This window comes from Carassius gibelio, chromosome B8 (assembly GCF_023724105.1).
Source record: "Carassius gibelio isolate Cgi1373 ecotype wild population from Czech Republic chromosome B8, carGib1.2-hapl.c, whole genome shotgun sequence".
In the NCBI taxonomy this organism is placed as follows: domain Eukaryota; kingdom Metazoa; phylum Chordata; class Actinopteri; order Cypriniformes; family Cyprinidae; genus Carassius; species Carassius gibelio.
Window position 1 is genome coordinate 9,663,078 of NC_068403.1, and position 271,085 is coordinate 9,934,162.

Here is a 271,085-nt window from a genome sequence, read left to right on the forward strand (position 1 = left end):
ATGATTCACTCACAGTGAATGAACACTTACACACACAGTTCTCTTTCATTCTCTCCAGTTACAGTTTTGCAATTCTGAAGAATGGGACTTACGATTTCCATTACGCTGAGTGAAACCCATTTTTTCCTTTTTGCCGTTTCCAAAACTCTTTAGACCATACAGTTTTGCGCAACATAAACAACTGTTCCATGTCAGTGATTCAGAAACAAAGCATTGAATTTAAAAGAAGAACGGCCAAATCCAATACCTTATCATTCACCCACTCCTTCTTGAGGGAGGTTTGTTATTTTGTCTGATAATGTGAATCATTCCATTTTCATCATGCATCAATGGAATAATGAAACCCAATAGGAAATTTTAAATATGTGTCGAATATGTGTTCATTTTTCTTTGTCCCTACATGGTCCTGTTTACTGTATAGGACATACTGTATATTGCCTGCGTAAAGTAACCAGACCATAGTAATTTACTACAGTAGCTTACTATATTGCATAACTGCTTTATGTTATGTTTATAATGATTATTATTTGTATTTTATTTTTGTTCTGAAAATATATTAACGTTTGGTAGTCTGATCAAACAATCAAATCAAGAAAGCGTTAAAAATGGTAGATATTTCTCGTGGTACTTTTAACATGCTAGAAATGAGAGGTCAAGTTGAACACGTTGCATTGTGGGATACCCTGTACAGTGTGCTATTTTGTATACAAATGTTGGCAAATGCACTATAGGTTATAATTTGCATACAGTGCACAGTATAAATAATATATAGTGTATAAATGGTAGGAGCAGCATGGCTATTCCCGAGCATAGCCTCTCTCTCTCTCTCTCTCTCTTTCTCTCGCAGCTGGTGGATCTGTTTGGAGGCAGACGGTTGCCATGGTGCGGTTGCCATGCGGCTGGTGTCTGACTCAGACAGGCCCACACACTGTCAGTAGGAGGACAAGAGGTGAATCACTATGCTGGACGTGTGTGTGAGCGTGTGTGATGGAGGCCACCGTGCTGTTCACAGCTCCATCTGTACACTGTTTTTGATCAATTCTGCCATATTCTTATACCTATAATGCACCGTTTTGGAATATCTGTCCACCGTCAACATAACACTAAAGGTCTTGCAAGCCTATTAGTGGATTTTGGCAGAGGATTCGTTTCCTGAACATATTTCTGTTCATTTCTTCTGAAAAGCAGTGTGAAGTTATACTGTATTGTGAATCATTGTTAAGTTTTTATGGTAAAGCGATATAGTGCTGACACTGTTGAGTACAGTTGAGTTTATGAGGTTGAGAGCTGTAAAGTTGACAGTTTCACGTTATGAGTTTTAACAGTAGAAACATAATATTCACTTTCCTCTGTAAAGTATTACTGGAACTGTGTGTGTGGAACATTGTAAAGTTAACTACTGTAAGTCTAAAATGTAGTTTCAAGAGATCATATTCAACATAGGTAGTGACAAAATATACATACTTTTCATAAATGTTAAGTGAAAGAAATTATTAGGATTTCATATATATATATATATATATATATATATATATATATATATATATATATATATATATATATATATATATATATATATATATATATATATATATATATATATATATACATACATACATACACACACACACACACACACACACACACACACACACACAAAACCTCATCAAAAAATATAATTCAATATAATCATTTTAATATCACAATAAATGATAAATCACAATTGTTATTACTGAATTAAATTTTATAATTAAATTATAAAAGTGTATATTTTATACGATTGCAATTGTAGATATATAATAATATATATCCTAATAAAACAAAGTTCTAAGATGCAGAAGCCATTCTACTGTATGTTTATTTTTATGTCGAAATTTCATTTATTAAATGTTGAAATTTATTTAATTGTTTATTGTTATTAAAAGCAGGAAGCAGATAAAAAAAAAATAATAATAATAATTCCAGGCCCTATTTCGAACACTATTCAGTGCCATTACACAACTTCAGCTCCTCCAACTAACCAAACTATTTAGGTCTTTTAGTGTAAATACTCACACTATGGCCGTCTTTCTCTGAAGTTTATCTGTTTGGTTGTAAGAGTAATGTAGGAATAAGTTGGCGGCCTAAATCCTCTGTAAGGCATGCTTAAAATGTTGGAGGACTGGCCATCTGTCTGCTCTGTTTGTTTTGATACTTCTTCATGCTGTAACGTTAAGTCAATCTCACGTAGGACAGAAAGAATGGAATGGAGGAGTGTCACTTCTGAACCCAGTGTAACTCAATGTGGAGGTGCACCTGCAGGGTCTGTGTGTAAAACTGCTGACTCATGGGTAAAACATCCAATATACACTGGTTATGATGCATCTGCACTTCCACGCTGAAATACCAAAGAAAGGCGTCATTTTTGGAAGACCATCAGCTGTTGCTTTGGATTTTGGGATTTCTGCTGAATCCCACCCCTCTGGCTCATAAAGTGATATATTAAGTGTTCCAAATTCTTTCTCTGGCTGTAGATCCATCCAAGGATGAGTTCATGTGCTCTTGGATGAACTAGTAGATTGAATTACGCACTCACTGTCTTGTGTCGCACCAAAGTAAGGTGAACAGACATCTATGTTTTTATGAAATAATTGATGTGCCAGATATTTCTTACTAAAAGTGTATATAACACACTACAATTCAATTCTTGTTAAATTGTTTGATTTTAATTAAATAGTAATTCATAATTAAAGAATTGTAATTAAATTATCAAAATGTAATGTATTCCTGTAATGGCAAAGCTGATATTACCTTGATGCTTGATTATTAGCAGTTATTATTGGTGCTTAATTATTGATTTGCTCTTTTTCTCATCAGTGTTGAAAAACACATATGTGACCCTGGAACACAAAACCAGTCATTAGTAGCACAGGTATATTTGGAGAAATCCACAGTCAAAATTATTGATTTTTCTTTCATGCCAAAAATCATTAGGATTTTAACAACATGTGTTCCATGAAGATATTTTGTACATTTCCTAATGTTAATATATCAAAATATATTTTTTTCTTTAGTAATATGCATTGAAAGGTGATTTTCTCATTTTTTTATTTATTATTATTATTTTTTTTGTACCCTCAGATTTTCAAATAGTTGTATCTCGGCCAAATTTTGTCTGATCCTAACAACCTAAAGGTGATTTTCTCATTTTTTTATTTATTATTATTATTTTTTTTGTACCCTCAGATTTTCAAATAGTTGTATCTCGGCCAAATTTTGTCTGATCCTAACAACCCGAACATCAATGGACAGCTTATTTATTCAACTTTCATCTGATGTATAAATCTCAATTTCAGTAAATAAAGTAGTAAATAAATCATACTATTATGAATAAATAATTAAGAATTTTCATTTTTAGGTGAAGGCTGGTAGCGGTCTGCCAAGCTGATATGCAAACAGATGCATAGTAGGAGCACATACTATATAAAATAGCCAAAAGTATGGGATGGAATGTTTAGGTTAAAAGAGAAGCCTGTGTAAATGACATACGATTGATAGAAGATGTGGAGTGGTTTGACTGATTGTTGCTCTTCTCTTTTGGTGTTGTGGGATGAACATTGTTAGCTTTTAGGTAAGGTATGAAAGCAGCACTGGCCAGATGTAGAGCAGACATAACATGGTCTGGATGGATGAAACTGTTTACATTCTCATTCCAGAAACAGGATGCATTGCTGTCCTCTCTCTCCATCTTTCTCTCTCCCACACTGAAAAAAAGATTATGTAGAAACAATTTTTTTGCTCAGAAATTGCAAGTAAATTTACAAAGAAATCACACTACATTAAATTGATATATTTTCTTGTTTAATTTACAACTTTTTACAGTGCATGACTAACAGTAAGTCAAGATTTTATTTCAGTATTATCTGTTCAGCTATTTAAAATAAGTACAACATATGCATGTTTAAAATAACTAATACACGTAATATATAGAGGTTCTATCACTGTAAATGTTATGGAAATATATGGAAAAGTTTCACCAATCCATCAGCTGCACAGAAAGCTGAAAACTCCAATCAGTCATTTTAGCATTTTAACACATTTTATAGAATCATTTATTCCCAGAGTAACAGTTGATCAAAGAACCTTGAAAGTCAAACTAAGAGGTTAACTGTCTTGCTTTGTATGCATGGATCTCGACCTTTCTCTCTGCTCTGTTTATTCTAACATATATGTCTCAGATATCCTTGTACATTTTGTAGTATACTCTAGCTTTTCATTCATTTCTCTATTGCCTTTTTCTCGTGTCAATCCCCAGTGCTCTCTCCACACTTTTCTCCATCGCTTCATTTTTCCCTCCTCCCTCTCTCTGCCTGTCCCATGCTTTCCGTTCCATCATCCAGTGTCATCCCATAGCTCCAGTTACATTAATCCACGGTGACGTCCGTGTTCAGCAGGAGCCCCAGATGCCTGAGAGCTGCACTTGAGCTCTAGAGCTCTTCACCGGGCTCCAGTCTCTCCTCCTCCTGCCCCCCTCAAAACACATCCGGCCACAGGACACAAATAACTACATGCAGCTCTCAGTAATGATACATAGTGGACCCAAAGCTGGAATTACAGCATGGGGGGAAATTGTGCTCTTTGCTTCCCTGCTGGGCCTGTCTCTCCGAGTGAGGAGAAGCTTGGAAATCAGAGACAGAGAGACACAAACATACAAATTATCACCACCCCTCTCCGTCGACCCTCCACATCTCCACTAGTAGATATTTCTTGGCCCACACAGGAGGTTTTGCACACAAAACAACATTCACATGTAGTGTTGAGCAGTCAAGGCCAACAAACAAATGAAAATCCTCAGAGGTTTGCTCAGTTTTGATCAGAAGGATGACTAACGCACATGGCCGTCAAATGATTCAGATTCACACTACTGTAGATTTCCATCACTACGCACTGTGTCACACTGACAGAGAAAAATTAATGTTCAGGCAAATAAGAAAAGACCTTTGGTACCATTTAAGTATGAAAATAGTGTTAACCATACAATGTTTGGCAGTATCATTATAATTTCTTATTAATTTATTTAATAATATAAACAACAAACAAACACATACTTATAATACCTATGATATATTATTTATCTCTATAATTATATAAATTCTATAGTTTTCATAAATGTTCATATATATATATAGAGAGAGAGAGAGAGAGAGAGAGAGAGAATATAAAATATTATTTTCAAAATGTTTTAATTATTGCTAATTATACAAATTATGATTATAATTTTAAAATGATTAATTTATCATAATTGTAATTTCTGATAAATTGAGGTAAATTGTTAGATGTTTTATGCACACACAAAAACACATATCTCCATATACCACAATATTGCAATAATATATTTTTTATAATTCTATAAAATATGCTTTTCATAAATGTTTATGCATACTATATATATATATAATTTTCATATTTTGCTAATTATTGCTAGTTTTAAAATTATAATACTTATTATACATTATTTATTTTTAGAATTCCATAAATTCTATACTTTTCATATATATAGTCATATTTCAGTCATATTTTGTTAATTATTGCAAATTATTAAAATATGATTATCATTTTAAAATGATAATTAATGTATCATCATTATAATTTCTGATAAATTGATTTAAAAATAAAAATAGTTTTATTTACACCGATTTATTTATACTTTACTTATACTATACTATAATATATTTTCATAAATATTTAATTACAAAATTAATATTATTTAAAACATTGTTCATTATAACACACACATATTGAAATTTTTGGACAAGGTTTTGGACACCAGCTGGTCAGGCTGGTAGATCTGCTAAACACCTGCTTCCTGCTTGTCCAGCCCAGTAGACCTTTCAGTAGATTTTAAAACTAGTAGATCTTAAACCAGCTAAGACTAGCAAACCAGCTTAGGTTAAATTCATTCATTTACTATACTTTTATCAAGCCAACAAGAACCTTTAGCTCTAGTTGTTCACAAGTTTTTTTATCTTATTTTGAGATTCCTCAGTGTTTTTATAGTCTAGTCACTCAATATGTTCTTGTTGAAGGATCTTTACAACAGCTCAGTTGCAGTGTAGGTCTGTGGAAACCCGAATACAGTATTTAAACAGGACTGAATGTTTGAGAATGTCGGATTTTAATGAGCGTTTTTGTGCCATGTCTGGCAGTGCTCTGGATTCTAAGGTGGAGTTTAACCAGCCTTGTGTCACAGCAGAAAGCTTTTTGGAGACGGGTGGGGTGGGATGGAGGTGTGCTATCCCTGTTTCCTCTGAGAACAGAGACTCCCTGTGTTTAAGCAGCATCTGGACAAAATCAAACTAGGCCATACAGGGAGAAAACGAGGGTCTGAAAGAGAGAGCGAGGCCTCCGTTTCCTTACAAATGGCCGCCGATGTGCCACAACCCGTGTAGGTAAAGCAAAGTTCAACAGGAAATTGAATTATAAGAAGCAGAAATGACTGCTCTGTGGCTAAACGCTCCACCATGTTTTGTCTGTGGATGTTTTAAAAGGCACGGCGGAACATGTTTTTGGACGGTTTCTGAGAAATATCAGACCGACATGTTAGCTTTAATCTGAGGCAGACGTCGATTGTTTAATGATTTCCCAAACATGGTCTCACATAGCAGATTAATTGCGCTGATTTTTTGGCTCTGTGCTGTACCACATGAAGAGAAGGAGACATTTTCCCACAGTCTTGTATAACACCGGCCTATACAATTTCCACATGACAGCTACATGCGAGAGGCCTATCATTAAGTCAAGCACTATTTCCATGTTCACTGTCTCTAAATGTCAACATCTTTGGATTCTCAAAGCAGTTCTTTCACAGTGACAGCTGTCAAGTCTTTATGAATTAGAATGTCACGTTCAGCCTCCTGTTTGTCTGCTGCTGTTGTCATGGAGACCGAGATTCCACAAAGCATCTCATTCTCAAGGAGCTTTCCGTCATGTGGAAAACATGAAACATCAACACGATGTTTCTTATGAATCTGCATACAGTGTCTAGTATTGTGAAACTCATTTACATAACTTCATTATGTGAAGCTGGAGCTGTTAAGTCTGGATAGCTACTCATTCAGGTGTAATATAAGCTCTTTGAGATAATGCTTACCAATATTTACACCCCTGATATATTTTTAGATCAATTTTATGGTTAAGAAATAAATAAGAACAATGCAATGCAGGAATTACTGTATTGCACTGATTTTCAGTAATTGAGTCTATATATTACCAGGACATTTAACACATTTTTTGCTAATTCTACTTCTACTTCTTTATGGCTTTCTTACACCCATTACTTGCAAAAAAAAAAAAAAAAAAAAAAAAAAAAAAAAAATATATATATATATATATATATATATATATATATATATATATATATATATATATATATATATATATATATATATATAGTGTGTGTGTGTGTGTGTGTGTGTGTGTGTGTGTGTGTGTGTGAACTACAGTATTCTTTCAACTGGCAGCCTGGAGATTTTTGCCTTGTGAATGTCAAATTGGTGGTTGTCAAATGGTTTTGCTTGAGGGCCTACATTTTACAGTGCTACATTTACATTGGACCAAAATAGTTTATTCCACTAAAAATAAATGACAATTTCTTTAACTCAAAAGTTAATGTAGAGTTTGATTGGATGCACTGCCTGTAATCTCAACAACATCTCCATTTAAAAAGTCTATTCATTTTCTGTCCGCTTTTTTTTTACAGTATTATGTGTTTTGGGTATTGTTTAATATCTGTTATCGCAGACAGACATGTAACCCATATTTGAGAACCACTGAATGTGTCCATATATATATATAACCACTGAATATGTCTGCAATGTTCATTTCCGTTTCAAAAGAGCAAGGAAACCCCTCTTTCTAAAACTTTTAGAATAAGTGGCACATTTCTTACTTTTACCTTTAAAACATTAGTTGTTCTGAGAGTAGAAAGAGTTGTCCTATCCTTGACATGACTGCGTGAGTCCTAGTCTCCGCCCTTGTCCCGAATACTAAATGAGAATGGAGGCACATTTGCTTAATCAGCAGAAATCAGTCCATGTTCACCAAAGCTGCTGCGCTTTGCATGCAAAAGAGCCCAGACTGGGGCTGCTTGCCTATAAATCAAAGCAAAGTAAGACGCTTTTGTCTTTTGTATGTCTTTCAACCCTCTGGCTGGCTCGCTTTAATCTGATAACCTGATCAAGACCTGCCTCTTACTTTAATGGAAGACTTGGATTATCTCCCAGGGCACCCTGGGATTTGTAGTCAGCACTCCTTTGACATCGCCTTTGAAAGTTGCTGTTGTCCCCAGACTTCCTCCACACGGTAACAGGATGAGGTTAATGAATAGCAAAGTGAATTAGTCCCAGTGGATACGATTCCCAATTGGGTGGCTTCTCTCATTCTCTCATTGCACACACACACACAAACAGAAACACACCTTCTCTTTTGTGCCACTCCACAGTGCAGTGGATTGAGACGCGTTGTGGTCCCACTGAGGCTGATTACTCTAGCTGTAACCCAGGAGACTCCTCTGTCCTCAGCCAGGAAACCAGGATGGGAGAAGTGACAGGAAGTTGGGAAGGGGGCGCCAGCTAATTAATTACAAGTGAGCTTGTGGGAATATGGAGCCTAAATGCAAGTCATCTCCCAAGATGAGTGTGTGTATGTGTGAGAGAAGTGTGTGTAAATAATACACAGGTCCCTGTGAAGGGATGCAGTTAACAGTTGGAGCCCAGGGCTCCTAGCAAACCAGTGGCCGTGGGGGTCTGGAGCAAAATGGAGCTCTGTAAATGATGCAGATGCCAGATGTAGCACAGCTCGCTTCCTGTTTAACCTTTTCTCATGACGCCCTTTATGCTTTAGAATCTTGTCAGTAGTTAACCCTCTACTGGCAGGATTTTCTAATAGTGGATATAAAACATGTTTTCATTTAAATTTTAAATCACACACACACACACATACAGTGGTAGTTTTGTAAATATGCTACATTTATGATCTGTTAAATGGGCTGTGATAGAAAGGTTTATCATATATATATAAAGAAAGTTATTATAAAATGGTAATTTTAGGTAATATTCAGCAGGAATATTAGAATATTTCCCAAGGAATTTCTGAATGGACAGAATCTAATAAAATGAGAGTGAGCATAATTTATTCAGACATGTTTTAATGGCTATGTTTAACCCTCTGTGGCACATCTTTAATTTTTGTTTTTAAATCTTCTAAATTATTACATTATACTATGTTAAAGTAAAAAAAAGAAAAACTTAAGTGAAACAACTTTGGAAGCCAGAATGCAAGGGAACTCTTAAAGTGATGTAATCATATGCTTATTTTTTCTTACTATGGATTTGTTTTTTTAATTTTGCACTTTTTTTAAGAATCCAAGAACTGTGAAGATTTATTCCTTTTTAAAATATCTTAATATTTTACATATTAGTTGGGTTAGTGTAGTCTTTGCTTTACCATATTTGCTTTACCCAAAAAAATAGGGTTGCAAAGATGTGGACAATTTCTGGTAAATTTCCAAAAACTTTTTCTGTCCCTAGTCAAATATAGTTAAATATAGGGTTAAAATGTGTTTTGTGAATACAAAATAAATTAAATTGGCTCTCGGTTTATTAGATTAATTTCTGTTCATGCATTTCGTGGCAGCTTTAGAAAGTGAAATAAAGGCCTTTCATCTTTCCTATTTTAGAGAATTACAAAAGGAAAGTCAGTCCTTGGCAAATAGTACAAATAAATACATGTTTACACACGCACACAAATAAATTTTATTCAACTGCCACAGTAGTCCTTGGCGCACCGTTTTAATACATGCATGCCCGAAGGCTTGTCACTCTTCTTGTTGTGGTTGGTTTCCTCAGAGTGTGCTTTGATGAGAGTTAATTTTCAGATTCTCACACGCACACACTCTTCAAATCATCACTATACACCCTCCTGCTGTGGCACCACACTGTGTGTGTGTTTATGTGGTTGTATGCAGGTGTCTGGTGTCTGTACAGGTGTTTTGTTAGTGATTAAAACTGCACTGCAAAGTTAATTTATAAAAATAAAAAAAAAGATTTTACTTTAAAAAGTTTTAAACTTCAAGGAAATCAAAGTATCTCTAAAAATATGTTTAAAATGTAAACAACATGTTATTTTTCACACAGGTCACATACACTACAGTTCAATAGTTTGGAGTTAAAAGACACATTAAACTGATGAAAAGTGAAAAAGATATTTTAATAGATTTCAAATAGATTTCAAATAAATTCAGTTCTTTTGAAGTTACTTTCTATCAAAAATTCAAAGTATCACAATTTCCACAAAAATGTTTAGCAGCACTACTGTTTTCAACATTGATCATATTAAGAAATATGTATTGAACACTAAATCAGCATATTAGAATGATTTCTGAAGGAACATGTGATACTGAAGAAAATTCAGCTTTGAATTTTGAATAGAATATTTTTGAATAGAATATGATATGATTGATGTCAAATAAATGCCATTTTGGTGAGCATAAGAGACTTGTTTCAGAAATGGTAAATGCCATGGAAGCTCCGAAGCTGATGGGAGCAGCAGTGAGGCAAATGCTGTCGAATGTGTTCTTTAGGGGCACCAAGGGGTCAAAGTTTGGCTAACAATGGGGTTAACATGACCCCTTTAGCCCCTGCTGGTAGATGTTGTAACTACGCCATCTTGTTCTGCAAAGCATCTGTCTCCATTGATGGCTATTCACAATTCACTTTGTATTTTAACAGAATATGCAAGATATATATCACGATTAAATGTTGATGTAACACTAAATCAACACATTAAATTGATGTCCCTAGTCTGTTGGAGGTAAAGTAAAAGGCTCTGTATCTCACAGTAATTCTCATCCCTCTTTAATTGCAGGCACCGATTCCCTTCTTTAGTGGGTTTGCTTCCTTTTCTCTGATGTATCTGCAGCTTCTGGCAATTACGTTCTGACATGTGCATGTTGTTTACCACTGCTACAATTCTAGTCAATAATAATGGCCTGTTCTCCCTCTCTCGCTCTGTTTCTCTCGCTCTGTCTGTTTCTCATGAGGGACTCTCCTTCTACTACTAAGCAGATGGAAAGAAAAAGAAAGACAGAGAGATGGATCCATTTTCAGCTCTTTTCTTCTCCCTCTTCATGATAATTCCCCTTGATAAGACAAGGACCATTCTGAATGGCTGCCATTTCTCAGGGCTGAGTACACTTCAGGAGTCACTAACTAGAAGCAGATCAGAAGATCTGGCCACCGTTTGATGTGTGACGGGTTCAAACACTGCACTGTGTATTTGGAGACTGGGCTTAGAGGCACTAGCTTTGTAAAAAGCCAAAGTGGACCCTCAAGACACAGATTCACACATATACACACTTTTCTTCATCATCGCGACTCTCAGTGTATCAGTAACAAGGTTGAAATCCCTCTCCAACACTCTTGGTTTTTGGTCTGTGGTTTAAGAAGCTCCTTCACCACGACAACTCATTTTTAAAGGGATAGTTCACACAAAAATTAAAGTTCTGTCATCACTTAACCACCCTCACTTATTTCTTCTGCTGAACACAAAACATATTTTGAATAATGTTGGTAACAAAAAAATGTATCTTAACTTTTTGGAAAGGTAACTTTCAGTCTTGTGAAAAAAAAAAAAACACTTTTTGGTTTTTGTTCTGTTGTTTAATAATCTCCTTCACGACAACAAATCACTTTTTAATTTGAAGGAATTTTGAAGAATTTTGAAGAATTTTGTAAAACTAAGCAGTTTTACTCAAATTGTATTCCATTGTATTTTTCAACGGGAGCCGAAATTGTTTGGATTCAAATAGGGATGCACAATATTATCGGACAAATATCGGAATCGGGCTATAATGGCTTTAAATATAAATATCGGCATCGGCCCCATATGAAAAATTATGCCGATATGTCTTGCGATAAGAGGAATACATTAACTCACATATGCTCAGGGTGTGCTAGCAATTCGACCACTCAGCATTGTTGCTCATGCTTGAAGCATTTGCTTGAATGGTGATTGGATTCACTGTTTTAGATCGCTGCATTTAAACTGAGAATGCACATTCTGCATGATGCTTGGTGTATGATAGAGTATGTATAGAGTAAACAGCACATGCTTTGGCATCAGCGGTAGCCTCCCCGGGGTCCTAAAGCCTGCTCTGTATGGAGTTTTAATTGCATGATAGGGGGCACTGCTGGCCTACTTCTTAGAAGAAAAAAAAAAGCAAAATACAAAGCCAAATGTTTCTGATTAAATAGAGTAGTAATTGATGCCATAAAATCACAAGTATGTTTAAAGCTCAGGAGCTACATAAAAGAAGAAAAAGAAAATAGCAAACGTGACACTCAAATTAAATAATTTTATATATACTGATTTATTCCTTAATATGTAATATGATATATTTTTTAAACAAATTATGAGCTCTAAAAGATTTTCTGAATATTTACAACTCTTTTGCTTTAGACCATTTACAAATGTTAAACCATAAAATACAATGTTAAGGTTACCACTGCATCTTTCTGAAAAAAAAATTAATGCCGTGATTTATATATAGTTTATTTATAGTTATTTTCAAATCTTCATCGTACTGTAATTATATAACTGTATTATTGTTTATTTAATTCAAACAATTAAGTTCTTGTTAAAAACAAGGCCTCAGCTATCGGCCAAAATGAGTTGAAAATGACCGTCATATCAGATATCAGCAAAAATTCAATAAGAGTATATTACCAATACTCTTCAAAATACCTTCTTTTACATTCCACGGTTTTCATTTTTGGGTGGACTATCCCTTTAAAAAAGAAACTCCTCAGGGAGGAACCTGTCAGTCTTGTGAAAAACGCACAATTACCGTAATTAGCATGTCAATTGATTATGCGTTCAGTCCTTCTACACTGTCATAATTCATGAGAGCACAATAACTAATCGATTCAAAGAAGAATGGGCGGCTGTATCTCGTAACTGTAATGAAATGAATGCTAAATACATGCTGTCTGTTCTAACAGGCGATAAATGTTGCAGTTCGCTTTCAGGTCCTTTTGCACCAACTGTCAGACAGATATATCATGCAGACAGACTTCCTAAGTGCCGTCCAATGACTGTAGAGTACTCTAGGACATTTTTTTCTAATCCATTACATTTTGTATGATAACATAGGTGTTTCTTATTTGTGAATTTTGTGCACTAAAACCGACTTTCTACAAAGCAAGATATGAATGCAAACTGTCTTTTGTCTTGTCTAAGAGCTGAAACTAGTGGTATTTTCTTTCTGCCAAGATGGAACCTCTGGTGCTGGAGAGAGACTCGTTCACAGCAATCATCTCTGCACTATGTGGCACCACAGATGGCTCTCATTTTTTCCCCTCATCCATTTAGCTCTGGGTAGGTGGTTGCCTTCATCTGAGATGGACAGATAGCAAAAATGAGAATGATGTGTCTATGACTTGTCACTATGTTCATTTATGTCTTTTGTAAAAGAACAATGGGAAAATAAGGTTTAGAGCAGAGGCACGGAGGACAGATGTCTGGGGTGCCATCTCAAGGTTTCTTGTTCTTTCAGTCGAAGTTGTTTGAAAGCCATCTCCTGTCATTCGTATAAAATGATGCCTTTTCATGGGTCATGGCTATGGAAGTCAGCTAGAATCATTTTTGCTTGATTTCGGTTTTCCTTAGGAACAGTGGGTGGCATTGTCATGATCTCTAGCTAGAGTGCTCATGAGCTCTGCTATAGGGCACCCCATCCTGTACCGTTTACCACTCCCTCTGGACTCCATTTCCCATAATCCTCTGCCTAGACACATCATCAATTGCAATCACCTGTCTTTCATCAGATCTCATCATCAGTTCACAGCTGTCTCACATTAGAAAGGCTTTAAAAGTAGCGCACACATGCTCTGATTTTGCTGGTGATTAAATGTTGTGTAGCTCCTCTGGGGTTTCTAGTTTCTCTGTTTCCTTGCCTTCATGTTTTGATCCCTGGACTGTTTTCTCGCTTATGATTGTTTTGCTGCCTGCCCTGACCATTGTCTGATTATCTGGATTACTCTTTTTCCTTGCCACAGCAATTTTTGTTTGCTGTTGTTGACCACACCTGTTCTACTATGTTTTTATTAAAGCCTTGCATTTGGATCCCCACTTTGTTGTCATGCCTCCCTCCTCACAGGGCCGAATTGACAAACAGCATTTTTAAAAAGAAAACAAGCTGGTGTCACTCGTCCCTAAGTCACACTTCTGAGTTCAGACACTGAATCAACAAAAATTTAATATTGAATATTTAAGTAGGATCAGGCTTAAATAAGCTCTTATGAGGACTATAAATAAGATTTTAGTAATTAATTGGGGTTATAGTTGTTTGCCAGGATTACAGAGATGTGATCCTTCTAACTAGTGAAATTCCTTTATATATAATCTATATTGTTATCTATTATTATTATTATGATTATATAAAGGAATTTTTATTTATTATATAAAGGAATTTTTATATATTATATAAAGGAATTTTTATTAATTTATATAAATGAATTTTCCTTTTTTGCAAATAAAAAGAATGTTCTTAGATGATTTGTTCTTTTCAAAGTCCAACCAAAAAGTGTCACAAGATACAGCCTGCAGTCAGGACAAACCGAGCCCCAACCTCCTGCTCTCCTCGAGAAGCCAACAAGGAAGTGACTAAAACTGTAATTCATCGACCGGCCGCTTAAGGCTGGCTGCAAAAGGGAGTCAGTCCCATAGACTCCCCATGTTAAAATACCCAACTTCACAGCAGTAAAAAACATGTTTACAGCCTGATGCAAAAATTTTTTTTGGTCTATATAGCTAATTTTGCCCTTAATGACAACTGTGAGGAGTGTGGATTTTTTTTATAACTCATCTGTTTAAATTATATTAAGCCTTAAAGTTCTGCATAATTAAGGGCGTGGCCACTTGAGTGACAAGTGGATTGCTGCTGATGTCACCGCTCTCGCGCTAGGTAGGCGTGGCTTCAGCAACCAGCTCCCGCCTTTTTGCCCATTTTCGAGTCAAGAGTCAAGCGGTGATGCGCTGCCAAGTTGGCAACGGCCCGCTCTGAAAACTTTAGGCTTCAAAAACACTCTTCAGGAGTCTACGGGTGACGTCACGGACACTACATACATGTTTTTATACAGTCTATGGTACAAATGCAGTCTGTCCAGCCTAGCAGTTCTTTAAAGGACAGATCAGCTTGGCAGATCACCATTATTCTCTCTGGAGCTGGCCCAGGTCCCTTGCCACGTCTGGCTTGCTCACAGGAGGTTCGCCTGGGGCTACAGGCGGGTCAGAAGGCTCTAACTGGCACTGGAAGGGATAGGAGGCATCCCTGGGGCCCAGGAAGGGCCGGTGAGGATCGAATCATAAGAGATCCTCACAGATGCCAGTTTGTTCATGGAGGGGGCATAGACTGCAACCACAATCCCCCTGGCATGACCATAGGCATTTTGTTGGGGCACCAAGCTGCTCCATCTGTCCCAGAGATTCAAGCCCTGTTTTCAGAGCAGAGAATGAAGTTTAACTAACACGCCTTTTCTGAGACCCATCTGATTCCATCTCTCTATCTTACATGGCAGAATGCCAGTTTAGCACCAGGCCTGACAGACAGACCATGACCGAGGGCGATGCCCTATGCTACTTGTTCACAGGAATCTGCTAACAAGTTTACAGAGCATTGAGGATTTGTTTGCTATTGATAGTGCTAAACAAATCTTTGTTAAAAAGCAAATAAGATAAAAATGAAAAGCAATGAAAATGTGTTGAACTTGTTTATTTTATTATTTTATTTATTATTAGTCAGGATCCCTTGGCAACGCTTTTTGACACTCAAGGTACCCCTAAAGTGTCTTTTTTAAAGCAAAGGGTACCTCTTTATTGTCAGTTTTTTACATGTAGGGTACTCCATTGCTTGCAGCTGTTTGCCTTAATTTAATGGTTTGCATGCAGCTGTAAAAGTAGAAATAATTATATATAATTGTATACTTTCAATGGAGCACATAATGCCACCCCTACCCTAAACCTACCCACTTCTGAACAATATAAAACACGTACAGGCCAATAAAAGTACAGTCACAGGTATTTATAGCAAAAAAAAAAAAAAAAGCAAAGTCTTCTGAAGTCCTGAGGTCTCTGAGCTCGGGAATGGCCCAAACCTAGAGTACCCCCCCCCTCCCAGTATAAGTGTAAAATGAACTCGAAGTAATGAGACGGGGTAGGAATGCTGATAAACCATTATTGGATAGAGATAAGTCAGTTGTATTTATTCCATGGTGTTGATTAACTTGAGTGCGCTCGACCGGTGTTAATTAGGCTAAGCATCTGACGCGCTCCTCCCAAAACCTTGTTAATAAAACATCATATGTTTTGGTGGAAAATGGTAGGTTTAGTGGCAGGGGTTGGGTTACTTGCTTACAAATGTGTAAATAATGTAATGTAACTGTTTAAATTGAAAAATCACACCTTTCTAGTCTACACATTGAAGCCAAAAGTTTATTATTTAAAGCAATGAAAAGAAAAGCAGTACCCAGTGTCAGAAAGTGATGCCAAGGAGTCCTGACCAAGCATCAATGCTTCACAAGTTGGGAGTGAAAATGTATTTAAAAGTCAAAGAAATTTCATACAAGTAATTCCAAAATCATGAGTTCTGTTCTTCTGTAGAGCAATATTTTTGGACAATATCTAGTAGCAGTGTATGGTTTATTTTGATTTATTTTGCTACTTTTTAATACTTCTAGTTCATGAACCAAATCATTAATCTATGAATCAGATTGATTTTTGCCCACTGACTGAAGTGAAGTTTATACCCATGTTGGCACAATATACGCTATTCACAAGTGTACAGACAACACACACATAAACTTTTCATCTCCATCCAGGTAGGTAGGACAGATCATGTCGCAGCTTGGAATGCAAAGCTAAAAGAGGAAAAAACATGTTCATTTTCCAGCCTGAGGAAAGAGTGTGTAGCACCACTTTTTTTTTTGATGTCGCTGTCAAAAATGACCTCACTTTTAAGGTAGCTTTGAAGGAATATTTCCATAATTACTGTGGGAACATTTGAGTGTTTTTAAAATGATGTGGCTTTGACAGTTTCCAAAAGAACAGATGATTAACTATCTTTGTCACAACATCTTGGCCAACTAGAGAAGAGGAAGGAGAAAAACAAACTCAGGCCATAAAACCTGTTTCCAACTGAAATGTCTGGTGGAGTATTTTTTAAAGTCCCTACTGCATGTGAATGAAGTAAAATGTAAATATGTAGATTGCAGAGTAGACTATGGAAGAAGCATGTGTCTGTTGATGATGTGTGCTGATTTGTATTATGCTCATACCTTTGGTGTAGTTATGTATATAATTCATATTGGTTATATGAATTGTCATTCTCAGTAAGTGTTAACCCACAACTTATCTCAATTCAAAATACATATTTCCAATTTACTTGGTTTCCTGGATGACCAGTTACCTAAAAGGTCTAATGAAAGTCTTTCACCAAGGCATTTATTTATTCCAAAATATAGTTTAAAACAGTCATATTGTAAAACAGTATTGCAATCTTAAATAACAGCCATTAATCAAGTTTTCATTGTCACATGATCCAGTCATTCTAAAATACTGCAAGTCTGTGTTGAGAGAATCCTTGTTTACTACTAATGCCATCTGCTTTTCTTTATTTTCCTTTACACTTGTGTACATACTCTATGAATGAGAGTTAGAGAGTATTTGGACTAAAACATCAGGTGTTCTTAGAAAAATTAACAGGATGCAGTCGTCTTGCTAACACAGTGAAACAGATCATTAGGCCTCTTCTGCTGGCCAAATGGGTGCCCTAAGCAGAATAGTATTTTTAAATTTAAATTTAAATAAAAAAAATATATAAATTTTAATTAAGTTGTATTATTTATAAATTAGAGTTACCTATGGCTATAATTGTATTAATACAGTTGGCTGATTGATTTTATAGTCTCAAGCATTCAGAAATTAAAAAACAAAAAATTTAATTAAGCAGTTTTACTATGGTAAAACCATGGTTAATTTTTTAAGCAATTGGGATGGTGCCCCCGACCCCCCGGGAATTGGTGCCCTACACACTCTGTGTATAGGGAGCGACGGTACTGTGTATATTCATATAATATATATATAAATTAAATATATATATATATATATATATATATATATAAATGAATCAGATTGTATACCACTGCATTGATATCTGTGTAATTGTTTAGTCGTAGTTTTACATGCTGCTTCACGGCAGGCAAATGTAGATCAGCGTTGCATATCCCTGTTGTGCCTGTGGGTGTAGTTTGACCTTTGCCCTCTTTCATCGGTGCTGTGGCTGGCGAGCTCCTCTGGGACTTGCATGGATTCACATTCATTATGCCTCAGTCTTTAATTAGCTGTTTAACGCAGCCGAGTGGAGAGCAAGCTGTTACTACTCACCACAGGAGGAGCTGTCTGCCTCGACACCTCCATTAACACAGTTTCTTTACTTTTCTTTTCTTTTTTTCTTTTAAGTCAGTTGCTAAAAATATTATTGTATATTTGATACACAAAATTTCAACTGCAAGGCTTTTAAATCATCAGCGTAATTAAATATTTACTGTACAATCTACTAGTTTCTGTTATCTGATTGATAGTTAATACGGTTTTTAGAGGGTAAATACCTTTTATACTTTAATTGAAAAACTGTCCACCTTTAGGTCATAGTACACGTCTTTCTGCTGTGAAATCTTACTGATTTGAACAAAGTAAACTTAAGAACAGAGGCGGTTTCTCCATTAGGGCGACTGGGCGATGGGATTTTTTTTCTTTCACATTCAACCAGTGTTACGCTGGCTTTCACTATTCTAGACTGTTTGTGCTGCCTCTAAATAGTCCAATCAGTGTCGAGTCATGTTTTGTGTAGCTGCCCCTTTTTTGGGGATTTCTGTCCAACTGAGAATCGCCCCGACTGCTCTCTCATTGACTTCCATTCAAAGATATTTTTTTTCTAACTGCAGGCACTGCAATGCAATCTCTATGAGTTCAGGGAGGGCTCGCACTAACGTGCTTTCATCATCATGCGTAACCTTAACTTGTGTAAGGATTGGTAGGAACAGTGACATCCAATAATATTAAAAAACTTTTTTTAATATTTATTTTTTATTAAACTGATTTTGAAGTATAATGTTTTTGGAAAACCACATCCTGGCTTCAGTCTTCATTTGATGCTGAATTGTGTTATTACGCATATAGAAACATAAGGAGAGCAAAAGATTGATTGTTAGAGTCAGTTTATTTTTAATGAATACTATAATAGTTCAGTTACCTTTACATCTTCAACTAGCTGTTAATTCGTCAGTTGAATGGGTGACATATCCTCATTAATCATGAAAACATTTTCCCCCCTGAGAGAATTGGCAGGAGCCGCCACTGCTTAAGAACACTGTTCATTGTTGGTAATATTTCAAAGCATTTCCTGGACTGAAGCAACTTGGGCTTATTTGATTATCCATACAAAATTTTACTACAACAACAGAGCTTTGGTCATAAAACTAAGCATTTAAATATGATTTTACTAAGTCATTTTATTGGGAGATATAGGATTACAACTGATTTACTGTATATGCATTTTTGAAAAACAGTCTGCTGTTTGGTTTTATAGATCTCATTGATTTACATTATTACATGATATCCGAATTTCACATACATTTTTCATATAAATCTCAGCAACTGCACCAAATGTAATATTTTTTGTGTATAAGTATAAGCTTCATATTCTCCAATATTATACTATATGAACCATACAAGGCTGATGTATCAAGACTGACATTCAACAAAAATGCATACTTGTCTAAAGATTCAATATTGAACTTTTTTCATATGTCAGGCTTTACACTATGGTTAAAAAATCTTTAGACTCATCCATAACAACAAAAGACTATACTTTATTGAAACTTTTCAATAAGTGTGCACTGCAAACACAAGCATTTTTGACGACTGTTTCTGTCCAGTCCGCTGGTTTTATCGCGTTTAACCACAGCTGTCATTGGTTGTCTGGCAGTGGCAGCACATATGCGATCAGATTCTAATTTGAGGCTGTATTACGGCGATTCTGGTTTGAGTGGGCCACCTCCAGTTTCCCCTTTGTTTTGCTGCCTCCAGCTAGCGATGTGACGTCAGATGAACCTAGTTACCTGTGGTTGGCCTGGCCATGCATCACTCAGAAAACAAAAGGCCAAAAAGAAGAGAGGCAATTGAATATTAATTAGACAGGCCAAAATCGACCTGTTCTTAGCACCCCTAATATAAAATTCCAAAAAAGTGTACAATATGGGACTTTTAAAGGCAAAGAAACATAGCTGTAAATTCTCTAAAAAAAAAAAAAAAGCTCTAAATTTAACTGTAAGAATAATAGACTTTTGCTGATGTAAGTGACGCAAGCAATTCAAATTCATACAGAACTTGACGAAAAACATCTGTTGAAACTTGTGCATAACATTGCAAATTTATTAAAATGAGAAATAAGAATTCAAATCTGATTGATCTAAGTATTCAGACCCTTAACTCATTAATTACCTGTAGTTATTAAAGCAACTTTAGCAGTGTTTGCAACCTCAGATCACTTCCGACAAGCTTTATGCACCTGGATTCAAACACTGAATCCATGTGGGAAAAAAGAGAATACTTTCATAAATTATATAAATTATTATAGTACATATACTGTGTAATAGATTGTGCATTAAATAAACAATCATATTTTCAGACGCAAAAAGTTATGTGGACTACTTACTCCAAAAAGTAAGCTTCTTGTTTCTGTAAACAAACAGGCATTTGGTAAGGTAAGTCTTCTTCATTCTTTATTGAGAAATATGTTACTGCTTAGAACAATTTTCTTTTCAGAACATGCAAATGATCTTGTACTGCGCTGTTAACCTGTCAATTCTGTAACGCGGGGTAATAAAACAGATCACAGAACAGCCGCCAGTTTGGAACACTCTAATGAAGTGCAAAGCACCTGCCTGAAGGGAATCTCACTACTAGAGTTTGTTTCCAGGGAAACTATAGATAACAGAATGCTGGTATCATTGTTTGTTTGTTGAATAGTCTACTGAGAAACTGAGCAGAGTATAAAGTGAAAATAAGAGATAGAAATATGCTTATAGGTGTTGTGTATAATGCTTTTTCTATATAATTTCATGATCTTAGGCATGACACAATGTGCAGACAGCACTATTAAAAAACAAACAAAAAAAAACATTAGGCTTTGAAATTTATTGTTGAAACTACACTTTTTAAAATAATATCTTCTATTTTATTTTAAGCTGATTGAGCAAATAAAAGTATAAATGTTGTATCTCTGTCAAAACATTGCTTGTTTGTTTGAACAGCTCAACCAATGCCGTGAGTTTGAGGGCGGGACTATCTGTCTGAACAACCAATGGCAGATGGGAAGAGTGTGGACCTGTATTTATGTTGCTGTGGAAATTACACACTTAACCTTAATCATGTGGACTGAAGTTTTTAACGGCAGTCATAAAAACCCGTCTCAACACTTATCTGATCTGAAAAATCAGAAAGAACCAGACAGAGATAGAAAATGGCATAAATTCCATAATTTCATCCAAGATCTCTGAATGAAGTTGCAGAAATGTGACACCTTATGTGTTGACGTAAGTGTTGTCTCTTTGATATTCAAGTATGAAGAAGTTGAATGATGTAATAATGCCCAAACCTGGAGTAACTGTTTACTTTAATAACTTGGTTTCCAGGCAATGAGGTGGCAACAGTGGAGATGAGAGCGCATTTGTGTTTAGAGAGCTGGAATTCTGAATATGACAACCTTGTGACTACAAGATCCCACTCAGCTTGTGTTTGTATATGAGTGTATGTGTTGGAGGGGAGTGTATGTGTCCCTCTGACCCAAACACTCCAAATCAATGCATTTTTGCATGTATTTTAAAGAGCTGCAAGACTTTAAACCTTAAACTTAGCTGGATTTAGAGGAGTGTTAGAACTGGCTGACCTGTGAAACTACTAAAAGCTAACATCCAAACATACAATAATTTAAAATGGTTTATTTATTTATTCACATTTATGTGTATATCAATGTCTGTGTGTGTTTGTGTGTGTAAATGCTTAATTGCAAGCAAATTTGGCGTTTTAAAGTTAGTTTTTTATGCAGACAAGAATCCCAACATACACTAGTAACATGCAAGGACATATATAAGCTACACTAAGTAAAGGTGCGTGTCTTGGCTTTTTAATAAGGCATAATTGTATTTACACAAGAATCACAAGTGAGGGAAGCAATCCATCACGTATCTGAATGTTACTTTTTTGAGGACCGCACCTGTGAGCTTCAGGGCAGAGCAAACCCACCGCTGCTCTGTAGCAAAACCCGTATTCCTTTAATTTATCTGCTACAAAAAACAAGCTCAACTGGATTCCACTGAGACTGATTGATTTTTCTTCACCAGCAGTATTTTTAATTTTCTAAAATGGAGATCTTGAGAAATAAAACTTTATTGTGCCCTGTCATGGATAATTATGACATATGCTCCAGTACATCAACATTCATCAAGCAATTGCAATTTACAATACTTGCAATGTATCTGTCATCAAATTACTTAAATACATACAAAAGTGAAGTGTTATATACTTAAAAAATAAGTACTTTTACTATTAAGGTTAATTTCTTAAATGTATTATTAAAGGTAGTACATGCATTACTTGTGGTCATGAATACTACGGTGCCCCTAATAGAAAATGGTGTGAAATGCGAGGAAAAACACATACCTTTTTAATCTTTTTTTCCAAGAAAGCTTACATTCGTTCACAAAACATGTGCATTCTTTTGCAAAATGATTAAATTTCCCCAAGAAACATTGCATTCCCATGCAAACATTTGTATTGTCTTGCAAATGTATTGCACTCCCAAACTTTTTTTTGTTTGTTAGCAAAACAAGTGCGTTCTCTATTTTAAAAATAATTGTGTTCCCCTGAGTTTTCTCTCACATTCCCCTGAGAATCTTTGCATTCATTTGCAGTTGCACCAAAATATTGTTTTTCCTCATACTATTTCCACCAAAAAGTTTTGTAAGTGAACAGAAAATTTCTTTGAGAGAATAGCTAAATGTAATTTTTCCTCCCATTAAATTTTTTTTTTTTTTTTTTTTTAACCATGAACATGATGCTTTAGGGGCTCCATAGAATACAGTACCAAATTTTTTCATGTATAAAGCAAACGTGTAGTCTTCCTAATCCTATTTCATAAAAGATGCTTTCTCGTAGGTATTATAACCTGCTTTTGTTTGCAATGCTTAAGATTACAGAACTCAGTGAAAGGGCACGAATACTGACACCCACAATGTTGTGATGGGAACAGTAAATCCCTCAGCGGTGCCTCACCCAAGAATCAAACGGGCAAGATGCCAGTTCCCAACGGCAGGCACATAGAAACACATCTGAAGCCTGAATTGTTGACAGCTGACCACGCCTTCATTTGTGAAGGACATAGTCCAAGCCATTAGCCTCGAGGAGAAGAAAGACAATGACTGTGACAGTGCACTGCTGGGATCCAAGAATTCAATAGTATTCTAATATGAGTTGAATGTGATTGTACAGTGTAGTGTGACAGATAGAGGCGTGAAAAGGTAAACGAAGCCGAGCTATGCTGTCTCCAGTCATCAGACTGTCAGCTGAACTGAAGAGAAGCGCATAACTGCTATTAAATCACTTTCTGTCATACTGCATGTGTATGGAGACAGCAAGATAGAGTCTCTATTTCCAGGTGTGACAGACATGATGGTTACACTAGCAGCTAATGGAGTGATATGTGCGTGTGAATGGGTAAAAGGTGACTAGGCTTTCTGATCCAATTAGAACAGTCCTGTGTTGCCGTTCCTGATAATTAATCTTAGCTTTTGGTTGATTGCAATGAATCAATGTCACTGTGATTCATGCTATTTCTCTCATGAGAAACCAGCCGCTGCGTCATGAGTAGTCCTAAATAACAGGAGTGGGTGGGTTGTGTAGTACTTTGACCAATTAAAAGAATGGTAATCAACAACTGCATCTGTTGCTTTTTCCGTGCAATTCCGAGAATCAAGACGACAACATCAGGTATGATTACGCAAATGAATAAATTTCTTTTTTCTAGACACTCTTATTTTACTGGCTGCCATTTAACAACTTATTTAAAGACAGATAAACAACAACATCTGTTGATTTTACCTCGCAATACTGAGAGGTAAGAAGAGAACATTAGGTATGTATGTGAATAATTACGCAAAGAAATGTCTTTTTTCTGGACACTCTTATTTTACTGGCTGCCATTTAACAAATTACACCACTCATTAAAAGACAACAATCAAGTCTTTGCTGAAAAAAAAATATCAATGAAACTATTGTGGGAGTGGCCTTTCTGTCTGACTTCACAAAGACAGTCATCTGAGATCGGCTCGATTCGAGAAAGGGGTAAAGATGTTAGTAGATTAAAAGAAAACACTGGGTGGATTTTTATCATTATAGGGTGGTTGTGCACACAGACTGCCAAGACACATTTCAGTGCGAACAACTTGTAAAAGTGCATGTAGCCTCCGATGACCCCTTTAATCATATGCATACAATAAACTGGGTCATTTACCCAAAAGAGTATTTGTTTTTATTTTTCCAATTGACTTTTGTCAATCTGCCCACAAGGTTATTGGTTTAAAGGTCCCGTTTTTCGTGCTTTTTTGAAGCGTTGATTGTGTTTACAGTGTGCAATATAACGTGTTCATGTTTCATGTAAAAAAAAAAAAAAACAGTAAAAAGTGTAAAAAAAAAAAAAAGTTTTTTTCACACAATTTACCTATCTGTATACCGTTTTTTTCACTGTCATAAAAACGGGCTCATGACTTCCTTGTTCTATAAAGCCTCTCCTTCAGAAATACGTAACGAGTTCTGATTGGGCCAGCGGTTCCTGTGTTGTGATTCGACACCAGCTTTCCCTGCTGGAAACGCGATTGGGCTAGTATTGGACTAGTTTTGAGAAGCAAGTGGACAGGAACATGTGCTGGAGATGTACTTATAATCACAGGAGCGTTTTTACTGACAAGATGCGCATGAAAATCGCATTCGATTTTTTTGCACATCCCTAACATCTAGTTAACAAAGCTAAACAGCATTGCCCTTTGTGTAATAAGTTACAGAAACAGTTTTTGTAGGTGAATTCTGTTAAATAAAATATATCGCTTGGCATTGAACTTTGAGCTTTAGAATTTTAGATATTATTTATACTCTAACAACAACATTACACACTAACTAAAGTTTAAAACATGGGATCACGAAGAACGGGACCTTTAAAAAAAAAAGTAAAAGGAAACTGGGTGCCCATAAAGAAAACCAGGGTAGCATCTAAGACTGCAACTTCCATCGACATGAATGGGAATTCTAATGGATATCTACAGCGAATAAGCTTTATCTACAGTAGGTACAGAAACTAGCGTTTTCACAGAGGGAAGTGATTTTTCAAGACAAATTTCAGAAATATCTGTCAGAAAATATTGACGATTAAAAATAAATAAATAGCATAGCTGCTGTAGATGATTGTGGGACTAGTCATTGTGCCAAGTATCCCAGCCAGTCATACTGATCCTGCTAGCCTCTGCTTATCACTTAAAGGCAGCTGATCATTTAGACGTCATCGCTTACAGATGGTGGCCATGCTGCCATCTGAAAGAATGATTCAAATCTGCACCTCTGCTGCAGCTGTCAGTCACCATAGATGAGGCATTCGTGGCCAAGTGGAAATTGATTTATGATTGAGGGTTATTAGACTGACTCTTACACTCTCAGGAAGAAGGAGGGCAGGAAAAGGCAGATGTAGGGTTTTTGGATGTATGGTGTGTGTGTGTGTGTGTGTGTGTGTGCGTGCGTGCTCTGCCCTAAGGCTGAGGGTGACTTGCAGGTGGGGTCAGGATTTTAGAAATGTCTGGAGTCTGGTCATTATTCACAGCTGTCATTTTTAGAACTGACGTGATGAATGAGAAATATTCCCATCCGTCATACCAGAGAGACTATAGTTGTATTGAACTATATTGTGACCTTGAGTAAGACACTAAACCCCAACTTCCTCCAACACGTCTGTTTCTGTAATAAGTGTAATGTAATATGCTTTGGATAGAAACATTTGACTACTATTCCGAGGAAAAAATACACCTTTTTAAATGCCAAAATATCCAGATCTGTTAAAGCAAACAACTGTCATCATTTGATTTAAGAGTCACATCTGAATGAACCTGCTTTTTCATATGATCTGGTGAGGACAACAGACAGGTACAACTCTATCTGATGATGACACCCTGAAGAACCGTGAGAAGAATTGAGTGCCAGACACCGCCGATGATCAAATATCTGACCCACATTCTCACAATGGCCTAGTCCGTTTACCTTTTTTCTGAGTAATGTATGTAGAAAGCTATTGAATGCACACAAAAAAGAGCATTATTAATGAACCCTCTTGAAAGACCTGAGATCAGTGTATATCTAACAGTTCAGAAAAAAAAGAAAAGAACTGGGTGATTGTATATCCTCTGATTGTGTCTGAGGAACATAAATGCTTAGGACAAAAATGAGACGTAGCAGTTCTCACACAGTATTTCTATACGTTTGATAAATAGCATCTCTACAGGGAGTTGTGTCGTCTACATAAAGGTTTACAGGTGCATACATGAGACTGACAAACATTTTTCAGCATATTAGGGATGCCCAATATCTATAAACTGATCATTATTTTCATGTCATGGCTGAAAAGGCCAAAAGACCAAAATCCATAGAAAAACAGATGTCCTGGCATAAAAAAAGACTCCATTCATTCTCCATTAAGTTTACAGATATTAATATTAACCTTAAACCAGAAATACAGGTAAAATCCAGTACTTCTGAAAAATCCACAAATAAATTTCCTTCACATTAAGATGGTTTAATAAACTTTATTTTTATTTTTATTTAGAGTGGGATTTTTTTTTTTTACTATTTGGAATAACATTTTCTTAATATCTAAACTGTAAAAACAATTCTGGCCTATACCAATAAGTTGATAAATATATTTGTAAGTACGGAAGCCTGTTTCCGCCGCTGAATTAAAAATAAAACAAGGTAACTGCCACTTTTTATCTCAGAATTGCGAGCTCATATTTTGCAATTCTGACTTTATAACATGCAATTGCAAGTTGCAAGTTACAAAGTCAAAATTGTGAGATATAAACTTTATAACTTGCATTTTGAGAAATAAAGTCAGATCAGTACACGCAACTGTATGATGTACTGTATGCATATTTTATTCATTTAATAAGATCAGGTGTTTAGGGATATGATTAGATGTTTTTATGGTTAGCAATCAGGGAATGAAAAAGACTGACGTTAATGAGGTGTGCTAATATTTTCCCTTCAGCTGTACAAACACACACAAGCATACACTCTGTTTTCTTCCTCACCTACCACATCATCTCAGAATAGAGATATTAATCACTCATTGCTCACCTCAAGGTTTTATCTGACAGTATAATCACACTCAACCCAGCTACATTCAAATCCACTCGACACCCGGACCAACTAGCACAGTGTGTGTGAGAGCAAGGACCATACCACCATAGACACTGAAGGCATGTGTTCCCCCTAGTTTCCCTTCAAGTGGAGTCAGAAATATCATAATTACAATTTACTTGCATCAATGACCATGATTTACCGATGGCAATTCTCAATGATACTCGAGTTGCAGAGTTGTGATGCTGAAGGGTATCCAAAGAAAAGAAGCGTACAGTAGAGGGTTGTGTTTATGCTGAGATATTTCAATGAGATTACTACTATTTTTACTAATGGCATTCTACAAATGCAAATGATTTACTCGTTGTGCAAAGTAATAAATTATTTGTTACTAAAAAATGCTAATTTTGTTTGGTTTCCATAGCAGTTTTCATTAAAAGTAAAGCTAAATCAAATAAATCTTAAAAACGTAATTTAACTTAAGTTAATATACATTTAAGCTTAAGTACTACAACTGCTTAAACTGAAATAAAAACAAAGTTACATCAAAATCAAAAAAATAAAAACTAATAAAAATGGCATGGCAATATATACAGCATAATAAATGAATAACAGCATTGAAAATGTGTAATCAAATAAAAAAGTAAAGAGTGTATTTTAAAATCCCTATGAAGAAAATGAATGGGAAGAACACACATGAGTCACTTTGCATTTCTTCAGATTTAAATGTGCCGCCCCCAATCTTAAATATGTGGTTACATTCTCTTGTTTGAGAGGCCATTTATTCACTTATATGACCATCTCTCTCTCAAACACAGTGAAGCAGTCTACCTTTTGAATAGATGCCCACATGTTCATGTAGGAGTATGACATTGTTATCTATGTGCTTAACTTCACATATTCAAATATCAAGTGTTCATTGAAGGGAGCAGAGCACCACTCGCTCACAATGGAGGGATGACTTGTCTGTCTTTTTTTGCTCTCAGTAAAGCAGGGAGGGCCGGGACTCGGTTTGAGAACCCACTCTCCCTCTCTCACTCTTTTTGATGTCTATCTGTCTGTCTCTCTCCCTCTGCCTCGCAGTCTTATGCACATGAAGTCCCACAGGCACTTATATCCACTCATATGGTGGGTGTAGTTGAATTTTGGTGTAAATTTTAAATGCAAAGAGGTTGTGACTCGCCCCTGCCCTCCTCCATGGTTCTCTGGGTGTGTGTGGGATGGACAGTCATGTCTTTAAAGACCTTGCACTGCAAGAGGGGAGTGTGATGATGATGTCACAGCTCTTGTTCCCACACGCAGGGCTGAAGTTAGGTATTTTGGGACCTCTGAATGTATATTAAGCTGTGCTCCTACTTATTTTTTTAACAAAATGTAAGCCGAAAATGTGATCAGATGCGCAGCACATTTGCTCTATGAACTGATAGATCATAGAATAAATATAAAATATTTATATTGTATTGCATGTAAAATGTAAACTACTTGCATCACACAAAGCACAATTGTATGACATAAAATTAAATGTTGGAGTCAATATATTCTACATCAAAGCATGCCATTAAAATGATTAAATTAAATTATTCATTTTATTGAATTAATGTTGGATTCAATAGGCTTTGCATCAAAATAATAATTTTGTTAAATTAATCATTTTAATGACATATTTTGATACAAAATATACTGAATCCTACTTCGATCCTACTGGAATTGTTGTATGCAAGACAAGCAGCCTTACAACACAAAGAGCATATATCTCTATTGATTATGGAAACCGATGCCGGTATATTATCCATGTTCATGAACTTAATTCCCAACATTCTGCATGACCTAGTCATGGATCAGATATGTCTCTCTGACAACTCTGTGGCACCGACTGGCTTAGCCTGCATTATTTATATCCTTGAGTCATGCATAGGATGGGGTAAATTAATAGATATGTTTATTGATAACAACTCTGGGGATTGAAAGACAATGCTTTTTGGTTATCAATACCTGTCTCTCATTGGCTCTAGAGGCAATTTATCAGTTTGTTATAAAGTCACCATGATCCCAATCCATTGAGTTCATTGACTAACTGACCCAAGTTTTAAAACAAACGTCCTTTCACATTCTGTAAAGAGGAGGTGTAGTGGAGGATGCTCGTTTCGTTATAATGAGATTGTCACTGTATACTTGAGAATTACTTAGGCAAATGTTTTTGTTTCTTATACTGTACACAAAGCAGTCATTGTACAGTATTGTTTTTTTTTATAAACTGGGTCTGTTCACATGAAAAAAGATACAAAAGAAAATGGCAAAGTAATCCAGTGGAATGGAAAAACGCATTCTTTGTGAACCGGCTAGAAGTATCTGTGTTAGAAAACATTTAATCTCCCAGAACCAGACTTTTGACTATTGGCATAAAGTGTTGTGCAGCCACAGTTGGACATCTGAGAACAAAGCTAATTATAAAGGCATGTTCAAGCTTGAAGATCTCTTGAATATCATTCTATTTTCACAAATTTTGGCAAATCCAGCGATTAGTTCTTGCTTGGAAGTGCTAATTTTATCAACCTTGTACCTTGTAAGTCAACCATGACTTTGTAAATGATGGAGTGATAAAAACAGATTTGAATCCAAGAAACTGCATTTCAGTCAGCCAATCAGATTAGTTCTGACAACTGACTATTCAGCCAGTGTTTGCCCTCTTTGTGTGCTACAGTATATGCATCATATGGTCAGCGAATGATGCATTGGCAGTCTGTTTGCATGCCATATGAGGCTGATACTAGAAAGCATTCTTAAGTTCTTCTTATAGCAGTATTAATGGGCAAGGGCGTCATGACTAATTCAAGTATTTTTGAAGTGTGAAATGGCAAGATAAGACAAGACCAAAGGACAAAAACACCTTTTAACTACTAAACTGAACCATTCTGAATCATTCATATTAGGTTGAGTTCAAATTCAAAGCTACGGTAATATACAGGTCTATTTAATAAACATAGGAAAGAAGAAAAAGGATTCATACTACCATGGTCATCTAAAGGTTGTCGGGCATTCAAAACAAAATGTGCACATCCAGCTAATTCAAAATAAATGCTAACAGAGTTAGGATTTATTCAACAGCATGAACATTGACAAATGTCTTTGTATATGGATAGCATAAACAGTGATAAACCGTATATGCTGTTGTATAAATAAAACTTTTTTTGAATGTCTGATGAAGGTTGGATGACCGAATAATGAATATTGGATGTGTTTGCAAGATGTGGTAGCATGCAATATTTTTCTTCTCTTTACATTTTATCTCATGCCACTAATTTAGGGTGTGTGAGGGATTTCTGTTTATGTGTTCGGACAGTGGATTTTCATTGTATGGAAGAGCAGCTTTGACATTTTGTATTATAGATTGAAAAACACCTTTTTGAAAGGGTGTAGATGACAGATTTGCTGATTTAAAACAACAGGAATTCATACAAGTACATGTTTGACTTCTGCCAGAGCATTTTAGACAAGCAGCCTTGAATTTTAGTCAAGGACTGAAAGATATTTGTGGGGGTATTTGCATTAAAAATGTATTCATCTCAAAAATCGGAGGCGGCAAGTACAGTATGAATGGGAACGATTATTCTGATAATCGTTGCAGATGGTAAACTTTACCGGAAACCCCTTTTTCTGAATGCAAATGTTATTTGAGAGATTCTGTCGGTATATCATGACTGCGTGTGTTCCTGGCACTGTGACAGTAATTAGGAACGGAGCTGGTTTCTATGGTTTCTGTGGAAGCGGTTGAGGGCACAGACTGACACCGGTAATGATTACTGACACTCATCCAGCCAGGAGAAGAACAGCAGCTGTGTGAGTGAGTGAGAGAGAGACAGACAGACAGCGCATCCTCAAGAGCAGTCGGAAAGTGTACGGACGAGAGACACACAGACAACCTGAGAGAAAGAGAAGGTGACAGGCAGACAGTGAGACAGATGTGACAGTCAGAACTAATGGGTATACAACGTAAGTGTAACTCCTGTCAGACACTGTAGTACTGTGGCTAATGATGCGTCCTGTCAGTCCATTATCCATTAGAAACCACACTTCCTGTCTTCAAATATACTATACGCACACATGCTGACCTGGTTGCCTGGCAGGACAGTTACTGTTATTCACAGGGTTAGCCTACCACATATGTGGCATTCTGTGTAGAGGGGAAAATAACTAGACTGTATTATGTGGAATAATGAATAGAAAGGACTGCATACCTGCTGAATGATTGACAGCTACGAGCAACCAACTGACCTGATCTGTTTATGGCTCCCACAGCTGCCGATGTAAAGTATAATGAACACAGTAAGACATACAGAGAGATATGTCATAAATTTGCATTAGCCTATGTGAGTATAGTTATGTATAGTTACATATTTAATTTATTTTTCCCCGTCTGTGTGGCTGTTTGTGTACTAGGATACAGCTGAAATGGATTTGAGCTCATTAGAATTATTATGTAGCTATCGCCAACTAGACGCCAACATTTAAGTATTCATAAAAAAGCTCAAACAGATGGTCTATTTACATCATATTTAGCTCACAAAAAACTTACAGTCATATCTAACTAAAATACAATTCTCATTTACTATAGACACTTCTAAATTCTGCATTAGTAACTTACTTTTCATGCCATCAGTCCGCGTTTTCGAGTTCTGATGATGAAACCTGGTTTTTGGCTCATTTTGAGCCAGACATGACGTGAATTGTTGGCGTGAATATGGCCAAATGCAGAAGACCAGGCAGATTAGATTACTTTTGGCTTTTTCTGTTTGTATATTTTGTATTTTCACATATATGATACTGTAGCTATATTGTACATGTTTTTTTGTTTTCTTTCATAAATCGTTCATTCTATAAAGCTACTCTGAGATGGGTCATTCAATCTTTGCATTGAATTTCTGCAGCAAAGTAAACAAAATACATGCATTTTCTAAACCCAAAAAGAAAAAGGAACTGTAGTGTAAAACACAATCTGATCAATGCAATATACTGTCTATTGTGTAAGGTCAGACCTGACACCTAAAATAATGCGGTTTCTGTAATTCCATTTGATGTTAGTGTTTTTATGATATTGTGCTATCACTGATTAAATGTTTGTGTTGGAAGAGAACATGTGTTAGTGTTTGAAATAATCATTTGATTTTGAGACATGTTTTGGTAGTTGTAGTGTGTTAGTGTACTATTGTAAATTGAAAATTAGTGTTGGAGTTTAGTTTGCAATATGTGATTTTGTGATTTTTGTCAGTTGTATGTTGTAGGTGTGTTGGTCCGTTAAGAAGTGTAGGAAAATTGTTAGAAGTACTGAAAAAAATGTCATAGCGATCATAAAATCATAGCGATTTTTGTGCGTAACATAGAGAACTGTGTGCGAAAAAGTGTTTAATGACAATGAAAATTGAGTCAAAGACCGATAATTATTGTATGGTTTTGCAGAATTGATGTTTGGTTCTGGTGTTTGAGTGTCAGGTCTCAGAAATTGTGTGAGAAGTAAATATTTTTTGTGTAAGCAGTTGACAATTTTTTTTTTACTTGATTAAAGAATAGTAAGAAACCATTTAGCAACTGCTTACAACGTCTGCACAGTCAAGCACCACCCACATTTGCTTTGTAAAATGTAAACATCTATTTTTAACATAGATTGTTGCAATCAACTTACTAACAATGCTTTAAATTAATAAGTAAGAACTAGGAGGGCTTGTAGAAAGTGCAAATATATGTTTAGTGTTTGACTGTGTATGTGTGGGTGTTGCTGTGAGTGCATTACATTCATCTGTGTGTGTGTGTGTGTGTGTGCGTGTGTGTGTGTGTGTGTGTGTGTGTGTGTGTGTGTGTGTGAATTGCTTCAGATTGTGTGTACGAGTGTGTTTGTGAGCATGTTTGTGCTGTCAAGTGGGTGTAGGACATGTGTGTGTGTTGTGGTGTGTGGGGGGAGGGCAGGTTAGTGGGTTACGGTTGTGTGTGCGTGTGTGTGTGTGTGTGTTTGTGGGCTGCTCTGTTAATGCAGCTCTATTGGCAGTCCTCCAGAATACTGGAGTCTGTGTGGTGATCCGTTCTGCTTTCTGAAATATCGATCACACCAACAGCCTGAGGCCATTCAGACACATTATTTAGACATACAAAAATACAGCCACAGAGTCCATTAGCAAGATATAGTTTTATAATAATATAGTGCAGAAGTAATTTTGCATTTGCAAAGTAAACATACAAGAACTACGGTTATGCTAACAAGAAATATTGCAGTGATATGGTTGTCTGGACACTTTCCATACAAATAAAATATTCCTGAATGTGTAAAATGGTTATACTAAGTTTTTTTCATGCTAATACCTTGGTTGTTTATACATTTACCATGGTAATATCATGGAATATGATCAAAATACATTATTAATCAATAATTTAAATATACAGAATTATATAATATTTCAGAATAACACCAGTTCGAGCTTGAATTATAACCAGTACGTTTTACCAGTTATTTTTTGCTAATACAGGCAATGTCTGTAAATTATGTTCTTCTTCTTTTTTTTTTTTTTTTTTTTTTTTTTTTTAAGGGCTTGGCAAATATTGATATTCAAATAAATGCTGTTCTTTTGCACTTTCTGTTAACAAGGGAATCATGAATAAAATATCTTGGTTGATATAAAAATATTAAGCAGCATAGCTGTTTTGAATATTAAGAGTAATACAAAAAAAAAAAAAATGTTTCTACAGCACCAGAGGAAGAATGGAGTATTGGCTGCTGAAAATTCAGCTTTGCCATCACAGGAATAAATTACAATTTTAGATATATTCAAATTGAAAACATTTATTTTAAATTTTAATAATATTTTTCAACATTAAGTATTAATTTTTTTTTTTATAAATACAGCCTCAGTGAGATATATTTGTAAAAAATTTAAAAATCACCAAAACACCAAACTTTTAAATGGTAATTTGACTAATGTTACTAATTAGGATTAATTCAATTAATCAATCAGTATTTGTTATCATTTGATTAAAAGTCGAATGAAAGCCATTTATATTATATTATATTATATTATATTATATTATATTATATTATATTATATTATATTATATTATATTATATTATATTATATTATATTATATTATATTATATTATGTGAAGAGTTGCAACACAAACACGGACAGTTCACAAAATTAATAAGTGCATTTTATCTGATGAATATTGAACGGCTGAAGAGGTTATAGATGTGAAGGAGAAAAGTGTCAGTCTGTGGGTTAATTAGTGGGTAACTGTGTCACTGCATGTGTGACTATGATGGGGGTTCATGACACGGATAACCTCTTTCATTACCTCTAATGTGTGTGTGTGTGTGTGAGAGAGAGACAGGCAGAGAAGAACCTCTTAATTTGTGTTACACACATCCAGCTCACTTTGATACATTTTTTAATAGGTCTCTGCATCTCACCCCGTGAAACTGACTGATTCTCCCCTCAATTCTTGTCCTTTCCAATTAAACCTCTTTTTATTTTTGGAGTGTTTCTCATCTCATCTCCCTGTCTCTCGCTCTTCATATTCCCTGTCGAGAGTGTGCAGCCCACGTTCACTTTTCTAACTCACAGAGTCTGTGCATCCCACACGTGGAGAGAAAACTGAGATGTAGGAGAGATGAGAGCAGCGTGTGGTACGTCCCATGTGACACACAGACAACAAGATTCCTTTTTCAAAACTGCGGGATGAATCTTTTGTATCTTCACAGGAGCTCGTATGCATTACTGATTAAAAACTGAGCAAAACACCACTAACCCTGAATAGATGTAAAAATATGCATGAACGTTGCTTGGTGTGGTGGTTTTTCATTTATTTGATAGAGATGAACTTGAGATACTTAAGATGCTCTGACCAAATGAGTTATTTAAAGTCAGAGTTCACACAAAAATGAAACTTTTGTCATTATTTATTCACCACCAAATCATTCCAAACTTGATGTAAAAGTATGACTTTTCTCTAGACGGATTTAAAGGGATAGTTCACCCACAAAAAAAAAAATTATGTTATCATCTACTCACCCTCAAGTTCTTATGAACCTAATATGAGTTTCTGTCTTCAATTGAACGTAAAATAAGTTATTTTTAAGAATGCTTGTAACCAAACAATTTCTTGTCCCCATTGACTTCCATTGAATTTTTTTTCCATATGGAAGCCAGTGGCTACCAGCAGGTTTCTGGTTTCCAACATTATTCAAAATAACTTATTTTAGGGAATCTTTCACTGAAAGAAAGAATCTCATACAGCTTTGGAACAAGTATGAACCAATGATAACATAATTTCATTTTTGGGTGAACTATCCCTTTAAGTCCACACAGTGTTGTACGCCATTTGTGTTTAATTCACTATAAAGGATTGAAATAAAATACTGGTCCGTCTCACTGACCATCATTGAGCAGAGCCTCACTGAAGGATCATCAGGATCAGTGACTTGAAATCCTATACATGAATGAATCATTCAATCTGATTCGTGAACAGCTCAAACCATTGAAATAATCGGGTTTGTTCATTGATTCAGTTCTTGAGTTCAACAGATGTTCTAACAGTTAACAGCTGGAAGATTATCAGTAAACAAATGTTGTTGTTTTTTGTTGTTGTCGTTATTGTTGCTGTTTTAATATCCTCTTTTTGTTTCCCACAGAAAAATAACAGGTTAAGAAAATGAAAATGAGTAAATAATAGCAAAATGTTCATTCTTGAGTGAACTGCTCCTTTAATTTGAGTTGTATTAGAATAAACATTTTGCTTCCATTTGCAGTGCCTGTTAAATAAAGAGAGATGCTCCCACACACACAGATACACAAATACAGACATACAGACACGCCACCCCCATCCCAGTCCGTCTGACGCCCACGAGGCCCCCCCGCTGTGTCTTCCTCCTGTGAGCTCGGCTCTTGGTTTCTGAAGCCAGTGGGAGGCTTTCTCATCTCCATCTCACCAGCGGACACCGCAGTGCCAGCCTTCCATAATCAGCCTGGTGCTGACATTTTAGCATCTCTTTTAGCCAGTCTGTTATTCCTCTCCACCTGATGTCTCTCTGTCTCACTCTGGCTCACTCACTTAAAAGCTGGGTCACCAACCCTTTAGCAGGAAAAACAATAGAAACCTGCTAATTCAGTCAGAGCTATGGCCTAGTGCATGTGCTCCAGATATACTGAGACGAGAGAGACGAGAGGTTTGAATCTGACCTGTGCCATGTCTAGAGACCTCCTGAAATACATCATTCCTATTGTTTATACTCTAATGTTTAAAATATATATAAAAAATCAATTCAATAAATGAAATGAAACAATGTAAGATCAACATGTTTTAAGTGTAAAAGCTACATATATTGAATTAAAATTATTTTTTAAATAAAATTATACACACACACACACACACATATATATATATATATATATATATATATATATATATATATATATATATATATATATATATATATATATATATATATATATATATATACAATTTTATTTAAAATAATTCAGTAGAACTTTTTCAGGCAGGCAAATTATTCATGCAAAACAGCTGAAAATTAAATATCAGAAACTAAAGGGCTATTTCAGAGTGCAGAGTGAATTTTGTACATCTTAGCAAGTATTGAAAAAATCTTATTTTGCCATTTTAAATCATTCTTTTTTTTTTTTTTTTTACTGTACTTTTTGTTGTTTTGTACTATCCTGCAATCTCGCCAAGGTCAAACTCCAAGGTTTAACCCTGAGAAACTCACATTGCCTTGCAGCAGCTTTCACTTGTTTACATACAACGATCGCTTGACTTGGGAAGCTGTCGTGACCGCTGTTTGTCTGTGTGTGGTGAAATCCAGCTCAACTTTTACACATCTCTCATTCTCAGCTTCATTTAAAACCAACTTCCAAACCAGCGATCCTTTTAGAGTGCTTACTGGCTTGCTATCTTTATCCCTTGAAAGCTGTAAGCCAACAGTATGACAGTATCTGTAACCCTACTACAGGCAGGTTCTCCCAACTAACACGCTCATACGCTCACACCACAGTGGGAGTTTAATGGCTCCTAAACGTAGCCCAGAGGGGCCGCACCCTGCATACTGTGGGATGCAACGGGAAAGAGAAATGGCTGCTGAGGAATCACCAACTGTGGGAAACTGTTTAATGTTCTGTAAGTGATTACTCCCCAACCCCACATTTGGGATAAAATATCTCTAAATTAAAATGTTCAATAGAAACGTGATCTGATTGCCCTGAATGTACAGCTTGTATAAAAAATATATTTTATATAAAAAAGAACAATATTAATAAAAAAACAAATATATAAAAAATATAATTTAATATATAATATATACAGGCTGCATGTGTAAAAATATTTTCCTAATGGTTTTTTTCTTGTGTTACACCTTGATATTTCCCGTTTATCAACAAATTTAAAAAATATGTGCTGTTTTCTCACCAAAAGATTATTTAAAGGAGATGCATCTGGAATTGCTTGCTTTTCACTAATTTTGTTTTATTCAAACCAATAAGGTGTTTTTTTGTTTTGTTTTTACAATGCTATGTTTAATTTTTTTTTTTTTTAATCTTTTCAATCTTTCAAGCTGTTTGTTTTTTTAAATATATTAAGATATATATGAAATTGTAGACCTACTGCAAATCGATGCTAATGCATATAATATACATATAATTTGGAATTTCGTAATGGAATTGTTTACAATGGTATTCACTATGATTTTTTTATTTTTTTTTCATGATGTTATTTATATTTTTTGGAAATCGAAAATAAGTGTGTTTACAATTTAATTTAATGAATATGAAATAAATACACCCGTATGTTTTACTTAATTGTATTTTGTGGTAATAGAAAACATAGCTTGAAAATTGTCAAACAGTTTTGTACACCTTCGTACATATAGAACTTAGAATTTTGTGACAATAGAAAACTAAATTGAAATCGAACAGTTTTTTATGACATTTATTTAATTATAAATATTACGAAAAATATGAAATTGTAGACCTACTGCAAAGTAGCGATAACCCTTTTTGTCTTATAAATGCATTTGGAAAGAATTTCCATGTCTCCCTATAGAGACCAATCACAGCAGGAGGAACAGGAGCTGGTTGATGGGTGCTGTCTGTCCACGCTTGGTGTTTGTGATGGAACCATCACAGAACACCTGGGATTTTTGCCCCATAATTTTCCGGCTGGCTAAATTATTAAAGTGGGCTGGAGAACAACAGCTATTAAAGCATCAGTCTGTAGAGCAGCCGTGACCAGACCGCTGCACACACAGGTATAATTCACAGCTCAAACCCAGTGCCACCCACAGCACAAGCCTTTATAAATGTAGGAGTGGTGAATATTTGACAGAATAAGGCCTTTTTTACAGACCAGTTGAAACATGGGCATGTCATTTGGAGGCTTTTAATTGGAACAGACAACAGATGTTAAGAAGCTAACCTATGTGTAAAACAAATACAGAACACTAATTGTTTTCATATGTGGTTATGTTTGTCATTCATCTGTCTTTTGGCCCTGAAACATCTAGACGGACAGAAGAAGAACCAATAATCAAACTTCATGTTTGTAGTCATTCCCCTGGGAGATTAAAAACTACATTTCCCATAACATCATTCAGTCTTCATCTTAATGGAGTCTGTCGGGCCAGACATGCAGTCACACACAGGGTCAACTGGAATCGACTGATGCTCATCCCTCGAGGCCGGCTGATTCAATAATGCCATCACTGTTCAATGACACGTTCAAAACGAATCACTTCTCCCAGCTGTCCGACAGCACAGTTTTTCACTCCTACAGGGAACATCCATGGGCATGGGGTTTTACTGCGGAATAAGGGTTTAATAACAATTTAAGACAAACTGTATTAGCTAACTTACATAAACCAAATTAAATATTACTTATTATTTTTATTAAATATTTTATAAACATTTTAAAAAAGTTTTTTTTTTTTTTTACTTAAGTTATAAATTTAAAATAATTGGAGCATGTTTTACAAGAAAATACTATTTCAGTTTTTCAAAATTTCATGTTTAATTCACTGTGTTACTTTCCATTTCTGAATTGTTTGTGAAATTAACTAGCACTTCCTGATTGAAAATTGTTTTTACACCATTTTTTTCCTTGTTCAGTTTACTGTTGTTGTTCTTCTAATAATTATGGTGTTTCTGTTTTATTGCGATAAATTACATTAATCAAAAATGTTAATTTTCTGCAATACTTTACAACTATTTTAATGGCAAATAATTGCATTATATTAAACATTAATAATGAATTAATTATTAATGATATATTAACTAATTATATGGTCAGATTTTATGTGTCTTACATTTAAATAGAAAAAGTCTGGATACGAAAAATAAAACTGTATTATTATACAGTGAAATTTTTTTTTCTGTAAGTTCTACATTAAGTATTTTTGGAGTATGGAGTAAAACATATTAATGATAAATTATGTGTAATAACTTTGTATAATTAGCATATTTTGTAACATTTGAATAAGTGTGTATGTATGTATGTATAACATGTGTCTAGCAAGTTTTAGTGATTTCTTTTTTACATTTAGATTAAAGCAATGGAATTTTCTATTTCTTTATTCAGCTGTAGTAGCTCATCTTAAAGGTAGACAGTGTACTACAAAGGTGTTTCCTGAATTATTAATCAGCAAGCTTCATAGATCTGATTCATTGGCTTATGTGAGCCACTATTACAATCAATGACAAGAGTGCTATACCTTAGATCTTCATTTCACCTGTAAAGCAGGAGCAACATGAAGAAAAATTGGAACAGTTAAACAAATTTTCTTTGAAGCATCAAAACGTTGCGTGCGGCAGAAAGAACGTTTCTCCAGAATTTCTAACATTAAATTAAGGTCTGTCTAGAGACACTTGTAAGTGAAGGTGCAGTGAAAAGGTTAGTTATTTCAAAGGGAAAGAAATAAACATGCTGTTCCACCGAGACCGAAATAACAAACCGAACAAAAGATTTCTGGACAAACAACTTTATTTTTGATTATGGGTCTATACACTGTACATCCTGACACTGCAGTATATAAGCCGAATTACTTTCAACTCTAATCTCATAGAGCTCTCTATCTTACATTATAGTCCATGTGAGGGGGAAAGGGTACGTCTAAGAGGGAGAAATTGGCCAGATCCAAGCGTATAAGCGGCATCAGTAGAAGAAGAAAGCATACATTAATCTCTTACATAAAAATATTTTTCAAGAGTTGCAAAGTCTATAGTATATTGTTATAGCAGCAGTGAAGGGCTAAGAAGATATATTGGCATGAAAAAAACATTTTTAACAGTTTTTAACAGATTGTTAAAATAAGATTCTGAATGTCTGATTGAACCAGAATTGAAGTATGTGATATTTAGCTGAATGTAACAAAACATTGATAACAGAAAAAGAAAAAAAAAAACTTTTACCATAACGATTTTACTGAACATACTGTTATTCTTTGTAGCACAAAAAAGGGAAAAATGCAGAATAAAGGACTGAATATGCTTGCATTGGGAATACAACCTTTCTTTCTTTTTGTTTGTAAAAACACAACATAAAATATAACTATTATGTAAGGTTATTTTCTCATTCTGAAAAAAAAGAGAAAGAAACACAATATACATTTATGATACGATTTTTGTAAAATGAAAAGAAAACAGCTATATACATTGGTGAATTTGTACTTTCATCATCAGACTGGCTAATCCTGCTCATTTATCGGTGATGTTATGTCGTTATTGCTATTTTAGATCTTTTTTTGTTAGCAAAAAATGGCTCTTTTAGAAAAAAAATCCACATTTTTAGTATTATATTGGGAGCAAAGGAGCTTCTGTGATCAATTTCTCCCTTTTTCATAGAAAACCGCGAACAAAGTAAACTACACATATCAATTTGCGTGTAAAAACAACTACAAAACCTCATTGGAAAGATTTTTTTTATTTATTTTTATTCTTTTTTTTTTTTTTTTTTTTGGTCTGTAAAAACATACAGCCTCTTGCTACTGTTAAGACACTGAGCTTCCTTTAGACCCCCGTTTAGTATCTTCCCCTTTAGCCTGCAATGCACAGGTCAGGGCAATGCGTATCATTTCAAAGGCTCTTTTTACATCTTTAGAAAAAGTAACCTCTTAAATATATGTTTTATTCCTTAAAAACTGAGAAAGAAAAGAGTTTATTTATTCCGACGTACATTTAAAAGCTATCTTAGTATAAGATTTAAATTCTTCTTTACCAGTGGCAATTGGAGCATTAAACTCTGCTATGCATTTTTCTTTTATTTACTTATTCAACGATTTTTGAAGAAAAAACAACAACAACAAAGGAATACTGACAAACTGGCATTAAAATCTATCAAATAAGCTGCGGCTTGCTCTTAAGCAATGATAGTCAAGTTCATTCTGGCGAAATGGGGCAAACCAAAGAGGCTCCCCCAAATGACAGTGCAAATGGGACGTCCCGCTCTCACTGTCTGACTGCTTGTCAGAAGCAGTTCAATGCGCCTTACAGTCAGCCGCCGTGGAAACGGGCTCAATAATTGTTCCTCTTCTGGAACCCCAAGGGCCCAAAGACAGGCACTTGAGGGTCTCCAGCATTGCATATGCACATAAGGTTTTTATTTAGCCCAAGAGTAGTGCCGTTAATGTTGCATTTAAGATTGTTAAGAGCTGAAATTTATGGTTAAGAGGGTTTTGTTTTCCTTTGTAGTTAAAAACAAGATTAAAATTGCTTTATATTGCATAACACAATAAAAAACGTACATATACAGTTTTAATGCCCAATAATGGATATATGAATGGCAGACTTTATCTTTTTCTTTTAAAATCCATGCATATGAACGAAATTACATAAGCTTGCTATTGAAAGAAGGAACATAAGCAATAAAATATTCACACAATCTGAAAAAACATCCGTTATAACAACAACAGCAAAATGAAAAGAGCAAAAACGTAACATACATTCTGATTGCATTGTACCCAATGTATATAAATCACTTATAAAATATATGTATTTTCAACAAAATCTATCTCAGCTAAGTGTGTGAGCATTTAAAGATGCATTTATTAAACCGTTTTAAATTTTCGTTCGTTCGTTTATCCATCCTCTTCTCGTTTTCTACACAGTAATACGCTCTTGCTCACAGCTGAGAGGAGCACCTGCATTGATATTTAGACACCCTTTTACCAATGCGTGACACTTTGCGTGTTCTATTCATTCTGATCGGTTTGAAATTTGATTCGGAACCGTTTAAAACCTGTAGGAATCCAGGACACTAACAATAACACTTTAGCAACGATTATAATCATATATCGATAACTATGATAAATGTTGAATTAAAGTCAGATTGAGGGAACGGCTGCGTGCGCCGTCCACATTTCAGCAAGCAAGCATGTAGAACTTTTTTTTTCTTTTTTTTATTCTTGCGATTTTATTTACAATGGTTTGTCTTAAACATGATTACATTGCATTTATTAGAACTGCATATAATTAACAAAATGTTTATTTCAATTTTATACTTAGGAATACTAAAAACTCTGAGATAAATGTGTGGGAGAGTGTGGGAGCGTAATGCATTTAGACAGTATTTTGTAATGACAAAGTGCGATTCATTATTGTAAAGTAAAAAAACAAAGCGAAAAAAAAAAAAGAAACATTTTCATATTTACATATTATAATTTACTTAAAAAGAACAATTTGTGGTTCTTGATCACAAGACACCTCCTGCCCTAGAAGCTGTATTTTTTATGCTTTAGGTTAATTCCCAAAAATGGCCGCCCACGTTTGTGAGCCGGGCCAGTTGTCAGCACCTCAGCCCACGGAGAAGCTGCACGCTTGTGTGACGAGAAGAAAACCCAAACCCTCTCGGAGAGCAGGAGCCGCAAACCTCCGATTCCACACTAACCACGATCTTAAGATCCGGCGACATTTGTTTGCCATTAAAAGAAAGTGCTCTGGCTTGATCATAACACTTACTTGAATACAAATCTCTCTCCCTTTCAACAGGGCTGAGCTTCTCCACCTCTAGCTCTCCAAAGCCCTTCAACGCTCTCCTGACCAGTATCTCTTTACCATTGTTAAAGATACAAGTGTGTGTAACCAATTGTCTCCATGGCTTCTTTTAACCAGCACGACATGTATGTACATGTAAAAGGGGGGAAATTTGAGGCTCTGATAAGTCGCTGAAGGTTTTTTTTTTTTTTTTTTAAATCTCATCCACATTCACTAACAAGTCTCTTAAATAGCTTATTACAAAGTGATTTTCATCTTAGTTCCTCAAAACGAAAGAGAGAGGACAAAGGAAACATGAATTTCTGATGTGATGATGATGAGTCCTTGTCTCTTCGATAACGTGGGGCGGACAGCATGCGTAAAAACTGCTGGATAAAATTTTGCGTCATTATCACCAATTTGTTTGTCATAGAAAAGTCTTCATTTCAAAATGTATTCAGTTTCAGGCACAGTTAGCTTTTGTGCTATTGGCTTCTTCCTTTCCGATTGATCTTGTTGGAGGCATTTCAGTGCTCTCGAAGTAAAACTTTGTCGAAAATGTGTCTGAACTCTATCAAAAAAGGTTCAGGATACCTCCGGGTTTGCGCTGGCAAAGAGGCAGGTGGGCGGGGCTCACCCGCATGCTAGTTGACATGTTTGGGCGGTTGGTGCTGTCAATCAGGGCGGTGTTGATGTGGATTGGGAGGAGTCAAGAGATAGAGGATTAGTTGGAGTCTTTGGCGGGTGGGGGTGGTGCGTCTGTGCCGTTCTTGCTGGGGCTTTTGGGCCACAGCTGTTCCTGTAGCTCCTTGACCACTCTCTCCAGGTGCTCCCTGGCCTCCCGCTCTTGTATCAGATCGGCTCTCAGCTGCTCTCGGTCTGCCTCGGCGTGTTGCAACTTTACTTGGAGGTCTTCAATCTGAAAATATATCATATAAAGATGTTATAAAATGAATAAAGGCCAATTTATATATATATACACAATTTTAATACACAAAGTATAAATATATAATATATTTAATTATATTTTAATTGAGATTTTATTTTAAATTTGACCTTTTTCTTTTTAATTTAAGCATTAGTTTTATTCATTTCATGGGCTTTTGACTTTTTTTATCATTATTATTTCAGTTTTAGTAGCCTTTGCACTTTTGTTTATATCTATTTTTTGGTTAAAGTTTTTCATCCAATATTTAACTTATATTTTAAGATTTCTATTAATTAACCTTTTTAATTTTAGAGATGGTTATTGTATTCTGATTTGATTAGTTTCTTTGCAGAAGATCCTGTATTTTAATATTAGTTTTATATATATATATATTTTTTTTTTTTGTTGTACATGTTCATGTTTAATGCTGTCCCCTTAACTGAGAACCTCATTGTTTTTGTGCGATGTTGTTCTACTTGTAAAAATAACTTTGCAATATTATCTGATATTGATAGTTTAAGATTTAAATAGCATCAATGTAGTAAAGTTCTGCTAGTAGACTGTAGTGTAGCTAACTACTTTTTTCAAAAAGTTAGCATGATTGTAGTTAAACACTGATATACAAATACAATACACAAACACAGCCAGGCAAACATCTTAATGATGTCTCTCTCTTGTTTAGTCTGAAACACACAACTCTGACAGGAAGTTACCCAGTTTCCTTCTGAGAAATGAAACGTATCTCATCAGACTTGCAAAGCCACACCTAGTCTGAGAGTTCATCTGAAAGTGTGTGTGGGTGGGGTGTCATGTTACATCAATCTAGGCATTCCTTAGATTACTCTTCATTAAACAGACACTTGTTTGTTCAAAGCCACTTCCAGGACATTTATAGCACAGGGACAGTCACTCTGGGAACAATCTGTGGTTTAGTGTCTTGCTTAAAGGCATTATAGTTCTGAATCACACCTCTGAACCACGACCTTTCGGTTACTAGCCCAGATCTTTAAACGCTTATCTTGGTAACAGCATGTGTATGAATGTGATTGAACTAACCTGTGCAGAGTACTTGGCTCGCAGACGGCCGGCCTCACAGCCCTTGTCACACACTCGTAGCTGTCTGGCCTGCTCCAGCTCTCTCTTCAGCCGTATGCGTGACTCGTTGGCCTCTCTCATTTTCCTCTCGCTTTCGGCACGCAGACGCTCAATTTCCTTGCGCAGGTTCCTCTTCGCCTCGGTTGCTTCACGGAGCTTCTCTTTCTTAGCAACACGGAGAAACTCAAGCTCCTGTGGAAAGCATGGGAATAAACTGATAATTACTCTCTCTATTAATAAATGTGATATATATATATATATATATATATATATATATATATATATATATATATATATATATATATATATATATATATATATATCCCACTGTCTTTACTGTAATAATTTATGTAAGAATGTTTTGTTTACAAAATGGTCTGTTTCTTTTATATAGAGTGTCTAATTAAAAAAAGAAAAAAACTGGTATGTTTTAGACATACTTGAATGGCAAGCTGGTCTGAATTTTTTAAGAATTGTGTTGCATTACATAGCTGAAAAGAAGTTGCAACCTTTTAATTTAAAGTTAATATTTCATTATTGGTGAAATAGTGTACTGAAAAAAAAAAAAAAAAAAAAAAAAAAAAAATATATATATATATATATATATATATATATATATATATATATATATATAACATAATTATACAAATGTAATTAAATATAATCATAATTATAATTATAAACTATAATATAAAATGATGGTCCAAATGCTGATTAAATAAATAATAATTAATATATCTTATAATTAATAAAAAATTAAATGTAATGAATATATTATAATAAAGAACTCACAAATTATTATATATAAACAGAATATTTTTTGAAAATGATACATAACTAATATGTCTTTATAAATATATTCAGTGAAAGTTTGTCATCGCAAAGATGAAATGAAACCTCCAGTGTGCCGTTTTGTAAACCCATTCTTACATTAATTGTTACTTCAAGTCAACGATTTACATACGAATTGACTTTGTTTTTAAAGATTTCTTTTTTTTTTTTGAATCAGTATACACATGAATCATTGTGTGTGTATGTGTGTACCTGCAGGAGGCCTCGTTTGGCCTGTAAAGCGGACCCCAGCTTCTCTTCCTGTTTTACCCTCATCTTCACTATCTCATGTAGAAACTTTTCCTTCGACTCTTTTGAGTCCAGGCCATTGTCAAGTGCCTGCCTCAGCGTCTCCAGCTCAGACTCCAGGTTGGTCATGGCATGTCCCTCCCCTCCAGACACCAGGGGACCCTCAGGGGGTCCGCTGGCTGGCATCAGAACTGCTGGTAAGGTGGCTCCGGGGCCGGAGGGAGAGCTCAAGTCCTTAGCAGAGCTCGAGGATGTAAAAGATGGGGAGGAGAGTGAGGAAAGCGATGAGGTGACTGAAAAAACAAAACATAAAAAAACAAGATGGAGAAGAGAAATAATTAAGTGGTGGATCAGATTATGTGAGCTTCACTGGTTCATATGTCAGCCAGTTTTTTTTCAAGCACCTGTCAAACACACAAGATGTGCTTTAAAATGAGCCGTAAAGGATGAGGAGCGAAAGAACCCTCATTGATTTTCTGCCGCATTCTCACAAGAGCTGTTACCATTCTAATCCACCTCTCTCCAGAGCGCTCAAGGTTGACTGGAAATGAACTGTGCAAATGAAGTGTGAACGAAATCTTAATGTATTTAAATGAGCACTTTTGTTTCAAAATGCAGCGACAAAATCGAGGGTCGCAGTTAAAAAACTATTATTCCAAATTGTTCTTTAAATATGTTAAAGGAATTTAGCATCCCTTTATTACAATGTTACACAAACAATGTTAAGACTTGTCTAAACAGTGTGTATTTTGCGCCATAGAATTCTATTGTGATTGCATTACTGTAAAACATTTTTCCAATGTCTAAATTATTTTCTGTGATACTACACATTGCGTTTATTTTTCATAAAATATGTACTGTTATTTATATAAAAACTGTTTTAAATGAGGTCATTTATTCCTGTGTATTTTCATTAGCCATTACTTCAGTCTTTAGGGTCACATGATCCTTCAGAAATCATTCTAATATGCTGTTTTGGTTCTTATTATTATGATTAATCTTGAAAAAAGTGGTGCTTCATTTGATATAGACACGTAAAAATCACTTTTGATCTTTTCAGTGCAGTCTTGCTCAATAAAAGTAACAACTGTATCAGCTGTCACCATTGATCAAAGGCAGGTATCACAGCATGAAAGTCTAACCTAATTTTCTGCTGTCAATAAAGATTAACATGTTATGAACCTGGAACATTCCTATAATGAGGTGGAGTGACAGTGAAAAGGTGTGTCATATACTCACATTCCTCACGGCTCTCCACTTCGACCTCCACGTCCGACTCTCGCTCCTCCTGAGAGGGCGGCAGGGGCTTGCTGGCAGTGGCCAAGGGGCAGGGCTGTGGGCTGGGGTGGGTCTCACCTGTCAGCCTCCTCTTTCTCCCGCGGCTGGCACCTTCGCTTTCCGCCCCATGCGGGTGTGAACTACTCGGGGCGGTAGGAGAGGCCTGTCCTCCTTTCTGGAGGGGTGTCAGAGCTACATTGGGGGCCACAGCGCTCTCCAGGCTCTTATAGTTGTAGAAGCTGCAGAAGAGGATATAGAGTGAGTGAGCAGGCCACATATATGCAGTGATGCTAATTTTTGATAACAGTTCAGAAATGATGCACTATAGGGTGCTCCTTGTGACATTTGGCATCACCTAACATCATCTTAAAGAGTACGGGTGATTTAGTAATGAGTAATTCAAACCAAATGGCAGGTTGACAGGAAAAAGCATCTATGCAACCCACAAACAAAGGGTGTGGAGAGAACAACGACTGTTGCAAGCGGTTTCAAGAAACCGATCTGGGCCTGACGCATGACTCACCCAAACCCTCTCTAGTTATGATGGTAAAGTTAAAACCACATATATCTAAACAATCAATAGCCAATGGGCTTGCATCATGTTCCTCTGTAGAAAAGATCCAAATCCGCAGCCGAGCATGACTGGATTCACACTACTGAACATATGCACGTCCTTCCTTAAGATTACTTTTACAATCTTTCTACACTAGATCATCTTTTTAATAAAATGAGGATTGCACAATTAAATTATGGTGATTTCTAACAGCAGGTTGTGGTATATTATTAGAAAATGAACATCATTTAAATGATATATTAAATAAATAACTATTATATGCCAATCTGATGTGAGTACTGACCAATCAGAAGCAAGTATTCCAGAGTGTCATATAATATTTATTCTTATTGTTTACCTGTCACGTAACAGGCTAGCAGGCCTGCCGCCTCCCTCCTTATCACCAACAGAGATGTTTGGAGACCATGGCCTGAAGGCAGATGGTCTCTGTCTGGGCTGGATGCAGTTGAGCCCCTGAAGCAAGGCAGAGAGATGTTTAAAGACACCTATTTTGTTACATATAGTTTTTCACAGTTGAGAGCACAATCACAATGCATTTGAACACGAACACAGAGAACATGGACCATCTGCACGGAAAGCATGAATATTTTTGTATTAATCTTTTTGCTGAAAGTCTCTTGAATGTAACATTTAAAAGCGAATGGGACAGATAAAACCAGCTTGAAGAATGACCAGCAGTACAAGTACACTGAGGTCACTGTGTCTGCTTGAAATTGGAGAACTACGCAAGCCTATTTGCAGGCTCTCTTCATTTTAGGAGAATTGATTTTTTCATAGGAACATCATCAGTTATTTTGGGTTGAGATCTTGTTTCAGAAGAATCTGATTCTCTGTGGCAAGAAAACAGTTGCTTGGCTCCAAAAATCTTCTTAGGAACGGCCAAGTTTTGTAAAAACACGCTCGTACAATATTAATACACAGATAAATATATAATTATCTGAACTCTGTACTTTCATACAACTAATCACATGTATCCAACAGGAAAAACAAAAGAGAAAAGCTTTGTAACCTTATTGGCTGATGCAGAGAGGGATCGTAGCCAATCAGGTTGCTTGTCTTTGTCTCCTGAGGGCGACTGCGCTGGAAAGTCATCGTGTTTGGACTTCTTGGCAGGAGTGGGATCAGACGCCTAGAACGGGAAGAAAAGAAAGCCAAAAAGAGTGAGAAACAATGAGTATTGCTCAATATGAAGACAAATGAAGTCATCGTCATTCTGATTTGCTACATTTCATGCATTTGCATTGGATTCAGTGCACATCGTATCGTCTAGTCAGGCGTTCTGTAAACTACAGTACAGTAATAGCAGGATCGATGCAAGCAGTCTGTCACTTTAAACGAGAGCCGTGCTAGAGGGTGTCTATCACTTCAGACAGAGCTGTGAACTGCAGGAGACAGGTGCAGTATGCGAGGACTAAAACAGTGAACGTTAAATTTAGTACGAGTGTTGACACTATGTGAGACTGCGTGTGTGTATGCCGGAAGGAAAAGGTTGGATGTATTGTTCTGATGCTCAATAGGTTGACAGAACCATCTGCTTTCATGCTGCCACGTGAATACATGAGTGCAAATGTATGTCAAGACAGTATTTGTTTAGTTCTGTCACTAATGACCTCACTCCTGCTGGATTCCTCACTGACTGCAGTATAATCCCTAAAATACACTGACCTTTCTTTTCTACACTCTCATTTACTCAAGAAAACCTGCGGTGTGCATGGCCCACACATTTCTCGCTTATTAACACAAACCCACAGATGTTTAAATACTAAAATAATGCACAATGACTGGACGAGCGGTAAATGTGGTGTCTGGTGGACTTTGCAAAAGCTAATTTCAAGCAGGGCTTCTCGTGGGAATGTGAGAAAACCCAGTTGACTGTAGCGTCCCGGCCTAGTGCCCTAACTGGCCCGGCAGCAGGGGTTTCTGGGTAAGATGCTTCCAACTGGGTTGCACACTGTGTCTGGAAGGCCTGACACTGTTAGCCAATCAAACACTGAGAATGCTTCATGTTAAAGTCTCTTTTTTTTCCAGTCAGAGATGCAAAATGTTTTGTTTTTGAATAAACACAGTGGGGGAGTCAATTACTTTCAGACTCAAAAGAGGGTCATTCACGCAAAAGAACACATTGTTTGCATACATGAATGATTGCATCACGTATGACCTCATTCGGCAGGCCGATCTGCTTAGGCGTGGTGAATTTCCAGCAGCAGAGCATGATTATATGGCCCCGAAAACAGTCACTTGCCACGTGCCTGTGTTTATTAGTAGATTAGACCTCTGACATAATGGCACCAAATCTGGGAAATCTTCCCTGATCTGGGATAGGTTTTGGCCTCCTGGAACATCACTTGCCTAGGGTGCTTACATACTCATACATACTCGTAATAGAAAAAGATGGAGAATGAGATCTGGATAAAAAAAGCACTAGAGCCACTAGACCCAGTTTTCATTATACACACACTTATATGTATATAAAATTAAAAGCTACTATGATTTTTTTTTTTAAATGCCAGTGAATAGATAAACAACTGAATTTAGGAATCACAACATGGTATAATTGCAAGCAATGCACTTGCAGTAGTCTAGACTCAAGTGGGCATCCTTATAAGACCATGCTAACTGCAGACAGTCAGATGACCATAGTCAGGCCACACTGCATGCGAGAGGAAATGACCTATAAATAACATCATTGTAGCTGTTTTTTGCTCTCCCTCAGTCTTGGTCTTCCAGTTGGACCCTTCGAGGTCACTCTAAAACACATCAGCCCGCACCAGAACTCTGACAATGACTGGACAGCCTGTGGGGTTACATCACTCAGATAAATATATGAGTATATAAAGACTACTGTATATAAAGGTAAAACCGAACAGACAAAATTTAGACAAGCCAATTTAATATCGGATTACAGCCACTGAAGTGTGCAGTTGAAGAAGAGCTGCATTTGAGACATGGCCTGAGGAAAGACAGAGATCTTTAAATAATGCTTCTATTTCGATCTTCTACTTTTGTATACTAGAGTGTCTGCCTATCAGTCGTTGTTTCCTCTTTCTTTCATCTGATGGGCAGCAAAGGGGCCCCAGTTTAATACCGCTCTTTTAAACTTGTCCCCAGTCTCCATTCTCACATCAAACAATGTGCTTACGGGTACGAAAATGGCACCAACCCATGCAGCATCTTAGGTGTGTGTTGTGTGTGTGGCTGTGTGTGTTTTGTGGCAGAAAGGATGCTGTAGACAGACATCCAAAGCACTGTGAGACATGCAGACAGGAAATCACACCTTTTGATAAGAAGCAGGACGACAGCAGCATGCGAGAGACATACTTGGATGCGAGCTCAGCTCTGAAAAATGCAAAAATACATGATCTCTTTTTGTCTTTCTGAGGAATTTCACACCTTGCTTTCGTCGTGCTAATTCTGGCGCTGGACTAAATCAGACTCATGCACATTAAAAACAGGAGTACACAGGATGGACAAGTTTCTGCAAAGCGGTTTAAAACTGCAGGTGTCTGAGGAAGGGCGGGGTGCCAAACACACACAGACACACACACACACACACACACACATATTCTGCCTTGCACATTGGTGTGAGAACTGAAGAAAGGTTTTTGCTATAAGGTTTTTTGTTACCCGCATTGAGGGATGACAAAGGAAATGTATTTCGAAGGGCTGAACACCCACACTAACGTTCACTTCTTGCCACATTACAGACAATTAACCTAATAAACGAGCTAATGGATTGTAGCTAAATCGTCTCTCCTGTCTCTATGTCCTCATAATGCCACCCCTCCCAGTCTAGTCCTGTGTTTCCTGTGGCACAGATTGCAGGATTTCCCTCCTAAACAAGCAATTGCGTTCCAAACAAACACGTCTGACAGAAACTTCCCCATTTGACACTGGCAATGTAAACATCTTCAAGGTCCCTGCTTTACTGCTTAAAGTAATAAGCCAAAAAGAATGAAAGTGCTTTTACCACAGGTAAGGCACAATGTGAAGCCAAATATCTTATTTCTATCAAGTATAGAATGTATTTATATTTAAAATAATATTAAAATCAATGAATAATAATAGTTTGTTTTTATTATACATTTTTAGACACTGTGTGAAGCCTAAGAAAAATAGGAACATTGATGTAAATATTTTACCATTTTATTTATTAAATATTATATATATATATATATTTAATTTTATCAACATAAAATGTTTTAACATTTGATTAGATGATTAGATTCGTAAATAGATGCTTTAGAGTTTTTTTCGAAACAAATTGAAATCTAGTTGTGGCTACAGCGGTGTAGCTTGTTCCCGTCTGTGAAGTTCTCCAGACAGTTTTGATTAATGAATGTTGTTATTTAACTGTGAGACGGGTCGAGACTATGAGACAGGTTTTTTTAGAAGCTCGTGTGACAAGCTTGTATATCCACGCAAGTGTGAACGGCAAAAAAGCAAACCAGTTTTTCGTTTGGTGAGAGTGTGTGCAAGCGATACTCCACCCTCTCTCTGACCTGAGCATGGCCTCCCCCTTGAGCTGAGCTGCAGGCCTTGGCCGGAAGGGAGGAACTTCCTGTAAAACTAGCAGAGCGCAGCTCTCCCTCTCTCCCTCCATCTCTTGCAGCCTTCAAATGGGTTGTCATATTTCTCACCAGCCAGTGACCACAGAAACCTTAACCATACAGGTGTCAGACTAAACATTATCTACATGGTCCAAAATGTTGCATTTTAGAGCGTTTTGTCCATACGTTGAGATGATCAAAAGTGAAATCTCTCATTTAAATTCAATTAGAAAGACTGACAATTCTAGTTATGAACATTCTTTGAAACATGCATCTCAAAAACGTATGCATTTAAAATTAAAATTTAATTTATGCATTTAGCAGACGCTTTTATCCAAAGCGATTTACAGTGCATATCAATTTTTACCTATCATGTGTTCCCAGGGAATCAAACCCCCAACCTTGCGCTTGATAACGCAATGCTCTACCAATTGAGCTACAGGAAAACAAAATGCAAAAAGCAAAAGCATTTGTGCTTTACAGATGCTGTCGATAGGAATAATTCTTCCCAAAGGAATTCAGATCGATTGGTGGTAAACACGTGTTGTTCTCTGAGAAATCTGGTATTTGGGGAGGTAGATGTGTAAAGTGAAACTGTGAAATGTGGGGGTTTTCTCTCTCATGCGTTCACTCTCTGGGCGAGTACCCAGCTCATTAGGAATGTTGTGTCTGTAGACCAAACTGCCAGACAAAACACCTCCCTAACTATGCCAGCAAACACATACAGATGTTCACAACATTTTTCACACTTTCCCAGAATATTAGATGTTAGTGAGACTCTTGCGACACTTTTGCGTTTAATCGTTTACCTGTAGATGCAATCTACAGTGCATTGACACAGAATATGGTTTCAATTAGGTTCAGCATTCAAACTTTTTTTTAGCAAACATTTGTTGTTGTTGCTTATATCAGACTGTATATCAGTGTTGCTATTGTTAACGAAAATGAAAATGAAAATTAGAGTTTAAGCTGAAGTACTAAAATGAACAAATATTAATTTACTAAAGTAACAAACAGATAATTAAAACAGATAATAACCCCATATATAAATACCAGATAATTTAAAACCATAAATATATCAAAATCATGTAAAATAAAATCAGATTCAAAATATTAAGTATTATAATAGTATATAAATAACACTGACATACATACAAGACATATTTTTGTTTTGCATGCAAGACTTTTTGCTTTGATAATTAAGTTCTACATTCAACCTTATATATATATATATATATATAATACAGAATGACACATCACGTCTGGGCTATTTTTAGGACTCAGATTGCATGGTGGTTAAAAATATTTCGCTATACATTGCCGGACAAAGGTCTCGGTAGAGGACTCGGGTCTGTCATTAGTGTGTATGGTGTGTGTTTTGAGGTTGTGCTTCCAGGAAGAGTCCAATGACTCCAGACATAACAAAGCCACACAACACTCACAAGTGCACCACAATAAGGCAAAGCAACTAAATAAGGACCATCCCCTGCAATCGCACATGAACGGTCCGGCACAGACTTCATTTCCAGACTCAAAACCACAGAGCAGCACACAAACGCCGCCGCACACATGAAACCACATCAAAAGTGAGGCGTTCTCTGCAGCTGCTTGCTTGCATATTCAACTAGAAACACACACACACATAAAGCTGGTGTTTTCTAAACTTGGTCACACCAGAGAGGAGGGATAGGGTTCCACTTCCTCTCCAAATTTGCTTTGGCAACGGCTTGTGTGGGAACGCAGTAGACCCTGTTCCCTTCGGACACACAGGGGGCAAATTTGTAGTACAGGAAAGACGGTACATGTCCTGCTTTTTCACAACAGTCATCATCACACACCTCACTGTAGTAAAAAACCTGTTCAGTGTTTCAATCTGCAAGACAAAGATGTGAATTTAACCAACAATGTACGGCAGTAGAAAGAGAGGGAGATATATATAGATAAAGAATGACAGCGAGAGAGTGAGAAAGAGAGCAAGAGAGCCCCGGGTGCATGCAGACGTGGGGAGGAAAGAGAAGAATCCAGAGAGAAGCATAAATCTATGACTCATTTACTCTCAAAGTTAAAAGCATCTAAGAGCAGGATAATCACATTTCAATGTTTTTCAAAAGTTGTTGAAATTGCTGAGGCTGGACCCTAATGGACGATTATTGATCTATGAGTGTGTGTATGTTGCTTTCTTCTACCATGTCTTACCCCATGTCTACTAATAGCCAGATTTCTAATCTCTTGTTAGAAGCAGCTTTTTGTCTTTCTTTTTTTCTTCTTTTTTTTGATAGCCAATAGCCAATATAATAACCAATAACATAAATCTAAAGGGTTTTGTCTGTTTTCATGATACATCAAATACACATCAATAATTGTATATTATTTTATAATATAAATAATTCAAAATCTTTTTACATATTTTATAAATAATATACACATATTTGTATAAAGAATTTCTAGAATGTAATTATTATTATTATTTATTTATTTTTTTTACCAATAGCGCTAATTATTTTTATTATGGAAAAACAAAAAAATTACAGATACATTGATGGTTTAATCTGGGGGATAATAACTTGAAATTATATTATATTATATTATTCAATATAAATTATATATTATATTATATTATTATTTTAATATATAAACAAATTATTTTTACTATGGATAAACAAAATCATTACAGATACATTGATGGTTTTATCTGGGGATAATAATTTGAAATTATATTAGATTATATTATCATTCAAAATAAATAATATATAATATTTAAATATATTAATATTTTAATATTGTAGAGTTCAAATAGTAAAATAAAACAATAACAAAAACTAATTTTCTATTAAATATTTTAATTTGAACAATATGCCCTTGACAAATCACACTTACACTACTAATAATAATACTTTAAAAAAAATATATCAACAATACTGATTTTGTCACTGATTACAAAATTTCCTGAGTGTGAGACAGTGGTGAACTTGCTTTCCAGCTTTGCAGATAGCAGTCGTTTCTAGCAAAGTTCAAATGCAGTGACAGTTTAAACCCCCTCAGGAGAGAAGCCTCTTTCAGCCAGGACTCGTTTTTCCCTTCTGCCTTCTTTTCTCGCTCTCTTTTTAATGACTGCCTTTCAGCGCTGTCAAAGGAGCCGCCGTCGTGAGTGTGCTCATAAAAATATTCAGAGAGCCTCACCGGAAAATTCCTGTGTTTATGACCTCATAAAGTCAACCATAGCGAGACAGAAAGAGTCGGAGAGAGAGATTTCTCTCATCCCTCAAACGAAAAGGAGGAAAGACAGACAGAAAGAAGAAGAGAGGAAGCAGGTTAGGCTTTGGTGAAAGGCCGTTTGAATTCAAGCGATGTGCATGTGACATTTTCAAAATCTATAAATATACAAAAAAAATAAAATCTATCTAGTCAAACTCAGAAAATGACTTTTGGAAAACACATCGCTTTTTAGTTCCAGCATTAATAACTGTGTGTGAATCTGTATGTGTGTGCAGGAATGTCCTGTTTCCAGACAGCTGGCCTGGGACAGGGGTCTCACACTCAGTGTTACTTCGGGGCAGTGGAACAGTGCGAGGTATTTCGATAATCTCTGCAGAGTCAAACGCACATGCCTGTACATGTGACGGACCGAGAGAAGCGCCAAAACAAACACACGCTCGCACAGAATAGGAAACATGGCCTACACACACACACACACACACACTCACACACTCATTCAGAGAGATTCAGAGGTCACAAACTTTTGAAAGAAATGGAAGGGGGAAAAGATGAGAAGGGAAATGAAAGAGTGGTTGATTGAGGAGATGAGGACGAGTGTGTGTGGCACTGACTGATGCTTAACTAGCCAGTTCAGGCAAGAACGTGTGTGGGTTGTGTTTTTGACTTGGTAATCCAGTTATTATTGTAGCTAACCCCACTATTCTCACTTTCTCTCCTCTTCTCTATCACTTTTTGTTTTTGTCTGAGAGACCTGGAGCATCTAAACAGTTGATTTGTAAAGAGACTATTCAAGCAATTTAGGTAATTTCCATAATTCTGTTGACTTCTGTTAAAATCCTGCTTTCAGAAACATGTGACAGACACTTATTTTGTTAGCAAACATGCACAGACACAAGCAGAAAGCATTTCTAATGAATGGAAAAATCTGTTTTTTTTATACACCTATGAAAATTAACCATGGTTTTATACAAATAAAACCAAAAAACATGGTTGCTATAGTTAAACCACAGTAATCGTCATGGTCAATTAACCATGGTCTCTCTACACTAACCATTGTTTAACCATGGTATTTGTGGTAAAACTGTCAAAATGGTAAAAAAAACATTACTACACTTTTACTATAATAAAACCATGGTTAATTTTCGTAAGCTTACAGCTGTCATAAAGACATATATGGTTATTCTAGACACTTATTTCATCTGTCTGGACATTTTATTCGAGGTGTTTCAAAGCAAACATTCACAGACATTTAGCCACAATGCTAATGCAACACTGATGAAACATACATACCATTTAAAAGTTTGGTGTAAGTAAGATTTTTGAAAAAAAAAACTAATAAATACTTTCATATTCAGCAATATTGCTGTAAAAGTAAAGTAAAAGTGCTCAAAAGTAACAGTAAAGACATTTATAACGTAACAAAAGATTTCTATTTCATATGAATGTTGTTTTTTGGAACTTTCTATTCGTCAAAGAATTAAGTTGTGCTTTTATTTAGAATTTAGCAACTTTTTTTTAAGATTGATAAAAAAAATGTTTCATGGCAGCAGATCAGCATATTAGGAATGATGCTGACAATTCAGCTTTGAAATCAGAGAAATTAATAAAAAAATGTAAAATAAAAAAAATAACTTTTCATAAAAGTACTGTTTTTACAGATTTTGCTCGAATAAATCAAGACTTGGTGAGTATAAGAGATTTATTTCAAAAACATAAAAAAAAAAAAATCTCACTGACCCCAGACTATTGAATGGTAGGTCATGATATAGACCCCACTGGAATCCCTTTTTTATCTTCTCTCTTCAAAATTAGTTCATTTTAGAGAACTCTGAGAGACAAACAATCTTTTTTTAACCCTCATTTGTGATTAGTCATTTCCTATAAGCAGGAAGTACAAGAAATATGACAAACGGCGGCTGAGTGGCCCCCTCTCTCTCCATCTGTTTCGTAATGGTCCATTTTCCCCGCTGTCCCGTTTTGTAACTCCATAATACTTGCAGTCAACATGAATTGAGAAATCAATGGTCCGTTTACGTCTGATTTGGGTAAACACCAAATCAAATAAAACAAATAAATGGCCCCATGTTTCCCGTTTGTGGCCCGAAGAAACAATTGCGTTATTAATAAAAAAAATCATTCGGAAGGGGGCTGTTAAAAATAGTGGACGACAGGACGAACTTAAACGACCCCTACCTCCCGTGGCAATTCGTACATGTGCGTGCTTTCCCAACATGCGCCGTCTAGTCGGAACACACAGGGAAACGACGGTCATAACCGGCTGAGAGTCATGAAAGCATTCGGAAGTGTTATGGAAACCCGGGACCATTATGGAAAGCAGGAGACCACCGGGGAATGCTGGGGACAATGCATGGGCTCTGTTCCTGACTCTGACCCACCCGGACCTGAGCGCCGCCACACATACGGGATGCGGCTCAGGGGTGTGAGCCGGTTTTAATTAGCCCGAGCGCTCTCGTTCCACAGCGGCAGGAAGGAGAGACTGAAATAGAGAGGGAGCTATTAACAGCAGGCCTGAATATAGCAGTGTTGAGCCACCACACAACTGCCCAGCACACAACAGTCTCCTGAACAGGGTCGGAAAAAGCAGAGCCGACTTTTCTGGTGGAAAGTACAGCTGTTAGAGAGAGAGAGAGAGAAAGAGAGATGACCATTCCTGACCATAACAGCCTTAACTCTCTCCCTTTAGCAGCTGCACTTTCCACTAGAATATTCTTTTCTTCTTTTTCCACTGTCTCCCATAGCAACTGCAAAGCTGTATCTGAATAACAGAACAAAGACTCCTTTCCCTTCTTTTTCCCCTCCATTTTTCCTTCTCTCACAGCTTTTAGTAAAGTCTAGAGATTTAGATGTATCTAAACACCTATAAAGGAACGGTTCAGCCCCCAAAAAATATTTATTTGTTTATTTTTCCTCCCATGAAACACAAGAGCCGGATTTTTTAAAGGATCATTAAAAAGCTTATGTGATTTATTAGGTAAATACTTTTTTTGTTAGTTTTTTTTTTTTTCAAATAAATGTTATTTTGGATTTTTGATATATCAAAGAATCCTGAAAAAAATGTATCATGGTTTTCACAAAAATATTAAGGAGCACAACCTTGTTTGTACTGTAAAAAGACCAAAATCAGCAAATTAGAATGACTTCTGAAAACTGGAGTAAAGATGCTTAAAGTTCAGCTTTGCCTCACAGGAATAAATTGCATTTTAAAATACATTTAAATAGAAATTTAAATGTAAATAGTTAAATGGTTAATTTAAAGTGTAATAATATTTCACACTACTGTTTTTATTTGATCAATGAAATGCCGCCTTGGCGAGCCTTTCAGACTTTCCCAAAATTAGTGCAAAAATAAAGTATTAAAAAAAACTATACAAATTAATATTATTATTATATAAAATGTAAAATCATAATATTAGGTTCTAGTATTAAATAAATTACATTTTTGTATAAAATAAAATATATGTAGAAACAGAATGTAAATTTTTGGGTGAATTGTTCCTTCAAGTATCTCATATAAATACTATTAATTTATGGAAATCTGCACAGGGAAAACAGGACGGACTCCCACTCTCTGAGAGGTCAACGGGGTGCCAGTGCTGGATTGAGGTCGCAAGATGGCGTGAACGCAGGACACTGCCCGGGACGTGGGGGCAGAGACAGCGACCAATCGCATGGCAACCCCAGGCCAGTGTAATTTAGCATGTTAATGCCAGGTTCATTTACAGCCAGGCTCCAGTCTGTGGCAAATTAATGGTAGATGGCCTCAGTCTAACACAATCACAGCTGACCCAGACAGCGCTCCACTAATGCAAACCTCGCTCTCTGGCTTCATGCCTCACATGCATATCTGCACGCACGCTTTTTGTTTCTGCCTTTGTTAACATTTAGCTCAGCAGTAATGTATTATATCTTTATGCTAACACAGAGCTAATCCTACACACCTCTCCTCTCACCAAAATCACCATTTCAAGGAAGTAAGCACTTAAATTACAACTCTAAATCCCTAACTAAGAATCATGGCGTGTTCTTCTCTCCAACAGACAGACAAATCCTCTGTAAAAGAGCCATGATAAAGGGATTTTTCACAGCATGGCTTCATATCACCACAGTCTGATGGTGGCTGCTAGAAAGCAATCCACACACACATACACAGGCCGTCCAGACAGACCAGACAAAACGCTTTCCAATCTGAAAGGAAATGGGTCGTCATCATCGTGGATGGAAATGGGAACATGGCCTCCCGCAGATGTGGAGTAACAAGGAAGCTTATCGTTTCACAGCAAAAATTCAATGCCTTTGGATAGTTACACAAAGAGAGAAACACCAGTATATATGGTATAATCTGAAACTGTGTCTATAAGACAATATACCTCTATATAATATCTGTCACTATCTGTCTAAAGTTTACATTTATCATTAGTTTTTTTTCAATAGTTTATGTAGGCCATGGCATGTCATATTCTGCAATGTCCACAGTGATACCGATTTACAACACGGGGTTCAGTGAGTCAGAGTCAGTAACTGCTGAATGTATTCATTGAGTCGATTCAATGAAAGATTCATCAGACCAATTCCAACTTGTGAATCTTTCATTAAAAGAATCAACTCATGCGAGTCTATTTGTGCACTGAACTACAGATGTCTTTTGATCCTATCTTATTCAATTCAGCCTGGATATTCACAATTATAATGTGCTGTGCCTAATTCAGACAAGAACATAAAAATCTCTCAATTCCTAGAGAACTGGCCTTGGGGTAGTCATGGAGAAAATGCAAGTAGGACTATGAAAACCTTCTTTCCCATTCCCTTTCTTCCCTTCAAATGAAGCATTTTGTGGAGGAATGTCTGCAGTTGTACTGGTGTGTGTGAATCAATAAAGAACGTCTCTGCCCACTAAACAAACCAATCCTAATTGATCGGAGACAAGTCGTTGGCATTGATTCTATCTTAATGTTGATGTGTGGGTTAGTAGAGGCGACATAAACAAGGCCCATCCAAAGATTCCCACTGATTTCCTAGAGGAGAACAGACAGATGCACTGCGCTGGGTGGATTGCATGTGTGTTGCCGGCTCGGCTCTTAATCCGTGAGGTACGTTATCCATCGACGAGCAGATGGGATTATAATCCACTCGTATTATTCGTCCCCACCCAAACAGACAGATTTTTAAATGAGTATCTTAAAACCATAATCCAGACCCACACCAAGTCCCAAAGGACTAAAACATAATGCAAACCTTTTCAGAAAGGAGAAATGTTGTATGTTGTATGGAAATATAATAACCACTGTCATCACAGTTCACCTCCTTACAAACAAGCTCACACAAATTGCTACCCAGGACAGGTATGATGGAGCACTGATCATCTTAGTTGCATCCAAAACTTTGCTGACGGCCACATGCACAGAAATACAAAGAACTGCTGGTGGCCCACATGGTATTAGCATCCCAGAGCAGGAGGTCTTTCTCCTCTGAACACAGGATTGGAAAGTGTGCCAGAAAGAGGAGGGTGACAAAAAGGGGGCATGGGAAAAAATGACTCCGTGCCCAAATGCCCTGTCCTACTTCTGTCAAGCTGCTCTAATGCCTGTCTTGTGCTAGTCATATGCCTTTTTTATATTCTGACTGTGCTGTTTGTCATCTTTGGCAAAATACAGATCATAAGAATTTTGTTTATGTTAAAAATAGGTAAAGTTTTGTTTAAACATAATGGACCAATTAGAAGAAGCAGGGGACGGGACCAGCAAATCTTGCACATAACTCAGAATGCTGCAGGATGATGGATTTTTGTAGGCCAAAACCTGGAAATGAGTTTGCATTATTGCACTTTCAGTTCCATTGTCCATAAGTCAATGGGTTTTTGGAATGGGTCTTTTGTTAAATGTCTAAAACTGTTTCAACAAAAGCTCAAGTATTTTCATGTTTTATTCTTCTACATAAAACCATGGTTCAGTTTGTTCATAGCTTATGTTTAGCCTTTTCCTTCTGGCAATTGTATTTAGGCTTCAAAATTAATTAAAGTTGTGTTCACGATGATGAAAAAATTTGTAAGAACAACCTTTGGCAGTCATAGAACTTATTTTCGACAATATTCCAAAAGCTAATGGAAAAACCCAATTGGGAACCAGTGTAATGCTTACTTTCAGGTTGGCCAAAAACTACATTATCACTGCATCATATTCATTACATTACAGGTAATCAGACATTACTGACATAAAAAAAACACACAGTTCTGTCCGTGCTGCAATGCACTGGTGTTTTATGGAATTTGGCTAGTGCCGGTTGTGTGACATGTAGCTGTTAGCAGTGGTCAACACACACATACATGTGCTATAAGTGGACTGTGACTTTAACACACTCTGTCCTGCACTGCTGAGTTCACGCTTTGGCCCTCTTCAAACCAGCAATCAATTATCAGTCTAGCCAGAGCAAGGGAAGGACACATGAGAACTGGGTGGCGGTGTGTGTATGTGTGTGTCTTGGCTGGTGTCCATTGCAGCTCAGGCAACTCTGAGCGCGTGCATATGTGTATGTAGGTCTGCTCGAGTCATGGGGTTAAAGTCAAAACCAGCACCTGCTGCTCTTAAGCTCACACATTACAGGCCTGCAACTCAAGACTTCACATGGGCACACGTGCACCACAGACCCATTTTACACATAAACTGAGTGCAGCAAATTCTTTAGGGTGCATGATAGGTGCTGTAGGATTTGCTGTAAAATTGTTTTCACTCAGAAATTGCTATAATTGCAAAAAAAGCTAAAAGTAGGCTAAATAGTAAGACTAAATAGTATTTTCTTGCAAAACGTACTTTAAAAATGATATTTTTTTTACAGTGTAGGTACGATATCAACTATCAACCGATATTAGTGATTATTATCATTCATCATATTGGACGATAAATTATATTTTACCTGTCCCGCCCTTCTTCTGATTGGTCCATTGTTTTAAAACTGTAAATATCAAATCATTATATAATTAAATTACATTCTATTTTATTAAGTTAGATTAATAGTTAGATTATCATTACAATATAATTATTATTCTTTTTTACGACAAAGACAAATAGATGCAGAAGGCATCCTTCTAACATGTTTAAATAGAAAAACAATAAAACACATTCAGATAATGCAGTGTTCATGTTTATGACGGTGCCTTTAGAGCATCCATGGGAAACACACTGTTTACTGATGGCATTTCTTTAAAAACACAGTGACCACAGCGCTGATGGAAGGACCAGGTGTTAAACTGATAAACTGTGAAAACTGAAATAAAGTGGTAAAAGAAGACGGGGAAAACAACTGAGGGGTGAGAGGGAAGAGTGCAAAGGGCCTATGAGGGCTGTAAAAAAAGGAAAAAAAAGGCCTGTAAAAAAAACGGGGGTGAAGTTGGGGTCGAACGTTCTCTCATGTTTAGGTGGGTTCACTCAGAGGTGAGTGACCAGTCCGGAGTCGTAAACAGTCTGAAGTTTACAGCCATCATTCCGGTTGTTGTGCCCCCACAACCCTAATCAGGCTGAAGAAAGCAAGGCCGCTATAAACTGGATGGGGACAACTGCTCGCCAAAGCCAGGTCAGGGCAAGCCAGAGGGGGCATGTGGAGTTCAACTGTCCTCCTGGATTCTCAGGATATCTTTAATGTTTTCATTAAGTAAATGAGAGTACTTAGAATGAAAATAAAATAAAATAGTGTAGATTTGGTAGGGGTACGCAAATGACAAAATCATTCACACTATCTAGATATTTGATGAGGTTCTTTTTATTCGGTTTATTTTAGACAGCAAATAATGGATTGAATGCATTTTATAAATTTTTACATGCACATTTGATTTATACAAGAAAATAAATACTTTATCTTACAAATTTTTTATTATTAATTGCTAGACATATTGGCAGATATATTTAAGGATTGTTTTAATTTTAAAAGGGACAACATTCATGCCCAAAATCTGCACTCATAGTTTGATGACTTGGCTAACAGAAAAAAAAAAATAGAGGAGGAGAGAAAAAGGAAGAGATGTAAAGAAAAAGCAAGCAGCGAGTGGTCAGCGGGTCACAGCAGATCTTGATTCCATATGGTTTGTATCAAAGCAAACATGAAGGGTGAGAAACAAACACTAATGTTCTCCTCCTTGATGAGGGGAGGTGTCGAAGAAATAACAGCAATGAAAAAAAGAAGGAGGAGGAGGAGAGAAAGAGAGGGGTAAAAAGACAGGATGTTGTGGTTGAAAAAAAGGAAAAAGATAGGAAAAGGAAAAAAGCTTGGCACTTTTCTCACTGGGGTTGGTCTTAATTAAAAAGGATTGGTTTTATGTAACTGCCGGAGGTAAGAGACAATTTACTGCAAACATGTTCAGACAGAATGAAAGAGAGAGAAAATATCTCAGTCTGGGTGGTTCTGTTTAACCTTATGTGTAACGCAGGTTTTAAACAAGGAATGTACATGTTTTATAAAGGAAAATGTAATTGAAGCCACAAAGTGTGGTCAGAAATTATTATAAAAAGTTATCATTATGAATCTGGTTTGTCAGGTTTGGGTTTTTATAACTAGTTTTAGACTAATATGACGCCAACAATCAAGTGTTGCGTTCACACTGACAACAAGTCATTATGAATAAGAGTGACATTTCTGGACTGGTAACAATTACTCACACACATCATTTCAATTAAAGTCGCGCCGGCAATTCAAGTCTACCCATTTCACGCCCAAGTCTGACCTGGTTAAAAGATGTCTAGGACAAACCCTGGAAGGGTCAATTAAACCTGCCACTAGACCGTAATTCTCAAGACACACGTTTCCCGCTAACTGCTAAGTGCACAGACAGGAAGATGACTATTTCCTCAGCGAGAACAATCTCGATTTCCTCATTGTGTGCGTGTGTGTGTGTGTGTGTGTGTGTTTGTATTTGGGTGTGTGTGCCAACAGTGGTGGCAGAAAGAGCAATTTTGCTGAAGAATGTGTCAATGCAGGAAAGTCTGTCTGACACTATAACGGCACAGAATAGAGAAGCTCTGACCTCTTTCTAACCCCTATCAAAAAAACACATTTCAGTTATTCATACACTCCATCCACACTTGCATTCCTCGAACATAGAACAAGACTGCTTAAAAGCGTTGTAATCTTTTATCGCTGCATTTGCTTGAGAATGAATAAATTGCTTTTCACACATGAAAAATTCTACAGCTGAAATCAGGGAAAATCTGCACAAGAGAGTGAGATGAAAAGGTTTGAAGCACTACAGTATCCATTGGCTGTATTGAAACGTACTTTACATGATCCATATTACACTGAGTCCTGACTAGATGAGAAAGTAAAAAGCAAAAATGCTGTTTTTATATGTAAATATTAATTTTTGCGATTCGCAGATTAGTCCCGCCCACAGCGAAATCTCATTGGTCCAGTCTAGCGCTCAGCATAACTGTATATTTAAAACTAAAATGCGCTGAATATCTTTGATTGTGTTACATTTGCATTTTAGCATTTAATATGAAGAGATGAATTCCTGGGAACTTATTTGCCACTTCAATACAAAAAAAAAAAAAAAAGTTAACCTAGATTCAGGGAAGTTTCCCAGAACAAAGGCTCCTCGTTGATCTTAAGAAGATAATTTTCATACCTCTTTTGCAGACTAAGCTATCATGCACACACAAACATGCACTAGACAAAACTTCCAAGCAAAGCTAAAAATGGCAACGCTATCCAAAATGTGATCTTAATCCACTGGCCAAAACATAAGGGTCCAAATGAGAGCGATTCTCCCATGCGTCCTAGCAAACAAAATCCTGTCAGCTCTATGGTGCCACTGGCATTTCTATAGCAATGCCCAACACATCACCAACCAAAGAGCAACCATCGGTGTGTGCTTGTGTCTGTGTGTCAAGAGATTTGTACCCTGTTTGCTCCAGGGAGTTCCAGCCTCGTGGATATGTGTGAGCTTGTCTGCTGTGTGTGTGTGTTTGTTTGTGTGCACCTGCTTCTAAAGGTGGGCATGATCGTGTTGGCATTGCTCAAGTGTTATGCAGGGCCGCTGCATACCTGAGCACACCTGAACCCTGAGATGATAATCTGATAGCGGATGTGCACGTACAGACATGAAGCTGGAAATTCTTTTCCCTCGTTCACAACAGGCCTTTCTTTCTTTCTCAGTCTCTCTCTGAAGTAGCGAGGCGTGTCCAACTGTACATCTGCGTGTCTGCGTATTTGTTTAATGTAAATCTGCCTTTCGAAAGTCTTAAGTGAGGCAAAACTAAAGCTTAGACTTTTGACTGAGAGAGAAAAAAAGACACCCTTATAAAATCACCAACCCACACGCACCCACTACAAAAAAAATTATCTTGATATTCATTGCTCTGAAAGTTTTTTCTATTTAAAAAAAAAAGAAAGAAAACACTTTCAAACAATAGACTCTATATGCAATTTATTTTTTTTATTTTTTTTTTACCTTTTTCATGTTTTCCACTAAATAAAGTAAATATTACAGTAATAAACTGTAATATTTACCTCTATGAAAAATACCATTTAAGTGATGACGCAATCAGAGTTTTGAATCGATTTACTGAATTGGATGACTTGAATCGATTCATTTCACTGAACAAATAACAAATCAATTCACTGAACAATTTGAATTGTTTTATGGAAATTAATCTGTTCGAATCTTCCTTTTTAAAGGGGTCATATGATATGATTCCAAGTTTTCTTTTCTCTCTGGACTGTTACAAGCTGTTCGTGCATAGATAAGATCCCAAAAGTTGCAAAGAATGAAGTCTCAAACCCAAAGAAATATATATATATTTTTTAAAAAGTATTATTTTAAAAGAGTCGTCCTCACCCTCTTAGAACACCTTGTTTAAACACGCCCCCACATGTCTAAGTCACCATGTTGGATGATTTGCATAACACCGTACCAAATGTATACGCATAGAAAGAAGGCGTAACTGTTATTCTTGTTATTCGTGGAGATGCTGTGTGTTTAGTTGTGAAAGCGACAATACTTTGTTTAGCCAAAAGAGGACACAACTAGAAATCAGTGGTAAAGTTGTAATTACAACACTGTTTCAGAACAGTTCAACCCAAATATTCAAGATTGTGCAGCACATTTTATGAAGGACTTGCTAAACTGGGAGAGTAGCCTACCTTAACCTTAAACCGCATAAACACATTTCAGTACACCAAATACACAAAATAATGTTTTTTTAGCAACATCATATGACCCCTTTAATAGTTTGATTTGGAACTCAGATTCAAAGATTCATTGGCCTCATCACTCAGATTGTTCACCAGAATCACTATTAACATCTCTATCTAACCCCCTTGAACTTGACTTACACTAAAAAGCCTTTAAGAATGCTTAACAAATATTCATTAAAATCAACACAATATCCACAATAATGCTTAATTTATGATTGTAAGCTAAATATATACAGCATTAACATTTGATATATCGCAAAGCTCTTCCATCCAAACACGTACCCAAATCTTCACATCCACCCTCCCAAATCCCCCTTAAATTAAAAAACCTGCACTAAAACTAATTTCCTACTCTACAGGAGATGAGTGAATCTCTCTCTCTCCCTCTTCCTCCCTCTCTCTCTCGATCTCACTCTCTCTCACACACACACACATACACACACAGTAAAACACACAGTAATTATGAAAGTGCCTTGGGTTCTAGAGCCTTGCTCTCTTTAAAAGTTGACCTTTGCCTCAGTTCAATCTGTCGAATAAAACTCTAAGTATCAATCATCCCTCTCAGAGCTCTGTCTCTTCTTTTCTCTCTCTTTCACCCTCTGCTAATGGGTCTCATCCCTCATTCATGAAGACAGACAGGAGCGAGTTGTAACTCAGCTCATAAAAGAGACAGATAGCGTGTCATACGCAGAGCATATGCATCATGAGAGAGGAGCCAAAAGAAGAGATTTCCTATCCTTTTATCTTGTTTCATTATCATTTTATATTAGCATATTTTGGGGGCGTCGTAAAAAAATAATGTGCGTGAGACCCTGTGTCTGTAGCCTACATTATTCATCATTCAGTACTGCGAGATAGGCCATCCGTCTCCACACCCTAGAAATTCTTGGATAGGCTTTCGTCTTTTTTCCGACTTGCGTTTTCTTTCGCACCCTTTCTCTCTCTGTTTCCTTCTTTCGTTCTTGTACTCTTCAGTGTCTGGCAGAGCGAGTGTTTTTCTCCATGGAAACCGACATAACAGTCTGCCTAAGCCAAACTCCAGCTCTACAAACAGAACCAAATCAAATCTATCATCCAGTCCTGTTATTCCATGCACTCTCTCTCTCCCTCTCCGCTTTTCACTCTCGTTCAGCTCAGCCAGCGCCGAAGGATACAGTTCCGAACATAGACGTCATTCTCAAACTCCTGGGGATCGTTAATATTTGTATGATGAGGTTGCACATGAAATGAGAGCGTGCACAAGAAACATAAGGAATATAAAAGATGAAATCATTGACGCCACGCGATGGTGTTAAATTCAGTTTCGAACGGTGTGGTTAACCTTCCTGAATGCTAACACAATTTTGAGCGTGCATTCAACCAGAAAACAGTCCTTTCTGTTTCAAACCCACTTTAATGACAAAACTCCCCAAAAATGGATACTTGTCTTGTTACATAAGCGTTTAGCCCATACAGGGAAAAGATGACGGATGCCTAGAGGTGCTATGTTTCCAAACTTTCCCAATGAAACACATTGTTCTTTCTGGATTTGAAAGTTGCATTTTGAAGCGGAGTTAAAGTCTCGGAAACTTTTAATCTTTAACAGAATGTGTCGACTAGTGGTTGTGGCTAAGATCAATCCACACGCACCGTTAAGACGCTTAAAAATACCAATACGGCCAACTGACTCACTGGCTTCTTCATATTAACTTCCGCATGCTAAGAGCTTTGCAAGCATGTGTGTGAGATTTCTAACCACTGTATTACTGATCCAAGTCCACAACTACATTACAAAACAACATTTTGCAAATGGTGTTGCTTTTCCTGCTACAAATCATGCTTTGTGCCATCGTGTTTTCTCTGTGGCGATGTTACTATGTGTTTCAAGATACTAAATAGAGGGGCATACATTTAGTTCACTACCTAACTCTTTGTTTCAATAGGAAACGTATGGAAATGATAGACAAGGCAGTATCATTAATGCAGCTACTCGTTCTGAATCAGAAGTGATTCTCAAAGCAACACAATCACAACTTTTCAATGACAGAAAGGCTTACTGCAACATAAACTGCCATTCACATTCACGCATAGTGAAAGCATTTGGGTTGGGGTGGGGGGGTTGCATAATTTTTCCACATTGACTCAAGAGTGCTTTCCTTGGCTTGGCTGAGGCTTCCGCTTTTATATTTCCCCAGTCAGCCTGCGATGCAGTTTGTGCGCAGTAAAATCCTGAGTGAGGAAATAGTGGAAGAAGGCAGCTGCTTCTCAACACAGAGAAAGAGCTAGAGAGGGGGAAGTTACAGCGGGGTTGGGTTTGTGTGGATGAGGAGAAGGATATACCAGCATGAGTTGGCAAAACCAAGGATTTTCCACTGACAAGCCTCCCCTAAGGTTCCCCTGTCTCTTCCACTCTCGGACACCCTCACTTTCTCCCTTCCTCTGAGTGGGACAGTTTGTGGTCTCCGAGCAAGGGAGAGGGGCGTGTTTCCTGCTGTTCTCATCGCCTGTATCTTGGCTCGCCAATGAAGGAGTGTATTTTCCACACCAGGAAAAGAGATGGTGGAAAGGGACAGAAGAGGTTGGGAGGTTTAAGGAAAGAAAATGGACACAAAATGGATTCAACTGTCTTCCTATTTACAATTTAGCTTTATGTAGTTTCAAAAAAAAGCTCTTTGTAAAATATCCACTTAAATATGGTTGAATTTTCTTTTTGTCATAACTCTAGGAGGGATTGGAATGGTAATGTTGATTAACACAATGTTAATGTATTTGGTCTTGGTAGAATAGATCTGCTATGCTGTTGGTGCTGCTGCTAGAAACATGTAAAAAAATACTGCTGCTGCAAATATAACTTATATGAAATAACCTCCATATAGCATACATGAATCACCTCTTAGCAAATCTATACAGGTGGAGCTGGGGAAGGTGGAGGATTTCAGAATCACGCTGCAACTGCTACAGCTAGCACTAGTCATATTTTTGAATGCTGAGCAGCGAGCTCATTGGCTACAGATAAAGGACAGAAAAAAAAATCTGCTGTGCCTTTGATAATGATGTCATCAGGTCAGACTGAGTTTGACCTATTGGACTGTGCTATCTAGAGTTTCATGCAAGTACTCTGTATTTCAATAAAAAATAGTAGCTACAGTGTCAGTGGTGTTTCAGAGTAGAGGAACAGGACTCTCGTTGTTGATAGTTATTTACAGAAATTAATATATTATTCTCTCGTTTTCTGACTTCAGCGCATAAACTGGCTTAGCGATTTCAAGCATTCAAACGAATGCATTTTAACCTGCAGCGTTGCATTCTAACAACCTTGTTCGAAAGGATGTTTTGGTCTCTGTGGTGTGTGTTTTGGTAACACAGAGTCTGCACAGCCTCATCCAGTTACCAAAACACTTTTGTCTTCTGCACAGGCATGGGCCAACATGCTTTGGCCTTGTTGAAAATTTTTTTTTTAAGTCTGAACGGCAACAAAAAGTGTTATCGTTAACTAAGATTAAACTATTAAACAGTTTCAGTTATTAAATATAACATTAAAAACAAAAAAATCTTAAATGAAAATTAGAAGTTTGTCAGCTAAATTAAATATTTTAAGTTGAATAAAATTAAACTAAAATGTTATAAAAATAAATTAAAGCTGAAATTTTATTAAACAAAAACAAGTAAAAAATAAAATAAAATAAAAAATAAAATAAAAAAATAAAAGATAAATAACTCTTTCTCTACTTACAAAATGATATAATTCTGTCGAAACCTATGAAATCTGTTGACAGCGCATGAAATAAGTTTCAGACCCCGAATGTTTACAAACCTAGTAGAAAAATCACATTCATATGTAGTTGAAATCTGATTTTCAGTGTAAACTTTCCAAAGGCAGAGAACAAATATCCTGATGATTACATCGCTAGTGACCAATGTAGATATACACTGAGCACATAGAACAAACAGATCAGATTTGACCCCTTCCAATATGAGCGAAAAGTCAGTGCTGAAGATCGTATTTGTAACCCAAATCTGATTTATGTGCAGTGTGAACAAAGCCCTAGAGTCTAACCCAACAAATGCAAACACATGAGCACACCGCTGCTGAAGTCAACCAGCCAAAGCTGTGCCCTACATGACCACATGCTATAGTGCAAGAGATTGCCTGGGTCCTGATGGCATACATCTTAATCTCTCAAGGCATTGGCTGGAGCGGTTCTCGTGCCAGCAGTTCTCTGAACAGCAGTTGTGCAGCTGTGAGCATTTTAGGGGGAAGATTTGCACCAGGTTTCAACCATAAACAATGAGCTCATTCTTTTGCATCTGCTCCCAAAGACAGCACTGATTCAGCTAGAGCACGAACCAAGGCCATTCTCAACTGTAATGCTTTGTTTTGATATTATACATGATTTAACACCTTTTAATCATACGTCAGCAGATGAATAATGATTTGATGTGCGTACAATTTCCCTGCTATATAAAACTTTTTTTTTTTTGTGCAGTCCTGTTTTTATTTTTCCATCCATTCACTTACATCACATTAAACATTCTTCTGGGAAAACTGGCTTGAGATCAGCAGAAAAAGGGAAACATATATCAACACCCAATATGGCAACAAGTGAAACATCAAGCCATTTTGTGTGAGCCATTTCCTGTTTAAAGTGGGATGTGAAAGGATAAGAGCCTGTAAAGCTTTCCTGATGGGTTCTTTACTCTTTTACAGAGTCGCCTCTATTTTTTTTACAAGTTTTCTCTTGGTAAACAGCATTTCAATTAACTTGGCCTTCACTTTAAATGGGATGTTTTCGACTTTGCTGTTTTAATACTGGAGTTACGTGGCAAGGAAAAACAGCCAACAGTTTAGATAAGGAGGAATACTGACCCAAATTTACATTTTGGGTTAGTATTCAACAAGCACATTTCCCAAAAAGCTAAATATATTTCAAATATACATTTTAAAATATAGCACAGCTTAATTAATTATTATTATTATAGATTTTTTTTTATTAAAATATATTTCATGTAAACCTCAAAAGTTTTTTTTTAATTTTTATTTATATACTATTTTTCAATTTTTTTAATTTATATACTATTTTTCAATTTCTAAAAGATTAATGTGAGTGTCCCATCAGGGTATGGGCTTCATGGGTCCAATCTGAGAGTAAACTAATGTAAAGTTGCATTCAATAAATGGTATAAGTAAATTAATAAATAAAACTATTGAATGTGCATTTGAATTTCATTTTACTTAATTTGGTGTCAGAAATAGCAAATGTAGAGTATGTGCTCTTCTTACTTGGTGTGTGTGTGTGTGTCCATGCCAAGGGAGGTGCAGGGGGTCACAATGTGTTGTGACTGCAGAGGAGGAGGAAAGTGCGTTTGTGTGTGTGGGAGAGAGCAAATGCCAGCCATGCAGCGGGGGGTCTCTGCGCATTTTGACTGCAGTGCGAGGACAGACAGATGAGCAGGTGGCGCTCAGGTGGGGGTGAGTGTGGGGTGTGGGGGATTGTGGGTAATGCCAGACTTCTCTGCCCTTTATGCTCCACATGCCTTCATATTGCACATGCTTCAAACAAGTGCATCCCTCCACCAGTTACTGTGTTCTTGTGAGCCTAAAGTATCATGTGATTTCAAAAAGCCCAGTCTTTATAACATACATTTTACAGTCTGAGCTGGACTGAGTAGTAATAAGCCATGCACAAATGCACCGCTGAAGCTTTGTGCAAATGAACAAGATCAGCTGGTGTATGAACGGCCCCTCATACACTATCAGATCTGTTCAGCCGTTGTGTATGTGTGTGCATGGATAAACAGTTCCTGACATCAAATTCATTCTCTGTGGAGTCCCTGAATAAACAGTGTGCAATCAGGTCTAATTATCTCATTGGACACAAGCTCAAGACAAAAGCTCACAACAACCAATGCCTACTTGAGAGTGATGAGAGCGCTGATTCGATATATATATAATATAAAAAACTATTGAAATGTGTAGAGGTTTATAAAAAATTCCTAGATATCATCCATTTAAAATTATTTGAATAAAGGGAAAATTAATACATGATAATATGAATTAATTAATTCACAATTGCATTATTAAAAAACATTTAAAGTTCAAAATTGTTACATATAAAATGTGATGTATATAATGAGAAAAATACTTTATTTTAATACAAAGCTTAATTTAATTTAATTAAGTTTGAGTTTGTACTGTAAATAAATAAATGTTATTTAAGTGCAAAATAGTCATAAATACTTAAATCATCGAGAAAAAAAAACAATTGCTACACTGCATAACTTAAATAATGTTTAGGTCAAAAACCTTTGTTTTTACATATCAGTATCAGCAATGAGAAGCCTATATTTCCATGTAGATATTTAGGTCGATGTGAGAATGTGTGTAAAACATGGAGAAAGAGAAGAAAGTCTGGATGTAATATCAGGAACATTGGCCTGGCGCAGCTGTAACACAACTTTATCAATCTCATGTGTAGCATATTAAAATAAAGTGTTTCTAACAATGTAAAACTGTCTTTTCCCTTTCAAATTTTCACTTACAAAGGTCTATATCCAATTTGCAAGCAATGTCATTGAAAAATAGGGCGTGGAATTCAGCCAACATTACCTTACTGTCTCTCTCTCTCACACAGGAAGTCAATAAGTTTCAGCAGTCTAGCCAGAAGGCTACAGGCGCAGACTACAGATGTTCCATCTTCTCTTTTTCTCTTTGCAGTTACTGCAGGCAAGCCTGTTTTAGCTCTTAAAGTGACAGACACAGTTTTTCTGGTCTCAGTTCACTTCAGTTATGGCCGCTGCTAACCAGGTACACAGAGCACCATTCTTCTCGCCCTCTTTTTCTCCCTGGTTTCCCCTCATTCCCCTCTCTCTTTAAATAGAATGACAGGCCAGAGAGGATATAAGGCTGACGAGAGCCGGGCAGAAAAACTGTGGGTCTCTCAAGTGAAGTTATCACAGAAGCCAAAATGGCTTGTAAAGTTCAGCTATAAAGATGGGATCACAGAGGCCTGGCTTTCTTTATGAGGAAAAAAAGGACAGTTCAGGTTTTTTTTTCTTAAAGGTGAAGTGTCATTCTTTTCTCCAACATTTACTTTTTTACTTTCTTTAATACTAATTATGTTCATTTATATATATATATATATATATATATATATATATATATATATATATATATATATATATATATATATATATATATATATATATATATATAAAATGTAAAAAAAAAAAAAAGTATATATATATATATATATATATATTTGTTCAAAAAACAGTATGAAAACAGTCACTATTTTTGTAATTCCATTTGGTTTTGCTAATGATTGCACACTTTTATTATTTCAAAGATTTAAATTATTATTTCAAGATAGTAAATCAATGGCAGAGACAATTCAACAGAGCCAGACTCAAACCCAAATCTCCTGCTCTAACTGACTAGAAAGGCCACTACCCTGACACACATTTCAACTTTAAAAAGAAAACAAATCAATAAAATGAGCGTTGAAAAAATCTGAAATTAGCAACTTAGTTTAAAGCACTTACACTAACCAGTGCAGTTTTGAATGAAGTTTATAAATTGAGTATAGTTGCTCACATCACTTGTGAAAGTGCAAAACTATGTGAGGTGTCTGTTGAAAAGCGTCACCACAGCTGAATCAGCGGTGTCTCGCTCTGCACAAGCAGACGCTGCTCTCCGCAACCAGACGCTAGCATGAGTCTCGCTAAACTATGCTGAGACTGTCAGCATTAGTCCCTTCCTGTCCTTTGCTCTGATCTACCTGCTCAGTATGCACACTTGCATCTCTCTCACTCGCTCGCTCTTTCAGGCTTTTTTCCTGCTCACTGAGTGAAAAGTGGAGCCTCGTGCCAGCCAGGAGAGGAAGCCATTAAAGTTTAATGAGAGCTGAGAGATACAGAAACCCGCAAGGGTGTGCCTGCCTCCTTCACGCACACACACATACACTTCAACAAACTACCGTCAGCTCTTTTTTTATTTCTTGACATTCCTCACATCACGCATCACAACAGAAGTCAGCACAACTGTACACTTGCCGAATGGTGATGAAGGAGAAAAAGTCAAGGATAGAGAGAACGTGATTGTGTGATGTTGTAGTGAGAGAATGTGTTGATCTTCCTGACCTACATGATGATGATGATGATGATGATGATTCACATGATTTAGCCCCAAACATTAAGCCCACAGACTTTCAAGGGTAAATGGATTTACAGAAGGAAGAGTGGCCTTATCAGATGTCCACTTAGTAGTGTGTTCGCTCTCCTCTCGCTTTCCATCATTCATGTTTTAGCCCTAATTTTTGATGAAAATGCTCAGCATGGAGTGTGATGTGATACTGATGTAGAATATGGTCATGCAGAATATGTGCTTTATATGTACTAATGAACAGACAATATGTTAGTAACAGGCATGCTAATAAGCAACTAGCTAATAGTGAGCAATGGACCCTATTCTAAAGTGTTTCTGTTGATTGATACAGAACAATATTTTCACACAATAGTAACATACTTTAGATGGAAGTAAACTATTGTTACAGAATGTTTCAAAGCCAAAATATAAAATACAAAAGAACACAAAAGTTGTCTAATTCAGGCTTTTGACACCATAAAAGTACAAATATACTGATGTCATTTAAGTGGTCATTTTAATATAACATAACATTTATTAGACTTGCTTTTTATTATTATTATTATTAATACAATTTAATAAAAGTAGTGAACCATTTAACTCTTTCATACTTTTGCCATATCAATTTGCCATAGCTTGGATTTGGACCTCATTTGCTTTGTGAAAAAAATAATTTTGGTTCGGTTTCTCCCCACAAAGATTTCAAAAACCAAACCATAGAGAGGTGTTCTGCTGTGTACGTTTCCGATAAGCAGTGTGTTGTGTACTAGAGTCGGGTGGTAAACCATATCAGCCGCTATAGCAATCAGTGTGGTGTGTGTCTCGGTCTATCTAAAAGCCACGCTAGCCTACGCTGCAGTTTCACTATGTTTTCTAAGTTCATGTTTGCATGTGTTCATATGTGGACGTGTAAGTGCACTGCAAAAAGCCGCTACCGCAAAACCATTTTACCCAGATCCTCCCTTGCTTGGCTCTAACACACACCCACATGCAACTCAATTTTCACAACATACCAGATAGTGTATATCAAATAAAAAAAAGTCGAGTGACACTTACCTAAAAATGGTAGAAAGCAGGTCCAGAAACATGAAAAAGAAACATAAAATAGAGGAAGTTAGTTCGTTTGTTCAAGAAAGTAGGCCTACAAACCCCCAAAATTGAAACGCATACAATTTCACTTATTCTGTGCATGTTTTACAGAAAACAGTATCTCTGAAGTTCAAGGGAAGGAAGCCTCAAGCTCGACTCTGTTAAGCATGTACATTTTAGTTTGCAACAAAAAAAGAAGACAAATTCCGCCCACACATAACCACAAGGCTGCGTACTGTCGCATAAACATACGCAAAACACACAGAGCTTGTGAAAAGGAAGACCTCTGCAAGTCTTTCCGCATCTATTTGCTGATCTCGCTCGATCTCTCTTTCTGTCTCTCTCTTTGTCGCGCTCTCTCTGTTTTCTCTAACCTCTATGTAAGTGGCAGAGGGCGATGCAGTTGAGCTCATTAGAGGTAGTTATAGCTGAGAGAATTTCACCCTATAAAACCCGCCATCTGCCCCCCCCCCCTCTGCCTCAGAAAACCACCAATTACACACAGACACACATGTTTATTCGAAAACTCGTAGCACACAAAGAGGCACACAGCTTGTCTTTTAGAGAGTTTTTTGAAAGACATCCCATTTTTATTAGAAATTTGATGTCTCACTATCTAATTTCCAGTTCTACAAATCCACAGAAGACCATATTTTAATCGTTCTACAAGGCTAAGCTAGTTAGCCGCTTTACTGATGTGTAGTTAGTGTGGCGTGGTCAGATAAGAGCGAAAATAGCACTGATATCGCTTTGCTAATCTTCAAAGTGCAAAACCTTGCCTAACTAAGCTGTTCTTTGAGTGACAGTGCACGTTTTATTTGTGCTTAAGGTAAATACTGTGCTAACGCTAACACTAAGCTAACGAGAACCTCATGGCTTGTGTGGAACTCAAGTGGGACCTTTTGCTTTACAAACAGACACACTTGCAAGCTCACATAAGAAATGTATGCGCACACACACACTTGTTCTGCTAATGAGGTGAAGCCTTAGCAAATCTGTTTGCTTTTCTCACCTCACCCCCTCATTACGTCCTACTTCAGACACCCACAAACGATCATCATTCACCGTTATTCAACAGAAATAGAGAGAGAGAACAGGGAGAAATGGGAAAAGGGGAGATAGAAAAAGTGGACTAGCCCTTAAATCCTGAAACACAGTTCTTTTGTATGACTTTTGGCCAGGAAAGGATGAGAAAAAGGACACATTTTCAGCTGGTGAACAACTTGACTAGTCGGGACTACAATGGACATTAATAATTACGTTAGGTTTGTGTTTGTGACACATGAGCAGGTAGGCCTAGTTGTAAAAACGCAACATAAATTAAACTTAAACAGAACAAAAAACAGTAACAAAAAATGATTTTGATTCATCCCTGATTGTTATTATTCTTTTTTTTTTTGAAAAACTACAATTGGAACCCTTTTAAAAATGTACATTAGCCTGGTTTATACATTTTGAGTCAAATTGTCAATTTAAAATTGTCTAAAAAATGTTTTCGTCCCACGCAGTGGCAGCTAAATCCCTACAAATTGAAATGGGTCATGAAAGAATTACAATTTATACATTTTTATTTTACATTCTCAGCTAACTGAGATGTTTGCTTCTGCAGCCAGAAAAGAAACTCTTTACCCTCTTTGAGGGATAAACAGTGAATATATCAACCGACGGATGAGTCACAGACAGATCAGCTGAAATTTTAAGGTGGATGACTCTCTTCAAAGACGCCACTTTCTCATGGAGATTAATCACTTAAGAAGATTGTCTTCTCCTCTTTTTTCAATACAGATGCTGTTAACAGGATTGCTTTGGCTAATGTTCCTTATTTAACATATCCCAGACAGACAGAAAAGTGGAATGTTTACATCTGAAAAGGGATCAACCCAAGAGACAAAGAGTGAGAGATGATAGTTCTTGACTTCTTTTTCTTTTTCATTTTATCTTCCCCTCTTTTCCCTCTGTTATTCTTTCTGTTTCTCAGCAGGCCAAGTCGCCCGCCAAGAAGCCTTGGTGCTAGCAGGGGAGCTACACGTTCTTCTCTGTTTCTTTGTGTGTAAATTTCCCAAGTTTATTCCTCCCTTTCTTCCTCATAGCTCCAAGACCCTTATCACTGTATAGACTGTAGCCTCACTATCCATGGTGGGACACATTTCCAGTTTACATGAGTGTTGATGGGGGCTCTGTTGTTTTTATCTTTCTTTAACCTTTAAACCATAGTCGCTAACTGTGAACGCCCGGCTTAGCTAGAGGCCGTCTGAGAAAGCGAGCACATTTCCTTTCTCACTACCTTATCGGCCGGGCCGCATCTGAAAGCCCGATCTGACTCTAGTTCTGTACAAACATGTTGTTGGGAGGAGAGAAAAGACACAGAATTGAGACAACTAAGAACTGAGAATGGAAAGAGGAAGATGCGAGTGCATACATTATAGGCCAGAGCGCTGTTTTTGTGAAGCATCTGTCGAAAGTGTCAACCAACAAAACTCTCACTAGAACTGAGAACATTCACTATGAAACATACAAGGCGTTCGGATGAAGTATTTCATTTGCAATATTTGCCGTCATTTTGCACACTTTTAACAATTGGTCTTAGCATAAACATCATAAAAAATATATATTGATGCCTAAATATGATTATCCCCTTAGTTTTTTATTCAGATAATTTTTTTGTCACTGAATTTCACTCAAAAAAAATCCTGGCTCCCCCGTGAGCTATGCTTTGACAACAACTTACATATACAAGCTCAGTTATAAACACCACAATGTTGAATTGTATTACACACAATGGACATGTGACCTTGAGATGACAGTCATACATTTAGAAGAACCCCCTTCACCCCTATAAAGACTAACGGTTAGGAGGTCTTGTCTCTTTATGATTGGCAGATGTTATGGAAGCCCACATTATGCCTGTGAACTAGCCCGAGCTTCTATTAAGAGTGACCGCTTGACCCTGGTCACATAAACCTGGCGTTCAAGACCTCAAGGCACCGGTAGTGGCACAGCATCATGAAAGAGTGCTACATAAAAACTGTGAGCAAAACTGAAGATGTTTTTGGCTGAATTTTACATCTGATTCAATTCTTGCACTTTGAGTTTTATCTTTAACACAGCTGAATTAAAGGAGACGAGACCTCTTAATTCCTTATTAGAGAAGCTATCATCCAACCAGTGTGGCTGAGACAGACCTGTGCTTGTTTTGGTTGAGGTCGTGAACCCACGACCGCTCCACGTAACGGCTCACACCCGTTTGGGTTTATAACCCTTCGCACTGTAAAGTTTAGGAGGGGCAGTCTGGAGCTCTTTTAAGAATAACAGCCAGGCTCTTTAAGTGCTATCTTGAAAAGTGATCAGCAAAGACAAATCAGCTTAATGACACCAAATGCAGCCTAATGAGTGCAGGTTTGCTACCGGCCCCTAGCCTGGGTCAGTCTCAGGTCAGATTGGAACACAGTGCGTCGTCGGTAGACCTTCCTACCCTATATACTGCAGAGGGAGTGAATGAAAGGTAAAGAGGAAATAGTGCATGGATGGTTTGAAAGAAGAATGAAGGAGAACCAGAAAATCAGAGAGTGTCTTCTTTAGACGTTTTCTGAACCGTCAAAGGGCAAAGGTTGTTTGAAGAACACAAAAGGAGTTTTGACAGTTCAAAAGGTAGAATCAAACAAATCATACACATACCCACATATATATTATTTTCAAAAAATTTAGCACGTTGTCTAAATATATTAATTGTGAAACATTAAAAGTAAAACCATTTAGGAATCTTAGCATTATAAAGTACAGTATAATGTACGTTTTGAAAAATGCTTAAGATCTAATGTCCAGCCAATATGGTATCATCCACATTGTGCGACCTTACTAAACAATACTCTACTGATACTACAAGAGCTAATGCACAGATTGCAGTTTGATAAGCTGCCACATGTTCAAAATATTACAAGAAAATGTGGTATGATGTGGTAAAAATTGTGGTAAACTTTCTGCAAACCCATATTTCATCATGACAAAAGCAGGGCATTCAGTGAAATTGTAACCGTAAGCATTTTCACGCTCCCGGTAAGGAGGCCTCTCCTCCCTTCGAGAGAAAAGGGGAATTTGAGATTGTTAAGAGCGGGAAAGGAAAGAGGCGTCCATTTTGTTTTACAAGATCCTTTTTACTGCACGGTTTTATTCCCCTCTCTAGTTCTATTACACATCTGGAGAACAGGGAAGCTTCCCCCTCCATCTCGGTTTCTCTCGCTCTCTACTGACGTCACCTTCGTTCTCTGGGCTGATTAATAGCACATGAGGGTTCAGTAGATGGAGATGGGGGGATTTGAGATGGATATGTAACTATTTCCCACCACAAAGTCCACTTATCAGCTAGACTCTAGAGCCGACAACTTCTCTGCAGGTCTCAGTCCTCACAATTACAGTTAAACAAAAGTATTACAATGGAAATGCAATACAGAAACATAAAAAATGAGGAATATTTTTTTATGTCTTTGCAAAAATGCTGTTTCTGACAGGTTATTTTTAGACATAATAGAAATTTCCATACTTCTGCTATAATGTTTTAAGATTTAATTAACACTGATATTTCCAGGTTTTCCACGAACCCGGGACTCGAACTCACAACCTTTCGATTGGGAGTCCAACTCTCTAACCATTAGGCCACGACTTCCCAAATGACTAAAACCAAATGACATTCTAGTAAAATCTTCAGTAAGATCTGCAGTTTCCAGCTCTAGTTTCTGCTGCGTGTGAAAGGGTCAGATACACACAGGCAATAAAGGCCGCTTTGTCCCCAAGCGAGAATCACTCTCTCTACCTCAGCCATTATCACCAATTACGGTGTCTGTCCTCATTTTTTGCAGGATGGCTCTTCTCTACTCCTCTCCTCCCCTCCCTTCACACACAGACCCATGCGCAGACACCTGCCTGAGGAAAAGCTCCTTCGTCCTTCATCACAAAAGAATATGAGTCAGGATTTCATATTTAAAGGAAACTGAGAAAAGGGGAAAGAAAGAGATACTGAGTTGGGGGCGATTTTAGTGCGTTCGCACTTTGAGAACTTCAGAGGGTGAGCTGGGGGTTTTGTTACGAGAAAAAACTGAGTAATCTCAGCCCTGAGGTTCAGCCATTATGGGCTAAAGATGCTCCTCCACCTTGCCATAGATACAGTTTTAATGCATTGTTATTAATAAAATATATATATATATATCTGTTTCAATTTCACCCCTGAGATTTGCATGACATTTGCAGTGGTTTGCACTATAACAAATGCAGCGAACAAGAGAAGAAGGCTTAGTAAAAGCAAGAATAAACAAAGCATTAACTTTACAAAGGACTATAAAATGCTTGATTTTTACCAATGAATGCATGACAGAACTCTACAATACTTCTATTACAATATCTAATAATTGCATTGCAAAATATTATTCTGCTGTCTTTGTCCCTACCATCCATACCCAAAAACAATACACTCAGTTTTACACTGCCATAGTTCTTTTTGTATGGTTATACTACAGCGAGCTCAGAAGATGGGATCACTTTCTCTCAAATAAATGATTGTGGGTGTTCTGAATGGATAAGCACTCCTTATTTTTTGTATCAAATATATTCGCTGTGAATTGTCTGAGGATGTCTCTCAATCTCTTTGCCGGATCTTTAGATGCATGTAACAGCTGGCTAATGCTATTAGTTTAGGATATTAAAGAGGGGTGGGGGGGTGAAATAATTACACGCTAGTCAGATAAGCCTGCGTAATGAAACACACAAAAACATCCCTGCGGTCTGCAAAGCAGGCCAGTGTGTTTAACCCATGAATGCAGACTGAGTTGCCAAAACCAAATCTTGATTTAATTTGTATGACTCGTGCAAAAAGAAATAAATCTTTGATGACATTGCTACCACCCTAAGCTAAGGTGAGCCTCAGGGGGCTGTGGTTGAACATTAAGACGGATGCTCATTCATGCACGAGAAGTGAATGTTTCTATAGAAAAGGTAGTTAAAGTGAATAGTGTGCACTTTGCAATTGATAAGCCTTTCGTGCCAAGACGAGGTGCTGATTACCTGTTGTTGACGATAATCTGAAAAGCGGCTTTAGGGGCTTTAGAGATGCGGAGAACCGGCTGCTGCTGAGACCTGGAGAAAGGTCTCTCTGACTGGAGGTGATATCACGGGTATGCATTAGATAGGAGGATTGATTAAACCTATTGATTATCTAATCCTATTCTGATTGTAATTTTAACTCTCGTCCTCTGAAAACAAACAAGCCGTACGTGATGATCAGGGTGTTGTGGAGAGTCTGGCTACTACTCGATTTGCATACTATCCGTCCTAAATATTATGCAAATAAGGATTGGTGTTCCCAAAGCACAGTTGGTAAAAATAACTAGCCTATACTAAAGGTACCCAGATTGTGTGTTATTCACAGTGGGTTTTCAAAGTGTGAATGTATGCATCGGGGTGATATTACCCACAACCCTCTTGTTCTGTGGAAGAGAAGCAGTTTGTGATCATTCAACATTTCTGTGGTTTAAAAAAATGGCAGGGAATGTGAAGCAGAAGCTTCCACAGCAGTTTTAAATTAATTTTGACTTTAGCTAGATGCTAACCCATCAAATACAATTGGGTTGGTGATGTTAAAGACTAAATTTGGTGCCACACTGTGCATTTTGATCTAGCTAATTAAATTAGCTTATCTTAAACAGTTAGCACATTCTAAACTAACAGAAGGCTAAGGGAAAATACAAAGACACAGATATGTTTTAGCATTGGTAATATAATGAGATATGTCATTTCCCTTATGAAAATTTACAATGGTTTTACTACAAAAAAAAAAACATGGTTATTGTAGTTAAACCATGGTAACCAATGTGTAACTATGGTTTTACTACACTACCCATAGTTAAACCATGGTAAAACTGTAATTTTTCAAATGGTTATCAATCCATCAAGGAAAACATGGTTACTATACTTTTCCTATAATAAAACCATGGTTAATTTTCATAAGAGCTAAACAACCCAGCCTCACAGGAAATGTGTACATGTGGCAATATTGTGAAAATTTGTTTTGATAAGACCTTGTATTCTTAATTTGAGTGAAAATGAATATAGGTTTTTGGTGTTTCACTGCCACCAGTGTTCATTTCAGCTGGACACGTGGACAGTGAATTTACTGTTTTGGTAAATTTTTTGGAAATTGCAAAAATGTAGATAGAGCCATGTTTTTTTTTCAATGAGCCTAGTTCAAATTTAAAAGTTAAACTATATAATTTTCTATCATTCCCAATCAAACACAGAAAAGAATAAAGTGGCTGCTTTAAAAATAGAGCGAGACTTCCTTAACTACCACTCCCACGACACGAGCAGCCACATAGGCACAAACATCCCCACAGAGGCCAAAGGTGCTTTGCTAACAGAGTGATAAGCTAAGACTAGCAGCGAGGGCCTCTTTCTGAAGCTAAAGAAAACAGTTTTGGCCCTATCTCAATGACCACAGAGGCCTCTCCTCTTCTCCCTCCAAGCCTTCCATCTCCCATGTCATCCTCTTCTCAGAAGAAAACTCTTGCTAGCTGATATGATGAGGCGCTCTGAACGATGCAGGCTAATGTCACAATGCTGAAGGTACTTGGAACCGGAGAAATGAGTCCGGCCTGTTGAAAACTGGCATGAGCAAAGAAACAAGGGCTATCTTCTGGTACAGAAAAAGCAACTAAAGGGCTAAAAGAGCCAGAAAGAAAAAGAAAAAATGAGAGAGACAAAGAATTGATGGATTAAATGAAAGAGGGTTGAGTAATTGGGAGTGGCAAGCCTGTGTGTGGTGTTGTGTCAGGCAAGTAATATATGGAAAGAAATGATAGAGAAAGTGACAAAAGAAAGGGGGGGGGGGGGGGGTCGGGGAGTAACATCTTCTGAGGTTGCCAAGAGAGAGCAGCCTTTTAGAGGTGACCTGTGATCAAAGCAACCAGTGCATCCCAGATCCCTCCTGTTGGGAATAACCTACCTTTCTCTTTCGCTCCTCCTCCGATTCCAGTGTAATCTCACCATATCTGCCCAAAAATATCACAGATTATATCAGTGTTTAAAAAGGTCCTGGATCTGCCCTCTATGGGGCCACCCTTCCCGGGCCAGTCACCGCGAGGAGGGAAGAGTAAATGCAGCCGTGCGTAAAAGCATTACGCTAAATTAGCTATGGCTACTCTGCGTGGCACTGCAGAGCCTGTCAGGCGCACTGTAATGCAGTCTGATCCATTGTGGAGTGAGAGAGAGTTCACCACACTTAGCTGAATCAGGTCACACACTAGCAAGCGCACAGATGCAGACTCAAAACTCCACCTACGCAAAGACGCACACATATATTCATTGATGACACTTTCCCTCTTAAACAATAACTAACCTTAACAAAATCTGAATATTCAAATTCTTTAAACCTTTGGGGAATACTTCAGTTTTTTTCATGTTCTAAAAATATGATGCCATAAATATGATAACAGAATAAAAAACAAGACTTAAAAAATGAAAGGTGAATCGCTCTTTTCTCTCTCATCTTGATAACTGCCTGATAAATTGTCATAAAAATACATGACAGTACAAGCATTTTTAAATGTCTTAAAGTTAGACTTTATTGTATTTAAACTAAATATAATTTAATATTTTTTATTAGGTTTTGGGTTGAAATATAATCAAGAAATCATTAATCAAAACAAAGTATCAAAAAGCAAATCAAGAATCAGTTACATGGCTATTGCGAAAAATAAATAAATAAAATAAGACTTTTAATTAATGACTTTTATTACTTTTATAACTAATTTAACCAGCTAGCTCAGATCACCTGATAAAATGCTAATACCCTACGGCATACTACACCCTGATCTTTGGTCTGGCTCCACTGCTTCACTTCTGTAATTAAAGAACTTAGACGCTATGAAATCTCACTCCAGCATGATGGACAGTTGACCCACTCCATCAGGATTGGCTTTCACGGAACGAGCGGCTAGCCGTCTTCAATGTGAGAGACCGTTACACACATGTGGTTTACATGTCTGCATGGCTGCACGGTAGAATTGTAATGTTACCTTACAGGGTTACACATGCCTACGTAGCCCCATGCTGTAATGGCTAGTGTCATTTTTAGCATTGGCTAGAGTAGTAAAAGGTCAAAGGGTCCAAATTTAAACATAAACCTAACAGAAAAGAAGTGAATTAATATACAACGGAATCTTATATAATTGCGGTGATCATTTAATTGGGAAAATGCTAATTTCCTGTCAAATGGATACAGCGTGAAAACTATTAGTTGGGCATCCCCCCTTAGTAATGCAATTCTTCTCTACATAAGCACACTAGCAAAGCCCCATTTACCACTGTATGTCTGTAGCAGGGTTGGAGTGTGTGTGAGCATGTGTTTCCAGCCCAACAGCCAGGAAGCAGTCAGTGGAACTCTTATTTAGCTCAGGAAGTGCAGATTTGCTTAGCAACCACATTAACTCTGTCACTGAGGTATTTGGAATTATACCTATTTAGTGACAGCCAGGCGTGCACAGGCAGGCACACACACACACAGACATGCGTTTTCCTGATATTTGAACTCACGGAGGAAATACCACTCCTGAGACGCTCAGCAGGAAAAGGTCTGAGTGCTGCTGTGCACAAACCTGGTACTTTCCCTTCAGTGAATTCCATTCAGGACTGTATTTTTATTTACACATAGACGGCCAATCAAAGCTCAGATTGAACCCAATTTTGAAGGTTCTCAGCCATGAGAATGTCTCTCTGTAGCTCTCGCAGCCAATCTATGGGGTCTTTGACTGCGATCGACTGATAGCTTGACTCTGATAGATTGTTTCAATCATGGGCCGAAAGAGATTAACAAGAGAGAGACAGGAAGTCAAGCCATTTCCACTCAACAGAAGCTGAAGAGGCCGGCCGATATGTTATCGAAATCTAAATAAACATTTATCAGCGTGCATGCTCTGCTCAGCCCAATCACTTCCCTGTCTCCGCGTCTGGGGCCCCAACTCATGTTTCAAAGTTCAGTGGCACAATTTACTTGCCAAACAAATCCTAAACTGGGTTGCTATTAAACACGAGCGTGAGTGAATGGCTGTGATCATCCTCGGTCAATGCGCCGTCAATCACGCACAATGAGCCGGTACGCAGTGGGGTTTGGTCACTATCGTTTGTCAGTTTCCACACAATGATTTCACAAGAGCGATCACCTTTGGCTGAGAGGATCATTTGTTTACACAAGCGTCAATGTGAAATTAAACACTTTTCATGCTGGCTTTTTTTTTTCACTGGGCCTTTTGAAATGAGAACGGAGAAGAAAAACACAAGTGTGCGCCTTTTACTGAATGAGTTTGCTTTATAATCTGCTCTTTTGATTCCTTTCAAGTTGGTTAACGGTGTCAAAATGCTCCAACAACTGGCTCCTAAGCAAATTCAACAGTTCCTGCATGGTGAGGGCTTTTGTGGATGGCGAATTGTTGCGCTTGTTGCTGCTGCTGATGTTGTTTGGCAGCCCTTGTCTTTGGGAGAGGACAGTACAAAGGAGCTTTGATTGGAGTGTGTGTTTGTTCGAGTTGTGCTGACATCTGTGTGTCTGTGTGTGTATGTGTGCACCCATGAGTCTCAGAGTGGTGTTGGCCTTGCTGAATGCTCAGCAGGTTGACTAGAACATGCTGGCTCTTTCCCTCGAAGCCGCCAGCATTCTGTTCCAAATGAGTTCAGCTCGGGGAGAGCCTTCGCTCTGGGGCACAATCACAAGGCTTACTGTTACAGGCATAAAAGAGGGGCGAGGGGGATGGGACCTGTGAATGGGGACAGGAGAGCTCCATCCGGAATGAGAATTAGGGGATGGAAGGCAAAGAGAAAGTGTTCGATGATAATTTGTAACATTTAACATCACTGCACTTGTTCTAAGAAGGTAGTTAAATACTCTTCCTTTAAATTCATTAGAGTGAATGTGAATTTAACTGTCCACAGGAATTTTAATCAGTAAGGAAGGTATTTACTCAATTGTAATTCAAAGAAGTTCAACACAGGTGATGCATTTTGGGACATTCATTGCTTATATTGTGGTCCACACAAGGCAATTTTATTTTTAATAAATATGATCTTATTACCCATCTATGTACCCATCAATGGAATGATCTACCTACCTACCAACCTACCTATCCATCTATCTACCCACCTACCAAACTACTTAACCACCTATCTACCAACCAACCTGTCTGCTCACCTCTCTATCTACTTAAATACCTATCAACTCATCCATCTACCTACCCACTCAACCATCTACCAAACTACCTACCTATCCATTAACCAAACTGTCTATCTAGACTGATCCATCCATCCATCCATCCATCCACCTCCTTACCTACCTATCCATCTATATACCCACCTACCAACCCATTCATCTGCACACCTACTAACCTAACTTACTTACTACCTACCTAATTAACTATCTATTGGTTTGTAGTAACTATAAACTATAAACTTTAGGCCTTTTAACCTTATTTCTTTCAAAGCTTTAAAACAATACTTTGTGTGGGTACAACTCAGCAATCAAATCTAGATCACTGGAAACATCACAATGCTGTAAAAACCACTGGCCTGTGCCAGTGCCAAATTAGCCTGCAATGACAACATTCAAGATCCCTGTTTCAGGTCACTGTATAGTTCATCTAGAGCAGGTCTGACAAACTGAATAGACCTTAGGTAAATGGAGAGCCCCAGGAAGTGGAAGAACTGGCTGAGGTCCAGCGAGAGTGACTACACCCAGGCAGAGGAGTGATCTTGGCCTCCTCAGGAGACAGATTGAGCATCAGAAAAGAGACTGGTCTGATTTCATCCGATAAGCAGGCAGAGCTGGAATAAGGTCCCTGCACAGGGGACGTAAAGAGTGTGTGTTCTTTTGTCATTGCAGCCAAAAACTACACACTCAAGAATAGAACCTGCTGGCTTAGATCCTCTTCTTTATTTTACTTCTCACTGTCTTTAGATCTAGTAAAAAAAAAAAAAAAACTTTAATTCTGCTTTCTTACATTGAAATTTGAATTGTAGTTTTGCAAACTTTCCTATCTCAATGCAATTAAATTTCAGTAAATAAATTGGAATTTATAACATCCTAAATTCATTTGTGAATGGAGCACAGCACGGTATGGAATTAAAAGTTAAAGTTGTGGAAAAGCGATTTTATAAGATGCAGAATGTGGTGGCTTTGTGGCTGTTATTTAGAAAAACACTGAGCTGTAGCCTATTATTGTTGGCAAGCGAGACAGAAGTCTGTGTCATTGGAGAGCTGTTGTGTCTTTAAGGAAGGACAGAGGCTGAGCTGTTTTGTCTCTGTGTCAGAGGGGAGGTAAGAATACATGCTCTCACACACACACACACACACACTGTCAAAATGCCTTCACATACGATGTCTAATGAGACGGCATCAAATTCAGGAAGCCCCGTGTAACATCAGAATGTGCTTCCTGCAGCAATCAATAGATCTCAGGGCCATACTCCCCCACACATGCACAGACTTTAACAAGGGCGTGAGTGGATAAACAAATTGCCCTTGCACTTTAATCAGACTTTGAGGGAACAACAAGCCTTTTGCAAAATTTATGTAATCGTTGCTTGAAGAACGGCTTCGCTATTTCGCTCTAGTTTTGCTTTAAAAGCCACTCTGCAATCGACCGCACCACTTAAGCTAAGCCCAAGCCAAACTGCAGTCAAACTGAAATATTACCAGCTCTAAAAGACACCTCATCTATATATCTTTGATAGCTATCATATTAATGGTCATTATAAATATAAAGTGTTTAAATATGCTCGTACATTGAATACAAATCCTTTTGAAGTGTTGGCCAGGTCTGTGCGAAATCGTTCAGGAGATCCATTGAGTCGTAGATCGATTAAGCTCCTTGCGGCCGAAGAGAGGCAGCGTGAAGTTGATGCTAATTGAGACAGAACTGAATTGATAAGGCCTGGGCTGCATAATAAGCTCGCTTGAAGCTAACACAGGCTAATGTGTCCATTAGCGTCTGAGAAGAGATGAATGGAGAAATGGATGGTGATATGGAAAGGGGAACGAGCAAGACAGATGAGATCAAGAGACACCATAAACCATATCCAACAGTTCTGGACAGATTCGTATGGAATAAAAAATGTGCCGAAAGCAAAATAAAAAAATGTGCTAACTATTAGACCGTTCAGTGGGTAACTATTTGTTTTCATCTTTAGCTGATGTTACATATTCAGTTACATATTCAGATAAAAAAAAAAACATTATTCAAAGAAATTCAAAGAAAGTAACTTTCTTTTCCCGTCATTCCAATTCAACTATTTAATTCAAATTTCAATTCAACTCATGAACTAAAAGGGAACCATTTGTGCAGTCTTTAATTTTGAATTTTAGAATGCAAACATAAACAACCTACACAACACTGACATTTTCTTGAAACTAGAACTCTTTAAGGCTATGTTACTACTTGGGGATAAAAGCATGCTTGTCAGGTTCCTTTTATGCAAATAAGTCCAATTAATTCAGTGCGATTGCTGATTATTAATAGTATATAGTTTTGACCTCAGTACTTAGAAGCGCAATGTTGTTGGCAAAGAGCTGCAGAAAACGGCAACAACCTTGACCTACTGATAGGACGAATTGTTAGAAGCCAAGGTAAAGAGATAATTAAACAGACTGATAGGCCTAATAGTGAGATAAAGGTCAAAGTGAAAAGAAAAAAGAGAGAGAGGGAGAAAAAGAGAGGGGGACGATACATCAGACCAGTACTACAAAAGTCTGCACAGCGCAAATGTAAATAGTAGTAACCTGTAATTAAATCCCTCTACTGTCAGATGTTGTACTTCATCCAGACATCCTTATAGAGTGCAAACAATGAAGTATTGTCAAGATATAGGATGCCCCTTTAAAACCGGGCAGGCTAGTTGGAGGGTACAATTATCTTCAATTTCCTCTCGGTAAAAAAAAGAGCCGGCAGAGATTGTGTTCAGCTTTCTCTCCGATTCCATGTCTGTGTGTGCTTGTGTTTGCATGTGAGCATGTGTGACAGTCCTTTTCAGTGCGAGATTACATGCATGGGCAGGCGAGGAGTGGTTTCAGACAGTAAATCAATGGATTCCACTGTAGTGGTGGCGTAGAACGTTTACAGGTTAGCGCCGAGCTCAGGGCCGCGTGGCTTTAACCTGAGCCTTTACCTCCAGTCATGGGCACACACAAACACACAGCTCTGGTTTCACACACATTGTTTTATTTAGCATGTCCGCTGTCAGCTCATTTGGAGGAGTGGTACTGGGTTGGAATAGTATCAACTGCGAGGGATCTATGACCTACGAGGCACCAAACTAGCCCGGATGCTAATGGTATTAAATGCCATTGTTTCCAACACTTTTAATTCACCCAGAGTAAGCCGAGAGCACATTCACGTACACAAATACACCCATAAACCTCATGGCCTTTCTGAACTTCTTTTGATTGGGTAAAAAGTGTGACCAGACCTGAATTTGTCCAATCTCTTCTCAGGAATTCCTCTATTAAAGTCAACATAATTAAATTCATAACTGTATTTATATCTGTAATGTGACTTAAGATATTGAATGATTTTGTCCATCTGGAACTCGCTAAAACAATGCCTCAGCGATTTACCAAACTGAATTGAATTGAAACTGACACCCGATGTATTAGACAGACAAAGCTGCATCCAAAACCTGGCCCATTTAATTTAAATAACACCTATTGCGAAACAAAAGTCTAAAATAGCTAAAACATTAACATGAAAGTGTGTCTTATAAAATTAGAAATAAGCAACAAATTGTGCTCCTGTACTTTAAAGCTATTTTACTAATTAATTTATTTTACATTGCAGAAAAATGTAGTCCTAATTCCGTCAGAACTCGGATTGGTCCTGCACCCCACCAGCATCTGTCTCATAAATCAATTCAACTAATTATGAATTCAAAATGAAAAGTAATTTGCTAACCACAATGTGAAATGATTTAAAAACCACAACAAGATTCATGTGGGCTACCGACTAGCGAGCCATTGTGAACGTTTGACAGCAGAGGCTCCGGTGAGAGAAAGCATGGGGGGAAGGGTGCTATTGAACAGAGACAGACATTCTTTTGTTACCTGTTCAGCAAAACCAAAATAGCCTGCAGGCTTTAAGGCTGGAACTGATACACCGTGTCCCTTAATCAAAGAACAAAATGACAAGCTTTCTGTGTCACGCCTAGCGCTAGCTATCCACTACAGCCGCAGGGCTTTAACTGGCAGACATCTTTACCAACAGCAAACCAGGAAGTGATGAAGTGATTGTATTGTTGTGTCTGGTAAAACAGCAAAGGCTCTATTTCTCAAATAAAAAATCTGTACAGAGTAATAAAAAAAATAAGTGTTAGCATAAGCCTAGGTACTGAACTACAATAGATATTCTCCTGACAGCACATACATCAACAAAGTCATTTTCCGAGCAAAAACATTCACATGCAGACGTTAACTGAATGTTTACATTTGAATGTGAACATTTATGATTCAAAATATACATACAGCTGCTGTTTTTATGTAAATATGACCCTTAAAACAGTGCGCAATGCTGACTATGTGTCTACTAGTTCTGTGCATTGTGTTTCTCACTCTGTGCTAGATGCTACATCTTAACGTATCAAACGATTAGGTTAGCTATTTTAGCCTTACGGTTTGTTTACACCAAGAACGAGAAGTATAAAGACAACTAAATTAATACTGACTCCAAAACAATAAGCATGTGCTGACATAATCTGCAACTGAATGTTTTAATCATTCATCAGCTGGAAATTTATTCCAACAATATCTTTCCTCGGTGTAGTTCATTATAGATGTGGTCTGGACTTCCCTATTCTCCTAGCATTAGAATGATTATTAAAACATCATAGTTATCATTCTTAATGTGAATGGTCCTTTAGGCTGGAGAAAATACGAAAATGAAGCATGGCTCGTGAAGACCAAATCCAATACAATAGTCTCATGCCTAGGCTTTGTCTCTAGTCTTAGTCTTGTTCCTGAGCCCCAGCTGATCCTTTTTAAATGTCTGAAGGACAAAAGGAGCCCAGTCGAACCCCAGGATGAGAGTTGGGACCTTTGGTGTGCTCTCCATCACCCTAAACACAAAGCATCCCTTGACATTCTGCACCCTCGCTTTATTTAACATTCACCACAACACACTCACACATGTACAAAACGAGACAAAAAGACTCTGATTTGCCTCCTGACGGAATGCAAACATGCAGGAGACATCAATGGCAGAGCCGTGCTGTGTTTCAGACCGCAGCGGTGTGGTTGTTCATTTAGGCAGGGTGTGAGCGCAGGCCTTTGTGTGGTTAGACTGACTAACGTCCGCATACACAAGCACACACTCGCCCTCTGCCCCAGTTGTGTGGCCTGTAATCTTGTAATTCTTGGCCTGTGGCCTGTAAAAGGTCAACTTTGGAACAAGATTACTGTGTGTTCTGCGGTCAGGGTTTCACCTGAGTGAGTGATGTCATGGTGGAACCTACACGTCTGTGAACTTAGATGCTTCTCACCTTTTAGTAAACCAAAGCATAGCCGCCGATATGTTTTTACCAAAGAAAACACGGTTTTGGGTCTAAAAATATTGCTACACCACATAAAGTTGTCCAAACAAGAATAACTCAGTCTACATTAAAATGATTATGTAAAACAAAACTGAAAAATTAGCTGCACCACAAAGTTTCCCAAACAAAATAAATTTGTTAAAAACTGAAACATCCCTATTACAGAAAAAAAAAAAAAAAAAGCTACATTTGAAGTGCTCGATGCTGGGCTGCATTTTCACATATTTTATTTACAAATATCGTGTGTGAATTGATTGCCATGAGTTTTATTTATCGTCACTTCTGATTCATGATTACATAAACACGCTTGAATATATCCTTTCAAAATTGTGCCATGTTTTTGTGGGCAGGTTATGTAGGCTAGAGAATTACGTCACTGTTCTGCTCACAAGAAGTTAGTGGAAAAACTGGCTCTTATCTATCACCATTTAGAAGAAAAAGGGTATGTGTGAATGTGTGGAAGTTCTGATTCAATGATGAAGCATTTGGTGGGTGTCAGACAGATGGAGTTATGAGTGAGTTCATGTATTTACCTCTTTACGCACACTGACGCTGAATTGTACGATTAACATCATCCATACCCTGCTGCCGGTCTGGAACAGACATCAGAACAGCAGTCACGATAGCAAAGCCATCATCTGTCTCTCCCTCTCTCTCCTCTGTACATGTAGCCAAAAGCCTAGACAGCAGCGCTTCATGCTACCCTGCGAACCCATTCTCAGCAAACAAAACTAGAGGATTTGAGTTGCATTTTTTCTAGCCGTGTACTGTAATAGTATGTCTGTCTACTCATTTCAATGTCAAATTACACATTATCAAGTAAGCTCCTTCTGTGCGGGGCACGCTTCAAAGAACGCCAGTTATATAAGTCTGACTAACCAAACCAAATGATGGTGCTTCTCAAACCAGTGCCACTGGATCTAGATGAACGCTTCATTTAGAACGGGGTGAGGAAGGATGTCGTATGTCTATTCTTTCTTTCAGATGCTGAGTCTACAAGGTTTAGATGCCTGTAAAAAGTCTTTAAGAACTTGCATAGTACATGTGCATATGCTAAACAGAAGACAGTCAAATTAAATAATGAATATAATATTTAAAATATATATATTTTTAATTAAAATACTACCATGTTGCAATTGTAATTTACAGGAATACTTGTACTTTGCAATTTAAGTCTTTAATCCTCACCAAGGCTGCATTAATTTGATAAAAAATAAATAAAAATAAAATAAAAAATAGTTATAAAAAGTGATATTGTAAAACATTAACAATTTAAAATAACAGTTTTCCATGTTAATATATTTTAAAATATAAATAATTGCAGCTATTACATTTTATCATATGGATTTTTTGACTAAATGAATGTTCAAAAGAATAACATTTATGTGAAATTGATAAAAAAAAAGAAAGAAAGAAAGAAAAAACCTTTTTCAAAAAAATATTACTTTCTGACAATTCCTGACCCCCAACTTTTTAATGATAGTGTAAATACTACATACATATTTTCTGCAAGCAGGTTAATGACAAAAGCTGTAATGCACAAATTATTACAAATATTATTAAATTAATTTTCACTTTCCTTATACAAAATATTTTCTGCAATATATATATATGTTCACTTGGAAATGCTCGAATAAGTTGGAATGTTTATTTAGGATCTTCATTCACATTTACTGTGTTATAAACTTTCCCTCAAGCAGATTTATAGATAGCTGCTAAAAAGGCAGTGTGACTCCAAAAATATCTTATTTTTTCATTGTCATTCAGTTTGAGGAAGTGTCACTGTCTCTCAATGTGCATGTCATGTGTATGTCACGCTGCCTCTGTCAGACAGCCATCTGTCCGACGGGAGCTGTATGGAGGGATCTGATTGGTCTCTATGTCTGAATAGAGAGGGGTTTGATGGGAAGGGTCATGTGTCGGACTGCTCTTAGACACACAAACCCAAACTGCCAGCTAAAGGTTGACTCACTCCATCACACAAAGACAATAGGGCTCAGCTGACATAGCAGAAAATCCCCATGCACACACAAAAAACACTTATTTTGCTCTGCAATCTTCAATCAATGGCAGTCAAAAAGAACTGTGCTGCAAATTTCATACAGGATGCAATATGCATAAAAGAGAAGTAGCCAATCAGAACCAAGTATTCCAGAACTATACAGCTGGAAATCCCACACAAATTGTACAAAAAGTGAGGTTTAAAGGTAAACATAAAACTGTTAAAACTTCTGTAATTTCAGTTACAGGACTGTCATGTCGACTTTTAAAAAAACATTGTTCTTTAAAAATACAGAAAAATCTGTCAATAACAATCGCAAATCTTATCATCTTTATGCTGAAGAGCAAAAAGAGGCTGAAATGGAAGGTGATTCGGTTCAGTGATGAATTTTTCAAAGCTAAACTCATCCAGGAAAATGTGTTTTGTCCTATTCGTGCTTAACTGTCATTAATAATGCATATCTACAGCTCCATGAATGAAAGAATGCAAAAAAAGCAGCAATGAATGAGGATTTATTTATTTAAAACGGAGCGCATGACGCAGAAATAAACCGCCAGACAGAACATTGGATCCCGTTCCTTTTCTTTCCTACTTGTTTAGTTAATTCATTCATTGACTTGGACTTGTTATTCTGGTGTGACTAGGACACAGGAGCAGCTCATAACAGTCTGCCTGACATTAAATGTTCACAATGTCTTTCAATAAATCAAACATTTACCTCACACCTTACGTATTAGCACATCCAGTCTCGCATTGACAATCACAGTTACCGAGGGAACCCCCGAAACGCATCTATTTTCCCACCCCTCCTCCCTGAACATAGAAAAAGCCCCCTCCTCCATCCCACACTCATCTGTCTGCCCCCCCCCCCCCCCCCATCACATCCTCCTCCACCTCCCCCAGCCACCCCTATCAGGCAGGTATATGAATGCTTTCCCAAAGGCCAGCCAATACAAACACACACACACACACACACACACACACACACACATGTGTGGGGGCTGGGTGGAAGGAGTGTGAAAAGAGAGGATGCCCCGTGATGAACCTTTCTCTTTTATCTGTGTTTATCTCCATCTGACATTAATGAGATCTTAGCTTCTGCATCCTGGGGGAGGGGGTGGACAGCCTAGGAGAGAGGGTGTGATATAATGTCACAACACAGCTTAAGCGGATGACGAGGGGAAATTATGTAAGAGGGAACAATTATTCAATATGAACAGTCTTGTTTTCAATTGCATTATAACTGAAATCCGAATGTTTCTTCGTTCACTAAGAAGCTCTGTAACTGTGTAGGCAGTAAGGGCTTCAGGTTAGCTTTCTTGACTCACAATGCTTTGAGTTCCAAAATCTAGTGAGCTGCCTACTAAGCAACATACTAACTACACTGGTACTTATCTGGTAGTTATCTAAGGAGGAGGCAAAACTATTATATTAGGGTATTTTTTTTATTTAAAGTTGTTAATAATAATAATAATAATAATAATAATAATAACTATATTATTATTATTATTATGTATTGTTTTAAAGTACATAAAAAATAATTTATTTTACATGTATCAAAAATGTTTTTTGTTTATTATTATTATTATTATTATTATTATGTATTGATTTTAAATAAATAAAAACTTATAATTTATTTTACATGCACCATAAATAGTTGTTTATTTTATTTATTTTTATTCTTCTTCTTATTATTATTATTATTATTATGTATTGATTTAAAAAAGTATATAATTATTTATTTCACATGTATCATAAATTGTTGTTTATTTTGTTTATTTATTATAAACCATAGCAATAATAATTATTAGTAGTAATATAATAATAATAATAATAATTATTATTATTATTATTATTATGCACCCTAAAAAGACAGCTGGGTTTTGGAACAGACTGAAAGAGTACAGAACATATTTAATAATTCATTTGATATGAATTAAAATGAGGTTCTTTGGGATTGAAGTACAGTCTGCTCACTGAGTTGAACTATTACGTAAATGGATGTCAGTTGTTCAAATGACAAAACATTAGAACTTAGACCTATATATTGTGAAAGTTATGAAATGTGACAACATATTGTACTTCTGTCTCTCACAGCCTCACTTTGAATTGTTTGCATCAAATTAAATAGGGCACCTAGTGTGAATGAAGTCTATTACTTAAATATATTTGTTCTCTCAGGCATATTTTTAAGTCGATGGAAAAAACTGTGAAAGTCGTACTTCCCGCTAAGGTTGCAAAATAACTTTGAACAGCAAAGCTGAATAAGTGCCATTTTGATTTGAAAATTCAGCTCCAGAGGTGAAAAACTGTTCAAATTAGCAAGCATGTGGCAAATAAGCCAAGCGTGAATCTTCACACATGAACTGAACTGTTAATGTAAAAGAACCTAATGAATTGACTTGCATTTGCATTCTATTAGAGCCACAAATGCAATTAGGGTTTGAATTGTTCCAGGGAGATGTTCGTGTCTTATCTCTAAAACAAAGTCACATATTTTCTCTCGTTGCCCGGTTAATCACAGTTATGATCCATCAGTTCGGGCTTGTCAGTGACGGACTATTTGAAAAATCTTAATTAGCACCTAAAGGAGTCTCGTTAGAACACTCATCTGCTGCTCACTCCCGAAAAAAACTAGGTCTAATTTAATAACCACCCAGGACTACACATGAGATTTTTTTTTTTTATTCTGGATCAGTGGGAAGAATAAGCTTTGTTATGAAAGCAACAGATTACAATGTTTTCTTCCGCTGAGTTTCATACGGAGTAAAACTGTTCGGGTTTCTCGTCTGGCACTCTTGCGCAACAATAAAAATGACCCTTGTGGATATCCAAACAAAAGCCTGTTCATATCAGTAACCGACTGAACAACACACGGTCCGTTTCTCTGCCTTGCAGGTCTTTGACCTCACGAGTCTAAGTTCTGGAACTTACTTATGAAGACTTTGACCCGTGAGGTCTCAGAACAGCCGTTCAGCTCAGTTCTCAGACGGATCCTCCGGTTTATATCGTCGGCAGCTGCAGGACTATCCGTGTCCGTGGAGCCCCTCGCATTCTGAAGGGGAGGAAGAGAAATGCGCAAATGCAGCTTTTGGTGCTGCGGCCATTGATATGCATACCAGAGGCCAGCTGCTGCTGAGCCGAGTCGAGTTGAGCTGTCCGCTGTGAGTAAGTGTGTGTGTATGGCTTAAGAGTGATATGCCTGGCGAATGAGACGGGACATACCTAATATCCCCTTAGGGAACTGGCTTCCTCTCCCAAAGCTCTTGCACCCTCTCAGTTCTCCATCAGATATCCCAGAATCCTCCGAGGTGCTTGGGGAGGTGGGAGGGGGAGGTTAGTTGTGGTTGGAAAGATGCCACACTCTCTCCGGAATAAAAATTACAAGCCTGCCGAACTGGACGCGGAGGATGGAAGAAAGAAAACGAACATGCAAGGTGTTCATCAAGAGCGTTTTCAAGGGCGTGATTTAGACTAAATTATGTAGCTTTGTTTCCAAAGAGCAAACGATTAAGTGAGAAAACGTCTTCAAAGGCTGAGTGCGGTTAAATTCTGCTTTAATGACTGCATGATTAGAGAGGTTTACTACCCACTTCCAGCACCTGGGGGGAATTAAAGAAAAAAAAAAACACTTGATTGTAGAGGAGATGAGAAGTCAGCAGTGGAAGAGTTCTGATACCAAGCAGACATGCGTGTGTGTTGGTGTGCACGTTTAGGTGTGTCGGCAGATGTGCAGCGAATGCGAAAAAGAGAGTGAGAGGGCACGCTTCATTCATGCTCATTCATACTCTCATTTGCATAATCAGTCTCTCGTGCACTTTGGGAGCGGTGGTCCTGGAATGTGGCTGTCGCAACTCTCCCTTCCCGTCACTGAGCTGCGGTTTTCCTGCACTGGCGGCAAGAACGCGCCGTCTGCCAAAACTCTCTAAATAACCTCTGATAAAACGCCTCCACATTTAACAGGAAACTCAGAGGGGGGAATCAAATGCATGACTAAGTGGGAAATGCTCATGATATGGGCTTTCTCGTCCTTACTGCTCTGAAAAATGAAAATGCCAACTATTTTGTCAAGTACATTTGTCAATGTGAATAAGCTGTGAAAAGACAATCATAATAGGGATATACATTAAAAATTTATTTAGAACAAATAAGTATAAATTAACATCTAGCACATATTTACATTGACCAACAATTTAAAAATAGTGGCGATATAATGCAAAAACGCATCCTGTGTGAAATCTAGCTACAGGATAGATCAAGTGCAATGTAAAATAGATTTTGCGGTCTGTATGTCAACGATAAGCAAGCAACAAATTGACTCTAAAGCCATTTCCATCTGCCATATTAACATATAATATCATCGAATATTTATTATTTGTGATTAATTTGTTTTATTCATCAGTGCATCATGTAATAATTATTTTTCAAAGCTTAAATGCTTAGTCTGTTTAAAGGCATTTGCTCACTTGTTTCCAGAGTCTTAAGCTATTTCATCTTTAATCCACCCAATCATTCAGCGCCACTCCTGACAATTACGTCCAGACATTTTTATCAGTATATACTGTAATCGTGATAGCTCATGAAGCCAACTCTACACCTAAGCTTACACTTTGAACCTGTATACTACAGATCAGCAAACTCAAGCCTTGTTTACCAAGCAGCCAAACTCTTTTGAACCCTCTGAACGAGATCTCAGACAGTAAGTGTTACAGTACCCCCCCCCCCACACACACACACACACACACACAAACCCCACTGAGTATTAAAAGACCCAAGACAGCTTGACAGAACATAATGGCTAGGTACATTTTACGCTTAATTATGAGTGTGTGTCTAAGCGAGGGACACAGAACATTCTGTCTTTCTGCATCTTCCCATCGCTGACTGAAAGCACCAGACAGACACGCACATACAAACACACACACACACAAACACACACACACATATATCGAGGGAGGTTGAGTAACTACAGAGTCTGTGACCTTCCCTCAGCAAGCAGCAGAGAAAGGGGAAGTTCCTTCACCCCACCCAGAGACAGAGAGAGTGAGAGAGAGACTGCCAGACTACTTTTCACAGATGAGGAACAGTAAGATCTGTAAATAACTCAGCAAAAAAACAAAACAGCTCTGTCACAATCACACAGAGCATGCATCCCAGACAGCAACACAGTATAGAAATGCAAAACAAACTTATGTCTACATCACTTGCATGTTGAGTCCTTAGGCCAGATACACGCTTGTTATGCAAGGTTGCATATGCATATCTATATATATTTTTAAATATATAATAATTTAATATTTTAACAAATATTCCAATTTGCACAAAAATGTTAAGCAGCACAACTTTTTTTAACATTGTTAATGATAAGAAATGTTTCTAAAGCACCTAACCAGCATTTTAGAATGATTTCTGAAGGATCATGTGACACTGAAGATTGGAGTAATGGCTGTTGGTTTTTAAATCACAGGAATTCATTGCATTTTTTTTTTTTTTGCTTGCGCATAGGAGACATTTCAAAACCATTCAAAGTTTTTAGAGGCCCCCTTGACAAAATATGAAATCAAAATAGCATATCTACAAGTATTTACATTTTTGCAGTTGGATCTATTACATTTCAGGCCTCAGTCTTATTCTACAAACATCTTGGTGGCAAATGAAATTGTGTAGAGGCCATTATGAAGTCATCAATATCAAATCGCCGACTCTTCCTGGCAAAGGAGTGACCAGCTGGGCGGACGCATGTAAAAATACACCACATCTCCCTCTTTCTAGATGGATATACAGATGTATTCCACTTCCATTTCCAGACGGTTTGAGAGTGTTCCCTCTTGTGTGGTGAGAGGCAGGAAAGCTCTTGAGATGAATAAAAGCCTGCTGTGGGGGGTCTGATAATGTGATAATGCAGAGAGCTCCAGGACATTTTGGTCTCACTTGAGACCAAGGGAAACAGCTCGATGTTAACGAGGCAACGTCATTCACCGTAAGGGCCCATTCAATCGGCAAAGCACTTATGACACACATCATCAGTGCAAAAAGAGACAGAAAATGGCAAATGTGTGCAAACACGCTGGAGCACGGGCCTAGGTTTAAATTCTCTCGCTCCACTCTTACAGGGAATGTAACTGGGTGAGAGCTCGTGGGTGGGGGAGGTGGTGGGGGGCTGATCACAGAGAGATGGGAGGGAGGAGATGTTAGTGAATGCACCTCTTTGTTGGTTCATATTCCGTTTCCACCACAATACTCCAATCCCTGCATCATCAGCTCCATTCAGGGAAAACAGTTCATGTAAATGACCAGGCCTGTCATTCACTGAGTGTATATGTGTGTGTGTATTGGAGGGGGGCACACTACTAAAAAACTTTTCTTCTAATCCTCTACCTCACAAACAGGACCCTGTCTGCTGCAAGAGTCAAGCATTAGAGCCCCAAGGGTAAGAAGAGCCGCCACACATGCGAGTAACCCGAGACTGGAGACAACCCAAAGCAGATAAACATAAAACAATCAGCCTGAGACTGCTTTATCGGATTATTCCTTCTAAAAATACCCCGAAATGAACTTTATGGTGCATATTTAAGCAGCAAACTTGGTTGGAGTGCAGCTCAGGGAGCATGATGTTTTCCCTCAGCAGTCCCATGATTAAACCCTCAATGGCCCAATCATTAAAAGCACATCCACTATTAAGTACCTAAAAGATAGCTAAAAGACCCATTTCAGAATTACCATAACATGACGCCGTTGCCGTGGGACATGTAGAAGTCATGCTGGGCTCGAGAGACAGATGGGAGAACGAGATGATAAAAAACAAGCACTAGACAGAGAGAGGGAGAGCTGAAAACTGAGCACCCTGGCCTTTAATGGCTCTTAATGATTGTTTGTTTACACACTCCGCACTGTATCTACAGTAAAGGCCAATGGGACAGAGGTCATGACACCACTGGTTAGTTACTGGTCAATTAAGCATTACAGCAGGTGGAAAGCGCCTAGAAATACTATCTGCGATTTTTTGCATTGATCTGCTCAAGTTAAATATTTCATGCCATTAAATTTAGGCCACTGTGATGGCTACTCTATCTCAACGTCCGCCCGCAGAATCCACATCTCACCCCTCTCCTGGATATCAGGTTGTAACATTTGGACTGGGAAACCAATATCTTGATAGTCTCTGGAGTCTGAAGACTGGGTCACCAAAGAACTGACACTCTTGGCCCCTTTCCAAGCGCTCATCTAGGAGGGAAGGTGACACTACTTGGAATATATGCCAGTGCAAAACCTAAGACATACAAATTTCACCTTGGTGTTGTGGCATAGCGCTTTAAACCTCTAGTCTGCCAACTTTAATATTGCTGCTTTAATACCAGCAGAGGTGATTCATGGACATCGCCACAATGCCCCAGAGCACTTAACCTCAGGTTGTGCCAAGGGGACTGTCCCTATAAGAAGTGCACTGTACGTCTGCCAAATAACTACTTACTGTGGAGTCCGAAGTTCGTGTCTCCAAGCATTCATCTGAAGATGACTATGGCAAGCCATTTTAACAATATCTATTTTTATGCTTCTGATACTTATTTTTGGACTACTAATAAGTACTCCAAAAGGGAGTAGAATATTTTAAATGTCTCTAATTGCTTACTTCACTAGTTTCGATTGCTTTTTTACTTGCAAGATGCAATAACTATTCAGAATGTCTAGTAAATTAGTATGATCCAGTTGATTCTATAAAAAAATGCCATATATAAAAGTAGCTGAACTATTTCTAGTAAGCCAAAATTAATATTGATACATAGGCTAATTAGAAAAACGGAAATGCTATAGTTGGTATCTGAAGCAAAAATTCTGGCCGCTGCCGAGAAGTATGAATTGAAACCTGATCATTACAAAATATGTATGGAATGAAAAGTTTTTAATGAAACTGGAAAAGATGATAGTTGTTATTGGCTTACTACAAGGGCAGAAACTAGCAGTAACACAGACGCTAGTTAGTTTAAAGAGATGAAACGGCTTGTCATGGACATCTGACACTTGCAGTAGCCTACACTATAAGAAAACGTAAAAACTTCGCCCTTATCCAGAGCAAAATACAACAAACTGGCTCACCCGTGATGCTTTCCGCTTGTATTTATTGGCGAAGTCAAATTTCTCCTTAATGTCATCCAGGAACTGCTCCAGACGCGCTTTCTCGTCTTTCCCCGTGTAATCCGGGCTCAGGAGGACATACGCCCTCCAGTTGGCCGAGTCAAAGCCCCAGTGGCAAGTCCTGTTCTCCAGCGATTTGTGACTGTGCACCACGAATTTCTGAGTCGGGTACATAAGTCTGCAGTCCATGCACTGGATGCAGGGCGCATTGGGACTCGTGTAGAGCTCCGGGACCAGCAGACCCTTACACTTTCCGAAGCACTCGTGATAGATCTTGAAGCTCTTCTCGGTGAGCTCCAGCTCGATGGAGCCGTACAGCTCCTTCTTGGAGTGCGGCGGGTACGTCCCCCCGTAGATGAGCGCGTTGCACAGGCGCTCCGAGTCTGTCTTGGTGATGAGTCCGCAGGACGGCGCGGAGAACGGGAGGATGCCCATCACCTTCAGGATCTCCAGCTGGTCGGCGGTGCAGCGCGAGCAGTAGACGTGCAGGTCGTCGCACACAGAGTTGATCTGCTGGAGCGAGAAATCCCGCAGAACCGTGTTGAGGATCTGCGGCAGACACAGGCGCTTCTCGCCGCCCACCACGAAGCACGAGATCGTCTCGCCCTCCAGGACCGTCTCGCACCTCTCGGTGGAGCGGTCAGACGGGATGAAGAGCGGCCCGGGCATCACCGGAGGAGGCTGCATGGGGGGGAGGTGCAGCACGGGCTCCGGGACGTCTTTGCCGTCCTTCCTGAAGAGCAGGTCGTGTTGCCATCTGGCGGAGAACGCGGCCGGTCCGCCGAGAGAGCTCATGGAGCTCAGGTGAAACTGTTTGAGAGTTTGTTGCAGTCCAGGGTGAGGCTGGAAACTCTGTCGCGCTACTGTTTCCATGTTTCGCGAACCGTGTTGTCGTTAAAACCGAGCGTCTGGGGTGAAATACAACTCAAAGGTCCCGGTTCCGCGTCTCGAAATCCAAGTCTGTGAAAACAAGCACAAGAAGAACGATACGGCTTCATCAAATCCCCGCTCAGACGAAGGTTTCCACCGGCGCGTCTTCTTCCCCTGCAGCGGGCTCTCTTCTGTCCATATCCACAGACAGACGCGTACTGAAAACTCAAGTTTAACACAAGCAAAAGCGCGCAAGTTGCAGAGAAACTATCCCACGGGGGAGCCGAACCTGTCCCACGTCAAATTCAGGAGTCGAATACACAATCCGCCAACTTTAAATCCGTATTTTTCCTTGCGAGTAGAGATCGCTGCAGCCGGACACGGCGCGTCGCCTCCGCTCCTCTGCCCCTGCAGTTCAGTATGAGTGAGTCGGCGAGCACAGCCTCTAGCTCGCTCTCTCTCACTCTCTCTCTCTCTCTCTCCCTCGCTCAGTGTTTGTGTGTGTCTGGCTCAGTCATTGAATCCCAGCCAAGAATGTGACTGACTCCGCAGGCTGTGGCTCTTCCAAGAACCAGCCTTCACTCCCCACTGCTGTAGAGAGAAAGTCACTGTACTTATAATATTTCTATTTCTGTTTTTATACACCTGATCTTTTTATTATTAATGTTTTATTTGTAAACTTTACTTTATTCATAGCAGTTTATCACATTATTCTGTTAATTCATTCATTATATTTATGTAATTCAACTTTGATTTATTAGATGCTATTTAATTTATGGTTGGCAGTTCTTAAAATATCAAAATAGACAACACAACAAATAAATAGGTGAGGCAAATAAACAAATATTTGAAATGATGGGAATAATAAAGTAACACCGTTTAACAAAACAGTTTAATCCACTCTGTTATTGCATAAATCACTCCATTAACAATATTGTTAGTTTACTGTTATTGATATTTTGAACAATAATACATAATGCCGATGTATAGGTTTTACCATAAGTATATTAAATGTACTGTAAAATTAAAACCCATCATTATGGTATATCAGCATTATTGTTTCCAACAGTTTTAAATAAACCATTTTGCTATTTCAATTCTACCATTTTTCTTAAAAGTCTGAGGGGGGAGGAAATGCGAGCAGTTTGCAGGCAGGGCAGTATGTTGAATCAGTGGGTTGATGGGTGGAGTCAGAAACAGATGCTCTAATTTAGACTGACTGCGGTCTGAGTTTGTAAGCTTTGGTTTTCCTGAGTACAGCAGACTGAACTGGGAAAGTACTGGGACTACATGACTAATAAACACACACATTGTTTCACAATATTTGTATGATATGGCAAACCAGATGTAATGTTCTGCCAATAATAGCTTATCAGACAACTGGGTCAGGCACATCAAGCAATAATAACATCACTCAATTACATCATCATTCTCCTCACATTACGTTTTCATTGTAAATTGATGTCGGTTATCTAAAACAATATTCAGCTACTATTAAAAAAATCTTGAGATTATGTCAAGCATACATTCAGTACTATTTTATCGGCTAATATTTATGTATATAATACTGTGACCTATATTCACCTCTTATTTTTAAATCAGTATGTGTATGGATGTTGTGTCTGTTTGTAAAGGGTAATGGGACATATTTAATTCACATTTCCTGTCACACTACAGTGATGTATATATGCCAATGATTTATTAATAATTCTCTTTAGATTGAGTCCAATGCAAGCATGAGGTCAATGTAATCTGCTGCCCTCTAGCTCCAAGGGGATGTTACTGCAGGTAGATCACAATGGGACAAATGGCCTTGATGCATTGAGTTCAACCATAAGTAGAAAAGCTGCAAAATTAAAGAGAAAGATAATACAGATCGGTTTCTCATATTTGAATATAATAATGCACAGGTCAAGATACTTCAGTCTTCAGTATAAAAGTCACTTCACATGCCCCGCTATGAAAACGATTCAATAAAACTATACTGTGTAGAAATCACATTTTATCTGCATTCACTTTGAGCCAAATGTGTTACCAGTTCTTAATTTCTATACACTGAAAAACGATTTGTGTAGAAATAATTTTCACTTAGAAAATTTTATTAAATTTCACAATTAATACAAAAACAGCACTGAAATAGTATTTCTTGTAAAACATAGTCCAGTAATCTTTTTTTTTTATAATTTCAAGAGATCATTTTTTTACTTTGTAGCTTTAGTTTTTCCACAAAACTCTATAAGCGATCTGATCTTACATCTTCATGATAATGTGATGAGAGAAGGGAATTTCTTTTTAACAGTGCCTTAGATTTCCTTCTTTCAGAAGTTTTATTTGGATTTGCGTCATGGATTTTGGAAAAGCCCTGCAAGTTTGACCAAAATATGATCATAAAGTCTCTGCTGTCTCTCACATTTTTGCACATATGTGGAAATATATTCAAATGGGTGGTGTGAACACAATCTGCTCACCGAACCTCTTCTTTTTTTTTTTTTTTGCCTGTTTCAAAATGCCAAATATTACTCATCCATCATAATGGAGGCACAATCAAAAAAAGAATAACCTCATAAACAAACTCTTTTCATCCCATTAAGGCTGCTCGCTTTTAGACATTTCAGTATTTCTATCCTTGAATATTTCCTGTAATTTCTGTCCTTGAAAAATTCCTTTTTGTTGGCTACCAACACTAGTTAGAGTCAGAGCAGCACATACAAGCTTTATTTAGACAGCCGTAAATAGCAGAAGAGTAGAAAAACACCTATTTTTGAAGCTGAGATAGAAATCCACTTTGTGACTATAACAACAGGTTTTTTATAAATCAGACCCCTAAAATGCAAATGCATTGCGATTGGTTGTCTTTTGTGTAGGCGTCATGACATGTCTGCAGTAATTACACTGCAGAAGAGCCAATTACCTATTTAAATTTATGCAGCGACAATTTAAATGGAAGACGCTTTACGAATGTTTGCTTTCATGCACTGGTAACAGTGTGGGAATCAGTGAATCAGACTTGCTAATTAATTTATTTTATTTAAAAGAAAAATCCAACACACTTGTTTACTCTGAAAGAGATGGACAAAAATGGAACAAAACGGTGTGAATAATAATATTTGATCTGGTAGGTTGCAATTAAAAGGTTATGAACTACACTGAGAGCGGTTTAAGAGAGATTTGGTGTGCGGTTGTGGTCGACAGCCAGTTTTCTCTACCCAAGCTACGCTACCACCCTTTTAACAAACAGGATCAGAATATATCTGGTAGGCTCAGATAAGAAGAAACCAAAGATAAGTGTTGCATTGCTGCCATTTGTTCAGCTTTTAAGAAGCAGAATTATATGCGGCGATACATGCTGGTGTTTTGTAAAAAATAGAGATTAGTGGTGGGCATAAGTCTCTCTTTCTCAGCACTGCCAGTGCAACCTGTGCCAGCTGTCTGACAAGTCAAACCCATCAGAGCCGTGACCTTACTGAGAAAGGGCAGACCTGCGGCTTAATCATTCTGGTGAGAGGCCATGCCCACATCTCTCCCCGGAGCCGGAGACACAGCTCCTCCGGTTACATACTGGCAGCTCGGCAGGCCAGAGGTTTGGTATCAGATACTGGATGAGAACATCTCTGTCAGACTCATTTTGTGAACTGTGTGTTAGGTGATGTATTTTTGTGTAAAAGTTAGATACTTCCTACTAACTCAGCCTAATATGCAACTTCAGGTATAAGCAAATTATGTGGCTTTGTGGCGCTGTCAAAACATTGCTAAAATTGCTAACTATATTGGTGGTGTGAAAATTTACATAATGATGTCTCCATATGTGATGACATAAAACGAACCAGTGAATCTGATATTTGAGATGATGCATTGAAGCAAATTATTCAAAACAGCCAATTCGCCACAATGATGCAGACTTCTCATCGCTATTTTGAGCCGTCTGCCACAGCAACATGGCACAAATAACGGCTGAGCTATTGATTTAGTGAACCGATAGACTTTAGTCAGGTTAGATTGCATATAGTGTGGATGAAAATGAGGCTGTGGGGGATAGACTTGAAGTCTTTACAATGACATCCACTGTATAAAGGTCATAGATCATGACATTTTCACACCTTACAACTTCCAAACCTGTTATGGAGCTTTTGTCTATAAAAGAAACAATCAGTATGTCTATGGAAGAAAAAGAGGCAATAGTGATGAAAAAGACAGTTGCTAACAAAGGGATAAATTAAAATTACAATTCTGCATGCCAAACAAATTCATCTAGTCACTAGTCTGCTTTCACAGCCTTGTTTTGTTTATAATCACACTCTTGAAAACTATTCTAAATATTCTGACTTAAGTTTCAGGGATAGTTTTAATAAAGACTGACAGTGTTATTGAAAGCTGAATTGTTGTGAGGTTTCTGATTTTTCATAATGAACAAAGTGTGTATGAATCAAATCTTTATTGGTCACAGAGCTTATTTTCTGCATCGTCCAAAAGCCAAAGGAAAAAATCATATTTGGGTTTTGTCAGGGAACTTCCAGGTTGATCTACAAAATAACAAATGCTGCAGCTCTATTCAGATCAGTATACACATTTCACAGATGGTTTACAAAAAGCCCAACAGCAATACAAATTCAAGTATAAAGCAAATGGACATAATTCTCACACATGACAACTGATATAGATATGTTGCATGGCATAATTTAGTTAATCAATCAATAAACAGCCTATACATCGCCCTGCAAACATCAAATAAGTATTTACAGGTTTGTCGTATCATAACTAAAAGATACTGAAAAAGAGACCTCTGAGATTTCCTAAATTAAATTTTCAGGGGATCTCGTGTCATTCAGGGACTTTCAGTTTTCTAACACACCGTGGATTTGTCAAAACATCGAATTAAACATCTTCTCCAGCACATTAGCCATTCTTTAATCTCAATTCTCTCTTTCCTTTCCTCCCTTTGCCACCTCACACTTCTTCCACAGTGCACTGAGAAAGCTTGCTTCTGGAAGGACTTGGGTAGCGCCCGCTATTTTTTACATTTTTCATCATTCATCAGGCAACCATGGAGACGGCTCACAACATTGCCTCACACTAGTCCTAATGACATAAGCGCTCTTTCCTGGATGCCGTCTCCCCGGCTCCATCCCTGAACAGACTTACTCAAAACTCATCTGCTATTGTACTCTCTCACTGTGTGGCTATGGAACCATCAGTGTCAGCATTAGAACCTTCTGGAATTCTCATCCAGAGGAGAGAGACGCTTCCAAAACCTTGCCTCAGCCTCTCCAGAGCTCAGAGCTGAGGCACCTCGTATGGATCATTTATTTCGGTGGTGGCCACCAGAAACCACCTCTTAGGTTTTTCCCCCCTCCATAGGGTATGTTCTTTCATAATGCAGTGACGTTGATGCTATGCATTCATGGGTTTGTTCCATCTCTAAAAAAAATCACTGAACAGCTATTTCCAGTTATAGCCCATTCCAGTTATATGTGTAGGCTATTTTTTATTCTTAAGAACCAAATATCATCCCATTACTATCAATTTGAATCCGATAAATTTGTCAACCAGGATAGATTATTTTATTCTCATTTTATTCCTACAGCAAACATCTGTTTATTATGTGCAACCTTTTCACTAGATCATTTTTATCATTTTGTTGGCATTAATTTACATATTATATTATTTAAACAACAACAACACACACATAAAACTAATAATTATTTACATTTTTGTATGTAATTGCATACGAACACTGCATTCAGCCAGATATGAATTTTAGAGAAGATGAATACCACTGTCTGGATTTATGTGCATTGATGCTTTGAATATATTAGGGTACACAAATAAAGTAGTAGCCTGATGACAATGATGTTGAACTGAACAAATGAATTAATACAACAAAAGCATTTCCTTAAGCACAGTAAAGTTAAGCCCAACGTACATATTTTATTTTAAAAATCAAATAAACAATACGAACTCCATGTGGTACATTTTAGCAACGAAATCTCATTCGAACTGCGCAATCAGGGCGCAGCTTTAACGCAAAAAACACTTTTGTGACCAAACACGGAAGTAGTTCAAAGAAACTCCCGCGTAGTTTTTTCATCGTTTGGATAAGCCATGTGCCTTTGTTGGAGGTGCAGTGTGTTTACAACCGAATGACTGCGATGTCTAAACTAAAGAGGAAGAAATCAGCGATAGAGGAGAGTAAATGCGAGCAGCAGACGACGATCAAAAAGTCAAATGGCAGTCTAAGTGCAGAACAGGACAGCAGCTGCAGCAAAACATCTACAGGCAGGTACGTTACGAAGTCTAATGTCACGGCAATTAATACTCAACGAATGAAGCTCTCTTCATAATATAATATTATATAATAATATACATTTCTATAACATATTTTGACGTAATAGTATTTTCTGTTGAATCCTGCAGGGCGAGATGGTGGGAGAGTTCTGAATTAAGTGATGTGGAGAGACTCTGGGCTCTTACCTTGAGAGCTTTTTGCCCAGCCCTGCAGTCTGATCAGGAAGAATGTATTCCACAGCTCCCCCCACCCTCATCCACGGTAATACATCACCTTATCATCAATAGTTATCATGGAAGAAGGAGGGGCTCTGTGTTTATAGATCTGTTTGGAGTAGTTCAACATGCAGTATTTAATATACATTGTAGTATTGAGTCTCATGATATTGCCTGACCCTATTTCATATAGTATGAATAATTCCTGCATTTTGTCCTGAAATGGATGTTAGATGCAAATCGACACTGTAAGGTCTAGAGATGACCTTATCACCGTCACATACTAAACACTTCATTCCCTTCACAAAAATGTCACTTACGAATTACCAATAATAAATCACTGTCTTTAAAAGCAGGACCCACCCTCTAACTCTGAGACCTTGAATCTCAGATTTTCCTCTGTACATGGGAAAAGTTGGTTCGATGTTATTTTCCATGGAGATGAGAGGATGGACAGAACTGAATTGTACTTTCCAGAATTGGCAACAAGGCTGTGGTGTGTTGTCCTGGGAAACATGTTTATTTAATAAATGACATTTTGCATGAAATGGGTTCACTTTGGTGTCTCATTACTTAAAAACATCACAAATTAGATTTGAAGTACAAATCCCAAACAGTTAAAGTCATAAAGTATGGACACAAAATACAATTTTCATTTTAAATTGTATTTTATGGAAAACAAATATTTAGTAGAAATTACATGTAAAATTATACCTTTTGGTATTAGGTTTATTAAAAACTATAACAAAAACCGAGCTTATACTCAGTTTTTCCATATAAAATATATAATATGTAGTTTAATCTCCTGAGGGTGACAAACATTTAACATTTCTAAAGATAAATAAGCACCTCCTGTCACTGACCTTTTTAATATTATTTCTATAGTAATTCTGTGTAATAGTTTGTTACCTTTAAAGTGCCAAATAAACATAATTTCCTTAGCATTTATCGTTTAAAAAATTCTACAATGTTAAAAAAAATAAAAAGATTGTCATATATATGTAAAGATATAATGGTCTCTCTGTCACATGTCAGTTTGGGTTTAGATGTGTTTGCTGTCATTACTTTTATTAGGCTGTTCTTCAGAACCTCTAACAAAGCTGGTATGCAAAATGTGTGTAAAATGTGTATATTATGTTACTAAAGGAAGTGTCTAATTTAATTTGATAATTTGTATAATACAGTGTGATTTAATCTCAATTTCTTCAGAAAACTGTACAAAAAATAAGTGATTGGAAGTGGTGCAGTGCAGATGAAGATGTCAATCCCCCTCTGAATTTGCCCGCTCCATCTTTCCTCAACAACCCACAACCAGTGAATGTGGTCAAGAACCCCTCACAACCTCCAGCAGCAGAGAGCATGGGAGAATGTAGTCCACCAGCCATCGCTGATCAAGAGAATCATGCATCTTCACCTGATCAAGAGAGTGGGTCAGTATGTGACATACAAACTGCTCAGCAGCGCCACCTAGAAGACAATTGGGTTGAGGGTCATGAATTGTCAGACGGACAGAGTGACAAATTTGACCAAGTGGGGAAAGTCACAAAAGGATCTGGACCAGGGAAGGGGGTAAAAACAGGTGCAGGCGGATCTGGATCATGGTTAAGAACAGTATCTGAAGCAGAAGGATCAGTATCAGGCATGGGAACAAAACAAGGATCAAGTGGATCTGGATCAGGACAGAAAGCAAAATCTGGAACAGGAGGGTATGGAGCAGGTCAGCGAGCAAAATCAGGAGTAAGAGGATCTGGATTAGTGCTGGGAGCAAAATCTGGAGTGGGATTAGATGTAGAATCTGGAGCAGGGAAGGGGGTAAACACAGGCGCAGGAGGATCTGGATCACGACTAAGAACAATATCTGAAGCAGTTTCAAGCATGGGAACAAAACTCAGAGCAAGTGGATCCGGATCAGGGCAGAGAGCAAAATCAGGGCTAGGAGGATTTGAATCAGGGCTGGGAACAAATTCAAGAGAAAGTGGATCTGGATTGGGGCAGGGTACAAAATCTGGATTGAATTTGGGGCAAAAATCAGCGACAAAAGAATCTGGAGCAGCATCTGGATCAGGACTGGGAACAAAATTAATAGCAGAAGGATCCGGAACAGCAACGGGAACAGGACTGGGAACAAAATCAGGAGCAGAAGGATCTAGAGCAGCATCTGGAACAGGACTGGAAACAACATCTGGAACAGAAGGATCTAGAGCAACATCTGGATCAGGACTGGGAACAACATCAGGAACAGAAGGAGCTGGATCAGGACTGGAGTGCTGCCCAATGTGTCTGATGCCATTTCCTGCAGGGTGAGTGAACATTTCATATAAATAGGTCAAAAAATCCTCAAAGTTGATTGATTTCTCAATGCAGAACCAAAGATGACAACAACATCAATAGCATGTAATAATCGAACAACCCAAAATGACACATTGCGTGACTGCCTCAAAAAAACCAATGCATAAAATCTACAATATCCCAACATTCTTCACTTTGGCATTGCTTTTGGGAGCTGAATGGCCAGAGAAGTTTTAGCAAGTAATCCAATTAGAAATCCTTGTGAATAAAATTACACTTGTATTACAAAAGTAATTTTTTTCTTCGTCACTGACGTTCTCATTTCTCAGAAGTCTGAGGTGCTTTGAAGAGGATGCAGGGGATGTGAGCTGCTCTCACTGGAGAGTAGATGCATGTTCTGCAACAACAGAGAGTAGAAGACTGAGATCAGCTTTGGCACTAGAGATGTTTAGCTGGCTCTTTAGGTACAGCCAGAACATACATGCGCTCACTCTCATGAAGCCCTTGGCAAAACAGCTTCACTAGGCTGTAAGATGAAGTGTTGGTGGATAGAATCATGCATTCTATCACCTCTTTCAAACAGCCAAAATAATATTAGTCATTTGCTGGAGAAAGACATTTTATTTTCCCTAAATGCAATGGATTTGAGTGTTTGCGCCTTGGGTGCTGGTGGAGCGTTGCGAGATGGATATCGCAGCCACGCTTATGTAACTCACTCCTGGATGTGATGTCATCGCTGCAGATGCAGAGCAGAGGATCCAGTTCAGATGGGATTTATATTTATTTGATGCTTTATGAACACTTGATTCTTTATTTTGATTGATGAACATAGCAACGTTTAGCAGCTGTTTTTGTTGTTTTGTAGTATGAAGTATGCAAAGTATTACACAACACATGAATTCTGGGACTTAAACAATAATGAGGTAGTACAGTGATTATTTCAGATGGAAATACCCTGCTTCTTCATGGCAAAAAAAAAAAGTAAAAATCAGTTTGAGAATTATGACTTTTGTTATTCGGGTTGTTTAAATAGATTTACTTTTGGAAAGTTGATCTAAATCTGGCAAAGTTGACCTCTTACAATGCTGCATGATTTAAAATGCATTTTTTTAATAATCTTATATAATTAAATACACAGTTAATTAAATGGAATATTTGTATTTTAATCTTTTCTATAAATTATTTCTATAAAGTACAATAAATAGCTTTTGACACTTTGCAGATCCACTTACAGTATCTATCTAGTTTCATTTGAGAAATGTACAAATTTAAGTTAAAAGAGTTCAATGTTTATTGTTAATTCACGTTTATGCATAAAACATAAACGAATGTTAATTTCATAACAAAATAAGATCTTATTTGTTAACATTGGTTACTGTAATAACTAACATGAACTTACAGTGAGCAGTATTTTTTACAACATTTAATAATCTTTGTCAATGTTAGTAACTAGAAATGTAATAGTTCATAGTTGAAAGTGCATTAAGCATGTCAAAAATACATCTTTTTTTTACATTTTATAAGTAAATGTTGAAATGAACATTAAGACTAATAAAGGCTGTAGAATTATTTTTCATCCATTGTTAGTTCATGTTAACTCATTTTATCTATGTTATTCATACAACTTGAAATGTTAAAAATGTATTCGTACATACAGAAATTAACTTGGTCCTATACATTAATAATTGTAAAAAAATAAAAAATAAATAAATATATATATATATATATAGTCAGTTTGTGATAGTTCATGTATATTTATTGCTTAACCTATGAAAAAAAGTATTTGCAGAATCATATACTTTTTAAGCTGAAAACTTAATGTTGAATTAAAAAACTCAGTGGAACTGTTATATATCCTGTAAATTCATATACCAGTGCTAGAGGCTTTTATAGGTGTCATTTTCACCTTGCTGTCATCTTTACCCAATGCCAACTCTCCAAAAAGGCTGTTTATGAACCTTTCTGCCCATGAACTTTGGAGCACTTCTCAGAAAGAGGAAACACTATGTTAAAAACCCAGTGACTGTGAGTGTACTTTAAGAGAGAAGGAAGAGAAACTCTAAGAAGGACGGTCATTCATTAAAATGGGTCAAAAAGTCACCAGATTTTTGCGAGGTCTGAGAGCAGCGCTCCTTCGGCGTGGTGGGCAGCGCCGAAACTCGCAGAACAAGGCAGCACTTTGTTGCGATCGCAGGGCTGGCGTGTGCCCCTGCCCGCTCTCTGCCCGCCGTGTGTACATTGGCCAGACTGCAGAACACAGACGGCCCCGTGAGAGAGACACAATGAACGCTCTTGTCTAGGGTAAGACAGACAGAGAAACAGGCAGATATAGAGAGCGAGTTTCCGAGGGCAGGACTGGTGAAGAGATGGAAATCTTGATGGAGGGTATCAGGGTGGGTTGGCACGCGTAGATTCACAGAGTTTTAAGGTTTGCTGCTGGGAAGCATCAAGCCGTCTGGGTTGGAAAAGGAATTAGAGAGGAAAGGAATAAGTATTGAAGGGAAAGGGAAGACAAACAAATGAATGCGCCTGAAAATGAGTGGCGTTTGGGGAGGAGGAAGGAAAGTCAAATTTGAGACCTGGTGACCTTGCAGTTTATGTGTGCTTGTTAGCCGATGGCTTACGACAACAAACTATTCCTTGGTGGTTTATTTGTGAGTGCAAACAAGTAAACTAATGTAAATGGAGTTATTTACTTTACTGCATCTGCTACTATAAAATACTTTTAAAAAAGGCAATGAAAATCCTAGAAAAAGTGCATGAATTCTAACAGTGGTGTTTTAGCAAATGCATGTTAAGAATTGTTGGATACTAAGAAAATCTGATATGAGAAGCATAAATCATTGAAGCGTTTCCAGATAAATGCTTTTTGAGTGAAATCAGGGGATTGTAAACAGCATCTCTGCAGTCCAAAACTTACGTCAACGTGCATTATTCCTAAATAGTTTTTTTTGAGAAACGGTGAGGGATCAATAACTTATCATGACTCAAAAATCTTATTTTGTTTCCAAAACTGCTTATTGTGCAAGAGAGAAACGGTGTTGCTGCAGCACCCTTGTGTGTTTGGGTTTACAAACCACATATTACTGGAACGAACACGGATTTCTCTTTAGTTATTGCATGTTGTGTGTGTGTTTGCGTTGCTCACTATTGTTAAAATTTTTTTTTTTTTTCAGGTTCACCCAAATGCAGTGTGATGGTCATCTTGCACAATGTTTATCAGAGATGAATGAAGATATTATTTGGTGATGATGGAATGAGGAAATTCTGTTATATCTTTTTAGATACTTGTGTTTTCCTTCATGAGCCTGCAAAGTATTACTTTAATGTGGCACTGCGCGATTAATCACATGCGATTGTCATGCATGTCTCTTTAGTAAAGCTGGTTCTGTGATTAGTACTAATTATCCATCACCTGTTTTCAAATGGAGCAGCACTTAATATACAGATCCGTAGTTCGCTGACAAGCTACGCAATATCGCGTTTATAACTGAATGTGATTCATCTGCCGCTCCAGAGCAGGTGATGGATATTTAGTACTAATTGCGATTAATTGTGCAGCCCTACTTTAATGTTTTGATTACTGTACACTGTAATTGATATACTTTATACAGAAGACCTGGAAAGGAAAAAGATTTGCTGAAAATGTACTCTGCCTCAGGCCATCCAAGATGTAGATCAATTTGTGTCTTCATCAAAACAGATAAATGTAGCCATACATCTATTGCTCATCAATGGATCCTCTGCAGTAAATGGGTGCCGTCAGAATGAGATTCCAAACTTCTGATAAAAGCATCACAATAATCCACATCATTCAAGTCCATCAGTTAATCTCGTCAAGTGAAAAAAGCTGCGTGTTTGTAATAAACAAATCCATCATTACACGGTTTTAATTTTAAACTTTCACTTCTGGTCCATAGTCCACAATAACACTTCCCCCAGTGAAAAAGTCCATCCCATGTTGTCCTCTCAAATCAAAACCCCATTGACATACTTATTTAGAACTGTTTTAGATAGTTTCCACTTCTGTCAAACTGTGTTTGATCGGTGCATATTTCTCTCCTGATTCAGAGGAGATTACCCTTTCTCAGGAAAAAGCAATAATATGAATAAATAGCCTGGTTTGAAATTTAAAACGTCTTAAATGTGGTCTTATTACAAACACACAACTTGTGTATTACTCACATTATTTGCGGATTATTGTGATGTTTTTATCAGCTGTTTAAACACTCACTCTGACGGCACCCATTTACTGAATAGTGAGTAAGTGATGTAATGCTAGACTTCTCCAAATCTGTTGAGATAAAAGAAACAAACTTGGATGGCCTTTTCACTTTTGGGTGAACTTTTCCTTTATATACTTCTTATAAGATACGATTGGTCAATATGCATTGTGCAATAAAAGACAGTGCTCTCCCACAAACCAGTGTTTTTCTTTTCTTTTTCTTCTTTTCTCCACACCCAGAAATCATGAGACAGGAAATGTGAAGTCAGTACAATGAACATTTACTGATTTACAGTTGTTATCTAAGATGCTTAAGACTAAACTTCATAAACCCAAAGACATGTTCACATCTCTCTCTCCCACCCTCAGCCCACAGAAACTCTACTAGAGCTTTCATTTACAATAAGTTATAAAACAAACACTTCAAATATAAAAGTATTCCCCTGTAGCACATTGATAAGAGCGTCACTTGCTTTGGAGTCAATGTAAGGAAAGAACCAAAAAAAAGAGAAAGCAGAAAACAGCTTGCGACAGCTTTTGTATTTGGCAAGTTGATAAATAATGGAAATTTCTTGCTTAAAATGTTTTCAGGGACAGGAACTTGTATTTTATTGCAGTCTTGGGCTCTAAGTTTGAGACTAGCGGCTTGGACGCTGGATTCAGATATCTCTTATAATGATGCAGAAACAGATTTATTTCTTTTCTTTTCTGTGAAAATCTGAAGGGTTAAATTACAGATATTTACAATTATGCCAAAACTCATTCCAGTTCAAATATAAACATGAATAAAACCCCAACAAAGGACAATCATAAATCTGACACCATTTTACGTGGGTTCTGTACATTGGCTCAAGCTGGTGGAAAATTAAGTTGATGATTACTTGGTCCTTTGTAATATACCATAGTACCTGCTTTTCATACAGTTTGTAAAAATAATCATTGGTGTACAGGAATGAAAATCAAGCAAATTTTGTATAGGACCACCTTTACCTTCAAAACCTGCGGTTGCAGTGGCCCTGTCAAACTATACTGGAATGGAAAACTACGCAGTTTGCATTCACCTGAAGTTCCTGTCACAAACAATCATTCATAAATAGTGGAGTTCTTCAAAATGTTGTGCCTGTTTTTGTACCAGCTTTTCATTAGAGAGCTGAAAGCATGGTGGCTTTGCTCTCTACCTCGTTATCGTTACGTTCGTCACGCTTGTTATCTCCCGGGCCGTTCTTTGTTCTTAGCCGTCTGCTAATCTCGCTACTGTCTGACACAAAAGCAGCTAATTAATCCTGTTAACATGGCAGGAATTCTTCACACAGGTCTGATTTCATCAAAGCGTTCACATCTAAGAGTGTCGTCTTCACTCTTCAGGAAAAGAGGGGGAATAAAAACCCCAAAACTTGGAGATTAAATGCAATGGAAGATAGAAAACATATCTAGTTGCTTAATAACACAATACCTTATCACTGTGAGGGATTAATCAGTCACTCTAGCCTGTGATTGGCTGTTTTTCTCTTTAAAGGAAAATTACGGATTTTGAAGTTCATTTTTAAGAGCTTTTTAGTGTGGCCTGGAATTTAAATAGACGTGATAGTTAAGTTGTGTGTAGGAGTGTACGGCTATCAACATGCTACCCTCACGATCTCTGCAGTATGTATACTGTGCACAGTATGCATGGGATACCCAGATGACCTACTACGTTTGCCAAGACATACACAGCGCAGAATAACATATTCCATAATGCAATACACACAACTTGACCTTCCATTTCCAACTCTTTTTGTTGGCTTACTATTCTGCCTAACTGTAAAGACTCAGCGTTTTTACACAAAAGTGATTTTAAAATACAAATAGTCATTAGTTGCTGATGATAGGCAACATCCCAAGGTAATGTGACAGTGTAGCTTACTAATGTCTGAAAAGTGTTTATCGTGGAATATTGACAATCATTTCATCTACTATTAATACAAATAGTAGACAGAATACAGTATATTCTACAAGTACAGTAGTAGGCTAGAACTCCATTCTGAACACAACCTGCCACTGAATGATAAAAGATTAGAATTCTGTGCAAACTGTGTTTGATATTAAGTGTTGCAATGGGTTCAATGTAAGCATCTGACTGCGACTGCAAAGACAGTTCCACCATGTGTTTAGGTCATCTGAGATTCAGTCACATCACTGTTGCACAATTTTACCACCACACAACACCAGCGACATCACGTACAAACCCTTGTTTGTGTTCTCTCGCTCTCCACAAGGTCTCAACAGCACGTTATTGACAGATCACATGAGTACAACAGAAGCAGCCATTTTAGTAATATAGTGTGCACTTGTATTGAGTTTTACTGTAATATTAAACCCAGGCTCATTGGGAAAAACGTGCCTATGGCCACATTTATGCAAAATTATATTTTGTTGTTTTTTGACTTTGATTGTGAAATGCTAAAAGTGCATTCAGTTTTATCTAAACTAGATTAATAAATCTGGCAGCATTTTATGTTGGTTGCTTTTTTTTTTAATGTGGTGTTTCGTAAATAAAATTTCCAGTGAGGTTAATGCTCTATAGCATTTGAAAATAACGTACGGACCCTAAACCTAACTGAAGCAAACGTAAGTGATTTTTAACTTGCTTCTACAAGTCTGTAAGCTCTTTAACTGTGACTTGTGCAATCCTGGTGGTGGGCTACCGAGCAAATTTACATATGTGTGGGAAAAACCAGACATATGCATCAGTCATCTGGTGCAAATTTTTAAATGTATTACAAATCATGCACCATACAAGTGTTTTGAGGTCGCAACATAATATTGTGCAAAAAAAGTCTTTCTTAATTAACAATCATAACCATAATTTGCGCAAAAACATGAATAGAGGAACGTTTTTCCAGTAAACTTAGGTTTCTTATATTTCTGCTGGTCTGTATGTGGGCTTGTGATCATTCAGTGTATAACTTTACTTTTGTTTTTTTTTACGTATGTATCAGTGTGTTTGTGTTATGTAAATAATAATAATAACACCTGCAGCCCATCTTCTCATTGGATGGTGCAACTAACTCCAATCCAACGTGGAGTTCAGAGCAGTTTGGAGCATGGTGAATTTTGGATCTTTGAGGCACTTCTTCAAAAAACACATTTTATCTTCCATTTACTCTATAAAACCAACATGGGTGGTTCAAAGCTTGCGGTTTAAAGCATAGCTACCCAGTGTGGATGAAACCATCATGGTCATGAATTAAAATGTGCCACTTTGCATCATAGAAGGCATCATAAATTCTTTGATTGACTACCTACACTATAATACAATTTTTTTTTTTTTACTTTTTTAACATTATACATTCTTGTTTTGCTTGAGGATGAGCCTCATACAAGATTAAAGAGAATCCCAAAAATTTAAAAAATGGAACAAAATAAAAGTGCACATTAAGTTAGAACTGTCATATTTAGCTAGGATTGATGGGAATTGTAGTCTCTAATGGACGCAGGCACACATTAAAGGAACCAACTTTAGTCCCAGGGAACAGTGCGCGCGCACACACAAACATGGGCGTGAAAATGAAAGAGGTTGCTGGGAAGCAGGAAGACAATCAACAGCTGAAATTTGGGGAATCGTTCTGAGTTTGTTTTCTGAAGATCCTCCAGTCATTTCTTCTTCCAGTGTGATCCCAAAATAACTCAAGCAGGGTCCGAAACTTTAAGTCTTAGTGTTGCTTTTTGTCTTGAACACCGTTTTAAGGAAAAGTTCTTCTCTGTGACATGTCTGAGTCTGAGCTAAACTCAGCTGTAGTAGTCTTGTGGAGCCGCAGGCAGAGAAACATCAGCCGGATTGTTCTTCCCTCATACGGTTTCTTCATTGGAGAGCAGCAGAGGATTAATGTACTCGAATCCTTCAAACTCAGACTGGTCTATTCTCTTTATCACATCCCTGAGGAGAGAAATCAACGTTATTAATAGAAGAGCTACAATTCAACCCTACATGTCCCATACTGTGGCTTAAAGCATAAATTAGGGGAAAAGAGAATGAGGTGTAGTTTGATGAACTGAATTTCTTTTAGGTGCTAATAAGTCAATGCAGAGAGAAAAAAAAATAGTTTCTGGCATCACATCTACATTTATTCATTTAACTGGCATGGTTATTTAAATATAGAGATTTAACTTAAGGAGCCAATAATGCGAAAACAGCTAACAGTTGCAAACATTGTCAAGAAGAGTATGCTCAATTTGAATCAACTTTTATTTCCAATCTGATAAAATACAGCTGATATTTTTTATATTTCTTTTCATTTGCTACTTGATCGACTTATTAAGAATTAAGAAATTCTTTACCCACAAAATGTATTTTCTTTAGGAATACATGCTTATATTTAAAAGTATGGGTCAGTAATGAAGACTAGAGTAATGGCTATTGATGTTTATATTTACATAAATACACATAAATATACGTAATATATATTCATATTTTGTCTTTAAAATGTACATGTATGTGTGCGTATTTATATATACAATAAATTGCGATTTTCAATTGCAATAAAATTTCGCAATATTGATGTTTTACTGTATATTTTATCAAATGAATGTAGCCTCGGTGAACAAAAACATTAAACAAGACGAAATGGTGTATACTTGTCTGGTATGGTACTTCTTCAGGGCAGTACGGAGTAATCATATTTCATTTATTTTTATTTGATTGCATCTATTTTGTTATCTTTCAAAAAGGCCACATATTTGACAGATTCTGCAGGGGAAGTATACATTTATGAGCACATCTGTAAATGCAGACTGACCACCAGAAACAACAACAACAACCTTTCTTCATCTGCGTCGAGAGGCTGGTTAACCACAGAGGGGGCAGACAGAATTTCACTGGAGTACAATTGAGAAATTCAGCGGCGTCTTTCTCCTCTTGGCTATTTTCTGCAATGGCAGTGATCCGAGATGGTAACATTCTTGCTGAAATCAGACCTCTCTTGCTCTTCAGAACCTCAGGAATCCATTGATCTATTTTATCAGCCATTTGAGGATACCACACTGCTACAGTGCTCCACCTCTTCTATGGCGTAATGCTGAACTGATTCAAAACTCGTTTATCACGTTCTGTCAAACACGGTCCGTGGAGGACAATTTTCCTTTATAACAAGCTCTGTAAGAACTGATATTTCACCAGATCCGGGATCAGTGCCGAATTGTGTTTGTGCTGTGTCTGTTTGAATACAGTCCCCAGAGGGCCACTTGACTGTATGTGGGTGTGTGTGGGGTCAAAATGCCTCCAGCAAGAGTGAAACCTAAAATAACATGAATGACACCTCTATGCCGTAATATCAGGCTCAGGTTTCAAAGGGAGAGCAGGGGGGAAATGTGTGATGCCGCAGAGGAAGAAACACTGAAAGACGGACATTCTGGGCGCTGACCAAAATAAACAAGCCTCTTTACAGCACAAATGTTTCTTCAGAAAAGAATTACATGGTGGAACTGATTTGAAAGACAAAAAGCAAGCAAGCTTTGGTACAATGTTAACATTTTTAAAGTCCACCTATAACACATCTAACACTACCAGCATTTCCTTTCCTTTCAAGATTAGTAATGCAAACATTTGTTATGAAAGGGAATGGCTTTAATTGAAAGGTATGTGTAGAAAATATACTTATTATGGGCCAATAAAAAACACTAGAAAAAGTTGTCGGGAAGATTTATCAAAAATGCAGTAATATTCGGAAATAGTACTACAATTTAAAGTAACCTTTTCATTTGAATATATTTTAAAATGTTATTTATTCCTGTGATGGCAAAGCTAAATTTTCAGCAGCCATTACTCCAGTCTTCACATGATCCTTCAGAAATCCTTCTGATATGTTGATTTTGTGTTTAAAACATTAGTGCTTTTTTATATTTTTGTGGAACATTTGTTCAAAACAACAGCATTATTTGAAAAAGAAATATTTTGTGACATTTTCAATGTTTTCGAACGATCTTACTGACCTTAAACTTCTGACCGGTAGCGTACTTTGTGTAAAACAAAGCTAGATAGTAATGCATTGGGAATCCAAGTTCCTTTATAAGCTGTTTGTGTGAGCATGTAAAAAAAAAGGGAATCGTGTCTCTAGTCGCAATGGATTCCAGTTCATCCTTTTCCGCTGCGCTCTGAGACACATCCCACTCTGGACGCACTTTCCTTTAATCCAAAAGACTAAATCTCTTACAAGGAAGGATTTCACCCCCCACCCTCTTTTTTCGTCTGCCAGATCAGTCAAACAAAAAAGGCTTCCATCACTTCCTCCCCCTCCTCCTCTCCTCCACCGTGTGGGACGTCAGGCTTTTCCAGAGCTCGCTCTGCTTTTGAAGTGTCTGGCTGTTGCGTTCCTTTGAAGCCTGCTTGGAAAATCTCGTATTGAACTAAGAACCCGCCGTGGCTCTATAGATTACTGTCTGTCAGTTCATCTGACTGCAGCCCACTTGCGTTCTGCTAATTATGAGTGACAGGTTTACCGACATATTGACTTCAATTGGCTTAAAGACTGCAATGATTGTATTTCTCAACAGTTAGTGTTCATAGTTCAGTGAAGTGCATCTTGAGTTTCTCGTGGAGAGTGAAAATAGCAAATCACCTCAAGATACTGGATGACCTCATTCGTAAATTTGAATTAAGGTAGAAAACAGGATGCAGAATTGCATCAAACTTGAATTTGAATTTAAGGAAGTATAATTATAACGTATTGAAACTCACATGGATGGATGGACGGAAAAGTAGAATGGATGGAACGAAAGAATGATAAAATGACAGAACGACAGACAGACAGACAGACAGACAGACAGACAGACAGACAGATAGATAGACAGATATAGAATGATAGACAGATCCAATCCAGTTCGACTGAATGGAATTGTACATTTTAAATGCTTATTTCTCAGATTTTGCCGATAACGAAATGCATTTCAGTCATGGTACCAAATCACACCGTTAATCAAAGATACCGTCCTCTTTCGGAGCTGCATTTTTGGAGCTCCATTTAATGTAAATTGAAAACAGGAATTCTTTTTTAGAAGCTTAAGGATTGCCTGTCTCTAAGGATCAAATCAGAATAACAAATTCAGCCGGAATATAAAAGTCATTGTGAAGACTGGAGTCCCTCTCCAGAGCAATGCACCTCTACAGAACAATACGTCTCAAAGCCCGGCATGATTGTTCTCCACACAGAATGACTGGAATGTCCGAAGAATCTCTTGAGAGAAATGGGTGCGAGACCTCAACAACTGACCCAAATGTATTCAATCCTCCGCCATCAAATAAATGCACATTTTCTGCATTGAGTTGACTAGCTCTCTTATTTTAGCACTTGTGTTAATCACTGCGGTATTCAAAAGGACCGAGTTTATGAATGAGCGAGCAAAGAAAAGACTTGAATGCATAAAAGCCCCCCTAGAAACTCACTTCACACTGATTAAAGCCAGTTTCCACATGAATCTCTGGGTTTTAATGCCTCTCGGCATCAGGTTTTCACCGTTTAAGAGCTGTTCTTTGTCCTCCCTTTCAATGCGGCCCTTTTCGGTGCACCTCATACTGTAAAGCAATCAGAAACTCCAGAGGGGATGTTTCCATATGACATCACCACCTCTTGACGATAGCCTCCAGATGGGTAAATCATTTCACTTCATCTCGCTCTCGCTTCTGAAGGGGAATCTTAGACGTAAACCTCACCACCCTGACCAGGAGAATCAAGCTGAGTGGAAACCCCCGTTATTAAACGCCTAAATCTTCAGCTGGTGCAGTCATGTTACTTTGAAGTCGTTAAATTATTACATAATCGCTCTCGAGATGGATTCCGCAGAAGTGACGACTGACTTTAATTTCAATTTAAACACTTGGAAGATGTTACAGTGTGCAAGGAGATGCCAGTTTGTCTTTTCATAATTCAAATCTGGACACATTTTACCAAGCACCACGAGACAAGTCGTATTAGCGGTTTTTAGCAACTGATCAGGTCGTTGGAAAACAGGTGGAGTGATTCTTTCGTCAGAGATCTTTACTGATCATCTGTGGTAATGAAAGGATCACATTTCTCAATACTTACTCGTCGTCTGGTGTTAGCTGCACGGGTTCGTTGGTGAACTGCGTGTCAAAGTTATCTAAACCGTAGTCGTCTGTGATCTGAGGTTTGAACGGTGGCGTCACCTGCTTCTGTTCCAGCTAGAGGAGAAAGTGAGAAAATGACTTATTAGAATGCAATCCATTCCAACATTATAATATTAAGAACCCTGATCTATCTGACGAACTTCTATGCTCTTTATAAGCTCTACACTGCAGAGTTCAACAACATTCTTAAAAGCAAAGATTCTGGCATCTATAGTTCCATGAAGAGCCTTTAACATGGAACATTTCCACTGTGGAGAAATGTTCTTTAGATTTTTTATATGTTCTTCACACTAAGAAAATCTGTTCGCTGAAAGGTTCTGTGGGAAACCAAAAATGGTTATTCTATGGCATCACTGTGAAAACCTCCTTTTGGAACCTTTTGTTTTTATGAGTGAATAGGAATAGCATTGGCAAAATGTTGAAAAACTAGGGAAAGAAAAATGTTGCCATCTAGGGCAAGTAAAAACTGAACCACTGGCCTGATGGAGCCAAAAGAAATAAAACATTTTTGTTGAGCTTTTATATAAGACTTTTTACACAGCTTTCTACCTGAACTAAAACCTCAGAAGTGACTGAAGCCAGCGACAAAAATAGCAATCAATGCAGCTGATTAAAATTACAATTTATTTCAACAGATTCTATCATTATCATGTTGCTAAGCTAACCACATGGTACCCTCTATGCATGACTCCTTTCAAATTTAGCTTTGGTAACCACTGCAATTTCCTGTGCAGCACGAAATTAAGGATAGAGGAAGTTTCTCAGAGGAAACTCAGAGGCATTAAAAACACTCTGAAATTAACCGAAAAAGGGCGAATGGCCCTTGTGTGAGGGACACTTTAGTTTGTTTGTGTTGAGAACTATTTAAAATTGCTTTTAATAAAAGATAATAAAGTAGAGAGGGACAAGGAAACAATTAACGGAGTGCAGAAAGAAGAAAGCAAGAGACATTATATTTTTTAGGTTTGATGTTAAGCACTTGTCAGAATGGACAGATTCTGTGGACGTCAACACTACAGGTCAGATGAGGTTTGTTTTCACGTTAGGACTCTTTTTGCCTCTCTAACGTTCTCAGTGTGTTTTGAGGACATGATCCTGCTGTGTTCCACTCCACGCCGATCTGCACAAACTGGAACAGATGGCCTCCCTTCTCTCCTTTCACTACTATCTCACTCTCTCTATTTAGTCTAATTCATGAGTCCAGCTTAATGTCTCTTGTGTTGGTCTGTCAAAAGGCTTTTACATTTATTAAAGAAACTCTGAGTGGTTTTTGTGCAAATCTCACTGATATTTGGTGGCAAATGTTCTGGGTGTTTTTTATGTGTTTCTATGCAGTTTCTCAGCCATTGCTATGTGGATGATAGTGTGGCCAAAGTCAAAAGAACCTGCTAGGTTTCCATTTCCCCTTCTGTTCCCTTTTCTCTTATTTTCCAAATCAGTTTTTAGTGTATACACTACATTTCAAAACTCAGATTTTTATGTCATTTTTTACTTTTATTCAACAAGGATGCATTAAATTGATCAAAATTGACAGTAAAGACAATTACAGTGTACTTTCAATAAATTTATGTGCTGTATTGTTGACAAAATGTATTATGGTTTACAAAAATACTAAATATTAAGCAGCATAAGTGATTTTAACATCAATAAGAAATGTTTCTTGAGCACCCAATCAGCATATTTGAATTTCAGATTTTTTTAAGGGTCATGTGACCCTGAAAAACAGCATAATTGGCTGTTAAAAATTCTGCTTTGGAATAAAATAACATTTTAAACATATTGCAATAGCCTAGATAAGTTATTTTAAATCATAATAATATTTAACAATATTACTGTTTTTACTGTATTTTTGATCAAATAACAACAGCCTTGGTAAGCATAAGAGAAAATCTTACCGACCCCAAACTTCTAAACGGTAGTGAACGTCATCCTACTCTATCCCAAGAGCCAAACACCTTTGCATATGCAGAGTAATGGCAAAACAAAAGCGGAGAGAGACATAACAGAGAGAGTTAAAGACGACACACAGGGGAAAAAAGAGATGTTAATTGGTGCCCAGCCACCATGTGTGCATGTTTTTTATTCCCGAGGCCATTGACTCCAGAGAGCCAGGCATGACGCAGTTGGCTGCAACCTGCCTGGTGGAACATGCTAATGCTCGTCTCTGTAGCAGAAAACCAATTACACACACACACCCATCCAGATGCACAGAGACTCTTCACGCTGATGTGTGGGAGTGGATTATTCCCACACAGCTCCTTCGCTAGTTCTCGCTTCCCGCCGCTCTCTGAGTCTCTCTGTCGGGGTCTGGCATCATCCTCTCAGTGACTAAATGATCATAAACTCACTAGTAATTTGCTAGGATGACACGGGGCTGATTGCAGTGGGATCTATGGCTCCCTTTACACCTGGCATTAATGTATTATTGGTGATTGCATCACAGATGTATAGCGATTGATCACAGTAAATGCACATTGGAAATGCATGTGACCTTATTGGATTTGTAATGTAAATGCTAATCTGCCCTGACTGTGGATCAGGTCAACAGATGCAGATATTAATACCAGTCATACAAACGCAGGACCAATGTCTCTTAAAGGTATAGACCACCTAAAAATTTTAAATCTGTTTTTTCCAGATCTGTATTTGTGTATCTGTGATCAGTACTGACCCCCCCCCCCCACCCGTATACAAAAATTTAAATATTTTGAAAAAGGTTTTGCCCATACAATATTCATTAATTCATAAATACTTCTGTGAAAAAAACAATATTTGGAACGACATGAGGTTCAGTATATATTGGCAGAATTTAAAGGGGTCATATGATGCGATTAAAGATCTTTAAGATTACTTACAACAGACCAGCAACACATTTTATGTATGACCGTTTACGAACCTAGGACAGGAGGTTATTTTGACTTTGTTATGACAATCTGGTTCTTCTGAATCAGCTAGTGGAAGTATGTTTTGTTATCAGTTTAAGTATTTGCTATTGAATGTTCAAATGCAGAGTTCTGCATGTCGTGTGTGTGTGTGTGTGTGTGTGTGTGTGAGAGAGAGAGAGAGAGAGACAGGGTCACACAGTGGAGTCAGATGTCTTAACCGTCCGTGGCTTGTGTATTGCAAACACATACGAGCTTCATCACTGTGTCTGTCACAGCCCTTTCAGGCCTGAACTGATTGTAAAACTAATGAAATTATTAACTGTCTTTACATTAATTTTAAAAAGATGAAGCTTGCGATTATGGAAAGGGGCCGTTACATTTCCGACATGTGCTTGCGGTGATCAGCCAATCACAATGCACTGGGTCAGTTGGCCAATCAGAGCAGACTGCTCTTGTGGGAAGGAGGGACTTTGTAGAGAGGGGATGCGTTTGAGAGAGGCGGGGCATAGAGGACCTAAAATAATGTACAGTATTTGAAAAATAATTTGTTTTTTGAACATTAAAGCATGCCAACATATTCTATTACACCAAATACACCAAATAATGATCTTTAAAAAAAGCATCATATGACCCCTTTAAATATTTTGGGTGACCTATCACTAAAAGAGCATCTGTGGTCATGTGAAAGACATCTTTAATAAATAACATCATCTTTTTAATTCTCAAGTATGTTCCAGTAGAGAGCAAAAGAAAAACAGTGTTCGAACTAGCCTTCTCTCACACATACACAGATATCTGCCGTCACAGGAATGGATCATTATTATTAATACATTCATACAACTGCAGTGGCGAAGCTGGCTGAAATCAAAATCTCACAGGCGTGCACATTCATTGTCTGATCCCCATGAGAGCATGTCACGGCTGCTCTGACTGTGTTCCAGAATAAAAGAGAAAAGCAGGTTTCTTTCTATTCACCACTTTAAAAAAGCAAACCAAAGTTTGAATTACAATGATTCATTTAATTGAGCCAATTTGAATAAATTGCTTTTAAGACTTAATCTTTTAAGACCAAACAATGACTCTGATTTACAGTTGCGCCTTTCCATAAACATTAGAAAAGACACTGATTTAACTGCAGCTGTGGATAAGAAAAACAGGAAATTCACAAACAATAGGATTAGCTACACTGTTTTTTTTTTTCAAAGTTGTAAATAAAACAAGAATTACTGGAGTATGAAGTTTTTCTACTTCAAATCTACATGCTTAATTCAATGTGTTACTTATATATATTTACACATACATACACACACACACACACATAAATACACACACACACACACAAATACAAAACACTCTATAAATCTATTCACTTGATCTAAATATATTAAAAATTATTCATTTTTGATGCTACAAGTGAATCTATCCATAATTTATGACTATGCATACACTGAATTTATGAATTAATGAGAAAAGATTGTTGATTTAAAGATTTTAAGTGTTACAATATTATAAGTGTTTAAGATAGTGATTATTAGTGTGTTGTAAAGACAGTAAGGTAGTAATATATAAATATATATATATATAGGATCCACAATGAAGATGCAGTCATTCTTTTTTTCTAGAATCACAATTGCTCTGTTCTTCACACTAATCCAGAGACTACGAGGCATGAAGCATGTTAATGCGTTCATCATGCTCTCACGCAATCTCAATTAGCCCATGACGTCTTGAGTATTTTCTTCTCAAATCTATTGTTTTTCTTTGTATCGGTGTTTCTTTTAAAACATTTCAAGTGTTAAATCACACACTTTCAAAGTGGTCGCAGGCTTTTGGACCACATTATCCTGTTTATGCTGTCGAATGAGTTTCCAAATTCAAAATGCGAAGAAACATTAAGAGAGAAAATTGTTACCGATTCCTCCCCACTTGAGGATCTACATGCACCAGTTCCAAAACAAGCCTCTGGGGTCTCAGGACTGATCTCAGATGAGAACTTCCTGTGCAGCCTCCCCTGCTAAATCTGTCTTTACAAGCTGGCGTCACAGAGAGTGAGAGTTGTGCTGCGTCTCCCCTCCAGGGCCCACACTGCAGACGGTGTGAAGAGGATCTGTCTGAGCGGAGAGAAGCTTTTCCAACAGCCGTACCATTCTGTCTCTCTCCCACTCTCTCAGTCTACCCCCTGCTTTCTCATTCAGCTCGCTCTCTATCACTTTGTCTCTCACCGTCTCATGCACCTCACTCTTCTCATTCATCTCTCTCTCCTTTTCTCACTCTCTCCCACTTTGTCTCTCGCTGTCTAAAATCATTTCCCGCTCCTCTTTCAAGCCCTTCTCACTCTATCTTTTGCAATCTGCCTCACACTGTCAAAATCGGCCTCGCTCTCCCACTCTTTCACCCCCTCGGTCTCTCACTGTCTAAATCACAGTCCCTAAAGGAACACTGAAGCTTCTCTCATTTTTCCTATTTCCACCTTCTTCCTCTCTGCCGTAACATTTTCAAAATAGTCTCAACATGCTTCATAAAATATTTAGCTATAGGTTATACTCCAATGACAGGCACTTTTATGTCACCTTATTTTTATTGAGACTGAAAAAATGTGAACTTTTTTCTCTGCTTTTTATTTTACGAAGGTCACATTAAAACGATCAGGGAAAATTTACTTCATCCTTTGAAAAGTAGTTTAAAATAACTGTTTAAAAAAAAAAAAAAAAAAAGTATATATATATATATATATATATATATATATATATATATATATATATACAATACAAATATTTTCATTATTATAGAATTTATATTATATTAGTATAAATCATTAACATTAACAAAATTCTATAAAAATATTGCTTACTATTTTCTGTACGCAATAACTTTAAGTTGAATAAACAAACTTTCTTAATAAACAAATTTAAATAAACGGTTTATCTAAATTATTTAAATCAAATGAGTAATAATAATGACTGAACTTTAATAAAACTTTAATAATAAATATTTTAATAAATACTGTGATTTCAAACCTGTAAAAATGTAATTTTTACACAAAAGGATTGTTATTACTGCTGTCAACTGTCTTGGTTACAAAGAATAACCGTGTAAGTAAAGCATTTTAGGTATAAAATATGGCATGATAAAGAAAAAATTAAGATATGGAATATTTTATTGCTTGTCATATCCAATTATGCTGTGATTGTCAAACTGTGCATAAAAAAATATATAAAATATAGGATACATAAAATGCTAGCTATTAAAATTATCCTTAGCAAGACAAATTAATTGTGTTTTTTTTATTAAAACACAAAAATGTGATTTCTACAACAGAAGGTAAATCAAATAGATAACTTAAAATCTGTATGTTCAGAAAAATGACAAAATTTTTAATTTTCCTTTGATACATGCACATCTACTGCAGAACACTGGAAAACAGAGTGTGTTTTAATATAATATTTCAAGAAACACAAATGTGTATTAGTATTAGTATTAGTATGTTAAAGAAACTTCTTTGACATCTGGTAAAGGTGAAAGACAAATGAACACTCATCAGAGGCAGGTGCCAGACACACACGAGAACGATCAATAATCAAAATAAACATTTCTGAAATGGCAATTATAGCTTCTACTGAAAAGGACAAGCTGAAAGAAATATGCTGCAAAGAAACTCTTACAGAAGAACTGCAGCGAATATATCCACTTGAACTGTGTATATCAGGGTAGACGTAGGAATAGTTTAGACAGCCTACATGCTTTCTGTTGAGCATCAAATCAATGTCTTCATTCATTCATGAGCAATTAACAACAAGTGTAGCGCAACCCCGTTCATTAGAGGAGCTCAGGGGGTTGATTCCACGTATAGAACAGTGACTTTGTGTGTGTGTGTGTGTTTGCAAACTCATCCATTGCACTAGTAAAGTGGCGGAAAATCCCAGCAACTTGGTGCGTAAGTGACAGAGCTCTATAGCGTATAATTTCCTTTCCACGATGCTGACCTTCGTGGAAACACACGATGGACACGACCAGCCAACACTTACTGCAATTACAGCTAATAAAACACGACAGATCACAGCTGAACGCCTGGCTGAGGACTCAGTTATGTACAAGTCCAGAGCCTCTGAGGCAAGTATGAGATGATATTGTGGAAAAAAGGCTATTTTGCGATCTCTGCAGTTTTGAATCTTCTGCATGCTGGTTTCACACTCTCTACGCTGATTTCAAAGATAAGACAGATGTCAAATATCACAATGTAACACAGGTAGTGATATATCTTTCCTTCTATATTGTGATGTATGTACGAATAAAATAAATTATTTAAAGGAAGGAAAAGAAAATGAAAAAATTCTGAAAAGTAAAAAAAAAAAAAAAAAAAAATCATTGAATCATTCATTAATAACCTGCATTTAGAAAAAAAAGGTATGGCCTGTTTACATCGCAGACCTTTTTTAAAACAAAAAACTACATATTGTGTAACATTTGTGATCTATAATCTATAATAAAGTGACAAAAGTTTTTTGTGTTTTATCAACTGTTTTTTTTTTTTAAATCTGAACTACCCGAAACCCCTGCTGAGACATATTTAAAGGGTTCGTGGGTTTCAGGCCTTATTTAGATGGGTCAAGAGCCTCAAACCCCCAAATATGCAGCCTCAGCAGCTTCAGAATCAGCAATTCATTTACTTCTGTAACTTGAGATTTAGGCAGAACTTGATTTTAACCATTAAAAACAGACTCATGAAAAGTAAGCTTTACAGACAAGAATGGCTCCAAGTGTTAAAATATTACAAAGTCAAGCATTTCTTCTTTTTGGAATAACACTGCACATCACTTAATATCATTTTAACAAATTAAACAAGTGTAATATTCTTAAAAAGAAGCTGTGAAAGATTGAAATTGTAAAAAAGTAATTACCTGTTTTTTGCATAAATGTTTAAAGAACATAATCATTCTATAAACGACAGGAGTGTAAATTCTATGTAAATGTATAAATTCTCTTCGGAATTCAACAGGTGCAGATTCTGTGTGAGACTATATATGACAGTCTGACCAAAAGTCTATTAACTAAACTTCTTCCCTCATTTTCACCATTCTCTCGTTATCTCTCTGTCTACCTATCTATCTCTACCTCTCCACACTGCACCCAAAGTTTTCTTACACATACTAATACACTCATTACACACTCACACACACCGCTTTCTACAGCTCCTGAATATTGTATGCTCTCTCACTGACTTTCATGTTTCAGCATTGTGTGCATCATTTATACCAGACCAATTAACATCCCCCCTTAAACCTTGTGCCACTTCAGCAAAGGCTGAATCTCATTTGATATTCTCTTTCATTTCTGCAGCTGGTACGGAGGATAACGTCCAACTATCAATGGCCACACACTGCATCCTCTCTTCCCATAGTGTTCTTCATAAACAACTCTGAAAGAGCTGCTGTAATACTGGCTTAAATATATTTAAAAAAGGAGTATTCCAGATAATTGGCTGTGTTATAGATCTTTTATGCTTTCCATATATTAAAAAGTGACTAAAAGCCATGTTTGCCTACCTGGTCCCAGTCTATGCTTCTGAAGAACGTATGAGACTTGATGTCTGTGAATCCGCTCTGAACTTGGCATCCCAGCCTCTCTTTTGGGTCCTAAACAGAACACACACTCTATTAATAACACGTCTAACAGAAGCCAGATCTGGTGCAGAGAACATCAAAAACATGGAACCCATTCATTTCATGTCCTCTTTATTTCAGCAGAATGGAGTTTAACACATTCACTCTAGCATATGTTGCAGACATTATCTTGTGCCCTGAAACGTTAGATGAGGATTCAGGGGTCTGGAAGTTACTCGCTGAGTTGATCTACGCTCATTTAATCCCAATGAAGAGGGCTGATAACACTGATTACAGGCGGCTGTTGAGTTTGAAGAACCCCAGAGCTTCAATAAATGCAATTTGTCTCGACGATTAAAGGAAAACGCTTCATTATTCACAGATTTAATCAAGCCGTCACACACGGGCATGCGAAAAGAGGCTTGCACACACTCAAGAGATTGGTTTCATCTGGAGGATGATGACCCTCCTCATTATAGCACATATATTTGTTTAATCAGAGGCAAACTACGTGCACATTTATGGAGAGTTAAGACACTCATTTATAAACCTCAGTGTGCAAGGTTTCAGAGGACAAAGAATAAACTACGCATTACGTAAAGAATTATATATGATGTAATTGAAACAATCTGGGTTTGCTTATCACTAAATACAACTATTGTTATAAAACTTGTTATACAACAAAATACAACTCTTTTACAGTTGCTATTATAAAGGACTAAAATATAAATCTGAATAGGCAAAATAAAGAAACACTAAAACAACAAATGACTATTGTTATTGCTATACTTGACATTAGCTAATTTGACCTGCCTTTAGCCTGCAAAAACTAACTGCTGTGTAAATGACTGTGAATTATGTTTCCATGGTAATGACCACTTCTTTGATTAGTGCATTTCAATTCAGGGTTGTGGGCAGTAGAAAATCATTGAATTTTTTTTTTCCAAAGTTGAAATTCCCAGTCTTACATATGGTTATAATAGAAGCATGACATTGAAGAGGATAGGACTGTTTTGAAGTGTTTTTCAAAAACCCTTTTATTAAAGCACTTTACTGTACATTCAACCTATTGGGAATCCCTTAACCTTGGTATGCTACATGAACTACTACTTGATATACTGCAACAATAGTCTATACAACAGCTTTTTACTTCTTAACTCTTTACGGTGTCATTTTTGTCCACTTTTTCTTGTCTTCTTGTGTTTTGCAATAACACGACAGTTGTATCGCACTCTGCAGCGTTCATTCACGTACAAAGTACACCCTGTTCTCACCTTGTTCAGAAAGCCTTTCAGCACACTCGCAGCCTTAACAGACAATGACCTGGGAATCCGTATCGGCTTCTCCAAAATGACTGAAAGAGAAGACAGAAGATAAAAGCGTATGAGTCATTCTTGCAGAGTATGGTCGTCGTGTTGTGCGGCGGTGTTAGAGAGAGAGACAGGCTTTAACCCACACGCACGAAATCTCTCACTCATACGCCCACGCACTACAGACGCCTGAATAAACCCTTCAATATTCAATCAAAGACTCAAAAGATTCCTCCCCGCTCCGTGTTTATTTCTGTAAATTCATAAAATTCTGTTGCGGTGTTAAGTGGATTTAAAACACCCCACAAAAAGTAAAAAATGTGTCTTTTTAATACGTCTCATCCCTGCATTTTCGGATTTCTTTTACAGTTGCGCATCTCGGGCGACCATCCAGAAGCAAAGCCTGTTAAATTTCATCTCTCTCAAAGATAGAGTGCAGACGAGCGTTTATCTTTCCCCTCTCTGAATGCCACATCCCCTGTTTGTTTTCTTTTCCGAATGAAAAGCTAAAGGGATTTAGGTCTTGCTGGGGCTCTGCCCTGCTGCTGTGACGCGGTTTGGATGGCGGCCCGAAAGCGGCTAAAGTGTTGGCTCGGCGGTGGCAGCATCTGCCCTGCTCCTGGGTGGGCGGCGGAGCGCCGGCAGGGGGAGGCTGTGTAGGGCCGGGGGGAGGTTGGACTGGGACGACGCTGCAGCATATGGACGAACTGAGGTTTGGATTGGGGGGAACGGAGTTCCGGTTGTGGAGAGAGATCCAGGTTCATGTCGTGTGTGTCTGTATGGATGAGAGAGATCCAGGAGCATGCTGCCCTCTCTGCTGGAGCACCAGAGAACAGACAGGGAAGCAGATGACCACACAGTCTCTGCTCAGGAGATGGACTGGAGGTGAGGAAAGTGGGGATGAAAGAATGTCCCATAAAAGGAATGACTAAAAAAATGCCAGGTAGGGCTCACAAATGTTAAATTTTATATATATATATATATATATATATACATGCCACAGAACACTACAAAAATCTACACTACCGTTCAAAAGTTGTTGTTTGTTTGTTTGTTTTTGTAAATATATTAATGGTTCTATTAAGCAAAGATGCATTAAATTGATCAAAACGTGACAGTAAGACAATTTATTATGCTACAATTGTTTTTTTTTTACAATTACTTTCATCTTTTTGTTTTAGCAAACAATCTTTAAAAATTATCATTAAGCAACACAATTTTTTTTACATTAATTACAAGAAGAAACGATACTTGAGCATCAGATCAGCATATTATAAGGATTTCTGAAGGATTGAAGATTTGAGTAATGGCCGCTAAAAAAACCAGCTTTGTCATCACAGGAATAAAGTGCATTGTAAAATATGTCAATACATTAGTATTTATTATATTATTTATACTTTTTTTTTTAAACAGTTACTTTAAAATGTAATGATATTTCACAGTACTATTTACTGTACTTTTGATCAAATGAATGCAGCATGCAGAGACTTTTTTTTTAAATTAGATTTTATACAACATATCAAGAGTGTTATGTCCACAATAAACTATATACAATTCTAATAAGAGCACATATCTAAGTAATAATATCACTGCTTTAATACTTTGAATAGACAAATAATGCCATGAATTATTTTCATATAAAGGAATATTTAATTCATTCTAAGTAATTATAATGCAGGTGTGTTCTAAATGTAAAATGTAAATGTAATATTAATTATGATTTTTGTCAACAATGAAGATGAGATGAAAAAAAGATTTTTAATTAAACCGTTTAAATTAAATTACTCAGTTAATATTTTTAAAGTTGGAAATATATGGATTAATATATATCATTTAGAAACACTGCATCACTGTACAAAAATTGAGTATGTTCAAAATGAACACCCAACAAGTGCCAAATGCAAGTAAAAATTGGCTTTGGCAACCGAGTAAAACCCACAGTGGATAGTAACTTCATTAGGAACTTACATTAATAATACAGTTTCAGTTGAATTGACAAGAACTCACCCTGGAAGAGATATTCCTCTGTGTTCATATCAGGATTGTCAGTGATGATGTCGAAGGGAGACCGGCCTGCCATCATTTCAAACATGAGCACTCCCAGAGCCCACCAGTCTACACTGAACCCTGAGAGGGACAGAGACAGCAAAAATGCGTGTTCAATCTCTATCCGTGTGACTGACTTAATAAAAAATATATATTTTATCATACTTTCCGTAACTTTGATGACTTAGTCTTATTGGTTTTAAAATATAATTATATTAAACACTGGGCTCTGTTTAACTCGGGATTATACTGATAATGATTATTCATGCAGTCAAGCCTACCGTAATCCTCTCCCCTCAGGATCTCTGGGGCGATGTAGTTGGGCGTCCCACAGAATGTGCTGGTGGTGTCACCTGGTCTGATTCCCTCCTGAAACAATTCAAAAAATTTGTTATGAGTTCTACCCTGTGTTTAAAGTATGTTTTTACTTAAGCAGAGGTACGTCTAAGACGATTTCTTTTAGCAATAGGTTTTACCTTGCACATGCCATAGTCTGTAATTTTGATATGGCCATCCTGGTCTAGTAGTACATTGTCCAGTTTTAAATCCCGGTAAATGATACCCTTCTCATGCAGAAAATTAAGAGCGATGCAAATTTCAGCAGCATAAAATCTGCAGGGAACAGGAAAAAAGAAGTCATTGATAAGATTCATTATCAGACATACAGATGAATTGAGGAAATACACATTTAACACAAATACGATACCATTCAAACATTTAGGTTTTATTAAATAAGTCTCACCTAAGCTCTTTTTTTTAATCAAAAATACAGCAAAAAAATGTAATACTATGAAAAATTATCATTTAAAACAGCTTATCTATGTTAATATATTTACATTTATTTCTGTGATGGCAAATTAGTTTTCAGCAGCCACTAATCCAGTCTTTATGGTCACATCATCCTTCAGAAATCCTTCTTATATAAATGATTTGGTGCTCAAAAATATTTCCTATTATTTTCAATGTTAAAACAGTTGTGCTGGATAATGTTTAAAATGTACAGACATTTATTAGAAATATAAATATTTTATAAAATTTTAAATGTCTTTACTGTCACTTTTGATTAATTTTACATGTCCATGCAGAAAAAAAAAATTCTGAACAGGGGTTTATCTGCATTTTGTCAATCAATCAAAATCAAGAATTAAACTATTAAGGTACTGTATAATAATATGTCCTAACCATTAGTGATGTGACAAGTGTCCATTATGAGCAATTAGATGAAAATAGCATTGTACACTAACAAAAGCAGTGTAATGGAGTGATAGAAACGCATGGAGTGGAGTGACCCAATCAGAACCTTTTAAGTTTAGTGTGCAGTTCAGCAGAGTGGAATTGTGAACCAATTAGATTTCACAGTGGGCGGGGCTACTCAGTCCAATGCCGCAATCAAGGAAACCAAGCAACTGTCACTATGCTGAAAAGTCAATATATGTGAAAACAACACAGGGCATTAGATAAATATGTATATAAACATTTTTTCCTGAATTCCCCAAGTGGGAGCTGCGCTTCCAACTGTCAGCATTCGCCTGTCTAAAGTTAGAAAAAACAAAGATAAAAAGAAAGGTGTTCAAAGTATTAAAAATTATCTGTGACATTTCCGATCAGGTTTCACGTCTGTCACTCGGCAGTGTTCGCTTCATGTCGGCACGCAGCAAGGGCTCCTGAGACCTTTAGGAGCAACTCATGAATATTTAGGCTCATTAGTCGTAATTACCATGCATATTTGCATATGTGTGGTGTACAGGACGCATATTGATGGGGCTGGTCGGGGTGCGCTTGACTCACCTAATTAGCCCGTGTTTGATCTCAGTTTATCGGACGTGTGAAAGGGGGCATTACAGAAGCGCTCTGATCAGTCGCTGTAAGAGGGTTCATCATCTATCAGACCGTCCTGCCTCATAGACAGAGTAATATAGCCTAAAAGAAGTGTATGAGATCTGCATTCAAATAAAGGTGTGGATTTGGTGAAACATTATGATGGACGATTTTAAGTTAATAAAACTACCCAGATGAGTCATAATTTTTGAAGACTGGCATCTGCACAGGTGTCAGAACAAATGCCATAAACGTCGCCTAATACTTGCGCTCACTAGTAGCAACACTAATTTTTGATTTATGTAAAAATAAATAAAATTTACAAAACGTGACCATTCAATTGATTAAATGTGGCAGTAACCATTTTATAATGTAACAAAACATTTCTATTTCATATAAATGCTTTTTTTTCTCTTTCTATTCATCAAAGAATCCTAAACAAAATAAACCTTTACTTTGTTTTCATAAAAGTATTCAGCAGCACAACTGTTTTCAACACTGATAATAATAAGAACAGCAAAACAGCATATTACAATGATTTCTGAAGATAGTGCGACACAAAAGATTGTAGTCATGATTATGAAGTAATGATGCTGAAAATTCAGGTTTGCATCACTGCATCACTTAAATATATTAAAATAGAAAACAGTTAGTGCTGTCATGATTAATCGCATCCGAAATAAAAGTTTGTGTTTACATAATATTTATGTGTGTAATGTGTATATTTAAATGTACATTTACATTACATTTAGTCATTTAGCAGACACTTTTATCCAAAGCGACTTACAAATGAGGACAATGGAAGCAATCAAAATCAACAAAAGAGCACTGATATACATGTACTTTAAAAGTCTCAGTTAGCTTAATGTAGTACACATAGAAAGTTTTTTTTTATTATATAATAAATAAAAAGAAAACAGATAGAATAGAAAAAGAATAGAGCAAGATAGTGTTAGATGCCTTTTTGACTTTGTTACATGTACAATAAATAGAAAGAAAATAAACAGATAGGACACAAAAAGAATAGAGAAGCTAGTGTTAGTGTTATTAAAGAAAATAAGCAGTTAGAAAATGAATAGAGTGCAAGTCTTAAAGGAGCAAGTTTTTTTTAGAGAATAGAATTAGAATAGAGAGTGCTAGAGTTAGAGGGTCAAGTAAAGATAGAAGAGATGTGTTTTTAGCTGATTGTTAAAGATGGCTAAGGATTGAGCTGCTCTGGTTGAGTTGGGGAGGTCATTCCACCAGGAGGGAACATTTAATTTGAAAGTCTCTTTGAAATGGCACAATCAAGTGACGTACACTTGCAGAATGAAAGCTTCCAGAGGGCACATAAGTCTGGAGTAATGAATTTAGGTAAAGGGGTGCAGAGCAGGGGCGGATCTCCGGGGTGGCATAGGGTAGCAAATGCCACCCTAAAAGAAAGCCTTGCTACCCCTGCTGCCACCGCAGTCGGCAGCAACAAATTAAAAGTTATGGCCAATTTAAACTTTTACGAGCACGAATATCCAATGTCTGACTGCAGTGAATGAGCCAGCACGAGAGGACGACAGAGCTACAAGAAACTGATTTGTTTGGAAAACTTTCTGAGCGAGCGTGCGCGACGCAAGGGAACCAGGAGTCGCGAGGAGACACAGGAGGAAAGAGGTAAAAATGGATTATCTGTCTGTCAAGAAACAAAGCTTCAATGAAAGCACAGACTTTGTGATGATAAATAACTAACGTTACAGTGGTGTAGCTAAGTGATACGTTACCCACTTTAAAAAAGCGTGAGGATACAAAACAACTTAGTTTTGTGTCAGAACTTTCACACTTTCATTCATAAATTCACCCCATCTGTGTTTAAGAAGCGAAATGGATTGAATCGCGGAATTCAGTCACAAATGGAACTTGCTGTCTAAAGCAGATCGTCACGGAATTCGGCCATGTTTGAAAGAATAAATTAAAAGTAGTGCTGTACATTGAATCAAATCTCAATATGGACTTGTGTCTGTGAATATCAATGGTGTTGTTCTACACGTCTCTGGGAATGACCGCTCAATTGTGCTCTACTACACACACACACACACACACACTGAAGCATGCGTGGTGTTTTCAGCTAATAGCTAAACACCTAATAGCTAATAATAATAATACAAACACAGAATATAAACACAGAAACTCGGTCTACAACCCACCCCTACAAATGTCTACAACCCACCAAAATAAAAGTTTGGTTTAATTCAAAGAAATTATGTAAGAAATTGCACAGTAAAATATTCTTTAAAAAAAAGATCTACTAAAACGTTATTTTAAACACAACACAAACACAAGTTTTCATAGATGTTTTAATTGAAACTTGCCAAAACTATAACACCATATTTTTCTAAAACAATTTCTAAAAGTACATTTGTATTTGTGCCTATAATGTTTATTTGTTTATTATTATTGTCAGATAATAAAACCTATGCCTCAGGGACCATATTCATATAACATCTAAATCTAAATGTATCTCTTGACTGGTTGAGTTAGAAGGTGATTAACACTAAACAGCAGAAAATCAGTTGAGTCTCCCCAGCTTAACATTTCATTGGCTGTTAATGTGTTTCTTATAATAAATTGACATGTGGATAACATTTAATCTTTCATAATGCTGTCAATTACATGTCGATGCATACTGTATGCATTAGTGAGTGTGGTGGTGCTTATCGGGTAACGCTCTGGGACAGTTGAGAATGAGGTGGGGGGATCACAGTATACTCACTACAAAAAACAAAGTTTAAAATGTGACACTGGTGTAAATCCTGCTGAATATGAAGCAGTGTTGTTGTTGTTATATATATATATATATGACTGTGACTAAATTCAGTATATAGACATCTGCCATAGGTTGCCACCCCTCAAAAATTCCTGCCCCCTTCTCGCCACCCCACCTTCTCCGCCCCTGGTGCAGAGCAAGTGGTGGTTTTGTACGCAAACATCAATGCCTTGAATTTTATGCAAGCAGCTATTGGTAACCAGTGCAAATTGATAAACAGAAGTGTGACGTGTGTTCTTTTCGCCTCATTAAAAATGAATCTTGCTGCCGTGTTCTGAATTAATTGTAAAGGTTTGATAGAACTGGCTGGAAGACCTGCCAAGAGAGCAATGCAATAGTGCAGCCTGGACAGAACAAGAGCTTGAACATAAGTACACATTCATAAAATGTATGTTATAAATAAATATATTTAATATAACATTCTTCTAAAATGTATACATGCATGTGTGTGCATTTATATATACATAATAAACATTAACAGCATACATATATAATGTAAACAAAAACTTATTTTGGATGCGATTATTCGCAATTAAGTGTTTGACAGCACTAAGTCATTGCTGTTAATAGTGTTCACCGTCTATCTGATTACATGTCATTAAATGACTGCATGATTTTTAATGTACATTCCTGCAACATGGAAACCAATTTAAGATAATCACCACTTATAAACTACTATATAATGTTGAAACTTTAATTTTCCGTAAAGCTGCTTTTCAATTATTTGCATTGTGAAAAAAACCACTATACAAATAAACTTAATTAATCAATTTGACAGCACTAGAAATAATATTTCACAATGCTGTTTTTTTTTTTTTTTTTTTTGCATTTTGCCCAGATGAACCGGTTTTAAAAAGTGAAACATTTCACAGACTCCTAATGTTTGAACAGCAGTGTTAATTTATTTATTTATTAACCATTAGGTTATATGGTGATTTGGAGTTTATTATGTGCATTTATGATTGTTTTTCCCCTGCTGTCTCAACCCATTTTTGGTGGGCTAGAAACCCACTAGTTAACTACTACTTCTGATCGCTTTGTTCCCTTCTCCTTCATCCACACATTCCATCCATCCAATCACCTATCAATCTATCCTATCTCACATAAAAAGATGGCTATTTTAAATGAGCTACCATATTAAAACTAAAAACTAAAAACCGTTTTATTTCTACGCACCTGGCATGTTCCTCTGGAAGCTTCCGCTGCTTCTGCATATGGAACATGAGATCTCCTCCATTCACATAGTCGATCACTAGGAACAGCCTAAACGCAGGGCAGGAGACACTCATTAAACCTATGTTCTCTTTAGTTTTGTTTCATATGTGCTGTATGTGAGAGATATAATGGCTACTTTCACATTTAGTCATGAAAAGAGACAACCTTGTTCCATCATTTAAAATCTGACTTTTCTGGTTTGCTTTTCTTGTGTTGAAGGTTTCTTATTTTGAATGTTTACTGAAAAGAGGTGTGCTGAATGAAATGCATTCTCCTCTCACCGGCTCTCTGTCTGAAAGCAAGAGTGAAGTCCCACCAAGAATGGATTGGTTGATGCTTGTTCAAAAACGTGTTTCTCTGTCTGGACCCAGTCAATGTCCTACACCAGAAAAAAAAAACAAAAAGAGAGAGAGACGTTTGACTCATGAATAATGAACTGCAAAGAACCATGGCAGCAAGATGTTGCAGTGCTTTCTAAGAACTAGAGGAGAGGACATGAAGTTTCACCACCTCTACTGGGGGACTATTTAGGACAAAAACAAAAACAAGCCTGTGTTTTCTGAGAAAAAACGGATCTATTGATTGTTTAACAGTGAAAAACACTTGGCACTATTGCATGCTGTCACTCTGGGGAGTCAAATCTCGGAATTAAAAATGTTTTAAATAAGAAAAGCACCTTTCTCTTCTTCTTTAAAAAGACATGTACAGTGCAGAAAGGAACAGAGAAAAGAGAAACAGACATGTAAATAAATCACAAAATCAGTCAGTAAATGTATATAATGTACAGCATCTTTCAAATTAACACCTAACACTTTTTTTTTTAATCTGTCAGAAGTTTTAATTTTATAAACAGTGCAGACAGGATGTTACAAACCATCTGTATTGAGAATGTCTCTGGGTGTGAAGACACGGGCCAGAGATGTGTTGATAAAGTCAAGTATTTCCGTTCTGTCAACACTTTAACATTAAGCAACACTTATAAGCAGCTCAAAGAATTAAAGAGAATGTCTCTTACCCAAGAACTAAAGCTGAAAAATGACAATGAACATCTTTTTGGAGGCTAAGGGTGAAATGACAGATCTCAGCCCAAGCGAGCACACTTGTTTTTCTATCATGTCTGGAACTTTCCATTAGTGAATATTGTTTTTAAATCGAGCTAATGATGATTTCTATCATCTGACCTTAGGCTTGACACTTACAGAAACCTTTATGGGTTTTACGATTTTAATTAATTTATTAAGTTGTTTTCCTCATGGGACATTCAGCTCCATGCAGGCAAAACCTGACCCACACACACACACACACACACACACACACAGACACAGACATTGATTTCCAAAATCAGAGCAATTGAATTTCCTGGAAGAGTAGAAAGCAGATTAAAGAAAATCAGTCTCAGCATAAAGAAATGAAGAGAAACAGATTATTTATTTTTTATATTATTTTCTCTCTTCCTACAATTATCTATGTTTCTTTCCTTCCTAGTTGTCCTCCTCTACCAATGGAATACTCAATCATTCTGCTAGAAGCCAAACATTTTTGTCCTGTCTAATAACAGTTACTTGCTGACCTCAAACATCTAACATATGCGTCCCGTATTTAGAATGAAAGAGAATGTGTCATTATACTATCGGTGAGATACTATTCATTTTAAATGGAATTAGTTTTTACTTCTATATTACCCGGTTTCGTTTTATTTTAATTAAAGTTTTAGTAACTCTGTTTTGTTTTTAAAATTTGTATTATTATTTTTAAGATTTTCATTAAGTAAAAATTCAATTTCAGCTTCAATTATTTTAATACATCAGGTTAACCTAAATTTAAAAAAAAAAGAGAAATGTTGTCTTTAAAACAAGCTGAAATAAAATGTTTCTTTTTTTATATTTTATTTCAAGAAACTTTTTGTTTTAGTTAACTATAATAAACCTGACTGTAGTAGACAAAAAACATGGGCATTTATTAATTCATCATCGGGATCTGAAGCTAAAATGAATATGAATAAAAATAAAGGGAAAGTGTATGTTTTAGGTGCTTTTACTAGTCAGCATTTCTTTTAAGTTTTCCAGAATAACTTTTAACCACTTTAACACTCTGCAGCTTATTCATACCCAAATCGCTCTCTCAATGCATATGAGGTGCATAAATGATTATATAATAATCAGGCAAGATTATAATTTTTTTAAGTGTTGTCAAATTATTTTAGATGAACTATAATATATATATATATATATTTCTTAAATACAGCATGTCAAACTGCAATCCATTGCAATAAAAAGCCAAACTTAAGGCATAATTAAATTTTTAGGTCAATTAAACCTTAATGAGTGTGAATGGCGAGTGCACAACATACATACACAGAACACACATGTACAGTACAGTAAAACAGACGGAGAACACATTCCCTGAAGAAACGCCTGCTTTCCAGGAAGCCATTACATTGTTTGTGCTTATTCAGAGGTCAACTGCATGTCTCTGTCATTCTGGAAGGACCTCTGCTCTTCATGAGCTTCATTCATGTGTGTTAGCGGACAGCCATGTGGCTTTATGTTCCGGAGCCAAGTTTACAAAGAAAAAAGCTTTGACTGTACAGAGTTTATTTTGTGATGAATAGTTGTAGAGTTTAGTTGGTCTTTCTATTTGATGCCTGTTCACACATATCAGGTTTCCTTACTGAGAGTGAGAAGGGAAGAAAGACATACGGCTAATGCTACAGTGCATAGAAAATAAATTTTTATTTGATTTGATAACCAAAAGATAACACAATAATGACTTTTAAGGTTGTGTTAGTGCTTTATCATAAATTCAAATCTCACTGCAATAAATCAACTATGGCTCAAAGGTTTGGGGACTCATGCCAATGGCCATGGCTGCATTTATATAGTAAGAACTTTAATACTTTCTAATATTATTACAATTTAAAATAACTGTTTTAATACTTGCAAAGTTGAATTTTCAGCAGCCGTTCCTCCAGTCTTTAGCATCACATGATCCTTCAGAAATCATTCTAATATAATGATTAGGTGCTCAAGAAAACAGCTGTGATGCTTACATTTTTTACAGAAACTGTGATGCATTTTTTGAAGGATTCATTGATAAATATTAAAAAAATATATATTTTGTTTGAATTTATTTTAAATTGATTTGAAACAGAAAATTGTCTGTAACACCACAAATATCTTTACTGTCACTTTTCATCAATTGAATGTGTCCTTGCTTAATATAAGTATCAATTTATTGAATTGAATTTGTATTAAATATCTGGTCCTTGGAAGGTCTTAAATTTGAGAAAATAAAACCTTAGAAGAACAACCACACTTGACATATTGCACCATATCATTATTTAAAAAAAAAAAAGTGTGACAAAGTTAGGATACCCCTGTACCGTTAACAGGAAATAAGAGGATAAGTAACAGTCCCGCACTGCTACTGAGATATCTTTGATTAACTGATCATCAACAAGTGTGAGCAGCTCTGTAAAAGCAGAAGTTTTGGCAGTTTGCTGGTCTGGAGCCTTCAGGTGTGTGTTAACACAATCTCAATGAGGCAAGTCATCAGCAATGATCTTAGAGAAGCAATTGTTGCTGCCATCAGTCTGGAAAGAGTATTACGGCTATTCCCAATAATTCTACAGTGAGGAAGTTTATTCACAAGTGGAGGACATTCGAAAGAGACCCCAATCCAGTGGGCATCCCAGCAAATTCAGAAAATGCTGTGGCGAGGAAAGCTCAATAAACTGGTGCAATGTTTTAAAAAAAAGAGTTAGCAGAAATTCCTCCAGAACAATGTGAGGGACTGATAAAGTCAAACAGAAAATTATTACTTCAAGTTATTGCTGCCAAAAGTGGACCTACAGGCAACTGATTCATAGGATGTCTAACTCTGTCACTCGTGGCTCTTCCATCTTGGCATCATGGCATTCATAACGACAAAGTGTGATGTTGTTCATCTGAGGTTTTATATTCCAAATTTTAATACCTGCCAAGGACTAGATATGATCCAGAATACCAAGGAATTCAATAGGCTGGCCTAAGTTTCACATGGCTGTATGTGTAAATATTCTTCAGTTCTTTCAGTTTTTCCAAGGGAGATTATTAAGCAAGAACCTAAAAATAAAAAAATAAAAATCTTTACTTTGACAGTTTGAATGTGGGTGCAGTGGGTAACAGTTTTTAAAACAGACTGACGCATGAAAATGATGTTGTGACAAAGTGAGTAATTTAACTCCCATGACCCTTTTCTCCTAAAAAACAGTCTGTGTATTCTGCATCTACACTTACATCTATCAACTGGCCATCGCTCTCCGAAATGATTCATTTATTTCTATTATTATCTGCAGATGTTTGTCTTTTTTCCGATGGTTGTTGTTTTTCTCTGATGCCATGCTCAGGAAAACATTAATATAAATGATTTCGGGCTTCATTTGGCTCCTAAAAATGATATGAGGACACAAGAGAAATGGAAAAATATAGAATGCCAGGGCAAAGAGTTTGCTCAACTGTGACCAAAGTGTCCTCGTCTTTCTGAGGCTTTAGCGATTGAAAAGGAGCACAATCCCACAGCACCATCTACAGGTGACTATCACACTCACGCTTCCAAACTATAATCCGCTTTCTGTATTTTCACAGATCTATAAGGCTGCAACACATACACTACGTTTTCAGCCACACAAACAAACAACTGGCATCAAAGCAAACAAAATGCATGCAATATCATCTCCCATCTCATTTTTGTCTTATCTGACAAGCATTATCACCATGACAGCAGTCTGTTACCTCATCGTCATGGACCAGCTCTTTCTTCACCACCTTCATGGCGTAAATCTGTTCGTTCTTCTTGAGTCGGACCAGCAGCACCTTGGCGTAACTGCCCCTCCCGATGACCCGGATCAGGTCAAAGTCCCCCAGACCGAGCCCCTGGGAGATCTGAATCCCCTCGATACCGTCCACCACTGCCTTCAGATCCTGCGTGAAACCATTTATATCAAACACACTAAGAAAGGTGCATGGATACAGTGAGATTTCATGTTACATTTGTTCCTGACTTCCTGTACAAACTGTATGGATATTAAGAATGCAACTAAGAGCATTTGTCCACGATTATTATTCAATGAGAACCTGTGGATCTGCATCTTACCTCTGCGTCATCTTCAGCTTTCTCCACTTTCCGATTGTGTGCTAAAAAAGGGACTGGAACTGAGAGACAGAGGAAGAGAGTTTTTATTATTCATAATATATTTTATCCACAAATTCGAAGAGAGGATAGGAGAAAGTATTTTAACATTGAAATATTCACATTATTTAACAGAAGTTGTATAGAAATAAGTTTGTTTGATGTATCACCTGGAAAAATAATTATCAGCAATAATAATAAATAAAATATTAATTTAATTGTTAGGATGGGATAGGATTGGATAAATTATTTTAACACTGAAAAAATGAATTTGTCCATTTAGATGGTTAATTTCAATGCAACAGTTTTTATGAAAATATTCTCATGCACCACTCAGAAATAATAATAATTATAAAGAATAATAATAATAATAAAGGACAGGAGAATATATACATAACATTGAAAAAAAAAATACAATGCATCACTCAGAAATAGGGCTGTAGCTATCGAATATTTTAGTAATCGAGTATTCTACCAAAAATTCCATCGATTAATCGAGTAATCGGATAAAATGTGTTTTTGCTTAATTAAAGTGCAATATTAATTATGCGAGAGAAAATAAGACTCCTGGGGCTCTTAAAATGAACAAATAAGTTTCCTTTTTTAGAATTTTCTTTTTACTTTTTAAATGCATAAAATGCATTGCATACATCAAAAATAAACATTTAATTATTACCCATTGTTTCTCTGTCTGTACTCGTAATGTGAACAATGACAATAAAGTTGACAGATGAATTAAGTTCATTTAAGTGCCATTCAGTTGGGGTTTAAAATAAAGCATTTTCTGAGATGCACATTAAACATTAAACACATAAAACATTAAATTAATTTATCTTTTAATTATTAAAATTTAAGCAAACTTAACTTTTTGGTAAACAAAGGGGATTTACTATTAAAAATAAAACATGGAAGAAATGTTGTGTGATTAAACCTTTAAAAAAAACGGACTTTTATTTTGACGGGTCGACGTACCTTTACAGTTCTTTGTATTGTGATGTGACAACGGTCAAATGCTCATGAAGTGACTGTCAGTGCAGTTCTGGAGATGTTGTTCCATGTGTTCACATCCTTATTTAGTGAGACAGTACGCGCGCTTCAGTGTGTGTGATAAAGGAACTCGCGCTTCTGCTCCATTCATTAACAGAGACACGCAGAACATGCAGGATTCATATTTAAATAGACTGTTCCGGCTTAATATTTACAGATATTAGTCCATATTTGATTTGATGTAAGTGCAATGACCTATTTTTGATTAATTCATTCACAATTTGTCAAATTTCGTGCCATTCCGCATTAAACTGTTAAACTCCGTTTTTATGACTGGATTCCGCGATTCCCTCCGCGTTTTCTGCATCGCGGAAATCATATGGCCCTAGTTGTGGTATGCCAGCTCTATCTTGCAATGGACACACGCCACGACGTTCTCTTCACGTTTGCCCGCGCGCTCTAATCAAAACACTGCTGACTCCTTGCAGTATCTCGGATGCAGCGCTTGCGTCTCCTTCCACTTTGTGGGTGACGTAAACGCAATGTGTCACATTAAAAAATCATTGCGAAAGAACCTGACGTGAGATTTAAAATAAATTAAAAGAGGCTTCGAGGCAGAGGAATTTGCCTCGATGATTTTTTGTAATCGAGTAACTCGAGTTACTCGAGGAATCGTTTCAGCCCTACTCAGAAATATTGCCGGAAGTCATTTTAGACTTAGATTTATTGGATTAACATCAATTAGATTAAATGCTTTGAAATGTCACAGAGTTTAACCCTCAAACTAAGTTCTCCCTTACAGTTGAGCAATTTACAAATGCTTCAACTAAATCATTAGCAAGAATCAATTCAAAAGAACAATTTGCTTTCACAAATCACTAAAGTGTATAGAGTTCAGTCTTGGAATGTTTCGGCTAGTTGTGAAGGACAGCTGAAGAGAAATGTGTAGTGCTCTCAGACCCCAGCAGAGGGAGCCACAGACTGGACTGTCTCTCTCATCATTACTCACACCTGATGGACTACAGTATCCTTCCACAGTCAGCAGTGTGCCCTCTGACAGACAGAGGACAGAATGACCTCAATACCCACACAGAAACAGCGGAGATGGAGACCTACTTGCGTCTGTTTCCTCAGGGTCCTCAGGGGGGAGCTCCACTTCCTCTCCACTTTTATCATCGTCTACCAACGGCTCCTGTGATGGCATGACTGGATCCTGCAGAAAAACACAGAGATGCTGTTTTTCAACGTGCTTTTTTTTTTACTCCCCTCCCAAACACTCGCAAATCAAAACTGACCCTGATCACCTAATCAACTGAATTTACCTTCTTAATAAAGGTCTCTTATGCAATATCATTATTTTGAAAGAAAAATGGTTTATTTTTTAAAATCGTTCATCAAAATGTAATAACTTTCACTACCTTTGAAATGACTTTTCTTATCTGTTGATGTAATAATGAACACCACAAGAAAAAATTACATTAACCACCGATATCACAGTTTGCTTTCCACAATCCAATTAAATCTCAGTGGATAAAATTATTACATTACTTCCCACTGAATATACTATTTCACAAAATGTCATATTTTGAAATGCTTCTGAAACTTTTTAAACCTTCTTGACCACACACACACACACACACACACAAATGATTATAATAATCATTGCATCATGTAGCATAATCCTATTAAAATATAGTAATCCAATAATAATAAATTAATAAATAATAATTAATAAAATAAATTAATTTACATATTAGGATGGGATGGGACTGGATAAATGATTTTAGCATTGAAAAAATGAATTTGTTCATTCAGATGGCTACTTTTAATGCAATGGTTTGTAATGAAAATATTCTCATGCATTATATTTTGAAATGCTTCTGAAACTTTTAAACCTTCTTGACCACACGCACAAAAAATATTATAATAACCACATTATAAATATACTAAAATAATTATAATATATAGTAATATAATAATAATAAATAAAATATTAACGTACATATTAGGATAGTATAAGATTGGGTAAATGATTTTAGCATTGAAAAAATGCAATATAGCTATATAATAATAATAATAATGAAAAATAACCATAATATTACTATTAACAGATTATTAATATATCAATATATACATACTATACTATAACATTTCTCTATAATGTGACATTAATTATAAAACAATGATGATAATAATTATTATTCATAATAATTATTGCAAATAACAACTAATTATAAAAAAATACACAAAATTTAATATTTTGACATGCTTCTGAAAATTTTAAACTTGACCACACAAAACAAATATTATAATAATCACATTATGAATATTGTTTAATAATTCATTATAATAACATATGGTTATACAATAATATGATATAGTTGTATAATAATAATAATAAATAATATTACTATTAACAGATTATTTATATATCAATATATACTATAATATATACTATAATACTATATAATTTCTATATAATGTGTATAATGTGTTCCTTACTATTTATAAAACAATAATACTAATAATAATTACTAATATTAATTATTTAAAATTAAACAAAAACTATTATTAAAAAATAACACAAAATGTCATATTTTGAGATGCTTCTGGAACTTTTCAAACTTCCTTGACCACAATAAATAATTAAATAAATAAATAAAATACTATACTAATCACATTATGAACATATTATTAATTCATTATTATAATATATAGTTATAAATTTATATATATATATATATATATATATATATATATATATACCAATAACAATAATATATAAATATTCTGTTAATAGTAATATCAATATAATAATGTTTCCAATTCTAGTACTAAGGCATGTTTTAAACAGGTTACAAATAAAAACAAACAAACAAATCTGAGTATTTCAGTATTCTCTGGTCATAGTGGCACTACAAACACTATACTACTATATCATTTCTATATAATGTGTATAATTGTGTGCCTCTCTGAAGACACGGGAGTCAGTTATAGCCAAGTATTCTTAAATATAAGTCTTCAAGACCATAAATGTATAACTACAAACTGAGGACAAACACTGGAGAAACTGTAGTGCACTGAAGATGTTTCAATGTGACAGTTTCCAGTCTGTGATTTCAACATTCAGCTCAATTCAGTACTGACAAGACAGTGTTATCATCTGACAGATTTCACAAGGTCGATCTCTGAAACATAGTTAGAAAGCCCAAAAAAACTCTTGAGAAGTGAGAAGAGAGGAAAACAAGAAAACTAAAACAATGAGCTTATTTTAATCAAACGACAAATGCTTTTCTAAGCTCAGTTTTTAAAAGCAGTTTTTTTTATCCTTCAAGTCTATGAAGACTTCAGTCACAACACACAGATGATGAATATATTCCAAGCTGACTGAAAGACTCACCATATGCCTTTGACAGGTCAGTGGGACGAGCTTGTGACAGCGTTTATGGACCAGTAGCTTGCAGTTGATACACTTGTAGCCCTGACGCCCCAGTCCCCATATCCTCTCGCTGCAGTGGCCACAGTACGCTTTCTGAGAGACACACACAGACATCATTACTGCAGTTAGACTAGCCTTATCTATGATCCATTTAGCAAGTCAAACACTTCAATGAATGAGTAAATCAACCAACTACCAAAGAAAAAAAGGGACGTCCTACAGATATCACGTGAGCAGATAGCACACATCAGCTGAGTAATGCATTCTGGATTCAAAACAAGCACAAAACTACAAATTAAATCATTTAAAAAAAGGGGAAAAATTATTTAAAAATACGCTACCATTCAAAATGTGGGGGAAGGTAATTATTATTTATCTTTATATATATATATATATATATATATATATATATATATATATATATATATATATATATATATATAAATTAATACTTTAATTTAGGAAGTATGCTTTGAATTGATTAAAAGTGACAGTAAAGATATTAAATTTCTATTTCAGTATAAATGCTGTTTTTTTCTATTCATCAATGAATCCTGATAAAAGATGTAGAATTGTTTTCACAAAAATATAAAGTAGCACAAATATTTTAAACATCGATAACAATTAGAAATGTTTCATCAATCATCATACTATTATGATTTCTGAAGGATCACGTGAGACTGAAGACTGGAGTAATTGCTGCTGAAAATTTAGCTTTGCCATCGCAGGAATAAATTACAATTTCCAATTTTTTTTTTATTAAAATAGGATATTTTACATGGTAAAAATATTTCAAAATAATACTGTTTCTACTGTATTTTTTGCTCAAATGCAGACTTAACATTACCATCTCGGAGACTTTAGAAAAATTATACCAACCTCAAACATCTGAATGGCAAATAAAATAAAATTAAATAACAATTTTATAAATAAAATAAAATAAGCATTCAAACTGTAAGGAAAAAATTAATAATTCTTACAAATTGTTGACAGGAACACTGATAAGATAAATATCATGCTACATACTTAATGTACCATATTTACATTATATGTGTTGCTAAAATTCTGTGTAACGTGAACACATACTCAGCACCTGTACATACTTAAGGCCTAGCTAATGCGTTCAACAGATTTAGTTTAAAATCCAGGCACCAACAGAGGACTCTGCTGACAGCGCTGGAACCAACATTAGGGTTTCAAACGCAGACACACACACACCTGCTCTCACACACACTCCGTGAGTCATAAAAACATGAAAATATCCCAAGCTCAGTTCGTCGTGAGGTTTTGCATCTGTCCACAGTAAAAAGTGCTACATGAATGCATGATAGAAATATAGAAAATAAAAACTGTGGAATCAAGAAAGAAGCAAAAAGCTCATATTGCAAACCAAGCAGAAGTCTTCAGTCACGTTGTCCACCAGGGGGCCGTCTAACAGCAGGACTTCAGTGCATCATGTAGCATAATCCTATTAAAATATTCTAATCTTTTATCATCAGACATGCACTTCCTCTAACAGTTTTCCCCTCTCTGTGTACAAGCATCAGCTGTTTAATAGACCTTTAACAAACCCTCAGACAAGGACTCTTTGGACACAAGATGCTCTTCTTGTCAGTGCTTGACGTTTCCTGTGTTCCCTGACTCGATTTCACAGCTCTGTGAGCATTTCATGATCCCGTGGCTGCTGGTGAGTTTTTAGACAGCACTTCCTCACAATCTAAGGAGATGTTCACCTGCCGCAGTGATTTCTCCATATCTCTGGAGCCTCCAGCCCTGATGAATGGCCTACATTTTCTTGCCGCTTTCCATCAGGTGCTCAATTTATGTAACTGGGGTTAAACACTGAGAAATCAGATCTCCAAAGCAGCAAGCATTACAGTATATCTAAAGCTTGAAGCTGGAAAAGAAATGAACATGTTCTTTATGATTAGGAATGTGAAGAGGAAAGAACTGTAAACATTCTGGTTTCTTGATGGCTAAATTAAGAATTCTTTTAGCGTTTGAAATGATAAATACTTAATCAGAAAAAATAAATAAATACACTTTCATTACCAAATATTATTTTAATAATATTTTTTACACAATTTAATGACTTTTTAGTGGCAACATAAATGTTATTTAATAACTATAACTATATAGTCAACAATATATATAAATAATCGACAAAACAAAAGCAAAATAAGTAAGATTTAATAGATTTTTTAATGAAATACTACCATTTACAATACTAAATGTCAAGTGAACAAGTCAGTACATTAATTTAAGTCTTTTAGACGGTTTTAAACTGCATGGATTTGATTAAAAGAAAAAAACCTCAAAAGAATAACTATTTCATAATAGTAATTCGTTCAAGAATCTGATATCTCTGGCTGCCATAAATTCATCTGATTCACTAAAAAGAACCGCGGTTTATAAGAGTATCAGACTACACTGGTTGTGCTTTATGTATTTACTTCGCTTTCATTCATTTGTTCGTTCGTTCAGGAAGTCATTCATTCGTTCAGGAAGTGGATTAAACTGGATGCACCATATTTGTTGGACAAAAAAAAAAAAAACAGTTTTGGAATCAGACTACACTGGTCGTCCCATACCTATGTGTTTGATTCACTAAAAAGAACCAATAATTCAGGAATTGGACTACACTGATTGTGCTGTACAGTAGGACTGCACGATGTGTCGTTTAAGCATCAATATCACGATGTACGAATCCACGATAGTCGCATCGCAGGATGTGCGATGCAGGCTGTCGTAGTTGATCCGTTATTCATTAACTATATGGGCCAGCTGCTCCCCGGCCCTTTACGAATGTGTTTCGCGGAGAGCGCGAGAGAGAGAGAGCGAGAGAGAGAGAGAGCGCGCTTCAAACAACACGAGCGCTGTCTTGCTCTCTCTCCCTCATGCATTTTAATCAATTGACACGATGGTGTCGATGTTAAAATCATTTACAATGAGAATGTAAATATGCTCACCCCATTTTTGTTTGTAAGAAAAAATTTGATTAGATTTCATATTGTAATATATAATCGCAGAAAAATAAAGTATCGCAATGTCATTTTTTTCCAATATCGTGCAGCCCTAGTGTACAGTATGTGTTTGATTTAAAAAGAAAAAAAAAAAGGTTCAAAACATAATTTGTCTGGGAATTGGACTACTCTGGTTGCCCTATACAGTTTGTATAACACTGTATAATTCACTACAAAAAATAAAAAAAACAAACGATCTGACCTGTCATTCGTTAAGAAATCAGTACAATACACTGGTTTTGCTCTATATATTTATTTCACTAAAAAAAGAACTGGTTCAGAGTCATTCTTTCTGAATTTATTTTGTTGAACTAGCACTAAAATCATCCTCTGCTTTACTGTGACGTGAAATATTAAATATTCCAAAATGTCTGTTTCATTTCCCACCAACAAGTCTCAAGAACTTCCTCAAGGACTACTAGAAGGCAGCATTAGATCACACACCAGCAGGAAACGATCAAAGAAGAACATCTCAGAGACACCTGAAGCTATATGCAATGATTCTGTGCTGTTATTCTTAGAAATGTGTGCAATCTTTCATATAAACAGTGTCTTTCTTCATCTCTCCCCGTCTCGCATCTGAATCCCAGCACAGCTTCCACCCCCTGGACTTTTTTTAACATATCGAGCCAGCGCTGCTAAGCAAATGTAGTGCCAGGGAAACAATGTGTTTCTGCACCCATTTAAAACACATCAAGTCTGCAAATATCGGGCTTTCATTCAGGAGAGTGGATTAAACTTTAAACTCAACCAATTGTCCCCAACAAACATTTAGCACAGCTGAGCGAATGGGGCCTTCAGGCCTAAGCGTGTGCCCCACGTATCCCAGATACAGCAGGAATAACATTGGAATGCAAGTAAAGAACTCTACTCCCGAAAAACTTGAAACTACACTACTACTGTCACTGATCTATGAATGTAGCGACTGAAACATCTAAATAAGCCTTGGTCTGTGTTGCGATTGCAGAGAAGAAAAAAAATATATCTTATAAAAACAGACTTGGAAAGGCATATTTAATCACTTGGCATTTCTGGGCTTCTATATTGGAAACTAAGCAGCAAAAGACCATTGAAATATGATCACCACATATCCACTTTATATGGTAATGCGTGCCTTCATGTGGGTGTTGTTACTTTTTTATCTCTTTAATATGCAAAGTGGTTAGCCAATCACAACAGAAGTGATGTACATATATCAGGTAGAAAAAACAACCTGTTTAAATCTCGGGGGCAGAGAAATTTTAAATAAATTCATTAATTATGACTGTTCTTGGTGCAAAATCCCTTGATTAAAATTATTATTTGGACTTCAGAAAAGAAAAGTGGATTGTTATGAAATTGGCCTCTTAAAATCTGAAGTATCTGTGGGTGGGTGATGTGATGTCCCAAATTCAGTCAAGAGAGCAGCTCATTTCTAGCCTACCTTAAATAAAACAGTAAATCGATTAATAATATTATTTTTACATTATTAATTTAGTGAATTAATTGCAATGAAATCACAAATATTACTATTTGCTAATATAAATTAATAAACAAATAATTAAAAGACATTGTGGCATGAGTAAAGCATAAATGAGCAAACACACAAAAAGTGGTCAATATATTGTTTCCTTATTAATTAAAATGAATCCCTTCTGATTGCACATAACTGCAGATAGACAAACAGTGATCGAAAATGACTAGATACAAGACTTAAAAAGTTAATGCAAAACTTTTAACCCAGCAGAAGAGAATCGGTCTCCTTTTTGCAACTCACTATGTTTTTATGAGGAGTAGGGAAAAGCAGCAAGAGAGGATCAAACGTTTATGTCAGACACTTTCACATGCGCAAACACCCACACCCACACACACACACACACACACACAGTTCTCCTTGCCTGCCTCTGTATTTTTCCTCCTAATCCTCCCTCCTCTGTCTCTTTTGTAAAGAGAGAATAAAACATGTCTAATTCAAAGCCATCCATGTCATTCAGCTATTTCTAAAACACACACACACACACACACTACTGAGCCATAAGTGGGACACTGATGATAATTACAAGGACCTGAGGCTCTTCAGAGCGACACCATCTGTGAATCTCTGAAGAATGGGAGTGATCGTCTGCATCAGAGTGCAGCCCAAAAACGACACACGCATTCAGGTCACACACACACCAATCACATTCTTAGACATGATCTCTCAGATTTTAAAACAAACAGGGTTCACCAACCAGAGTTCACTTTGAAAGGAAGGCAAAGCATGCTTGCCAGAACTAGCTCGGAAAGGCTGAAAAAGGAAAAATGCTGTGAAACACATTTTAATTGAAAACCGGTCACTGAAAACAAAAACACAAGCCAGTAAAAATAGTCTTTTTGCTCACACAGTAGAACACCACATTACTGCTTCATGAGGAAAAATGAAAGAGAAAAAAGTGATAGAGAAAGCATGAGAAAGGTGGTTTCATTCTGTTCCCTCACGACTGGGCAAATGCTGGACGCAGCGCTGGATCAGACTCATCAGGAGGATTCACCCGAGATGCATCACAAATGACACAGCCGGGATGGATGTCTGAGTGCTAGATGAAATAGATTTCCATTTACGCTGTGCTCAATGACGTTCATTTGATAGGGATTTTGGCCAAGAGCTCTTAAATGACAGAATGCAACAGAGGCAAAAAGCTCAATCTGTCCTATGAAACAGAACATGCCTTAAATTAATGAAGAGACTGAACACAGCAGTATTCTCTAGACACTCTAACCTATGCAAGCTGTGTGCATTTTTGTGTTCTGAAATGTATCAAATTGCAATTAAAACAACTGGTTTCTATTTTAAACATTAAAATGTTGTTTTTATTTCTGTGATGGCAAAGCAGAATTTTCAGCATCATTACCTCAGTCTTCAGCGTCACATGATTCTTCAGAAATCATTGTAATATGTTAACTTGGTGCTCAAGAAACATGTCATTATCATCAATGTTGAAAACATTGCTTAATGTAATAATAATATAATAAGTGCACACACTCACAAATTTGTAATATATAATTTAATTATACAATGATTTATAAATGCTACAGCATGGTTATTAAGTGTTAAGTGTTTGTTATCTTTGCCAATGGTGTTGAAAATACAGGTCAGTCGGCTAAGAGATGAGAGAAACCTGGGCTCGGTTTTTATCGACCAAAACGTCAGAAGAGCCGAGATGAGTGAAGTGCCTGGAAATGATCTCAGCGCATTACGACATACAGACACACACACACACACACACACTCTTAAAACACTTACCATTAAAACAGTGCTATGACTGTCTAGAGTTTGCGCATGTCAATATCCATCACTTAATGCGAGTCATGTGAAACCGCCACTTTGTTTTCTTACATGTTAAGGAAGGACATGCTAACAGCAGAGTTCAGAGTTTAGACAAGGTCAGTCCTTCATAGCCTGAGCGAATCTTTAAGATATCCATCCATCTCATTAAATATCCAGAAATAAACACTTCAGATAAATTCCTGACATTCTCCCTTTAAAGCAATATTAAAAAGATAAAAATATGACCATCCCAAGAAAATGTCTCAATTTCGGTAACCACTGAATTGCAGTTTTCTTTGTTTTAGCAGCCGTTTCTTATATTACAGGTGCCTGATGTTTTAATTAAGTTCAACAGATGGCAATTTCCTTATTTATGAAATCATAAATTAATCTCTGTGAACTCGGGACTCAAATTTGAAGAAACTCTTCTCCTCTTTTCACTTTCAGACACAACATATGCCATCAAAAACAACACAGACGAGCGGAAATAATCGCGGTAAACAGCACAAGTCTTGAGTCGTTCCGCCACATTACTGGAAGATAAACTTCTAGAAGTCTCAAGAGGCTTTGAGAAGCATTTGTATTGTTTGTGAGAAGAATGTCATGATGATTCAATAGAGCGGAAAGGATGTCAAACACATATGATGGAGGAAAAAACCCATGGAAACAGTGAGGGAAGGATGTGAAAGGTAAAAGTGAATATTTTGTAGCCTTTCAATTGATTTGTTACAGTGACTGTACATGCCCTGTCTGTCTCAGGGGGCTGAGAACACAGAGAGACAGAGATCCAGAGGTGCTGATGGGAGGGAGGGAACGAGTCAGATCCTTAAAGGAAGGACAGAGGGAGGAAAAAACATGACCTACTTCTGCTCCATCCCTTGTTTCTATGGAGAACGAGAGGAGAGAGAAGTGGAAAAGTAGCAGGAGGGCAGAATGATTTCTCAGAGAGAAAGAGAAAGACGTGGCCACCCTAGCTAATAAATTATTTTATGTATTTATTTATTTTTGAACCTGTGGAGATATATATATATATGGGTGGGTGATATGACCAAATCTTATATCACAATATGAGAATGAGTAATTGTATTTCTCGTTAACAATATATATCGCAATATTTTTGCTTTTAAATAAGGTCTTTATAATATCCAAGTTTTGCATACCATTGAAATTCCATAATTAGTCACAAACGTCAATATCACAAAAAATAAAATATTAGCCTAAACTAAAAACAAAAAATGAAGACAAATAAACAGTCAGCAACTAAAAAAAGAATGAGAAACTACAGTAGATCAAACCACAGTAGATTGAATAAATAAGAAATGTTACATAGACTGTATAAAGAAATAAAATGTAGAAAAACAGTGCATATTCATTATTGTGTAAATTAAATATATATTTCTTCTTCTTAAAGTTACAAAAGTGGTTTAGTCAAGATTTTTTTTCTCTTCTCTTGTTTGATTAACATGAATGACAGACAACAGGAATATTAGACTGCTGTCACTTTAAGAACTGCCTCATATGTGTTTTTTTTTTTTTCTCTGGTGTTTGCTTTCATTTAAGACCTAAATTACTCTGTTTTTGACACATACATGTGTGTATTTAACCGTTCAAGGCTTATAAAGCAGCGAGAAAACCTCAGAAACAGTCTCTCAGACAGTGACCATACAGCAAAATTCTATCACTGCTGAATGCATTTCAAACCGCAATGCTTAAAAACACATGCAGACGTTATGTTTTTGTGACCACCTAGCACAGCAACGTCACGTAACTGCAAAATCTCTACCAGTTGACAAATTTCTACCGGTTAATCACATCTCTAAACCTAATAATCCTAAAGATTATTATATCAAATACCACATATTAAAAATGGACAATATTGAAAACACTTCATTACGGGATACAGTATTCCCTACAATGTGTATTTTAACAAATGCAGTAGATCTTCCATATAGTCTTTTCATACAGAAAATTTGCACATTGTGCACAGTATAATGCAGCCATAGAGTTGTAAAATATGTTAGTATGTTATTCTGAACAATATTTTTGCAATGGTGCAGAAATTACACACTGCATCTTTAAACAGCCACCTTTAGCTTGGTTAAATGTGCTTTACAATTACAAACTCAAACGGGGGTCTGGGTTAAACAGTTTTTTTTTTGCCCTGTAAGCAGCCTGACATTAGAGCTTTTCAAGACATCTGATCTAAAAAGGCTCTAGACCTAACTATGTTTCTATGTTTCTGCTTAGCCTGATGATGTCATCCTGCAGTTCTGCCATGTTGTTCATCGATCACCTTGTTAAAACGAGAGAAATGAGAAGAGTAATTTACACACATTAACATGTCACACACCTGCTGTGAGTGGGAGCTATCTGAGGGCGCTGTGCTCATAATGTGTCTCTCTTTCTCTGTTTTCTTCTTATCACCTATCTCTGAGAAGCATTGAAACTACTCCAAGAAAATCGACATTTCAGCATATGCAAAAATAGCACAGGCATAAAGAACAATGTCTCTCCCTGTCTCTCTCTGCTATTTTTGTTCCACCTGTTCTCTCTTCTATTACTCTGTCTTATGTTGTTTTGGTGTTCTTCTTTATTTGGCACATGTCCTGCTCAGTAGAAGAATGAAGACTGCTGCAGGAAGAGGTCTGCATTAACATAACCATCCCTTCAGGGATGAGATCTGATTAAAGCCAGGGCATCACTGCATAACAGAGACATTGCACTCCAGAGCCTCACTCCTTGCCTTTGTACAGGATTTATAATAGTCAGTATGATGCGTTTTGTTTAAGCAATAAAAGACGTTGGAGTTTAAAAATTGTGGCTTAAACCAAACACTGCTCAATCAGACCACTGTCTCAAAACAGCAAATCAAATCATCATCAAATGCTTTCTCCTAGTCAACAGCTCAACAGATAATGATTGAGAGTTCAAGAGTCAGTTTCTTTTTGTAAGAGTCTAACACTTGCTACTACAACTAAATATGCTAACAGTTATGCTAACAGTTGCTAACATCTACTCAATATACAGACATTTATTGTAACAGCCAGATATTCATTAAGTATATTACAATTTAAAAGACAGATAGACATTCACCATAAATCACTACAACATCCAAATGTGCTTACAGTTACTACAACAGTAACTTAAAACAGACAGCTGCGGATATTTAGCAAAACAGTTAAACAAGCTAACAGTTGCTCCCACAGCTACTTGAAATAAATGACACAAAATATATTTCATTTGAAGGGAAGGGTTAGACAACATAAATATATTTAATATAATCATATATGAAACAATTAAAAATACTGTTCATAAGTTCGGGTTGGTATAATATTTTTCATGCTTTAATGTTTTTGACAGAAGTATTTTATGCTTACCAAGGCTTAATATATTTACTTTAAAATACTGTAAAAACAGAAAATTGTGAAATATTATTATAATTTAAAATAACTGTTTTTCGGTTTAAATATATTTTAAAATGTCATTTATTCCTGTGATGACAAAGATTTTTTGCAGCAGTGTTACATGATCCTTCAGATATCATTCTGTTTGTTGATTTACAACTCAAGAAATATCTTTGTATTATTGTCAGTGTTGAAAATAGTTGCTAAATATTTTTATTGCAACTGAAATACTTTTTACCAGGATTTTTTTAATAAATAAAGTTCAAAATAACAACATTTATTTCTTTTTTTTTTTCTTTACATTATAAATTTTAATTTAATGCATCCTTGTTGAATAAAAGTATGCAAAAATAAAATCTTACTGACTTCAAACCTTTGAACAATAGTGTGTACACTAACAAAATTAAAGTGAATTTAATGGTAAAACACAGTAAAAATCTGTTATATGGTTAAAGTTAAATTCCACATACTATATACGGTGAATAACCATAAATTCACATTCCCAGAATTCCCTGTGTTACATTTCAAATGTAATGTTTTCTTGTTGTTGTTGTTGAAATAAATGTTTCTTGTGTGTTACACCTAATGCTGTTAAATAAATGTTTATTGGATTATTTCAGTATCATGTGTGTTACTATGATGGTGTTTCGTTTTGTGTGAATGACACTGTGCACCTTCTATAGATGGTTTCATCAGTCCACCTGATTTACGCAGCAAACATATTTTGTTTATCATCAAAAAAAAAAAAATCTACTCTAGAGGGACTTGGCTGTTGTTATTGATTCGATTTGGAAGTCTACCGGAAGTTAAGTTAGGGCCACAAAAGCGTGCATGCGCAGTAATGTTTGTTTATGCTGTTGCCGTTGAAACTGTCTATATATGTTATTATTTAAAAACGGCTTGTGTTGGGCTTTGGTTCATCATGTGACTTTCTCATCACCACCTGCATTTATTGGTAATCAGTATACTGCAAAGGTACAAAACAGATTTCAGCACTTCAATATGTTGGTATATTAACATTATATCAGTTGATGAAATTACGGAATTTAACTGTAAATTTAAGTTTAAACCATAAAACCAAAAATGTTGCTACCATATTTTTTTATTTTATGCATTTTTTTTTTACAATGTAAACTATCTGTATTATAATAAAAAAGGTAGACTGTATTTAAACATGACTAGCAAATTTGTACACTATAACAGGACACTTCTCATTTTATATGTATGATATTTGCCATAAACAAGATTTATCAATACACAACAAACTTTACATCTAAACAAAGTGTGAACACATGAAGTATCCAATCAGACACCATTATTCATATTGGAGAAGACCAGAGGACTTTAACGTACCCTGTTAAAGCGCTTGGCCTGGAAGAGGTGTCCGTTCACCCGGTACAGCTTCCTCCATCGTCTAGCTCCACGGCGGTAGATCGATTCTAGGAGAGAGAGGAAACGGTTGTATAGGAGCAGCATGAAGACTCGAGGAATGAAAAAAATCAATCCCAACACGGAATGAGAGAAGTGGATTCAAAGAAGAGTGACAGAATAAGGGAGATGGACAGAGTTATGGTTGGTCTTGACCCTGAACGAAGATGGATTTGAACTGCAACTGGATGAAAACATGTCCCACTCAAAACCACGGAAGAAAGCGATCAATCCCTCCCTCTCTCTTGCTCTCTTTCGTTGCGTCCCTGTCTCCATCTGACCCACCCTCGTCTTCTGACTCTCTCATTTCTTTTCTCGTCGTTCTGTTATTCCCTGCAGCATCATGTTGGTCACATGTCAACTGTCTAATGCAAAAAGAGACAAGCATATATATTGACCTAAAATGAATTAAATAGAATGAGATTTTGATCTGCTACCTAGGGGTTTGTCTTGACATGAATGATGACCTTTTTTGGAGATTTCTGAGCAGAACTGTCTGAAAAAAATACTGAATGCACCTGAATTCACACACTGTAAATATTATTGCCCTAAATATTATGCTCAAGTAGGATTTATGTGTCCAAAATAGAGCGTTGATATAGTATGCCAAGGTTCTCATGTCAGTCCAAACCTATATGATATTCTGTGGAACAAGATATTATGATCTATGTATTTGTCACAATGAAAGCCAGTGGGGTCCAAAACAACATTTATGGACACTTTTCAATCTTTTTGACAAGGTCATGCAGGTTTAGAACAACACAAGAGTAAATGATGACAGAATTTTTTATTTTCATAATTGCTTTGCGCTAAGTATCATAAAAATCAGTATTATAAGAAAATGTTTATTATTTTCCCATGTCTCCTTCACAAAGATATCCCAATGTTAAATAAATAATGATATTTAAACTCTTTGAAAGACAAACATTGTCCTCACTGGTGACCCACAGGTACCTCAAGACAGCCCTATTTCCCTCTGTTATTACACTCTTATCTAATGTTCCAGTTAAGATGGCAGACCATCATCATTTTCAAGCGTAAAGGAGAGACTGTGAATTGTGCTCGAGCCCTGGAGATTTGCTGTGTCTGCTGCCGTTTCATGTTTCTGCCCTCAACTGAAGCTCAGTTACGTAAAACCAATAAATATTGAAATACTGTCGAAACTTTCAAGTGTCAGCCACTAATGAGCACCGGAGGAGATTCAAAGGCCTGGGACGCTTGTGTGTATGAGAGAGCGAGATCTAAGCAAAATGAGAAAATGAAAGTCTGCATTAAGCCTTCAAAAAATAACGTGTGGCATAAAATAGTGCTTGAATATTAAAACATAACTCCAATAATAATAATATCAATTCAGCTTTGGAGTGTACTAAGCCTAAAATGGAAGTAAAACAACACTCATCACATATACACCAAACACACAGATTCAAGCATTCAAAGTCACTTGCATCTAAATTTCACAACATGAATGATTTATTAATAGAGCATGATAAAGCTGAAACTCACACGGTGTCAGAGAGGAATAACTGATGCCCCAACAGAGCGGTTACACACAAGAGGAGAAGAGCAGAGTTTTAAAACTTTAACATCAAACCATTGTTTGATGTCATTGTTGAACTGCCATTGCTTTATATGGGCAAGACAACATTTTCTATCTCTTTCTGGGTGGATTATATAATACAAGGAAAATTTTGGACAAAGAAAATCAAAGAACACATGAAAACAAATCAGAATCTTGTTCCTTAAGAATCATGTCCTTATCACTGGTCAGATTGACCTGCCTCAAACTCACATCATCGGTTGAACCAAAATGAGTTCTGTCTGTCAGGCTGGTTAAACAGACAGAGCTACTTCTGACAGTGCCACAGAGCCACAGTTTTGACACCTTCGTAAACTTATTAATTAATCATTTAATTATAGCTTTGTCCGCATATTAAGCTGAGAGAATAAAAAAATAATAATTTCTTGTATGGAAGTGATTATAGGTACAATAAAATACTAAAATATCCATCGGTATTTATATAAATTAATATTCAGCATCTTGCCCTGCCTTGATACTGGTTTTCACATGCCAAAAGTGTAATGCATTAAATCATAACAAAGATGACTTCCATTCAAAATTTTGAGGTAGGTAAGATTTTCTCTTAATTCTCCCCAAGACTGCATTTATTTCATCAAAAAATACAGCAATATTGTGAAATAGTATTATGATTTAAAGTAACTGTTTATTTACTCCTTGTGATGAAAAAGCTGATTTCTTCCTTATGATTATCAATGCTGAAAACAGTTGTGCTGCTTACTCTTTGTCATACAACCATCACACATTTTTCAGGATTCTTTGCAAAACGGAAAGTTTAAAAGAGCAGCATTTAATTGAACTACACATTTTGTAACATTATAAATGTATTTAACGTCACTTATAGCCAATTTAATTAATTTCAATTATTTTTTACTGACCCTACATTTTTGAGTGGTTTGAGTTCATATCTTATATCTTATTAAATATCTTAAATATAATAGCAATAACACCTGTAGTGTAAGACTACTTGATAACTTTTTCACCTGAAATCCAAAGTGGACTTAATACGTGAGAAAATGCTACAGAAATACTGAACATGGCACATTAAAAATGTATATATTTCTTGATTTTCTCCAACAAATGTTTGAAACAGCCAGACTCCACACTCTACCTTCTACCAGCAAACAAAACAACACAATGTTCCTCTCCTTCAACAAAGCAGTGACAGACCTCAACAGAACTACAAACGATCATCCCCCTCACAGAGCACAGCACTGCTGCAACTCAAGAACAGCTGCTCAGGAAACAGCTACGTGTTTGCTATCATAATAATCCAGATGGCCACAGAAACACCTGTTATTCGACCTGTATATGTGTGAAGTCCATTCCGACATCTTGGCTCAGAAACTGGCCACACAACAATGCCTCGTTTCTGAAAGTCAGAAGAAATCATGTATTTCGTTATGATCTACAGTACCTCAGTGAAGTGTTTCCTCTCAAACCCACAATTGTCACAGTCGGATATGGCCTCATAAAGTCCTATAAAACCAAAGTAACTGTAAATGTAAACTTGGCTCTGACTTGCACTGGAAAACTTGCCACATCTTTCTAGACATGTTAGTGATTGAGTCACAATGATGCATTCAAGTGATTCACTTATGAAGGAACTGCTTTTAAAGCCTCTTTCCCGCGTGAGTGGAGTGGAACAGATACCAATCGCCTGGAAACGGCCTGGTTGAGGGTGCGGCGGGCACAAATTCAATTTTTCCATCATCGCCATGGCAACAAACACTCTCTCCTGTGCCATGCGTGGCAGATGCCAGCAGCTCTGGTGGACGGGGATCCGGCGGTGAGAGTCGATACTCAGATAAACACAACACATGCAATAATAAACTGAACATCCAGCAATGTCTACAAAAAAAAAAAAAAGCGGTTTGCCAAATGTTGTGCAACAAAATGCATCACTGACAACACTGAAATGCAAAAACAGGCATCAAAGGAACATCAAAAATAAGAAGTCGGAGCTCTAGTTTAAAACTAGACGCTTCTCTGAGCTCCATTAAATCGGAGGAGTCTCTGTTATATAAGCGGGTTGGTTTGTAGATATTTGCATCATAAGTGCACTTTTTCTTTATTCCCTCCAGCTTTAACTGGTAAAGCGTGCCGCTAGCAATGCCAAGGTCATCGCTCGAGTTGCAGAGAGCACATAAATCGACAAGGTTTGCCTTGAAAGTCGCTTGGGATAAAAGCATCAGCCAGATAAAGAAATAATTCTCCGGCAGAATGTGATGGAAAAACACAAAAGCTGTATAACTGATCTTTCTCTCTTCTCTTTCTGTACAAAAAGAGCTGGATCAACGCACGTCTTCTCAAATCTGAAAGTGTTTGATCTTGCAAAACCTTCGCAGGCCTCAGACAGCATCAAATCATCACACACAAACACTAGACGACAGTCCTGAATAGACTGCATTAATGCAAACTGAACACAGTACTGTACCAAAAACGGCTTACTGACCAAAAGTAAACAAAAGAAATGTCATAAAATTTAATATACATTTTTATTTATACTATAATGAACTACTTTTTGCCAATATGCTAAATTACTGACATGACACGACTGACAATTTTGTAAATGTATAAATCATTTCAGAAGTGCAAACACTGGGCTTACCGGTAATAATGAATTAGTATTTGCCAGATTAGAAAGTAACATAAGTTTACAGCTACATATACAGTTCTTGTGTGTATGCATACGTACCGTATATATAAACCTGTAAATATGTTACTTGCTAATATATATGTATATATATTATATACACACAGGGGTGCACAATATGAAAATCTTATATCACAGTATGCATAATTTTATTTCACTGTAACAATATGCACTGCGATACAGTTATTTTTGCTTTAAGTAAGGTCTTTATGATCTCATAGAAAATTCATAATTCATGTCACCAGAATCAATAAAATCACAAAAAAACTAATACTAGCCTAAAACTCAAGCTCACCGAAGAAAAGTCAGCAATTAAATAAAAATAAGACATTTATTACGAGCAATAGGACAAATAGAATAGTAAACAAAACATTACAAACAAGGGTTACGACCAAGCAAGAGGAAGGACCCGCATAAATATTAGAGCAGCTTTCCAGTGATGGAGAGAACTCAAGGAGCGAGAAGGGCTCAAATCGGACTCCAAGGTTGAGTTGTTTCTTCTTGATGGGTGAGTATTGTTGATTTGGCTTAGTTTCACACAACTTGTCTGTTGGCTTTTGTTTGAATATGCTTGTGTGTTATCGTCACTTGTTTTTGCGATCATCATTTCCATGATTGTGTACTTACAGGTGAGGTGGAGATTTCAAAATAAGGGCTCTTTCACTGCTGATTGCGTTTTAACGGCTTAAAAGCACTTGTTTTTAAGCGGCAATGCGTTTTCGCGACCTATGATTTCATGTGAGCGTGTAACCGCGTCCGCGATGGAGACTATTGTCCAAAATCTCTAGCAGTTGACAAAGTTCTGCCGGTTAATCACGTCTACCAGTGATGGAGTACTCGAGTCCTGGACTCGGACTCGAGTCCGACTCGAGTCACTATTCTTTGGACTCAAGTCCGACTCAAGACTCCATTCTCTGGACTCGTGACTCGACTTGGACTCGTGGACTGATGACTCGTACTTGGACTCGGACTCGAATTTGAGCATTCATCATGTTGTTTTTGACAAAAAATATTATAAAAAATGTTTCGTGCCCAAGACCGGCCGGGATCAAACACTGCTACCCCTCGCTCTCTTTGCTTGACAACACACTCACTGACGTCACTCACTTTACTTTTTTTCCAAAGCGCTCGGGCACTTGCGGGAAAGGATGAAGCGGATTGGTTAGTTCTTGTCACATGACCCGCGGTGCGCTTGTGGCAATCTGAAAAGTTGAGATGTTTTTAACTCGTTGCGCGTTGCGGACTTACCTGGATGCTTCCATTATGAGCGAGGCGTGCATACCGCGCGTCTACTTTGGAAATAACGAACATGAGCGTTACACACACATTCACTTGAACACATACAAACGCACTCACGCTAAATCACTCGTCGATGAGCGTGAGAGAGCGTTTGTGTGTGAGTGATCACTCACACACAAACGCTCTCTCTTTCTCTCTCTCTCGCACACACACAAACACACACACAATCATTGTAATATGTACATTTCTTTTTTTCGCTGAGTGTATTTCTGTAATACAGTGTTAATGGATTAGTTCACACAAAAAATTAAAATTTCCTAATCATTTATTCCTCCCAATGCCATCCAGTATATCTATTTTTATATCGTTTTTTCTTAAATTAAGTTTTTTAAGGAAAACATTTAATGATGTTTTCTTCATATAATGGACTTCAATGCCTAACAACTCAGTTGGTTGCTATTGTTTCCTCAAAAAACTAAAAAAAAAAAAATCCAATAAGGGACTCGAGACTCGACTCGGACTCGATCTCTGGTAATGGTGACTCGACTTGGACTCGACTCGGACTCTTCTTTGGTGACTCGGACTCGAACACTGAGACTCGAGACTCGACTTGGACTCGACAGTTGGTGACTCGACTACAACACTGACGTCTACTGGTGTATCACCCACCCCTATATACACATACTCCATATATTAGCAAGAAAAAAATTTATTTAAAAACTGATTTATTAACAACTGATTTATTTATTTTTGAGCTAAGAAACTATAAATGATTTCCCCCTTTCTGGAGACCTGTTGTTTTTCACCTTTTTTTTTTCTCAGAACACCAGATGATGTTGATGTCACAACACATGATTACACAGCAACACCTTTGCTTTATGTGTGTGTGAGAAAGTGAGGGGCTAATTAAAAAAGAGAGAGCCGAAGTCTTTAGTGTTGTCATCGCTGAGATCTATCTCTAATCTTATTAACTTCACCCCTACTGGGAGAGACCAACAGAAATCACACTGTGCTGTTGCCATAGTTACCCTGCACTATTTTTTTGTCATTATTTCTAACATTGGACACAGGGAGAGAGAGAGAGAGAGAGAGAGAGAGAGAGAGAGAGAGAGAGAGAGAGAGAGAGAGAGAGAGAGAGAGAAAGAGAGAGAGAGAGAGAGAGAGAGAGAGAGAGAAAGTACTCCATGTCCACAACCAGCATCTCTCAGGCAGTAGACATCACATGACCATTTCAGCTGCGCATTTACTGCTTCTTCCTGAGGTAAGAAGAACAGCCAAAAAACAGCCACAAAAATAAATATTTCACAGATTTCACTTTTTGTTAAGCTATTGTATGGCTTCTGACAACTTAAATATAGTCCTCAAGACCTCTTTTAAGGCTCCATTATATAGCAAAATTGAAGAATGGTTTTGGAATTTAAAAACTGATTTGAAGTAATTTAAAAGAAAATCAGGTCACAACAAAGTTTGTTTGGAGTTTTTTTTTTTCAGGAGTTCAAACAGCTTGCCAAAGGAAACTTTCTGGAAAAGTAAACAACATATTTATGTATTCATCTAAAAGCAGCTCCCAGCAGGTTCAGGATGTATGCTAACACTAAATCGCTGCTCAGGTATTTCAAAAATCTGAATGAAAAAACACTTTGCAATAAGTACATTAGGGCTTTTATAGTAGGGTAACCAGGCATAACCTTTTTTCGAGATGAGAAGAGAGCACTATTATCATCAATTATCAAAAGAGACAGCATTATTGGTTACAGGTAGTTACATACTACAGTATGTTCAGAACAAAGTAATACTGTTTGTGTGCACTGTATAAGAAGGCATGATAAGGCTGTGGGATTGTTTTGACCACAATATTAAACATTCCTGAAACTTCCTTCAACATAACTCTGAAATGAATAATATAAAAACAAACTAATCAGTTACACTTGCATGATTACATTTGCAGAAAGCACATATTTTGTGGTCACAATAAGCCTAAAATAACAAGCGTGACTAGGGATAGAAAAGATCTGTTTCCAAAAGCATACACTTAAATTTTGAAAAATAACTGAACTCACAGTTTGTGAACATTTTAAGTACAGTTATAAAACAAATATTAAACATATTTGTTAAATGCTGTTTTATTTAGTTCTCATATTTATTGTTTTATTTTTAAAGTGTTTTTGTGAAGCCATAATTTCGTTATATTACTGTTTGCTATTACTATTTTTCATTGATTTTTGGTGATTTTTATAAAAAATAAATTAGGGTATTAAAAAAACTAACTTTGATCCTCAAACATCACTAATTATGATATTAATATATGGAAACCACAATAATTAAAAAATGAAAACATACAAAAATATATTGTCCCCATTTTTTAATTCGTAGATAACCACAAGTGAGATTTCAGTGATATTTTGACCACTGAACTATGAAATGTCCCCAGTTTTCATTTCAGATATCTAGCCATCTTACTTTACAGTGCATTTTTGGTCCTGTTTGTATGTTTGTTTATGTAAGTGGTAATATTTTTGTTTAGTACAGAAAAAAAAAAAAAATAGCAGCATAGGTTTGGAAAGATATGAAAGTGACTAAAGAATGACTGAATTTAAATTTACATGTAAGCTATTCTTTTGCACCTTGGAAATGACTTTTCTTTTCTAAAGACACATTCAAGGTGACACGGGCGAGGACAAATCATTTTAACCAATAACATCTTGGCCAGTGCATTTCATGATTCAATCAAACCCTGATGGGTAAAACTAAGTTATATCGAAAAATAATTTCCCACTGAAATTCTATTTCACGTGGAAATGCATTACACTGTAGAAGGTAAATGCATGGAAAAATCATCACGGTGAAAACATTCATCACAAGACTTCAGCACTTACTGTACATATAATACGATGGTTTAGTAAGGAAAATGACTGTGTTCTTTTGCTCTTGTGAATGACTCTAATCATAACCGTGCTCTCATTCTCCATCCCTGCTGTCCTTAATTGCCCTTGTGTCTTTAACGACTGCACTTAACCGGTGACACCAATGCTCAGTCAGAGCAGGCTCGTGAACCTACACCCGTCTTTATAAATCTGCCCTTGCTCCAGTGGATTGAGGGCGACGCTGCACCCGAGGGTATAAGCAGGACTGGAATAGAGTCTACGCTGGCATTCTCCACACCGAACTGAATTAGCACATCTGAGATGCGATCACACGACGAAACTAAGTCAAGTCAGTTGTTATCAGTCATCACTGTGACCGCAGACACACACACGGTGGACTTAACATATTCATTTGACCTGGTTAATCAGAGCTGGAATCATGCCAGATCGTTCTTTACTCAATCACACACAGTCATCTTTCATCTGTGATGTCAGAAGACAGATGACAGGCGTCCTCTGACTGCTGTACAGATCATATGTTCCCTGATTATGACTATAAATGAGAAAGACGGGTGTTACAAACAGCATGACAATTAAAAAAAGATTTTAAATAAATGCTGTTCTTTTGAATTTTCTATTAAATAAATGTTATGCTATTTAATAATGTTTCTTGAGCACCAAATCGGCATAAAAGAATGATTTCTGAAGGCTCATTTAACACTGAAGACTGGAGGAATGATGCTGAAAATTCTGATTTGCCATCATAATAATAAATAGCAATTTAAAAAAAAATCTATTTATACAGAAAATAGTCGTTTTAACTTGTAATAATATGTTAACTTGTAAAAATATGTTTTAAATGCTTTTTGACTAAATAAATGCAGCGTGGATGGGGTGGTTGCTTTCAAAAACATACAAAAAAACGCACTAACCCCAAATATTTAATATCTAATTTAAAAGACAAAAAGAAAAGAAAAAAAAAAAAAAACACAGGCAAATCATTAGAGCGGTTTCATTAAAGTTTTAGTTAAAGTGTCAGAAATCTCTATTGTATAATAATATTAAAGCAAACTTAACAATTCTTCTGTGCATCTTTAACACTAATGACAATAATGCATCAGAGAACTTTCTGAGACACTTGTGAACATTTCACTAGATGAAATATGAGACAGATGTGCCATTAATGGTAGGCTTCATGGCAGAGAACCAGATCTCTAACCTTAAACTGAACAATGGCTTTGCAGCCGGAAAGTCTGCCCTAGATTGCATTGAATATCTGCTTCTAGCAATGAAAAGAGAGTAAGAACTGGAGTTATGGAATAATCAGACTTCGTCTACCCATCAAAACCCATCTCACGTTCATAAATAAACAACATGAAAAGAAGACTGGATTAACTTTCATTTGCAGCTAAGAAAAGTTATTTAAATCTAGTTGATTGTTTTCTCTTCTTAGTTGATCTCTGCTGAATCCACAAAGAGACTATGTCCCAAAACCCAGACATATCATAGCCGTTTTTCTCTGGCAAAGGCTGTTCAAAATGTCACTAATGTATATAGCACATACTATATATATATATATATATATATATATATATATATATATATATATATATATATATATATATATATATATATATATATATATATATATATAATATTGACTTACATATAAATTTACACAGTATATCACACATTACTGAAATTCAATGAAATAGTTGAAAGTAACTTACTTATTTTACCCAAAACTTTGTGCTATGAAAAGAAAACTTAAAAATTACATTTTAATTAGAAATGTTTTACTGGTTTCCCAGCTTAAATATGCAAACATCCTTTAAAGAAGATTAATTTTGTTTATAAGCAATGCTGCAATCGAAATTAAGACTTCTTTCAAAGACTGCATATTGCACATGAATGCTTTTTTTCACTTGTCTAAAGTAGAAATTATTTTTAAATATCTGCCAGTGCATGAAGGCAAAAAAACACTCATATTAAAGACAGATTCTCTGCAAACAAGCCATAAAATCTTACACAGTGTCGTTTCTCAAGTCCATTTTGTTTCAAAGATTTTAAGATATTTAAAATAAGACAAAATAAACAGTGTAGATCAGGTTATTAGAGTATCTCCCATCATCTCCCATGCAATTTGCTTAGAGTTGCTAGTGAATTCCAAAACATCTCAAATTAATCTTAAAACGTATTTTCTATCCATTTCACATCCCTCTCCCCCACTAAGAGAAGTGCTGTGGATACCTCCTTCGACAGTCGGAGAGCACACCAGTGTTGCGTCACCCCACATTCTTCCTCCACTTCCTCCTCCAGTCAGAGGAACCACAATGAGGGAACACAACGGGATGAGGTAGAGTTTCACCATGCGAGTCCTGGATAGACACGCAGAAGCCCACCATAGTGTGCCACGCTGACCCAGAAAGCTCCAGCCTCTGTGAGGGTCTTTGTCTGGGGAGCGTGTAAAGGCAGGAGGCTCAGAGAGCAGGACCAGTTCAAATGGGTTTGACTCACTTCCACACATTGTTGGTCGGGCTGGCAGGTGTTTAAGATCAAATCATGTAGTGGGATTGGAGCTGAATGAACAGCCGGGACTGAAGCGCCCGACTGGAACGCATCAGGAGCACAACATTTCAGCGCTCTCTGTATAAGGGCCCTTATACACTCACTAGCTGCGTTTACATGGACCCTACTAATCCGATCGTAATAGAACTAGCAGCACAATCAGAATAAAAAAAAGTCATATTTAAACACATCAACAGATTGAAAAATAATTAGAAATTAAAGGGATAGTTTAGCCAAAAATAAAGATTCTGCCATCATTTACTCACTCTGTTGTTGTTCAAAAACTGTACGACTTTATTTTTCTTCTGTGGTACATTAAAAGATATTAAAAAGATAGTTGGCACCTAAGAAGTTTTGGTTCCTATTGACTTCCACTGTATAGAGAAAAAACACAATGGAAGTCAATGAGAAAGAAAACTGTTTTATTATCAAATGTCTTCTTTTGTGTTGAGCAGAAGTCATATCTTTAGTTTAGTTCGTTTAATATTTTTGTTGTTTTGAGCATAAATCTAAATAAATTATTTATGTGATTTATGTTCAAAACAAGAAATCTACTTGTCACTGAAATAAACAAAATAATAATTATTCATTCAGTTCGATTCAATATTAATATTATAAATAAATATTTGAGTGAGTGGATAAATAAATGAAAAAAATGCAGTGATATCGCTGCATAAACCTGCCAAAACCAGAAATAAATCCAGAAACAAATTTCAAATCTCTAGCAGCGATGTGAAGTCAGTTATTAACTAAATCTGGCAACAGTTACAGCCATGACTTCAGAGCTTCCTGAGAAGATCAGGACTTATTAGATTAGAAAACCGGCTTTACAGACGAGATGCACATAACGATCGGTCGATCGTGATCGGAGCACCCCTACAGAGGACATTTACACAAATATGAGAACTGAAAGATTTCGCTACTGTTCTTTTAAAGCTTGTCAGAATATGGTGCAAGAAACCCTGACTTACATTATTAGAGGGATTCCAAAGAAAAGCAATGCTATAAAAGTGTAGAAAATTATATTTTAGCAAATAATGGGGACGATAGCAGCTGAGAAAATGACAAAGAGGGTGTTCGCGGTAGCCCACCGAGAGGAAATGCTGATTTTAGCAGCAGACATTAACGTATTGTGTTAATGGACAGGGAGGAGTTTCATAAACCGCTGCAAGGCAGATAACATAACTGTGAATAGGCTGCTTTGAAGTTTGCACTTAAATTAAAAGGAAGTTAATTTATCAGCCGTGTCATAATCCAGAAGATGAGACAAAATTTGATTACTTTGGGAGCAAGTGTGCAGCACAAGACTTCCCATTCACCCCAAACACACACATACACGTCTCTAATTCCTGTAAAATGCTCCAAGTATGCAATCGTATTGTTTTAACGGTTTCACAGTCTCTGACAATGTCACCACAATCAGATCACAACTCATATTCACTCATACGCTTCCTTCTTGACTCCTGCCACATTTTGCTGTGATGTAACCCCTCTGATCTGTTCTCGCGTGGGACGGGAGTGTATCTGTACATTTCATACAGAGTGTGTGGGTTTAGCTGGACCAAGACCAAACACACACACACGCGCGCACACACACACACACGGCTTCACTGTAGACACTCAGTGAGTCAAGCCTTGAAGAACATTATATCAAATGGCACCTACACAACATATTTGCATAAACATAATACAGTATATTTGACTCATGCTGCATATTTGCGCAGACCAACACATTATAGCATAAATAAAAAATAAAAAGACATGAGATAAACTACAGAACAGATCAAAACTATTCAGAATGTAACTGGGAAAATGCTAACTATAGTTAAACCCCACTTAAATAAGTCTTTCCCTGACACTTATTTGAACTTTTGGGAAATGCTTTATGAAATGCTTTATGAAATGCTTGTAGGATGTAGACGGTTATCTTGTGTCTGTGTGTCAGACCAGACGTGAGTCCAAAATATGTAGGCTAAATAGACTTCAGTTACTGCCTAGCTTATATTTCACCTTATGGGGGAACATCTCTCTTCAGAGACACTTTTTGTGACTCCTGAAATTTTTGTTGATGGAAAAATCACATCAGAGTGGTAGCCTTTGCTTCATTCAAGCCCATCAGAGTTATCCGGGATGAAATGGCAGAGCTTATGCATGAACTGAACACATATTCTTCATCAGTAATGAGCTTTTGGCTCCTCGGGATGTTTTTAAAACTTTAAAATACCCCATTCAGAGCTTCAAAGGATTAGAATGTCACTGTTCCCCAAAAGTGAGTCTTGTGTCGTCACTGTTGAGATAACCCTGAGACTGTGCCTGCTGCCACGTGCGCTACATTGGTAAAATTCTAGTATTACATAACGAGTATAAATGTGAGGTTCGTATAATAAAGCAGTTTTAGGTAATCAAGCTAACAAAAAAGCTAAACTCTTGAGAAAACAACACTCCCATGAGACCTCACTGCTGAGTGTACACACAATATAGTCTTTGAAATGTTAAACAGACTCTACAAAAAAATAAGCGTGCAAACCTGGAACTAATTCTACATATATTTATGTTATGCCAGAGATTTCACACATGTCGCCTTCAAAAAACATTATGAACTTGACCTTGACCTTGTTGTAGTGCATGAATTTTCCTGTACTACAAATGTGTTGTAAATAACACCTCAAATCAAGTTCCTGACTGATTTTATATTTCAAATAAATTCTGTTCTATTAAACTTTCTTTTCAAAGGATCCTGAAAAAAAAGTTATCACGGTTTCCTAAAAAATATTAAGGGATAGATTGCAAAAATTAAACCTTGTCATTATTTTCTCACTCTCACATTGTTCCACCTGCATGAGTTTCTTTTACAAAAGGGTTATTTTGTAGAATGTTAATAACCAAACTAGTTAGCCACTGACTTTCATAGTAGGGAAGTCAATGGCTACCAGCACCTGCTTACCAACATTCTTCAAAATATCTTTATTTTGTGAAAAGAAAAAAAAAGGTTTGGAAAAATGTTACATTTTGGGTGGGAAGCAAAATTGAACATTATATTTGAAGAGCTTTGTTTTGCTTGTACATGTTATCTAGAACAAAACTGCAGACAGACACATAAAATTACAGCTTTTATGACCAAGCAGAAGCCTCAGTCAATTTTGTGCACTGTCAGACTGAACACCAAATTTTCAGATCATTTTTAAACCACTGGCATTTGAACACTTTAGCAACCGCAACCACCCTAGCATTGCATTGTCACTGTTTACAAGGGCAAACCAACTGTGGTTAAGTGCTGCATTCAAGAGCATAATGGTGATGGCTTATGGTTTTCTAATTACTAACTATGAGCTTTAACCACTATACAGAGCTTTAACCACTTTTCTAAACACAATGCGCAAAGCTTCCAGCACACACTATCTGTCAGCATCATTTTGCTTTGAAACAGAAACGGACAGCACACAGAGCCCTGAGGAACTGTTATTGAGCTATGTGCTAAAAATAGACACCAAATCCATAAATAGCCATTTTAACACAAAGGAACTCACTCTCAAATGGTGCAAAGGAGGACACATTACAGTACTACATGTCAATAAGTCACTACATGTCAATACTGTTTCGGATTACATAGAATTTGGTGATAAATAAAGGTAAACTCAACCAGAAACCCTTATTGAACTCGCATAGCAGGAAGAAAAGCTAAATGTTTGATGCATTTAGTAGATCCCATCAACCTGATTGAAAGATCAAAGACCTGAAATTACAAAAACCCATGTAGAAAGAGTGTCACTGTTAAAGGTCTGTTACATCAGTGAAAGCAGACCATGAGCTAACTGAAAACTCTCTGTAAAGAGGACAGTTAAATAAAGGACCAAATGAGAGAGAGAGAGAGAGAGAGAGAGAGAGAGAGAGAGACATGGATAGAGGACCTAGAGGGCAAGATAAGAATGAAAGAACCCTTTCATCTAATATACAGAACCATTACTGTACCAATAAAGGGATAGTTTACCCAAAATGGTGTTTCTTTCTGTAAACTAACCACCATTGCAATCCTTAAAGATTTTCAGCACAATACAGGTGAATGGCCATTAACAGTAATATTCACCAATCATATAATTGAAAAAAAAGAGAAGCTTAGACATTCTAAACATCTCCTTTAGTGTTTCACACTGAAACGACATGAAGTAGAACTGTAATTTTTCACTGAACTATCCCTTTAAGGAACAAAATCCATTATATAAAACAAAACATTGCAATTATTTCCCATCTCTTTAGCCATTCTGTCTTATTTCTTCATCCATTTGATCTTTTCATCCTATTTTTCTGTCTCTGGGTATGGTGTACAACAGTACCTTTCACTCGCAGATAGAACAGTAGTGTTAGCAGCATCCCTATATGGGCTGGTGGTGCCTGGATCCACTTCACTGTCCCCGTTCCATTCTTCCTGCCATGCCACTGGAGCTCAGCCCTTGCTTCTGGTCCCCACTGACTCGTTCCCACTCCCGCTCAGTAGCAAACCATCACATACCCCTCTGTCTCCCTCTGTCTGCATGCACACACATCTGAAAAGCACAGCGGAACTGAGCATGCTCAGTTTAGCTCTAATGGATGTTTAAAGGATTTTTCCTTTTTTTTTTTTTACTTGTTCCAGTTCTGTTTTCTTTCTCTTCTTGTTTCATGAGGACCCCTGCAGGTTGATGCCCTCACTTGTAGACACTTGTTATAACATGCACCTGTCACAAGAGGGCAGAGCTTACTCTTTGGACCGCATTGGCCTGGTTCTCTGGCTCTGTGGGACTTGGTACTATTATTAAACCCTGTGCAGCAAGGAGGGTCAAGAAAGGAAGATTGTGCAGGTATAGTTATATTTTAGGAATCAGAAATTTACATATAGCAAAGATGAGAAATTATTCATTCAATACAAATAAATATTTATTGTGAATCAAATAGCAAATTATTTCTGAAGGACAATGTGACACTGAAGACTACAGTCTCTTAAGTCTCTCTTTCACCTGCTCTTTTATTCCCCTACAGAGCCTTGACTTCTCTCCTTGACTGGCTGGTTTTGCAATACTTTGGATGTTGTGAAAGCATTTGCCAAATACCACACCAATGAGAATGTCTCTCCCTTCCTCCATTTCTCTCTCCTCAGGATGGCTTTATCAGAGTCAGGCCCCACTCAGGAAACTCCGCTTATCTGAGGACTTTCACCTCCACTGCTGCTCCAGCTCAAACAGCAGACTTCAGCTTCACCACGCGACATTCCTGCATCCACTTCCTGTCCTTTCAGACGTTAGTTTATTGTCAGTTCAGTGAAGTTATTATTCTATTCCACGGTTTCTACTTTCTATAAAATGAAGACGCGACCTTGTATGCATGAGTCAGACATTTAATATGACAAATAGAAATGGCAAGAGTTTGACGCAGATTTGAAAACGATGCCAGGAATTTTGCCAATGAGAAATAGCACATTATGTCCAGTGCCGCCAGCCGTACTTCGTGTGCTGGAGCCAATGCATTTCAGTGTTGCCATCTGACAGCAAAATGATTTGCCAGTTCAACAGCACTGTGAAAAAAAAAAAAACTCAGCAGGACATCGTAAACTGTAACCTAAAGGCAAACTCGATACACAGCCATTAGGCCTTCAGTTCCGTTTATGTGCCTCACTACATGGAATCAACCTCTCCGGTCTGTCTAGTCATGAGCATGCGTATTTTCATGTAAATAAAGGGGTTAATGGAAGGTCTTGTGACTGGTATGTAGACAGACAGCAGCTAAGGGTTTGTACAGCTCTAATGGTTTTCCATTACGGCCCAGTGATGCATCACTGAAATGAAATTGAATGTGTGTGGATCAGTCATTGAGCAGATGAGCTCAAACATCATCTTGTGGTTAAAACAAACATGCATTTAAGCTATTCAAACAGTTATTCTCTCATTTAAAACAAGGCCAGGGAGCAAATACAGTACAAACATGTGGCCTAATGAATAATTAATTACTCAGCACATCAACTATTAAAATTGGCTTATTATTTATGCACCAATTCAGTGATCTTATTTCTGTAATGTTTAAATATTTAAAAAAATATATATATAGCACCACAAATAACCAGAATTAACAACCTCAAATTGGTAAAAATCTTTTTTAGTAAAATCTATTTGCATGTTTTAATTATAATATATAAAATATATTTGTAAAATATACAAATAATATCTGGTGCTGGACGATAAAGCCAAAAATACAGTCACAATGTTTTATATATATACACTGTATAATATCGATATTCATCATGATAATAAGTAACGGGGAAGCAAAAGCTTTCCAGATGTTTGTTAGACCTTGACAATGAACGCAAGCATAACTTGTTTGCTTCACAGTTAAACTCTACAGAGTAAGCTACCCATAAAATCCTTCTGTTTTATGATTTCTTACAAATGTATCATCAAAAAAGGTGTCTAATAATATAAATGATCAATATTTTAAAATGTAACCAAATTAAAATGTAACAATACAATTTGAAAAAAAACACTGCATTTTTATTCTTTGTCAAATAAGATGCTGCCCATCAGAGCTGGTTGGAACCCTCTTTTAGCAGTGGAAGTGTAATACTTAGTGGTTCAGAACAAAATCTTGAATGCTCAATATCATCACCGCTTGAAACAGTCAAAACACAAAGGATGATGATGATGATGATGTCACTGTCTTCCACATTTTCTCGCTCACAGTCACACTTCCTGTCTGAGTCCTGATAGCACAATCACTCTGAGCAGCCTGTCAGATGTATTTATCAAACACATGTGTCTGTGTAATCGAATCGTGATGCCTGACAAATGTTTCATGCTGGTTAAAATGAAGCAAATTGGACAGAGCCGGCATTGAAGAAAATGTGAAGCAAAATCTAACGTTCGCTTTGACGGGATGATCATCCAAAAGAACAAATTTTTCAATGGCTAATATTTTTGAGGTCATCTATATGCTAGTGTACAACTAAATGTTAACTAAAGTGACCTTTTTTAAAATGCAATCGCAAGCTAATTTGTAAAAAAAATTAAATACAGGAGGAACAAACCCTTCAATACGACCTGCTCAAACCAGTTTCAACAGGAAATACATTAACACAAAAAAGAACTTTTCTAAACAGGCCATTTTTATTGGCTATTTAAGAACCGGAGACACAAGAACTCTGTTTCTTTGTAGCTTTCCAGATAATCAAGCTCTGAAGACGTCAAATGTGTTGGTAGTGCACTGGAAGTGTTGTGCAATTTTTAGTCTTAGATTAATATTCATCTGGGCATATGAGGGAAAACATTATGTGCATGTTCAATATGTTTGATGCAGATGACCAGATGGTGTTTAGGAACTTCAAACTATCCGTTCACAAACACAAGATGACTGAAATATTCTCCTTTTATCCTGGGCACTCCTCCAAATTAAACAGTTTGAGGAGGGGGGAGGAGGTGGTCACTTTAAAAGCTTTTGCGAAGACATCCATCCTCAGACAGCAAGCCAATTAGCCAAGCCACCACTCAGAGGGAAAGAATTTCACACTGTGCTGTTTTACACAACTGACTGAGGTCATTTCGGCTAACTCAAGTCGAGGTCCGAGACATGTGAGATGGCCAAAAGTTCAGCCGGATTTAACATGAAGGCATAAAGAAAGAAAGGTCAGAGGTCAGCATCATACCTGTTTATATTCATATGCATCATTAGAATAGCATATTAACATATAATAAACCAAGAAATAATAACCTATAAATATTGGTTTATTATTAATAATATATTATTATTATTTCTGTAATTATATGAGCTGTATATTTTTCATCTTAAAATAAAATAAAAATAATGTCAAACTTATTTATAACAAATTAATTAAAAATGAAACCAATAAATAGTTTCTGTAAAAATAAATAGTTTCTGTAAAAATCTATAAATAAAGCATACATTTTAGAAACATCAAATAATGTGCAAAATTATTATTTTTAAAACTAGAAATGTACAAAATTATCAATTTAAATACTTTACATTTTTAAGCTTTTAATTCTATGATATTTATGAAATATGTTTATTTATATTTTACTTTATAAATATATATATATATAAATATATTAATAAATGAATATATTAAATATATTAAAATGATCAATTATTATACATTATAAATTAAATAATAATTTATAAATTTTATTAAAATAAAAAACAAAAAATGGTTCAACATGGTCTTGAGGTTAGACATTGGCCTGGATCCAGGCCTCACGGGGTCTTAAAGGACCTAGTCTTATCTAATATTTTGCACTGTTCTAGGTCTCAGAGGGTCTATTTTTGGTTTGAGTCTGGTCTGTTTAACAATGATCATTTGCCATATTTCATGTTTTACACGTCACATGTAGAGTCAGTAAGATGAACCATTTTCCAGCCGCTGAGTGTCAGAAGGTCACACAAACACATTAACAGGCAGGCAGCAGGTCAGCTGTACCATCTGTGGATCAATGGTTACGTAAGTGAGCGTAAGCTCGGAGAAACAGAGGAAAAAGAAGGAATGGAATGATGCGATGATGTCACGGAACATGAGAGAGCCTGGCAGTCTCTTCGGTTATGACATCATCATATAGGCAATATGATGGGGTTCAACTGGATTTTAAAAGAAAATGGCTTTTATCTGCGGCAGAGAGAGAAAAAAGGACACTTTTAAAGGATCGTTTTAACAAGAGATGCCGGATGTGCAGAGGAAGGGTGGTGGAACAGTTTGTGTCAGTGCTTTAAAAAAAGAGGATTAACTGTAGGGCAACACCCACCAGAGACTGAGGCAATATAAAATACAGAGCAATGCATTATGGGAGATTACGGACACACCGCACGCTCACTTAACTTTTACTTGCGACTTCAACACAGCATAAAGTCAAGAAAGCTGATGTCAGCCATTCAGGCAGAGTAATCCTACAGAGATTACAGATCCCCCTGAAATCTTTAAATATCCTACTGCGGACGCTAATCCAGAGGTTCGGTTCTCTGACATGAAAAAAGAAAGCTGACATGCCGATCTTTAAAGAGCGTTATGCAACCACAATTATGATACTTGCTTTATTTATTTTTATTCTCAAACATAACAAACAAAAAGCCTATCTAGAGTATGAGGAAATTTCGACTGTAAATACTTTATTTGTAATCTGACTACAGCACACTGTCCTGTGAATTAACAATGGCTTCTATCACCATTGTGGATTTCATCATGTGAAACACTGGGACAGAAAGGTTTTTTTGTCTCTTTGCAGATCAGATCAATCACTGGTACTAACCTTTCCTGGAGAATCTGAAGCTTTTGGGGTCTTTGCTCATATATAACACTTAACTACAGAAATCCATTACTAATTCTACAACAGCACAAAATTGTCATATAAAAATCCAATTTTTTAAACAAGGTGGGAGCTTGAAACTCCACAGTAAATATGATTCCTACAGTACAGTGAACCTGCTCACACATAGTGAGAGTAAATAATAAGGGAGAAGGAAGCTGCGATGCAAAACCAGGCTATTTGCTTCTGGAAACGTTTTAGACCTAATACCTCTGAAGCCATTTTGTTCTATTCGTTATTCATTGTCTAGCTTGCAACTAGCAACTAGCGCTTGCTAAAATAATTTGTGGTTTCAATTAAGAATTTAATGAAATATGAGCAAAAGGAAATTACTAAATAGTGGTGAGGCCAGAGAAAAAGTTAGAGGGCAAGTAAACATCTATAAACTACTGACCCAGGTGGTTTTCCTTGTTTGTTTTGTTGCTTTGGATCAAAGCATCTGCTAATTGATTAAATGAAAATGTATTCTATTCTATTCATTCGTTTCTTATAGGGGGTCAAATATTGCTATGATTGCTCATCAGTCTTTTTGTTTATTTGCACATTTCCATTGAGAGCTACTGAATATGGATTGGAGAGCTCATGGTGGTGTGTTGCTCTGAGCGGTGATGAACGCACTGTCTGCTCCTCAGGAGAACGCTCCGTATTTACACACTCAGACAATGACAACATAATAACTGAGGCGCTCTGCTCTCTTACCAAACATCTCTCTCATATTCACCCTTTTCTCTTTTCTAGCCTCAGCTCATGCCAATTTCACCGTCCATCTCAGACACCTTACCTTCTTGACTCCTTCCCGTCCAAAACTAAAGTCGGCTGCCCATCATTCCGATTGCAAAATTGTGTCTTCCAGTAACATACTTAATATCCTGCCATGTATCATTTCAGAGAGAAACTCGTTAGGACATCAGTGGCTTGGGTGGAAAGAAAAAAAGGAAAACAAAACATGTATTCATGCTTTCCCATTTTAAATTCAGGGTCAACCCACCAAACACACTTTTTCAGAAAATCCTTACAGTCGCTAAACATGAAAATCCGTTGTGTGTGTGCTTCCTTGCTGTGCAACATCTCTATAGGACATTGTGTATTCAAGGTCAGCAGCGGTGTAAAGGGACAGGGGACTAATAGATTCACTTACAGAACCAATCCTGAGATGGCCACATCAATATGAAGGCAAAAAATTAATCAGTGCCAAATAATCAGCAATCCAGTAGCTTCACCCAATATGAAATCGTCTCTACAGAGAATAGCAGATCAAACCTGTTAATGTTTAGTTCATAAGAATGAAGGGACATAAACATGCGGCCTGCAGGCTCTGAATTTAGTCTCATTCCTAAAGCTACTTAGCTACTTCTAGACATGTTATTGAATCTTAAATGGCAAAAGAAACTATGTAGTGAGTAACGAATGCAGCCTCAGTAGCGTAATGTTAAAAACTGGCAGAAAAATATACAATTTAAATGACTTTCTAGGAATTTATAGCAAAACCATGATCTGAGCTTCAGCTGTGAGCCTGATGACCTTATCCAGACCTTGTAAACACGTGGTAAACACAGATGCTATACATTAACAACACATATGGCACACAGACAGTACATGCTGTGCTCATTAGCGATGACCCACCTACACTGCATGACAGAGGCAGACAACTTTAAAGAAGATCATAAATCTTGTTAGTAGGTGAGATCTTCTTAATGAGTTTACTTTCTCATATAGCCTTTTGTTTAAGAGTAAACAAGGGTCGCATGGTTTGTTCCTGGTACACGCAGTATGCTGCAATAGCTGTTAATGAATTATTTAGAAATGCCAGGTACACTTCATGCAAATGTCTTACAAATACTGTACTTGTAGTTAAAACTGTCCAGCAGTGTACTGACTGAGCAACGTTATCCCACAGATCCATTTTCATTTGTAGGCTCAGGAATTGGATTATGATCCAATAAACTCTCCAAAGGTCAACAGACGGCCAATATGGGATGAAATAATAATGCATCCTCCAGAAAGGAGGTCAGTAGGACTTTCTGGACAGATTTGTGTTAAATAATAGATGAATAAATGAATGAATAAAAGCTTTCACGTAGGACTGAGCTGATGAGCTGAGGAATCTTACTGGCTGAGTGGTGCCAAGCAGAAACATCATTGGCTGTAGTCCTATGATGCGTGTTGCCAGTGGTTGGAGGACAGAGCTGACTTTACTATACTGAACAAATCATAAATTGACATTGGAGTGGAAACAAAGACAGACTACAGCGTGATTAATGTATAGTACACTTATAGAGAGCCATAGTGAGATATTAACTTGGAATCGTTTTACAAATCCTAACCATTATGTCAAAAACATGAAATAGCTTTGTAACAGAACAAAATGGCAAAATTCACAAGTCTTTCATAATTTCTTTGAAATCACTTCAAAGCTACTTCATAATCACATATTCTTGTTATTTCTATTATTTAAGCTAAATGATGGTTTAAAAATGGTCCACCATTTTTAAGACAGAAAACATCAACAGGAAGCTAAGCTGTGTCATCATAATTACTGCATACAGTACCTGTACACTAATTACAAGACAAAAATTACCACTGCAACCATCAAATCATCATGCTAAGTAAATTGCTTTTGAGCAAGCATAATTTGACATCATTTTTAAAGCCAGTTTGAATGGAAACCAACAAAATATGTTATTTGGTCAGCACCAATATAGCCTTGCACTGCGCCTAGTTCGAATCCCAACTTCAGGACCTTTCCGATCCCTTCCCCCACTTTTTCTCTTATCTCTTAACTGTCTTTATCATCAAAGTAAAAAAAATAAAAAAAAGTTAAAATTTTCAGTAAATGCAAAAATATTCTCACTAAATTAATTTTAACAATTTTTCATATCCAAAATTCTGGAGAGAAGGAGGGATAGCGAGAGAAAGAGAGAGAGAGAGAGAGAGAGAGAGAGGCCTATCACAATTCAATATGCAAATTTAACATTGACAATCTCTGGCAGTTTGATATTAAATGTCATTCAGTCAGTAAGAGATTTCACTACTTAAAAATTTCTTTAAAAAAACAACAGAGTATATAAAAATAGCTTGCAAGAAGTACACTAATTCAAATTTATAACTACTACAAGATATAAACAAGCCCCATTCTACAGAAATGAGTGTTAGGCTTAGAAAAGTCCCATGCATTCAACTGAACATGAGTAAAGATGCATGTTAACAAACCTCACTGCTGAGTACCACTGAGAGTGTGATGTGGGTGGATAAGTGAAGTCACCTCTTTCTCTCCTTTTCTCTCTGGTGGGCGAAGGAGAAAATAGTGGCAATGCACTTGTTGATTTTTTAAGCAGTTCTGGACATTTCCAACATCCAAGATTCAGATCCCTAATGTACCTCTGTGCCCGTCGCCTTCAAAATCAACAACACATTAGGAGGAATTCTTGGGACGCCCATCCTTGGTTTAGAAATGTTTGAGGAAAGAAGATATAAGCAATTTGGTAACATTTTATTTTACTTTGAAAGTTTCACAACTATTCAGACTTCTATTTCAGTCCAAATCCTCCTACACAATAAGCCTCCAACATTCCTGAAATTAACCCTAAAGTTATCCACAATCTACAGTATTTGGGCCATATTATATCATAATCCAATGTACCACATTGGAATGACATCACAGCTCTCAGCTTAGCCAACATAAGGGTGCACTGTGACATTTATGCCATCCTTAACCTTTAATAACTGAATAAAAATACCTGGCACTGAGGGCCATTTAGACTTATAGATGCCCTAAATTATTTACATGGGGTTTAGTAAATAACATTTTGGCAAATGATATCTTAAAATAAATGTGCAACAATGATTCATAAGATAATACAGTTTTGTTATTCCAGAATATTATTTTTTTTGTTTTTACCTTCATGCACACACACACACACAAATTGCTGCACTGAGTGCTGACTCAAGCTACTTACAAATAATCTTATATGGGTCCTTTATAAATTAAGGAACTTACCCAACATTTAACATAAAGGCTTTACCAAACAAGTTATTAACTTAACTAAATTAAATCAACATTTGGTGTGACCACACTATGCGTTAAAAAAGGTTTTGTCATAGGTTTCAAATGTTTATTTCTTTTAATTTTGATGATTATAACGGATAACTAAGGAAAATCACAAATTCAGTATCTCGGAAAATTAGAATATTGTGAAAAGGTTCAATATTGAAGACACCTGGTGCCACACTCAAACCAGCTAATTAACTCAAAACACCTGCAAAGGCTTTTAAATGGTCTCTCAGTCTAATTCTGTAGGCTACACAATCATGGGGAAGACTGCTGACTTGACAGTTGTCCAAAAGATGACCACTGACACCTTGCACAAGGAGGGAAAAACACAAAAGGTCATTGCAAAAGAGGCTGGCTGTTCACAGAGCTCTGTGTCCAAGCACATTAATAGAGAGGAAAGGAAAGGAAAAGATGTGGTAGAAAAAGTGTACAAGCAATAGGGATAACCGCACCCTGGAGAGGATTGTGAAACAAAACCCATTAAAATCTCCCCTTGTGGGGGAGATTCACAAAGAGTGGACTGCAGCTGGAGTCAGTGCTTCAAGAGCCACTAAGCACAGACATATGCAAGACATGGCTTTCAGCTGTTGCATTCCATGTGTCAAGCCACTCTTGAACAACAGACAGCGTCAGAAGCGTCTAAAGACAAAAAAGACTGGACCGCTGCTGCGTGGACCAAAGTTATGTTCTCTGAAGTTATGTTCTTTTGCATTTCCATTGGAAATCAGGGTCCCATAGTCTAGAGGAAGAGAGGAGAGGCACACAATCCATGTTGCTTGCAGTCTAGTGTAAAGCTTCCACAGTCAGTTATGGTTTGGGGTGCCATGTCATCTGCTGGTCTTGGTCCACTGTGTTTTCTGAGGTCCAAGGTCAACACAGCCATATACCAGGAAGTTTTAGAGCACTTCATGCTTCCTGCTGCTGACCAACTTTATAGAGATGAAGATTTCATTTTCCAACAGGACTTGGTACCTGCACACAGTGCAAAAGCTACCAGTACCTGGTTTAAAGACCATGGTATCCCTGTTCTTAATTGGTAAGCAAACTCACCTGACCTTAACCCCATAGAAAATCTATGGGGTATTGTAAAGGGGAAGATACGACCCAACAATGCAGAAGAGCTGAAGGCCACTATAAGAGCAACCTGGGCTCTCATAACACCTGAGCAGTGCCACAGACTGATAAACTCCATGCCACGACACATACCTGCAGTAATTCAGGCAAAAGGAGCTCCAACGATTTTCCTTAGTTGTCAGTCATAATAATCAAAATTAAAAGAAATAAACATTTGAAATATATCAGTCTGTGTGTAATGAATGAATATAATATACAAGTTTCACTTTTTGAATGGAATTAGTGAAATAAATCAACTTTTTGATGATATTCTAATTATATGACCAGCACCTGTATATATAAATATATATGTGGTGAGCCGTTATCGGCGTTAACAGGACACTCTTATCGGGCGATAAAAAAAATATCCCTGTTAATCCATTCTTATTAAGTTGGGTTGTGAGTTTGGTCTATACTACACGAGCTATGATGACTTTCACCTTGATATTTTAGCGCGGATGTATACCTAGCCGAATTCCCTGTAGGGGGCGAGAACGAGTCTTTAAACCTGTGTTTATGCCTACTGTGAAATTACCATATCAAAAGTGACATGCTAGCATGGATGCAGCTAAGATGCCGCCGGGTTTGCTTCAGGGAAATTTTTTTAAAGAAGCTTCCCAATGGAAACCTCGACAAGACGCACGCCTGTTTCACACATATGTCTGCAGTGCGTATGCGTTACGTATGTGGTGCTGAAGCAGCACGGACTCATGCTCCTTGTGCTTTCAACACAGGACGTGTTTGCAGTCTGCTACTCGGTACGTGAACGATCGCTGCACTGCTGCAGACGCAACGCTCCTGGAATGCACTGACGGACCGCAACCGCGTGAACGCTGGAATCCGTTAACATGGGTGCGTAAAAAAAATACGCAATGCATACGCACTGCAGAAGGATTATATGTAAAACAGGCGTAAGGTTGTTTGCACCTTGTGCAATGTGGAATTATTTTACAGCTTTCTCAAAGACTCTGTGATGCATTTTGGAAACAGAAGATGAGCCTCTGGTCTAATGCACCACCTGGCTTGAGAAACCCGTCCATTATTTTATTTGGGTAGCACACACATTCTGAATGTCTTCGTCAGAATTCAAATGAGCCATTTTAATCTAGATTAATTCCAAGATTATATATATATATATATATATATATATATATATATATATATATATATATATATAAACCTTTGAACAGGATGAAGCTGTCCGAATTATTTTTTATTTTGAAGATACTTGCATGTTTCCCGGAACACAAATTAAGTACAATTTACATTGATCTTCAAATTCCAAAAGTTTTCACCCCTGTCTCTTAATGCATCATGTTTCCTTCTGAAGCATCAGTGAATGTTTGAACCTTTTTCAATAGTTGTGTTTGAGTCCCTCAATTGTCCTCAGTGTGAAAGGTGGATTTCAAAATCATAGCCACTGCTGGAAAGGGATCAAATATGCAAAAGATGCTGGAAAACTGAAGAATCTGCAGGATTTTTCTGAAGGACAGGGCTCAGTCTAACTGTTCAGAACAAACAAGGGACTCGTGAAGAACCATCACAAAACGGAAAGACAGTCGTGGATCATCCATGTAACCACACACAGTATTGAGAACCAAGGCTTCCCAAGCTTTTGCATGCCCCTGTATATATTCTGTAAGCAGAGGGAGAGCTTGTCAACACCTGGTGTTTCTCACTCTGACAGTCATCTGCGCAGGCTGTGAAACAGGAAAGGAGGGGTAAGACAGAAAAAGAAGACAAAGTGAGGAAAGCCAGGATGTGAGAAAAGAGTGAAGGCTGCAGACCCTGAGAGTGAGACAGAACGATACTTACTGCTCACAGTCAAAGAATCTTCCACTGTCCTCATCTCATTTCTTTATATTGAAAGTCCTTAAATCAAACTGAGACAGACAGAAATGTATGCGCACCGGCGGCACCAGGGGGGGGTCTCAAGATCCTGCCAAAAAATGCCTTGACCCCCCATTTGACACCCCCACCCTCTTCCTGATTAAAAAATAAATAAATAAAAAAATAAATAATAATAATAAATAATAATAATATTATATATATATATATATATATATATATATATATATATATATATATATATATATATATATATATGGGATGAAGATTTAAAAATGTTTCTCTTCAAACTATGGAGAGCAATAATAATAATTTATTTGACATTTATTCGTACACTGAACCGAGAACTGTTTCTGTCGGACGCGTCCTATTCGAGAACCGAGGAGCTGATGATACTGCGCATGTGTGATTCATCGTGAAGCAGACTGACACACAGCGCATCTGAACCAAACTGGTTCTTTTGGTGATTGATTCTGAACTGATTCTGTGCTAATGTTATGAGCGTGGGTAAACCAAAGGCTTGAATGAAGGGCAATCATCGCCAATGACGTCATTACTTCGAGCGCAAAAGAACCGGTGAACCATTTTTTTTAAACTGGTTTATTGAATCGAACTGTCCAAAAGAATCGGTTCGCCGAAAAGAACCGAACTTCCCATCACTACTGGTGATCCGAAAACCAATGGAACCGGTTCTTTACTTGAGAACCAGTCAATCTTTTCGACTCTCTCTTCACAGCAGTTCAGTCAGTGTACTGTTTGAGTAAATGAATTACTCCGGGATATTGGTTTGTTTTAACTGAGAGAGTGTCAGCCACATTAAAAAAAGTTAACAGCTTAAGTCATTTGTGGATTAATGCTTATTGGAGACGCGAACCGTTTTAAACAATTCTGTTCAATTTGGTGAACTGGTTCAAGAAGAACTGGTTAATTCAAATGATTCGTTCGCGAACTGGATATCACTACACTGCCGTGAACGCGCTCACATCAGACCCTGAAGAGAACACAATGCTGAATAAAGTCTTACATTTTGGTCCAAAAATAACAAAAATTATTTTCGATGCTTCAAAAAATTCTAACTGACCCTCTGATGTCACATGGAGTACTTTGATGATGTTTTATTACCTTTCTGGACATGGACAGTATACCGTACATACATTTTCAATGGAGGGACAGAAAGCTCTCGGACTAAATCTAAAATATCTAGAAACTGTGTTCCAAAGATGAACGCAGATCTTACGGTTTTGGAACGACATGAGGGTGAGTCATTAATGACATAATTTCCCTTTTTGGGTGAACTAACCCTTTAAAGTTTGAGCATATTGTTTGCAAACTGCAATTGATTGATTAATTAAAAACAAAGTAGTTGATATGGGGTTTTGTTTTTGTTGTTTAGTAGCAGTAATATGCAGTTATTAGCCGTGTCCACTGTATTTTTTGTTTGTTTTCATGAGACCCCCCTTGAAATGACCAGGACCCCCCATTGCCCCCCAATCAAAATTGTCTGGAGCTGCCACTGTGTACACACAACTAAGAAGTTACTCAAGATTAATGGAGAAATAATAGTCACGCTCTTAAAAGGCAGGGAAAGTGGTTTGGTTCATGTTTGCTATGCTGATTAGAAGTCTCTTCACATCCCCTATTCACGCAGATACGTCATACGTGATACGTCATCAGTGCGCTCCAACACACTATTGCACACAAAGCAAGAAAGTAAGGCGTTATTATTGTAATATTATTGTAAGATTATGTGCTTTGTACGGTAATGTTTTCTCACCAGTGAATGACACACGAGTTAATCTTGATAGCGCTGCATTGCTGTCTCTCATCGTGTCACTGGTTAGACACTGGTCTGCCTATGCACCGTCATGAGTTTTTGGGGAGGTGTGGTTTTGGAGAGTGATTTGCAGGAATGGTGCTTTCAAAGCTAGCTTGCTCCAAAATTGTCTACCTTTAAAAGTTCCATCTATTACATGAGGAAAACCCACTAGCATAAAATATGACTTCAAGTCAAAACTGAAGCCTATGACAAAAACCGAACTGTTGTGCTAATATATAATTATACATATAGATGGACAGATTCTATATAGAGGGAAAGAGTGAGAGAGAGAGAGAGAAACTAAACTAAAAATATTGACGACATCATCTTGCACTTCACAGATTTTTGTCCAATCAAATACTCTAGAATGAGAATTTCCCTCCCCCAATACTGCTTTAAACTAACTAGTGGGTGGAAAATACAGTTCATAAAAAATATTCACTATAAGAAAATATTATACAAAAAAAGAAATAGGAAATAGATTGAGTCAGGAAATAAAACAACACTCATCAAGTAATTTCCATGTGCATTATAAGCATTATACATCTCTACACATTGTACAACGGTCTTGAGAAAGCAGATCATAGCATATTCTGATCCGCACAATACTGGAAGAAATGTAAATACTTTTCAATGAAGCACAGAAACGACATGTTAATGAGAGCTCTACCTCAGGATAGGGTAATTGAGCTTATTCGAGTAATTAATTGGCCTGAGCATCCTCTCACTCTGGATCAGACTGGGATTTTGTTGCTGTATAATAAAGAGTTCAGGATAAATAACAGCATCAAACTGTGCTCATCAAACTCTTCACATGGTTCTGATTAGGTTTTGGTCTGTTAAAAGTAGAACTCAGTGGTTTGTTTATAGACGCGAGGGAAGCAAAGCTTGATAGAATGTTCAGGAAAGAGAAAATCACATTGATTTGGAGAAAGATGCAAATAATATCTGACTGATTACTCTGCTATAATCCACTCAGATCTAATCATTACATAGCTATTTCATTTACCAGCTGGATGGACATGCTCATCAGAAAGACACCAAGACACCATTTTACCATAAAAGTGCAAATATGTTCTATTTATTTATTTATTCGTAGAGCATCTCTTTTGTTACCTCTAAACCCAGTGAAACGCAGGACATACTGAAGCACATAAATGTTTTCTATGTGAATATCTGTTAAACTGTAATTTACTGTTGTGATCAAAACTGAATTTTCAGCACCATTACTCCATTCTTCAGTGTCACATGATCCTTCAGAAAAACCATTATAATATGCTGATTTGCTGCTCTGTTATGATTATTGGTGATAAATCGTTTAATAACAGTTCTTATTATCAATACTAAACATATTTTTCAATCATAATACATTTAAATTTTCAGCATAAATATTATTTCAAAGAAATCAGCATTTATTTGAAATAAAATATTTTGTTACACTTTAAATGTCTTTACTGTCACTTTTGATAAATTTAATTAGTCTTTGTTGTATAAAAGCAACACTTTTTTTTGTATTTTCAAATGGTAATATATTATGGTTTCCACAAAAACAAAACAAAAAATTTATAAAGCACAACTGTTTTCCATATGATAATCAGAAATGTTTCTTGAGCAGCAAATCAGCATATTAGAATGATTTCTCTGAAGACTGGAGCAATGACACTGAAAAATCAGCTTTGAATCACAGGAATAAATTGCATTTTTAAATGTATTCACATAAAAAACTGTTATTATAACTTGAAATAATATTCCACAATATTACTGTTTTTATTGCAGTTTTGATCGAATAAATATAGCCTTAGTAAGGATAAGAGACTTCTTTCAAAAACATAAAAAATCTTAGTGATCCAAAACTTTGAGAATTTCTAGGCCTCTTTTAAATTACCCATTCAATGTGACAATAATGCAATGATGATAATCTTGGATGTGTGAAAAAAAATCTACATAATTTAAACTAGCACTTCTATAATCAGTTCTTACTGAAATCAACATACTTGAGATAATTAATTTCCAAGGTGCTTTTTAACTAAAGAAAGAGCTTTTTTTCCTAATCTAATAAAAGATTTGCATTATCTTTCATATCAAATTCTTACATTTCATTAAGGAATTTACAATGCAAAATTACCGCTGTCCAAACATCTGCCGATTACCAAACTGTTCCACATGTGTATCACACCAATGTACATATATTAAAAAGATATTAATTATGAAGGCGCTATATTGAAATTAAACTGGTATTATTTTTATTCAAAACCATCAAAAAAAAATTATACCCGTAGAAAAAAAAGATTGACTTTTAATGCCCACCAGGAACCCTGATAATATAATGTATATTTTTCCCGCAGTGAACACTTTCAATGATGAGCAAGCTTTTATACATATATATATATATATTTACTTTTATCCTTTTTTTTTTAGCTGGCCCAGCAAAATTACAACATTAAGACCAAGCTGAAGCCACTCTCCTCCTTTTCAACAGATGAACAACAGGTCAAGGTTTAGCTTAAACAGATATCGGTCTGCTGTGTGAAAATGGCTCATCATGACTGGCAGCATGCAAAAATATGGGTCTATAAAGGATGAGAAGCATTTCTAGAGAGCTGTTAAACACAAAACAAACCAGTGAAGGCAAATCATTACAGCCACGGGGAAATCTTTCAAAATTAAGATATCTACAAAACAGAGTATTAACAAGTATTCAGTTTCTATAGCTATTTATTTACAAATATAAGTCGAAAGAAGATAAAATTCTTCTTTAAAGTTATAGGGAACGTAACTAGGAAGAATAACTACTGCATCATAATATGGTATCAAGCAGAAAACACAGCACAGAGAAATGAAGTCCTGGCTTGTGTGACGGTAGATAAGAAGTCTGGGCCAGTCATTGTGTGGACAGAACACTAAGCACTGGCACCCACTTAAGACTCCGGGAAATACTGTTCTGGACCACAAAAGAGGGAGAGAGGAGCGAAAGAGGCAGAGGATAGGAGGATACGGGAAGAGAAGTACTAAGAGGATGAATGCGTGTCTGTATGTCTATTTTAAGATGTGTGTCTGAGCTGCTAGGCTCAGGGCTCGGGGCACGGGGCATTTCAGTCCTACATTGAAGGAGCAGAATCACATGACGGAGAGAGACGGAGGGACTGGACTCTGTAAACTCAGATAAAGCCGTTTTCTTATCGTGCCTGCTTCTGGTGGTGATTTTATGTGTAGATCTGGGGGATTTCACTTATCCGTCTTATATTGATCTTTAAAGAAGGTCTTTTCTTTAATATAGCTGGAACATCATCATCTTAACGCCATGCACCAAAAAAAAAAAAAAAAAAAAGTAATATGTGAATCAACAGATTGAGAACTAGTGGCATTGTGTGTTGAAACAAACATACAAGATTATATACGGCATTTAAGGGTTCCGCTATGGGAACTGATTTTTATCAATAAACATTTTCTTCTTTTTTATAATTTTTTTTAATAAGAAAACAACCATTAACAGCAACTATTAACAACTAATAATAAATAAAAATGAATACATTCACATTACATTATACATTATGGTTCACATTACATATCTTTAAAATGGCTTTTTATTGTTTTTAAACACAGATTTTCAATCTTAAACTATAAAAATCTAACATAAAAAAATTAAATAATGATTTTAAATAAATTAATAATTTAATGTAATGATTAATTATAAATATAAACAAACCAAAAACTGTATTTCTAAATAAGCTACAATTTTGACAAATTATGAATTAAAAAAAAAGAATAAAAAATTAAAGAATAGTTTTTATTTAAGACAAATAAAACACTAACAATGAAATTAGCCTATGCAAGACAAAAGTAAGACATTTTGTTCACAACTGTTTAAAATGTAATTTCTACCACCAGGATTCCCAAAATGAATGCTGATGTAATGAAAATGGCATTTGTACATTAATCAAATAAAATAAAATAAAAATTATTCTGATAAAATTTACTTAAAATGTTTAAACCATTTTAACAGGTAAATCCCAAAAGTTATTTTTTCCAGTGTAAATACAATAAAATAATAAATATGACTGATAAAATGTACTTAAAATGTGGTGCAAATTTTTATAAAGATTTTAACAATAAATCCTACAAGTTCTTTTTTAGTGTAAATAAAATAAAATAAAAATGTAAAAAAATAAAATAAAATAATAAATAAAATAATAATAAAATAAGAATTGCCCCACTCTTGGATATTATAAGCTGAACAATAAAAAAAAGAGTGTGTTTAAGTGAATTTCAATTTCTAAAAGTGCCATATTTAAAGAAACAAAATCATATTTTAAAACACAACTAGAATTTGTAAGAACAGCTACAAGAAATGACCATTCACTGAATAAAGAACATCCAGTGTACATTTCCAGGGTGGTTGTTTTAGTACAGAAGATTTCTCGCTGTGGAGGACATCTGATGAAATCTAACCTGGCTGCTGGAGGAGTGGAAAGGAGGAGTAGAGAACAGCAGCACAGATAATGAACGGAAGAGAGTGACCAGCGTGGGAGAGAGAGAAGGCCAACAGCGAAGGAAGGGAAGAGCAAAAAACAGAAAGATCACGAGCGGAGGAGAAGAAGGGCAGTCAAACGCAGCAGAATAAGGATGGATGGAGTTAGTAAGACAGTTAGAGGGGGCTGATGGATAGATAGAACGAGGAAGAGAAAGAAAAACAGCACTGAGGAGGGTGAAGTCAGAAAGTCAGTTAATGAGCAGGAAAGAATGACGAGTGTGGGAGAGAAATAATGACACTTCATTACATTCTCCATTTTACAGCAATCTGTCTTCCTGAGAAGATCCACCATATTTATTACCTCATAACAGCTATTACCATGACAATAAACCTTACCCGGCAACAGCTAACATAACAAGCTAGCACTTTCCTACACCTAAATCCTAAAATAGCCACAAAACACAAGCGCAACAGAGCAGAACAAAGTGAGAAACCTCCAATGCAGTTGCCCTCCATTAAACCTTGAGGAGAAAGTTAAACTGAGAACTGCAGACTTATCAGTGACCGGTGATGCATCAAAGGCAATGACAGCTTCTTTCAATGCTTGTTATATGAGCAAGAAACCATTCCACATCAGCGCTGGAGGTCACTGTACTGTTGGTCGCTAGTAGGCGGATTTCAAGTGGACTGCCAAACTGGCCTAGCTTTTAAAAATCTGAACACAAATTAGTTATGTCATTTTATTTGAACAGTAAATCAGCTTGCTGCAATAGGAATATCAATTGCAGCAGTGAATAATGCGTCATGTGAAGATGATCAATGCATGAATCAAGCTCACTTCAGAATGCCCACGGTTTCCGATGCAGCTTTCCACACATCATTTTTTATTTATTGCTATATGTGGGCTGAGACAAAACATTTATGACTGTGAAATCGCTCACAGTAACATGAAGATCTCCTCCGTCTTGCCTACACGGTCTCAAAGGAGATGGATCACGTGAGCTCTGCATCTGTGCTCCTATTGGTCGTTGTGGATCATTTGCATAAAATGAAACTTTTTTTTGGGGAGTTGTTGGACACGCCCACATCCTGTTACTGCCAGAATCCACCTACACTATTGAAATGACTTTCTTTCATGTAGATGATCTCTTGAGTGACTTCACGATATGGTGAAGAACAACATAAATCGGTGACGGATCCATCACCCTGCTGACAAAACCAGCTTAGAGCAGCATGAATTTCAAGACTGGCTTGTGCTGGTTAGTGCTGCCTTGCTGCTGATCTAGCTGGTGGACCAGATAGATCATAAAACTGCAGATTGAATGAAGTTCTTTCTGGTAAAGCTTGGTCAAGGCAGCGATAATGGCTGGAGGAGTTAAAGGAGACTTGTTCAAGACCACTGCCTATTGGTTAAAGGACAAAAATTCATTTTAAAACCATGACATATCATGGCAACTAGCTAGAGACAAAGTCAGATTTTAATTGTACAACGTGACGAGAACTGAATATTAAGTCAATCAATGTTTAAAGAACCAATAACATGCATTTATTACATGCATAATAATTAGTCAAATGCCTTAAAGATACAGCCTCGCATCTGAATTGACGAAATGTTAATATCCTTCTCAGAACTGAACCACCATCCCCCCCAAAAAAGTCTAAACTTATCAATAGCCCTTCATAGATTTGTTAGAAGGTATTTACATAACATCATCAGGATTCTCCAGAGCAGACGCTGGTGTGCTGCAGTGGCCATATTTAGATTTATCGCCAATCAATACTGGAACAGGTGGATCATATGACATCCCAACGCAGTCACTGCAGCTAAAAACAGCAACATCGAGCAGAGTTCAACACACAAATGACTCTAAAACTACTGCTTTTGGCTACTTTATTGGTCTGAAACACCAAGGACAGATCAGTGATCTGCTGGTATACCTCTCGTAGAAAATCCACTCTAATGTCACACAACAACAGTATCAGGGTCTTGGCGTTCCAGCGGAGCACAATTACCCTTTGTTATTTCCCCAGAAACAAACTAATGCGAGTCTTGAATGTGACTCCTTGTGGGAAGGATGCAGAGCCTCGTGTTTGGGTGCATCACGGACAAGAGGTGGTGGATAACTGACATCTTGCTAATTATGTCAGTCAGACTTAAATAATGCATGAGCATCTATTTTAACCACCCAGTTCAGAAAACGAGGCTGAAAGCGTTCATAATGAAATAACTAGCACCCGTTAGAGTGGGCAGTCAAAACTGCACATTTCCGTTCATTAGTGGCCACAAACACATCAGTGACACATCTGAAAAGAAAATATGCACACAAACACCTGAGACCTTGAGATGATACGATACCGCTCACATACCGTCAGCCTTCTTAGGATGCATCGGGTCCAAGAAGAAGGGAGTGTGTGTCTTCCTTTGTGTGTTTGAAAGCTAAATGAAAGGATGCTAGCCGCTCTCTGGAACTCTGACTAAAACATGCCAGGTAGGCAAATCGCCACACACATACACCCGCACGCAACGCTGCCACACTTGCCAAACGGGTTCAAACCAGAGCCTGGCATGGAAGACGGGCCATCAAATCACTGCAGGTGTGATGAAAATAAACAGAATGCATCAAACACGCATGCATGCACAAGGGCTGGACACACTCGGTAACGCTAGCTCAATGTCAATCACATCCGCACACAAAGACAGTGGCGGCGAGATGGGGTGGACAACAAATGGAAGAGATCTCGATGGTGTGGTGCTCACCGGTATCTTCCTGTTTTCTGCTCGTTTCAGCACATTTCCCCTGGCAGCCTCCAACGATGCACCGGCTACATCCCCTCCTCCCTCGCAGTCTCCTCTGTTCGCTCAGTCTCTCCTCTTCCTTGTGACTTATTTAATTATTTCTCCCCCTCCCTGCCGTTCTGTCGCTCCCTGCGTGCAGTCGTTACAGCTGGCTGTCCTTGTGTAGGCTGCGTCCTCGATGGATGGATAGATGGATGGATGGAGGGAGGGAGGGATGTTTCTACAGGAGCAGGCAGCTCTGCTGGAAGCCTTAATAGAGATGGGCAGCACAGACAAAAGGAGGGAGTTCCTGCAACACAGACGGATGTTTTGCTACGGTCCCTGGTTCTGCTCGGCACTCTTCGCCTCTACTCTCTATTATTTCTCTCTCTCGCCCTGTTCGCTGTCTCTCTCTCTCATCCTTTCGTCAGGGTGTAGCTGGGTCCCCAGAGAGCCGGTGGCAAACAGCTGAGGGGCTTTGTGGAAAACACGGCACGGAGGGGGAGGGGGACTGGAACGGAGCGTCGGCGTGGATGGTGAAAGAGATTAGTGTTTGGTGAACGAGGAGTACGGGGGGATGGAGTGTCTGATAAAAGCAGGGACTGTTTGCCAATTAGTGGTTATTTGAACAAACCCTAAAGTACTACATTTTGCCATTTACTGTCCACGGCTATGAATGATACCTCAATTTGCGCTGAAAGGCCTGCTTTTATGTTTTTATGTCAGTTGCATGGTGAACGATAAAAAGGCAAAAACTGAATTTACAGTAAAAAAAAGAAAAGAAAAAAAAAAGGATTTGAGTGACATCACATTATGGAGGATTTTAAGTTGGCTCTCTTCATTTGAGTCTGTAAGCAACCACATAGAAACCATTCCACAAACAAAAGCTTTCTTCAGAAAATGGCCAATTACATATTAATTTAAAAATGAAATGTCAACGCTGAAAGCCTTCGTGGGCAGTGTGCTGACATACATATAGCACCGTTGTGTTACGGCGTCCCAAATTCAAAGCCCGGTTTGTGGACCTTTCCCGATCCCGCCCCTCTCTCTCGCCCACCTTGCTTCCTGTGGTTACTCATTACTTAACTATCCAACTGTACTAAAAAAAAAAAAAAAAAAAAAAGAGCAAAAAAAAAAAATGTTAAACAATTAAAACTACTCAAATCTAAGTTTATATATAAATCTATAAAATATAAATGCAAAAATAAGGGAATCTCTATGCAAAAATGTCTAGTATCAGCCAATATACAATATTCAGAGATGTGGATAAATTGTGATTTTCTAAATCTCTCATATCAGTTTGAGTCATTTCAGTAAATCTGTATTCATTGTCCTGATAAGGTCAGACACTCAGATCATTTGCATTAGGGGTGTTGCAATATACCGATATGGGGAAACGTTAAATAAACTTCTTAACATCAGTTTCCTGTGTCCATATATCTAAATAAAGGGGTGAGTATTTTAATAAGTAAAGTGTTTTCTTTACTCGTCTAATTTTTGTTTTTGTATATGCAATCAAGTCATGGCCAATACATGTGCATAGCATCTTTGTTCAAATTGATTAGACGATTGAAACAAATCTAGAAAACAGAGCGACCACATTGCTACATTAAACTCTGTAAAATGTTAAGTTGGTCGCATTGCCATGCATGTAAGATGCCGTTCTAGATGCACATTAATGCTGAATTAGAAGCACGTTAACTGCATGACTTCATTGATGCCGGCGCAACTATACATTAAAGTGATTAAGATACAGGTACACAAGTTAACAGGTTAAAGTGTCAATTTGATGTTTGTATTTATTCATCATACTGTTGAACTTGACAGTATTTTCTCTCTTGTTATTTCATAGGAAGCTTAAAAAAGCCAGTGTCTCAGGTCAGCTGTGACCTGAACGAGAAGAAGAAGTGAAAATATATAATATCATGACAGCCCTAATTTACATATAAAATCAAGGAAATTAATAAATAATAATTACAAAAGTAAAGAATACATACCCTTTAAAATAATCAACTATTTACATCTTATTTAATAAATAAAAAATGTGTGTGTGTGGGGGGGGGGGGGGGGCGTAGTGATTTATAGATTGACAGAGACCCTTCCTACACACCTCAGCCGAGAAACTGAGCCCAGTTATCTGAAGATATGTCTTCCTTACACTGACTCTCAGCCTTGTCAACAATCACCAGCACCACAAAGTCACCCAAAAATTACAATTATGTAATTCAGTTTTTGTCCATGCAATTAAAGTCGATGGGGTCCAAAAAAATGAAACAACATGAGAGTGAGAAAACAATGACAAAATGTATGTTTCTGGACCATTTTATCACTGTGCCCTATACAAAGTTATTAAATGGCTTCGAAAGTTGTAAGCAAAAGAAGCATAAGTCATACACTTGCTTTGCTTTTATGTAATTTATAAAATGTGTGTGTTGCTGTGGCTTAGTGGTAGAGTATTGCGTAAGCTGTGCACAAGGTTGTGGGTTCAATTCCCAGGGAACACACATACTGTAAAAATGGAAGTCGCTTTGGATAAAAGCGTCTGCTAAATGCATAAATGTAAATGCAATTTAAATGCCTAGTCACAAGCCTTAAAAAGGCTTTAACAGGATTCTGTGGAAAAAGTCTGGGTAAAAAGCAGCCATGATCAGTGAAGCAGATTATATCTGAATAAAAGGTTATAATTCTTTGTCCCTACAACACTGTGCATGAAAGCTCAGTATCCTGGAGCTGCTCTGGTACAAAGTGAATAACTAACCTTGCATAGTAATAAGCCCAGACCAATTCCACACAACAGTAGGCAGCTGAACCTGAGGTCTTTACACTATCAATTCACACAGTCCCTGTTCAGCACCGCTCCATCACGCATCAGTGGTGTGTGCTGGATGTCTGAAACGAGTCCCTTCACAGGTTTTTGTCTAATAAATTCATGTTAAATTTTGTTCACATGGTATCTGGGTTAAACACCTTATAGCATCAACAAGCAACCAATACCAAAACATTTTGTTTTTATAAATTATCACACTTTATTTAAACCAAGACATTGGGTTGATGTATTTTTTCCCCCCAATGTACTGTTTCAAAAATAATATCTATACAAATACAGAAAAGCATCATTTTTATTTGTTACTACTAACTTATATGGGACAATCTTATTAAAACCCACTTTATTTTAAATTAAAAATTTTAATAAAAAAAAAAAGTAAATATCACAAATATACTGATGGTGGCAGGAATGGAGTTGCATCTTTAATATAACCAACCTAAGACGCATCTAAAATCCAGCTCATTATGAGATCATCATTTTAAGTAATATCTCAATATAGGGGAAAAGTCTAATTGGCACTTGGCACTTAAAAAATGCATTAAAAGGATCATTATATGATTATAAAACAATATAAACATATTAATCAACATAAATGCAATATTTATGGCTCCCTTCATTTCCAGAATTAAAATTCTTTCATCATTTACTCACCCTCCCCTTGTTCCAAACCTTTCTTCTGTTGAACACAACAAACATGTTGGTATCCTGTACCATGTATGAGCACCATTTACTTCTACAGTAGGAAAAAATATATATATTATGGAAGTCAATGGTGCTCATTAACTCATCAAAATATAATCTTTTGTGTCCAGCAGAAAAAAACAGTTTGGAACCAGTGGAGGGTGAGTAAATGATGCCAACATTTTCATTCTGGAAGTGAATAAATCCTATAAAGCTTTGTATTTGCTGACAACATCCAGTTTGTAAGCGCTTCTCATTACAAGTTTGGGAAGATGGTTAGCATGTGATACATTCCCAAAAGCACATTACATACAAACCAAACTCTGAGCACATGCAGAGGTGAGTTTACATGTAGCAGCGTTTACTGAGACCCGAGCCGCTCTGACACACTGAAAACACCAGATCATGAGCTGCTCGTGTGTAAAAGAACGCAGTGCCATGCTTCACTCTGAAACACACAGTGCATTTAATTAAAAGTGTTGTGACATTCAGCCAAGTATGGAGACCCATACTCAGAATTCGTGCTCTGCATTTAACCCATCCAAAGTGCACACACACAGCAGTGAACACACACACACACACACAGTGTACATACACCCAGAGCAGTGGGCAGCCATTTATGCTGCGGTGCCCGGGGAGCAGTTGGGGGTTTGGTGCCTTGCTCAAGGGCCACCCCGAGACTCGAACCCACAACCCTAGGGTTAGGAGTCAAACTCTCCAACCACTAGGCCACTACTTCCCCAAAACACAGCCTAGGAGACTTCACAACCACACTGAACCATGTTAAGATTGTGGTTTTGTTCCGATTAATTGTCATTCCAGAATTTTTTTTTCTTTCTTTGAACTGAAATATATTTGTTTTATTTATACTGTCAATAATCTTCTCATCCACATTTTATGAGGAGCATTGCCTCCTGTGAGAAAACATTCAACAACAACAAATGTGGCACAAACTGCTGACAAGGAGAGAAAAAGTGGGCCAGAACAGAAACAAACGCTGACAGAAAAGTTAACAGCCTGTCACAAGTCATTACGTACCTAAAGAACAGCAATCAAAGCTGTTCAGACCAACACTTCTCATGTATGAAATACACAAGATTACATTCAAACCATATCGAAGACCTCATTCAGACAAAGAACAGAAATGCAAGGTACTGTCTTATCTGTATGAAATGCAAAGCAAAAAGGCACACACACACACGGATATGCAGCATTCCTCTTTGACACATAAAATACAATTTAGCACTAACGCTATGACACAGCAACACACAACTCTCTCTCTCACACACACAAATGACACAGAAGACATATATCATGACCGTGCCATAGGCGTGGATGATCGTGAATTCATAATGCTTTCAAAAAGGGGTGGCCGTACCATGTACAAAGTCCTGACTCAGCAGTTTAACCCCCGTCTGGCCGTCAGGGCAGTAAAAGTGCACATTAACACAGGATTACTGTGCAGCTCCCAGAGTGCTATACGCTCCCAGTGAGAGATGCCATGTTTTCCACCATAAAATCTTACATTAAAGACACTAAAACTGAATCTATTATCTTTGTCCAAGACCTTAAAGTAATAATTCACCTAAAAATAACATTTACGTCAGTATTTACTCTTCCTAGTCTAATTTCAAACACATATTTTGGAACGACATCAGGGTGAGTAAACGTTTCAGATAACTATTCTGTTAGCAACACAAAGTCATAAATTAATAGAGGTTTGGATCCTCATTGTGGTTCAGTGGGCTGTCAAAAAGGTGGGGGGGGGGGGGGGTAAATGCTTGACCAAAACTATTCCTGAGATAGACTTGAAAGAGATTGTTTTAAATCTGTTTCCTGTATTGAGTGACTGTAGAAGAGAGAATGGCCACTTTAAAGAAGATCAGCATTGAAGTGCACACGAATAAGGCTGAAAATGGCTGGCAAGATTTTTGACTTACTGTCCTCTCCTGGGCACGGCATACCAGGCTTTTCAGGAATGCTTGGGAATACTAGACAAAGAAAGAAAGACAAAGAGAAAAGATTGTGACTCAGTCCAGTGGTTTCATCTATTCATAGACATGGGGCCAGCAAATATGCTAAATTGCAAATATTACATTTTCTGAAGAAGACTGATTTGTATTTAGTGCTTTAGTCGTGTAGAGTACACATTATAGTTTGAGTGGTTTGGTGGATTTCTGCTGTGTGGTTTGATTCTGCATTCAGTTCTTTATAAATAAATGGATACAAATACAAATAGAGCAATTCTGCTACTAGAACAACTGAAAATTGAATAAACGAGGGGAAAATAGATGTTATTTCAGATGTTTTGAGTTAGTAAGTACCATGCAAAAGGAGTCCTGAGCACCGGTTTCGGTTGTAGATACGGAATGCTTCCTCCAGCTCCATCTGGGATGAGATGGTACATGGGTCCCCTTAAAAACAAAACACAAAAAAATTGGGAACATGGAAAAAAAAAAAAAAATCACTAAAATATTATTAGATGGCAATATTGCTTCTGGTGAAGTAAATCTCTGTAAGTGTTTTCTTTTTTTCACTCTCTACATTACATATATACTCAATATTTATAGTTGTCGTGACTCGGGGGTATTCAAACTGGGACTTGGGACAGGGTATTTATTTATTTTTCATTTTTTTATATACTATAATATTCATTAGTATTTTGAATTGTTTTTTAGTTTATATATTTATTGTTTTATTTTTATTTTTTTATTAGTTTGGTTTTAATATTTAATTTTTTATTTCTTAGCATTTCTCAGATTTATTTTATTTGAGTAGCTTAAAAAGGCATAATGTCTTTGTTTCATCTTACTTTTTATCTAATATTTATTTCAACAAAAGATTATGAATTAGTAAGTTTAGTTTTAGTTTTCAATAACACAGGCACAGCCCTTGAGCCTTAAAGTTAAAATGAAATCAAAATGAATCTTTTTTTTTTTATGCTCCTGGTCTTATTGTGAACTATTCGTTTGGTGCATTATTCCAAACTTTGAAATCTTTAGTAAAACTATACTATCTTGACTTCTTCTTAATACACCTTTTTATTCTGCTGACGTCACCTCAGCCAAAGTTCAAAGGTCATACACACCTTCATCGTCAATCCACTTGAGTGTAATTGGCATCTCCTTTCGGACCCCACACATCGTTCTCACTTCCTCACACACCTCGGTGTACGTCATGGCCAAATCCAAGTCAGAGATCAGCATGTCCCTACAAAAAAACAAGAACACTTAATACAGAAAGCACCTTCATACAGATCGGAGAACAATTCAAATCTGTTCAAATTCTGTTTAATGGAGTGTATTTGGTTACAGGTAAATAATAAAAACTCTATCTTTTACAATGTAGAAGTCCACGGCCTAAAACTGGACTTCTCTATTAAAACGGCACAATTCTACAACGTGTCCAACAACTGACTAGTCAATTAGTCAAACGAACTAGATTTTTAGACTTTCTTTTTTTGTTTGTTTGTTGAACAGATTTAGAAAATATTAAGTTTTGCACATCCCTGAAGCAGGTTTTTTTTTTTTTTTTTTTTTTTACTAAAACCAACCTGGTTAATCATTTTTGCTAATTGAAATAAAGCTGACATAAAATAACAACTAAAATGAAAACTAGGAATGTTTCACTGGCAGCTATCACTAAAATAAATCAATACTAAATTCTAAAACTACTACAGCTAAAACATAAGTAAAATTGAATCAAAGCTAAATAAAATGAAAATAAAGGAATAATTAAAAACTAAAAAAAAAAAAATGACAAAACCGGATAAAAAAAATTACTGAAATGACATATTATCTGTAGATATATATGGTACATATTACCATCTAAACTACCCAGCATCACAACACAAATCGTGCATCTCTTATTCTAAATGTCCTCTGTAGCTTTAATTTGCAACACTAGCCTGAAACGGTCCAAACACAGGCAAACAAGCCACATCTGTCTGGATACACAAGAGACTTTTCTTTCAAACCTCTAGCACACAGCTGCCTAGTCTGGTCCCTGCCCCACTTTCACACACTGCATACAAGAAAACACGATCAGTTTAGTTCAGACTACAGAAGTGCACCATATTACGAAGATATGATTAGGTCATCATCGCTGACCTCAAAGTTCCTTCTTGGGCATCAGGAATAATGTGTTTATGTGTGGATTCAGCATAATCATGTCATTCTTTGGGGCTTGATGTCTGTTTTCCCAAGTAATTCTAATTATCACCTCGATCCTGGAATCATTCAGTACCATGTTATATAGACATGAAATATTGTCATGGTATTTCCACACCATTTTGTACTGGATTATATGGAGTATATTCCAGTATATTGTGCATCCCTAATAACACTGTATGATAACTTTCATTCAAAAAATTAACAGACATTATTACATCAGGATAAACCATTACTGACCTAGTTTCTTAGTTAACAACCTTTGTCATGTCCTGGATTCACTGATATACTGTATTATTGTTTTACACTCAAACAAACCATCTAAATATATAATTGGTTTCAAGCATACAGATATTTTAAAGAATACATTTTAAATAAAATAAAAAGCTATAGAAAACGTCATATTTTCAAAATAGTAAAAACCGGTGAATATAAGCCCTTAAATATCTGAATACATTAAAGTGTGCAATATTTTATTAAACTGCATACTTAAATTATTATTCTTCTATTATAATTTTGGCATCTGAGTTGTGTTCAGTTAGTACTGTGAAAATCCTAAATTAACATTGATCAAATTTAATTATTGTATAAATTACAGCTGTTATTTATGTAATCATACAAAGAGCTTGGTTCAACTAGAATGTTTTTTTAATGAAAAGCTAAAGAAACAAAAAAGCTAAAGAAAAAAATTATTTAAACCAGTGAATACTCAATCATTTTACAATATTTTTTTAAAGAAATTACTGTTTTACAAATCAGTCTACAGACCTCCCTCAGTTCCTGTGTAGATGGAAAATGTGATGTATGACTGTATGACAAGTCAGATATACTGTGTGTGTGCTTTCTGCTAAGATGAGCTCTGAAACAGCTTGGCCCTCAGCGGGGGAACCTTCATCACGAGTCCATCATCAGCCACCCTGCCCTTATGGCTCCATCCGTTCCCCACCATCCTCATCCCCCACATGACTGGCTGCCACTGAAGCCAGGGGTGAAAGGATCTCCAACGGCACGGCTCTCTACGGCCTGCTCGACTGATAAATGTTAGGAGTCCCTGGAGCCGCTGCCGTTTGGAAATTAAATTCCAGAGCAAGCCATGTGAAACATTTCTGATCATCTAACCATCCCTGAGGATGCTAACAGTTAAATAAAGTCATTTCAGAGGTGTTCATTTCTCACTCCATATTAAAGCAGAGAGGGGTGGTTCTGAAATAGATGAGACAGACAGAAAAAGCGTAAGTGTGGCAATAGTGTTATTTGCACTGAATAAAAGAGGAGCGGAGGTGATAAATAGAGGTTAATCATAATTCTAGATTTGGGAATGATCACAGTCATCACACATGCATTTGGCTTTTTGCTCCGCCATAACAGTCGCAACTTAATCACTTGACCCGGAAGTGTTTTCTGAGATCAGAGATCTTATATCACTGTATTAGTTCACTGAGGTTTGGTTACGCCTTGTTGAGGAATCCTGGAGTGTGACGTATGACGGGAACCCCAGTATTACAGCACAGCCATAATGTAAAGTTACGGAAACTAAGCAACCGAAAGCAATATATGTCTTCAATATGATGTAATGTTAGTTCTGTACTTCAACGTTGGGTAAAATAGCATTATACTGGTTTATGTTTGATCAAATATATTGAAGCCTTGATGAGCAAAACAGACTTTTTTTCTAAAACTAATCATTAATGTTTCATTCTAAAATTAAACTGCAACAAAAAGACTGCGTCAAAAATCCCTCAAAAATAACAGAGGCTAGATGCTTTAGAACTAAATCTTCAGTTACATAGTAAATAGACACTACATAACGTGTGGCCGGACTCTTTTTTGTCATAAAAGATGTTGGATGAGCAGTACAGTTTTGGGTAACAGCTGTGGCTCATATGCACAGGCTGAATCATCATGAAAACACCCTGCTCCTTTCTGATGGACTTTCCATACTCAGCCATAAAACCCACCTGAAATAGTACAACTAGAACCTGAGAAAAGCCCACACGAGAGATGGAGGTCAGTAGTTTAAACAACGCCCTGCCTGCAGGGAACAGTGTCATTAGGTTCACCACTGGATATACAGAATATTCCAATTCACACAGACAAGATTTGCATGAAGAGAAAGGCTTAGGAGGATGTTAAGTCTGTGCTATGTTACTGTGCTCTAAACTTAGCACTGAAAGTTTAGAATACAAACATAGAATTCAGAGAAATTAAGACCTTTACACACTCATTGCTTTGTTCTCAGAAGTCTCACATTCATGCATTACACAGTACACACACACACAAAAAAAATGTATAATGTCACTGGTAAGATGAGAACGGTGTTAACATTATAAAGTTTCACCTGTGGTTTCACCTTATGCTTGTGATTTATGACCAGTGAGTTTTATCTACAGTGCTGTCTGTGTGGTTGCTATAGCAAATCAAATCTCTCTAAACCTCCCGGGTCTTGGACTAAAGTCCAGCAGTGGAAATGGAAATAAGAAACACTTGCCAAGTTCAATTCTCTCTTGGCACGACAGGCTGCTGATGGTTCAGTGAAGTGTGTTTACACAATTCTTTTGTCATTGTTCAAACTTAATGATTCAGTGTATTGCCCAGATATTAAACCCATGGTTTGTTTATGGTTAATTATGTGAAAGAACCATTATAATTTAGTAAAATCATAATTTAGTTTGTGAAAACGAATGTTTATTCAGCAAAGATGCATCAAATGTGACAGTAAAGATATTTACAATGCAATACATGCTGTTCAGCTCTACTTTCACTTCAAAGAATCCTAAAAGACAAATGACTGCGGTTTACACAAAAATATCATGCATTAAAACTGTTTTTAAGACGGACAATAAGAAGTGTTTCTTGAGCATCAAATCAGCATATTAGAATGATTTCTGAAGAATCATGTCACACTGAAGACTGGAGTAATAAATGGAATAAATTACAAATTAAAGTATACTAAAAAAAGAAAACATTTTATATTTCTAAGTTTTTACTGTATTTTTTGATCATATAAATGACAAATAATGTTGAACATAAAAGACTCCTTTCAAAAACATCTTATCGACCCCAAATCTTGAACAGTGTTTTATTGTTTGCTCTAAAAAACAAGGCCACTGAAAAATTCCCTAAACTTGTAAAAAGATTGACAAGCAGAAAGCGTCTCTGACTGGCCTGGCCTCTCCCCTGACACTTCTGAGCTGCTTGCATCGCCTAGGGCTGTCAATGACACACCAATTTCAGCATCTGTCAGGTAACAGGGACATTTTATGCATGCATGGTAAAACAGCTTAAAGCACTTTCTGCCAGCATGACAAACTTCTGCCTGTTCAAACTGTACAAAGCTACAAAACGTGACCGTTCAGGTGACTAACAGGGTCAACAATGTCGAGGATCTAGCAATTCCCCCTTCTGAGATGAGCTATTTAAAACAGTCTAATCTCGTTCTTGATTGCTCAACAATGAAACCTATTGGACTGAAACCTAGAGGCCTGTGCTCGAATAAATAGTGCCTGGAATCTGTGAAAAAAAAAAGCCATTATTGAGGCTTATAACTTGTTGCTAAGCAACTGCCTGGCTCAGGTTGTCAGCCAGACACCAAGATTTCTGTCCCGCCTGGTGTTAACTTCTTCCTAAATATTTTTAGAAGTGGAAATCACCAAGGCTTTCAAAACGCTCCGAAAAGCCTGACCCAAATTCAGAGCACTCTTTACACACTCATGTTAGAGAGGAATTCACACTTCCACAGACACGGAGGAACTCTTCACTTCCTACAGCAGGTTCACTGGCACGCCATCAGGTTACTGTGCTTTTGAATCAAAGGTCTACTAGATCTCCACCCACGAACCAGCAGGACATCATTTGTAAAGCACATTTATGTCACAAAAAATGAGTTACGGTACATTCTCTCATGCATTTATTTACCGAATGCTTATATAATTTTTTTTTTTTCCTTTTTATATCAACCAGTCGACGAGTATTAATATAATAAAAAAGTGAAGAATCTTTGTTCCTCATTATTTGACTACCCAGATAAGTCACAAAGTTAAATACTATATTATTTCAAACAAAGAGAGTCAAATCCAATCATGCAAAGCGGATTTAATTTTTCCTCACATAAAACAACATAAATATTACATCTACAGCCAAATCTGATTGGGACTCTCTAGTCTAATTCATAGCGTTAAAATTAGTATATAAATACCAGTTGTCACCGAGATAAGGGTTAAAGGGATAGTTTACCAAAAGAAATTAATGAGTAAATGACAGAATTTATATGTTTGGGTAAAGGAATTTTCATAAATAATGAAATAATTGTCATTTTTGAATAAATTAAAGGGGTAGTTGATAAAAAATAAAGATTTCAGTTAAAAAAATTTATCATTTACTTACCCTCAAGTTATTTAAACCTGTATGAATTTCTTTCACCTGTTGAACACAAAAGAAAGTTTGTAAGCAAACCATTGCTGGTAGCCATTGACTTCCACTGTATTTTTTTCTAATGGCTACTAGCAACTCTTTGGTTACTAACATTCTTTGAAATATCTTTCTTTTGTGTTCAGAGGCAGAAGGCAAATCACACCGTTTTGGAACAGCGTGAGGGTTTCTAAATCAAGAGAACTTTATTTTTGTGGAACTTTCCCTTTAAGAATGCTATTATGACTTAAACACTGAGGTTTCGAAATGAATCTGTATCGTTCACATCGTTGACTAAAGGGTGGGCGATATCACCCGCTGTTGTACTGAAACTGTTCGTCTTTGAGAGAGGATGTGATTAATAACAATGATTCACAGTGATGTATGCAGACAGTGCGTGTTTGTGTTATCTCACACTTTGCTGACCACTTACAACATGGTCACTTTTAGCTAAGAATGTCCAAACAAAATATAAAGCCTAATTATAAATTATTGTATAAAGCCAATGGAGGATGATCAAGAAGGAAAAAATGTATAATGTCAGAAGCCAAAGTGGGGGTCAAAACCAGCCCAATCAATTCAAGTCATGTGTGGCATTTTTGGTATTTTTATGAGTGATCTTGGAGATTATCTTTGTATGAATTATGAAGACTGAAACTTGCCTTTTATAATACTAATAAAAATCCTCTTCAAAGAAGTATGCAACAGCATATTATGTATAACAGGACAAGTGATATGTGTTGAGCAATAAGTGGCAATAAGAGCCACAAAAATATTTAATATTTAAAGATGCACTCAAGTTGTGTTTTTTTAGCTGGCCAACACACCAGTAACTTGGTCAGTTGCATGACATGGCTATGTCATGTGATATCAATATGGTGGCACCCATCAGAGCTTTAGAGTTTTCATAGGCTACTTTTAATGTTATATATATATATATATATATATATATATATATATATATATATATATATATATATATATATATATATTTGTAAAACTTTTAAATGATCATAACTAAGTGCACCTAAAAATCATTTGCAACATTACATATTTAAAAGAATAAGAATATATTAAAACATTTAAATGTAAAAAATTATAGACTATTTGCTCTTTTCTTATTATTGTCTGGATGTTTTACGACCTGTCTGATATTGTAAACAGCATTGTTGTAAAATGCCTCAGCTGACAACGTCTCTAAAACACAAAATATGCTGTTTAAAAACGATTTTACGATGAAAAAGTAATAAAACATTAAAGGAATGTCAAAGTTTGTCAAGTGTGGGAGTGAACTGCGTTTGCAAACATGTTGTGCTTACATTAAACGGCCAAACGCTTGGCATATTCCGACCTTTGACGCCACAACACAAGCAGGCCAGCTTTAAAACATTAACCCTGTAAAAGTTAACAACACTCACCCTCCGTAGTGCGCCTTTACTTTCACATATTCCGAGGGGAAATCCATCATCGATCCGTTGCTGACAGGCATAATGACTCCAAAAGTCTACAAACACTCTCTTGGGTCAGAAATAAAACAGCCTCTGTGTATCAGAAGACGATTTCAGATGTAAAGTGACATAACTCCGAATAAACTGTGTGAGTGGTCAATCTTGTTCGTAATGCTCCCAACGTCGCGTCACCGCTGAAATGATCCATATCGCGAGCGTGTTATTCATCTTCTTTCCGGAACGCTGGATTTTACGGTATCTTTGCTATGGTTACTCACAGGGGCGGAGAGACACAGAAGTATGGCTACTTCCACGTCTGGATTGGCCTCTGAATCCACCTGTTGTTCGCCTGCGCTTCCGCGGGACATTCCGTGCGTGTAGCGCTGTCGCGAGGAAATGTTCGAAAGTGCACTTTATAACATAACAGAAGAGCGCGACAGATTGTTTCGCGCGAGTCGCGACGTTGGTTCTATTATTCCATCCGCCGTGACGTCAGCGAGGAATGTGCAGATTCCATGAACGCTTTATTTGCAGGTGGATAACGGTTTGTGGGTCCAGCCGGTCTCGCTCTCGTTCTCTCTCTAGTTTGAGACTGATGCTTATCCAATTAAACAGAAGTAGGTCGGCGAGAGAAGAAACGGTTGTGAGCGGAATAATGCACGTGAATGGACTAAAAAGAATTAAAGAATTGTAACCATCTGGTTATATATAGCAGAATAAACCTTTTTTGGTCGACGCTAAAAGTGCATTTTGAGTATGATTTATATTTATTATTAAATTATATTGTTATGAGATTATTTAAATATTATTTTTTAAGTATTATATTAATGAGAAATATAAATGAAATGATAACCTGGACCAAGGTCACAATATTTAAACTATGTGATTTTAGGATCGACTTAAAATGAGGGAAATTATTTAAAAGTTGCACGACTTTGAATAGGGAATATGAAATGAACAAGGAACAAGCTAGACAAGCAAGAGCGGTAGAACTTATGTTTTCTGGTTTAATTCACAAACATACTGTATTTGCATGACAAATAGAGCATGATCACGTCTTGTAATTCTCATTTTATCCACTTGATGTCGCCACAAGCTTTTTCACATAAATTCTTATCCCTGAATAGTTGTTCAAATCTGTTCACTAACCCTTATTATAAAAGTTATTGTTCTAATGTTCTAGCTAATACTGATTAGTCATTTTGATTCATAAAATTGTAGTAGGTTAATGTAGATCTCATAGCTGAGCTGTAGACTGTTTAGATTAATGGCGACTTAAAATTTTGTCTCTGAACGTGTTTTTTCCACGTTTAAGCCTAAAATAGTTTTTAAGACTTGCGGCAAAACAGCTTGAACGTTTGTGTGTGCAGATCTTGCGCAACGTCTTAGAACAGTAAAAACATATAACGTTACAGAACATTCTCCTCGTCTGAATAATGGGACGTCTGACTCATTACCGCGAATCGACTCATATGAACAGTCCGTTTTTAAAGAATCAGTTAAAAAGACAATCATAGGGTCCCAATGTGCATACTGCACCGTATCTGCCCTAAATAGTATTGAAAATGAATAATATCACATAGAACCTAGCATGGATAGCGTGCACATTGGGACGCATATAACATCATGTAGTCCTTGACACCCTGGCCTGACATGTGCATTATAATACATGCTGTTTATTACGCTTATTAATAATACTATAATAATAGTAATAATAATAAGGGTGGTTATGTAATTTAATGATTCATGTGTCATGTTTCAGCTCACGAGAATGAGTAATTTAGAAACGAAATAGGATTTTAATTCAGAAAAATCTATTCGTGTACATTTTGTATGAATAACAGTTTTGGTGTAAATATTAGCTGTAACTTAATAATTAAATTATTAAAACCGACATACAATTAAAAGTAACTTTATCAGTTAAAATCAAATCAAAAGTTATCAATCCTCGCTTCACTGCAAACGCTCTTGTGAGTCGATTCGTTCAGTTGAATCGGTTTGTTCGGAAAGGTTTCAGCGGTTTATTGAAAAGGTCCGATTCAAAAAAACGAATCGTTTACGAATCGGACGTCGTCTGTATGCGTTAGCACGCTGTTTCTTGGAATACTTTACGCGCGAGAAACACTAACTTATAAAGCATTACTGATTACATATTTACTCGAATATGCTTTGCAAATACATCGGCATTTATTGTATCTCGCTCTGCGAATAATAACTCTCTTTACTTACGTTAGCATATTAGCTGTCCCGTTCTATAGCTTTTGTGTCTAAATTGTTATGTGCTATTTGCGTCTATCGACTGTTAGCCTATGCTTTGAAGCATGAGTTATGATAGATAATGTATTTGTATCAATCACATGGAGGTGAACAGGAACAAATTATGCATTGAGAAGTGCTAGTTAGCCAGCTAGCTGAGTAGACTGGAGTGCTATGCATCAACTTGCTCCTCCTGGTCCTCCTCTCAGCTTTTGGTTCGCTGACATTAACAGAGACATTTAGATAATAAATGAGCCCAAAGCACTGGCACTTGCGTTACATGGGAAATCTACAATGTCGAGGATTCTTCTGGGCCTGGTAATGCTTGGTTAGTAAAATGTATTCCTTTCTTATTAAAAAATATGTATTATAGGAGACCTGAACATTGTCAGCAGCTGAAACCATTGTACATTTGATCAGTGCATAATTGCAAATGACCAAAAGGCCTAAAAACAAGCGAAATATTTTAGAATGAATATGTCAAGAATGTAACGTGCCTTTTAACTCTTTTCTTTAACAGGATGCACTGTTGCTGTTGAAGATGTTCAAGCCTTTGGTGAGTTATTGACTTCATGATGTTTTATACGTCAGGGACTCTCAAACATGATTGTCCCTTTCCTAAATTATAAAAGCAGATTGTTTTCATGTATGGAGACTTATTTTTAAATTAAGCATACCATTCTGAAGAGACATTCCATATTAAAATACATGCAAAACTTAATTAAGGTAGTAATCTCTGAAATATACTGTATATAGTTTATATTAAGTGACCACTAAATATTTAATAAAAAAATATATATATATTATATATATATATATAATTTGAAAGTGTATAATATATATATAATATAATATAAATATATATAGTATATATATATATATATATATATATATATATATATATATATATATATATAAAACATAACTGTATCAATTTGGTGGGGTTTTTTTCTGTGGACTTTGAAAAGCACTTTTCTATTCTATTCTATTCACTATTCTAAGCCACTGATCAATTATCAGAAATATGCATGCAATTAAAATATTTATCAATATTTTGAATTAGCTTTTATTTTTATCTTTAGTAATTTAGCTATCTGCTTTTTTTCTAATTAGCGTTATATCAATACGACAGTTTATTTTCAGTAATTCTAGTTTATTAGTTTATTAAGTTTATAGATTTTTGTTGTTTTTTATTTTATACCTTATTAGTCACCATTTCTTACTTTTTAGCTAAGGATAACAACACTGCTTCATTCCCATTATTTCCACAGACGACCCGATCACCAGACTTGTGAATGAAAAAGCAGGTGAGCGGTGCTCGGGTAGAGTGGAGGTGCGTCACGGGCATCAGTGGGGCACCGTGTGCCAGCATGGTTGGGATCTGGAGGATGCCGCAGTGGTTTGTAGAGAGCTCGACTGTGGCGCCGTGTTGGACATTCCAGGTGGCGCTCGTTTCGGACGGGCCGGTGGAGAAGTGCTGTGGAGGAATGTGAAATGCTCGGGTGACGAGTTTGCCCTGGATCTGTGTGAACGCACCCTCAATTATGATGTGTGTACGCACAGTGAGGATGCTGGAGTGGAGTGCACGGGTATGAGAGAGCTGAAAGATTTGTATTTATTTTATGCAGTCTGTGTTTGTTTGTAGTTGTTCATTTTTTTTTTTTTCTCCCACCAGGAAAACTTCTAGCACCCACCTTGTTAATTCAGTCTCGCTTCTACACCTATTCGGCCGGAGAGGCTGTTCACTTTAAATGCACTGCCCCTTACTGGCAGTCCGTCATTGACTTTCATCTGTACAAAAGAGGTGTGGACACTCCTCTAGTGACCCAGAGAGCCGATCCCAGACAAATGACGGTGGATCTGACTCTGTCAGACTTAGAAATCTCCCATCAGGGCAGCTACAGCTGTCTCTACAGGATACACACCAAACTGGGAAACTCTCCCTCGGGATTCTCTCCACACAGCAACTTCATTAACATCACAGTCTGTAAGTCACATCTGCTGCTAAACTTGTAATGGAGAGCTAAAAGTCTCAGTCTGACCTTTATTTCTTATTCTCAGTGGAGATTCACACTCCTCAAATCTGGTACAACACGTCTCCTGAGGCCCGGCCGGGTTGGGTCACCCGGGGCCACAGTTTTAACGTCACTTGCTCCACACAGCCTCAGTATCCAGGAGGATCCTTTCAGCTGCGGCTCATCAGGCCCAACGGGACCGTCCGGCACTCTCTGCCAGCCCTCGCTCCCTCCGTCACCTTTACCTTCTCCAGTGCCCAGTCTAATAATGAGGGCTACTACTGCTGTCTCTACAAGGTCCAGACTGGAGAGCGCACATTTATCTCGAGGGAGAGTCAGCCTTTACCCATCTCTATTCGAGGTGAGTTGTGGGCTTCCAGCCCAGGTGGACTTGAGATGTTCAAAATGACCTGAGCTGCATCTCCTAAAAGGTTTGAAAGATTAAGGTGATTGTAGCATGAAGTTGAAAAAAAGACAGTTGCGAGATAAGAGCTCAGAATTATGAGGGAAAAAATCGGAATTGCGAGATTCCTTTGAAAATTATCTTTGAATTTTTTTTTTTTTAAACAGAATTGAAAGATGTAAAATTCTAAGGGAAAAAGGTCAGAATTGAGATATAAACTGATTAAAAAGTTGCAGTTACCTTTTTTATTCCGTGGCGGGAACAGGCTTCTAAACAATTACTGAATACTGAAGAAAATATCTGTGCTCTGTTGTTTTTGAAGTTTTATTACAGCTTTAAGGACATTAATTGGGTTTGCTGTTTCTTGAAATCTCAGAAGTAGATCCGGTGATGAGCCCGGTGTTCATCAGTTTGCTGGTGTCCAGTTTGACGTTTGTGGTGGCCACATGTGCCATTCTGATTGTTGCCAAAGTGTACTGCAAGAGAGCGAGCAAACCCACTGAACTGGAGCGAGAGAGCAGGACCTGTGAGTAACTGATCTCAAAAAAGATGTAAGAATTTGTGTTTCTCTTACTGACAGGTTATATTGTGATTACAGGTGTTGACAACACATACATTGCCTTGACAATCAAGTAATGGAAGTTCTAAAAGAAGGTAATGTGGGTTGTTTGTTTTATTGAGAGCTATTTTTTTCCTAATCAGGCACAACATGATGAGTTGTGAATCGTATGTTTGGTCAACAAGCTCTAAGATTTGAATAAAACCCCCAAAGTATGCTTCAGTATTTATGCTTACTCTATGGTATGCATATGGTACGCATGATAAAAATTTTGTCGGCAGCACAGTGCATGATAAAATGTGCACACACAGCCTGATACAATGTACATGCAGCTTTCACATGCGCTTTGTCTACAAGGTGGCAGTTCTGGTCTGGGCTACTGTTGCACAATCGGAAAGGAAACAGTACACACCCATGTTGATGAGTCAAGGCATTAAAACTCTAGTTTAAACAAGTACAAATACATTTGATTGCTCAGTATTACTTGAGGAGAGAAAAATCACAGTCGCCGGACTATGAATCAGAAATGAATGAAGGTATAATGTAAGAAAGGAATGATTTTTGTACACGTTTGTTTTGTTTCAGCTTTTAGAAACTGGTCACATGTTGGTGTTTCAGAGGCCTGGCCAAACCAAAGAGAAGATTGAAGTTTGAGATCCACAGAATCCACCATTTCTATCTATACTATCTGCCATTCTTTGTCAGTAACAGAGAAACATTTTGATTGTCATTGGTAGGAGGTTTTTCTTTCAGTGTTACTGGAGATGGGAGATTTTTTTTTCTTTGAAAGTAAATGCTGACATCACTAGACTTGAAAATGGGTGACAATACAACACAAGCTGCTGCACTAACCAGGTTAAAAAAGGGCTTTTTAGTTTTTGGAGGTACCATGTGTGACCCATCCTGAGGTCTTCCCATTATCGTTGCAGGTAAAGACTGTAAAACTGTGAAATGTGTTTTTTTTTTGTGTTTTCAAGGGGCTTTATAATTTAAACATGATATATTTATTGTTTTCTCTACTACAGTTCTTATGTTTGGTTAATCACAAGAGGAACAGAGAGCCTAAGAACAAGCTCTATCGCATTAGGTCACTACAGGGCTATGAAAGTATAATAACTGTGCTTTTACCTGGATTGTTCATTTGTTCTTTTTGAAATGAAAGTGGGCTCTCTGAATGCATTATACAGTACCTTAGATCAGATGTGATGCTTACACAGACAAAAGAACAAATCCTCTGACACATTTCTAAAACAGAACAGGAAATCCTCCTTGTATTTACAAATATCAACAATTCATAACAGTAATAAAGGTTGTAGTGTGAATTATAGGCATACACTAAAATTTTATGCAGCACTACTATTGTCTAGTGAAGCCAAGAAACCAGTTGCAAACAGTACAGTACAGTATAGACACTCCATATTTAAAAGGAAAATCAAAACGTTTCTAAATGTAACCCATAAAAACAATAGTGAATGAGCAAAATGCTCAAATAATATTAAAAAGTTGTATGGAAACACAGCTGTCACTTCCTGGTACATCCATGTCTTGTAATGTGGAGAGTTAATGGTTGTTGTTTTGTTGCAGTTTTTAGTACATGTAATGAAATTTGTAGACTTTTATTTTGCCATTAAAAACAAAAATCACAATTTTGACATGCATACTGTTTTTACTGTTAACAGAAAATCGTTTGAGATGTATCTAAAATGGTTCCTTTTAATAAAACCTGTAGTTTTCAGATCACACAACACCAGAAACGGTCAGTTCTGGCATTCATATACTTTGGCTCCAGCATATTCAAATACATATAATTCAGAGTATGACCCAAATAATATATATATATACTTCAGACATATTGCAATGGAAAATCAGCTTCTTGTAAAATAACTAACACTAAATTCAGTGACTTTATCCTTAACAAAATTTTTGTGTAATGCATACAAAAAAGCGTTAAAAGTTGTGATATACCAAACTGTTATGAGCCCAAGAAATGACTAACAATACAGTACTGTAAAATGTATTGCAGCATTACAATGGACAATTATTATATCTTGACCAAGGAACAAAATAAAACATCATAAAAGTAGTCTTTTCATCAGGTACATCCTGAAGCACCCATTTTCTGACTTTTTCATACAATGTCAGGCTTACTTTGATATAACAAACGCACAAAGTAACCAACATTAAATGAGTTAAAACACTACAGTATGTTCAAAATCACATCTATTGTGCTGAATATTTGCTTGTTTTAGAAATGTAGCATTCAGTTTAATCACTAAAGAAAGAGCTACATCAGTCTTTTGACAGGCTCTGCTGATTCCAGATTTATAAAAACCAAGTACAAAAGACCAGATATGATAAGAAACACTAAAAACCGTAGCCAGACTGGGACTAAGCGTGATGAACTTTTCTCTGGTGTTTTCTGGAGTTGAGATTCTGGTGGCAAGTTTCTTGCTTGTGACATATTTTGATAAGGAGCTTGAGTCCTATATATGGCAGGCCTTTCAAAAACAATTTAATGCATTCAATTAATAAAAATAATAATTCCCATTATGGTGAAACACTATGAATTTAATTCTACACAAAAAAAGGCATCTTACTCATATATGTAGTCCATCCCTCTATAATCAGTCCATGTTCTAATAAAGCAAAAGGAGCTTGTTAGTTTCAGTATTTTAGCATAACATGATTGAAACTGCTATAATATTCAGACTGACTTACCTGTCGATCACATCATCATATCGTTGCTAAATGAACACAAATGTAACATTACTCACATATTCAGGGAAACAAGTCTGAAACTAGTTTTAATAGGTGTTAGTACTCACAGGTGTGCGATGCTGAACATAGGTGACATCCTCTGGAAGACAAAAGTGGAATCAGTTTAAATCATTGGTGTAATATGATATTACATCAAGATGCTCGTGTTTTGTGTTGAATTACCCTCCTCCCTGTAAAATGTCCTGTCGGACGGAGCTTTAGTTCTTCTGTGTTTAGTCATGGCTTCCCTCAGCTTCTTCTCGTAAAGGGCTCTGGTGGAATCTGTTTAAATGAATATACACAAATCATATGCAGGACAATAAAAAGAAGAAAAAACAAATCCAGGATTATTGTTGTAAACTAGAGCTAAGGTTACTTGAAGTAAAATAAACTATCGTAAATAAAGAATTTTACAAATTCAGCTAGTTACCAAAGGAACACTTCATTTACATTTGTTTTAAACTTGATGTACTAAAACAGCTTAAATAAAACTGTAATTAAAATGAGGACAAGACAACTATGCGGACATAAAAAAACATAATAAAAATGGCAAAACAAGATTATTAAAACATTAACTAAAATTTTAATGAAAACAATAAAATACAAAAAGCTAATAAAAAAAAACATTTAAAATAATAATAATCATATGCAACAAGCTCATTCGGATTACAGTGATTATTAACTTACCGACCACAGGACCATGTTTTATTCCATAATCATCCAGCATCCATCTGATCTCCTCGTGCGATTTATTGCTCAACATTGTCATAACTTAAACTGAACACAGTGTTACTTCATCAACAGTGGCAACAAAACTGTGAGATACATTATCTTGACTAGCAGGTTTGTGATATATTGGATATTGCAAAATATTTGCATAAATATGTACCCATTTAATGTCCTCAATATTAGACATAGCATATTGTACTGCAAATACTTCAGATCTCTGGAATTTGTTTAGTAATTCAATGGTAACAAACAAATATATATTTTGTATTGAACTAAACGAATAAATAAAATTTTATTTTCAAATCATGAATCAAAAACTGAAACTTTTTTTTGTATTGAACGTCTTATTCCATATATAGTGTCTCCTAAAATATAAACGCATTTGGTTAACTCGTGACTTTATTTCTGTGCAGTGACGTAAATGTGCTGTTATGAATAGCACACTAACCTTGTTTGCAATACTCTGACTCGCTTTGAATCTGACATATTAATATAACCCATAAGCAGATAAAACACATTGTAGTTGATGTTAACTCACGCTGAGGAATTCGTGGCTACGCTGACGCCAACAACCCGTTTGAGTTGTAAACAATGTGACGCACTTCCGCAACGCAACCAATTCGTTGACGTCATGACTTTATTTGATTACTTAATTCATATTTATATTTAACTTTACTTTTTTATTTATTTATTACTTCTGTAAAATGTGGCCCTGTTTTAATTATTAAATAAGCTTTCCATTGGTGTATGGTTTAGTAGGGTAGGACAATATTTGGCCGAGATACGACTATTTAAAAATCTGTAATAATTAATGCAAATAATTTGTGCAAATAATATATTATTCTTTTTTAATAATAATAAACAAAACAAAAAATCGAAATACTGAGAAAATCGCCTTTAAAGTTGTCCAAAAGAAGTCTTTAGCAATACATATTACTAATCAAAAATTTAGTTTTGATATATTTACGATAGTAAACTTTCTAAATATCTTCATGGAACATGATCTTTACTTAATAACCTAATGATTTTTGGCATTAAACAATAATCGATCATTTTGACCCATACAATATTTTGTTGGCTATTGCTACAAATGTAACTTATGACTGCTTTTGTGCTCCAGTGTCACAAATGTGTTACCCATTATCCGTTACTGTGAATTAACATTTATCTGCCTATCGTTTATGTTAGTAAGCTATGCTAAAAATAAAGTATAAATAACTCATTAGTAATTCGTTTCTCGAGATTATGAACAGCAACCCCTTAGAATTTTTATTTTCTGTCTAAAAAGCTTTCCTTTTATTTATTTCATGGAGATTTAAAAAAAAAAAAAATTGCAAAAAGAATCACAGATGTTGTTTCAAAATGTTACATTAAAATAAATAAGTAACGTGTATATATACAATTATTACTAGATTAATGTTTTTAGATTTATATCAGCAATATTACTGCTGAAAGTTACACTGCAGCCCTGAACAATCACTGTTACAACTTACAAGGTTACAAGAAAAGCGGGAAATGTACTAACAGTGCCACTAGATGGCAATACTGAGCTTGAGTCAACAACAATTGCTCTCTCTTTTAAATAATCTGCTTGTATACTTTTAGAAAATGAAGATAAATATTACTAGTAAAACATACTGATATTATGCATGGTAATGTTTTGGTAAAGCATTATACGGTATATTTTATATATTTAGATATTGTGTAAAGCAGAGGACATTTGTAAACTCCGAAAGTAAAAAAAAAAAAAAAAAATGAGAATGAGAATGCAAGACGGATCCAAGTCGAACCGTCACTCACACGTTTATTTTATCCAGGCCTCCTGCCTGATCCAAGGTCATCCGTAATCACGGTGTTGCCTCGGGTGACTGATTACAGTAGCAGCCAGCAGAGCTGAATCAAAGGTCAGCCTCATTTACAGACTCCAGCGTCCTTTAAAGCCCTCCAATTTCCCTCGACTTCCTGAGGGACAGTCGTTGTTGTGCTAGGCACATTCTCCGGTCACTGCGAATAAGCAGAACTCATAGCATGATATCCCATTAGACAGAGCAGGGCAGCTCCTATAAGCCTGAGCAAGAACACAGAGTGACACACCATTAGCATTCCACATTTGCCCCAACCTCCAGCTGTAAAGGTAAAATGAACAGCGTTGCAGGCAGCAAGTCGATATGCTCTCACACAACCTTTGTAATGGGAATTGAAGGAAGAGCAGCGTGGAATTGCAAAAAAAACAAAGACATTTGTCCCTCACTCTAAAGGTCAGGCTGTCATGGCCAGAGTCGTCGGTTTGGTAATATGTGGGAATGTTTTTCAGCATTTGTGCCAGCCAGGGTGCATTAATGTTTAAAAAGTCCAAATGTGTGTATTGGGATCCGACCGTCAATATAAATGCTTTATTTCTTATCAGGAATCACTTTGTGACGTATACAGTTCTTGAGTTATGACCATTTGAAAATTACACTTTTTATGGATAGGTTATTAACCTGTGTGTGTGTGTGTGCGTGTGTGTGTGTGTGTGTGTGTGTGTGTGTGTGTGTGTGTGTGTGTGTGTGGGTGTAATTTAACATATGACTCACTAAAGCTAGTTAATGTCAATGTGTCAAGACAGCTTAAAACATTAAATATGTTTAGTAATATGACAAGGACAATAAAAAAGTTAGTTAAAAGGGGGAAAAAATATTCTCGTTCTGGGAATCTCTGATTTAGAGTAAAGACTATATTTACACCTTTATATTAAGAGAGAAATATATTTTTTACATGAACAAAAACAAAATCTGATAAATCTAATGAGCCCTATGATAAAAGTGGCATTTGGAAAAAGCACAATTTGTAAATGGTTCTCTTTGGATGCCACTGAGAGAAGAAATTTGTAATATTATGTGCTTGACACTCTCCACGTGGCACAAATTATTGAGGCTATATGTATAATTTAAATGATATTACACACGGAGAACAACATGGCCTAGATATTAGACTAGTAATTTCTGGAAACAGAAAATGTGATATAATTATTACAGGAACCCAGTTTTCTGAATTACGAACCAATGAGGATCATACTGTTACAATTAATAAGTAATGTGAATAATAAACAGTTTGTTCTTGTCACATTGAACATAATCTTTGAACACTTTTGTTCAGCACAGCTTTTTGCAATTAAAATGTTCAGCAAAATTAGACCTTGCTGTTTCGATCCTCCACAAAGAACATCATCGAAAACTTTCATTCAAAATGTGTTCCAGTTCAAATGTTGAAGTTTTGTCCTCAAAAGGACACCGAGTCCGAGTAACACCCCAGTGTTTGAATCTCAGGAGTCTGTGCTATTTTTTGTAACAGGTGCCGGTCCCCAGTCTGGTTGATAGAAGTGTATGTTGAACATACGTGCCCAGTTGGCAAAGACACGTTTCTCAGTGATGAAACGATGGTGGCTGCCGTGCCGGCCCTGCTCGTGCGAGAGATACATTTTACACTCATCTGGCCCCGCTGGCTCGTAGTAGTGATACGGCACTGATGGCTTGAGGTTAGGCGACCTGAGAAGAAGAGTCACACGTGTAACTGAAATGGTCACAAACCACCAAAATACAAGGTTTGAATGAAAGCACAGTATACACAACAGTGATCCAACAGCATTATGGTTAATGTGGAAAAGAAAGTCTCACTTGCAGAACTCAGGTGGAATCATGCCATAGACGTCGATTCGGTCACAAATCTCCACAGCGATTGCCATGGTGAACCAACCCGTGCTGAGCCATGAGTTAGACCTTTTTCTGAATAACACAAGAGAGAAAGAGCACATCTATGTAGCTGTGATGATCAAACGACACTGTTCCCTGCAGCCATTACTTCAGTGTCACATGATCCAGATTTGGCGTTTACAATGTTTTCGTTTAAATGGATGGTTTAGATGACTCACAATTGGAGATGGATTGGGATAAGAACGATATAAGGAGATAAAGGAGATAAAGGATCCACAAACAGAAAAAAAACTCAAGAGTTTAAGAACATTTGAGCATTTTGCCCTGAGCTGTGTGTGTGTGATTGGGTACATCCCAGCTGGCAGCTGTCTCCAGCTGGCACTGATCCTCTACTTACCCTTAATCTGTACTGATGCCAAGCTGTGTGCCCTGTGGGCCAGTGATACCAAGCCTCCAGCAGGCTCTGGTGGTCTGCACATTAGTTAACAACCCCACGTGCTGCATTTAAAATGTGTACTTCCACCTCTCTTAAATAAGCTAATTTTATTTTTTGAGAATACTTGGAAATAAATATTTGTAATTTTCAGAGTTAACTACTATATAATTTTACCAGTTGAAGGTTCATCCTCCTGATAACTATGAACACTTAGGATAAAAAAATATATATTATCTGTATTTTAAAATTAGATAATCACATTTTATTTAATTATTCATTTGTTTATCATTAATTCATTAATTTATTCAAATAAACCAATTACATTAGAAATTTGCTAATTTGGTTTTACAAATACATTGATACTATAGTAAGGTCTTATAACTTAAAGTATATAGTTTTTAAATAGTTTCTAGTAATCCAAATAATAAATTGTTCATTTATATATTCATATATAAATGTATATGATTAAATATACATTTTCGTATATTTAATTTATATATTTAAATAAAGTATATCGTTTTGACAATGTTTTTAGCAAATGGGACAAAATCTAGAGAGATAATAAAATTTCATTTATTAATTAATTTATCATTCATTCGTTCGTTCATTCATTCAAATGAATCAAATACATTTAAAATATTCTAATTTGGTTTTACAAATACAATGATACTATAGTAAAGTCTTAGAAAATAAAGTTTTTTAATAGTTTATTTACTCATTGGTCAGGTAACTTAAACTAGTCAATTACATTTTTTAAATATAATAATTTGGTTTTACAAATAATAATACTGTAGTTTATTCAATATTATACAATTTTGAAATTGTACACAGCAATATCTTATAGTTTCTACAGTGTCTTGCAAGTGATTTAAAATCAAATAATATGATCAATAACTTAAAAATTAAAATGGTTAATTAAATGTTACTAAAATAAAATAAATAAAAAAATGACTACACATGATTGTACACAACTACGGTAATGATGTTTTGCAAATAGTTTCATGTTGGTATTTAAGTTTTTTTTTACAAATGTCAAAATTCCTAATTTTACAAAATTTTCTTTTTGAGTCATAAATTGTGACGGTTGGTGTTTAGGAGAAACACAAGGAGAGGGTAGGATACAAATGCAAGTATGGTTTATTGTAACAAAAAGGTAAAGAAAAAATAAACAGTCATGGGAGACAAACAAAAACCAAAACAAAAGAGGAAACCGGATGAAACGTAGGGAGACTAATGACAAAGGATTGTCAGCACCTGTGCGATTTAATTGGAGTGCAATTACTGTGAAGACAGAACCAGACTAGAGGAATTAAAGTGCCTAAGGAGAAGTGAGCTCACTAGGGAACACCCAGGAAAACAGAGACTGACAGCGTGACATAAATATAAAGTCATTCTGGGTCAAGTCGTTTTTTTTTTGTATTTCATTTACAGAACAAAATTTGCCTTTTCATAAAACTGTCAAAATATTTTTGTGTTTTCTATTTACTGAAGGACCTGAACACAATAAAGATCTGCAGAAGTCCTCTTATAAAACAAAGAACTCCAAATAGTTTCTACGGTATTTTGCTGCAAGTGGTGCGAATCAAGAGAGATAATGTGATTAGGTAAGAAACATTACATTATAATGCGATTATGACACAAAGAAACATAACCATCCTTACCTATCTTTCCCTGTTTCCTTCTTAAAGAGCTCATCAAAATGCAGCATCTTTAACCTCGAGATGACGTACACCTGTAGTTTCGGCATCATCTGCTTCAGCAGACGCAGGTTGTTGTAGACAAGGCCTTTACCGTCTTGTCGCATGTAGTTTCCAGGCCCCCAGAAGATAAAGAAGGTGTTCTGGCTGGAGTTGAGTAGCTCGTGTCGGTTTCGTAGCACACGTTGCATGCTGGAGTGTGCGACCACACGCAGACTCGTTCGCTGGCCCACGTCCCTCTGGTAGCCTCGTGTTGGGGCATCATTCATACGGATGACGCACTCCTTGCGGTCAATCTCTGCACCTCGACCACTTCCGGTCATGTGACCAGAGCTGGTCACTAAGGCACAGCTTTTGCAATGCATCCTAAGAGGCTGAGGATGGAGACAATGATGAGAAGACAAATAAATATTTATTTATTTATTTATTTATTTATTCATCATTCATTCATGTATAATAATTTAATCATTTTATCATTCCATTTAATTATATAATAATTTCAATCATGGCAATGTTGCCATATCCATCATGTTGATGGATATGGCAATGTTAATGTATTTGTATAATATAGTATAATATATAAATAACCATTTTTATACTCATTTCATTGATTTATTTATTGATTATTCAATTATATTAAAGTATTGTTTTTGTATTATAATATTTTGTGTGGTTTGAAGGGCTATTTGTCTTCATGATTAAGAGATGAGAAGAAATCAGCAGCAGTAGTACTCAATGAATAGTTGCTAAATATACAATCACAGTGCAGAAAGATGATCTCAGGTAACCTAGTGACAACAGAAAATCTGAAGGGGTTAAAAGATATCTGTCAGATCAAACAGAATGCTAAGTAAGGCTAAGTTTCTCAGCACAGTGTGAAATGATCATCTCGTCTAAGGCTCTGAGAGGGAGCCATTTCATCAGCTTATTTTACAAAGGTTCAATGACATGAGAAACTGGTCATTTGAGACATTTCTAGAACAACAATGGTTTTTAGTGACTCTGTTAGCCGTTTTAAATGTGTTAATGTTTAAACAATATGGGCCAAGGGATTTTAGGTGGAAAAAGTTAATGGATGTGTGATGTTAAAAACACAATTTGCAAACTCTATTCTATTTAGTTGGGGAAAACCTGCACCCTCAGGGCTGTTTTGTCAATTTTAATGTGAAAATATAACTTGTTATGAAATGCAAAGGTTATTAGGATGGTTTGGTAGTTGACAGAATTTCACTATCAACAGGCACTACTGTCTAAATACTGATATACTGAATGGTTTTAACTAAAGCAGTAAAAAGGTTTAAAAATCCAGGCTTGGATGCATGAAAACCCCTCTAGAACAAAGGACAGACACTGCACTGTGCCAAGGTAAATAGTTGATTTACTAGCTACCCCGGCGTTCAGATGTAGGAGATGTAGACTTATTATGGAAAAACAGATGGATACATTGTGAATTAGCTCGTTCATTTTGAATGAGCCTGAGGGAAATGCTGTATGAAGAAGTCACGAGAAAGACCCTAGGGGGCCAACCTCATGATGGAGATACAGGGTGGGGGTTGATTGCTTACACCAGACTACAGTTTAATCGCCAGCCTAATGGTTTCTATGGTCTTTGTTTATCTTTAATAATAATAAATATAATACATTTATAAGATCAGACTACTGACACATTCTGAGCTGCAAAAGAGATACTAGACGTTTTATATTAATAATGTCCTAAGATACGCTACATATTGCTTCTGACTTTTAAATATTTTCAAAGATACATGACTGAAAAGAAACTGAATTAGACTTTAGTTATTTGCTTTGGTTTTTAACAAACATACAATGTTATTTTAATCGTTATATACAGTACAATTAAAAAAGGCCAATCATTTGGTGGTTTTAATCATCATCTGATATTGTCAAAAACATGATGTTGATGTGGATTCAATGATTTATCCATGGCTACAGAAGGTCATAGCGACGTAATTTTGATCAAACCTCAAGGAATTGTTGCACATTTATTACCACAATCTGATTTGATTTCTAAGTAACATGGGTAAATTTGGCAGCGTACCAACTGACTGCCACTCCACAATCTAAATGTTTCTTGTTTCAATTTGATAAACCTGCCAGACAACTTGAGAAAATAGGGCACAGAAAATCCTAATGCTGAGACAACAAGAGATTATTTGATGAGAAAATGGTGTTAAAAGTAATAAAAGTTATAAAAAAAAAGGTAAAAGCACAGAAAATCTGAAATAAGAATATGTTTTACAATGATTTTTAGGAAATACCAATTGTCCAAACTCACAGAGTGAAACATTTAAAGTGACTTTAACTGAATGTTGTTCATCATACATCTTAGACAATATTGAAGAGCAGTCTAAAATTTAGCTGAAGTTCTGTATTAACAGGTAGCCAAACTTAACTGAGTTTCATATTTCTTTTTATCTAAATGGGGACATGTAGATTAGATCAATATTGGGGCCACTCTGGAATCATTTAAAACATTAACATTTGTTGGATTGGTGTTCTGTTCATCAGACGAAGAACCAAGACTATTCGATAAACTTTGCTCCTTTTTTATCATATCTATCATGGTGTCTTAACTGGCTTGGCTCAGTCAACCTCTTGGCTGATAGAAGACTGCTAATACAGTTTTGGTTACCAAGACTTGCTGTTACTGGGTTTTGGATATTAGACAATTTTGCTAACTACTTGTTCCAAATGGGTATTTTCGGACAGGATCTGACATCCGGGGCTGGAGACATGATCTAACAATGTGAATGAGATTACCCCCAAAACGAATGCATGGAAACGCACTGAAAGGGCAGAACAGATCAAAGTGCCTGCTCCACAAAGACTCCCTTTCCCTTTATTGTTACCTTTAGCTCCATTATTGAATCTCTCTAGCATAATCAACACTAAGGCATTGAACATTGAACATTTGCCTAGAGCCTACAGAGTGTCTTAAAACTAAAGTATAGCATAACATGCTCAACATGAATCCAGATTGAATCTTTTTTATCAATATGTCAGTCAAAATCAATCCACCCGATTAACAAACTGTAAAAAATGGGGCAGGAAATGTGTGTATCCTCACACTAAATGTACTCTAAAAACATTGCATTGGACTATTTTTGCACAAAAATGCTTAATCCTATTTATAGTTGAGCTAAAATGACTAATTTGTGCACATGACTTCAAGACAAAAGGGCCAAAATGGGGTTGAGACAAAACAGTAATCCAAAAGAGCTGCCACTGTGTAAGATAATTCATTTATAAAGCAAGTGAAGCTGCACTTTCCCTATGCAGGTATCTCTGCCTCTTAGCCATAGAGACGCTATTAGATTTCTTCTGCAGAGATAAACAGGGTTGTTTCCATGGAGATAATAGTCCAGTGGAGAGCAAGCAAATCAGGCCCAGTAAATAACCATCCACACTTATTATTCTCTCATTAACATCCTCATTCTTAAGCTCTCTCCAGTGGGAAATATGATCATAATTACTCTAATAGCAATCTATTTTTGAGAATAGTTCTGAGAGAAAAAAAAATGGATTCGGGCCATTATCCTTTATGGAAAAACATTGCATTTAACAATATTAAATTATTATAGTTTTTAAAGATGCAATTGAGTGTTAGATGACGGTAAAGGTAATATGAGCATGCCAATTAAATATCCAAAACAAGTTCATAAATATCCAACATCCACCAATATTTCTTTTTCCTCTTAATGTTTTCCAAATATTCTTCAAAATGGAGTGAAATTGGATAACTATTTCCTTCCCCTGATGGTTAGAAAATGGATGTGATATCTGATGAAGACTTGTAGGCAATGTTCATTTAGCGATCTTCCACACTGGCTGTTCATTTGCACTAATACGAGCAAATCTTCCGCTTCTGACTGCTACAAAATTACTTCCATGGAGTATCCATTAAAATCTGGCTCTGAATCCCGGAGCTCTTATTAGCTCGGATAGGAGTGCTCTTTTTTAACTAATGAGAACTGGTAGACCTGAGAGCCGTGTCTGTCAGTGAGAAGTATGACAGACATGCCTTATGACAATGAGACCGACTTTGAAGATTACTTCCTGCTTTGATGAGCACAGGTATTGTCATGTCAAATCTAAAGATGAAAAAGATGTCAAAAAGATGTTTTTTAAATCACTAACAAGAACACGGCTCTCTTACATGTCTTATACTTAGATGCTTTATATTTCATCATACAAATAATAAAGGCATAGTTCACCCAAAAATACAAGTTCTATCATCATTTATTCACTCTCATGTCACAATAGTCCCTCTGTATATACTGTAGAAAACAAAAAGTGTAATTTATAGCAGAATGTCCAAGCTGCTCTTTTCCAGTCAATGAAAGTGAATGGTGACCGTGACTGTAGAGCTTTACACTACGTACTTCTGTTTCTGACACAATTCTATTATAAGGCTTCAGAAGCCCTGGAATATATAGTGCATAATGATGCTTTCCAGAGCTTCTTTTTAAAGCTTGACACACCCTGGTCCCCATCCACTTCACTGTATAGAGGAGAGCAGTGTAAACATTAATCAAAAATGTCCTTTATCTTCCACAAAAGAAAGAAAGCACATGGGGTGTGAGTAAATGATGCAGAGCTTTCATTTTCAGGTGAACTAGCCCTGTAATTACCAAAATACATCATCCATGTTTACCTGATATACTTATGCAAGTAATCAGTGTGCAATCTCTCATTACGCACACTATGTACATATAACTATATGTGAATTTTTAACACCCATGCGGAGTAAATAGCATTTCTGCACAGTTGTAGTGTTAAACCAAATCCCTGGTGACATTATAGAGCACAGGTGAAGGAGGGGAAGAGAAGAGAGGGAGAGAACCAAGAGACAGATTTACATCCTTCATAGTTCTGGTGATTACAATGCCTCAAGATGAGGCCAAAGCTTGACAACAACTGCTCGCAGCTTCCCACTTTATCTGATCAGGAGTGAAGGAAGAAATTATAGCATCCCTTGGATGGTGTAATTTAAAAGGCTTTAAAGGCCTGCACCTGATTTATCATGAAAAACTGCAGAGAGACAGGAGACACAAAAAAGAAAAATGGCCAAGTCTTCTGAATATTATAGTGCACTGCATGTCATGTGATGCCAGTGCCAATATAATAATGCTTATCTGTCTGAGGATATTATTTGATGACTAAGGAGAAAAGTAACAGCATAAAAATAGTTTGATAAAAAAATATAAGGATTCTTCATATTTAAGTTATCCAAATGTCTTGAACCAAAGTCATGTTAATAGGGCTTATGCATGAGTGAGAAATATATTTTTTAAGGTTTTCATCTCAGTTAGTTTCTAAATTTAGTTTAGTAAATTAAGTGCCATATTAATCATTTTAGTGCTTGATTGCATTTTACACACTTAATGAAAGCAACTCACCTTATGATCAGCGATGCTGCTGTATCCTTCTAAGTGGGATGTTTGCTGTTGTAGAATGTCCACCTGATGTCCATCTGACTGCAGCTGATCTTCTGGTGTGTCAGTAAAACTGCTGTTGTACAGGAACAATAAGCTTGTAAGAACGCTTACAAGACCAATCAATATGATCCCATGACGCTGAAAAAAAAGGAACAAGAAACTGTTATTGAGGATGCTCAGATTATCCTTCATCAATGCTTCTGCTGACAGATGCATCGGTAAATGAAGGTTCATTGAATGAAGCATGAATGAGATGTTAATATTTACCACAATATACATAAAAAACATTTTGAAACATAGCTTTCAAATTAAGTTTTCAATGAACCAAATAAGCAGGTAGTCTTAATTTATATATATATATATATATATATATATATATGTGTGTGTGTGTGTGTGTGTGTGTGTGTGTGTGTATATACATTTGCATTAAATTTAAAAGCTCCCTGTTGTGATTTTACAGTGCAGTTTGATTGCAAGTTAAAATGTTTTATAATTTCATTATCCATCTAAGCATCACTGTGGCTTTTTTTTTTTTTTTTTTTACAAATTAAAACATATGAAAATTATTAAATTAAACAAAATAATGAAACAATAAATAAAACATCCCAAACATGAATTTACATTTATATTTGACATTTATATTATTTATATTTAAATTTAATTGCATTGAATTGTATCATTCATACTAAGCAATACAAAAACGTGCTCACCAAACATTAATTTGGCAACATATTCGTACCTCTATTTGATATATTAATCATCCAGGCATCTGTAGTAAATTCATTGAAATCATGCCTACAACAGTTTACCATGGCAACCGCAGTTTCCTCCAAAACAGGATCGGTCTAATACTTCGTACAGATTCTTAAAGTCTGGAGAAAATGTCATACTCATCACTGATGACTTTTTGCGTTTTCAACAATAACTCGAGTAATACGACACCGTGGCGGAACTACATAGGCTACCATGGTAAATGTTTGTAAAGTTACTGTATGATGTCAGAGAGAGTTTGCTCTACCGTTCGCGTCTTCATATTGTGAAGTGTTTAATTCTGTCCGTTTAGTCCATGCGTGTTCTTCAGCCTCACCGACAGCAGCTTAACAAATCTACACTTCACATCTCCCAGCCAGCACTTCTGCTCGCGCGCACACATCCTCGTTCTGAAGCTCAGCTGAACCCTGTCAGAAATACAGTCCTGCGTTCACACGAGGCTACGCGCGCGCGTGGTCTTAAAGAACGCCGAGTCTCAATGCATATTCATCATTACAGTCATTTAAAATAATAGTTATATATATATATATATATATATATATATATATATGTATATATATGTATATATATATGTATATATATATATATATATATATATTGATATATATATTGATATATATATATATATTGATATATATATATATATATATATATATATATATATATATATACATATATATATATATATATATATATATATATTGATATATATATATATATATATATATATATATATATATATATATATATATATATATATATATATATATATATATATATGGTTACCCGAGATAGAAGTAGTCTATACTGTTAACATTTTCAGGTAGGCAAAGACTGTCACTATTAAGATCGAAATGTTAGCTACTAGGAAACTTTCATTCAAATGGGCGGGTTGAATTTTGAGTGGGTGCAGTACAACTGTCCTGCATGTGAGATAGATAGATAGTGGTGTGTGCTGAAGGGACTGTCATGCTGTTGGCTTCACTTCCTAAACTGAGCTAACCTCATTTACCTCTTTTGTAGATTTAGCCTACATTGATACACATTTGATGTCAACTGGACTGGACCACAATATAAAATCTCTGTGCTGACTACATTACCAATGTAAAAAAAAAAAATAAAAAAAAATATCTCTCTCTCTCTCTCTAGTAATTTGATATTAATTTATTTTGGGATTTGCTTTCATATTGGCTGCTTTTATTTTATCCCTCGGGCCTTACAAAAGAGGACAAAACCATTTTTAAATGTCTGGTGTCATGATTCTGCCCTCGTGTCCTTGATTTTTCCTAGTCTTGAGGCAGGAGTTTGCTCTACCGTTCGCGTCTTCATATTGTGAAGTGTTTAATTCTGTCCGTTTAGTCCATGCGTGTTCTTCAGCCTCACCGACAGCAGCTTAACAAATCTACACTTCACATCTCCCAGCCAGCACTTCTGCTCGCGCGCACACATCCTCGTTCTGAAGCTCAGCTGAACCCTGTCAGAAATACAGTCCTGCGTTCACACGAGGCTACGCGCGCGCGTGGTCTTAAAGAACGCCGAGTCTCAATGCATATTCATCATTACAGTCATTTAAAATAATAGTTATATATATATATATATATATATATATATGTATATATATGTATATATATATGTATATATATATATATATATATATATATTGATATATATATTGATATATATATATATATTGATATATATATTGATATATATATATATATATATATATATATATATATACATATATATATATATATATATATATATATTGATATATATATATATATATATATATATTGATATATATATTGATATATATATATATATATATATATATATATATATATACATATATATATATATATATATATATATATATATATATATTGATATATATATATATATATATATATATATATATATATATATATATATATATATATATATATATATATATATATATATATATGGTTACCCGAGATAGAAGTAGTCTATACTGTTAACATTTTCAGGTAGGCAAAGACTGTCACTATTAAGATCGAAATGTTAGCTACTAGGAAACTTTCATTCAAATGGGCGGGTTGAATTTTGAGTGGGTGCAGTACAACTGTCCTGCATGTGAGATAGATAGATAGTGGTGTGTGCTGAAGGGACTGTCATGCTGTTGGCTTCACTTCCTAAACTGAGCTAACCTCATTTACCTCTTTTGTAGATTTAGCCTACATTGATACACATTTGATGTCAACTGGACTGGACCACAATATAAAATCTCTGTGCTGACTACATTACCAATGTAAAAAAAAAAAATAAAAAAAAATATCTCTCTCTCTCTCTCTAGTAATTTGATATTAATTTATTTTGGGATTTGCTTTCATATTGGCTGCTTTTATTTTATCCCTCGGGCCTTACAAAAGAGGACAAAACCATTTTTAAATGTCTGGTGTCATGATTCTGCCCTCGTGTCCTTGATTTTTCCTAGTCTTGAGGCAGGATCATGACAGACCCGTGTTTGTGTTGTCTCGTTCCCTTGCCCCGCCCCCCTTGTTAACCTAGTCGTGTCTTGATTGTCCCATCTGTGCCACCTGTCGTGTCTTGATTGTTCCCCCTATTTAGATCTCCTAGTGTGCTCTGTCTGGCGTCGGTTCATTGTGTTCATCATTCGTGATTGTACCTCGTCTGAGATTATTCCTCTAAGAAGTCTTTTGTCTTGCAGTGAGTGTTTGTTAGTAGTTGGTGTTCAGAGTCTTTGTTTGCCTTGTTTATTGAGTTTTGTAGAATTATTTAGTGTCTACCCTAGCCCTTGTTTTCCCCCTCGTGGGTTTTTGTTTTCCCTTTTTGTATAATAAATCCTGTGTTGAGTTACTTCCTGTCTGCACCTGAGTTCCTCCCTTGCAAACCCTGACAGTCTGGTACAAGAAATAAAATACTGTTTTCTAGAGTATGGAATGATTTGTAGTGATTTGATGATCTTACTTTAATTCAGTTCTCCATTATGTCATAGGCTATTAATGAGATAGCTTGATATATGATGTATGTTAATGATCGGCAGTATGCAGCAGATGATATCTGATCATTTCATAAGTAGTCATTTGATATTTCTGACACATCATAAATTATTTTTAGTATGACTTCTAAATCATAAAGCAACATACAGCATTAAGTTCAGGTATTTTTCAAAATAAATAATTATATAAATTAATAAAATAATATACTTTTTAAAAAAAAGTAGACAGGACATTGAACATAATTTAATAGAGTATAGGCATCACAAACTGTGACACTAAAACATTTGGTCCTATGAAGATCAATAGGAGAATTTCAAAACATTTTCATAAACTGCATTCACTGATACTGCAGACAGAAAGAACTCAGGGATGTATGTTTTTGATGCATGTGCTTTTAAACTCAGCCTCTGCAATTTAATACAGTACATTAATTGATGTGAAATTCTGGCTAGCAATATATCAAACTCACATTGAGTTCCCTTCAGTTCGCAGTGAGATGTCATTCAAGAAACCATTATAATCCATCCTTTTTTATTATTATGGGGCACAGTGACTGACATATTAAACAATGCTTATTATTAAAAAAAAAGCCTACCATGCCAAACGCCAAAACAGAATAATTTATTTTGATAATCTAAAAGTCAGTTTTCAGCCCATCACATGCATTGCCACTATGATATTCCACATAGATCTAAATGAATCCACATACATCTAAATGAATCTTCATTTGATGCCATAGAGGTCACTGACACCTTGGTTTATGAGGGGTGACACAGGTGTCTTAAAATGAATGTCTGGTAATGTGAACTGAAAAAAAAAAAGCACAGCCTATATCCCAAACCGCCAGCATACGGCCTGGATGTAAAAGATACCATCTTCTCTTCTAAAAATGGCACGCAATGTGGCAGAGCTTCTCAAGGGATCAGAGATTTGCTGGAAGCTGTAATTTCGTCTGGAACTGCGAGGAAATGGAAATTTTTATTTTTTCTATATTTTCTATATTGCCCATGCATTTTTCAAATCTCACCTTCACTTTTTTTTATTTAAAACTGCTCTCAACCCTTTGATTTTGTGAGAATCAGACATTGATTCATGATGGATGTCTTGCTGTGTGCATTAGTTTTGTTTTATATATATATATATCCAGTCCAGGTATCAATCATCATATGCACAGATGTGTAATTACTAATATTAGTAATTACACATCTGTGCATATGATGATTGATACCTGGACTAATGTTTATGTTAAAGAATGATATTTTACTATTCTCTTTCTCATGAATATATTTGTGTTTAGACCAATATGGAAATAAATGTGTGAATCTAATCTATTTGACAGCATTATTTAATTGATAAGAAACATTTTACTATGACATGTATGTGCTTGTTTGTCTGTGAAAACATATGAATCAAAAGAAGCCAATTATCTGAAGCACTCAGGATGAAATTTGCTAATTTCCTTTATTGAGCATGGGTGAAAATTAGAAAAGGGCGAAGGCGTCTGGGGATTGATTCAGTGTTTGTTGTCATTGGAGACAAATGAGAATTAGATTTTGCTTGCCCTCCTGTCTGCCTCATCAGTATATTTGATTAAATCACTCCTTGAGGCTGAGATTTATTCTGATCTGTGTGTATTGGGGGGACAGTGGTGACAGGAAGATAGTTGGCGATGCGTTTGGCATAGAATTAAAGCTTATTTGAATTAAATAGTCTTTCCTCTCTGATGAGGTCACATTAATGTAAATGCAGCACTAGATGTCTTAGGAGTTTATTTAACAATCTGAAATCCTAAAGAGCTGTAGACACTGAAGGCAAATGAACAACAAGAAAAGTTTACAATTAATGTTTACTGTTAATAAATAACACATAAGAAACTATTAATATAAATGATCCGTGAATATTAAGAAGACTACTTTTGACTTGTGCACTGATTTGGATGGTTTATGGAGACACGTATTTTTACAATTACATGGGTATGATAGAGGTATTACAATGCGAAGGTGGTTTAAGAGGACACTGTGTCCCCGTAATTCAAAATACGTAAAAAAAAAAAAATACATCAAATTGTTTTTTTTTTAATCTAAAAGTTTTCTAGATTTTGGTGAAGGGTTGGTATATATAGGGTGATAAATACAGTTTATACAGTATACAAACCATTGTGCCTATGGAGAGTCCTCATTCACCCCCACAAGTATAGTAATACCAGTAAATTCTTACTTAGTTTTTGTCATGCATTCCATTCATGCATTTATTTCATGAATTCCAATCTGTAACCTTTCATGGATTCTACTGCACTACAGCACTGCAGAAATGTTCAGGAATGCCACCATGAATATCTGTGCAGAAGCTATTTTAAGATCCTGAAGCAGATGGAGCCCACCAAAACCCAACAAGTGTCTGGCCTTTTATGTGGCACCCTGAACAGATGAGCTGTCTCTTCACAAGACAGTGGCGATCACACAGAGAAGCAGGGGACACACTTTGTGAATGCTCATATATTCATGTAAGTGCCTAAAGAAAGGCACTCACCAAGTGTCTCATACATGGAGCAATCCTAAAATGAATTGTCTAAGGTCACATCAAAATACACAGAAAATTGAGCAGGTGTCTGTCCTACCTGAGGAATTAATTCAAAGTTTTCAAGCCAAGCTTAAACTGTATCTTGTCTCAGTTTATCCAAACCATGCATTACTGCTGGACAGCAAATAGCTTCTGGGTGGGGGGGATTCACTTTAAATTTTAATCAGGCTCTCAGATCAATCTGAATGAAAGAGATATGTGAATGTTCCAGATGGCCCATTACTAAATTAGTTTATACGGATTATGAAATTAGAGCAGTCATTTTATCTGACTCATTTGCCCACAGGTACCACTTTAGTCTTTAGTAGCTCACTGTTGTTCAAAAAAGGGATGATTGTTTTAGGTTATGAACTAGTTTGGAATATAATGAGTTTAAAGCGGTCATATGATGTGATTAAAAATTTTCCTTTCTCTTTGAAATGTAACAAGCTCTTGGTGCATAAAGAAGATCTGTGAAGTTGCAAAGACTCAAATCCAAAGAGATATTCTTTATCAAAGTTAAGACTCTGCCACACCCACTAAAATGCCTTGTTTAAACACGCCCCCACATATTTTTCATTTTCATTTCATTTATTTATTCTCTTTTCATGGTAATGCAACACAAAATACCACAACAACAAACCAACAAACACACAAAATTACATTCCATGACAAGAAGAACAGGAGTAAGATGAAGAAAAAAAATCTTATAAACTCCTACCCCATTCTTATATTAAGAAAATTACAAATTACAAATTAGATGGCCTCACTGACATGACATATATAAAAAAAAAAAAACAAACAAAAAAACAAAAAAAAAAAAACAAAAAAAAAACAACAACAATGCAATAATGACAACTCCAGCAACAAAACAATGACGAAACCATCATTGTTGTTATAGTTTTAATGATTTTCATATTCATCTCCGTACAAATTAAATATCTTCTGTTTATACTTATATTTAAATTGAAGAATATTTGAACAACATTTTAAATCATTTTCTAGAAAATTCCATTTTTTCACACCAGAAACTGAAACACACATTTGTTTGAGGGTATTTCCAGCAAAAGGTTGTTTAAAATCATTATTTCTTCTGCTTGTCTCAATATTTACAGTAAAACATATCTACATCACTGAGTGGAAATATTTACACAGAAACTGCACTTGATAAAATTACAAATGACCTGCTTCTTGCGTCAGATCAAGGCTGCATCTCATTGCTAGTTTTACTTGATCTTAGTGCTGCATTCAACACCATAGATCATGACATACTCATAGATAGATTACAAAACCATACAGGTATTCAAAGGCAGGCTCTAAGATGGTTTAGATCCTACCTTTATGATCGCTAACATTTTATTTAAATGGGAAGTCATCTCATTTATCACCAGTTAAACATGGAGTGCCACAAGGATCCGTTCTAGGTTCCTTTCTATTTTCAACATACATGTGGCCCCTTGGTAATATTATTAGAAAATACGGTATTAGTTTCCACTGTTATGCTGATGAACTCAGCTATATTTCTCAACAAGACCAGGTGAAACTTCTAAATTATCTAAGCTAACAGAGTGTGTTATAAATGTAAAAGATTGGATGACCAATAATTTGTATCCTATTAAATTCGGATAAGACAGAGATATTAATTATTGGACCAAAAAATAGTACACAGAATCTTGTAGATTACAATTTGCAACTAGACGGATGTACTGTTAAATCCTCTACAGTCAAAATCTGGGTGTTAAATTAGACAGCAAATATATTTCCCATGTTACAAAAACTGCATTCTTCCATCTTTGAAACATTGCCATGCTACGAAACATGTTACCTGTTTCTGATGCAGAAAAGCTAGTTCATGCATTCATGACCTCTAGACTGGACTATTATTATGCACTTCTAGGTGGTTGTCCTGCATCTTCAATAAAAAAGCTACAGGTAGTCCAAAATACAGGAGTCCTTACCATGTCAAGAAAATATGATCCTATTACCTCAATCTTACAGTCTCTGCACTGGCTACCTATTAAGTTCGGTATCAGTTACAAATTATCATTACTTACCTATAAGGCCCTAAATGGTTTAGCTCCTGCGTACCTAACTAGCCTTCTACCACGTTACAATCCATCACGCTCCCTAAGGTCACAAAACACTGGACTTTTGGTAGTTCCTAGGATAGCAAAGTCCACTAAAGAAGGTAGAGCTTTTTCACATTTGGCTCCTAAACTCTGGAATAGCCTTCCTGATAATGTTCGGAGTTCAGACACACTCTCTCTGTTTAAATCTAGATTAAAAACGCATCTCTTTCGCCAAGCATTCGAATAATGTATCTCTTAAATTGTGACTGCAGTTGCATCTGATCAAATGCGCATTCTTATTCTTTAGCTTGGGTTAAACTAATTAATTTTACTTTGTTGGAACAGCAGCTACACTAATTATGTCTCTATATACACAAGATCCAGAACACCTGTGAAGAAATAATGCTGACCCCTCAGAGGACCTCAGATGATGCTAACCCTGAATCAACAAACAGAACTAACAATTATTGCTACAAGTGTGACTGCATCATATAATAATTGCTGTTAATAATGTTCATCGTCTGGCTGACTACGTCTTGTATACATTTTTCTGAAAAATCCTGTCATATGCACACAAACTGACAGTCACCACTTATAAGCTACTACTTAATATTGTAGAAACATAGTTTTCTGTAAAGTTGCTTTGTAATGATTTGTATCGTAAAAAGCGCTTTACAAAAAAACTTGAATTGAATTGAATTGACATTTATTTTGAAAGAAGCAGCTAGAAAGTGTCCTTCTTCAGTCATAGCCAACTAAATATCCTCACAAACACCTATTGCATTCACTTGGGAAATGGTAAAAAAAAGCCACTTCAACGATACAAAACGATGTTACAAAAAGATATACCACAAAAAGTGCTTCATTAAAAGGCTTTTAAGAGATAAGATGAAATTTAACAATTACTGACAGGAAATATTTTTAAAAATCTTTGAACACCACAGAATCAGTCACTCACTGCTAATATTTTAAACATTACAGAAGAGATTGGCCATTTGATTAAAACAATCTTGGGCCAAAATGACCAAAGCTTATTCAGATAGTTTTTGCATATTTGGGTACATTTGGAAGGTCAGTCATTCACAAGAGCTCCATCTTATTGTCACACTTCACTTGGAGAAGGAACAAGAAGATCCAGGAGAATACAAATGTTTGATTTAATTCAACCCACAAAGAGATACACACAAGAGAAATGAAAACATTCTACAGCAGAACAGAGAACTAAGAACACCTAAATACACAGACACTGATTGGAAATGGCTGGAACCAAATTAACTAAACGGGGAACCCCTGGAACTAATGGAACAGAGGACAGGAACATGACCAGATAAGGAAAACAGGAACTAAAACCGGGGTAAAAAAATCCTGTATTAAGATAAATTCATTGCACACAGACTAAAGTAGTTTAAGTCTTTGGTTCTTTTCATTGTGAGGGTTTAGGCTCAGATTCAACAAAAACCCACCAAATCACAATCTCAAGAAATTATAATACTTCATAAGGCCAATAAAAAATTTTTTTTTAGTGAATTGTTGGCCTTCTGGAAAGTATGTTCATTTACTGTACATGAACTCAATACTTGGTATGGGCTCCTTTTGCTTTAATTAATGTCTCAATTCAGTGTGGCATGGAGGTGATCAGTTTGTGGCACTGCTGAGGTGGTGTGGAAGCCCAGGTTTCTTTGACAGTGGCCTTCAGCTCATCTGCAATTTTCTGGTCTCTTGTTTTTCATTTTCCCTTTTGACAATACCCCTTACATTCTCTATGGGCTTCAGGTCTGGTGAGTTTGCACAGTGAAGCACACCAACACCATGGTCATTTAACCAACTTTCGATGCTTTTGGCAGTGTGGGCAGGTGCCAAATCCTGCTGGAAAATGAAATCAGCAGCTTCAAAAAGCTGGTCAGGCGAAGGAAGCACAAAGTGCTCCAAAATTTCTTGGTAAACGGGTGCAGTGACTTTGGTTTCCAAAAACACAATGGACCAACACCAGCAGATGACATTGCACCCCAAATCATCACAGACTGTGGAAACTTAACACTGGACTTTAAGCAACTGGGGCTATGAGCTTCTCCACCCTTCCTCCAGACTCTAGGACCTTGGTTTCCAAATGATATACAAAACTTGCTCTCATCTGAAAAGACGACTTTGGACCACTGGGCAACAGTCCAGTTCTTCTTCTTCTAAGCCCAGGTAAAACACCTCTGACATTATCTGTGGTTCAGCAAATTCCTTGACATGTCTGTGTGTGGTGGCTCTTGATGGCTTGACCCCAGCCTCAGTGCATTCCTTGTGAAGTTCACTCATATTTTTGAATCGATTTTGCTTGACATTCCTCATAAGGCTGCGGTTCTTTCGGTTGGTTGTGCATCTTTTTCTTCCATACGTATTCCTTCCACTCAACTTTCTGTTAACATGCTTAGATACAGCACTCTGTGAATAGCCATCTTCTTTGACATTGAATGTTGGAGGCTTACCCTCCTTGTGAAGGTTGTCAATGATTGCCTTGTGGACAACTGTCATATAAGCAGTCTTCCCCATGATTGTGTAGCCAAATTAACCAAACTGAGAGACCATTTTGAAGGCTCAGGAAACCTTTGCAGGCGTTTTGAGTTGATTAGTTGACTGGAATGTCACCATATTCTAATGTTGTACTATATCTTGCTTTTGGCTCTGCTCTTATCAAGCTGTACCTGCAGTAGAACTGATATCACAAGCACCTTCAGTCCATTTATTCTAGCCCAACAACATACCACACCTAGAAGTGCAGTTTGGTGCTCAGCACTGTTTGGTTTTTGAGGTTTATATTATTCCTTGTATTTTGAAGCTTAACCTTGTATCTTTAAAAGACTGAATATTACATTTTAACAGAAAAAATATCTATTAATACTGTAAGCCATGTTTGCTTTTGTAAAAGTGAATGCATCTACCTTGAAACTGTTTTGAATGTATGTACGTAGGACTCCATTATGTCCTCTTGAAAACTCAAAATATATCACTCATGATGAGGCCACTGCACAACATGTATCCTAACTGATTAGCCCCAATGAGACCAGTGGTAGATCTAATTCCTTCTGTTCGAGTAATTTCAAAACACAAGTGCTACCACAATGCCTATTTGCACATTTAACTGCAGCTTGTGCTAAAAACAACAATCTGAGAGGCAAAGCCACCATTATTCAAACTCCCTTCATCATCCTCATACATCTACTTAATATTTACCCTGAAGTTTATACTAAAGATTTCAATTACATTTCACAGAGAGAGAGAGAGAGAGAGAGAGGGAGGGAGGGAGAATATCCATTGTAGTTCCTGATTAGTGAATCATGTCAGGGCCAAGAAGTTGCAGCTGCCCTCTAATTTTGTAAGGAATTGAATGAATCATTATTGCTTATTAGACCAGTTACTTGAGTTTTAATAGGTTTTTGATTGCCTGGTCTAAAGTTTTCTGAAAGAATGTATTGAATTTGCGTGTGATGTATTTTACTTTTGAACTCTGCATTACTACAGAAAGAAAAATTGTGGATTCTCATAATAACTGCATTTTTCCAAACCACTAATCAAGTAAATGTTTTAAAAAACTATCATACATGTAGGTAGATGGAGCTAAAGACCATCAAAGCAGACAGTTTATTGTTTAAGTTGTATTCCTACAATTAGTTTTAAACTGCACTATTGCATATGCAACAAGACATACATTTACATCAAAATAAAACCTTTTCACATATTTAGTATGTCTTCCTTATTTAACACCTGTTTTAGAACATCAGAATTGAAAACCACTGGCACGGTCATCAGTTTACATCTATCACAAACACATTACTGCCATCAGGCGGTGAAATATAAACATGGGCAGAATCAGGGTATCGTCCGTCCATTCCACAGTTAATTAATTGCATGCATTTCCAAAGCTTGAGAATGATTCTCCTTTTCAGTTTTATTTCATTTATTTTATTTTTCAAGATGTGATATGTGTAATCAAGTGAGTTCCTTATACAGTCAATTTCTTATCTTAAATAAATGTAGCTAGTAGTCTTTAAGGGTGACACAAAACCTATTGTGGTGATTACATGGAAAGTACATTCAGTAATAGAATCAGAAGGTAGTGTAGTACTAGATTCCATTCGCATATCATATCACTGTGCAAAAACTGCATTGATTAATGGGAAGTATCATACAAATGTCATGTAGACTAAATGGTTTTATTAATTTTATTGCTTAACTTCCCCATTCCGTGATGGCGAGTTGAAAAAACTAAAAAAAAAAAAAAACTAAAAACTAAATATAGCCCACTAAGAAAGAAACTGAAATATAATTTTAATTTGAACTTCCTCACTAGGATAACATTTCACTACTAGATACTACTACACGATTTATATTTAGTTCCATGGTCGCCAATGGTTTCCATGAGGCCATACCGTGTATAAATACTCACAGTCAGTGTAGGCACATAGGAACTTCAAAACACTGAAACATTGTTTTCAACTGAATTCTTTCAATCTCTTGTGTTCACTGAAGTGAGTGTTTTCCCTGTGCCTGTCTGTGAGATTCCTTTTATTTTCCCACAAGTAGAACGATAAGTCCCGCCTCCTGCATTTGGATTGGCTTTTGGAAGCTGATGACAGTCTGCGATTGGACAATTGAGACGTTATTCATAGAATGGACCGCCTCTTTGTGCGCAGTGTCTCACACGGCTGATGGCGCTGTAAACACAGTGACGCGGCACGGCGTGGCCCAGCAAAATCACAGGTTCGCGTTTTATATGTGGACGAGCGCGAGAGACGCTATTCACGTCCACAGCTTCATATGCAATCACATAAACTAAAGACACACGAGGAACGCTCGTCGGAGGTGCAATGGCAAGGAAAAGTGCAATTCCCCCTTCATACTATGGTAAGCAGCCTGTGAATCACATCAAGTTTTTGCAGTAAGACCACTGACAAAGGGAACTGAGCCAGCGCTGCTGGTGTCAACCCGATACATTACTGTAAGTGTTTGGCTGTTTTCTCGCGCAGTAAATATTTCAAGGACCTTTGTGCAGAACGATAGATCCACTGATATGTTTTCATCCTGATTGCTTTGTTTTTGCAAAACTGGATTAAGTGCACAAAAGGCGTAGATTCAGATGCGGTGTTTTTGTAATTCGGAAAGGATTTGATTGTTACGTCACAGAAGTTAACTGGAAAGCGTCCAAAAAGAGCAAAAATTGAAAAAATCGAAAACATATATAGAGTTTATTACGCAAGCTCTTTAATATTGAGAGGGTTTTGTGTCTTTGTCCTGGGTTAAGTCCTCATTAAATGGTACTGTAACAGTACATAACCAGCCTATTCGGGCAGGCAGACCTTACACTGTTGTTTAGTTTAAACATAGTTTTTAAAGGCACACTCGATTATTTTTTTTTATTATTATTTTTTTATTTTTTAATTATGTATTGTACACGTAATAATGGATTGTACACATCAAAATTAACGGCACCTTTGATAAATATGATAAATGATTCTATTCTCACATGAAATGAGGATATATTAAAACCGTAACACCAAGCACGATAACTATAACGTTAACTAACGCTTTTAATGCTGTAGGTTGAAGATAGGAAAAAAAATCGTTCTGAACGTGTTTCCAATTATATGAAGAAGAACAATTATTAAAACGATGTAGTTATAGTCATAGGCCTAGTTATACGTGTAAACAGTGTTTTATACATTGGTTTTAATCTACATGTAATGGGTCTCCTCTTCATGACCGCTGCCGTTTTCCCATCATATTACTGTTTGTTCTGCTGCTTTAAATGCTTGAATTCTTTAAAGTCTGATGGATTCTGGTTGGCTTTCAATGTTATCGTTATAAGTTGGAAAAATTGTCCTGAAAGTAATTCCAACAATATTAATTATCTGTGTCGTTATCGTTTTATAGCTATGATGTAGTCTTCCCCATTCTTAGAGATTTAGAATAATTACTAAAATGTTAGTTATTGTTATAATTATCATCCTTGTAAACGAGCATACAACCATTTTTCTTCATGGAGTGGGTGGGCCCTCATGACTGACACCGTGATCACCTGATCACAGTAGCTATGTTTCCATCTACCTAGTTTTGTGCCCATTTTGGAATAGCGGATAAAAAACGCTGGATGGAAGAAATTATAAAAATACTCATTAAAAAAAAAAAAAAACCTTTTGCGCACAATTGAGTAGGATAAAATTTTATCTGATAAGAAAAAGTGCATATAAACTATGATGGAAACACATTTACCAAATAAATTCCACCATGCTTATCAAAAAAGTCATGTGACTTTGTACAATGGGATGGGAAAACTTGCACAGCATCTCAATGTTGTTTTGATCATTATTAAATGCCAGAGTGTGTAGTCTTTCATCAAAGTATGTCTGTATAATATGACGGCGATAAAATTGCTGAAGGTTGCAAAGTCGCTGTTGGTTTCAAGGCTTTTGCACTGTCTGCACTCCACTTTGGTAGTCGCTGCATTACATATGTTGCCGCTCATTTGCATGAAGTTGAATACTGCTCTACTTTGTTATATAATGCAACCTTCTCAATCACTTGTGGTGGTGAAATTTGAAGCGCAAACCACCTACAATACATTAGTTTAAACAGAATTCAAGAATCTGTTCGAGACCGAAACGATGACCAAAACAACCAAAATGACTAAACAAATGTAATGCATGCAGTCCAACAAGTGTCAAATATACAGTCCAGAACCACTGTGTTATACAAATCATTAAAAGCAACTTAAGTGTAAACCAAATTAAAAATTTAGTCGATCTAGAACACAATGTTGAGAACATTAGGAATGCAGTCAGTCTGTAGTCTACTTCACATTCCTCCAGAGTCATCATAGGCCTTTTGCATTGTTCTGGAAACTAATCATTCACAGTCCCCTATGAGCTGGAGCAGAGCACTCACAGACCCTTCTAGCCATTTAACACGACTACACTAAATATTTTTCAGAGGCAATCTGTCTAATTATAACACATAATCATGCCAAAGGGATGCATCTGGTACGCCTACGCACCCACAGCCATTCAGCATAACCATCTAAATAGAGTTGTAATTATTATCATGTGATATACTGCATCTGAATTTCTTTTTTTACTGCCTAGATGGCTCACCATGGCAGTGCTGTTGGAGTGTCAAAGAACAAAGTTTTCTTTGTCACGTAAATAGTGCAGGGAGCAGCTGTTTCTCTGTCTCGTTTAGGCAGGGTCAAGCTCTTTGGCCTTGGCTTCATGTATTGTTAAGTTCCCACGAGCCACCTGTCAATCACAGCTATTGTCAGCTGGATTGGGAAACAGTCTGTGGAGAGAGACCAAAATCAAGGAAAAAAACTGTCGCATATGATGTAGAAGCATATGGTTGTTTCGAGGTATAGCTCGTGTTTTTTTTCAGAGCATCAATCTGGCATCTGGTTCCTTTCCAAATTTGAAACAGACGTTGGTATGTTTTTGTTGCTGTTGTTCTTGTCTGGATGGTATCATGGCAGTGGGAGTGCTGTACTGAGATGACTTACAAAGGAAGCGGTCTGTCTTCGCAGTTCATTTGAAGTGGAACTGTGAGGTTTAAAATGTCTGGGAGAGTGGAGCGTTTGAAAGGGGGCGGAGCTCGTTCTGACCTGTGTTTGGGTCTGCTATTCTGTCTGATCTCAAATGCAATCCAGAACTGCTGCTGAGAGTGAAAGAATATGAAAGTCAGAGATACAGACTCTCTAGAATAAATTAAAAAGAATAGGATCTCTCTTTCTCTTAAAGCAATGGTTTACCCAAAAATTAAAATTCTGCCAAAATTTACTTACCCTCACATTGTTCCAAACCAGTATCATTTTTAATTCTTCTATAAATATAGATATTTAAATCTTAGAGCAGTGCATTTTTTTAGTAAAATGAAGGCATGCAGTAACAATATATGTAAAAAAACACTGGAAAGATCATTTTAACTGTAAAAATGCTACTGTACAAACTGTAATGGTATGTTAAACCGTAAGTTTTCTTTCTATATACATGGGAAATGAATAGATTTAACTTTACATTTCAATTTTACTGTAAAAATGTGAAATGTAGTTTTTTGTAGAAGTGAAAAAAGAACAAGTCATCTTATAATATGGATTGTCCACTATGATATGATTTGTTCATTATTGCCCACATCTCGTGCAATAGCTTTGTGTGAGAAATGCACTTAAAATGTAAGTCTTAATTCTCAATACAGCCATAGCTCAAAAGTACAGGTCTTCAGATGCTCCTCTATACATGAAGAATATCTAACTCCATTTTTGATGTTCTTATTTTCTTATCTTGTAATAAATTATTTATAGCCAGCATATTTTGCCATCAAAAGAAAATGCTGGTTAAAAAGATTGAGCAATTTTGCCTTTCAAGCTCTCGGCAAGAAGTAGAGAAGCTGAATTGCATTGAGTTCCCAGCCCGATGCGGATGTAAATTTTAACAAGCCTCCCTCTGGACGTGGAAGGATCTTATTAACAGTTCCTCAACAGGACGATCTTCCCTTAAGGACAGAGAGCAAATTATACTCCTGCTTCTGATCTTGCTGCAAGAGGTACATTAAAGATGCCTGGAATTATGTAGCTAATAGAGAGGACAGTCAGTGCATTCATGTGGGACCAGATAGTCTCTCTTTATCTCTTATAAGAGTTTGACACAGAAGATTCTCTTTCATGTCCACTGCCTGTGGTACAAAGCAGCTCTCAGTGGCACATGCCATAGTGTTCAGAATGAGCTCTCTACTGTGCGCCTGGGACATTAACAATAACAGATTCTACTCAAATGCCACGCTAAAGGATGAATAGTTCATGATGGGTGTCATCTCTTTTTCCAGTGCTTTTGTAAACGACTAGGAAGTTGTATAGGTTAAATTAATGGACAGCATCACTGGGCCTGAATGAAAGACTTACGCAAAGCATCTTGTCTGGTTTTGTTTAATTTGAATGCAGTTTCCAAAAACTGTATCTTTGATTTGTAGGTTAAAAGTTTTTTCTAAAATGCTGTTGCAGAAATCGTTCATGTCAGTCTAATTGAGTGGCACTTACTTCAGTCTGTTTCTCTCTATCATACGGGTTCAAAACACTCAAAATATAGTGCAAGTAGATAGACCACCTCTGATACTTTTATAGTGATTTTATGAAATCACCAAGCTTCCTTTTTGAAGCTTGAAAGCTTCAGTCCCCATTCATTGTAATTGCATGGAAAGAAAGACCAAAGTCTTCAGAATATGTTTTTTTTTTTTTTTTACTATAGAAGATAGAAAGTCATTTAGGATTAGATCAACATGAAGGTAAGAGAGCTAATGGAAAATTATTTATGTCAGGATTTGATGTAACACCAGTACACCTTACACATATTGATCCATCAAAACCCATCAACCAAAATTGTGTATTTTGTTTTGTTTTGTTTTTTGGTCATGTTTCATCTCCGGAACAAAATGAACTAGAGCTGCTCATTTGACACACACATACACACACACATACACACACACACACATACACACACACACACACACACACACACACACACACAAATAATGTAAACACATTTCATAATGATGAATTTCGCAACACCGACACAGTATCTGAACTGAATTAAAACAACAATGAACTAAATTGAGTTGAATAATCACACTGTTGACTTCTTAACAGCCAAAACTGAAGTCATTTCATAACTGATGATTGTTACAACATGATATTTTCCTGTTTATAAATCTGTCACTGCTTTGAAACAACCACCATTGTATAGCGTTGTATAAATGTGACCTGGCTGGACAAAAGTGTATTTATTTTGTATTAATATTTATCAGTGTGTTTATTTATTAGATAGCTTTGTTCGTTTATTCAATTTTTGCTTTATTTTGTCTAGGGAATGAACTGAGCCAGGACTGCAATTGGTGCTACCTTAAAAAAAAAGCTGCATGATGCCTTTGGTTCTAAAGATGCAAATCACATTGCAGTATCCAGGAGTCATATTCACACTCACACTGTCAATGTCTATGCTGTCTGCCTGGTGCTCAAAGCTAAAGCTGGTGTCCTTGAGAGATATCAAAGCAGTTTCACTCATTTCAGCAGGCACTGGCAGGATTTTTATGTTCAGATAGGAGCTGAGCAATACAACAGTGATTTAATGTGTGAAAGATTTTGATATACTTTTGCATTTTGCCTTGTGAACAAATGGCCATGTGACTTTCACCTTCTCTTTAGTAGCTGTAGTGTTAAATAATGGTGCCAAGAAATGCAACTAAGTAACCTAAAGTGAAATTCATCTATATCAAATGCCATTATCACACAATAAATTAGCATGATAGAAACAGCTAAAGTGCTGTCTCTGTTGTCATTAAGTAACAGGCGTCAATTGAAAGACCAGTGTGGTGATAAATTAAGAACAGCTCTTTGATTAGATGTAGTAATGAAGCAGCCACATGAAAGTAAAGCGTTTGAGCTCCAAGCCTCTTATATGAGCATATACCAGATATAACAGTTTTTTTGGCTTGACTCAGCAAAACAGGAGTCTAAAGGGAGAGAGTTTCCCACTTCACCAATCTGCTCTGTCTGTCACTGTCTTCACTTCGCCTGTCCATCTGTCCCTGACGGTTTACGTGTCTCGCTGTCTGTCACTCAGTCATCTGGCTTATATCTGTAATGACATCCAAGTACATCTGCAGCATGAGAATATGACTGATGTGTTTGATGGTGTCTACAGATCATAAAAAGTAATTTGAGAAATAAATGTAATTAGTTCCTTTTTAATGTCTATTATTTTCTTTATAAATATTCTAAACTAATTATATTGTATAGGACCTATAAATATAAGAAGTTATGTAAAATACATAATATAATTGTATAATTTTATTTTCTAATTTTATTTACAAGTTAAATTTTAGATTCATACTGAATATATTTTTGCAGCTTAATATTTACTATAGTCTATATCACATATTGAGTGTACTGTGTACTGACCAACTTTTGATTTATTAATCCCAAATATGGCAAATGCCATGACAATTCTGCGTTATACAATAAATTCAATTTTTCTGAGTGGATTCTGTTATTCTGTAATAAAAACTATTTTGATATTTATTTATCTATTTGTGTATTGATTGAATAGCTTTACTTAATTTAATTCGACTCCCAGCCGTTTCGATTGAGGTCACGATTGATATGCAGCATATTTTAGGGACTTGTTTGTGACTTAATGCCACGGGGTGGGAACTCAATGTTCTGGTAGGATGAAGAAAAAAGTAACAACACAGAGTTTCCATTCGACCAAACCCATGCTGTCTGCACCTGCGTGCCTTCCCAGGCTGTTCCTTATGGAGAAACCGTGAAAGAGGCTTGTGTTATACAGCAAGGCCTGCAAGACACTGCTCTCAGTGTGTGAACTCATGTGTGTGCATGGAAAAAAGCTTAGTGGAACCAGATTATGAGTAAAAGCGGTATAGCGGGGGAGATGAGACTTCCAGAAGCAGTTCAAGGAAGGAATTCCTGTACCCTGCTACATCTGAAGTCAACAACCATGGCACATTTGGCTTGAGCTTTCTACAGAATGACAGTCGCCTTCTGTGCCAATTCATTCTAATGTATTCATATCAGCAGTAAAAAAGGGGAGAGTGGGGGAAAACAGAATAAATCTCGTCAGAGTTGATGTTTTGGGAAATGTGACTTCAAAAAGAAGACCTCAGAGGATTTTGACTGGAGCTCAATAGGACTTGCTGTGGAACAATATTCAGCATGATTGAACTACAAGGGAGTACGTTTGGTTTATATATTTGATTTGTTTATTTTTTGACACTTATTTATAATTTATTTATACTACTACAGTCCAAAATTTCAGTGTCAGTTTTTTTGTATGTTTTGGAAACAAGTATCTTATGCTCTCCAAGGCTGCATTTATGTGGTCAAAAATATGCAAACAATCATGTGATTTTGTGGAATATTAGTATAATGTAAAATAACTGTTTGTTTCTGTGATCACAAAGCCTCTTTTTTCAGCAATCATTGTTTTAGACTTCAATGGCACATGATTCTTCAGGAATCATTCTAATATTTCATAATTTGGTGCTCAAGAAACACTTCTTATTCGAATGAATATTGAATACATTTTTGTGGAAACTGTGGTACATCTTAATATGAATAGAAAGTTCAAAAGAACAGCATTTATATATATATATATATATATATAAAAAAAGTTTTTGCCTAACATCGTAAATGTTTAACTACTTATTTTTGATCCATTGAATGCATTCTTGCTGAGATAAAGTATTAATTTCTTTGTGTGCTATATATATATATATATATATATATATATATATATATATATATATATATATATATATATATATTTGTTATTTAGATGACATGACACTGTTTAAACTGAAAATGTACCATTTACATAGATGTCAGTCTTAATTACCAAAATGCTAAATGGTGCAGGAAGGATGTTTGTAATTAAAGAAGGTGTCACCGTTGAAATTAGTGTCACTGAGGAAACTGTGCCTGTCTCGCTTGGTGGTAATTTAGTTTACCTGGAAAGGATTGACACCAGCTGTTCCTTAGCTACGGTTCAGCTGATGCAATTAAACCATGCAAACTGACGAACCACTCAGTCTGTTAAATGTCGGACAGATTATAAATGAGATGGAGAAGTGGGGATAAGCCGTTGATCTGCTGTCTAGGGCCGCTGTGATGTAAGAGGTGTCTCTGGAGACGGCCTGTTAGCGAGGCAACTTTATTGCCACTCTTTTCATTGAAGTCAAATCGCATCTTAGGGGAAATATAGTTCTTTTTATATTGACTGCTTGAAGGATTTGTATGTTTTTTGTATTCAGTGGTTAGGCAAGACCAGTAAATCTGTTCTTTAGTCTTTGCTTGTTAGTTTTGTTTGTTACTTGAGCTGTTATTTCATATAACGCTTTCATTTGTTCTCTTAAATAAATCAAACTAAGGGTGGGTGACATGGCAAAAATATCACATCACATTTTTTATTTCAGAAATATCACTATTCACAATTTTATCACGTTTTTTTGTCCTGTTGATTTTACTATTTTGCAAGTAGTCTGGGCAGAACAGCCAAAATAATTTCCCTTTTTTTAAAAACAAAGCCTTTCAAGGTAACAAAGTATAAAATAGAAAAGAACGGCAGATATTTAGGCCAAAATGAGCAAAGATACAAATCTTTGTCATTATTTTGTCTTTGTTATTAAAAAATAAGAACAAACATACACATTACAAATAAAAATAATACAAATAAAACCAACAGTGCTTTATTTTTCAGGTACAGTAAGTGAATTTAGCAGTATTGAATTAACAAATATAAAAGGTAACCCCTATATACATCAATTGCACATTTATTCTAGTGAAAGCAACCAAGTTCTCAGTCAAGAGCAGTGAATTGTTTTTCTATTTGTGTTTTGTTGTTTTATTAATGTTAAAAGAAAAGTTCATCCAAAAAAGAAAATTCTGTCATCTGTCTGTCATAGTGTTTTGTTTTTATAGCATAATTTACTCACTCTCAGGTTCTTTTAAACATGAATGAGTTTCTGTTTTCCGTTGAACGTTATATTAAATTAAGTGGGCACCAGTGTTGGGTTTATGACTTTCAAAAAGTAATTAATTACTATGACTAATTACATAATATTTTGTTTAAATTATTTAATTATTCTGTCTGAAAAGCTTAGTTACCCAATAAATAAACGTAATTATTCAAATTGCTAATTTGGCTACATCTTAAAATCCATATAAACCTTAATAGAAATGTAATTCTTTATTCTTTCAATTTGAGTCAAACATAGAATAGTTTCGCCTTTTTAGCTTTAAAACAACTAATACTTAAACATTTTACAAAAAATGTAATCTTCTTTGGTTAACAAACAGAAATACTCTGAATAACAACATATCTGAATAACAAAAAAGCTTAAGAAAAGTTAAATAATGACAGAATTATCATTTTTGGGTGAACTATCCCTTTAATGACAGTCGGCAGCATATCTCTCAATTGTTTACTTTTACTCTAGACATAAGCAACTGTGTTTATATGTAAACCTTTTGACAGTATTAGCACAATCAAATGTTATACATAACTTCATTCAGTAATTAGGCTATATTTGAAAGGCTTTTAGTGTGCATGGTCTTCAGGTGTACGCACAGGAAAAGTGCATACAAGCATATTAAATGTTTAGCCGGCGAGGTTTTAAAGCAAATAATGTACTTCTGTGATTGTGAATAAGTGCAGTGTCCTAGGTCAGTGTAGTGTATAAAAGCACGGATGAGCTCAAACTTCACCCTGAGAACACTGCTTCAAATTATCCACCCACCCACATCTATATTTGATCATCACATTACAATGATTCTAACTCTTAGTTTTGCATGATTTTTAACCGCAGATTCAGTGACGTTAGAGGCTATTTGTTTATACCGCCCACACCACTACAAAATACTATTAAGAATACTAGAATCATTTTATTGTATTTTGTTGTGGTGCTCGTGTGTCCGGTACTGAACAGAACCCATTATAATCAGTGTTGCTGTCTACACTGGATGCAGCAAACTGATGCCTCATATATACCGATATACCGTGTCTGCGAATATTAAATTGCAAAAAGATGATTTAAATATGAATGTTGTGCATTTTCATTTGATTACCAGAAAATACACAACACAGTTTGTGTGAAAAAATATAATTATTACTTTTTCATTTTATATGTTTACATGTGTTCCTACATAAACCTACCGTGTTGGTTTAGCAGTAGCTTACTTGCCACACAGTTACCTCATTTAATTTCTTAGTTCAAGTTTTTTTTTTTATATTTTGTTGTGTTATTTAAGTTATTTATAATAAGTGAAGTGAAGTTTACTGTTGAGTGCACTGTTGTCAGACTCATTTTGAATAATAAAGTTTATTGTTAAATTTTTAAATACCCTGCCTTCACTACATAGGCCTATGTTTGTTGCATCATTATAAGTGTTTGATCACCACATTTGAGTTATCATTTGCTAAAAATGTATTTATGTGTGTATATATATATTCTGTTTATGTAGGCTATATATTGTATTCTATGTACAGTACCAGTCAAAACTTTGGACAAACGAATGGGAAGTGTGTCCAAACTTTTGACTATACTGTACTATAATATAGCCTACACATAAAGAATATGTGTCTTTTATTCTCCCTAATATCGGTGTTGGCATCGGCCCCCCAAAAAACATATCGGTCAGGCCCTAATGTGAATGTATGTCACATTGTACAGTATATTGACCCAGAGGCGCCACAACTGCAACTGATAGAATATGCGCTTTAACACAATACTATGATATTTCTCCAAAAGCAAATTGTGGAGACATTTTTATTGTCCAGTATTAAAAACCATCATATTGCCCTCAAACCATCCCAGCAACTTTCCTAGTTTCTTCATCATGGTTGGCCTAAGGGTGAGTAAATTTTAAGCAAACTTTCATTTTGAGAGCATTATTCATTATTCCATTCCATTATCCCTATTGATAGTGTTTTGTAGTTGAGGGGCATATTAAAAGCATGTGGCAGCCACCGAGGAGGTGTTAATGAGTATCCTTCAGAAACATATATTCAAATGGGACAGGACAAGGTAATGATAACATTGTTATTCCCATAATACCTCAGGGGCATTTTCCAGATGTCCTGACCTGTTTGTCTGCTGTCGCCTGACCACAGTGTCTTATCAGTTCTTCTTTTCTCTCTCTCTCTCTCTTTTTAATCTCATGTCTGCCAGTATTATTTATGTCTCTTTATCCTTCTTGTCTCTTGTTCTTTTTCTTCTGTATATAACTGTTTTCTTTTGTAAAATACTCTTTTCTCTGAGGCTCATAATTTCTTTGACTGTAAGTGTAACTGTGGTCACTATTGTGTAGGGCAGTAAACAGGAGAAATCCGTATCAGTTTGTCAAATGGTAGAAATGTTGGATAACATCTCTATTGCAGTTATGCTGTTGTAAAGTTGCAATGATGCAATGACATGAAAGTTTATCCTTGGCTTGCATTTATAAGCCTTGTCATTTTAAACTTTCAAGTGATTGTAAACTGTTCAAGCACAGTAACACATGAAAGATAACTCAATTCGGTTCTCGCATGCTGTTCTTTCAGGTCACAAACAAAGCACCCATTAAACAGCATATAAATGCTGAATTGAGGATCTTTTTGTTGTTTATTGCACTTAAACTGTCAGTTACACACATCAAAATGCCTAGCTTGGCTAGTTTTCACATAAACACGGTCCGTTTTGCATGTAAGTAAATTGGATCCGTACCTTAGGTCTTAAAGTGACCGTAATAAAATCACTCAGCTTTTGACTGAATAACTTTAGTTTAGCTTTAATATGAATTAGTATAGAATAGAGACAATTCTGTGTTTTATTTTTTATTTCGGTGGTGTTTTATTTCTCTTAGATAGCCTAGGTCAACCTACCTGCATGTTTTCTGATGTATTTATTTATTCTTTAACCCTTTAATTAGATCAATTACTGGCGTACATTTACAAGAAAATATTATTTTCAGTTTAGTCCGATGTGTTATTGCTTGATGATGAATTATTTGTGAGATTTACTAGCAGTTTCTGAGGAAACATTGTTTTTACTCCACTATTTCTTCCCAGAGTAGTTTGAAAGGAGTGGACATTCATTAAATTCACATTGTTTACAGCTCAGGATGTAGTTCAGCCCTCATGATAATAGAGACTGAGAAGCAGGGCTGACTACTGCTTATTGGAGCTCATCCAAAATCTTGTGTGTAGTTTTCCTTTCTTCTCCTTTGCCAAGGTCAAGAGGTCCAGAATGTTTTTGCAATTGGGTTTTTTTTTTATCACGAAGCCCAACCCACTTGTATGGAGAACAAACCTTATAGTTACCCATTTATGTCTATAAGGAAAATGAACTGTAGAATATTTTAATACAGAAATAGTCAATTTGAATGTTTTTGAAAGCAATTTTTTGCACACATTTATAATTTTTTTTTAAACAATGTATAGAAGACATATGTTTGGTTGTTTTGTATCAACCATTTATTTGCCATTCATATCACCGATTAAACAAAATTGCAATGTGATTGTTAGTTCCAGGCCTGCTTTAGAGAATATGCCATTCACACTCTTCATATCGGCCTTCTGATGCAATCATAAACAGGACATCATCATGATTGCATCATAAAGCTGCATTGTCTTTAAAAACTGCTTTAACCAGTCTAAGATGGTTTGCCAGGTTCCCATATCTTGGTCAGAGTTGTCTGTTAGCTGGTTTTATAGGGGTTTTGGGGACTTAAGAGCATATGAAATCAGATGGCCTTATACATATGGCATCATGATATCATAAAGCTGCAGTGGAACATAAAAAAACTGCTTAATTCTACCTAAGACTGCTTGTTAGTCTTAGCTACTTCTCCCAGCCTAGTCAGGGTTGTCTGATGGCTGGTTTTATATGGGTTTTGGGGATCTAAAGTCATCTGAAAACCAGTTTAAACCAGCTAAGATGGTTTTTTTTTCTTTCCAGGATGGCTTCACTGCCTGATCTTCAAACTTGGGCCACCTAGGCAGCAATCATCATATGTGACAGCTGATATCCGTCTGCTCAGCTTGTTCAGATACACTGGCACAGATCCTAGCAGACCTACGTATTGGTCCTGTTCTGTCAAAATTTGATACCAGACAGTGAGTCTGTCCGTTTAAATGTAAGGATTTCATCTAGTAATTGTGTTAGTAGCACATTGGGATGTTAATTCCACTGAGATGAAAAGTGATTGTATGTTAAACCACATACAAACAGCACTTTCTAAGTTTGTGTGTGTTTGCGTGCAAAGCTTTGAGCAGGTGGCTGCATTGCTGTTGTCTCATTGTGTTTGGTGTGTCAGTGGATGCTACCAATCTGAGCCGCGAGACACCAGTTCTGTTTCCTTTGTGAGCGGGCGAGAGAGAGAGAGGGAGGATAAGGAAAGAGTGGAGAGTGGATAGTGAGAGAGCGAGGCAGATGGAAGCGACGCAAACGCCCACCAGGCTGATTTCTCTTCCACCTCCTCTCGCAAACACGCCTTTGTGTGTAATGATTAACCGATGGGAGAAAGGCGAGAAGATAGCACCTCATAGGAAGTGACACACGCAGAGCAACATTATAAAAACACACAGTGTCTTCATTCAGAGAGCAGTGAACATGACCGGACCAAAAGGAGGTTACTACAAAGCAGAATTGGGTAGGAACTTATTGTAAATACTTTGACGAGGGGAAATGTCACTCTGTGAGCTTGATGTCAAAATTACCCAGTGTGTTTTGAACTGTGGCAGGTACATTCCTTTGTTTGCCTGTGCTTTGCCTTTGCTCTTTGTTATGAGGCTGTTCAGACCTACTTGATCGATTTCTTTGTTTACTCAACATGGTGGTGACATCGTTTTGCATTGTTTCATTGTGGGCTTTTTCAGAAATCAGTTAGTTTGTTTGCTCTTTGACTTGATCTGCCGCTTATGAGAAAATCTACTAACATGGCTCCTAACAAGAATAGATCAAATTCTTAGGTTTAAATGTGATTTTGACACTTTGTTCTTGCATTACAGGGGAGCCACACAAGTTTGACCCCACATTCAGAGGACCTGTTCACAACAGGTAGAGTAAATCTTACTTCCTTGTGATATTTTGTTCATTTGGAGCCACATGTATCACATGATATACACGTATACATATTATTATTATTATTATTATTATTATTAGCATTATTATTAGCATTATTATTGGTATTCTATTTGAATATTATGTCTAAAAAAAAAAATATATATATATATATATATATATATATATATATATATAATTATAAAATTTACATGACACAATTTATACATTTGATTTTCAATGAGCGAAAAATGTTTATATATCTAAAAGGAAACTTCCTATTGTTATAAATGAAGAAAATTCTAACTTCCCATTGTTTTAAATAAAGCCAGTTCTAAGTACTATTGACTAAGCTTACAACTTAACATCTGGGGACTGTTTCATAAAACAAGTTCACCAAATTAGCCAGTCTTATATCATTAGACTGCAGTTAGTCTGACTTATTGTCACTTGATTTATTCCATGAAGCAAATTTCCCATAGCTCAAGCTCAGTCACTCTGGAAACTTCTGCTTGGAATATAACCTGGGCTGCATTTTCCAAAAACATCGTAAGCTGGTTGGTTTTAGGAAGTCTGTGATGTACTTAAGCTTACATTGCTTTTGGGAATTGCAGCACTGGTCCAGGGTAGGCTAACTGGCAGGCTAAACTGAGCTCCTCTAATGCTGACCAATAGGAATGCATGGATGTTTCCACTGTCTCTCTCACATAATAATTTCACCTTATTATCAGTTCAATAATGAAAGTACTCAGAAAATGCAACTTAAATAATAAATCAAATAAATAAAAAATGTAGACTACAACCATCTATTTAATGTATTGTGCCCAAGATTTAATGAAATTGTTTTAAAATGATCACATTTTTAAACGGTTGCTACTTGTGCATTCAGTTGATCGGCAGTTTCTTGCCGTGCAGACTTTCTTGGGTTTCATGAATGATGTACCTTTTATGATTATTAGTACAACATTAAAACGTTAAAATCTAAAGTTGCTCTTTAAAGCATTAAAAACACTAATTTAAAAGTTAAAATCACTAAATTAAAAATGTAAATAAATAAACTGACTACATTTGAACTGGTGAGAGGAATACGTATTAACTCATTTGAGCTATTAATTAGGATTGTATTAGCTATCTTAAATTTGATTTTCAGTTACTGCTGACATTAAAAATACAATTATTTGTAGGTCTAAAATCCTACATGTCTAATTTAATGTCCAACAAAAAAATTATATTTTATAAACATTTATATATTTTATAAAATGAAATATATATATTAAAAATATAAATATTCTTGGAGGGGTCTAAAAAGTAGAAATGAATTAAGAAAAGATGAATATTAAATATTTACTTCTGACAATATTTATTTATTTATTTTTATTCCTCTCTACTTTTTAGACCCTTTAAAAAAATGTTATATAATTCCCCCAAAACTACAGCTAGGCCAGAAACGCACCTTCATAGAATTGTCTTTTGATTTGTCCTGATTTGCTTGTGTCTGTTATTGATAAAAATATTGACTTTATTCATGGACCTGTCACTCCGCTGGCCTGTTTCTCGCTCTGATCCAGAGCTGCTGGTGGATCAATGGTTAGTTCGCAGTGATAGCGGACAGCACAGCTTTCACCCCACAGGAGCAGAGAAATCAATTACTGTTGCTCACATGTCCAGAGCTTTTCCTCATTAACATTCAAACTCAATAGGATTCAGCAGATTGTGAGGTAATTCTGCTATTATTGGACAACAAGCCATGGGTTTTTAATGTATTTTTGTTGCTCTCAATAGAGAGTGGCCGTCACAGCTTGCAACCCAGCGTGTTTCTAATAGGGCTTTCCTTTGCTTTTACCGTATTTATAAGGCCCAGCTACTGCTAATTAGGGTTGGCTGATGTAAAACACTTAACATCTCTGTTGGGTTAGCACAGCATGCAGTACTTCGCTGTGCTATGTTTGCTGTAATGAGATGCCACAGTCCACGTCACAGCTGACCCAGTTATCATAGTGGCTCAGTAATAAATTGATAAAGTTTTTTTAGTTGTTTGTTGTTTATTAAACCTAGGACTATGATTTATAGAAGAGATTAAATTATTTTTAGTTGTATTTTTTCTTGGAGCACAATAGGAACATTTTCTTCACTCAGACATTTTCTATACAACAGCAGTTTATAGTGATCACATCATGTCTAACTATAGAACGCACCATTAAAGTCCATACGACTTCATATGAAGTCCTAGAACATCTGAAAATCTTCTAAATGACGTGAACTGATTATTAAGAACTGGATCAGTGCAATTTGTGAACAGATCAATCTTTCCAATTAATTATTCAATAAACCTGTGAACTATTTGTTCACAAATTAGAAGTTGGTCCAGTTTTTAGACTTTAAGGGGTCATTTGATGCTTTTTAAAGATCATAATTTTTTACAGTATTTTGTAAACCGAATATGTTGACATGCTTTAATGTTCAAAAAACACATTATTTTCAAATACTGTACATTATTGTAGGTCCTCTATGCCCCGCCTCTCTCAAACGCATTGTTTTCTACAAAGTCCCTCCTTCCAACAAGAGTAGTCTGCTCTGATTGGCCAACTGACCCAGTGCATTGTGATTGGACGATCACTGCAAGCACTCGGAAATGTAACGGCCCTTTCCATAATCAGGAGCTTCATCTTCCAAAATAAATGTAAAGACAGTTAATAATGTCATTAGTTTTACCCTCAGTTCCAGCCCGAAATGGGAACAGAGTCGCGTGACAGACACAGTGATGAAGCTCGTATTTCTTTGCAGTACACAAGCCACGGTTTAAGACAGCTGACTCCACTGTTTGACCATCTCTCTCTCACACACGCGCACACACACACGTGCGATGCGCAAAATTCTGCATTTGTACATTCAATAGCAAATACTTAAACTAATAACAAAACATACTTCAGAGCTGATTCAGAAGCACCAGATTGTCATAGCAAAGTCAAAATAACCTCCTCTCCTATAGGGTTGGGCCGATAGATGATGCCATCGTCCATCGCCGATTGCTGATAGACATCACGAAGTTGCACCGGCATCGTGATGCCTTACAAAATTTGAGTGCACGGATTGGAAATTTGTGGTAGATAGAACATTCGAACCAGAAAGACAGCTTACATTTGACTAAAAGGTTTTTGTATCTGTGTTCAACTAACAAGAAATAATGAGCATATGTCCAATTTGAGACACTCGTTTTGCTCTCGCCTTGACTCGCAATGACTGCCGTGCATACTTGAATAAACAGAAACACGCCCACGGTGCGTCTTCGTGTTTACAGTGGTTGGCATCCACCAATCCTACAATGCGTCGCTGCTGCAAACAGGTTAGGCTGTAGGCTACACTTCAGCCAAAAATGTGGTAACGGAGTTAATTTATTTAAAAAGTAATGTGTCACAGTATTAGTTACTGTCAAAGCAGAGTCTTATGTTTGATATAGAGTATCTCCTTGGATTTGAGACTTTAGTCTTTGCAACTTTACAGATCTTCTTTATGTACCAAGGGCTTGTAACACTCCAAAGAGAAAGAAAAATTGAAATGACATCATATGACCCATTTAACCCTTTTGACTTAATGATCTGGTTGCAGCTTTTTACTACAAATTTTGGTCTGTTCCTCAGTCATAGTTTGTATTTTCAAAAACAGAATAACCATACCTGTAAATAAGTTTTTTTGTTTTGTTTGTTTGTTGGCTACTTTTCCACCAGTCCATTAACACTGTATCTCCATAAATATCACCCAAGCTGTATTGCATTGAATGTCACTGACTCCCAGTAACATGTCAAATCCGCACCTTTGTGGGAAATTGGCCCAACGCAACCACCCACTCCCCATCTGTGTTGAGCAGAATTTAAATATAGCTCAGTGAACGCTGTTACAGATGACACTGTGGGTTTGTAGCTCTTGTGTTTGTAGTTTACACATCAGACACGTCACTCATTTCTACTGTCCTCCACATTAGCTGTCCACTCAAAGCTGCTGTATGCTGGGGGTTAGCCAGATTTAGATTAGTGCAGTCAGAACTGCACAAGACTGAAGTTTAATGTCCTATTGAACTGTATGGCTATGTCCCAATAAGCATACATACACTCTGTCTGCACTACAAGTATATACTTATGAATGTTTAGTATGATTAGAACACGTTACCACAATATACAGTTGTGTCTCATTGCTACAGACCTCCTGGCTTGTGTCTTGTTACCATCTAACTAACTCATTTTTTTTAAAGTTTATTGTTCCTAGCTTCCGAGTTCTTTTTTTAAAACTACTTTCAGATGTTCATCCGTGCATTTAAGTACTTTTAAATAGAGTATATCATCTGGGCATTTCTAGCTTAGTATTTTTAGTGTATTATAACTTAGGATGGACTGCCAGTATAATTTTAGTTTTTCCTTTTTTTTTTTTTTTTTTTTTACCGTAATAGTATTTATAAATGTTTGTAATTAGAGTTTATTTTTATATTTTCAGTTTTTCCTTTTTTATTTATTCATTTTTTTACCACTTTTATTTCAGGTAGTTGTCAATGCAACATTTTTCACTTTTATTCATCTCATATTTACACCGCCTTTCAAAAGTTTTGGATCAGTACTATTTTTTTTTAAATACAGAAAATAACTGTTATATTGTGAAAATATATTATTGCAACTTGTAATATTAGCTTCCTAATTTAATATACTTTTAAAATATATTATAAAATGTATTTCTGTGACACAGCACTGTCATTACCAACTACTTCAGTGTCACCAGTCTTCAGTGTCACATGATCCACTTTAATATGCTGATTTATTATCAGTGTTGAAACTGAAACTATTTTTTGGAACCTGTGATACTTTTTCTTTGATTCTTTGGTGAATAAAAAGTTTAAATAAAGCTTAAAAAGCATTGTACTGATCCCAAACTTTTGAACGCCATTGTTTATATACAGTATATAATATATATTTCATTTAATTTAATGATGTCAGTTTTTAATAGTTTTAGTATTTAGTAAACAGTAACTAAATACTAAGTACCTGTGCTACTTGCATACAACTTTGGATGAATAATATGGAAATGAGGATGAAGCACATCTGTTAATCTTTTCTGTTGCCCTGCCCTGTTCTGACCTCAGCCTGATTTCCTCTGTCTGTAAAGCTGCTATTTAGTTGGTTTCAGCTAGTAGATTGGCACCCAAAAATGGGTCACAGGACTGTTCTAATGGGGTTACAGTCAGCAGGGAAAAATGATCACAAATACAGTATATGTGTGTGTGTGTGTTTTAACACACTGTGATAGTGGATAATTTTATTTTATTTCTATATTTAGAGTTCACAAAGTTTTATTTGACAACATTTGATTAATTAGTAATATGTAATTCATTAACTTATTCATGTACTTACTGAAACGCCATTATGAATGTAGTGTGATTTATTCATTTAGCGCTCACATCCTCTCCCTTACATTCTCTTTTCTCACATTCCCACTGCAGGGGCTGCACAGACGTGCTTTGCTGTGTGATCTTTGTCATCGTCATCCTCGGTTACATCATTCTGGGAACAGTTGGTGAGTTACACTCATTAACGTGTGCTTCAGCAGAGAGGGTTGCGTAATGCTGCTCATGAATCCAGCACTATTAAGCAGCCAAACAGAAGCGGCGGGGGAGCGTCAGTCATAAACCGCAGCCTAATGCAGTGTTGTTATGTTCAGTTACACTCCCCTCACCGTATGTGGCTGTTTTTATAAGGACAGTCATTTAGTCCATTCTCAAAAAAGCAAGAGGACTCACACGAACCCATTCATTCACTGTGACATTTGATCGGTTACATCATTTGTGGTTTAAATGTGGAGTCTGTGGTTAAAACCGTCACAGGCTCTTCTCTTGTGCCGTTTCTGGGAGACTCACAGCTTGCCGACTGTTGGATCTGTCTCTGTTGGAAACATGCTGCCTGGGATTGTTATAAATATAAATAAATTCGCCCCCCAAAAAGTTCTAGGATCTAATTTTAAAAACAAATTTGAATGATATCTGAAAGATAGTATGACATATAATGACAGATTGGAGAAATGGCTGCATAAAATTCGGATTTGCCATCACCGGAGTAAATTACATAGTTTAAAATATTAATTTTAAATTTAATTTATATTATATAAACTGTACCAACTATGCATATTGGGTCTGTGTAGTGTAAGGCTCACCGTTTCTCCCACAGTGCTTTTTATTCCTCATCTGCTCTGGCCTTATCGGTTTATTCCTGACAAGGCTAAATTAATACGACTGGCTTTTCTGTTGCCCTTTGAAGTGCACTGACAACTCATGTGACCATTTAAGGATCAGGGTGAAATTCTTTGACCCTTGAAGCTCAAATTCACTTTTCAATGCAGACTTGAGTGGAGAAAATTAAATCATCATCAGGCAGAATCCTTCTCCACAGAGCTGTAGTGTGTTCGATTCTCCCTGGACTCAAATCACTCGTATTCAATTACATAAAGAGCCTCTTATGCTCCGAATTAAATAAAGAGGTTTCACTTTATTTTTAGTTTGTTTTTCATGCATCTGTACATGTTTGTTCTCTTTGCTTCTGCCTGTTCCTTCTAAGCAGGAACAGTGGGTGTAGTTTCAGTGTTGCCATAAATACTGAGGGTTGCTGGTGCATAATAAGATTTTTTTTTTTCTTTTTTTAATTACAGCAGGTCTTTGAAATGCATGAAAGTTGAATTGCATGTCTGGTAAACTTATTTGAGAAACATGATTCAGATGACATGACTTGTGCTATGTTTTTTAAGCTTGGATGCATGGGGATGCCCGGAAAGTGGTCTACCCGACAGACAGCTATGGGCAGTTCTGTGGGCAGCAGGGTACTCCGAATGCGTGAGTATGAGCCAGAGACAAACTGAGGTGTTAATGGTGTTATACCTTAATTAATAAATTGCATAAAATATTTACAAGTAATCTCATACTTAATATATTAAGTATGAGATTGATTTATTTATTAGATTTTTATGTTTCAAAGGTGGATTGAAACACCTTCTGTTTCTCCCCCACAGAAATAAAGCCATATTATTTTACTTCAATATTTTGCAATGTGCCAATCCTACAGTCCTCATTAACCTCCAGTGCCCTACAACTCAGGTAATACATGCACTATTTGCAAACCATCTGTCATTCTCTCGAAGCTGGAATGTTCTGTGTTTAGCACTGGCTTGTTTTGTAACTGATGCCTCTCTTTCTCTCTTATTCACCCCAGCTGTGTGTATCCAAGTGCCCAGACAGATTTGCCACATACATCGACATGCAATTAAACTATAGACGCAATAAGAGCTACTGGGATTACTACAAGCAATTCTGCAAGCCGAGCTTCAACAATCCTGATAAGGTGCCATGTGGAAACTAGAGAGTATCTGCAAGAACCAAAACTTTGTAAAAATTCAGTGATCATCACATGCACAACGAAGTCTGAAAACCCTTGAAACAGGGTTTCCATAGCCGTGAATTTGTACAATTTTATTTTCTAGTTCTGGAAAAGTCACGTAAATAAATACCATCTTAAAAGTAAATTTAAAAGTAAAGTGAATGTCTTATTTGTAAGCAAATCTTTCTTGAAGATGGTTATTTTTTTAATTTGTTGGGCCGGCTCATAAATGAATAAATAGTTTTTTAACTCATTGATTTAATAATTAATTAAATATGAAACAATATATTAATAGTTAATAGAATAATCGTTATCCAGTAATCACAAACTACTTGAAAATTCATAGAAATTCGTAAATTAAAAGCGGGAACCCTTTTATGTCTAACAGGTATTTTATGCCAGTTATTGTCAGATACATGAGCATTTTTGGTGACGATGGTTCATCTTAGCCGGCCGATATGTCACACTTGTACACAACAGCAGGCACCCACATTTCTTTGCGTGTCAATGCATAAATGTACCAACGCAAACCATCAATGGTCTGATTCTGCTTAGTCACTGGATTTTCACACATTCTCACACATGCACATTTAGAAGCGCACATGGTAACTGTAATACTGTAGAGAGCAGCATGAATATTTTTTTTTTTTTTTTTTTAAATGTATTTTATTTTTTTCTTTCTCATTTGACAGTCGGTTTCTCTGGTGCTTCAGGATGAAGATTGTCCCTCAATGATTGTGCCAAGTAGACCATGTAAGTTTTTATTTTGTGAGGAATTTATAGTCCAAACAATGCTTTCTGTGCTGGTATTTTTCCTTATAATTGCCTGTCTTAGTGCCAAATTTTTTTTTAAATGTATATGCACGCCAACGTTAATAATATATTTAGAAGTTTAAGGAATGAGCGAGTATCTAGACAAAGAAATGGCAATGTTTATAGGTATAAGTAAGTTCAATTTAATTCATGTTAGAACTTGTTTATGTGTAATATACAAAATATCTAAAATATACAAATAAAAGATTTTACTTGAATATCAGGAGATCGTGAGTTTCAGTTCAGGCCACTAGATCGCTTTGAAGCCATCATTTGTGCTTTAATGTAAACATTGTGAATTATATTAGATATAGAAAAAGAGAAGAAGTCTCTGCCAAGGCTGTGAAGGTCACTGCATCCTCTCAATATCAGCAGAGGAGGCACAGAATGATAACAAACCCTCGGATAGCTGCTGCTTATCACCTCTCAGGAATTTAGACCTTGAAGATAAACGAGCAGACAGACACAAAACATGTCCTCAACAGCTTCTAAATACTTCTAAATTAATTGGGATTTCAATTTTTACGTTCTTCTTTGCTGTTCCATCAGTTCTCCAGAGGTGCTTTCCTGATTTCATCACCAGAAACGGAACATTAACTGTTGCCAACAAAACAAGCTTCAAGGATGGACACGGTAAAATCAGAAGTGTCGTCGATTTGAGAGACGCAGCAAAGTAAGTTCACTTATTAGTAGTGCTTAGTGCATAGCACCCATATAGAATACTGGTAAAAGGTCCGTATGGCTTTAAAATTGCTTTGATTGAGAGTAACACGGATAGGACGACTAGTTAGGCAAAACTAAAACAAAATTATTCAAATGTTGTTATATAATGCCTCCAAACTATCTAATTTACTTGCGTAATTATGTGGCATATAATTTAAAACCTGTGCTAGTTTCACTCCGCAGTCTCTGTCTTCTTCCATAATAAAATAATTTCATCTCAAATCAATGTTTCATGTATAATTATATATTTATTTGGTTTAAGTAGCTGTGTTTTAGGTGGGATAATATACAGTCAGTCGGTTACCCATGCAAAATAAGCCCCTTCAGAGTCTCGTTTACCTTGTCGGTGCTTATTTTGAGGTAATAACTGGCTGACTATACGTTATCCCATAAATAAGAGTCTAAAAATATCTTCTGGCCTGCATAAAACCGCTCAGCTCTTCCTAATTAGATATAATGATTATTAATTAATGAATGCTCTTCTGAAGGAGCTCTCAGTTTCCATTTGAGTTGTATGAGTCAGAGTTTAAGTGGGTGTACGCTACCGTTCAAAAGTTAAGGGTCGGTAAGATTTCGACAGGATTCTTTGATGAATAGAAGATTCAAAGGAGCATTATTTATTTGAAACAACTTTTCATTTCATATTATGCATGTTTTACTTGTTGTTATTATTAATTTCATGCATTCTTGCTGAAAGAAAAGCTTTAATTTCTTTTTTTTTTTTTTTTTACTGACCCTAGACTTTTGAATGGAAATATCTTGCATCTTGATATTAAAAATATGTGTATTTGTACAAATACAGCAGGCAAACAAATAGTACTGTTATTTCCAACATTTCTTCCTAAGTATACTGTCTTTCCATCCAGGCAAGAGAGGACAGTTTTATCTGGGTATGACATTTGGGCTTACAAAAGGTCAGAGAGAATCTGGCCTTTTAAGCAAATAAGTCAAGCTGTGCATGTTCGCATGAGTTTGCTGCTGCCATAATAAAACTGATTTTAAACACCTGGGGTGAAAGGTCACACGGCGTGTTTTCTTATTTTGGCAGGCAGGTTTCTTGTAACTAGTTTGCAAGACAATGTTCGCACAGGATGTGTTCTTACGTCTTTGACATCACATCTTGGTAATATTAGTTTAAAGTATTTTAGCTTTTTTCCATCTAGCTGTTTTTTTAATGCAAGAATGTGTTCTGTGTGAACAGGACTAGTATAACAACCCTAACAATTGTACTTTTGGATTGAGTTTCACTCACAAAAACAGACACTTTTATACTCTAATCTGCAGATGCTTTTTGCAACTCTTCACCTGATTGCAGAAAGCCAAGGTTTTTGCTTCATGTGTGTCTTTTGTAACATGCTCAATGCTTCTTTTTTTTGTAGCAAAGTTACAGCTATGCAGCAAGGAACAGAAAGGTCTCCATTTCTTGTCAGCTTTGAAACT

General features: G+C 36.5%; 6 protein-coding genes across 16 annotated transcripts in view; 3 read left to right on the top strand and 3 right to left on the bottom strand.

Moving 5' to 3' along the window:
• Positions 1-40,552: 40,552 nt before the first annotated feature.
• skia (v-ski avian sarcoma viral oncogene homolog a) lies at positions 40,553-104,804 on the bottom strand. The gene is made up of 7 exons (XM_052564091.1): positions 103,387-104,804; positions 49,522-49,641; positions 48,850-48,965; positions 47,900-48,177; positions 46,625-46,953; positions 45,542-45,772; positions 40,553-44,476 (listed from the first exon to the last, which is right to left on the bottom strand). Exons 1-7 carry the CDS (start codon positions 104,296-104,298, stop codon positions 44,282-44,284), a joined length of 2,181 nt encoding a protein of 726 aa, XP_052420051.1. The 5' UTR covers positions 104,299-104,804; the 3' UTR covers positions 40,553-44,281.
• A 5,512-nt stretch (positions 104,805-110,316) lies between these two features.
• Positions 110,317-117,505, top strand: si:ch73-70k4.1 (hornerin). The gene is made up of 4 exons (XM_052564097.1): positions 110,317-110,572; positions 110,707-110,839; positions 112,003-113,093; positions 116,259-117,505. Exons 1-4 carry the CDS (start codon positions 110,433-110,435, stop codon positions 116,329-116,331), a joined length of 1,437 nt encoding a protein of 478 aa, XP_052420057.1. The 5' UTR covers positions 110,317-110,432; the 3' UTR covers positions 116,332-117,505.
• Positions 117,506-117,572: 67 nt separating this feature from the next.
• prkcz (protein kinase C, zeta) lies at positions 117,573-214,153 on the bottom strand. 4 transcript variants are annotated; one of them, XM_052564094.1, is made up of 19 exons: positions 213,948-214,153; positions 213,640-213,762; positions 206,734-206,855; positions 205,970-206,059; positions 205,586-205,636; positions 163,756-163,841; positions 152,651-152,782; positions 150,367-150,463; positions 148,228-148,286; positions 147,867-148,055; positions 143,376-143,473; positions 143,056-143,142; positions 137,744-137,879; positions 137,549-137,636; positions 137,229-137,348; positions 135,186-135,265; positions 133,855-133,944; positions 125,365-125,480; positions 117,573-121,223 (listed from the first exon to the last, which is right to left on the bottom strand). In XM_052564094.1, the coding sequence occupies exons 2-19, from the start codon at positions 213,708-213,710 to the stop codon at positions 121,136-121,138; spliced, it is 1,800 nt and encodes a 599-aa protein (XP_052420054.1). In that variant the 5' UTR covers positions 213,711-213,762; positions 213,948-214,153; the 3' UTR covers positions 117,573-121,135. The 4 variants fall into 4 exon arrangements, with proteins under 4 accessions (XP_052420054.1, XP_052420053.1, XP_052420056.1 ...); XM_052564093.1 differs by having other exon boundaries at positions 213,640-214,153; XM_052564096.1 differs by lacking the exons at positions 205,586-205,636; positions 205,970-206,059; positions 206,734-206,855; positions 213,640-213,762; positions 213,948-214,153 and adding an exon at positions 200,120-200,526.
• Positions 214,154-215,708: 1,555 nt separating this feature from the next.
• On the top strand, positions 215,709-220,554 carry si:ch211-150o23.3 (deleted in malignant brain tumors 1 protein). Its single transcript, XM_052563806.1, has 8 exons — positions 215,709-216,253; positions 216,446-216,481; positions 217,197-217,514; positions 217,601-217,912; positions 217,987-218,301; positions 218,720-218,869; positions 218,942-218,997; positions 219,488-220,554. The coding sequence occupies exons 1-7, from the start codon at positions 216,220-216,222 to the stop codon at positions 218,977-218,979; spliced, it is 1,203 nt and encodes a 400-aa protein (XP_052419766.1). The 5' UTR covers positions 215,709-216,219; the 3' UTR covers positions 218,980-218,997; positions 219,488-220,554.
• A 4,601-nt stretch (positions 220,555-225,155) lies between these two features.
• Positions 225,156-235,917, bottom strand: LOC127963742 (alpha-N-acetylgalactosaminide alpha-2,6-sialyltransferase 5). 2 transcript variants are annotated; one of them, XM_052563808.1, is made up of 5 exons: positions 235,755-235,917; positions 233,631-233,807; positions 228,178-228,587; positions 226,045-226,152; positions 225,156-225,915 (listed from the first exon to the last, which is right to left on the bottom strand). In XM_052563808.1, the coding sequence occupies exons 1-5, from the start codon at positions 235,767-235,769 to the stop codon at positions 225,693-225,695; spliced, it is 933 nt and encodes a 310-aa protein (XP_052419768.1). In that variant the 5' UTR covers positions 235,770-235,917; the 3' UTR covers positions 225,156-225,692. The 2 variants fall into 2 exon arrangements, with proteins under 2 accessions (XP_052419768.1, XP_052419767.1); XM_052563807.1 differs by lacking the exon at positions 235,755-235,917 and adding an exon at positions 234,688-234,849.
• A 10,844-nt stretch (positions 235,918-246,761) lies between these two features.
• slc44a5b (solute carrier family 44 member 5b) overlaps positions 246,762-271,085 on the top strand; it is a 36,495-nt gene continuing 12,171 nt past the window's right edge. Inside the window, exons 1-9 of one of the 7 annotated variants that reach the window (XM_052564146.1) lie at positions 246,762-246,963; positions 260,655-260,703; positions 266,189-266,262; positions 267,484-267,568; positions 267,745-267,829; positions 267,945-268,073; positions 268,802-268,862; positions 269,472-269,595; positions 271,025-271,057. In XM_052564146.1, coding sequence (XP_052420106.1) covers positions 246,927-246,963; positions 260,655-260,703; positions 266,189-266,262; positions 267,484-267,568; positions 267,745-267,829; positions 267,945-268,073; positions 268,802-268,862; positions 269,472-269,595; positions 271,025-271,057 — 677 coding nt within the window. In that variant the 5' untranslated portion in view covers positions 246,762-246,926. Of the gene's footprint in view, positions 246,964-253,453; positions 253,842-260,068; positions 260,297-260,654; positions 260,704-266,188; positions 266,263-267,483; positions 267,569-267,744; positions 267,830-267,944; positions 268,074-268,801; positions 268,863-269,471; positions 269,596-271,024; positions 271,058-271,085 lie in introns of those variants that run through there. The other 6 variants (XM_052564147.1, XM_052564145.1, XM_052564150.1 and 3 more) reach the window with 6 other exon arrangements.

Coding starts and splice junctions, on each gene's coding strand:
- prkcz (XM_052564094.1), bottom strand. CDS start 213,710: ATGCCTGTCAGCAACGGATCGATGATGGATTTCCCCTCGGAATATGTG. Junction 137,880..143,055: donor CTTCCAGAGGAACATGCCAG/GTGCGTAGAAAT, acceptor TGTTCCCTGCAG/ATTTTATGCTGCTGAAATTT. Junction 125,481..133,854: donor GAAGCATAGACTGGGACCAG/GTAGGCAAACAT, acceptor TTTCTCCTCTAG/CTGGAACAGAAGCAGGTGAC.
- si:ch211-150o23.3 (XM_052563806.1), top strand. CDS start 216,220: ATGTCGAGGATTCTTCTGGGCCTGGTAATGCTTG. Junction 216,482..217,196: donor TGAAGATGTTCAAGCCTTTG/GTGAGTTATTGA, acceptor TTATTTCCACAG/ACGACCCGATCACCAGACTT. Junction 218,870..218,941: donor GGAGCGAGAGAGCAGGACCT/GTGAGTAACTGA, acceptor TTGTGATTACAG/GTGTTGACAACACATACATT.
- LOC127963742 (XM_052563808.1), bottom strand. Junction 226,153..228,177: donor AAGGAAACAGGGAAAGATAG/GTAAGGATGGTT, acceptor TGTGTTATTCAG/AAAAAGGTCTAACTCATGGC. Junction 225,916..226,044: donor ATTCCACCTGAGTTCTGCAA/GTGAGACTTTCT, acceptor TCTTCTTCTCAG/GTCGCCTAACCTCAAGCCAT.
- skia (XM_052564091.1), bottom strand. CDS start 104,298: ATGGAAACAGTAGCGCGACAGAGTTTCCAGCCTCACCCTGGACTGCAA. Junction 48,178..48,849: donor GCTAGCCTGTTACGTGACAG/GTAAACAATAAG, acceptor CCTCTTCTGCAG/CTTCTACAACTATAAGAGCC. Junction 44,477..45,541: donor GAGCCAAGTACTCTGCACAG/GTTAGTTCAATC, acceptor ATATATTTTCAG/ATTGAAGACCTCCAAGTAAA.
- si:ch73-70k4.1 (XM_052564097.1), top strand. CDS start 110,433: ATGACTGCGATGTCTAAACTAAAGAGGAAGAAATCAGCGATAGAGGAG. Junction 110,573..110,706: donor AGCAAAACATCTACAGGCAG/GTACGTTACGAA, acceptor TGAATCCTGCAG/GGCGAGATGGTGGGAGAGTT. Junction 113,094..116,258: donor CTGATGCCATTTCCTGCAGG/GTGAGTGAACAT, acceptor TTTTTTTTTCAG/GTTCACCCAAATGCAGTGTG.